Below are 288,358 nucleotides of genomic sequence, written 5' to 3'. Positions count from 1 at the left end.
ATATATATATATAAACTTCTCGTTCAAGAATTCTTTTAACTTTTGGCTATGTGGCTGAGCCGAGGGACAAGCAGGGACAGACAGTCAAAATTTTCGGGTTTAAGTAGCCCAAGCAAGACTATCATCGTTTATGAAAAAAGCAGCCCCACACAAGGCTGAACACAACACAGCCGCTCATGTGCCGTTCAAGGCCAAAGATGACGGCCCTATTGCCTGACAGGAGGAGAACACCACACATGAATATCTGAAATACGAAAACCTCCAAGGCCGAGCCACGAACACGTGCACAGCCAGCCGCCAATCACGTTGACGGCACAGGCGTAGCAGCTAGGCATCTCACAAGCTCCGCTGGCTATCCACTTCTGTAGGACAGGATGACTCCTCAACTCTTTCATTTTTGCACGAAAAGTAGACAGCAAAAATTTCTTTTACACCTCAAATTAACCCAATTCCTAATGGCGCTTCGCTAGCGATTCAGAGATAAAAACCAACTCCTACTGGCAGCTCGCGATTCAGAGATAAGCCTTAGTTCCGCACAGTGCGTCCACATTTACGTAACAATACACCAGACCTACACGTCGCTCGCACTGAGGCCAAGCCGTTGAAACAGGTTGAACGCGGGTCCCGCTTCTTAAGAGGGCACGGCGACCGCCTGCCGAAAAACGCCATTAACGTCAACACTTGACTCTAAAGTGAGGCGACCAACCCTCGCAGCAATCTGCATCGTGTCGTCTACGCATTTTGCTATCTTTGTGCCATCGCCGAACGCGGTGGTCGTCAACCCCCACTGCCCTCCGAAGAATCTGGGACACAGTCGTCGGCGCTTTGCAATCTTTGCTTGACTTTACTCTTTCGGTCTGTCGAGACTCGGCTGTCGGTGCTATCTCCACGACCGTGTCCCCCGGCATTTTTTTCTGATTTGAGCGGGCAAAAAGGCATGTTCTGCCAGCTGAGCGTTGGGGCCGTGGCTTTTCGAGCTGACCGGAACAAAGCAGGCGATATGTGGTGACGTGCAAAAATATATGTACAGGCCAGATTTTGAGTGAATGGTAATGCCCTCCCCGTTCTGTGGTAATGCCGACGGACTACGAGCACGCAGACGATACTAAAGACAACAGCAGTTATAGCAGACGACACGTAAAGGGGGCCGCGAAGACAAAATACAAGTTTGGTTCACTTAAAAGATTGCTTTGTCGCCGTAACAGTAACAGCAATTTCATCTCTAACTTCAACCAACTAATGTAGATATGTATTTAAAAAGCAGACTTTTCGGTGACGACAGCAGTTATATATAGCAGACGACACACTAAGCGGACAGGCGACGTTAACAGTTAAACGTGATGACGTATTAAGTATTCGATTCGACAGTCCAAATTCGTACCGACGCATACACGCGAATGAGCTCGGATAACGAAGCTGTGCCATGTTGACGTGACGACAGCCAAGACGTGTTCGTATCGCCGTGAAAACGGCGGACGATAATTGCCTGCGAAATGTTCTCACGGTGTCGTCTGTTAATGGCTGCGGGAAATGAGCTCGCTATGGCCTCAAGCGTGTGAACTTGAAACGCAGCTGCTGCACCAACGCATTCACGTCTGCCCTTCGGAGCCATCTTTATTTTTTTGCCGCTTCTGAGCCCGTAGTACCCTTTCTTTAGTTTCGCGCGTTCGCAAATCTTGCAGAGCTAGCGGCAGGATAAAAATACCGGGCGAAAAGCGTTGCATACAACCGCGCTGACCTACAAAAACAAGCTGTAACGCTTTCCCTCGGGCCGGTCAACCTACTTTAGGAAAGAAGCGGGGGGAAAACCAAAATATAAGCCGACACGTCGCACAGCAGACGAGGAGACAGAATCGATGCAGAAGACGCAGCAGGAGATGTAAGTACAACGATCGTCTGCCGCTGTGGACAGAGAGAGAGAGAGAGAGAGAGAGAGAGAGAGAGAGAGAGAGAGAGAGAGAGAGAGAGAGAGAGAGAGAGAGAGAGAGACGTCAAATTCACGCACACAAAAAAAGTTCACAAAAAGAGAACGAAGCTGGGGGAGTCAGAGAAAGCTGTCACGGTATAATCGCACCTTGACAGGTCACGGCAATACGTGCAATTTTCAATCGAGCGAAGGCTGAGCGCGCACTCGCGTTTTCAACTTTTTTTCTTGCTTCTCCAGCGCCGAAACAACCGCCGGGTCTCGCTCGATGCCTGTATCGTCTGCGCGACAAGTCCGCCAGCGTTATTCGGCCGTCCATATCGTCCACACAACAAAGGTACATAACCATTACACTTTATCCCAACCGCGAACTGCCCCGGCCCCTTCATTTTGTCTAATGAAACGTATTTATCTAGTCAGCCCTTGCGAGACAGAAGTATACGCAGACAACGCCCCCACTGCATGCGCGTACCGCGTACCGGCATATTGACCGCCGCACAACTGCTATCGCGACGTCCAAGCCCGGCGGCTACACCATAGACATTAGCATCCGGACGGTCCTCGCTGGCTCGGATAACGGCCTTCCATTGTTAATGGTGGCGGCGGGGCGGGCAATACGGCTTTTATATACCATGCCTTTTGGAGAGGGCGGGCAAGCCGCACCCCTTGACAATCTGGCGCTGGCAGAAAAGACGGCGTTTTCCGTTGTGACATGGTTCCTTCTGTTGTAACGAGATGGATATACCCTGGACCGGCCGTGTTGTACGCCGATGGACGTGTAACGATGAACGATGGACCCGCGCGCCGTAAACCGTTTTGGTCCGCTGGGTGTCCAAGGTTCGGAGTGCTAAACGCTAAATTTGATTTTTGGGCCCGCATTGCACGGAAACTCGCGGTCGTTCTAAAAGGCCCGTTCAGATTGCTTAGTTTTCGAAAACCCCGCGCCCCGAAACCCGCAAATCGCTGCGCCATTTTGTTTGTAGCGGTTTTACTCGATCGTACAATGAAGACAGCTTTCATGCTCTGTCAGACTGTGCATGCCTCGCTAATAACTTTCTATAAGATTCATTGCTATCCCAGACATGCTTCTTTTGTTGCTTAACTCAACCGTAAGCATGAGGCCCATAAGCAGACCGGTGCCCCACTTCTTCCGTGAATTTTGGGAACTGCGTGGATCACACGACCCTATCGTAACTGTTTTTAAGGTGTTAATAAGTGGCCGTTAAAAGAGGGAGGGGGGAAGGGGGCGGGTTTATACAGCCAACCTTAATTTCATTTTTCAGAAAATGCCTCGTCGAAAATGACAACAAACATTCCTGTGGTTTGTCGTATTTTTGCGTGTCGTACTGTCGTCTTGTCGTATTCTTCTGTCGTGATTCTGGCAGCGGGCTTTGTCACGACAGCATGATGGCTGTCGTAGCGACAGACAGTCCTGCTGTGACTACAGGAATGTTTGTCGTTGCGACTAAAAAAGTTGTAACAACAGGCGGCTTTGTCGTAACAGCAGGGCTTCTGTTGTCACAACGAAGTTTCTTTTTTTTGTCGTACGATAGGAATTTTTGTTAGGTTTCTGCCGTATTCCTGTTGTCACTTTAGACTCGGTGCGTTAAAAACGGCGTATAAGAAAGGCGAAATCAAAGCGAATATTAAAGAAAGCACGTCGACTCGAGCTGCTCCAAACACAACAGAAACAAAAAGGTCACAATAGATGGCGCGCGAGCAGGCGGAAGCGGGAAAATTGAATTGAACAGAGCAAACCTGAACTGCATTCATCATGGGAGTCCGAGAGCGGAGCGGAAGAGCGAAGTGTGGGAGGGGAGAGAGAAGAGGGTGTAAGGCATGGAGGAAGAAAAATGTTAGGAGGGAGCATGACGTCAGGCGGCTCAGCTTTGGCAAGCCAACCTCCTCTGACGCCGCATTCTCCTCTCCTCGGGCTCCTCCCGCGCAATGCATTATGGAAGATGCACCACTCTCAGGCCCGTGGAGCGGCCTACGGGTGCGTGGTGTTTGCCAGGTGTGCTTTGACGATTGCGTTTCGAATTTTGCTGGGAGTTATCGCGCCACCTTCCCTTTACATCATAGCGCTGTAACGAGTGTCCCATCAGCTGAGAGGGGGTGCGAAAAGCTTTGGTTTCGCTCGCGTGCGCATTTGCATACATGCGCCTTATCGGCGCTCCGGCATGGTGGCACGTCGTACGTGCCACAATTGTCATGACGACGTCTGTTTTGCGTTGCTGTCTCCTTCAGTGCATTAGAAAACAAACGGTGCAGAACCACTGAAGTTGGGTGTGGGCGCGGGAAGAACAAATCATTTTCCGCCTCGCGTCGCAGGCAGAACGCGGGCTGGTTGTCCGAGTAGTGCTCAATCCGTGCGATAGGTATATGGGTAACGAACGCTAAATTGCGCCTAGTAGGTGAAAAGATAAAATGACCAAAACCAAGAAAGTGAAGTGTATTTTGTGAAATAAAATGTGAGGCATGGATGTCGTACTCTGACATCTCCACTTTTGCACTGCGGCGGAACACGACACTTCGACTGCGGCGCACTTCGACGGATCCCAGAGCTCAATAAAAAAAACTCCCACCTCCCCTCGCGGGAACCCCTGTGTAGATGCGACGCATAGGGGGTTCACGTTGCAGCGTTGGACAGCGGAGGAACGGCGCTCGAACGATGGAGCGGAGCGGCGCAGGCACCGCGTTTTATAGCGCGCATAACGGTGAGGGGACGCGCCGGCGCCAGTGCGTCTGCCGCGGCTATGACGCAACACAATCTACTTTAATCCAATCCAATGCCCCTCGCGAGAGAGTGTTCGCTATCGGAGAGGAGAGGGGGTGAGCGGCGGAGAGCGCAGCTCTCCGCCGCTCACCCCCTCTCTTCTCCGATAACGAACCCCCTCTCCTCTCCGATAGTGAGCGGCGTCCGCCGCTCACCCCCTCTGGGGGAGGGGCGGACGCCGACAACAACGCCGACGACGCCGGATGCAGGGACAAGGCGAGTGAATGAGATGCAGTCAGTCGCATCTAAAAAGATGTTTTCTGTCTCTCCCGTCCGAACACTTTGCCTGCACGAACAGCCCGCTGCGCGTTTAGGGTTGCAGGCAGCGCTGCGCGCAACGTCCGGACGGGGACTCGTCGCCGAAACCCGAATACCCGGACGGCCCGGCAACCAAACGCAGCATAGCGCGGCCAGGCGGGCGGCCGCGTGAGGCGCAAAGAACTACCGCTTACCTATCACGTGAGGTGGGGCATCTCCCATCAGTTTTTCCTTTTTATTTTTTATGACTAGGCTTCACGATAGTCACGTGACGCTCCCTCCTAAACTCTTTTTTCCTCCATGGTGTAAGGCGGCAGGGACGACAGAAGACTATCGTCTTTCGGCGACATTTGCAGCGAGGCAAGCAGATCTACAGGCATTTTTTTTTAATCAAATCTTCGAATGTCTAAACGTGATGCGCACCAGTGCAGCCACGAGTGCCACCGCGCAGTGCGCACACGACCCGAATACAACAGCGTTCGTGCGGCCCCGTGCGGTCCGTAAACGCGGCCAGCGCGAGAAACCCCATACAGATCTGCCCGTTTTTCCGTGGTTGTACAAAGCTACATTCCCGCTTATTTCACGTCGAAACTACACATTTAGTGCACCGCTGCACGTACTACGTACATAGTAGTATACACAATACGTCGAGGCCAGTTTTTCCGAGAGGGAAAACACCCGCGCCGGCCTACCGCACGCATCCATCTAGCGTATAAGTTCCTTTCTCCGGGACCTGCTTATAGCGGGCGAGCACCATTAGCGTTTCGCCTTTTCTTGGCCAGCCGTGTCACGTGTGCGCCCAAGCTCGCGTGGTCGTGAGAAGAGCCCTTCCCATTGTCCCAGCGCTCGAAAGTATGCGATGGATTTCTTTTTCTCTCGGCCACAGGAGAGGTGAATGCGCCGTGCAATGAACTCACCTTCTTGGATGATGCTGGGAAGTCTACTTGTAGCCCCGGCGAGTGCCGCGCTATAACGGGCGGCAGACAAATAAAACGCGAAAATTGAGCTACAAATAAAACCAGAGAACCTCGTTAACGCGTTGTGAGGTCCACTTTTGAAAGGGTGTGAGGAACAGGCAGGTCGTTTGATTTGCCCGTGTGTGTGATGTGGGAGGGCTGCATAATGGCTGCGCAGGTGGTTTTTTCAGTATATTCACGTTGACGCCAGTATTCGCATCATTCGCATACTCGCTGCCATGAGGAATAACAATGTACGGTGCCACTTTTAAAGCAAAGCGGTTTGGCCGTCGCGTATAAAAATTGACCTTCATTTGACCGCACCTGCGCCGTATGCTTGGCAACGTATCACGTGACTCGCCGGGCCAAGCTCCGCCGACGGCCGGGTTCGCTAGCCGCCGCTGCCGGCTTGGCGCATGCGCTCTCCGCAGCTGGTTCGCGCCTGACCACGTGACTCGCCGCGTGCATGCGAGCTTGGATATGTACGAGAGCGAGGCCGCGCCGTCTTACGTCTTCTCTTGGCGTTTCGCGGGAGCTGGAGGCTTGGAGCCATTGTCGGCAAGCGGTTATCGCCGGCGAGCCGCTCGGCTCGGGAAACGCCTGAAGCAGTATATTATCTCTATGCCTGAAGCGGAGCCACAACCGTATAAAAAGGCAGGCTTTGGACGAAGAGTATAATAATTACCGCTAAATCAAAGGTTAACCATGCGAAACCAAGGCTTAACCAGGCCAAGCCAAACTATCGCTTTGTATATCCAGAGTTAGCTGATATAAACCGCTATGAAGTGGTACGGCAAACTTCCAGGTGCTTGCGTGGGAGGCCACCTGCCCTTCAGGAGAGGAATTAACCAACCTCTTGGGCGGGTGAGGAGCATCGCTAGGCGGATGTGACGTCACGTTTGCTCGCAGCGTTCCCGCGCGGTATGTTTACATTTTCCCGAGTGCTGCCTACACGGCGTACGTGCCGTAGCGATCCAAGTAGTCGCGTTCGACTTATGCGGTCGACGCAAGAATTCATAAACTGGCGATGGTTGTCGCCCTGTCAGTCGTCGTTTAACAGCTCCAGCGTCTTCTGGCACTACAGCTTTGCAGTTATCTGTGGGCGTTCAACTGTCCACCATCGGCCGACCAGGTGAGTGTTTTTTGGCGGGTTTGCAATCAGTTCGCATATCTCCTACTGCAAAGCTTGCTTTCTGCTTGCGGCAGTTATATTAGCGACGTTTACGAAATTGTTAACGGCGCGTTCTCACCGTCTTGCATTATTGTTGCTGTTTATGCTGCTCTGTTCGCGTCTGTCGGCGATCGCAAGCTGTTGGCGGTTTGTTGCACGGCGCGGAAACCCGTCTCGCCCGTGGCGCTTCTTTGTCTCTTCTTCAATGTGGCGTCATTAGCATCGCTTGTTATCCTTGTGCTAACCTATCTTAATGTTGTAACGAAAATGAACTTGCTGTGCGATCTATACGTGAAGTTAGAGCGTGACAGAACGCTGTTGGCAAGGTTTTCGTGTGCGCGTGTGGTTCGTGAGGGCGTTGTAACACGCTGCTTTGGCCTCTTGCACCTCTTTCCTGCATCTAGTACTCTTGCTTGCCAGGAGTGCCTGCCAAGGGATGGTTACTTCGTTATGTGTTTTCATATTTAATAGTGAACCACTCAGCGCTCTATAACTGATGCAAATGCAGGCGGAACGACCCCGATAACAACGCAGGGCAGGGGCAGTGCTTGCGTGGTCTTCTCTGTCGTTTGCCCTTCTTTTCAGTCGTCGTAGATTATTTACTGTTGCGAGAACGTTGTTTGATTCTTCACGTTTCATTTTTCTCTTGCAGCATCTCCTGACTGCAGTCACGGTGCCCCTAGCCTGCGTGCAACACTCATCCTGCCATTCTAGTGGGAACTGATGTTCGCAGGCCACTTGTCACGACCTAACGGGTTCCCGCCCTTGCCTGGCTTATAATTGATGGTATACTTCAGATACACTGCTGCGTTCTCTCTCTGCATACATTTAAAGCGAGTGTTTACACTAACACAGCAGTGGATAACCATGAAGACAGCAGCGTGTGTACTGGAAATGCCAGTGAAAACAAAACCAAACCATCTACAGATCTATGCCAGCTTGACCATTACAAATCTTTCAGCGAGTGTCAAAGCAATGGACAGCTGGGGATATCTCGTGCGCTAAATTGTGTTCTTCTTTCTGTTTGTTTTCTATTTGCTGGTATAAATTTACGAATTGATAGTATGAGTAAAGTAGACAGAGAACAAAGTGATTGCGTTGCTCTTAGAAATGCCTTACACGAAATAAAACTGCTTCCTGCGAGTTCGCAGCGGGGAAAAAAGGTTCCGTATAACAAATAATTTGGTGCACCCAAACCCATCTGTGATGAACATATGTCATGCATGGATTATTTAAGGGCATGTTATTAGCTTTGGCAAAACAAGAAAGTGAGCTCTTTCTTGTGCAGAAAACTAGTTTAGTTGTAATTTTGGCTCTTATCTGTCCAGTGTCAACAGGAATAGTAGCCTTGATGTGCGACTTTGCGGACACTTTCCTGTCACCTTCCTTCAATGTCACCACAGTGGTGGTGAAGACTCCTGGGCAGTCGAAATTGCATGATGACAGGCAGTTATATTCTACCACGAGAAGCACCCTCCACAAGCCATGAGGCCTTGCTCTGTTTTCAGCTGGGGCTCCTTTCGTTGCCAAGTGCCTTGGTCTTTTGGGGTAAAGCTCCCAAAACAAGGTGGTCTTGTCCCTGTTGGAATTGTCATGTTGATCATACTTTTCACCCACAGCTTTCCAGTTCATTTCACTTTTCTAACCCAATTCTAATGTTATTAGTGTAGGGAAATCTGGTGTCCAGCAGCTTGCGTTTCAAAGGGAATAGATGTAGCAACTACATCAAGCACTAGCTGATTCTGATGCTTAGTGGGCTTTGCTGTGAGCCGCCCAAAGCACCACGAGGGGAAGCAGTGCTGGTCTTATATAGTGTACTACTTGGGAGCTGCAAAATTACAATGCACCTTTTATGCACCTTTTATTACAATGCACCTTTTTTACCTCAATTTTTTATGCTGCAGTGGAAATCATGCGAATACATGTTTGTAAATGTCCATTCCACCAACAAATTCACGGCATGCCTTGACAGTAGGCGCAGTTTTATGCATCTAGATAATCACCTGTACCCATTTATCACAGGCCTGCAATTTGCACATGGTCGGATTTAAGCACCCTAAATGTGGCAAGTGTAACCGACCGTAACACACAATCTTGAAAACTCTACCTTATCAACGCGAAAGCAATAAGTGGCCCATTGACTAAGAAGCCACTATCCGCTGTACTAGCACAACAGCTCCTAAACCGGCCGGCAGTGCAAAGAGAGCAAAGAGTGGATTGAGTTCAAAACTTTGGGGAGAGTTCAAACCACATGGGAATCAAACCCAGGACATCTCTAGTGCAAGTCGAGCACCACATCCTTGACACCACTATAGCTCAGTGGGTCTAGCTGACTAAAGGTGGACCCAGGGAGCGCATTATGACCTTAAACTGAAAAAAGTCCACAGGTACAAGCAACCCGACATACAATGAGTTTTAAATTTCTTGGCAATTCATTAGGCCAGCACATAGCCTTAACATCCCCACTCAGGTGAATTGGCCAGTCACGATGATAGCTGCTGTTAGAAGATCATGGGTGTTTTACCAATTTCCGTTTGTCTTAAAACAATGCTGCTTAAATTACACACTGGCCAACTGCACCTCATCGAGTATATTTTACGCTCCTAGCATTCTGCAGTAGCCTTGTTTAGTGTTAAAGAACTACGTATTTGATCACATGTGAAGACTGCGATTTCTGTTAGAGCATTTTGTGCTTTCAACCTGAATTGGTTGACGCTCGTAAATTCAACACTGGCTGCAAACTTTTATTGTGGTGTAATAAACATAAAACCTGGATAGAGTAAAAATACTGAAGAGTAAATTATGCTAGGCTTATACATTGCACAGCGTAGCTGTAAACATCAAAATTCAACTTTTTAGGTTTCACGAGGAAAAGCTCAGCATAACTTGGGCCAGCTATGAAGGGTAACTGCAGTGTAGGGCTATAGGTTAAGTCAGGCCACCTATAAATCTTTGACATGCTTCGAAATCTTGGCACACAGGCATTTTTTTTGTTCTACCTAAACCAATGCTTTGGACTTTGGCGAAATGTTTTGTACGGGTTAAACTGCACAATGCAATTGCAAATAAGAATTGAACAAACGTCTGTTGTGTCCATTCGAGAATCCAGTGCTTGCCTAATATCGAAAATTGCATCCAGCAATCGATTCAAGAAATGTACTTGTATGTCCAAGAGACAAGCTCAAATAAAAAGTTACCCTACTTCAACTGCATTCCTTGCATATTTATTTATTTGAAAATATTTAGCACGAAAACAACAGAATGGTACAAACACACAGTGCTGTCACTTTTCGTGCTCTCTCTCTCGTGCTGTGTTGTTTTACCACAGTTTATTAATTTTAAAAATATGCCACATTTGCCATTTTAGTTGGTTTTATTTGTTTTGATGTTATGCTGTGTTGCCAACGAAACTTTGTAAATGCCTTCCTAAGAAAAAAATAAGAATACCTAGCATTTGTAAGTGTATGCTTCTTGATGGATAGCAACTCTCACTATTAGAAAGTGAAGCCAAGAAAACACCAAAGTCATCACAAACACTGAAGAATGTTTATTGACATGGCATCACATCACTTGCTGGACAAGCAACAAGGCACCATAATGCTGCTCACACAAGAGTGCGAAGCATGCTCCATGGCTAAAACCACTTGATAAAAATACAAGCAGGCGCTTATCTGCCCCAAGGTGACCCTGAATGAAAATGTGACATGCGCAACACTGGAAATCAACAAAAGTTATTGGGTCAGGCATAAGTGAAAAGTGCGGGCAAAAGTCGAGGGCACTTTCATGTGTTGGATGACGAGACTGCTGGCACAAGACAGGAAGGATCGAAGGGTGCTAACTCAGTATTGTATGGTTACAAATACGTGCAGATTGCTACTCACTGGACCAAAAGTGCTTGAAGACCCTGATTTTAAAGCAAAACTTTCTATGTCTCACCAGTGGAATATGCCATGCCAAAAAGGCATTGCAGAAAAGCCAACTTTCTCTGACAATGATAATGATCGTGGGTAAAGAAGTGCAGAAAAAAAAACGCTTCCTGCAGTCAGAAACAAATCAGGACCCTCGCGGTGTGAAACCAACATCTATTCCGTGACACCATTGCAACATGGTCGAAGTAGTTTGAATCTGGATAGCGGTGCATCGAGATGCAAAATTAGACAAAAATGGTGCACCTCACATTCTAATGATGACGACAGTTTGAACGCGAAGCTTTCGTCGAGCAAAATCAAGTGGCGAAGTTTCAAAGCCACTGCGATCAAAAGTCCAAACAGCATGCAAGTAAGTGATAGCTCAAACAGGCAACGTCCAAGCTCAGATGACAATCAAGCAAGGAATCCCTCGCGAGAAAACTGAGTTAAACTGAAAGACAATTTCTCCTAGACACCCTTCCCACTAACTTACAACCAAATTCCTTAAATGATCTCTTGCGTCCCTCCTACCCACCTAATTTAGCGGAGGCAGTGTGGGACACACTCCTGCATTTCATATACCGACCCACTATTTTTCCCTTGCTATTTCCCACCCATACCCGTCGTGAACTTTAACTAATCGCTACTTCTAAGGGGGTCTGATGCACTAGCAAGAGGCCCCCGGGTGTTTTTTTTACATTTCAATAAACGTTAAAAAAAAAGCCATTATTGTCGCAAGACAAAAGCGTGCACGTTTTTTTTCCTTGCAATTACAGCAACTAATGAACACATGACAGAACAAGTAACAGAGAGCAATGATGAAACTGACAACCACAGATTTGCACATAACTGTGGAGAGGAACTCTCTGGATAGGAGACTGAGCAATAGAAGAGCACAGCAGCTGCGACTGAACCTTCCCACGCAGCTGATCAGAGACGAAGAATACGGCAAATGGACAAAATTAAGGGTTGGGAGTCTTAGTAGCCACTGTACTTTCTTATCAACCAGGCGTGTGGCTGGATGGTATAGATGAACAGCAACGTGGGAGCTAGAGGACTGCTTGCTGGCGACACTACTACCACCCAGTAGCCTGTACTCCACAGTACACAGTAGGAGGAAACAAACTGGAAGTGGGACTGCGAATTGCCATGATGTTACAAATGAAAAAAGTGCTGCGTGGCTGTCACAAGTCAAGGTCAATCACCCTTAAGGGGAGGTGCCAAAGCCCCTTAGAGAGAGGATGAAGACATGACATTTGAATCTAGTGGCTAAAAATGAACCATTCATGTAGCACCCCACCGTAAAAGGGGATTGATCTTCACTCATTTCCTGAAATAAAGTTTAAAAGCAGTTCATCCAGGGCAGTTGCCACCAGCACCCTAGAGTAGTATGGTGGAAACACACCACAATCTTTGCTTTTGGGAGGTCTTTTACCGGGCTGTCTACCAAAAAACTCAAATTCTTTTTTTCTAAGTGGGCACCCTGGTCTTAAACAAAAAAAACATGGTTTTTACAGTTAGGACGATAAAAATTGGGTGATGCATGTGGTTTTTCATTGAAATTGTAGATATGAAGTTTGTTTCTGTGTAAAACAACTACATTCAACTTTATATGGCTTTTATGTTTGATTTTTTGACAGCCTTTATAAAAAAACTGCTGGAGGGGCGCAGCTGAACAAGGTACCGGTGAACTGTGCACAAATCAAGGACTGACTGCCATAAGACTAACATTATCATTATATATGGTCTGTAGCAGAAGTGAAAGCTGTTTGAAGTTTGGGCCTGGACGGCAACACCAGTTTTCCTGGTTCCCATTTTCTAGGCCCAAACTTCACATGGCTGTCACTTCTGCTACAGACCATATATAATGATAATGTTAGTCTTATGGCAGTCAGTCCTTGATTTGTGCACAGTTCACCGGTACCTTGTTCAGCTGCGCCCCTCCAGCAATTTTTTTATAAAGGTTGTCGTAAAATCAAACATAAAAATCCAAATAAATGTGAATAGAGTCGTATTACACAGAAACAAATTTCATATCTACAGTTTCAATGAAAAACCACATGCATCCCCCGATTCTTATCATCATAACTGTAAAAATAAAGTTTTTGATCAAAAACTGATGTTCCTTTCTAACTCGAAGCTTTCTGGCCAGCTCCAGCCTTGAAGGTCAGCTGTGCCTGATCAAAAGGACTGTCAACGCGGCTTGAGCTCAAGGCATCCTGGAATGAGGACACCTCTCTGAAGCATTTTGCGCATTTAATTAAAGTTTATTCTCACTCTCTCTCTTGCGACTTGAGTAAAAGTCCAAAATCTAAACTGCTTCGACCGTATCAGAAGGGCGCAGTCTGACAGACAATGGTTTCATAATGCAAGGGACACTGGTTCCATTATGACCATGGAAAGAGTTTTTTCTTGAGGTGCATATGCTTTCGCTTATCATCCTCATCGCTTTGTGAAACTCACTGTGTAAAGTTAGCTTTCCTGCAGTGCATTATGTAGCCACATTGAATGCAATCAGTGAGGTCCTGAAAGCTTCACTTTAACAACAGGAGTTACGTGCTCGTCAAGACCCTCGTCTCACAGCAAACTTCTCTTCACCAGCAGGCACAGGCTAGAGCCCAGTCAGCAGGTGCTGCAAAGACATGATGAGAGTATTTAAGCACGAACCTCAAGATGGAAAGGAGGCGGAGCAAAGAGCAAGAAAAATGCATCAGGAGGAGACTGCAAGCTCTGGGATGAGGAAGCTAGGTGTGGTGCTGTCAGGACACTGATGTCGCAACCCAAGCCTGGGAACAAGCGGAGCAATAGTGCGGTTGTTCCAGCCTCCTCTGGAACAGTGATTCAGCTTCTCATGACTACCATCTTAGCGACCATGACTGCTCTAAAAAATTTGTCACAATAGCAGTGAACCTTTCAGAAATACTGGACTGCAACCCAATAGATGGTATTCACTGAAAATTTCAGAGGGAGATTTCTTCACCCGACAACACTGGAAACCACCACGTCTGTGCCTGCGCATTGTGCCCACACCTCGCAGAAAAAAGAAAACCTCGGTGCATATCGTCTCCACCACTTCAGCCCGATTGTCGGCCTTAGTATTAAGAGAAGACCTATTAATTGCACTCAAATTACGTGGTGGTGCTCTCCTTGCCCTCAAGAACTTTGCATCACTGTAGACTGCGGCTATGAACGAAAGCGACACGGCATGCCAGAGGCAACGCTGCAGTCGCCTGCGACTACCGATGTTGACACAAGTGTCGTTTAATGCACAGTTGAAAACCAAAACCAAATATTGCTTTCGAAGAAATGTTTTATGCACACGCCAATTTATAGTTATATTCTATATTTATATTAAATGAAGCCAGTGCACGTGATGCCATCTCCCGAGTTGTGCCATGCTTGCACCGCTCACCCCCTTGCTGGTAGCCATGTGCTCGTACCGTGGTCAACCTCAAGTCTTCACCCCTTTCCTTTGAAATCCTTTGTGTGCACGCACAACTCACCACATGCTGTCGAAAAAGAAGAAATAAAAACGTGCATCACTAGAAAGCATAGCTGCTACCCCAGCAACAAGTGGAGGGGGCACCCTTTTGTTTGTTTTGCCCGAGACGACTGTCCAGAATGGCGGATTACCAGCCCGCGCATGTGCAGATTGCTAATAGAAAAAGGTCCATTACCGCAATCTCATGGAGTCCGACGTATCACAGACGCTGCGGCACATACATGGCGGCGCACACACAGGGTCGCCCACTTGTGGGCCACACCAGTGAATACAACCTATGAAGTGCTATACCCACCACCGATATAGCATTATCTAGCTGCAGTCAGAAACACTTTTTTATATGTTTACACATACTTTCAAGCGTTCGGAGGGTCAAAATGGCTGCTTGTCACTGCTTCTGACCGATCATCCATGGGTCGATCCCACCAATCTGGCTGCCACAAATCACAGTAATAACGCGGAAGTCTTCAATTGTGGGCCGGACTGACACACACGATTCGCGCCAGGGCTGTCAAACTGGCGTGGCAACTTTCTGATCGCGGCGTTAACACGCCACAGTGGTTCGAACACTTGCCCAGTATGAAGGTAGCTATTTCTGTCGTCGTTGGTTTGTCGCATAATGCATGCTTTACTGATGCTTAAGTGCAAGACCTGGCAAGCTTCTCTAGCTCGCCCAGAATTTCTCGATACGCAACTCTGAGCTGACGTGTGAGCACGTCTGTTTGTCGTGTGGTTCCTTGTTAATGAGCCAGACCATGCAACTGAACGGTGCGAATGCAGATTTGATGCTTTCAGCGCATTTCACTCCTTTCTTCGATCAACAAGAGAGAAACTGTCAGTAATGCTCGTAGAAAGATGGGGCGAGTCAGAAATGCTGCTTGGACACTTCCTAGTACCATATAAATAGTGTACTTAATCTTACCGAGAGCCAAAGCATCATTTTAGGTTGTAGTGAAACAGACCAGAAAACACCCCTGCCCTTTTTCTTGACCTTTCTCTTTGAAGCACTCCTTTGTTTATGTATTGAAAACCAATTTGTGCAGCGGCACACTTCATTAGTTATTTGTGTATATGGCTAATTTTTTACATTTTAACATTTATATGTTCTCATTGTAGTATGATACTAATCTTGATCAGTGCATTTTTGAAGCAGAGGTGGTTTTCTTCAGGTGGCAGTTCCTTTTCTCTACAAAAAAGGGCTTGCTGTAAACAGGATCAAACAACAAAAAAGGAAATCTGTTTTAAGTAAGGAGGAAAAAGGTTCACGTCAATTTATAGGGCTGAGACAAAGATTATGGCAGTCACTACACGTGCTGCGGTTCCCGTAGGGCTAACAAGCGATTTGCAAAAAACTGGACAACACTTCCCATGGTGCGGAAACCGAAGATGTACTCCTGCAATTAAAACACGGAATTATCGCTGCCCCTTCAAAGGTAGATAATTGAGCCATTTTGGCACTTGATCTTTAGAAAGCTTTGATCGCGTATCACACCAGGCTATTTTGTGTAACGTTGCCACTTTCACTCCGGGTCGCCGCACATACAACTATATCCGTAACTTCCTTTCGAACCGCACGGCTGTTATTCAGCTCGGTGACCTACAATCCGACACTATCCATTTCCCAACCATGGGCACGCCTCAAGGCGCAGTATTATCCCCACTCCTATTTAACATTGCCCTAATCCACCTTCCCAGTAAGCTCGCCGCGATCCCTCGCTTACTCCACAGCATATACGCCGATAATATTACGCTGTGGACCACCAGAGGCAGCGACTTTCAAATCGAGGAGGTTCTCTAACAGGGAGCTGACTTAGTTACCGCCGCCGCGCAAGTTGGGCTTGGATGCTCACCTGAAAAATCTGAGCTTTTAATCCTCCCCGCCAAATCAACCGGCAACCCAGCCCAGACACCCACCATTGAGGTCCGCATTGATGGTAGGGATGTTCGCCAAGTGGAAGTCCTGAAAATACTTGGGCTCTGCATACAGCGCAATTTCGCAAACATTAAGTACCTAGCACAGCTGAATTCTCAGGTGAATCAGACGATCGCCCTCATCCGCAGGATTGCTGCCCGCAACAAGGGGCTCAAAGAAACGGAGCGTATCCAGCTGATACAGGCATTTGGGCTCAGCCTTCTCACTTACTCCCTCCCGTATCTCTTGCCCTCGCGTACCGAACTCTCTAAAGTCAACTGCCTCATTCGAAAGACCTAAAAAAACGGCGCTACAAATCCCTCAGAGCACTACCACTGCCAGACTCGAGAAACTCGGCATTTACAATACTCCGGAGGAACTCATTGAAGCCCACCTTATCGGTCAGCTAAATAGGCTCTCATCCACCCCCACCGGTCACACTCTCCTTGTTACTCTTAACCTTAAAGCCCCTATCCTCTGTGATGACAGGCTCCCGGTACCAGCCGACATTCATGGCTCCCTCACTATCCACCCTTTACCGCGCAATATCACCCTGTTTTCAACAAGCAGCGTAGGGAACTACAAGCACAAGCACTTACAGAGAAATACCCCGTCCACCCCACTACGGTTTACGTGGACGCAGCTTGCTATCGATGGCAGGATGCATACGCTGTCGCAGTAGTAATCAACCATTCCAACACTCCTCCTCTTAAATCCCTAACAGACCGCACCAACTGACCCGCTGAGGCGGAAGAGGCGGCAATAGGTGACCGGTAAAAAGCGCAAATGCTCATGGGTGCATTGTCTGCTCCCGCGGAGTTCTGTTACTTCCGGTTAGAGAGCTCTCCTGGCCTCCCATATGCCGACGGCTTTCACGTGCGCTTGTGCTTGTTGTTTATCTGTTTCCACTGAAAAAAAAAAACCGCTCATGCATCGCACATTCAATGTGTAACAACAATGAATTCTACTAGGGGCGTCTCTGAAAGGTTAGCACTCTGTGACAAATAAACAACACGCACACACGCGCGTGAAAGCCGCCGGCGTACGGGAGGCCAGGCGAGATCTCGAACCGGAAGTGGCTGGAGCAGACAACGTACCCATGAGCCTTTGCACCTTTTACCGGTCACCTATCGCGCTAGCCCTTACACATAGGCCGCCCCCTATCACTATCATCTCGGATTCGAAAACGGCCATTCGAAATTACGCCAGAGGCATGATCTCGCCCCTGGTGCTCAAAATTCTCCTCAAAAATCCTCCTACCATACAAATAAAGCTGATCTGGACTCCGGCCCACATGGGCGTGGGGGGAAACGAGGCAGCACATAGGGCCGCTCGAGAGCTCACCGTCCAAGCAGGCCCTAGCCTCGAACCCTTTCACGGAGCCCTATCAGCTTGGGACAGTCTCTTGACCTTCCAAGACATTACGGCACATTACCGCCTCTCACGCCGCCAGCTTCCCCCCGCACACCCGGATTTATCCAACACGGAAGAACGGCTATGGCGACTGGTGCAAACCCATACCCTCCCATGTCGCTACCACCTGCACCGTATTTATCCTTCCGTCTACCCCTCCACCAACTGCACGGCCTGTGGAGCAGTGGAAACACTGGACCATCTTCTTTGGAACTGTCCCCACAACCCCTATCCTCTCTTAGCAGACGGTGGGCACTGGGCTGAGGCACTGGGCAGGTCCGACCTGTCTACCCAGCGGGTGGTCACGGCGAGGGCTGCTGCGGACACCGGTACGCCGGTCACCACGTCCCCTAAGGGGCCTTTAAAGGCTCAATAAAATGTTTGTCCTCCCCCTCCCATGGTGCGGTCACATGCGGTTTTGCACAGATGGCATCTGGCCCCATTTTGTCTGACTGGCAATGAAAACTGCCTGCTTCAAAATAACTAAGACATTTTTTAGCCACATTTATATTCAGGCAGAAAGTGTTGTGCAGCCATTGCATGTAATGTTGCCTAGTATGAAAAATTGGGCTCAATAGGTTTCTGAGGAAAGCTGGTTTCGAGAATTGCATTGTGCCATAGGACAAAACAAAATTAACTATAAATGAAAAACAACACAACAAAAGTCCTGAGTTTTGCCATGCATATTTTTGTGCTCCTTTTCTATCATGTTTACAACCAACATGACCATACTGTTAATTACATTGCACCTTTGGTCTCATAGGTCACCCAGAAAGGAAAACAACTGATGTCGAGGAAGTAGTGTAAGGAAAATTCACTTTATATTGTAAAACAACAACAGTATTAATGTATTCTTGAAAGCGTAAGAAACAACAGCCTCGCCTGGACCTTTTGCAAATGTAAAATAGTTTCTTCTTGTCTTCTTTTTATTTTATGGTGAAGGAATGGGGCTGCTTCTTTTCCTGCAGCTTGTTAAGTTGGCCAATTTTTATGTGATCAGGTATCTAAGCATTCAGGAGTAGACGTGTCCTGATCAGGTATATCTTGAGTCCAACTGAGTAAAGCGTATTCTGATTTTTATCATGCTAAGGGTCATATTCCGAATGCTCCCCATGAGCACAAACGAGTTGCAGTGAATGAATGAAGATAGCACGGAATTCTTTTATCAACACGTAAATGCCTAAGACTAGTTCACATACTTGAGCAAATCACAAGCACGGCATAAACTTAATGCGGTTGCCCAGCAGTTGGGCAACACGCCACTATTTAAAGGAGCACTGACACGAAGATTTTATGTTACACTTTTATTGCTTTTATCGATGCTTAATGGCCTGGCGAACCTGAAACAGCACTTCAAATACTTCAGCGCGCGATAGTTATTTATATTGAACGGCCTGAAAATCGTTTGTTTCAAATTCCCGCGCTTTCATCCCGAACGGCGCATATGACAGAATCCCTGACTGACCTCACCGCTTTGTGCGGACATCACCGGCGCCCGCTTGAGAGGGTGTTGCACCCGCTCGCCGCTCGTGGGCCCGCGCGCGTGAAGTGACGTAACGAGTTTTTGACGAGCGCTTCCGCGTCACTTCTTTTGGCTTTCCCGGGATGATGTCACGCTGATGTCCATTCGCTGAGTGCCGCTCCGCGCGCTGCTCCGTCGGCGCGATAAATGAGATCCAATTAAACTATGTTCTTCGCGTCGCAGGCCGCTCATATTTCAGCCAGGGTATTCTGTTGAGTGAAGGAAGCGAACTGTGCAATAATATTAACGCCGAAAATTGGTGTCAGTGCTCCTTTAAACTAAATGCATATGCTACTCGATAGTTTCCCTCCAGCTTAGAGACTGCCTTTTCCATGTATTTTCTAGTTCATAAATATACCATAGAATGCTTGGCTGCAGCAGCTCTCATAAATTACAAAAGGACAAGAATAAGATGGGCATTGCTTCCACAGATGATCCCTTTGTATCATTCCTGACATGAAATAGCCAAGTGAATCTTTGGACCTTGGTAACAAACTGTTTCAAAGCACAGTGCAAACCGTGATGAACAAACAGCATTGCGTCAGGTGCATAGCCTGCGACACTGTGCAGCTGAAAAAAATATCTATGTCTTTCTGCTTCATTTTCCTGTGTCTACATATGCAAAGTGCCTTTATTAACAATAAAAGCAGGGCGGTAGGAGGGGTGTAAAACGTTTAAAGAGCTTACTGCAAAATAATGTGACAAGCTTTTTTTAAACATTATGTATGAGCTGCCTCACGTAAGAGGCATTTCTTACAACATTCTTAGCCCTGTATGGCTTTCTCACACAGCTTAGATGTCGTGCGAAAAAGGCAACTTAGTCTAACAGCTCAAGGCGAGGTAGGTGCACCTTCTCCCGTTTGCACTCAAGAGTTTACATGAGAAGGCATTAAGTAATTGCATCATAATCGAGTAAACTGAGGTCACTTCGCACTATGAGGCACAGGGCAGTGTGGTAGACCTCTCACTCAAGGATCTTTAGCGTAAACCAAGACATTGTGTACAGAAGGTTATTTTTTTTGGCTTTATAAATTCAATGCAGCCCCGGCAGCCAAGAATCGAACCCAAGACATTGTACATCCCTGCAGCCATAGGAAACCATGTGAGATCTGAGCAATCTGGCACCTGAGAAATCTCAGTACGATGAATAAAGCTACCGTGCGATATTACTTAGTGTTTACAAAAACCAAGGATAGACAGCATAGGGGCACTAGATACATCCTTGCTTACACAAAACTCAAAAGTAAAATTAAGAAATATATATATATATATGACGCGGCCATCCGAGGCACGGTATATCTATGGTGTTGACTAACACCATGTACTGTGCCCTGGCCGACCACGTAATTTGTGTTCCTGCCTCCACTGGAAGCTGGAAAGCACTGTAAACGGCCCTGTGGTCAGCCATAACCCATTACACGCCCAAGACTACAGTGCAAACTTTGTCGTGACGGAAACCACGTACGGTGCTGTTTGCACGAAGGTCACGCCAGCCCACCTCATAGATTGTGCTATATCGGTAGTGCATATAACAATTTCTGGTGGGACTTCACTAGGTGGTACATATAGCATCATCCATAAATTTTCAACAGTAAAAAAATGAAGGTAGTAATTAAGCAGTGCATGAGCTATCCCTACCTCTTCATTGTTTCACTAGCTACTGAAAGACTTGTATTTGAAAATGTCAGGCTGGAATGGATGCATAGACCAGGTTGGTTTTTTGACATTGGCATAAATAACTAAACTTGATTTTTAGTACACACGCTGCTGTCTTCATGGCTATCAACTACCGTGTTACTGTAAACCCTCGCTTGAAATGTACACGGAGTGAGAACGCACTGGTGGATCTAAAGTATACCATCAAATAGAAGCCAGGAAAAGTCGGGAACCCGTTTGGTTGTGACAAGTGGCCTGCACTAGAATGGCAGTTCCCACTAGAATGGCAGGATGAGTGCTGCAGGCAGGCTAGGGGCACTGTGACTGCAGTCAGGAGATGCTGCAAGAGAAAGAAATGGAACATGAGGAATGAAGCACCGTTGAGGCAGCAGTAATAAACAATCTAGGATGACTAAAAAAGGGGCAAACGAAAGCGAAGACCACACAAGCAGTGCTCTTGCCCGCCCTGCGTTATCCGGGTCGTTCCCGCTGAATTTCCATCGGTTATTGAACGCCGATTGGCCCCACTATTAAAGATGAAAACACATAACGACGTAAGCATTCCTTGGCAGGCACTCCTGGCAGCAAAAGTGCTGGATGCAGCAACGAGTGCAACAGGCTAAAGTAGCGTGTTACAACGCCCTCACGAACCACACGCACACACGAAAACCTTGCCAACAGGGACCTGTCACGCTCCTAACTTCACCAACAGATCGTACTGCAAGTTCATTTTCGTTACAATATTAAGATCGGTTAGCACAAGGCACGTTGTCTAGAAAAAGCGTCGAGGAAAACAAGTGATGTTAATGACGCCACATTAAACAGACAAGGAAACGTCATGGGCGAGACGGGTTTGCAATGCGAGCGAGTTTCCGCGCCGTGCAACAAACCGTCAACAGCTCGCGATCGCCGACAGACGCGAACGAGCAGCATAAACAGCGACAATAATGCAAGACGGGGAGAACGCGCCGTTAAGAATTTCGTAAACGTCACTAATATAACTGCCGGGAGCAGAAAGCAAGCTTTGCAGTAGGAGATATGCGAACTGATTGCAAACCCGCCAAAAAACACTCACCTGGTCGGCCGATGGTGGACAGTTGAACGCCCACAGATAACTGCAAAGCTGTAGTGCCAGAAGACGCTGGAGCTGTTGAACGACGACTGACAGGGCGACAACCATCGCCAGTTTATGAATTCTTGCGTCGACCGCATAAGTCGAACGCGACTACTCGAATCGCTACGGCACGTACGCCGTGTAGGCAGCACTCGGAAAAATGTAAACATACCGCGCGGGAACGCTGCGAGCAAACGTGACGTCACATCCGCCTAGCGATGCTCCTCACCCGCCCAAAAGGTTGGTTAATTCCTCTCCTGAAGGGCAGGTTGGGAGGCCACGCCCTCGTCGCTATGCGATGCTCCGCTGCCATTGATCACAGGACGCGAGCAGAGTTCGGACAACTTTACATCTACGCGATTCGGGGAGAAGCGGCAGTGAGGTTTGGTTTGGCCGCCGGTTCCATCCCACTGCTTGGGCTTCACTCGCCCACATGTATATGTCGTGGGCCGCGCTCGCGGACGGAGCGTGCGAGATGTTTCCTGGGAAAAACCCGCCTTTCGAATTCGGTGGTATTTCCGCGGTCGTTACACAGGATTTTTCCCAAGACGCGGGGCGAGTGCCACGACCTTCCTTTCGACGGGCATGGAATAAGCAAACAGCTGTGTCTTACTTGAAGGCGCTTTGCGGTAGTTGGCAGACAATCTCGCCGCCTACGCGGAAACCATCTATCAGAGCTGCCGTTAGCGTGAGAAGCGCTATACACGCACACGCCCGCGCACACTATATGATTTTTTTTTTCCTGTTAAGATCCCTATCTGTAGGTGCGTGTAAGTTAATGGCTAGTAATTCTCCCTGTTGCGTGTTAGACACGCCTGGAGTACATATAGCTTGATTTCATTGTCATTTCTCATACCTCATATATTTTCCCTTTCTCTCTGTCCGCTGTACTTTTGCCCCAGTGGAAGGTAGCAGGCCAAAGATCCGTCTCTCAGGTCGACTTCTCCCTTTAGTAAACTGCTCTCTCTCGCGCGCGCTCGCTCGCTAAAGAATGATGCTCATTAAAGGCAACAGAAGATTTAGGAGCGTATAGTCGGTTACAGTTAAATGGTGCTCTATATACAACAGAAGGCACTCCAACACTACCATCCAGTAGCCACTGCCGCATCCGCGCCTGCAAAACAGCTGTCTCCTTTCAATACTGCTTATTTCTAAAGAAACGGTAGCGAGTCGACATCTCGTGGGATTTCCGAAACCTGGATGAGGCTCTCGTGCGCTTTGGGCTGCGCATGCGCAGCTGGGTTAGCCCGTCGAATGCGCCAGTTATATCGACGTCCGGTTCAGTACAGCGACAGAATGACCACGCTCTCAGAAGAAAGAAAATTTTAAGAATGAGGGCATTATGTCCAATACGAGCGTTGAATGTGGCGCGAACCTCGTATAAACATTAGATTTGAGGCGTTAGGCAGATTAGCGCATTTATTGTTCGCAACTATACGTAGGTATACCTAGAACAAAGTTGGGCCCCCTTGTCAATGACGTCAAAAGAATACGCGAGCACAGCCGTAGCATAGTGCACCAACACTGATCAGAGAAGTGACGATAAATTGTTGACATTACGCAACTTCGGTGCCTCCCCCCCCCCCCCCCCCCGCGCACTCAAACACACGCGCACGCACGCGCGCGCACGCACACACACACACACACACACACACACACACACACACACACACACACACACACACACACACACACACACACACACACACACACACACACACACACACGCACGCGCACACGCACGTACACGATTGCCCTAAATGACACTGCGGTCTTGAGCGCGTGCACTGTCTACAGGGCCAGTTGCGGATATTTAATTATAGAAGCGGAATCTGCAGATTTTCTGATATAAGGAGAGCCTAGGAAGTTGCACACATAAAATAAACGACGACTGACGCAGTAAGCCCGGAACATTCCTCCCACGAAAGACGCATTTGATGCAAACACGAGATAGCAGGCGGCACCAAAACGGGTACGTAGCAGACGACACCCGTAGCAGACGACGCGCAATCTCGGCACGGATGGGGGCGGCCGGCTATTTTTGGGACGGACTGGTGGCGCTGGTTGCGCGGCCTGCACGCACACCTGTAGTGACGTCACGCTACGCCCAGCAAGTCCGGCAGGAACACTACGAGGTAAATCCGTTTCAGAAAGAAAAACGCGCTTGGCTGCAGTTATGGTATTTTATTTTTCCTCGTACGCAAGATCGAGTGGTCAAGCAGTTGCGAAGCGGTCCCGCCGAGATTTTCTTTGTACACACGAGCGGCCGTTGCAATGAGCGGCTCGAGTTGTCTGCGACGAGCAAAAAATAGCAGACAACAGAAACGAGTATCGCTCGTATCGGAACACGCTTGCGGTGTCTTCTGCAAACACGGCGGGCAGCAGACGGCGGAAAAGTAAAGCAAGATACATCACTACAGAGTCTCCGTTGAGCCCGCAGACGTCACGATTCTCGTATCCGTTCCTTCGTTTGTGCAACGTTGCCTTACGTAAAGGCACACACCAATTACGTCTGCGGACAAAAAAAGGGGCCCCATCCGGTACATGAATTAGGCTTAGGACGTCCGTCAGTCCATCCGACACGTCGTTACCAGCGCCGCGTATAGGTCAAGGCTAGAGTTCGAAACAGCGTTGGTATACATCATAGGTATACATAATAATAGCTCGATTTTGACGTCCGTCTGTTTGATGCACGTCTAACAGAAGCAAACAAGCGTTTTACGCCAGTGGCTCACGGATGCGCAATAACACGGAAGCAACGGCTATTTTTGCGCACAGTGTAAATATATCTACACATGCTTACATCCGTTCGTACTCGTAAAATATGCTGGTATGTGTGCACTGTATGCATCCTACAAGTGCACGCAAACCTATAATTTGCAAATTATAGTAGTGCCACGTTGAATCCGCGCGCAAAAAAATTGCTCACTGTGATCCAGACTCCAGTAGTCCGTCGAAAGGCTCGCGATGAGGGCCTGGAGAATGAATATTTAGCCACGGATGGAGATGAAAATATAACCACCAGGAGTTTCTTTAATGCGTAAAAACACTGCTTTCAACAGAAGTCTGCAAAACCGCCTCCACGGGAAATCGAAGCCGTTATGTACTTGCACTTCACAAGATGGCGTACCGCTCGAGGCAAAGCGATAACACTGCGCGTGAGTTCAAAAAAAGTAACCTGAGTAATTTATAATGGGGTGGGTATTCCAGTAATAAACTTACAAGCTACACATAGACGCGCTACCTACCACCTGACCACGAACACGGGACGGAATATAACCCCCAAGAAAAACCTCCAAACAGCGCTGTGGAACGTACCTTCACCTAGCGAATGAGCTGATAGCACAGAGGTGAACCAGCTCTGGCAAATGTCGATACTGAAGCTTATTATCCATCTATTGTGATTGTGTGCGTGTTTCGCTTGTTTCTGTTTGGGTAGTTATGAGTGTGCGTACGTGAATTGTTCACGTCACCTTCACCCCTGTCTGGCGTAGCAAGTCGGGCGGCTAGTCTGGCTGACCTCAACAGTCCATTAGAGAGTTTCCTCCCCCCTCCTTTCATCTATCTATCTATCTATCTATCTATCTATCTATCTATCTATCTATCTATCTATCTATCTATCTATCTATCTATCTATCTATCTGTCTGTCTGTCTGTCTGTCTTACCGCCCATTCATTCATTCATTCATACGCACGTCTGCTCGTGTCTATCCGCGTCTGCCTTACTTCCCGAAGAAAAAAAAATTTGACCGCACTTTGTTTCAAGGCGCCACCTACCACTCCTCACGCGGCACTAAGTGTGAGTGATGCTGCGCAGTAATAAACAATGAACGCGAGCGAAGGGCGTCGCTCGCTTTATTCCGGCGATTCTTTCTCTTTCTGCACGCCACGCCACGGCGGGCACCGGCGCTTCTCGGTGGGAGCGGCGTGCATATCCCGTGCAAGAAGTGACGTATAAAACGCGCTTCTTCGCGGCACCAAAGGTCATGGTCGGCGGAACAGGACACAATGGCGGCCCGCTTCCGTGCGCAATTCCTCGCAAGAATGAGCCGCGTCGGCTCCCAGGAAGCCGCCAAACAGGGAGCGGTGAGATACCTCGATGTGGGAAAACATTTCCGAGCAGCGTGGGTTTATTGGTTTGCGCTGGACGTGACGTCACGCGTCGGAAACGTCGGTGCATAAATTCGGTATTAATTCCTGTTTCAAAGGAATTGAAAGAGGTGTGGCAACAAGTGGTGCATCAAGGTTTTGTATCAGGACAGGGGCAGTCAAACAAGTAATATTAATAAGTACAATCCACAATCGCAGTCAATGATTTCAATCCAGAATAAGATCCGCTGTCGTCTGAAATTCATCACAGCCCTGTGTTTCGTGCTGGACCCTCAAATTTTTCGGACGTCGTCCTAGGGCGAATGCCTCGAAGGGTTAGGCTTAGCAGATAGTGTGCCTTTCTTCAGTGTTATTTGGCTTAAGTGGTTGCTCAACAGAGCTCTTGGCCAGAAACGTTTATTTTATCTTATTAGGAGTGGCCTAACACGAGCAATGTAGTCGGGATCGACGGTGACCCATACCGAGCCGTCATAAGAGTTCACAACCCACTGCCCTCTGACCTTCCTTCTTCAATAAAGTACCATAAAAGTACCAGCATCACACTCAAGTAGATTGGCAATTTCCTCTTCGCTATTGTCACGACCACATGAATCTATAGTCCATCCTAGTTATGCAAAGTGAAAACTCTCCTTATCTCGAAGCACCACTGCTTCGGTAAGAAAGTGCTGGTGTTCATCCCATAATCACCGCTGAGACGCCCGCTCCGCTGCTATTCAGTTTAGACAGTCTTTTACTGGGGCTCTCCGATGATCAGTCCTGGGCTGGCCACGGAGTGTCCGATAAGCGATCCGGCATTAGCTTCCCACGTACCGCCTTTCCGTGGCGAAGGCAATCGTCGAACAACCCGCGGTTCGGACTATCCGCGGTGTGTCCAAGATAATCTTGTAGTCTGGCCGCGGCGCCGACATCACGTCGTCTGAACCATAGACGACCCGCCGCGGTGGCTCAGTGGCTAAGGCGTTGCGCTGCTAAGCACGAGGTCGCGGGTTCGATTCCCGGCCGCGGCGGCCGCTTTTCTGATGGAGGAGAAAAGCAAAAACGCCCGTGTGTTCGAGATTTCGGCGCACGTTAAAGATCCCCAGGTGATCAAAATTAATCCGGAGACCTCCACTACGGCACGCCTCATCGCCTGCGTCGCGTCGGCGCGTTAAACCCTACAATCAATCAATCAATAGTCGATAGTCTATAGACGGTAGACGAGTCTTTCTTGGGCTACTTAATCCAAAAATTCGCTCTGCCTGCCTGTCTTTCTTGTCCCTCGATTCAGCCAAACGGCCAAAAGTACATTTTCTTATGGACCGCCGAGGGCACGCGACGGAGAGGTTAGCTTTGTTTAAAGAACTTCGAAGGAAAGCCGCTCCGCATGCCTCTGTGGGTGATACAATTTTTCCTATAGGCCATTGGATCCCCAGGAGAGACATTTTGCGCCTGATCCTCGGGTTTTTAAGGGGCACACGCCTCAGTGACTCCTGGTGATTTCCCGGGCATAGCGACAAGAAGGTGTTGATGGGGGGGAGCAATTGCCGGCATATCATCATCACCACCACCACCATCATTGAATTCTTGAACAAGAAGTTTATATAAGCAAATCATTACCAAACCACTAAATCTGGCACCATACTACATACTTGTCAACATTGTTGAGCAAAAAGAAAACTTTAGGCATATCTGAGGCGAAACATCAATACATATCTCGTACTAGTAGTCTTTAATTGAGACTAGGTGTGTGCTTGATATCTGAGATGTTCTGACCCCAAAATACACAAATAGCCCACGCCTGAGCCTAGGCACTGTGGCGGCATTCTAAATCCAAAAGTAACAGTTTTCCGCCAGATGGCGCGCGAGCAGTGGATAGGCAGTGGATAGCAGTGGATAGGCTAGATGGCGCACGCCATTACCCCGATTCAAAGGGGAGGCCTTTAATCATCATCATCATCATCATCGGGAAACCTTCACCGTGTTTATCGTGCGAGGAGCGAGACTGGGCGGGAAGAGCGTTGGAGGTGGGCGGGGGAAAGAACAGAGGCATTTGCGTTGCCGAGACGACAGAAGACCATCGTCTTTGGTCGACATTCGCATCGAAGTAGGCAGATACGCGTTCAATTTCCGACAAAAGATATTCTGTGGCCTGCATCAACCAGATAGCGTTCGCGCGTGCCTTCTGCGAAGGCCTGCACGACTTCACCACTTCCGAACCCTCGAGGGCGGACATCGTTTAATCGAGGAAATGGCGGGCGCGGAAGGAAGCCGGGGCGATCTTGTCGCGCTAACCGCAGCAGTGGCACGGCGACGGTTGGGTCGCTTGCGCCACATGAGCGCCGGCAAGGGCAAACTACTCGGCAGGAAGCCGCAATTAAAATGAAACGATTCCCAGAAATGCAGACGCGTCGGCCGTTTATCAAAGCCGCCTCCTGAGCGGGCTTTCTTGTCGAGCCAGAGTGGGGCGGTGGCTTTTATCTCTCCTGTCTTTCTGTTCCTCTTTTTGCATCTGCGAAGCTTTCCTTCAGCTGCATCGTGAATCAACGAGCGGCGGCCATTGACTGCTCTCTGTTATTTTCCTTCTTCGATGAGCCGTAGCGAAGCGCGGAACACAGCTATGACAGACAAAAAAAATGGAGGCATTTCTCGCGCGCACCTCTTTGCGAGGCGCCAGAAGCCATCACGGTACGTTCCCCCCTAAATGAGGCCTCCCTACATATAGCCGCCCCATGAGACTGTGTGCCGTGGCATAATCGCTTCTCAAAGCGGATGTCTGCGCCGAGCGAGATTTGGGTCACGGGGTTTCTTCCTCGGCGGCCGTTTTGTATTTTGCGCTTTTGTTTTTACAACACCGCCCCTGTTTTATTCTCGTTTTTTTACGTTCCTTTCCTAGCCCGATGGCTTCGTTCCTCTTCGAGAAATATCCGAAAGAAGGCGTGATGGAGAGGAAGGAGGAGTAAGAGGGAGAGAGGCTTGGATTGGATTCGTCTGCAGTCTCGCACGCCGCCCGCGGTCGCTCTCTTCCTCCTCGCCCCTACTTTCGAGTTCGCGTCGTCGCGTCCGCCCGGTCGGAGGCATATTGTGACGCGTGTTGTGACTTTCGGTTTCTCTCCCGCTTTTGTGCGCACCTCGCCTTACCATTCAAAGTGGACGACACCTCCTTCGTCCAGATCGCCGCGCGACTGAAGAGTGGCTCGCACGTTCCGCTCCGAAGCCGTCGTTGTCGTCTGCTCCGCGCGTCGTCTGCGGCTTTTTGAATACGCGTCGTCTGCTCCGCGCGTCGTCTGCGACTCTTTTTGAATACGTGTGGTCTGCACGCAAGGTACGTCGCTTTTCAATATCGTTTCGTTTTAGTTACCAGGTTAGGGAGAGAGAGGGGGGAAGAGAAAGACATAACTTCTTGGGATGACACGGAGTTTTTGTTGAAGTGAAGCCGTACGTTTACTTGCTTGCGACTGCTGGTATGATTCTTCGTCTGTTGCTACAACTGGAACGTAACGTAACTTTCTCGTATGCTGTGTTTTGTCGTGCATATGAAAGTTGTAGGCAGCATCACCGTCGCGCGTTTGCGGCGTTGGAGTGGAGTGGAATAAACTTTATTATGTTCCTGCGTTCTGTTTAATTTGTGAACTGAGCACTTGCGATATTCGCGTCGTTTCCCGCATCTCCTGCCAGTGTAGACAAGATTAGGGTTACTGAGAAAAGCGTTACAATGACTGCATGGTCCGGACGATGGGGCAACAGAACTTCAGCGTTTGCCAACGGACCGAGGTTTTAGAATATTTAGACACCTCGCGTCCGCAAAGCAGCTTCGGCATGTGGCCTTGGCAACAGATGGGACATGCCATATCAGCGATATTGCTGCAGAAATTGACAACAGCTGAATCACTATGACAAAGAGATAAGATGCGCGGCGATATGTCTTGCCAGTGCAGCGAAAAGTTATGGCTAGATGTCCATGGACTGTCTGTCCAACACAAATCAGCGAAAGCATGGGCCACCTCATTTGGTAAAGCTCGGAGACAGCCTATCAACTGCGACAGTCTTTCTGGGTCGCTCTGGTTTGGCAATTAAGTGGTTTGTGTATCAGCATTAGGCCGTATGGGTCTTTGATAGCGCACATATCGAGGAGGCATGGCGCGTTTGTCCTTTGACCGTTGACTACTTTTTGTTGGGTCACAATGTGTCATTTGTTTCCATAAAAAAGTAGATCGTACGCCTTGAACACCGGATTGTCGACCAACATAGTACACCAATGCTTTAGTATTAATATCAGACGAGCACACGGCGTCCGCACGTCACGTTGTGTATATTAGAGTCTTGGACGTCAGTATCTTCGTAATGGAACACGGATGCTATGAGACGATTTCGTGAGTTAAAAACACTTAGCGATCTACTTTCTTTTGTCTGTTCGTGGATAGCGAGGAGCATGTAGGCCTATGCATGTCACGTACGATTTAAACAAGGAACATCATACTCTTTTCAAACCATACCTTTTCTAGCTTCCTTTTCGAACGTGAGCCCTTACAAAGGCTTCCTGTAGTCTAGACCAATGACGTGTCCCTCGGAAGCACAGGACGGGTTCGTTTCTTTCCATAGAGCTCTCCCGGCTGAAATTCCTCCTTGTGTGCGCGTGATGGCTCGGGGCATGTGTTTGTTTGTTTGTGGTCCACCCCTTCCGACCGTCCATTGTCGGTTCCCACCCGCTGTAGAAGCCCCCAACGACAACTTTGTTTTCGGGGGGAACGGTGTTCCGCGAGGACTCCCCCCCACTCCATTTCCCCGCCCAGATGGCGAAGGGCCGAACAAGGCGGGCCATGGGGGCAGAAGGGGTGAGCCATGACTCACACCCTTTCTCGCCGAAACTCCTTCGCCTTTCTGAGTCAAAATGCTGCGCGAAGCGTGACGATAGCGAGGGGACAAAACGGAGAATTGAGGGGTTTTAAGAAAACGAGTAGGGGGAACTCCCTTGAAAAGAAAATGCGAAGAAAAACGATAACCGTCTTCCTTTCCCATTTTTCCGCCTCGTTGCTGCTGTTGCTGCGCGGTGACTGAGACGGGACAGTTCCATAGCCCACACAAGCTGGCCGTGAACGCGGTCAGTCGCTTGGTTCGGCGATGGCATTGTTCGATGAAGGGCGAATGCAGAAACGAGTCGTTGACATTTGGTTTGGACACGAATTGATGCTCGCTGATGGCGAGCCATATGTGTGCGCTGAAAACTCAAATCCGGGAGTCAAGCTGTGCGCGGGCACCAGCGCGAAATTTGTGACCGGGGGAGTTGGTCGCTCCGGCTGTAAATCCTTCCAGCATTCCCTTCCCAAGGAAACGTCCACCACAGGGCTTCTATCCTTCTTTTTTTTTTTTTTGCGGGGAAGGAGGTTTCTGAGAAACTCGCAGTGCGGGCGATCTTGGAGAAAATAGGTGCAAGGCTGGCCTGGTCATCCAGGCGGGAATAGACAGAGCATGGTGCCGGCCTAATGTGACACGGAGCTGCACTTGTGTTTGGGAAACTTGGGACTTTTCTTTCCGTGAATTGAAGGGTAGTCCGTCCGATGAAAGAAGCATTCCGGACACCGCGGGACGAATATAATGGCATTGTTATGGAGCACCGCCACGTAACAGAGCGCGAGATCGCCGATACCGCGGGTATCTCAACTGAAAGAACGCGAAAGACGACGGGGTCCGCGACGGCTGAGGGCGTTTTAAAAGCGCAGGCGAAAGAGTGCTTTGATTCGTTGTCTGGAGATGTTCAGTTGCATCCCGCATTGCTCTCTGCACCGATTTGCAGGCATGGATGAGCCATGTTCTCAGCTAGCGTCACTAAATAAAGACTTTAAATAAAGCATAGCTTATTTAGTGACGCTATATTCAACCTTACACACCCGAGTAGAAGCAGTTAGAGCAGGGGAAAGCGCGCTTCCAAGGAAAGCAAAAACCATTGTCGGATAGGAAGATGACGGCCGCTGATTGCTGGGGACAGTCTAGGAATGATCCTTATCGACTAACTAGTGTTATGCAGTGTTTTTGGACTGCATAGGAGAACTGAAAGAAAAGGGCGAAATCACAGCCTCTTTCTTAAGAGAAAGATGCAAACTTTAACATTTCTTCGACCGTGTCGGAGTGGTATATACAACGTCGGCTTCATAAACGCGAGGGACCGAGGTTCGATTCCCACCGCCGGAAGCGTTTTTTCTCTTGAGGCCCTTGAACTGCCTTCGCTTATCATCAACATCGTTTTGTGAAACCCGGTGTGTAAAGTTGGCTTTACTCTGCAGTGCGTTTTACTCGGACGAATGATGCCATCAGTGTCCGTATACTTTAAGAATCTTGGTTGCGTATTTTACTGCACGTGGCGATTCATTATTCTGACACGAGATCTAAAAAAAAAAAATCGGAGCGCGGTGGACCAAGTGTATTGTCCCTAACAGGAGGCTACCTTGAGAAAACAAAATAATTTTCAGAAAGAAAGGTCTTTAATTTGCATTTCATCATACGTATGAAACAACGTGCATCTTTGTCATAACGGTAGCGAAAATTCGCTGTAAGCAACATTTCGGTGTAAGCGGGGATGGGACAGCAGATAATTTCGTATGAGGAAATTTTCGTATTAACCAGGATTTTTTGTACTGTATATAACATTAACAAAATATTTGAAGGGAAATTTATAATGCCGCCACAGCCTTTGAATTCTCGCCCTTCCACTTCCAGCGTAGTCCTTACGGTAGCCGAAACGTCCCTCTAAATAACTTCTCCCTTCAGCGCCTTGCGTTAACTGCCCAAATCAGCGGTAGCGGCGCACGGCTCCGCGCGACCTTGCTTCGTCAGCTCGAGGGCCGCTTACGCAAGGCGGAAATCGGTTCGGCGATTGGGCGCCGATACGCTGCTCTTGGCGGTCAAACCTTGCGCTCCTGGATCGGCGGGAACCTCCGGGGACGGGCGAGCCAAGGCGGAAGTTACTCGTAAGACAATGGCCCGTACGGCGTCGCGGGTGGCGAGGGGGGAATCGTGGAGCTATAATTGCATCCGTGCATTGATTGGGAAGGGTGCGCCCAGCGCGCATGCGCATAGGCCTGTAATGGGGTCGTGCGGTACACGACGGACGGTTGGTGCGTGCGATCCTGTCGGCTGCAGGAGTACGGCCAAGGAGAGGTCTATAGGTCTGCGTGTACGCATACAAACGCAAATACTGCCGTGTGTTTGCAAATCATGCGCACGAGTACCCGCCAGGGATAACTTCGACCTTGTATCGGACACTCGAATGAGCCTTTCAGCTGCGACAGCTGAAATCAGTGCTGATTGTTTGAGGAAAACGTGACCCCACTCAGTGTAACTTAATCCGTAGCGCTCCACTACGGCGAACGCCGTAGTCAGGTCAAGCTAAGTCCAGTCGGCGGAAATGGAATATATGTTATTAATCTCAACGAAAGTTTACTGTTTCCTTATTTGACATACCAACCGCGACATTTTAAGTGCATTAAAGACCGAAGCCAGATTCGTGATTCAGTTTGGTTAGCTTTACTTATAGTATGATCCATTTCACCAAAATAAGCGTGTAACTAGTAATTAAAAAGTTTATTAGCACATTTTTGTTCGTCGTACTAACTATATCTTGATAACCATGGCGTTTTCTAGTGGCCGCCGAAACACTCAAGCATTCGCGAACAATGAGATGTGCGTAATTCTTGTCCTCCTGTCGTAAGAAATTTGGCGACGCTAAAATGAAACCTTACCACATCACCTGTGTGCAACACGTGGTGTACCAGGTGACGTCAGACATTTGTTCATAGACTGCCGCGGTTCGTTAAGACTTCCAAAGAGAGCCACCCCCATCTCTCTTTGTGTGTGACGTCATATTCCGTGTATTGGACACTGGATTTTGATGAGAGACACGGTGCGCCTGTTCCTCCAGTTCTTGAAACCGAAGGGTTAGAAAAACGCTGACCGGACGAAGCAATTACCGGCATACTTTGCAAGACTAAATCCGCCCTTTAATTAACAGCAGCAACAACAAACTCTACAACTGTCGTAGTTACTCTTTCTTGACCACTAGTGATCCGAAAGTTTTAACCTTCAGGCTTCTTGCTCTGCGCATTGTAGCACTTCTCTGTCACGTGTAAGTCGGCCTCTCTAGTTTTCGCTCTCGTTTGGCGGAGATAACAGCGGATCCACGCCCTTGCGTTACGCTAAAGAGGACGCAATTTGTGTAACGAGCCGTGCGCTAACGCACCATACACGCCTGCCTCGTCCGTCGCTCTAGGCTGACCCTGACCTCCAGCGGGCTCGTAAAACACAGCGTTTTATCTCGGCGCGCCAAGACAAATAATCACCTACGCGGGGTAGCCACTACCGCGTGGGATGCAGACAAAAGGCGTGTATATGGGAGCCGGTAAGAGTGCGAAAATGGCTTATTTATCCTTGCCAGCTGCCCGGAGCACCCTGAGAGAGAGAGAGAGAGAGAGAGAGAGAGAGAGAGAGAGAGAGAGAGAGAGAGAGAGAGAGAGAGAGAGAGAGAGAGAGAGAGAGAGAGCTTGTCCGCCGGGTAGCGTCCTTCAGCGCCGAAGACGCTGCGATCAGCGTTAAGATTGCGCTTTCGTGGACGTCTCAGCACGTGCCGTTAAAAGTTGTAAAAATAGAAGCGTCGACTGAGGTCGCCAACAAAAATAAAGTAACGAAATAAGGAAAGGTATTTACATCGAATGCGAAGGTTTTACGACTGGGGCACGCACTTGCGACGGTAGGGTACCGTCAGGCTTGTTCATTCGCTATTAATTGTCGACGTAATAGCTCGCCGATGACGTCCCGCGATTTTAGTAACGACTATGCCTTCTTATTCTTCTTATTCCTCAAAAAAAAAAAAAATACAGCAGCGTGGAAGAGGTTACGTGTTTGCCTTCCGAATATCTGGCCCGACAGCCGTAAATAATTTCGGCGGGCGCAGCCCGAAACGGGGACGATCGGCGTTTTGCGTGAGACGTGTTATCTGCAAATAGGTCACTGAATGCGCAAGCCAAAAGTGGCCATTCGTGTTTCGCCGCGCATATAATATGTCGAACGTTCAGTCACGCATATTATTAGCATCGTTATTGCCGCGCGTCTCTCTGCGAGCGGGCGCAGAACCTGACAATTTCGTACAAAAGAATCTCGTTTTGCGCAACGGGCAATAAAAATTACCACCCTCCAGGGCGTGCGGCTGCGGTACCTTTTACCCACCGTTGCCTCATTTATTTTTTGAACCGCTGAGGCTAACGTGTTTTCCGATTACCCAGTGCGTTTTTATGTGCCTTCACGACGTCCGCGTTCGTGTCAAGACGTTTCTTATACTACCCGTTATGCAATTGCACCCTCTCAAAAAAAGGCCTACGCGCAGTGCCTTGCTGTATATCCCGCGGGGCTACAATTTACGAGCCGATAAACCAAGTCCAGAACTCGCGTTAGGGTTGGTAATGTCGGGTACGGAAACTCGTGTTTCTACATTTGTCTTCGAGTGCCGTGCCGCCATTTTTTTTTCTTTTTGCGCCACGTAGGAGACAGGGGCCAGTGAAAAAGGTATGCCACATAAAATCTGGACGGGGAAACTCGATAGCGTTGAACTTCTGCCTTCCTCCTTTTTCTTTTTTTTTGGACCATGCAATCCGTTCCGGCTTAGAAGTGAACTGGCCCGCACATGCAGGGACAGATCACCGGAGTAGGCGGGGGAATCTGTGATACGTGCCGCAAGTCTCCGGAAAAAACCCCGGCTGTCAGCAATTTAAAAGAAGCGCCCCTCCCTGGACGCAATCGGTGGTTGCCAGGGGAGTGTCTTCGTCAATCTACGCTCACCCTTTGCTGCGTGCGAGCTGTCGTGACCTTAGGGCTCTGGTGACACGTGTTGGCACTTACACGTGGTGGTACGCGTGCCTGAGAATTGCTCTTCTGGGATGCTGGAGACAGGAACAGTGTCACGTCGCACGGCAACGCGTATACGTGAACGGGATTTACAGTTCTCCCGCCCCGCGCTTTCATACATCGCGTGGGGTCGACTTTTTCGTCGCAGTCCATATCGTCCTTTCGAGCCGCTCTTATCAGTCGTGTGCAAGCCGTTACTTGTTTACGAGTAACTCAGCCTGCCTGGCGTGTAAGCCGTTATTGCCTATCCTAGGCTATTCCAGAAACGCGGTAGAGATGGTGGAAATGTGAAGATACCGGTCAGACACTGACCCGCCGCTCGATGTGTCACAAGGCGCCTGTAACAACATTGCGCAGAACTTATCAGCTGCTTTTTGCTTTGCGTATGTGTCATTCCTTGCTCTGCAATCGGCCGCAAGCGGAAAACGGCTCTTGTACGACGGTTGAAACATTTTGCCGATGGTACGTGTAGACGTGGTTTTGCAAATACTAGATGCGAGCGCTAGCTTGCTTCTGCGAGGTGTATTTACACAATGCAGCATTTGAAACGGAAGGAAAGTCGACGCAGAGCTGTGCGCTTATCCGAGACACATGTGCGCCGTGGACACGGTGAACGCTGGTGTGGGTCTTGCCCTCGACTTTTTTTTTAATATTTGTTTTTTCTGTATAGCTTGAAGTACAGGAATTATGTGCGATTTAATAGACACGGTGTTTGTGGAGTTGCATGCAAGCGGCCTCTGCACTACCATAGCAGCGCTTTCGTCCTTGGCGCCAGTACGAACTACTTACGGAGCGGTTGGCAACGCTGTGCGATGTGTTCAACAACACCCATGGCAACAACAAAATAACAAAGCGTGCCGTCAAACGCGCAATAATTTGAAGACCGTTTTGGGCTGCTGTAAAATACGGTGGGTGGTTACAATAGTTGTTTGAAATAGTTCCGTCACTTCACATACTTACGGAAGCAGGCTTTAATTTCTACAGCTCGCTCACGCGGGAACGGCCTGCCCTTTCCATCCTCGCAGGAACCATGGCGAGGCCGGCAGGCAGGATACCCATCCTGGCCGCGGCGCTCATCCTACTGCTGGCAGTCATCGGGCCCCGTCCTTGCCAAGGACAAGGAGACGCGGCGGCCTTGGACCTGGTACGATGCAACGACACCTGTGCCTCCTGGGACGACGGCAACTCGTCTTCTGTCGCCCTTTCCTACAGCGACAACCCGTTCCGGCGGGCCAACGTATGCCGCTGTGACGAGGACTGCGTCAAATTCGGGGACTGTTGCCGTGACGCTCCGGCACTGTTGAACAAAAGTTCCGGCTCTTCTTCCGTGGAGTGGGAGTGCGTGCGTGTGCGGAGCGACACCCAGGCGACCTGGGTCCGTAGAGCCTGCAAGGAGGGCTGGACTGGGCCGGCGTCTGTGCGGGCTAAGTGTGAAGAAGGTGCCGGCACTCGCGTCACGGATCCCAACGGAGGTGCACCGGTGACGTCGCCTCGGACCAACGTCAGCTACGCGAACGTCTACTGCGCCGTTTGCAACGACGACTTCGATGAGGCGCGACGGTGGCAGGTGGGTGCTGGATATCGGCGCGACAGTGGAGGGGTCAGGGTAACACCTTGGGGAATACCGCGAAACGCTCGCGGCAGAGCTAAATGTGGTAATCATTAACTTATCACTTCGTTGTCCACGTAAAATTTTGTAACAGACAAATAAGGCTGAAAGTTGATCAGATGACATTGGCGTGGTTTATCATGGTATGCCGTTGTATCCAAATAGTATTTGCCTCATTTTACTATTCACATATATGCTTGGAGATATGGGTCAGGGCGCTGGCAAATTGATGAGATGTATAGGATTGAAGATTGATCAGACGGTTTCTTGTGGTATGCCATAAACTAGTTGTGGTGTTACAGGAATTTCACAAGGGAAAATTGAGTTGTGGGTGTACAGGTAAGAGAAGTTGTCGCAAATCCTTGCACTTGTGCTTATCGAAATTACAGATAAATCATTCATGGACACACCTCCATTGTTATCTAGAGCTTAACGAGTGTAAATGTTGGCCAGGTCCCCAATAGCATTTTCCTCTTTTGCTGTTCACGTATAGTGTAATATACCATGGAGTTCAGTCCGCTAATTTTGCGACTAACCAAACAACACAGTTTGAAACTGTTTTTATATTCAGTTTTCTGCTTTTGTATTAGCCTTGAATAAAGTAGATCATAAATGCTGAAATAACTTGCACAGAAAATATGTGCAGTGCTCAACATGTAGCCTGTCATTTTTGCAGTTTTAAAGCTTTAGTGTTCTCACTGATGGTGTCTGTAATGCAAAAATGATCTGCAGGAAAGCCAACTTTCTCTGACGATGATGAATGATCAAGGCTAACGTGAAAGAAAATAAAAAAACGCTTCAGCTGCCGGAATCGAACCTGGGTCCCTCACATTATGATTGCTCCACTCAGTGCAAACTCAGACAACAACCAAAGAATCAGTCATGAGAAAGCTTAGCATTCCACCATTGCCATCGTTATGGAGGGGTGCATGGTCTATGTGACACTGAAATTTTCAAGCAAGTTTCCTGTTACTCTAGCTATAGGTTATTTGTGCAAGCAATGGATAAAACTTGAGTACTTCATAATACACGAAGCACTGTCACCGAGCCCTTCTTTATAATGCAATGTCCTCTCTTTGCTTGTCAATGTTATTAGCTGGATGTCATTGCGTGGCATACACAGTTGTTGTGCCGATGGCTCTGTGAGCGCCAAGCTTTTGCTCGTTAGATACGCTGATCTTGCAGGTTTGTGCACACGTCTGGCGACAACAGCTTCAAAGAGTTACCTTTATGTGCAGATACCATGTGTGCATACCTTTTGTGTAGGCTCAGAGCATACCTTGGCATGATGGGTCGTTTCCCTGAACGAATGAGCCTGTAGAAACACAATTTCGGATTGTGGTTTTCTGCTTGCCCGTAACATTTTACTGTGCACCACCCTGCAGGTGAACCTTGACTGCCAGGAGTTCTACGGACTCATCAACATGACTGGCGAGGACATCAAGAACAACATCCAGCTGGATCCCACCAACACCAGCTGGGGGGTGTGGTTCACCGCTCCCGGCGACATTCCTCGCTTCTTTGCATGTGCACTGGAGTACTCGCCTCAGAATCTGTCCCGCGAGTATCAGTGCAACCCCTTTGTGTCGACGTGCGACGCCAGCTGGGCTGGCACCGAAATAGAGGAGCTGTGTCAGTCCTACCAATCGGTGATTCACGTCTATGGAGTAAACTACCGCAACCCCGAGTGCATGGTCTGCAACAATGCTACCGCACCACAGCAGATCTGCAGCTTCTACGAAGACAACAGCTTCATCAGTCCCCGTGGCTTCAGCTTCAGCATCCTGATGGACGTCAGCCCTTACGGCGGAAACATTGTGGGCAAGAAGACTCTCTGCAGTGAAGGCGAGCTGTACGACCCCTTTTACAAGACCTGCCGGAACGTCCTGTGCGGCATTGAGGGCTACGTCCTCAAAGAAGGCCGGTGCGTCAGGGATGACACTGACTTGGCGGACGATGACGATGACGAAATCACTTCGAGGCGTCTCAACGAATCGCTGCGTTTCACGCGGGAGTTTCTCAGTTGTCCGAAGACCGTGCTCAACAAAGGGGAGTACCTGATCCGGTCGAACCGCTACCTCTACGCCATGCGCTACGACCGCGAGTTCGCCCCGGACAGCTACAAGTTGGAGCCCAACCTCCAGGCCAAGGTCTGCATAGTCTTCAACGCCACCAACGAGATAGCCAAGTTTTCGACCGTCATGGGTTACACTTCGGCCGTGGGCCTGGGAGTGTCCATTTGCTGCCTGCTGGCTCACCTTCTCGTGTTTGTGCTCGTGCCAGACGTGAGGAACCTGTCCGGCCGCAACCTGGCCAGCCTGGCGCTCTCGCTGGTTGTCGCCTACCTCAGCTTCCTCTACGGGATGGTCGGCGAGCCCAGTGCGCACAACTGCAAGGCCTCGGCCGTCATCACCTACTACTTCTTCCTCGCCTCCTTCTTCTGGATGAGCACCATGGCCTTTGACGTCTGGAGGACCCTCCGCGTGGCCACGAGGGAGCTGCGGGTCAGTTCCGGAACGCAGTGGCGCCGCTTCTTCGTCTACAGCATGGTTTCGTGGTTCCTCCCCGCCATTGTCGTCGGGCTCGCCGTCTTCTTGGATGACCGTTCCACCGGCATTGCTGAAGAGTTCCGGCCACTCTTCGGCCGTCACGGCTGCTGGTTTGGCCAACGGAAAGCCCTCCTGGTCTTCTTTGCCGGACCTGCCGCCGCTCTCATGCTCCTCAACATCGCTCTCTTCGCTTCCACCGCCATCATGGTAGTCAGCTCGACAAAGTCCAGTGTGAAGCGCTCCGGCAGCACTGCGCGGCGCAACTTCAGTCTGTACGTCCGGCTTGCGACCATGATGGGTCTGTCCTGGACTTTGGGCCTGGTTGCGGGCTACCTGGACGTGGAGGTGCTCTGGTATATCTTCGTCGTGCTGAACACCCTGGAGGGCCTGTTCATTTTCATCGCCTTCTCATGCACGGACAAGGTCGGAACGTACCTGCGCGACCACGTGCTCAGGTGTGCCAAGCGCGAGCCAAGCCGGACGGGAACACTCAGTTCGGGGTCCGGTTTCAACTCCAACAGCACGGGGACGACAAGCTCTGGCTTCTCGCGTCGGGCTTCGCCGCGAAGTTCGACAAATTACAAGCGCACGGCTCCGTACCTCGGAAAGAAGACCAGCATGGACATGTATTAGCCCGGTGTGTCGTCATCGGAACAAGTGCGGAGACTTTGTCGCGGTGCGACTCTTGTCATGTTACGTTATTGTCTAGCTGCCACAAGCCTTCCCATACTGCACTTCTTCGGTGTACGCACATCTCGCCGTGTTTTGTTTTTACTGCGTCCGTTAGTGTTCCTATATTCTACTCCTGGTTCCTGAATCTCATTCGTGGCATATTTATCGTTCGAGCCATCGAAGCCTCTTAACCCACATTCCTCCCTTTTTTAGTCAGTGACTTCCTCTCAGGACAACCTGCCAATCCTTCTTTTATTATTTATCGCCACGTGACACTCGACTCGTCAAGTGCGCTTCCGACTAGATTGTTGAGTGCTGCTGAGCAGGACATTTTTTATCAATTTCTCGTGCTGCCGCGGAAGAGACTGTTCCGCTCGCCAGCACGACTGTGAAATACCAAAGTTACGTGACCTGTGTGAGAGTTTAGCATGTTTGTGAGCATTTAAGAAGAAAACATGGATTCTCGTGTAAATATTTTTAGTGCGATACTCCTATGACCAACTTTTGTAAATAAAGCTGTAGATATGTTGAAAACTGTTGGCTCCCTTTTTTAACCAGTTATTTTTTTAAGCAGTTATTTTTCTAACCATTTAACATTTTCTAACCATTTAAAAGCACACTACTCTGGTGCCTCATTTTATAGTTTAGTTTTATAGAGACTTGTTCTTCGGAACTATGTTTGCCTTAAGTTAACTACGCCAATTTGTCATGCCATGTTCCTGTTATAGCCGCTGCCCTCCAATTACTGCGATGTTGACAATCTGCGCCCAGTTTGAAAAGTCGCAATTTGCAAATACAAGAGTTAGAGCACCAAACCCGCTACTGACGTCCAAGACGGTGGATTAGTAGCTGCTCATGATAGGATAAGCCTCACGTCAGCATTTAAAATGAAAAGAAGTTGCTTAGATGGCTTAACCGCACGAAAGAATAAATAAAAAAATTGTGAATACCCAGTTTGTGCTGACAAAATGCACATTGTGCTAAAGCACCTATAAAACTGCTCGAAGAGCCGCTAGTAAATACGAACAATTTTGAGGGGCCAGATCCGAATGCGAAGCTTTGCAAGTGTAGCAGCGAAATTTCAGGTACACATACTACAAATATCCCCTACACATTTCGGTTTATTCATGATGGTTTGAGAAAATCAGGGATTTGTACAAAGCGATGACAGCGCAAAAAAATACCTTGAGAAAGAAGGAAGTTTCCACAATGTTGATTAAAATGACTTCGTCGAAGAGGTCTCACAAAATTTGCCATGTGTAAACTTGGATTGTGATTCACATAATCGTGAAAACTGTGTGCTGAGTTGCATTTGCTTTCATTTTCGGATTTTCTAAATTATCTTCTCTCGCTACCTTTAGTACTGAAAAGCTAAACAATAATACGAACATAAATAAATGTGCTGTGCAAAGAACAAAGTTTCACTGTTGCACCGATAACAGCGAGAAAAAAAAACAGCCGGTTTTGAAAGCCGGGGAAACCATGCTATGGCAAAAGAAATGCTGAGCTCATGTCAGTGAGGCCTTAGCCACTGAGACTTTACAGAAAGCATCATCGGAACACAGCAAAGCATCACACATACTAAGCACCGCAAGTTAAACATGCGTCCAAGTCGTGCTGCAAATCTCAATATTGCTGCCACCAAATTACTGCACCAACTTGACAGAGCTTATCACAGACTTTTAAAATTCCGCAGCTCAACATTCAGGCTAACCCTGTTTCTTAATCCCCGGGATCTGAACATGCCATCCAGAGGTCTTTCACACAAAAACTTGCACGCTGCCTCTACAACTGTTTACAGACTAGACCTACAACACCAAAAATGACTGGTACTGAAATCTCGCAACCAATTCGACCCGATGCTCATTTTGCAACCAACCCATTGGCTAACGGTCTGTGAAACCAACCAGACTGTCATAGCAAAGTAAGAGATCGCCACTTTCCTGCCATATCTCCTTTCCTAAGTTTGATACGGCTAGTCTGTTGGTGCGAGACAAACTGGAGGTTGCACGAGTTTATCTGGCCATGGTTGCTGCAGCAGAAATCTTGTCTGCTGGCAGATTGATTCGACCGAAAGTTAACGATTGGGCTCAGTTAGATTCGCAATGTGCTTATTGAACTTTGTAGTGTTAATCCTCATTCTACATTAACCATTACAAAATCGTTTTTTTTTTTTTGGACAAAATTAGTTCTCAACCCAGAGGACAAAACGTCACTACAAAAAGTTGCTGCAGTGAAACACAGGTAAATAAATTATTCAAAGATGTCGTGACAAACTGATAACCTTCCACGATATTTTCAAGTGGGGGTTTAGAAGTGCCCTTGGTGTTGGAACTGCAAACCAAAGCAGGAATGCCTCGATGAATTATATTTACAGCAATAACTCTCACCCTTTATGCGGGAAGGATTTACAGCTTTTTCTGTAAGCCAGGTTAGTGTAACAGAAGTCAGACAACTTAAGTGATAATCTCTCAAAACGCATATTTAAAAGGGCCATGAAGACAAAATACAGGTTTGTTTTATTTGAAAGATTAGGTGTTTTATAGTGCCCCCAGCGCTTGTCTGGCAGCAAATGATGTTACACAATTTTAGCAAAAATTTCGATTCTCTCGCTAAATTGTATGTTTTTGTGATGTCGGCAAAAACATATCCAGGGCAGATATTTGAAACGAATGTTAAGTATGTTGACAAGGGCTGCAGCGGGCGACAAAACGTCTTTTGTTGCCTTGTTTACGAATTGCCCTCCAGATGGCGCCACAACACCACTCAAGCCCAAATGTCCGCACTCACTTCATTTTTGACCGGACTTGTACCTGGGCTATTTTTGTAATGGTCGCTAGCAATCGTTTCATGAAACATTGGGTATGCTCGACAAACGGGGTCACGTAAGATGATGTTGTGCGAGACAACCCCAAAGCTCCGGACTGCTGTGCAGCTATAGATGGTATTCACTGAAAAGTTTAGCTGTCAATTTCTCCGCTTGGCAACACTAGAAATGGCGATGTCCGTACCTCTTCAACACAGTCACGGCTTGTGCCACTGCGCCCTCGCCTCGCAGAAAATAACACCGGTTTGCGTCGTCTGCCTCGTTTCAACCCAATTCTGAACGGTGGTGTCAACAGGTATGTGATTAATCACACTCGCATTGGAGTCGAGGCATTACTTTGCATTTGGTGGGGAACAGTTTAGAACACTAAACACGTTGTGTGCTTAAGCACGGACAAGTACTGCCATACTGCGGAGCCCAACATAGCCAGTGACAGCACACACACATGGTTGCCCACATGCGTGCCACACCAGTGAATATAACCTATAGCAAGCATAGTGCACGCAGTACGCACTGGTGCTGGTGCATCTTTGTTTTTGTGTGTTTGTAACTTTTATTGTTCACCCCAACATTCTTACTGCTATAAGAAGAAAATGCATTAAATTTAAAGCGAATATAGCTCATTCTGAAAGCTGATAAGCCCTTCTTCACTTGCGTTTACTTTTGCCAGCCACAACAAACCACACAGCTGTCTATAACACGTTGTAGGTTCTATAGTTCATACCACAAGCTATGTTGCAGCAGTGTGGAGGCTACATTTTTGTCAACAGTACGCCCAGTGAGGGCGCCTATCGCAGCGTGAAGGGGGCCCTGAAAGGACATTTCTCTCTCCCCTCTCAGCAGGTGGAACTGCAAGGCCTCTGCGTCTTTTGTCGCTTCCTTCGTGATGAGCTAGGCGCCCTGAGAGGGCGGACTGTTGACAACAATGTAGCCTCCATAGTGCTGCACGTAGGCAGTGGTATGAACTATAGTGTGGGAATCGAGCTAGTCGGTCGCCTGGCCATCCTTTTTTTTCCTAATTATGAAGCTTATATGAGTAAAACTCACGATAAAAGCGGTGTCAGTGCTTTCCTAACCAAGCACTCTTTTGAATGAACCAAACTTGCGTTTTGTCTTCATGGCTCCTTTAAGCATTCAGTAGACGTCTTCCTTGCAAAAAAGTGGGATGAACATCCTAGATGTCCGTGGTTGCACCAGTACAATTCAGTTATGTGAAATGTAAACTTTAAGGGAACACCAAGGCAAGTTATATAAATGGCACCTAAAAACTTGACGAGCTTTTGAAGTCCCAAATGTGCATGCCCTATTGGGAGTTACACGAATTCCACATGTTCAGCTAAAAGTGCTGTTCCCCTTGTAGCATGTTCTTTGCCCATTTGGTGCCACTGACACTGCAACATCCAGAAGGTAAAACTTAACTGGTTGCAAACACATCTAACACATTTGAATTTCACGTTAACTAACAAGGATTTGTAATACAAACAATACACAGGGCAGCATGAGGCCCCGCTGCCAATTATTGCAATGACATTGGGACAGTTTCTGAGGCTTTACAAATAAGCTAAGGCTACCGACTTCGACTAAATAAAAGACGTGGCAAACTAACAGGCAGTTGCGAGTAGTGAACATGAAATGTTCTGGCTACTCAACACTTTGACACCCGAAGAGAAATAAGAAGTCAACCAGCAGCGAGTCGGGTATATGGCAACACAGTGGGGCTCTCTGACTGTCAGTTGCAGACTCGCCGCCATTGTCCACCAGTAGTCCATGGATTCCCCACACCATTGAAATATATGTGAAAAAATGATGCCACACTGCTTCTTGGGGAGTATGTGGTTAGTCCGGAACTGATAATCAGAGAGCCTTAGTACAACATGTGGCTTGTCTGGCCAATGCTAGTAATGGACTGGACGTTTTATGTTACTTGCGATCTCCCACAAGTTCGCCGTTCCTTCTCTTTCAGCTGAGGCGTGTATTGCTAGGCATGTGCACTCCTACACAGAGTGTGGACGACGACACTACTAGCTTAAAACAAATTTTCACGTTCATAAAGAATTGCACGAGCTGAGCTTACAAAGTGCAGCCACAGACAAAACAGCTTCACAAGTTCACTTCTTTGAAGGACCACGCAACATCTGTACCGCTTACGGGGAAATAAAATACTACTCACCGAGAGATCCATCCGCCAAGGGTGTCCCAACCAAAACACAAGAAGTGGCAGTTACGGCTAGTTAACAAGTTTTCGGTGGAAAGAAGTAACGCGCATTCTTGACACTGTGCTTCACAGAACGGAAGTTCCCTCAGTAAAGCTAACAAATGCAGCCTTTGACAGCCCATTCTTGTGACAAACACCAGAATAAACAGAAACGAAGCACACTTCTCACGGCTGGAAGCTCCAAGTCCCCCTCGCTCTCCCACATTACGGAACTTACGATTAGCTTTCACCCATGGATCGTCGGATCAAGGCGTTGAGTGTGTCCGTCAGTGCAGTAGCTCAAAATCTTGGGTTTGAGCTTTCAAACAAATCGCAAAGAAAAAAAAAATCACAAGGAAACACCACACAAGTTCCTTGGCCTTCTTGAGCTACGTCGCATGGGTGGGAGGCACAGAGGAACTTTTTTGACTTTGAGGACACGGTCCCCGGGTCGCAGTTGAGGAAGAGGCGTTCCGGGGCCGTCGTGGAAGGCAGTAATGCACGCACCAGGTTCGATCATCACAAGAGAGCCGGTGTCAACTAGCGTCCTTCGGCACTCTACCATCTCAAAAAGGGGAGTTCATGCCGAGCTTGGTCCCAAAGTCGAGTCTCGCCCTCTTCTGCTGTCGCCGGTTCGCCCTGCAAGAGACACAAGAAACATTTTGCCTGGTTGAAAAAGCATTGTGCCAAGAGCACTTCCGCGACCACGAACTGGACACACAACACATCCCATACCTGGCTTCACTGGCATATCAAATACGACTACCCATCATTTTTTGTGTCATGTGAAGCGGGAATCAACGATCAGTCACTTAGCGACTCATTTGGCATAGGGGAAACAAGAGAGGAAACAAGGGGAATCTGCCTTATCTGTCAATGAATGTGAAAAGTGACCACTGTCGTTGGCAGAGGCAACATTATGATACCAAAATGGCTGCCGCTGCGAAGAGAATAAAAAACATTTGGGTTCATGTGGGACTTGAACTGCCATGCACAACAGGGAGGAACCACTGCACTAACTAGGCACCCTATCAGAGGGGAACACATTTGCCTGGCGCATGCCAATTGATGATTATTTGACGACATGTGATTGCAGCTGATTACAGTATAGTTAAGTAAGTATGGACTATGAGACTATGATTGATAGTGATGATTAATAAGGTGGCATTGTTGCGGATTACATAAGCTTAGGATGAAAAGCTGGATTGATGATTGATAGGTGGTTGATATTAATGACTAGTAAGGTGTAATAAACGTGAATGAAGATGGATTTAGGCCGATTAAGATAGTGTAATATAAGAGTTTAGGTAGATTAAGATGGACCAGTGTCAATTATAATGGAATAACATGGGTTGAAGTCTGATTAAGGGGTACAGGGTGGAATTAAGATAGATTAAAGTGGATAAGAATGAATAAAGGTAGAGATTTAAATGGAGTGAGATGGAATAAGGTAGGAATTTAAATGGATTGATATGAATCAAAGTAGGAATTTAAATGGATTGAGATGGATTAAGGTAGGGATTTAGGTGGATGAAAATGGATTAAGTTAGGAATTTAAATGGATTAAGATGGATTAAGGTAGGGATTTAGGTGGATTGAGATGGATTAAGGTAGAGAACTAGGTGGAGTAAGATGAATTAGGGTGAATTAAAAATAATTAAAGTGGAATAAAGTTGATTAAGAGGGACTAACATGAATTAAGGAAGGTAGAATGGTGCGGCTGCTGTGTTGATAAAGGGTCCATGAGTACATCATGCTTTTGCCATCAAAGCACATAAACAGTTTTAAGTGTCCAGAGAAATTATTGGCTCTTCTCCCACCAGCGCATTCAGCCTAACTCTACGGATTAAAGCATTCCCACACTTCCATAGTCATAGAACCCAGAGCTACCTCTGCTGGAGAGAAAGTATACGCTGTGCTAAACTTTAGCACTTCCCCAGGGCACTGAAGACCATATTTGTTGGAGACAATGGGCGGACGGGTCCGTCCTGTGCTCACCTGTTCTCGTGTATCTTGATGAGCTCATTGAGTGGCAAAAGCAGCAGCGTCCACAGGAACCCTGTCAGCCAGACGTACTGTGGAATCAGAGGAAGCACTGCGTCCAGCGGCTCTGTGGCTCGGGCCCAAGTGTTGCACGCACAGAAGCCCAGCTGCAGGAGCAATCTGCCAGGGGGGGAAATGGAAGGGACCGAAAAGAGTTTCTGTCCCTTAAAGGGACTCTGCAACACTTCTGATAAACACTTTAACTCTTTCCTTCACGTCTGGAAGCATTGTCAAAGCTATAGTTATCAACAGCACAGAGCACCACGGCGTGATTTGCTCATCGCAGCAGAACTATCTGCCTTCCGTTTATGCTCTGCTTTGTGGTTTTTTCTTAAGTGGCTACTGAATGCGTTTATTGCTGCAACAGGAAGGAATCGGCCAATAGCCGCTACACCCAACGTAATGATGTAATTCGAGCGCACAAAGAACGCCAAGACTTGGGAAAGAGAGACAAATCTTCTGATGTTTCCAAGTTATATGATGCGCATAGAGCAGCAATTTTTTACTGAGGTACCTTGTGACCCCCTATTCTAGGCACTGAATGAGTTTGTTGACTATGTTCTGAAAGCATTTAAGATTTAGAAAAAAGTCGATAAAAGTGTTGCAGGACCCCTTTAGGGCTGCCCAATTATTAATAGAAAACTAATCCTATCACTGATACAGCTCCCTTGATGCATTCACTGATGTATCCATTGATGCAGCCTGGTGCAATACACTGGCCATCATGTAAGAAAATGAACATCAAAGAATGGTGACGCTCCCTGTCTTCACCAAGATTAAGTGTTTTTTTTGTAAGAAAATGTTTTATTTTAGCGACAACAGATGGCAGATAGGGTTTTTATAGGCAAAAATCATTTCCATTCCATTTCTAAACAACCAGGCAAGTGCTACCACCAATCTTCGCCTTGAACGAAATGCGCCCCAGGTTACACAATCAGAGTTGCAGTTGAAATAAGGCATCGTAATGCTGCCTTGGTCAGTCATCTAGTGAAGGTCTGAATGTTGTTTTGAACAAACAACTACACAAGTTATATTACGGGCTCCTTTGTCTTTTTCAGGACAATTAGGGGAGTCGGAGACACCGGGGATGATGGGAACATGTGTGAAGTACACATGTCAAAGTGCATGCACAGTTGGCGACTTACATGGATAGGCTCGTGAACAGCCAGCAGCGATTAGTGGCTGGATTCTGCTTCCACGCTGACTGGGACCGGTGGACAAAGCCCATGGAAATGGCCACTGGAAGAAGGTTTGCACCAAATACAGTTTAGACCACAACATGTCAATATCAGCACCTACAATTATATGCTTAGACATATCGACACTCTGATGACTGACGCAATTTTCCCGACAGTGATGCCTGCCTTGGCAATTCAAGTATGTTTTATCCTACGGCAACGAATGGCTAATGCTTTGAACCTTGTGCATCTTTCACGCTGTACGAGTAAAAATGAAAATACGGTTGAATCTTGTTAGTTCGAGCACGTTTCAATCCAACTTAATTTGAGCAGCTAACTTTAAACACCAATAACATCCATTTGCAATCAGCATAAAAAAATGTTGCGGAGTTCGTCACTGACATGTCAGCTCATTATTTCATTGATTGATTTGAATCTGGAGCTTAATGTGCTGATGCTTCCCAGGCGATGAGGCGTGCCGTAGTGGAGGACTCCGGATTAATTTTGAACACCTGGGGATCTTTAATGTGTGCCGAAATCTCGTACAAAAGAGCGTTTCTGCTTTTCGCCTCCATAGCTCAGTTCATGTGTGCCACCTAACAAAGTGCTGCACATAAGTACTCCATTCACAGAGCTTCCTTTCAGGGGACCCTGCAACACTTTTTTCTATGCCCATCAGATAACTTGGAAACCTTCTCAAAAGGTCTTTCTCTCAGTCCTAAGTCTTGGTGTTCTTTGAGCGCATGAATTATGTCGTTGCAGCAATGTAGCAGCTATTGGCCGCTTCCTCTCTGTTGTATCAATAAACGAATTCGATAGCCTCTTTAAAACAGCCACAAAGCAAAGCAGAACGGGAAAGCACATAGTACAGCTGTCACAACCAAATCACACACTGCCACTCCGTGGTGTTGATAACTATAGCTTTTACAATGCTTATAGGTGTGAAGGAAAGAGGGAAAGCGTTTATCAGAAGTGTTGCAGAGTCCCCTTTAAATTGAAATGCATCTACTCTGGAGAAATCTTTGATCCCTCTTGAGTTCAACTTAGCGAGATTGGATTGAATTTTGAAAAGGTGAAGGAAGCGCAGAAAACACCCACTGCTATCAATAAAAACACCAGAAAGCTTGGCTGCCAATCGCTGTCCACGGCGCCACTCACCAAAGTAGAGGACTAGTAGAAAAGCGGCTACATTCTGGCACAAAGCCAAGCCGGAGACCCAGGACACGGCTGGTGCTCTAGACATGTCACCATCCTCTGAGCTGAAAGAGAACAACGGAAAGAAAAAAAAGGGGGGAAAGAAAGGAAAGAAATCGCAACACCGTCTCCTTATCGTTGATTCACTTTGGTTGGGTAGCATTTCAAGAAGTGAGGAACTTCCCAACCTCATGTCCAGGACAAGTTTTGTGATAATGTAACGTGGCGGCAAATGACACAAACCATGTAGAGATGAAGCGATGTATTTACATAATGCGAACTATTTACATGCACTCATAACTAAGCCCAGGCTGACTGCGCCCTGCACAAAGCTTCGTCCCTTTCATCGTTGTTGGTGGTGGGTCATGGCGACACGGGGATTGTCCACCACGTCCCGTGACAATAAGGCTAAGAAAAGGAGCGGTGCACCCCAAGCTGAAAATATTTAAGTATGTGATGGCACTCTATGGAAACAAGAAAGGTGTTGCACGAAGCAGGTGCGCTATTGTATGCAACCACATCGTCATTGCATGTGCACTGCTTGTGTTAAAAATTGTTGCATTTCTTTTGTGTTTTGTTTCATAAGTCAGTAAAAAGGGCTCTCCCAGGGCACATTAACAAAGCTGAATTTATTGTCATTATCATTATTATTACGTATTATTATTATTTCCTTAGCGAATAATGTGCCTGTATAGACCAATGCAAGGGGTCCAAACTCGTGCACAAGGACGGGTTGCGACAGGAATACACTCGCACCCGCACCCCGGAAATCCCCAGACATAAAAAAAAAAAGAATTTCCCCAAGCATTTACACAGGAGCCATGAAAACCCTCATGCCCAGGGATAAATCCTTAGGGAAGGCATCAGTGCCATTTCCCCGAACCACTACACAAAGGCCATAAAAGCCCTCATGCCTAGAAATTAATCCCTAGGCAGGGAAGGCGTCCCTGCCATTTTCTCGAACCTCTACACAAATGCCACAAAAAACCATTGTGCCTAGGTATAAATCTTTAGGGTAGGAAGGCATCCCTGTCATTTTCCTGAACCTCTACACAAATGCCACAAAAACCGTCCTGCCCAGGGAAAAATCCCTAGGGAAGGAAAGCATCCCTTCCACTTTCTCGAACGTCTACACAGAATCCCCCAAAACCCTCACCCCAGGGATAAATCCCTAGGGAAGGCATTTCTGCCATCAGCACACCGGGGACTTTTCGTACCTGTCATGCGAGAAGAAGGGCCAGCAGGGCGTGAAGCCTCCCGTCCGGCAGGAGTGGGTAAGCGCCAGGGCAAAGCAGGCCAGGGTGACCAGCACCGAGGGGCAGAACTTGGCACAGTAGCAGCACACGAAGAACAGCACCGCCTACAGGGTGGGGGGAAGAAGAGGGAAAAAAATTGACAAATAGGTGGGAATGGACGTGAAGCAAAGCTTCAATTGCATGCCTTTCCAAATTTGTCCCTCAAAAAGTGCTTTCTGAGGTATTTCTCTCCACCAACAACAGAGATGTGTTGCTCTTGCAAGGCCATGTAATGTTGTTTGCTTTGGCTGGCGACTGAAACGTGGTTGGTGGCGCATCCATCGGTACCGTTAGACCGCATGAGGAGCTTGTTTGACCTTGGCTAAGTTTTGAAGGTCAAAGGGATGTTCTCAGGTGTTTCCAAGGTTTGTATTGGGAGGAATAAGCTTTGCTTAAGAGAATTCAGGAGGGTTGTCCCTCGGAAAACCTAAACAATCCTCATGGAACTTACCACATCCCCCTTCACGGACTCTTCCGAAAACAACAGGTAATTGTACACCATGCCTAGGAAAAATGTGCTACAGACTTTGTCCTGCTGGCAAAACTTACACTGTGACGGTCTCAATCAGGACAAAAGCAAGCAGTGAGGTATGTCGGCAAAAGCTGAACTCCTATCGGACATTTAAGACTGATCCTTCACAAGCAAAATTTGGTGTTTCTGGGGCCACTCCTGCTATGCAATGCCACAAGTGAGTGGCTGCCAAATGACAGGACTAGAAGTATCAGAAGACCAATAACTCGATGGAGGGATGAAGTAAAATTTGGAGGCAAAGAATAGACTAGGGCACCACAAGACAGGAACGGCTAAAGGGACCTGCATGAGAGACTCCCTCTTTGACACAAACATGATGACAATAAAGATGAAGTGAGTTGGCCCTATCTTGATTATGGTCTCAAAATACTTTCCAAGTGCCCCAACTATCTTTATACAGACCACTGTAAATAGATAAGATACCTTCTGTTTATTTTTCCATCCACTGATGTTTGGTCAATCCCCCGATTCAGTATGCGGCAGTCCTTGAGGAATAACAACTACTGGGTGCATATGCAACGTCATCTTGTGCACCTGATCCTTCTCCTTTCTAGGACTGCTCCCTCATGTCATCTGCCCCTCCACCTTTCTTAACTCTGTTTGAAACAAACTGCAATTAGCTCATACCACTGAGCTTGCTGCAGTACCAGCACTGCACACAACTAAACAGCATGTTTTCCTATGCTTCTTGTGCCGTTATTTGCTTTGTGTTACTTCAAATTGTTTGTATAACTTCTTGTATATATATTAGGCTTACTGTTGAGTGCATGTACATTACAGATTAACTTCACTTGTCTATTATACTGCTTAATATTATGATGAGATGTCACGCCCAATTGCTGCTTTCACAAATTTGTTTGTGTATTCATAATCGAGGGTCCCCTTACAGTCTGTTGACTATGGGACCCTCGTCTGTAAAACAATATGTTTGTATTCCTTTTTATGAAATAAACTTTCACTTTCACTTTCAAACGGCTGTGCAGCCAAGCAGCCCGCTGACCTGTCGGTTGACGTGTGGGTGGCTCTTGCCTGTAGCAGTGGCCATGACTCGAGGGTGGTCCCGGGCACGACTTCCAAACACCAGGGCCAAAGCCAGGGCCGGGAGCAACGCGCCCAGCAGCCAGAGGATCTGGGCGGGGGACAGGGCGGGGGGGAGCGCCACCAGTGCCGCCAGGGTCTGCACCAGTGCAAGGCTCAGGCAGCAGCACAGCAGGAACTGCAGGGCGCTTCTCACGGCCTGGCTGAAGTGGCGGGCCTGCGAGGCACACCGGGGGCGTGTGCACATTATACGGAGCGTGCACACCTGAAGACCATGGGCTGTCTGGACAGTGGAACAGGAGCGGCTTGGAGTGCTGTAGGCTAGGAAGAGTTTGGATGTCAAAGCAGAAGCTGAACAGTGAAGCCTAGGTGATGCTGGGAAGTCAAAGGAATAGGTGCAGATCGGAGCTGCAAATGAAGCCCTTGTACTCTAGCAGCACTGATTGCTAGCTGGAACATAACGGAACGTAACGTAACATTACGTTACGTAACGTAACGGAACATTCTGTTATGTTCCGTACTGGAATGTAATACTGGAACGTAACGCAAGTATAGCAGCAGAACATGGGATAACAGAGAGGCATGACTACGTGCCTACCAACAAAGAGCTTACCGAAACTTAACATTTCACGGTTACCACATGTGCACACGCCTATTTATTGTCCTTTGTTTTATGCACTTTGCTTGCAGCGATCTCTACTTCTGCAATCGAGTAAGACTGCACTGTTTCTCAAACTGGCGCGTCAGTGCTACCTTTTAGCAAGTTGCACAAAATCTTACACACTAAAACACTGCCCAAGAAGATTGAAGCCTAGAAACCAGACAGTTTTGCAGTGTGGAAAACAAAAGGGAACAGGAGACAGCCAGAACACACTGGGAGCCAGGATATAAATCATGCACCCCTCTGCCTAATGACGGCGATGGTTGAATGCAAAGCTTTCATGTGAGGGATAAACCCTTGGTTGTCGTCTGAGTTTGGACTTTGACTCGTTGAGCTTTGACTTCGTTTGATTTGCATGCAGTTTGGACTATTCATTGCAGCGGCTTTAACTTTGACGCTTTGCCATTTCATTGCTCATGAAAAAAGCTTCGCATTCCAACTGTCATCATCGTTAGACATGATTTTTCTGGCCAATTTCGCTAGTGCATGCACCCCTCTCCAAATCCAAACAACTTTGACCACGTCGAAATAGCGCAATCGGACAGACGTCGGCTTCATAACGCGAGGAACCAGGGTTCGATTCCGACCACGGGAAGGATTTTTTCCTTTCACATTACCCACGATCATCGTCACCGTCGAGGAAAGCTACCTTTCCTGCGGTGCGTTTTCGACGCAACGTACGCTATCAGTGAGACACAAACAGCTTCGCTTTAATAGCAAGGACACACTAGGGGCCAGGAGCCAGCAAGAGTAGCACCGTGCCACACCCACCTCCCAGATGAGGTGGTACAGGCTGAGGCCGTTCTGTCTCGGGCTGCTGAGGACGCATGGCAGCGAGCCCAGGGTGTGACCCAAAGCCCACGGAGTGGTGGTTGTGGCCCCTTTGGACGGTGGCACTGGCGACGCGGACGGCAGCCGCGCACACAGCTGGGGGGCCAGGGGCTCCAGCGCTATGCTGGGGTTGGGGCAGGGCGCAGCAGGAAGTGAGTGCGTACTCCTTCCCTGCCTCGCTTTCTTACTTGACATGAAAGTGAACACTGGCTGGCTGGCACGATATCTTTCAGATAAAGTTTAAAAAAAGTGTTGCCCTGCGTATGGAACACCCTGTGGAACACTCTATGCATAGGAAATACAGAGGGTCACTGCAGAGGACGCTTTGTAGAGGATAATTTATGCAGGGTACCTAGGGCGGCACCCGTGAGGGCACTACAGACAATGCGACCATGAAGCACGCTACCAAGATGACACTACAGTAGAATCTCGATGATACGAATCTCGCGGGACCGCAAAAAATATTCGTATCATCCGAAGTTCGTATGAACCAACACAGACCAAAAAATTGAGCGCTGAAAAAAGTTTTCGTTTATTTCTTTTCTTACTTCCGCGTGAACAAATCCGTGATTTTTTCTGCTTTTTTTAAACCCCCACGTCACAAAGCAGTCCTTTCTGGAGCGCGTAACACTTCGCCTAGCTTCGCACTTGTCTCAGCGTGAACCGCATTTTGCGTTTTTGCACGCGATTCGCACACCTCGGCTTTGCGCGCGCTGTATTTTCACGGCCGCATTGACGATTTCGCGCCCGCGGTATCTCCTACCTCGGTCAGAAAAAGACGCTGACGACTTGCGAAACGCTCGAGACAGCCCGCCGGCTCCGCCCGAGATGTTTAGGCTTAGCACTCCGGCAGATATTTTATGGGCGCTTTCACTAGCGGCGCGGATGGTGTTTTATAGTACCGTTTTCGCCAACGTTATCAGCTCCTTTACTGCACAAGAAACTTCGTGTCTGCCTTGAGCGGCATTTTAATGAGCGGCTAGAAGCAGTCGCTCGAGCGGCCGTGCCACTTAGCGGCCGAAGCCGCCGCCATGTTGCCGCCGCCGGCCGCGGCGCGCGCAGCGTGTGAGAGGTTTCGCGGAGCGCATGGGGCGTGCGCGGCGCGTTTTCGTGAGTAGAAAACAACAGCCCGGCCGTTTCTGGAAAAAGAAGAGTGACGAATGGGGAGAGAGAGCCGTCACTTGCTTGTTCGGCAGTCGGGCGCCTCGCCGGCTCGTTCGTATCATCCGCCGGGCCGCGCGGGTCCATTCGTAACAGCCGAAATTTTCCCCATTGCAAACAATGCAATTTTGCCGGGACTTTTCAGAAATTCGTATCATCCCGAAATTCGTATCACCCAGAATCGTATCATCGAGATTCTACTGTACAGGGTCATTGTGGGGGACAACATGCAGGACGATTACTGGAGGACACTTTATATGACACTTCAGAGGACATCGTAGGGTGTGTAGGAGTCGTTACAGCATAGGAAACACCACGAGGACCCCACCCACATGGAGGACACTTTATAAGGACATTGCAGGGTACCCAGCTGTCATTATAGAGGATAGCATTTTACAGAAGGACAGACACTAGAGTTGCTACAGGTGACAGATCACTGGCATGTCATCAAGAGGCTCCTTGTGAGTGACAGTGACAAAGCTTGACAAGCTTGACAAAGCTTGGTTCCTCGGGCTTTGTCAAGCTGCAAAAGTGGCTTTTACCCGAAGAACCATCCACTTGTGGAAAATAAACTGATTTGATTTGATTCGATGTGACCTCACCACAGAGTCGAGCCCCCCTCCCCCTTCTTCACCTGCAATCGGCCTGCAGGAAGACGGGCAGGTTGTGCAGGGAGGCGGCGCTGCCCACACAGGCCACCACCTCGCCATACTCCTGCATGATTCGCACCATCTCCAGGGTGGCCTCCGGAGTGCAGTCCGTGAACAGGGACACCAGCAGCGGAACATTGTCCACATGCTCGATGTGTGGCCGGATGTTCTCAATGCCCCGTGGGAGCTTGGCCTGCGCAGACGATAAATATTAAGGCTGTTCCACTCAATGTGAAAGCTGTCGGGAGTGCAGAGCAGTGATTCACCATAATGGGCTGTGGCGCCGTTACCCGCTCACCGCTACCACCCAATGCATTTCAAATTTCCCGCCTTCGCAGTGCTCGCGCACCCCTGGCTGAAACTGCGCCAGCAGGAGTTCTGTTCTTTTTGTGCTTGCTTTTTCTCCCGCATGGGTGGGCATTGCAATGCCACTTTTCTCTTTTCTCGCTTACTATCGTAAAACCAACCCAACGAGCGTTCCTAACTAAAGCACGGGCTCTGCTGGGTAATTACGTATATTTTGCCTCCAATGTACCTGCAGTTTCCTTTGCGATAAACAACGGGCAGATGTATGACAAGCACCAGCACTTCACGAGTTTCAAATGCTTATGACTATATAAACCGCTTGGCTTTCAAAGCCTCTGGGGTACGCCGCGACGGCAGTGCTACAACGGAACGCCGTGTCGCTCTACTTGGGTCCAGTGAGCGAGCTTTGACGACAAGGTGAGCCCCTAAGAGCTCTGCACTTAAAAGGAATGGCATGCTCTTTAATGTGACTACTGAGGATAGCTGAGCAAAGACGCCTAGCCTACTATGCCAGATAGACGTGGAGAAAAAAAAGAAAAGAGCATTATGATGTTGACAGTGGTGATGATGATTGTAGGGGCCGCTGGCCACTCTGACACGTGTGAGCGACAGCGCCTGATGTGGAGCGCATGCTCCGAGGCTGTCTGGAATAAAGAGTTCCCTTCTTGCTGCTGAACGAGTCGGTCGTCTCTCTTGTGGGCTCCGAACATGGTGTCAGAAGTGTTCAGCCATGTCTAGTGACCCAGATGTTCCCGTCATCCATGTCGGTGCCTCCGGACTACAAGCGCCAGCCCCATTTGTGTTCACAAATCTGGGAGAATGGCCTACGTGGATCACCACATTCGAAGATTATGTCTTTACGTCTGGCCTCGACTCTGCGGGCGACGAACGAAAGGTTCGAACATTACTCTACGTCATGGGACTGCAGACGCAGACCTTGCTTACTTCGCTGGGACTATCGGCACCAGAGTAGCAACCCTTCGCCACAGTCAAGCAGACATTGACCGGTCATTTCGTTCATCCCGTCAACGACATCTACAAGAGTAGATGCTTCCACCGCCGAACGCAGCAGCCTGGGAAGTCAGTAGATGCTTTCTACGCGGAGCTTCAGAACCTGGTCAAGCGGTGCAGCTACAGCAACTCAGAGGCAGAAAGCCGCTTGGTTCGAGACAGATTTGTTGTTGGCCTGTTAGACAAACAACTTTCAGACCAGTTTTGCTGCAGCATGAAGCTGACAGCAGAAAAGGCGCTATATCAGGCTCGCTTACACGAGGTCACCCAAAAGGAACGTGCGGCGCGGCCACTTAGCACGTCAGAAAACCCGAATGTCGACGCAGCTAAGAAGGGCAAGGGGGTGGTGGTGGTGGTGGTGATTTATTAACAAAGGAGGGAAGAGAAAAGGCCTGGGGATATTGTTGAACTCAACGGGACTGCATCGTCGCTCAACACCCTCCTCCTCACTCGCTCAGCACGAGGAACGCTGGCTTTCTGGGAGCTGCGAATATGGCGATGCGGAATGCATGGTACGGATGGTAAAGAACCTTCTGGAAAAAAGGGATGACCCATACCTGGCCCTCCTGTCCTATCGTGATACACCGGGACCATCCGGATTTTCCCCAGCCCAGCTTCTGATAGGCGCAATCTTCAGACATGACTACCGAGTCTTCCAGAACGCCTGAGTCCACATACATCAGGAGTTCAAGTATAGGGATGCTGCCTATGAATCCCAACAAGTCAAGGCGTTCAACTCTCGACACCGCGCTAGTCCGTTGCCGCCTTTAGCAGCAGGTGACCGTGCATGGGTGAAGGACCTAAACTGCCCGGCGACACTCCTCAGTTTAGCTCAAAGGCCTCGCTCATTCGTGGACGAAACACCAAGGTGCAAAGAAACCGCTGCCACTTGGTACGGTTCCAGCCCGACGCGACGCAGGACTCGGCGTCACACGAGGCATAAGAGTGGACGGGACACGAGGAAGAAGAGAGTACCGGGAGATCGCCAACTTCTGGGACAGTTTCTGTTCCAGATTCGGCGCAGTCTCCAGGCAACTATCGCACGAGATCTGGCCGAGCAGTCCGGCCCCCCGCAAAGACTGAACTTATAGCGTTCGGGCGTATACCTTTGTTATAGTCTAAGAGGGGAGATGTAGGGGCCGCTGGCGACTCTGACACGTGTGAGAGAGAGTGCCTTACGTGGAACGCGTACGTGCTCCGAGGCCGTCGGGAATGCAGAGTTCCATTCTTGCTGCTGAACAGGTCGGTCGTCTCTCTCGTGGGTTCCGAACAATGATGTGCAAAAGTGCATAAAGTTGCAAATTCACAAACAAGATGATCTAGATACTCGGGTACATCACAAACTAAGCGACCAGTTTTATCCGAAAATGTAGAGTGACAGCAAATGACGTAGGATCGTTTCCTTATGCTTGCCGAGTCCAGGAGGCAAATTGACGGTACAAAGCTTATCTACAGAATGAAGGTGCACGTACTTATGCAACGCACCAAACACTGTACGCAGTAGGCATTGCACCAACAAACCGACTGACCCTGTTGGAGATATCGAAGGCCACCGGAGCGCCCCTATCGGTGCTGCTCTCGGTTGCACTGCTGGGGGACGGGCATGCAGAATCGCCGTGGGTCCACAGCGGGTCTGACTCGTCGGCACTCGGTGTATCCGCAGTCTTGTTGGCACTTGTCCTTAGAATACGGACAAAGGCGATAAAATTCACACACAGAACCCACTTGGTCGAAAAGTAGCCTGTTTTTACAATGAAGATGTTTACAGCAACAACAAGTCCCTGAAAGTGAAATTATTGCCGTTCTAGTGCTGTGCGGCACCTTAGTGTGTACAGTGAAATCTCGTTGATACGTTTTTTACGAGGATCCGGAAAAAAAAAACGTATTATGTGAAAATCGTATTATCCAAATAGGTTAAAATACGGAAGAAAATACGCATACTCCGTCAACAACTCACTTTAGTGGAGCAACTTTCAAGTACCAGGTCAATTTGTGCTGCACTTTCTTTCTTTCAATGTCCAGGAGTAAATTCTTCTGAAACATAAAAGGAAAAATTGAGCGGTGGTTGGTCTTCATCACTGCAGCGTTGATCACCACGAGTGGGTGGCGTCGTCCAGGATGCCATGGCCTTCAGCTGCTTGTCACTCATACGGTTTCATAGTAATATATACTAAAGGGAAATTTAGTGACACTAGCGCCACCGTCTAGGGAAGCCGCGCTTCAGCGAGCATTCTGTCATGTACCGGGCAGGCACGTTCCACTTGTCCTCGGCATGGCTCATGAACAGGCTGAGAAGTCGCCTCTAGTGGCTGCAAAAAGCAACAATATTACTGTAATAAATTTACAGCGTACTTTTCTCGGCATCAGTTGCACCATCCTTGGCGTTAGGTGGCTGCGTATGTAAGAGCTGTGGGTCGCGATGGTAGCAACTACCTAAACGCGGTGGTGTCGCCGGGAACAAGCGAGTCGCTGATTGCTTGCCCGAATTATTTCGTTTACAGACAACTTTTTTGGTATTTTGCACCAAATGCACAAGGAGCGGGCGAGACGGTGGCCACAACAAAAAGAACGCCGGGGCGACGAGAGTGCGACTGAGTTTCTGTTGCGTCGTATTTGAAAGTTGGCGATTTGTTCTGAATTTTTGCGGAGCCAAATTTCACTACACCGCCCGTAGACTGAATTACTCCATCCAGCGTCCGCTAAAGATGTGAAATGGTCAACCAAAGAAATCGATTTTGTAGAATTCAAATTTGGCGCCCTTCGAAGACCGCCTCATAGTCTCTACAATGGCAGAAAGAGGGCGCCAAGAGTCCGCTAGAAGTAGGAGTTCCTGTATAAACATCCCCCTCGCGAGGGGCACGATCAAATGCAGAGCATTTCCGGGGGCGCACAACGTTAAGTAGTTTGCGTTACGTTAATGTTGTTGCACTTATGGCAACTGCTGACGAGAAAGCGCTCGTCAGCAGTAATTTGAATGAGTCAACGATATAAGGCGCGTTGGTAGCATCCGATTCCGTGTCGGCTTTGTGGCGTAGTGGGAAGCGCACCATGTACATTGCGTTCTGCCCGCAGGGTCGAGGGATCGAAACCGGGCGCCGGATAGTATTTTCTTTTTATATAGTAGGGAGGGGTGCGGTGCGGACTACGGACGCCAACGCGGGTGACATCGTGAGTTACTGAAATGCTCTGCATTTAAAAAAAGGAAGCTGGCAGTATTTTTCACTTCGCCGGACACTGTTTTGTAAGACAATCTGTGTTGTTGCCAGAGCCTGGAAGTGGTCAATGTCCAAGAAGAGCGCCATGTTAGCTTTTTTTGCGTAGAACTGACCCGTTGACGTTCACCGCTGTCGCTTTAACTTTCTGAACCACGTAAGCATGACATCTTTCATTTGCTGATACTCCCTCGTTTTACGCCAGGGCCAAAAACCTAAAGCTCCTTTCAAAGTTACTCTTGCTAACAGAATAATGTTTAGCATAGACACTGGCAAACTGAGCTCGCATGCCAAGTCCACGCGCCTTTTCTTCGGGTTCTCTTCGAATTGGCTTCTTTTAAACGGAGCGCCTTGCATTTCCTCGACGTTGTCACAAGGCTGGCATCCCCATCGCACACAGCAACAAGGAAGCCAGAGAAGAACAAAAAAAATAGCCTCAGAACCACAGCAGCACCATCAAACACAGCAAGAAGGCGGAAAGAGAATGAAGAACAGTGTGGGAAGCACGGAGTATGGTTAGAAGTCGAGAAGGAAAGTCACTGCCTGCCGAGAGCATTGTTCACGTTGCACACCTTTTTTGATTGTGATTTGTTTCGCTAGATGGCGCGGGGCATCGCCCGACGTACTACCATCATTAAACGGAGCGGCCATGCCCGGCAGCGAAGTTTTCGTAGCGAAGCCAGCGCTGCCGCAGCCTCAGCAGCTCTGCAACGTTCAAATCGTGGCTTGTTGGAATGCCGTTTGAGCTGGTATATTGAAGAATAAACGTAAAATATCTAGAAAAATCGGTCAGGATACACTTTTGCGATCATACTATCAAATTTTCGGCAACAATGTGATCGTATTAAACGCACGGAAATGCATTGTTTCTAAGGAAAACCAGCCGGGAACAAAAAGAGAAACGTATTAGGTCGAAAAACGTATTATGCCGAATCTTATCAACGAGATTCCACTGTATATGAATCATGCTAACAAGTGCACAAGTCTTTGGTCTTGTTTAAAACCCAATGGTTTGGATTGGATGGTTAACATTAAACACGGAACAGTTTAAAACCTCAGTGGTGACAAAAAATATCTAGACAAAACTAATGTGGATCTTTTAGTGACTTCTGTTTATCATAGAGGTGGTAACTCCCTCTGGATGCACTGGGGCTGTCCTCACACTGGCCCCCACGCACTGCATAGGCCAATGCTCAACAACTTCAACGTTGATGCGTGGCAACTTGGAATTTAGATAACTTCTTCGTACCTAGAACCCCAATTTTTCCAATTTTTCCAATTTTTTACTTCCTCGAGCATGTGTGAGTGAATGGAGGTTGATAAATTACTTTTTAGTGCTCCGTTCCTTGTCATTATGGTTTGCACACCCTTTCGTTCATCCACCTCTTGAATTTGATCGCAAAGGAACAGCAACACTCGAAGCCCAGATAACGCACATTTTTTTCTGATGAACTACGAACTCACAATGTGCAGTTAGGAACACCTTTGACAGTGGATGAACAAGACGTGCAAGGTTGCCTGGAGCATATGAGGGTGAAGAGACCGGCACGATTCGTCAGATAACTCACCGAGACTGCGGAGAGTCACCGTAGCGACTGCCGCTGATCAGCTCAGAGTGGACCAAGTTGGGGGCACTGATGCTTCGCGGTGGAGCCTGCACCAAACAACACAGGGAGCACCACTGTTTCAGTAAATGTAGGGACACTGCTCCAAGTTACTAAAGAAAAGCTTTCTTGGTAACGGTAGGGACATTGTAGGGAAATTTGTAGGGACATTTTGTAGGGAGCATACTTGTAGGGATATTTTAGTAATTGTACGAATATTGCACCAAGTTACTAAAGCGAAGCTTTCTTGGTAATTGTAGGGACATGGTAGGGATATTTGTAGGGACATTTTGTAGGGACATTTTGTAGGGAACATAATTGCAGGGACATTTTAGTAACTGCAGAGACATTGCCCCAAGTTACTAAAGCAAAGCTTTCTTGGTCTCCCTGATGGTAGCGTCATAAGCAAAACACACTGCTGAAAAGCCAATCTTACACAATTGGAGGGCACATGATGCTGCTGCTGCTGCTGCTGCCGCTGCTGATGATGATGATGAAACAAAAACAAGAACGCTTCCTGTGGTCGGAATCGAAACTGGGGCTGCGTTCCAATTCGCGGACAGCTTGGTAGACAGCCTACGAAGCAGTCTAACTAGACGTCTAAAGGTATAAAATTGGAACGGCGCCGCGGTCCCAAACGCAACACCAGCGGAGACGACAGCGTCGTAGCAGACATGTTGAGATGCGCAAGCCGCAAGTTTCGTAACTAATATTACCGTTGTTATTACAAACGTTACGTAATTTAAAAATTAAACAAAGTCATTTTCATCCCTAGTAACTTATACTAAATATTAAATAAAAGAATAAGTGCTTTTGTTTCAACATTATTACGCAAAAAGGTGGCGCTGGTGTCACTTATTAGTTTAGACAGGAAGGTAGCCTGCATCGTTGCTGACTTCGATGCTGTCTCCTCGAAGCAGTCTTTGTTGACTGCTTCGTTCAAATTGGAACGGGGCTCAACATGGCGGACTGTCCACGAAGACGGCAACTAAGGAAGGAAGGAAGGAAGGAATAGTATAGGAAAGGCAGGGAGGTTAACCAGAATACTGTCCGGTTGGCTACCCTACTCAGGGGGGAGGGGATATGGGAAATGAAAGGGAAAGAAAGGACAGCGGTACATATTAAAGGAGCAAATGAGAGAAAGAAAAGTAGAAAAAACACAAGGCGTGACCAGGCAACTATAAAGGCGGTACAAACAACGCACACAACCAGAAAATGCACAAAACTAATACGGTCCACTGATAAAATGGGTGAACTAAGGGCACTGCACTATAGTAATGTCCTTACAATCGTTGAGACGGCAACTAAGCTGTCTAAACGGTAAATTGGAACGCACCCTGGGTCCCTCGCCGTTATGAAGCCGATGTCTATCTAATTGCACCATTCCAACACAGCCAAAGCAGTTTATATTTACTCCAAGTTACCCGAACCTCTAAATAAATCAAATTCAAACAAATCACTCGCAAACCCCCACTTAATTAATTTCACGTAGAGAAAGCTTTGCGTTTCAACAATCTTTCTCATTAGATGAAAGCAGCTTTGATTTTTTGCCCCAAGAGAGCAGAGCAATCTACAATACCATGTGCGACCATTTATGGCAGGCCTGTTCATCTTGACAGGTGACAGTGAAAGCTCCCCCAACCAATTCAGGGCTTTGCTTCTGTCCATGAAGTGAACGTAGCAACAGCAGCACCTAGTGAATAAAGGCTATTTTGTTCGTGTTGATCATGCCATGATTCAATTTGGCTACTACAACTAGATATTTTGAAGGCTAACAACCACTGCCACAGTATTAACTGTAGCAATAGTTAAACTTACACATTAGCTATTAACCAGTACTACAGTAATGGATTAGCTGCTACTGTTTACATGGTACAGTGACAACATGAGGAATGGCTTTCGAATGCCACACACATGATCTACCGAGATGCTATTTCCCATATATTTTTACTAAGCTGCTAGAGTATTTAATCCACAATACTTTATTGCAATCAAAGCAGATGGTGCCCTGTTCGACGAAAAGTCATTGGATTAAACTTGCAAACAGGAAAACCTGTGAAGAAAGTAGGACCCTAGCAAGATGAACTTTACTCAGGCTTGTAGGTTAGTGCACTTTACACATGAAACACAGAAACAGACGATAAGACAGTGCTCCCTTCCGTGTTTTTCTGAATTTGCAGTGCTTTACGTCTGTTGAGCACTGACTTAGACATACGAGCCGACATAAAGTTGCCCAACTTTCATCCTACTGAGCCACAGTAAATTTACAGGAAGTTAAACTACATGCAGTGGACACAGAGATTTTCTTGCTTGAATGTACCGATTCTCAATTTTGGTGCGCACATTGTGCCAACACACTACACCAAGAGCTGGACTGTACTCTCAAGAAGCAAGCTGCTTCTTCCCTCTTTTGATAACAAGCGAAGCATGTGCACAGCACAGCACACTCACCGACTTCCCGTCCAAGATGCTTACTGCGTGCGGATCAACCGTCACTGCCTGGTTAGTCGAAGGCACCGAGGTCATGCTCTTTGCTGATAGGTGCGATTGATGGCAGGTCGACGCAATGCTGTCAGCTCTAGGAGAAACGATTTGAAACGCATAAACATTTGGACTCAACAATGAAAACAGTCTGCCTATCCATAGTGCCTGATGTTTCACACTTTTGCTGCATAAGGGAACGCTGTTAATAAAAGGCGCTGGGGCCTTCACAGCTTCGTATTGTAACTGAAAATGATGTCTTCTCAGCAATGCCTCTGTGCTTAGCAATTAAACTTGTTCAGTGCTTTGCAGTGCTACATGGGACCTCATGGAAGTATTTAACACAAGGTGCAAGATATTCATAATTTGACAGCATTAGACATTTTATGTTGCCTCTAAGAAAAAAATGCCTTCACAGCAAAGCTTCTGTGTGTAGTACTGGCGCCAACTTTAAAGAAGCTCGGTGTGTAGCAAAGTGGCTTGCAAATTTATCTGACAGCTCCCCCTTCAGAGTTTCTGCAATTTTTTTTCTTCTTTCGACACAGGCAATAAGACCGATTAGTCAAACTGGGTGCTACCACACTAAACTAGTGACAACTCAAACTGTGGCAATTTGCATCAGCAGCAGTTATTTCAAACAAGCTTCACTGGGTTGCCGGTCTGTACAGTAAAAGCTCGTTAATTCGAACTCAAAGGGAACCATAAAAGTGTTCGAATTAGGCGGAGTTCGAATTAGCGGGTGGACGCCTGAATGAATGGACTTCGCGCCACACTGCGTGGGCAGAACATAAAGAACCCACCTCTGAACTCATTTGCTAACTAGGCACTACAGTAAAACGACTTTACAAGAGACACTCAAGGGAACCAAAAAACGTGTCACTTGTAACCAAGGTCTCTTGTATGCAATGTTGCTAACATGGCGAACATAGGAAAACCAACCAAACCGCTTTCATTCAAATGTCTCTTATAACCAAGTGTCTCTTGTAAGTGTCTCTTGTAATGAGGTTTTACTGTACTACACGTTCTTGGCAGATGGTTTTTTTACATAATGACGCTTTTTATGCTCAAAAACTCATTTATTTAAATGACAGGGTCGAGGAAATCAAAATTAAAAGTATTCGTCCGCTGTGGAAGCGAAATAAGCTATTGCAGCAGCGTATCGCGCGCGCCAAGCTGTTGTTTTTTGTTTTGTTTTGTTGTTTTACATCTCTAGTAAATTTGGTTTGGTTTGGATTTGCAAAATATGGTAATCCTTCTGGGCCGACATCTTCTGCGACGAGCGATGGACACCAGGCAATCTCAGTTCGAATTAGGTAACCGTTCTGGATACCTACGCATTCAAATTATCGAGAGTTTTCCCCCATTGAAACATACAGGGCTGTGCCGGGACCAGGGATTCAGTGCAGATTAACTGTAAGTTCAAATTAAGCGAATTCGAATTAACGAGCTTTTACGGTATTATTGAGTGTGACGATTATAGTGACGTCTGAAGGGAACACACCTGTTTCTATCACTGAGGAGCGAGACGTGGCAGTTCCAGCCAGACTCCAAGCCCATCTTCTCGGAGAATCCCTGCAGCAACCAGTCAAGGGTTACAAGTCTTGAACGGATGGTCACAAGACGCAAAGATAGCCGAGACGGGCACAAAAAGAAGTGAAAATGACGAATTTTATGTCTCACGCAAAGCCACAGAATGCCAGCGATGGCCAATGCAGCGCAATTTTTAAAATTAAAGGAGCCATGAAGACAAAACACAAGTTTGGTTTATTAGAAAGGCTGCTTTGTCCTGATAAAAAATGATACTGATTTCATTGCAAACTTCCAAAAAATAACGGAGATATTAAAGAAAATGTGTGGAGCTGTGGCGACTCGCTAGCCGGTTTCCAGCAACTTTTCTATGACGTCACAGAATCTTGTTTGGGCGATTGACGGCGGCCGAACTAATCAATCGCCAGGACACGTGACTGGACGATTGTAGTGGGGCCGTCAGTTCCGTTTGATCGAATCACTTGAATGCTAACGTGCACCTAACCCACTGAAAATTATGTTTTTAGTGCTGGCCCATATGACGTCACTTGAGCCGATAACACGTCACTGTGGCGCGAAATTTGAAAGTTCTCAAGTATTTCTTGCGTTTTTATCGGTTAAAAAACGTCTTTCGTGGCCGGAATGAAGCTGAGTGAGGTACTGAAGACTAACTCTTTAAAGTTAAACAAAGTTGCATTTTCTCTTGGACCCTTTAAGTATGTTCAGAAAAGTCATCAACAGGTTGTACCTCGACTCAAGTTAGTTCAGCAAAAACAGTAACAAAGGTAAAATAGCTCGGATACTTGTAATCTGAGTGTGGGACATGATATTCCGACTTTTTTTTTTTACTCCAGCATTGTCGCTGTTGTGGTTTTAGCTTGTGGCGACAGAATATCTGTGTGCTACCTTCTTTCAAGCTATCAAACAACCTTTGCTATCAAACAACAATTCTGGAAAGATTGTAAAATAAAAAGGAAGGAATTATAGGTTTCTGTTGTTGTTCTGATGATTATGATGATGATGGTGGTGGTGGTGGTGATGATGATGATGACGACGACAATTGTGGTGATAAACCTGTGCCTACCCTGCTTCGCAGCTCGTTCTCTTTGGAGAAGTGGACAAATCGAATGCAGGCATCTTCAAGCTGCTCCACAAGCTTCACAAAGTCCTGCACAGTATGCGAGACAAGTTGACAGAGAATGTTGAAACCTTGATCAGCAGAAATGCTGCTCTTTAAAAGTAATTTTAGTTACGTTTCAGCCCATGCGCTTAAACATTCACTGTCAGTGTGTTTTAACGTTCTGACACTCGGTGGGAATGCCCACCAAGAACAGATTACTCAAGCATCAGTAGCAGTATCATATTTTTACATGTGTACAATTTTTTGTCATTTATTTATTCATATGAAACAAGGCGAATAGAGTTGTAAAATCAATCCTGTTCAATGAGTTGCTCCAAGTGTGCTTAAAGTGCATTCAAAAGTGCAGTAAAGGTATTTAAGCTCTTTTCACTCAGTTTTTGCTAAAATTGAAGCGCTTAGTAAAATATTTTCTCTACACAAGTTTTTACCCACTGCAACTGCCACCATTTGCAAATGACATTAATTTTGGCCGTGTAGCAGCGCGTCAAGAAAATGGCATTAAGTCAGACGAACGGCATTCAATGGGAATGACATTAAATTTGCCGTGTGGCAGGGGTATTAGTGCGTGTGTGGGGGGGGGGGAAGTGGGGTAGGGAAACTGACCGGGCACGCCTGGTACTGCATGGTGACCATGCCGATGAAGACCTGGTTGCGCAGCCGCTCGACGGTGGCCTCCAGGGCCTGCTCCCGGCTGGCGGCGTCCACGGGCGCGGGCTCCTCCTCGTGGCTCACCGAGTCCGAGCTGAGGTGGTGGCTGCGGGGGCCCCCCTTGTCCACCTCCAGGCCGCCCACCACCAGGCAGCCCCCGCCCGCCCCCAGCGACGTGGCCCCCCCGCCCACCTTCTTGCCCGACGACCGGAACAGGTGGCTGCTGCACCAGGGGGAGGACCAGGGGGAACTCAGCTGGTAGTGTCATCGGGCACGAGTGTGCAGATAGTAAGCCTAGAGTCTGGGAGAAACCCTGGGTCTGGGAGAAACTTGGGTGGACGATGTCTCAGCTCAAATCAAGAAAACGAACTGGAGTTGGGCCGGGTATGTAACGCGGAGGACTGACAACCGCCCCAACTACTTAGGGTGGGGTGAAATAGGGTGAGACCGATAACTACTTAGGGTGGGGTGAAATGAGGAAATTAGATGGCAAAGAATAGACTCGGGCAGCATAAAACAGGAGCAGTGCGGAGTCAGTGGGAGAGGCCTTCGTCCTGCTTTGGACATCAAATAGCATGACGATGATGCTGATGACGATTATTATGATGATGAAATACAGTAGTTCTCAGCTCTTGGTTACACATACAAACTGCTGCCTCACTACTGCTTTGCACAGGTGTTACATGCAATGATGACCCTGAAAGTAACGTTGCTTCCAGTTACGAAATCACTTCTGGGGCGCAATTTTGATTTGTGTCCATTTCAAAAATGTCCACTTCAAGTCCGTTTTAATCATGACATAGTTGCACTTCTGGGGCCTCTGACCAATGCCGTGCATAGAAACAAACGACCTCACTGGCTTGTGCAGTCAGACCTAGCTTGTCGGCTTTCAACCAACCAGGGCTTGCTTTTAAAATGGACACTTTGAGGTGGACACGAAATGAAAAAAGCTAAGGATTCCGCCCCTGATTGTAACATAACCAATGATGATGTCCCTTTGCAATCAGCAGTCATAATCGAAAATGACACCATCATTTTCAGTAACGAGGTCCCTACTGGTGGTGGCATCACTGGTGACATCCCGTCCACTAAGGCATCACTTCCTCTTGAGCAAGGCAGGACATGTGTAACAAAAAGTGCCAAATTACTCAACTAACAAGGTAACACAAACTTAGAAGAAACAAGGGAGGGAGAACATAGAGAAGGCACACTTAACAACTGCCCTGTTTTGCCCCCTCTTGCATTCGTCCTGAAATTGAGCTGCTTAGTCATACTTGGCACATGCCTTGCAGCAAAAGCCAATGCTTTTGTATACTTGGAGGTCTCTATTTGAGTTAACAATACATGGTGGAAAAGGCAGTGCACATTGGTATCACAGATAGTACTGCAAATTCCCTTCAAGGATGCTTTGCTACTTGTTGTTACATCCAAGTGTAGGGAACACAAAGTGTTGTTTCCATTCAAACGCAATGCTCGTGCTCACTAACACTGGCAAAACCCATTGGCTCATTGGCTAAGACGTGTGACGTGAGTTGCATCTCGGCTATGCCAGCCCTTTTCCCAATGGAGGTGGAAAACAAAAATGCCTGTGTGTCGGGATTTCAGCGCACGTTAAACCTTTGACGCCCAAAACTTTATTATTATTTTGCTTAAGCAGGTGAGGAGTTTTTTTTATGATCTACAATAGCTTCTAACACAAAAGTCAGAAAAAAAATTTGGTTTATTACGACGGACAATAGAACACTTTGGACACTGGGATACACTGGGCACTGGATGCCCATATATCACTTGAACAAGAGAGCTACCTTGATCACCATGATTTATGGTTTGAGTAAAGACAATAACGTAAAGCTTGTATTGCTATCATTTGTGATAACAACGAAATTGCACAATTCCGGCTACCTGTAACTAGCCCATTGAGCCACCCGGGCTCGATGCGAGTTGACACGCACAAACAATATTCTTTTTATTCCACGGAAGTACGTGCTGCCCTCTCTTCTTTAATTTTCGAAGGTCCCGCATCCTTTGTCTGTTGATAGATGGTGTTAAATGTAAAAAAAAAAACACAAAGTGCGAGAGAAAAAAAAACATTGTTTGGGTTGTTGCCCCTGAGCAACACTGGGCATCAAAGGGTTAAAGATTCCCAGAAGGTCGAAATTAATCCGGAGCCTCCACTGTGGTGCACAATCAGAGCCCAGGTGCAGTTTCAGCCCACAAAACCTCCCTTTTGGAAAAAAAAAAACACTAGCAAATTAACCTGAACGCCTGCTTTATAATCAGATACTAGTATCCGGGACTTGCTGGTGAAAGCCACCATCTCTGGTCACCACTGGGTACCAAAGTGAGCAAAGCAAAAACTCGCTTGCCACCCTATGCGGTCAACCCCACAGAAGGCAGTAACAGAGGTATTAGACGGGGATTTGGTGGTAGCGCCAGCATACCTGTCTGGCGGCAGCTGCAGGTAGCTGCCCTCGAGGGCGGGGTTGAGCAGCAGCGAGGGCAGGAGGGGCGCGTAGGCAAAGGCCAGGCAGTAGGAGGTCAGGCTGGAGCGCTGGTAGAAGTCCAGGATGCGCTTGCGGTCCGAGTCGCTCAGCGGGCACAGGTCGCGGCCGTCCCAGTACTCGGAGCACATGTCCAGCACCAGGTCGGCTGTGCCCTGGGTGAACATCTGCAGGGTGCCCGACAGGGCCTGCGGCCCAAGGGTTGACAAGAAAGAATGTAGCGCATATAAATATGTAAACAAAGAATAAATGAAATGATGAAGGGAAGAAATAACAGCAAACAGGGACAGTGCTCTCAAAATACCTGCGAGAGAAGCACTCAAGAGGATACAATTGTATGCGCATGCCACAATAAGGAGCAATGTCACAATTATGACAGGAAGGGCTGATGACATGAGCATGAGGTCACGGGTTCGATTCCCGGCCGCGGTGGCCACTTTTCCGATGGAGGCAACAAGCAAACACGCGCATGAGTACGAGATTTCGGCGCACGTTAAACATCCCCAGGTGGTCAAAATTAATCCGGAGCCCTCCACTACGATACGCCTCTCGCCTGAGTAGAGTCAGCGCGTTAAACCCCACAATCAATCAATCAAAGGGTTGAGGACAGTCAACCATGGCAACAAACAACTAGGAAAACTGTGCTCACTGTAATTATTTTTTAATTGCCCATCTATGTGGACTCTATGAGGACTCTGTCCATTTGTAATGCTTGATGTGTCACACCTCACCGCCTGCAAAAATGCACTCAATAAAATGCCCCAAGGCCTTCATGGTTTCATATCAAACTGCTTATATTACCCCTAGTAAAATGTTTTCCCTGCAAACCCTTTCTGTACAGTAGTGAAGCAGGCTTGGTGTATGTAGCAATCCGTGGGGATACAGTCTTGCATGCAAGGAAGGCTCTAGGGCCTTCTTTTTTTTTTCATGTCAGACCACTTATATTGCTCCTAAAAATTCTTTTTCCCAGCAATGCAATCATGTACAGTAGTGAAGCAGACTTTAAAGGGGACTTGGTACACAGCAGAGCGTTTATGATTTCACATATCCCTTTTAGTCACTAATTATTATATTCATTGCAGAAAAATTCCATACTTGGAGGTTTAGCAGTGTCAAGTGTCTAGAGGTAAGAAAAAATAGTTCAGTCTCTCAAATACTTATTACGCAAATGGCGTCGCGTCCTGATACGGAGGCACTATTACCGCTATTACTCCATCCTGCTTTTCCCTATAAAACATAACAAATATCCTGAGGCAGTTTACAAGCAAGGAGGTGAAATAATAATTTCTTCGCATAAAAGAGGTGTTTTAGCCTTTATAAATGATGTACACCACAGTAAAAGAGAACTTAGGACGGCAACACACCGGAGCTCCCACAAAACTTGGTGGCGTCCATTTTGAAACGATGTTTATGAGTGCGGTTTCGCCATTCCACATCACATGGTGCTACCTTTCACTTCCGTAGGTTTCAAACATCAGCCGCACTGCTCTGCGTCTCCGTATGGAGACACGGTGACTGAAGGGGATATTTATCCAATAAGTCCCACTTCGAAATTTTTGCAAATGTTTTGTGTGTGAGTTGCCACCACGCATGCTTGCATGTTCATAACACTCTAGAAGTGAGGGTTTGCGTGAGGGTTGAACATAAACAACGACACTTCCTCACTGCTCAACTATAGACACCAAAATGTAAAGTGGCCCCGTTTTTCATCGACAAGACCGCGATGCATTGCATCATATGCATGGGGACCAAAATACGGTCATTGTGCCAGCACTCAGGGGCTCCTAAAGGCGCGTTCCCACTAGGCCGACACGACGGCGACGACGACGCGACGGCGACGGCGACGAGTCGCCAAACCATCGGCCAACTGCCGAGTTGACCGACCGCGCTGTCATACTACGCCGACAGCGCCACAAACACGTCGGCCGATGGAAAGTCGCCGTAGTGTGACTGACTCGCCGACCGAAGACGCCAACAAAACCGGTCGTCTGACCGGTCGCCAGACGCGTCGTCGGGAATCGACCGAGAAGCGAAAACTGCTCCCCGACAACATTCGTGCCGCAATGAATGCGGCTCTATTTTGATAGTTTCTGGAGTGTAATAAACTCAGTAACGTCCACGAAGCCCATACAACTCAACACTAGCGCTAATGCAATCCATATTTTGGCGTTCGAGGCTTCGGCCGTGCTCTTCGGCGACGCCGCTACCCCGGAGCTGCAACCTGCAAATGCGTGTGCGATCGGCTCGCCTGTAGAAAATGTAAGGTCAGTTTCGTGCAGAAGAAGAGTTACGTAGGGTAATTTGGGTAATAAGGCATCAATATCGGCCAAGGTTTTTCATGTGAAACGTAAAACCAAAGTACAGCAAGCACTATCCCCGCAGTGGGAAATCGCAGTCGCAGCCGGCAGCCGTGCACACACATTATTGCGAGCGCTTTCGCGAAGCAGCGGAGTTGATGGCGATAAGCTATTGTGGGGGCTTCGGGGAACCTTGCTGTGCAAGCGCTATTTAAGAAATTTCAGTTTACCAGCCAGGAATTCTGTAAACCAGCTAGTAAACACCGACGTATGACACGGAAGGATGGGCCTCCATCTATTACCCAGGCTATTTCGCGGTGAAGCACTATTTGGGCAAAGGCGCAGTGCTCTCGCGCGTCGCGCCCGTGCGCTGAAGTTGGGGGTTCAATTCCCGGCGGGGTGAGTTTTTTTTTTTTTTTTTTTTGCGCGTGTGTGTGTGTGAGCGGTTGTTTAAGGGGTATGGTTTGCGCATCCAATTTGGGAATCGCGTGATTTTGAGAAGCAACTACCTTTGCAATGAAATATTTCCTTCGAAACAGCGAGTGGCGTCTTGAGCCACAACAATTAATTTCCCTCTTCTTAATCGCACCGTGTTTCTAGAAAATGCGGTACCATGGTGCAAAGTACGGCCTTCTCCATTAGAGGAGGTAAAATTTCTGCTGACGTACGCACTAATTTATATGCATATTTTACGTGCTACAGAGGTCTTTTCGCCGGGTGTTAACATCCATATTATTACTGCCGCAGCAGCAGCGCACAGCTTTTTTCTGTGTCCGTAATCTAACAAGAAGTTGAGGAGTACATACAGTACAAGCAGTGCACACGCCAGTACGCACGAATGGCTTCAGTCGTGCTGCGGCGACACGATACTCCAAGTTTGACTAGAGAAAGAGAGATCCCCGGCGGAGAGGAGTCAGCCGTCGCGGGGCCGTCGGTGTGGGACGTCGCGCGGCCGTCGGTGTGGGACGTCGCGCGGCCGTCGGTGCGGTGTGACAAGCGCGTCGGCCGACATCACGAAGACACGGACGCCTCGCCGATTTCTCGCCGACGCCGACGGTTGGGCAACGGTCGGCGTCGGCGCGGTGTGACATGGCCGCCGACAGCTCGCCGACACGGTGTTGGCCGACCAAATCGGCCGATGGTCGGGCTAGTGTGACCGCGCCTTAACAAACTGCGTACTGAAGGAGGAGAAGTCGCACCTCTTTGACGACAGCGCAGCACATCATCGGGAAAGGCATCTTGAGGCGTGGGAAATTGAGCGACCGGGCCAGTCTCCCTTTCTGAACAACCTCGGGTTGCTGCAACGGCAAAGGAGCAGGGAGTCTGCATACATTTCAACAACAATTAACAAAGCACCATGGTGCCAGCCACAATAAGCATTCCACCTCAAAAGTTTTGTTTGCTTTTGTACAAAACAGAGGACAGGGAAGAAATTTTGCAACGGATTTACCAGATCTGTTCACATCTAGGGTGCATCAACAGTGGCATGTAGGTAAGCCCAGTAATGTTTGAGGAATGAATAAGACAGTACAACCCGAAAAGAACTTAATAATTGCTTCAGTCAAATCCTTGCGGAATCGCCACACATGCAAACAGGCACACACGAAAGTGTCTCTAGGAAGGAAAACAATTTAGTTTAGGGCCACCAAAAAATGAATGAACAAAGAACGAACGAAGAACAAAACAGCCTTACAAAACTTCTGTTGAGCTAAAGTTCTTTCGAACATTTGAGTATCCTTAATGCCTCTTTCAACAGACTGGTCTCTAAAATCTGAGCTGGCCTCCTCAATGATTTCTCACAGTCAAGCGCCAACAGATGCCTTCACATTTTAAAGTGAGGCCATTTTAAAGTTGGGGCGGATTTGGCAACTCTTTCTTGAAACTGCCTTCACTTAGTTTAGTACAACAGACATGTTGTAGTAAAAGTGGCAGCAAGATCTGCACAAAACTCGTGTAGAAATTTTTCAGTTTCCAGTTTCCAGTTTCGTGTTCAGAGTACATGAAACTGAAAAATTGAATCTAAAAACAACAAAGATTTTCCACAAAGGTGAACTGTTTAGACGAGATCATCCAAACTCGCAGCAATGAACTTAATTCCACATGCAGCACTGAGGTCGTAGAAAGAGCCAGAAACTGTTGAAAAAAATTAGCAGCCACTCCACCGGTGCATGTGGTGGTACTAGTACGAGAGTGACCAGGCATCTGCGTTCGACAGCAATGAGCAGAGACAGTCAAATGAGGCAGATGAAAGAGGCAAGAACAAACAAGAAAGAGACGGGGCCTGTTGGCGCCAGGCAAGCCGCTTTGTGCGCACCCAACGATCTTGGGCGTTTCCTAGCAACGGAGACAAACCATCTTCCAGCTTGCTGGCCCAGCATTCGCTCACTCAGGAAGCTTCACAAAATTCAAAATTACGTTTTTTAATTTTTTTTCAGGAAAGGCATTTTTAGTGCTCTCACTCGTGAACAATAAACGATCTAACAAGATAAACAAATAAAACAAAAGTTCTTATCAGTAGCCCATACTGACCACATGCCTGAAGAGGGCGACATGTTGCAGGTGCTGATATGCCTCGACGGCCCGTTCCGTGAAACCCATCTGGACCGCCAGGTCACACAGGCAACTGCAAAGGTTCCATAAACAGTGACTTTCTTAAAGGTGATAGCCTTTCCTGGGCTACTTAAATGCCAGAATTTCAGTCTGTCTGCTGTCCGCCCATCAGTCGATTCAGCCTTCCAGCCAAAAGTTGAAACGATTTGTCAAAAAGAAAGTAAATATAGGCAGAACCGTTCCAAACTAGTGCAACTTCTGGCGCAAGTCATACATGTCCCCATTTCTTACAACAAAGAAAATATAAGGCACATTTGAGGCAAAATACAAGTACTTAACCAGTAGTACACATGTTGTTTTAGTTGCAAGTACACGTTGAAATGTTTGCTGAGGTAGCAAGACAAAAAAAAATGTTAGAAATGGTGCAGGAAGGCCCCAGCACGTGCAAGATGAACGCAAGCACAAAAAGAATGGAGCTTTCACTCATGCTGTTCCACGCAGAACGAGAAACAAAAGATACAGAAAAAAACGAATGCTGTCCCAAAAGATGGCGTGCGAGCAGTGCAGAGGTGGGAAAATTTAACTGCACGGAGCAAACCTCCACTCAATTCATCACGAAAGGAGCAAGAGGGGAAGATAGTGAAGGGTGGGTGTGGAGAGCAGAGAAGGAGCTGCTTGGCAGAGGAGGCAAGAGACTAGCATTTTTTTTTTATGTCATTTGCAATGAAGCAAGCAGATATGCAGCCAATTTCTTGTCATAGGCTGACTTGTTGGGGTTATAAATTGATGCGGGTAAAGCAGTGACATCACTAGGCCTTTCCTAGGCATGGAAGGTATAAATGGAGTGCTTGGACAACGCTTGACAGGTGTGAGCTATGGAATTTAGGAGTGAAAAACCTCACCATTGAACACAGCACGAATTTCACGCACGCATTAGCATACAACATTAGTATTTCGTGAATGTCGCCGCATGCTATCGAGTGGCATGCCAAGCCATTCGACCGTCGGAGGCAGTGTTGAGTACCGTTTATTGACGACTGGCACGGCAGACTCATTGTGGAGGCTCTCACAGGCGATGTGGTCGCAGAAGCGGGCGTACTTCTCCTGAATGGCAGGGTTGCACGTGTTGAGCAGTATGCCCAGGCCCTGCAAAGATCGGTGAAGAGGCTTACCCTGACGCTCAAAAAAGCCGCTCTGCAGTGAAATCATTTGTACGCCAACACAACAAGCCGAGACCGTTTGAAGCAGCAAACAACATCACAAATGGAATTGCACAATTTAAAATGTTTAATATTTTTTACATGCTGGATTAGAGAAAGAAGAATCTTGCTGGTGATAAGAGACCAGCTATGAGTGCTTCTCATTGCTGATTGAATGCAGTCCGATCATGCAATGTTTCCAAGGACAGTTTTTGTTAAGTGCTTACCCCTTAAAAGCAATGTCCATGGGTGCTATGCAAAACAGTGCAGTTAAATCTCAACCAAATTGGTTATACCAAACTAATTGAGAAAATGAAATAACTGTAATTTCCCTTCACATTATTAGTGGTAAATGTGGGCAAAGGTAGTTAAAAAGCAATGGATTAACACATACTACCTCAGCTCTGCCTTTAAGTTCACTAAACCATGATTTCACAGTGAATGAAAAAGAAAAAAAAAAGAGGATAACACATAAAAAACTAATTGGCAATAGAGCCATGGTACAGCTATACCGACGTATCTTAAGAACAATAATGCTGTTATATGGACAAGTTGGTACATAGTTTGAAAGGAATAGAAGCACTGCAGAAAAACAGGAGACAAGAACACGGGAGATGCACAGAGATGTAGCGCGCTGTGTGTCTCTCCGTGTTTTTGTCTTGTTTTTCCGCAGTCCTTTAAAACTCTTCAAACTACCATTACAAACAAATTACAGTTCATTAAAAACCTTAGTGGCACCAGTGGCAAGGAACCATTTTGAATGCTCATTTCAAACACCAAAGTTTAATAATGACCTGTAGATTTAGTTGCAAGCTGTGCATAAAAAAAACTGATTCTCTTATTGCACTCCCCAGGGTTCATAGTATTGGGAAATATAAAATTTACATTTTTATGATCAACACTGTTTTTTTGTCTATTGTTCCTCCAAAAATGGTTAATTATCTCTAATTACCTTCAAAAATAGTTGACTGACTCAAACAATTATGGCACATTTGAGGTCAGTGCGAAGAAAGCAGGAAGACTGACAAGTTCCACAGAGTTTACTTAAAAATTTAAAGATATTGTTTTAAGAGCCATGTCCCCCCCTAATTAAGAAGCCTCACGTCCCATAGGCAGTACCTTTTATCGGATCATTCAGGACCCTTGCAAAAGCCTCTAGCCAAGCTCGTAGCCCGTTCCGCACCCGCTCGCAATGAAATGCAGTGCCAGACACCAAAGCCATCCCCTCCCTTCCATGTTATAGTGGCTGAATGGGACTCACGAGGGGCTTGAGGTTGGTGATGTAGTCTTTCCAGCGGGGGTCGTCGAACTGCACCCCAAACGCCGACAGCATGCTGTGCGTCAGGTCCAGAACTTCGACGTGGGTGCCCGGGTGGTACATGTGGTCCGCAGGCTCGTAGCCTGGGAGCCTCGAATCGCGCCTTGTCAGGTGCGCTGGCCCCCCGCCGCCCCCACCGTCGGGGGTCAACCCGTTGCTGACCCCACCTGCAGACAATAAGGGTGGGACAAAGGTCAGCAAAACTTTGGTTCTCAAGTGAACAGGCTCCCTCTGGTGAGCAACTCAATGAAAGTCATGGTGGAACTAGTCTACTTGGGCCCCCTGTTAACATAATAATCATCACCATCATTATCATCAACAACTGCCAATTTAGGTCCACTGCAGGATGGAGACCTCACCCGCTGACTTCTTTTATTAACACAATCACACCATCATCATCATCGTCGTCACCGTCGTCATCATCAGACTGATGGTGGTGTGGTGATTATTATTATTGTTATTATTATTATTATTATGGAGGTGGTGGTGGTGGCGGTGATGATGATGTGGCTGACTCCTTTCTACCAATCAGGTGCCGGAAACCCAGCCAAAGTGGCAAACTGACCTTCGAGCACCGAGTCGCCTGCGCCGGAGGTGGATCATCACCATCATCATATTCATAATCATCAGACAGGGTGATAGTGTGGTGGTAATGATGATGATTATTGAGACGGTTGTGGTGGTGACAATGATGTGGCTGAGTCCTTTGCACCAATAAGATGCCAGAAACCCAGTCGAGGTGGCGAACTGACCTTCGAGCACTGAGTCGCCCGCGCCGGAGGTGGCAATCCCGTCCTCAGCGAGCATGGTGTCGGACGCTATGTGGCTTGAGTGGCGCAGGTTGCCGGAGCCGGCAAAGCTGGTGGCGTTGCTGCCCCGTAGTCGAGGCGGCTTGAGGAAGAACACTTTCTCCGGCGTCGGGTTGGGCCACGACAGGATGCCCTTCTTGTCCACACAACACAGCGTCTGCAAGGAGCAAGGGGACGGGTTCACAGCCATGCCTAAATAATTACGGATTACCTGCTGTTTGTTCACTTCCTCCTAAATGCATTACCGGCATGTGTTGCTGGCCCAAAGCCAAGAGACAAGGCCACGCCAAAAGCCCCTTAGGTGCTTTGGCTGTTGGCGTCTAATGTCATATCATCGTAACCGTCGTCTCGTGTAGTTACGGGGCTAAAACACCGGGACACTCGTTTACGCCTCACGCTAGGATGCTTCGTGCTTGAAGACACGAGGCTTTTACAGCAAAGCTGTACACCTCTACCACCCAATGGTTCATCTCCGTTGGCAAGCACGCCAAGGCACCAAGAATACGCTCATACACTGCATGCTTTGCCCCTCTCCAGGTTTCACATTAGTGGAGATGGTGCGAGATTTTTTTAACCTTCAGCAGCAAACACAGCAGCAGAATCTGCCTACCACCTTCCCCTGCCAGCACAGAGGCGCTGCAGGAAAGCCTGACGCTGCTATACTGGAGGCAGCCATCATGTCCCGGTGATGGTCGTAAGTGCTCGAGGAGCAACACAGCTGACATTGCATCCATGGTAAAAGATGTATATTGTGCATGTTTTTAGTGGAGCCTTCCTCGTAGCCAATATAAGTCAAGTGCTGGTATCTGAGTTTTAATCAGTGTATCTATGAACTTCAAAATGCTTCAGAAACATTCGATGTTATAGAACACTGTGATCTGAATCTAGTATCCTGAATCAACTATCACTATTGCATTGTATGCCTTGATATTCGGTGATTTCGAATCCTCCCACGTTTCTAGTGGATTCAACCAAGCAGAAATGGCTCAACGCAGTGCTGCTTGGGCAAAGCCAGTTCACAGCTGATTGGCTACATGAACAGACATCCTCAGCTGCTGGACTCTTCTGTAAATCAATGCGGTGATGAAAGGACCGCATTTTCCTGTTTCTGTTTGGATTGGATTCCATTGGCTTCTCCAGTTTCATTTGTTCTACTGCGATGCAAGGTAGGCTTTAATTGTTTGCCCTGATGGTGCCGGGTACAGAATCTGCCGTAAAACAAACTGCTGATAAACGGAGTGCGTTTTGCCATTTGTTTGGACTGGATTGGATTACACTGGCTTCTCCAGTTCCGTTTATTATACTACACGATGCAAAGGATTCTTCACTCACTGTGACGCTGCCAAGCACGTGGAGCAGGCTGGAAGTCCTCCAGAGGTGCGGGGCCTTGCCGCAGAGCAGAGCCACAAACAAGGGCCGGACTTCGCTCCACAACGGCTCTGGACCTTCAGGTTGCGAAGACTCCGTCTCGTCCACTTCCTCAAAGGGGTCATCCTGAGCACCATGCAGGGCCTGCAAGGCCCGAATCGGACTGTGTTGGCCGTGCACGCAGAGTCGGAGTGCGCGAGAAACACTTAGTGAGCAACAGACACTGCCAAAAAATTGCGCACCATATTGTTTCCTCCACATTACCGCGTGGCCTTGCTTTGTTTAAGGAATAAAATTTTGGGCACCACTTATGGCTCTTCTGTGTTCACCTACTGGAGAAAGCAAACAAATCCCCCAGGTACGATGAAAGTCCACTGTACGTACAACGAACATCCTTTGGGGAAAGAGATGTCTGGACCTTACATGAACATCCCATGGACGTCCATAGTTAGTTATTCGAACTGCTGCATGTTAACCATTTTATGTATAATCAGTAGGGCGCACAGAACTTTTTATGCATACTTACTTACGACAATACTTATTACAACTGTATGCTGGATTTACCACTGTCCATTAAGGGCCCTGTCAAGTTTCTATTCTTTGCCCAAATGTATTCTTCCCTCCTTAGGGTGCTAAGGAGGGAAGGATACTGCCGTATGCACTCCACTCCATTCTTAGAAGGTTAAGAATGGGGTAAAGTGCATTCGGCAGGCACTCTCAGACAACGAATGGCAGCCTACCATTGTCCCTGAAAGAGAAAGTGTATGACAGCTGCATCTTACCAGTACGTACTCACCTACGGGGCAGAAACTTGGAGGCTCACTAAGAGGGTTCAACCTAAATTGAGGACGACTCAGCGGGCAATGGAGCGGAAGGTGATAGGTGTAACATTAAGGGACAGGGAGAGAGCGGAGTGGGTCAGGGAACAAACGCATGTTAAGGACATATCAGTAGAAATTAATAAGAAGAAATGGACGTGGGCAGGGCATGTAATGCGGAGGCAAGATAACCGTTGGTCATTAAGGGTAACAGAGTGGATCCCTGGAGAAGGCAAGCGTTGCAGGGGGCGGCAGAAAGTTAGATGGGCAGATGAGATCAAGAAGTTTGCAGGGATAAATTGGTCACAGATAGCGCAGGTCCGGGGTAGTTGGAGATCAATGGGAGAGGCCTTAGCCCTGCAGTGGGCGTAGATAGGCTGGTGGTAGTAGTGATGATGATGATGATGATGATCCTTCCCTCCAAATTTACGAGTCTCATCCCTCCATCATGCTATCCGTCTGCCCTATGTGTAGTCCCGTCTCTCCACAGCTATTTTGTCAACATGAGGGAAAATTACAGCATGCAAAAAACACAATACGGCTTAAACTGGTTACGAGTTGAAACATCACTACTTTTAAAACGAGCTACAGTTAGAATGGGTACATAGTACTACTTAAAGGGGCCATGAAGTCAAAATACAAGTTTGGTTAATCACAAAGACTGCTGCGTCCCAATAATGATTGTGCCAATTCTATTGCAGACTGTAAACAACTAATAGAGACATTGAGCAAAACATACGGAGCAGTGGAGACCCCCACCCACTTCCGCCGATTTCTCTACGACTTCACACCACCAAGAAACATGACCGGGCGATTGTAGTGGGAGGGCCTCTAGTTCTGTTTTATCGCATCACTTGAATGCTAACGTCCAGTTAACACACTGATAACTATGTTTTTAATGCTGGCCGTATTGTGTCACTGGTTATATTATGTCATTCTAGCACAAAATTCAAGAGTATTTCAATATTTCATACATTTTACCGGTTAATAAAGCACCTTTTGTGACTGGAATGGCGCCTAGTGGGTTACCGAAGCCTACTTCTCTCAAACTGAACAAGGCTGTATTTTGCCTTCCTGGCCCCTTTAAAACCTTTTAAGAAAACCGCAACTATGTTTGTGAGGTGCAGCAAAGAGGAGGCGAATACGTCTCCTGCCTAGACATCACCCCGTGGTTCCCGCCAACTGACCGCGTTCTCCTGGGAGGCGACCATAAGGTGCAGCCTGGCCGTCCCGAGCGCGTGCAGCCCCAGCCAGAGGGCGGGCAGCGACAGCGGCAGGAGGGGCAGGATCGCCAGGGCGGGCTGGAGCACGAGCTCCTTGACGTTTCCGATGCGGTCGCCCAGGTAGCGCCACTGGGCAAGCTTCAGCACCGTCGTCACCACCTGGGGACGGACACCGCCGAGGGGAAACAAGTAATAAGCGGCTAAACAGCACTACTGCAGTCGCGCTATCGAAGAGAGTAAGCTCATTGCCAAAAATAAAACAAAAAGCAAGCCGTATGCTTTTTTTATGCGTGCTACAGCGCTACGGGCAAGTGTAAAATGAGATTCGTTCTACTACTGTGCGAAACAGCGAAGACTAAGTCTAACAGAAATGCAACTCAGGGCACAGTGCAGTGCCTTAGTCTTTATTGTTTCGTGCAGTGGTAGAATGAACCAGAACCAACTAGCCCGGCTCACAGTGCTCTTTAAGAAACAGACGAACAAAAGTTGCAGCTTGGAACTACAGGTGGAACATGGCGGAAAATTTTTTACACGAGTAAAGGGTTTTTATTTATCGATTTTGTGTCTGAGGAATTCCAAAAGACACAAGTGGTGCCCGCATGCCAAATGTATAACACGGATTGCAGGCAGGCCAGTTGGTACATAACTGTTATAAAACAGCCAATGGTGGAAACTAAAATGATGCCAGAGAAAGCTCAGTCCAGGAGGCTTGATGAAATGCAGTGGTCAACAGAGTACAACATATACCGTATTTTTGCGCATATAACCCGCACCAAAAATTTGAAAATTTCAGGGGTAAAGTTGGGGTACGGATTATATGAGATTTCTTTCGGCGCAACTTCACAGCAATGCGCGTTGTGCCGTGAGGCCCCTACAGCAGCAATAGCGACTAAGCCACTCTCACCCCACTGACAGTGCTCATTTTTCACACACAGCTCACCAATATAACCACCCGAGAAAAATATTGGGAAATCAGTTAGAGTTTTCAGTAAAGAGTACGAGTGCCAATATTTAAAAAAAAACCATGAAAGCACCATTCTATACCATGATGATGATAGGTATGAGTTGAATTTGGTTGAAATGAGCCAGTGGCTTTCACCACCACACTGGTTTATTTTAGATGCTTAATATAATCATACTGTTTATAACTCCTATTTCTTTGCGGTATAATAATTGTATTCTGCATTCATACAAGAATGGTGGGTGGCGACGCCTCTTGATTTTTCAATGAACAGACCAAAGCACATGTCAAGTGTCTTTATGCTGAATGGATGGCTGAAGGTCTCTATGACTTAATGCCACCAGGCCATGACCGTTAGCCTGAAGTTGCGCTGTTTTGTAAGTGGATCATCAAGGCAGGGAAGGCACTTCCAGGTGAGACGGTTCGGGAGCGCATTAAGAAGTGCTCCGTTACAAGCACCATAAGATGGAACAGAAGATGATATTGTGTATGACAGCGACAACTGCGGCCCAAGCGATAGCTCTAGCAAAAGCTGTGGCAATGAGTGATTGGGCACAAAACGTATAAAATATGCAAAATGTAGGTAAGTTTTTTGCATCAACAAATGTGCCATGTTGCTTTTCTAGCTTTGGTCCAGAAAATATGCAGGAAATACGCAGGAATATTTATTTTGTTTCATTCATGGACTGAAAGTGGGGGTGCGGGTTATAAGCACGAAAATACAGTAAAGCTAAAATGGTATGGACTCACAACGGAGCTTGCTTAGCGCGTATTAACAAAACAAGATGCATACTAAATGAAGGAAAAATGAATACCCATATTTTCTTGGCTGCAGCAGACTCAGAGACATGTTATTGAGAAGCACATTCAGAGCTATTACCTACAATGTCAGGCAGGAGTGAACACCAAATTCCATTAAATCATTTCCCCCTTCCCCACAGCCAGATTCTGCCAAAACCTTTAGTTGTCACCAACCTTTTTCAGGCGCCGTTTGATCCAACCTGAAAACTAAGAAGCCATACCTGAACACCCCAGGCAGTACTTACGATAAATTAATGCAACCCCTGATAAGAGAACAGGTGAGAAAAATTGCAGATTTCAATCAAAAGGACACGCCATCACTGGGTTGCAAAACAAAAAAAAAAGGCTAGAACCTCACAAGAATGCCGATGACAATCCTCTCGAGGTACAGGCGATTGACATGATGCAACTCCTTGCTGAACATTGACACAGGCCGCATGAGGGAGTTCTCCAGGCACAGCCTGCAAAGCAGGGTGGAACAACAAGCTGAACAAGGTGCTGACATCACAAGAACATGAGAAAAAAGTTTGAGGATACCTAAGCACTTCGGCCCGCAAGCAGAATAAAATTAATGTCCAATTGAACACCTCAGACACTTTACTTCTGCTTCACATTGTTGAAAGGCTTGAAAATCTCGGTGCTTGAGATGCTTTGCTTTGCAATCCATTTCCCCCTTCACGCTTTCGAATGGCTTTGATCTGTTTCCTACGTGTTGCACCGCTGCTCACTCCTGCCGCCAAGTAATGGGAGCGTTGACAGCAATGTGAATTTTGCTGCCTGTCTGTTTGCTTGTTTGGCTGCATTCTTCCGCTCCTGTCATCTGCGGTTTACTGACATAGACAGCCACCGCTAGCTACTGACGAGTTTAAGCTCGCGCTACGAAACCCCTTGTGCTATGTTTCTGATGCCAATGCTGGCTTTTTCGTTCAATGGGCAATTGAATGCTTCGCATTGAAAACATGTTTGGGCTGGCATATTCACACAAGCCTTGTAATCATACTGTCAGCTGGTTGGTGCATTTTAGAGCAAAGGAACATGGTGCCCAAAATGAAACGTTGAATGAGGCGGCAGTGCAAGTGTGTGCGTTTCTGCTTCATTCTCTGCATCGTTTTTGAACACAGCATTTCCTCGTCTTACAAAGCAGTCCTATGAAATTCTACTTTGGTTAAACAGGTCTTGCGATGAAGCTTTCCGTGGTGCTTTTTAAGGTGGCGCTGTGGACAATATTTAACGAGCTATAATGTATCAAACTCACCCATAACTTTATCAGCCTTTTAGGTCCATTATGTGGCCAAAGAGTAAAAAATTCAGCATTGTGAGCACCGGCTAGTACCAAAAACATGCACACCATGATCTAACTAAACAAAAAAACCTAACTAGGAATGCGAATTGAATCTAGGCAAGCACGGTGATAGGCAAATGACTTAACCACTACTCAACTCCAAAAACACCTGAAAAATGCAGCTTTAAAGGTACTTTAAATATACACAAGAGGGTGCCAAGAGGAGGAAGCAGTTCCACTCAACGCGAAACCTGTCGGAAGTGCAGAGCAGTGATTCGCCAGTGTTTCCCTTGTGCTATTCTAGTGAGAACGTCGTGTTTACGTTGTTTTTTGCAATTTCCGAACATTTAGTCACGACAGTAGACAAGATTTAAACCCTCGGGCGCGACTGTCTTTTGTTTCGCGAACAGTTCCCAATTCAAGCAGGCACACAATCCGAGCCAGCTGTTGGGCGTCCAAGGCGGGAAAGACTGGCTGTTCGCAAGTTGCATTTATAGGCATTTCCTACCAATGCCGACTGTGTAACATTGCCTGCTACAGGTGGCGTTGCTCCTACTCTCCCACAAGGGGGGGTTGTGGTGCCCTCTCTTAACAAATTTCAGTATCAGCCTGGCGTTGATACCGAAAGTAGTCAAGAGAGGGCACCGCAGCCCCTGATATGGCCTATAAAGAGATGCTGAATTGAGTTTTCCTTAATTTAGGGTAATTAATAGGTTCATTCATGATGTTTTCCATATTGTCACGAAGCCAAAGACGACACAGTTGTCCTCAAAGAAAACAAGTTTATTGGAGCGAACTTGTGCTCCCCTAACAAATCGAAGAATACACAGGCGGCGAAACAGCAGTCAAGAAAGTGACGTGCATAGTCGAGCGCCGAGAGTCGAATGCCGCGGCATCTCCTCTGCGGGAATTTATCACTCGGCGCGAGGGTTTCTCGAATAATCTAAGTGTATACAGAACACTGTAGACCAGCGAAGATTATTCTAGGCTGTTCACGTTAGTTCGGCACGCTCTCCCTATCACAAGAGTTAACACATGCGGCACAGAAAGAATGGAACACGCGCCTCCCTTGGCCCACACACAGCACCGATAACACAGACCGGCGCAGCCGGGCGGCAAAAGCAAAACACAAATAAACAAACCAAATACATGGTTCGCGGCAATATGTTATATTATTGCGCACTCATTTGCAGCCTAGCAATGGCAGCGTCCATGGCAACGGTGCAGTGCAAAGATCACTTCCAATACTTTTCATATGAGTAACATGTGCCTCTGTAGCGCAATGGGATAGACACTAGCTTCGTAACACGGGGGGCACTTCCAATACTTTTCATATGAGTAACATGTGCCTCTGTAGCGCAATGGGATAGACACTAGCTTCGTAACACGGGGGGCCCAAGTTTAATCCTGACCAGGGCAAGTGGTTTTCTTTTTGAAGCCTCTGTTTCGATGCATGATGCCGTGACCCCGGAAGAGCTATGGCAACAAGCCAGGCCGCTAAAGTGCTCCGCACTTTATAAAATACAAAAGCAATGAACGCATTTGTGCCTCCACAGCATGTCAGAGGCAGTGCTTTCGCATTTAAACGACAAAATCAGATTTAGGTGCCATAAGTAATAACCTTTACTCAAACAAGTTTTTCCCCCACAGAAGGATCTTTTTTTTTTAATTGCCACCACAGTATATGCGCTTTTACAATAGGCAAAGAAACCTGAGTGAGAGCTGTACCTGAAGTACTTGAGGTAGGGCCCCTCGAGCATGACGAACCGGCGCGGCTCGACCGGTCGGCGGAGACGAGCTCCCGTGAAGCTGGCATTTGTGGCAACGCCCGTCTCTGGGACAAACGTCTCTTTTTCCTCTAACACCAACGCTGGCTCTTTTTTCTGCAAAGGGTGTGTGACAGGCACACGTGAGCACTGCACACATTGAGTGGTGGGCGTTTGCTGTTGCTCTAGAGTTTACAGAAGAAGTTAGCTTATAGGGTGACACCTTATATTCGGCTATTATGTGGAGAGCCAGGGTAGAAAGTACTTGAGGGGAAATATGTCTGCGTAGACGTTAATTTAATAAATGGGACAACTAACATGCATTAAAAAATGGAACTAAAGCTCAAATAGACTGGGGCTTTTTTTTTTATTGCGATAGTATGCCCGTTGGCATAAATACTATGTCACAAGTTTTGTAACTCCTGTTTCGCAAAGAAACGCAAATAGACTGGGGCTTGAGTTCGGGCTAGTTGGTTGCATGACATATCTGTGAAATCAGTGCAGGGATGGAGGCAAAAGATTTTTTTTTTTTTCGCCCCCATCCCTCCGCTGTCTTTACCGATATGTCAAATGAGCAGACATGCAGAGAAGCCCACTGTGGCTTAGAAGCTTCAATTCTGATATGACTTATGGTGGACCCAACCATGGTGCAACAAAATGGCCAAATGGTAATGCAACATCAACCTGTTGGAGGAAAGTTAGTAAATAGGTTTTTTTTTTTTTTTGCTAAAGGAAGTCTGAAACCATTTTTGAACCCATCCCATACAATGCAAATAGTCCTTTTAACCCTCTTCAGATCACTCGAATTACTTGCACGAGTAGCCTTTTTTTTTTTAAATTAATGCATTTGATATAGTATACATGCTCTTTTTGAAACACGGCATGTTTTAGCTTTAGGTGGTAACATATCTGAAGCTGCTGCATAACGTATTCTTTGCAACAAAATAACAAACGATGCTTGTAAGCTCCAATGCCTTTGTTGCAACTCATTTTCTGAATATGTACAGGCTCCTGGCACTGCTCAAATTCCCTTGTTTCTTTTCACTGCTATCCCGGCACACATTCCATGTCAGAAAGGCTGTACTTTACACAAAACACTACCCAATTCGACGTTTCCTCATTTGAAAAGCCAGCTGTATTCCGTCAAGTTGTGTTATTCAGTAAATAAATGTTTGGCAAAGTTCAGTGTTCGTCCTCTAGGTGCTCTGCCAATGCACTTGCTTCTGTGCTTCAAAGAAGCAGGTGTGCTCGCACCACCTGGATTTTAAAGCGAAGCTTCGTAACTGGGGTACATTGAAGAACTCTGCTCCCCCCCCGCCCTCCAATACATCCTTTCCAAACCCCCATGCAGGCAAGTAAGTGGGTGAACACAGCAAGCAGCTCACCCTGGTGACTAGACTGCACTTCCCGGGCACCTGGTGACCGGGCCTCACGACAACGACATCCCCTTCGACCAGCAGGTGCACTGGCACGTTCACCAGCTCACCATCACGCAGGGCCCACTGAAGGCTGATGCACGGTGAAGGAGGCTGGAACAGCGGAGCGTACTCCGACGGACTCCAGGGCACCTCCCCATCCTGTTCCCGGCTCAGTGAGGCTGGTGGGCGGAGGCGAGGGGGAGAGTATGTCTCGAGTTACCATGGTCTATGTCACGGTATACTACCTCGTTACCTAGGTACAAATATCAAGATACTATTAGCACGAACTGTGACTTCTATTTTGTTTACCTATGCGTTCTGTTGCCAGCATCTGGCTGCACCTGCCTGCCTTATCTGTGTTCGATTTGAAGCGCATGTTTCCTTCCTTTTCTTTTGCATGCCGCACAGGCTATCTTACTTGATAGAGGAGTGTTTTGCCCTGTCGTCACTAGACTAGAATGTTCTTCTTTGATAGCCAGTGTTCTCAATCTAATTCGATGGTTCTGTAAAGAATCACACAAAAAGATAAATGCCCACAGGGCAAACACTGTGGCATTTGATTTGCCAACGCTCGTCTGTGCACATCACTCTGCCGACTGCTTCTTCAGCGTTTGCGTTTTCTTTAAGTTCACTGCAAAGCACAAGTTCGCTCCAATAAACGTTATTCCTCCAAGAGCCCTGTGTCATCCGTGGCTGCGTGACAATATATACTTAGTTATACAGCTACCCGGTAGTTGAGTTTTGCAGGTTTAATGTTCCAAAGCTATGGCTAGGTTAAGAGGAGCGCTGTAGTGGAGAGCTCCAGATTCTGGGGGTCCTTGACAAGCGTCAAAATTCCGATACATTAACTAGTAGTTATATAATTAACTAGTAGTTACCTAGGTATACATCTCAAGGTATATTTATAGCATATCTCAAGTTACCAAGGTGCATCTCAAGTTACCTCTGTTACAATACAATTTGTTTCACATTCCGTTCTTATTTCATTATCAGGGCCTGAAACGAGCTTGCGGCATGCATTTACAAAAAGTTTACGAACAAACCACATTACTCAAGTAATTTACCGATCCGGTGCTCTATTGTAACCAAGGGAATGCCTCGCACAGTCATGGACAAATGAAACGCAAACACGAAAATATGAACCAGAAAACACAAATAGTGCTATCTCTATCCGTGAAAGTGAAATTGTTACAAGGATTTATTATAGTAACAAAGATAGAAAATGTGTCTTTCCAAATATACCACGAGCGAGCCATTATTTTATTTCCACTACCCAATTCTTTGATTTTGCGTGTTCTGGTTCATATTTTCGTGTCCTCATTCCATTTTGTCCATGACTACATTGCTACACATGGTGCAGAACAATTGCTTATGTAGCAGCAGTCATTGCTTGGAGGGTTTGGACACATTTCAATACGCAATAGAAAGCTTGTTTCTTAATCAATACTGAATGTTTGCATTGTTTATTGTTGCATTTTATCGTAGGCGATGTGGCAGCGTAAAAAACTGTGTGCAGAGCAGCTAAGCTCAGCAATTCCTTCCTGAAAACAATAATTAAAATGCTCCAAACCGATTCCCCGCACGCAAAACAATGCTGCATTCTTTGCCAGCTTGCGTAAGAACATAAAAATGGCATACAGGCTACGTGTTCTATCCAGACATAGTAATTAGGGATAGTGAAGGCGTTTCAGCACACTTCCACGATTACACCTGCTGTGAAATTTCAATGCGAAAAACAGCCAAGTGAGGTTGGAAGTCCACACCACTATCGGCTGTATTTTCAAGCCATTTTGATATTTCCGATTCGATCGTTTTATGCAAGACAGAGTACAATATGAGTACATCGCACGCAGTGGACATTCAAGCGCACCCGTTCGTAAACCTAGAGTAAAACCCAATCATAAGGAAATTGAAGGGTGCCCAAACTTGCTTTGTACAAATCATTTGCAAAAAAAAAAAAAAGAAACCGGTTTTCGGAACCGAAGCTACAACTGGGCTAAAGGCATGTTGCGGTAGAGAGCTATGAATTAGTTTCAATTACCTGGGAATCTTTAATGTTTGCTAATGATCAATTGATTTTAGGGTTTAATGTGCCGACGCAATGCAGGCGATGAGGCGTGCCATAGCGGAGGGCCCCGGATTAATTTCGACCACCTGGGGATCTTTATTGTGCGCCGAAATCTCGTACACACGGGCGTTTTCGCTTTTCGCCTCCATCAGAAAAGCGGCCGCCGCGAACTGGAATCGAACCCGCGACCTCGTGCTCAGCAGCGCAACGCCTTAGCCACTGAGCCACCGCGGCGGGTTAACGTTCGCTAAAGTTTTGCCTCACAGTTGCTTCATTTGTCCCTTCTATCGGAAAAACGGCCACCGCGGCTGGGACCAAACCCGTGTCCTTGGTCTCAGCAGCACACCTTAGGGACTGATCCACTGCGATAAATAATAAGAACCACTTGCTCTTGGTATGGGAAATTGCAATAATTTTATTGTAGTTCTTAAGTGTTTATAACTGTCTCATTGTTACTAGGTACATGCAAGGCACAACAGCCGATCAAGGTGCTCTCACAATAAAGCTTTTCGTTGGCACAGAAATAATAATAAACTAACAGAAATAGAGCGCATATTGGAGTCTCGCGTACCTGCTAGTGTGGCCACCATAGCCTGGGCCCGATGCCTCATCTCAGAGTGGCGCAGTTTTGTGTCCCAAACGACGAGTGCTACGTTCAGGGCCAGCACTCCAATCAGGAACAGGGAGTCCCCGACCAGCACAGGTCCCCTGCGGGTATATTACGACATCAAAACCATAAATCACCCTACTTCTACCTCTAAACAATGCATGATGCATAATATTTCACAAATATGCATGTATAATGGTGAACTTGGGGACAACGAATAACCGGCTAAAATGACGAAAAACTTTTACACCTACAATGTTAGATATTAAAATGGTGAAGGGTAGAACTATGGGTTGAGAGGCTGGTGGAAGTAACTGTACACGAAGTACGGAAGTCTGGGTTGTGTTCATTTTAAAAATGTCCACTCTGCGTTTGTTTTCAAGACGTTACATAGCTGCGTGCGAGGCCTTTAACCTGCACCACTGCACGGAAACCAATGCCCTGCCCAGCATGACTTGCGTCGCACGCGTGTTGCCCGCTCTTGGCCAATCAGAGCTCGCCCAAAGTGATTACTTTGAAATGAATATGAAATGGACAAAACTCATAATTCCGCCCAGGAAAAATTAGCCATTATAAAACACAAGCGGCAACAGGATGAACGCTTGACTTCAAGCTGATACTTTTTTTTCTGTCTGTTATGTTCCCCTTTACACTTTGCTTACGCACCAATTACAGCCTGCTCTAGTTCCGCAAAAGACCCGGGATACAGTGGCAGTGATGTCTGCACTAAGAGAGCACCTGGAAACCAAAGGGGCCCTTGGTTTGTACCGGCGACGGTTTGTATACCTTGACTCCACTTTCAAGCCAACTGTAGGTTCTGTATATGTGCATCGGCAAAAACTCACCCTCCGAGAGAGTAGGCCACCACGAACGCCACTATTTCAAAGAGCAGCAGGACCACACTAGGCCACCGGAACATGGAGTGCGGGTTGTTGTGATGGAACGCCTCGCCGAGCCAAGTCGCAGGAGATTCTCTGGACTGTAAGAGGATATTTGATCCAGACCTCAAAGGTGTTGCAAGCAACGTAAGTCCATGCAGTGCTTTGCATATCAATGCAACCTTGAGAACTCTGATCTACTCTCGGTAAACTCATTAAAGAACCTGCAATGACGTACAAGGTACAAACACATTAAGCACCTTAATCTGCATGGCATCTCTATTGTTGGCCAAGCACAAGAGTCTTATGCGGATGGCTAGCGGCCAACCACGGTGAACTCATTAAAGAACCTGCAATGAAGTACAAGGTACAGACACATTAAGCACCTTAATCTGCATGGCATCTCTATGTTGGCCAAACACAAGAGCCTTATGTGGATGGCATCTTTATGGTGGCCAAACACGATTTAGAATTAACCCTTCCACTTCAAATCTTAATTCCCATATGTAGCATTGTACGAAAGGAAAATTTGACACGACCTATGTTGTAATTGCTTAATATGATTAGTTAATTAGATTAATATGATTGATATGGAAAGTAAAAGAAGCTAGTTGACACTCACCTTAAAATAGTCCACTTCCGTTTTGAGGCTGAGATGTAAACGCCGCAGTGCCTCGGCGGTTGTCAAACCGGAGGGTTCCATGTCGTCTGCTGGCCGGCTGTTTGTTTTCCGTCTGCTACTTCACGCGGGAGGCGCCATCTTGAGGGGTCTCATGCCCCCCACAATCAGGCTCTGGGGGAAAGACAAGAGGACCACGATCGCTTATCTTATCACAGCAAAAGCGTTGCGCACCCAAGCCGGCTTTCGCGAGTTGTCCGACGCCCGTGCCTGGGAGGGAAAATCTCTGCGAAGTCAAAAGTACTCTAGCTACACCAAGTTTTGACACATGACTACCCATCCCGCTTAATTGAGTTGAGAGAGAGTACTGGATGAGTGACGGTGAAGTTTCACCGCAACTTTGACGCGATACTTGTTGCGATCCCCAGTGCGACACTTGCAACAGATGCCAGCTTTTAGAGTTGAAAGACAACAACGAGATGGCGCGCAAGAAAATAAAACGAAGATTTAGGCAACGAAAGCGTCATTGGGAACGTCAGAAAGGCCGTGATCGACAACAGAAACTCTATCGGGGCCGTTTGGGTGAGGCGGTCGAGACAATGACGACGACCGCGTTAGCGCTAGTTGGCAACTGCAACGTTTGGGGTGATGCTCACCGCATCAGTTGGCTCCACGGCTCCGGGGACGTCAAAGGACGTCTCTCATTGAAAGGCTGACAACTGCGCGCCAAGTGAGTTATGAAAGCCGTCTGCTAGTTTTTATTTCTTGCCATCCGCAAGCCGCCATGTTGTTTTCCGTACGCGACGGCCGCGACACCCCCGTTGTCACACATTGCAAGATGAATGTAAAGTGTCTGTTCTTAATATAATTGTCATCTTTGTATCTTTGTACCGAATAAAACTTTTCTTACCAAAGAAAACGCGTATTCAGTACTTTTATAAGGAAGTTGAAAAAGATTGGTAATAACATAAACCTTACTGACCAAGCACGCGGCCATTTTGAAAGAGACTCAAACAGGCAGTCTGGAGATTTTAAATAGCAAGATTGAGAGACTCAATGGTACTCAGTGTTCACTCTAGTATAATTATGGAACTATATGCCCTAAATCTCCTCCACTGTGTCCACGGCTGCATAAGAGACGTAGTACAGTCGATCCCGGATATATCGAACTCCAAGGGGATCGCAAATAAATTCGATATATCGATAATTTGATATATAAAATATTTTCTTTCGCATAGGAATTCCAAGGGGATTTTGGACTGTTCAATATATGCAAGAATTCGATCTATCTGGGTTCGATATATCCGGCATCGAATGTATATAAACTATGAAGACAATTGCTCATCAAGGTTTGGCGACTTTACCAAGCATAAACACGAATTAAATATTCGAATTCTCTGTTTCCAACACTCGCATGGGATACTGCTAGCGGAGCTTCTCGCCTACGCTTGGTTGGCTAACTGAAGCATTTCCTTTGGGTTTCACATGTTTTCTACAAGCCCTGGCCATCGATCACGTCTGTCCGTGCTCAATACTATTTGCTCTCTTTTCCGCCTTGCGGGCTATTTTTGCGCCCTTGAGACTTCCTTGCGTGTGGATGCCTCATCATTTGAACCCTGTGGATAGATCGATTGACCCACATTCCTAATATCAGACGCCACCTTCCAAGGCAGGTGTCGTGCCCAGTCACGATTTTGACTATCATCGGTGCTGAGTGATATAGCCAGCAGTGTATCAAAGAATAAAAGAAACAATTCTTGTGACTATAATTAAAAGGTGTAACCACCCCTTGTACGTACGTACAGCCGGTAAAAGGCTTGTCTATAACACAGCGTTCGTACTCTCAGCCCTATCTTGCCCCGCCGGAGCGGGATTTGAATAAAACTACTGCGGAATTCTGAAGTCTTAGCCTTTCGCTTTTGCCTCCGACATGTTTGGGATGAGTATGTTTCGGCAGTTTTCGGATGTAGCTGGTTGAAGTTGAAATCGCTGTTATAGACAAGCGTTTTACCGGCTGTACATGTACTCGATCGTTGCGCAATGACGACGTGCCACGCGGACGAACGGTAAACTTTTAGAAACACGCAGAGACGGAAATCGCCTCAATATACCCCACAATAATTAACGAGCTAATTGGCGTATTCATGGACGTGGGCAGGGCATGTAATGCGAAGGCAAGACAACCGTTGGTCATTGAGGGTAACAGAGTGGATCCCTAGAGAAGGCAAGCGTGGCAGGGGGCGGCAGAAAGTTAGATGGGCGAATGAGATCAAGATCGAAGTTTGCGGGGATAAATTGGTCGCAGTTAGCACAGGACCAGGATAATTGGAGATTAATGGGAGAGGCCTTCGCCCTGCAGTGGGCGTAGATAGGCTGGATGAACTAACGAGTGTCACCCAATATATCTCACAGTAATTAACGAGTGTCACACGTGTTAACAAGTTCAAGCACACGTTATGCCATTCGGTTTCGGTTTTTGCTGAGAATGAACGAATGCTCACGCACGTGCTTTCTTCCTCACTATGGTAAGAAAGACGCCTTACTGCAACACCGTGTTTTCGTCTCTTTCTTCGCTTTCGTTTCTTCGTCGTTTGACACAAATTACTCCAACTGGCAGATATATTAACGCAATTCACACGGCAGCTTTCCCACATGTCATAGTTCTCCTCTGCGTCCACCAGTTCTACGCACGTGCCGTCACGTGCCCCTGTCACGGTGCACGCAACAGGCTAAATCTTGTTCCATGCGAGTTAACGCTGTGGTTGAGCAGATGGCTGCTGCCCTGGCGACAAAAGTTCAAATCCCAAAGGTGACACAAACCCAATTTATTTTGTCTTTACAGCGGGGGCCATTTTGGTGCCATTCATGTCGACGCCGACGACAACTGCGACTACGGTAACTTTTCACATTTGATGAGACACCTATGGCTTTCGCAGTAAGAACTCTAATGAACAACATGGTGCCGCTGTTAGGGCACCCGTCAAGTGGAACTTGGAAGAGACACTCAGTCCGGGATAGAGCCACTAAACAAGCTGATCTATAGTTCATTCCACAAGCTAGGTGCAGCACTGTGTAGGATACATTGTTGTCAACAGTGCGCCCACTGAGGGCGCGTAACTCGCCGTGAAGGGGGTCCTGAAAGGACATTCCCTTCTTCCCTCTCGGCAAGTGGAACCGCAAGGCCCCGGCGCCTTTTGTCTCTTCCTTCGCGGTGAGTTAGGCGCCTTGAGGGGGCGGGCTGTTGACAACAATGTAGCCTCCACAGTGCTGCACCTATCTTGTGGAATGAACTATAGTGGCTTTAGTCCGGGATACCCTGGCTTTTGCTGGCTGCGCGGGCCCTGTTCACCAGGTCAAGCTGGATCGCAGGGTCCTTGCTAGCCAATCGCGCCGTCAACTCTTGAATGGAAGGATTAAGGATGTGTTGGTTGCGACCTGGAGTTTGCTGGTACTCCCATACCTGATGGTATAGGGTGCCGGGTCACAGGACACTTACAGGCGGCTTGATGCTCCGTCGGGTGGATGACATGGAGGAGAGTGCGGTGCGAATCATCGTCTGAGGGTGGTGGCTTGTCTTTTGTGAGCTGGGACTGTGTTGGATTGTTTGAATAAACTTTACTGAAGACAGCAAGCGCGATGTTAGGGCGCCCGGCTGCTGAGAGGCGTCCTCAGTCCAGGATGCCTTGGAGGTGACCTGCTCGCTCTGCCCCCTCTCTACCAACGAGCTGGCCAGCAACTCCACCCACTGTTGTGTGGTAATGTTGGGGAGAGGCGGTCGGATAGGGGTGTTGGAGCATTCTACGGTTACGCAGTAGAGTTCCCATGTTTGAACAAAAGTGACATGTGGCTGGGTATTGGGTTGGGAACACGGCGTGGTGTGTCCGTCGTAGACTGCGTAGTGTAACTGCGTCGGTCCTGGAGAAAATATGGTGAGGAGGGGGATATTCCCGTCATTGTAGCATATATAGTGGGCGAGGATGTCGGCGTATGTAAGGAGAGGAGTGGACGGGGTCGGTGGCGAGGCGAATGACAGGGGGCCACCAGGGCAGTCGGCAACGGCCCGGAGTACATGTTCGCGGGACGCGGCTTGAGCCGCTTCGTTACATCCTAATCCCACGTGGCCTGGAGTCCATGCGATGTGTGCGAGGGGAAAATGGAGATTCTGGCGTAAAGTTTGCAGGGCTTGATGAGAGATACTAACAAAAATCGTGACCTCTTGCCCGGAACAAAACAAAATTGTTTTGAATATTAAAAAAAACGATAACGGAACGCGTGTTTCACTCGATGTCAGATCAATTTTAAGCAGGCCTTGATTTGGACGCGAAGGTGTGCGGGTGTGGGACAGGCAATTATATGTTTTTAAAATATGGTAAACAGACAGAGTTTCTGACCAGTCACTGCTTGTGGGAAAAAAGGGAGTCAGTCTGATCAAGCTTTGGAGTCTTTTTTTTCGCGTGATAGAAGGTGCGGCGTGAGAATATGGAGACAGATGTATGATCATTGCGGCCCTGGTATAAAGCGGTGGACAAGCGCACTAGAGCGATTCGGTTACTGACGCAGCGCGGCAAAATATCTAGCAGGTTGTACGCGCGCGGAAACGGCCGATTCGGCGGTCTTCCAGCAGCCAAACCGGTTCTCGGCGCGGAAGATGCGCGCGCAGGTGCGTCCTTTTCCGCACGTGTGTTTTGCCTTAATGGCAGTCTGAGTGCTGTACGTGCCACCAGTACGTAACTGGTGGCAGGTATACTTTACTACGAAACATTCGTGTACCGCTCTGCAGGAGCGTAAGACCTAACGTTTTGTGGTCCCACAGGTTCCCTCGAGTGCATGGAGTGAGGCAGGGTCTTTACCGCGCCTCATTCATCCGCACCGTCGTCTGGTACTAGCATACGTAGGCTACCACGAACTAACTATAGGTGGTATTCATTGAAAAGTTTAGCTGTCAATTTCTTCGCTTGGCAACACTGAAAACGGCCACATACATTGCCGATGCGCCACGGACATGGCGCGGCTTGTGCCACTGCGCCCGCACGCCGAATAAAAAAAAACACCGGCGTGCGTCGTCTGCTCCCTTTCAACCCGGTTCTCAACGGTGGTGTCAACAAAGGTGTCATTAATCGCACTCACATTGGACTCGAGGCCTTACTTTGCGTTCGGTGAGGTAGAGTTTGGAACGTACAACACAGTCATGCGCCCATCACGCACAAGTACCGCCATCCCGCGGAGCCGGACGTACCCACTGACGGCACACTCACATGTTTACCTGCATGCGCGCCTTGCCAGTGAATACAAGCTATACCCCGACAGTGTGGAGTTTTTTTTTCGTGTAGACGTTGAGATCTAATACTGGGTGCCCTACAGAAAGGACAAGGATAAATAAGTTGTACTATATACTTTAATACAACTTACAACGGCAACGGAAGTTGGCGCTGTGCCTCATCACTGCAGCCGGATATTACTCCGCGCGGCGCAAGTAATGCGTTTCTGGGAATATTTTGAACATGGTACGAGACGTTTGCGTGATTTTTTTTACTAAATATATTTACAATCTACTGCAGCGACGACAAACAAGAAACAAGCTACGTGAGAAAAGGCAGACGATATCACACATTCACAGCAATCTTCTTTCAAAACGCGCACTCGACATCCGGGTCCGTCGCTTAGGTGGAGTGATACCGCACATGAGCTATTGCCGTTCTTAACTTGTTCCCGAGCACGACCAGTTTTATAAATACTTATAAAGCCGGTCGTGTTCCCACTCGGTGGGAGGTACGTCTCCTTAGTCCAAGAAGCCTTGGTCCTTTGCTGCCCTGTACTGGGCCCTGTCCTCCACTAGTCCGGTGCTGCTCTTGAGGGCGTTAGCTGCTCAGCTGGCCCTCGCATACTGCTCAAAGGTGGGGTTTGGTACGTAGGTGAGTTACGCATTGTGAGTGTCGTCCTTCCCACACCCTATGGCTAAGTGTTGCGTGCACGCAAGACAGTGTGTACAAGTTAACGTGTATGCATGTAATTGGGTACATGCAATGAGGTAGCGTAGCGCGGGGGTAGGTGTGGAAGACTTCAGAAAGAAGCACTCATCTGTGCGGCGTAATCGCAGGGACAGCGGAGCAGTGTCCGTTTTATTCACCAGGGTAAACAGCTCGATTACTGCAGAGCCACGCGGAAACGATGAGGACGTGGCAGCGTCCTCGTCAGCGAGAATACAAGATGAGCGCAACGATGAGGCCGTACAGGCCGAGCACTTCGGCGAAGATGAGTATGAGCACCATGCCGACGAACAGCTTGGGCTGCTGGACGCAGGTGCGGACGCAGGCGTCGCCCACGACGCCGATGGCGAAGCCGGCGGACATGCCGCTCACGCCGACGCTCATCCCGGCGCCCATGTGCAGGAACGAGGTGTACAGGCGGTAGCCGTGCCCGCCCAGGGCGCTCGAGATGAGCACGGAGACGACGAGGCCGTAGATGGCGATGATGCCCGCCATGACGACCGGGATGAGCGACTTCATGATGAGCTGCGGCCGCATGACGGCCATGGCGGCGATGCCCGAGCCGGCCTTGGCCGTGCCGTACGCGGCGCCCAGGGCGCACAGCGCCATGGCGGACACGGAGCCCATGATGCCGAAGAAGGGCGCGTACAGCGGCTCCCGATGCGGCAGCTCGACGGGGACCAGGGCGGTCACGGCGGACGTCGCTAGTGCGGTTGTCGCGGCGGCCATTCCTCGCTGCGTTGATCTGCGGTTGAAGTATGCTTTCCAACTGCCTGCGGCTGGTAGTCGAGGAGACCTGCGAAGCCTGGTTGGTAGGTTGGTGCCAAGAGAAGACCTGCGAAACCTGGTTGGTAGGTTGGTGCCAAGAGAATGGCTCATACCCACTCAGGGGATTGGCCAGGAAATGGGCGCTAACTGAGAGAAAAAAACTGGGCTTGGGATTAAGAGAAATATAATGAATGTGCTAGATGTACTCGTTTAGGAAAAAAATTGTATATAAACGGGAATAAAAAAAGTAGACTGCCAGAAAATGAGGTACGGCATGAGATAGGGACACACCAACTATAAAATCAACACTAATGGTGCGAATAGCGGAAGTGCCAAGGGAAGATAATCATCATCCCCATCAATACGGGGTTCACAGAACAAAATATTGCAAATATACGAAATAGACGTGTACACACGATGCAATACATACAAAAAAGATAACATTTAAACAGAAAGAAATCGATCAATCAGCCGATCTACACCACCTCATCTGCTTCTCACCCAAATTCACACGATATCGCACATTCGCACCCCTACAAATGCCCCCTCGATTCCCATAAGCCCTCACAGTGTCGGTACTTCTACCCTCACATTCGTAGAGCGATTCTAAATGGATAACGGTCTTGCACGAGTGGTCTAGAGCTGCGAGTCTGTTCCCACGCCGTCCAATGCTATGTGCCCACAACCTCTCCATTAACATGCTGAAACATGAATACGTACGCCTATGTCATCGGAGGCACAAATCACGGTCTTGCACGAGTGGTCTAGAGCTGCGAGTCTGTTCCCACGCCGTCCAATGCTATGTGCCCACAACCTCTCCATTAACATGCTGAAACATGAATACGTACGCCTATGTCATCGGAGGCACAAATCCAGTTTATTGTCTTCAACCAACGCAGAGCCCAACTCCACACCACCATCCCTCTCTCCGAATGGGAATAGAACCTTCTCTTCTAATAAAAGTACTCATCTTCTTCCCGGGATCATTGGAAGGAAACTTCGTCCGAATGCCACGCAGATCCGGTTCTGCCCAGGAAGCGCTGTTTGCGTCCCAGGGAACCTGCCTGGTATGGTCGCACTTAATCCGGTTTAGCCCCGGTGGTATCCCATTATGTTATTTCCTCAGGTCCTTCATCCTATACGTGGGTGTGCGTGATTACCGTCGATAAGAAGAAGATGAAAATGGTGAAGAAGAAGAACCCTAGATAGATAGACAGATAGAAACTTTATTGTTCATGGGATGGTGGGGCGAATCAGCCGCCTCGGTCCAGGCAGCCGCTGAGGGCCCTGATGATGTGGGCCGCCAGTTCCCGTTGCTGTTGGAGACTCGCCGCAACAGCCAGCCACTCTCCGGTGTAATTGTGTGGTTGGGTTGGGTTGTAGGGGCACTCCCACAGAATGTGGTCCTGGGTAGGGGGAATAAGGCAGTGGGGACAGAGTGGGACAGGGGTGTCTGGCGTGCGTTGGAACAGATGGAGCCGAGTGGGTGTGTGCAGTGTATATGCTTGCGCCTGCCGAATGACTAGTTGCTCGCGACGGGTAAGCCCGGAATGGAGGGAAGGGAACGTGCGGCGTATGGTTAGAATGTCTGCTAAGGTGGGGAGCGGAGGGGGAGGACAAGGATTTGTGTCGCGAGCGTCGACAGGGGCCCGGATGAGAGCTTCGCGGGCAAGCTGATGAGCGCGTTCGTTCCCTGCGACGCCTGCGTGACCAGGGATCCAGTGCACGTGAAAAGGCCCTTTAACGTTGTTGAAGAGGGACAGTGAGGAGGGGAACGCAAGACCTTGAGCCAGGTGGTGGCATGCTGACTTCGAATCGGTGTAGATATTGGTCGCGCTGACGGGGGATGTGTTGTCAGCAGCGGCAAAAGCAATAGCGAGAAGTTCGGCTTCTTCTGGGGAGGTGCAGCGTCGAGTGATGGAGTAGTGAGCACCCTCTGAAGTGATGAAGGCGACCGCACCGAGGTTATCTTCAAATGCCGCATCTGTGAATACGTGGCGGCTGTCGGTATCACGGTTTACTTTCTTGGCGTAGTATGCGGCACGAATAAGACGGCGTTTGGGATTGCGTTCCTTGTCCATGTGGCGGGGAATAGGTGCTACGGTAATATGTTGGAGTATTTTGCTGTCTAGAGGAGTTGTTTGAGGTCGGGGAGGACGGGACGGGTATCCTAATGTGCGTAAGATATGAAGACCTGTTGCAGTTTCGGAGAGGCGTTGACGTTGGTGGCTGCGGCGGATGTCAATTATGTCAGTAACCGTCGGGAGAAACCAAGTTGCGCAAGTCGGGTGGTGCTGGTGGTAATAGAACCCTAGATCGTGTACTGCACTGGACATGCAAGACCAATTTGCTACCTGACCAATGCTTTTCGTGGCCCTGGGTATGTGCCACCATCCAAGGTTACCAACCAAGGAGGTTAAAATTGTTACCAGCCATTTAAAAACTAGGCAGATGATGAAACTGAAGAAAATTGGAGACTTGAAGTGAATGGCGAGAAATAAAAAAAAAAAACGAGTAGCGTAGAATAAACATGTACTTCAGCAAACAGCGGTGCTTGAGCCGTCGGTCGGTGGGGTGGGTTTGGCTCGGGCCAGGTATTCTTGGGATTTGGCTGCAGATGTGGTCAGCGTGGTAGGAGAGAGAGAGAGAGAGAGAGAGAGAGAGAGAGAGAGAGAGAGAGAGAGAGAGAGAGAGAGAGAGAGAGAGAGAGAGAGAGAGAGAGAGAGAGACTTTATTACACCAGGAGGAAGACGCTAGGTCAAGGGGGGGAAGCCGTGGTAGGAGCTGGTCAGCAGGCCCTCCCGCCGCTCAAGGAAGGGTTGTGATTGGGGGTGTGTTGGCAAGCCCACACCATAGGGGGTGTGGGTCGTTGATGTCGAAAGCGCGACGGAATCCCGTTGGCCGGGAGGGCATATCTGGAACAAAAAAATAAGAGACGCCGACCCAATCCAACACTCCCCCCCCCCCCCCCCCCCCCCTCCAGCTTCCGGAGCCCCACAAAGTAGCACACACCCGCAGTGGGGTGTTGCCAACGCTTTATAAAAATCAGAGCCCTTTCACCCTGTGATAGTCCAGGTGGACTTTCCTTTGGTTGAACTTGCTATGTTGGGGTATTGTGGATTTGCTATGTTTAATTATAAGGACAGTGGCTCAACCTCTACGTAACAGACTAAGGACGCACAGGATTGGTTGGTAGAGAGTGACGTTTCATTAAAGTGCGGCTACGCCAATCACAGCGCTGGCTCTAGTGCGCCGCACAGGGGTGGTGGTGGTGGTGATTTATTAACAAAGGAGGGAAGAGAAAAGGCCTGGGGATATTGTTGAACTCAACGGGGAGTTCACCCTCATACGACCCAGTCCAGGGAAGGGGATTGGGGCTTCAAAGGATAGGAAGAGAGAGTCGCCGAAGAGCGCGATGCCTCGCGCAATGTCCGAGGGAAAAAGACGCCGCGCGTGGCGAGCAGTACACACGACTGGGGAGAGAGGCGGTGGCGGTGAAGGAGCATAAAGTTGGGATGTAAACATACTTCCTCGGTAGATATCCATGCTTCACTATGCAGCCCGCATTACACCACATGGGGAAGCCAGCTTGTAACAAAGATCAAGACATCGATACGCCGATACCCTCAAAGCCGGCTTCACCTCTGAACACAAGTGCATTGCTGGTAGGAGGAATTGGAGGAGAGAACCGTTTATTGGAGCGGGAAATGGTGTTGTGGGTGGCCTTCCGAGTCCGGATAGCCACGAGTCGCGGCAGCCGCTCTAGCCCGAGACAAAAGGTTAACCTGTGTCTCTAGCAGGCAGCCGGTCAGCTCTACTTCCACTGCTCCAACGAGGGGGAAGGAATGGGGTTTGGTGGTTCGGGGGAAGAATAAGTCGTCCCATATCAAAATATACAGGTCCTAAGATTTTTTTTCTTTTACCAGCAGAGCTGTCTAGGCCGACACCAATCCGTCCGGCGGAGACGGAACAACCCGAGCGCACGTTAGCGCGTGCCTCGCGGCGACCTCCCGGCGTCGTCCAGGCTTGCGCGTCGGCTTACTCCACATGAATAGCTCCCTCCTTCGTCGTCGTCGTCGTCGTGTAGCGACCGGCGCGCCACGGGTCCGCCGCGCCGAACAAGATGACGACGAATCTGTCAAGCCACCCTTCACAATCCACACGGGAAGACGGCCACCGGACCAGCCGACGAAGAAGTGGAGGTCTACAGAGGTGAGGACGTTTTACAAGAGGATTTGCCCTACGCGGATGTGCCGTCGGAAGACGACGACGAAAGGAGTGACGACGGCTGCTACTGAACAGAACACTGTACATACGTTAATGTTCTTTGCTTTACAGTGCCGCCCAAACCGGCTTTGCACTGCCGGGTACGGCTGCTCCCTCTCTCCTGGGATCCGCTGTCAGTGAGGGGAGAAGCTAGATCGATGCTATTTCTCCACCCTTGCAACACTAGCGGAAGCTGCGCCTTTTTTTATATAAATTGTCCCGTACACTTAAAGGGACCTAGAAAAGCCTTCTGTAATATTTACAAAAGGCCTGTATTGTCGCGTAGCACCAATATAGCGATGCAATGCCGTTGGAATTATTGATCTACATTCAGTGTTAGCTGCGCCAGAAGCAATTAAATGGACCTCTCCCCACTTGCCGCTCGACTCCTCCTCCCTTTCTGCTTCCTTCAAAGCAGCTGGAAACACTGGGAATAGCCATGTGACATCGCGACGCTCGACTTCCGTTCTGCGCTAGATACATTCCTGCGCCTAGGTACGCGTCAATCGCTGCGGACCCGCCTTTGCCGCCTTTGCCTCGGGATCGCGCAGGAAGGAGGGAGAGCCGCCGGAAGCCAATAACAGTGACGCCGCCGGCGGCCGACCTCGCCGGTGATTGGGCGAATCAGGGGGCGCCTTCGCCGTTGCGTCAGCCGCGGTCGGCTCGCTGCGGCGTCGCGCTCATCGGCTGAAAAAGGCGATCTTCAAAAATTGTTTACAAATTATTCGTGCAATGTATGGGGCTCACACTTGGCTCGAAAATCCCCCGTTATGTGTTCTACCACCTGAATGCATTTGATTGCCACCTTCACAAAGCTTTTCGGGGTCCCTTTAAAACACGCAGCTGAGGCGCGAGACACAGCTTCGCTGTAAAACAAAGTGCATATGCTGCTGCCGAGCGCGTTGCTACGGACGATGCTAGGGTTTGAACAAAGTGATTTATGAATCAATCGGTTACTTACAGCGCAGAGACTGAAAGAGTCGTCGTACACAAAAAAATTTCACCATCTTCCCGTGGGGGAACCCTGAGGAGGATGCGAAGCAGCAGTGGGGGTTGGTTGGTGTGTAAGTAGAGTTGAAGTAAGTAGTGTGAGTAGAGTTGGTGTGTGGTGTTAGGAGTAAGGAGACGGGTGGGTAGGGTGAGGAGGAGAATGGAGGAGAGACGCGCATGCGCAGTGGAGGTGTGGACGGCGCAACAACAAGGGAGGGTTGTTGCGCCGTCCACACTGCGCCGTCCACACTGTTGCGCCGTCCACACTGGTTGTTGCGCCGCAACAATGCTTAAAACACTTGGAACCGAAACGGTTTTTCCGATAAGGCCTTAGAACGATTGGAATTTTTAGATCGACCTGCCTTAGGTAGGACTATGACACGCTCACTGTCGTGCTGGCAACCATGGCAATGAACCGTGCGGCCACATACTTTTAACTGTACGAGAGATGAAAAGAGGCCTTTAAAGCTTGTCGCCAGATAAAACTAAAATAAAACGCAGTCTTTTCTATTCGTTTATGCGGTTTTTGGATCACGCATTGTAACCGACAAAGTTGTTTGTATACGCGCGGGGCAGTGTCATGTCGAGACACTTTATGGTAGTAGGGTGCCACCTTTAATATTTCAGGAAGTTTAATGCCAAATTAAAATTATTTCTGGCAACTTATTTAGAAAGCCTTGCCATCCCTTCCTGAAGAAAGTTGAGAACGCGAAATCTTTCTCACATCAAAAGTGCGTCAAAAGTGCGCGAAAACCTTCGCTAAAGGTGAGTCCAACCCACGGTGTAAGATATATTATATCTTACACCGTCGTCCAACCTTCGCTAAAGGTGAGTCCAACCCACGGTGTAAGATATATTATATCTTACACCGTCGTCCAACCTTCGCTGAAAGTTCGTCCAATCGTTCAAAGACCCAAATTGCGAACGAAGAAGGAACCCATGTGGCAATTTTTCGCGCACTAAAAACATCTACGAGCGATCTAATTGTACAGCGATACGTGGTTTATGAGATAAAGCTATACTATAGTACCCCTTCTTCATGACCGATGTGTGCAGCTCCTTATCTGGAAGCGTTCCTTTTTCGCGATTTTCAAGTGACCGTTTTGACACAATGGAAGCCCGGTTTCACGCAGGCGCCTACGTGTGTCCACGGATCTCACCAGAGATTTTCGGTCGACCAACCTGTCTATGGGGAAGTGCGCTAGTTTTTGACAGCGGGTCATCGGTCCCAAAATTCCTTGTGGTCGCTCCACTATATAAAATGCTGGCTTTAATATGAGCTGGAGACATGGCCTCACAAAAATCACTTGTCTGTCCCGTTCAGATAGGAAGATAGAACAGGAGCACCAAAGCCAGACGCGGCCCCATCACCGGCGTAAAACTGCCTAGACAGCCTAGTAGGCAGTTTTAGAGTAGGGAAGCCAGAGTTGGGGGCCCCCAAGGAGTTAGGGGAACCCGAACGCAACGCGCTCGCAACGCCAGCCCGCTACCGGCTTGCGTTGCTCGGGTCGGCTCCGGTGTTGGGAACTCTAGGCTTAGCATCATGGCGAATATTTGATCGCCGCTATCTGTACAACAGCGAATGACCATGCCTGACACAAGTTTTCACCACCCTATCATCCCCTTTTTCGCACGTGGAACTTTATTTTGGCGATAATTGCCGTTTGAGCGATCGGTGACCAAGACATCTGCCGTGGCATGTTTTGATCCTGCCGCGCAGGTAGGCTTAGCATCGCGGCAGATATCTGATCGTCGCTTTTAAATTCAGCACTGCTAACGATTCCTAGCCCAATTTTTCACCGCACGAACATCTACTTTCTCGCATGTGGAACTTCTTTTTCGCGATCAGATTGATGGGAAAAGTGGCGACAAGCTGTTGGTCTGCGCAGTTCCGAGCCGCTTATAATGGGCCGAGAGAACAGGCGCGGCCGGCGTGTGCGCGCCGAAAACGCTTCAAGACCGCCTGCTGTACCAATTTCTTGCGAATGACGCGCGGATATCTACAAATTAGCTCAGCGATCGTCGTAGTTGGTCGGGTGGATCTGGAAACGAGCCGCAGGTTTCCCTTCAGCCATGGTCACGCGCAGTCTCTCTGGCTATAAGAGCGATGCAAGGAACACAAGCTCCTCTTTGGGCCAGCTTTGGGGCGCCCCCTATTTCGGCAAAATAGCGTGTGCGCTAAACGCAACCACCCCCCCCCCCCTTAAGGACGGCTTGGGTTCTGCGCATGCGCAGTGCGGTGCCCCAAGACGCTTGGGAACCCCAGAGCGTTGGGGCCCCCTATTCTAAAACAGACTAACAGCGCCGTAAAACGTGGCATGGGGATGCGCCTGGTCCCACAACACGCACGCGATGTGGGGTATTGGCCAACGCTTTACAAGCAGGAATGCGTGCTACTTTCACACGATATTCCGTAGTCGGTGCAGCCAGGTCGTCGAATCAAAGCATGTATGAATTTTCCCCACGTATTGTTTCTCTCGTTGAGTGCCCTGGTCTTTCCGGCCACTCTTGCTGAGTTGGTGTGAGCCATTGGACACTGGGATGACCCTCGACGGGGAAGTCTCTGAACTGCGGGTGCATGGGGCCCCTAGGTGATTTTGCATTTACAAGAACAATCCGATCGTCAGAAGCTAAAGATACTGACTGAAGTTACCGTCCAGAGAAATTGCTTTAATGCCCGCTAGAAGCCTTTATCAGCGAAGCGGATGGCTTTGAAAGCGCCAGCGAAGAGGAAGAAGTGATCGCAACGGAGGAACGCCAGGGGCGTGGGACACCATAGAAGCTTCCGAGACGGCGATATACATTCATTCTCACGACAGATACCGGGACCGCATTTCAGGTGACCTTGCTGCCGAGTGAAGTCGCTGTGGCTTGGAGGACTTAGCGGGGAGGAGGAGACCGAGCCAGCCAGTCACTATGGCGGAGCATGAGCCTGCGTACGCGCCCTTCTTCGGCGTCATGGGCGCTGTGTCGGCCATGGCATTCAGCGCCCTGGGCGCGGCCTACGGCACGGCCAAGTCCGGCACGGGCATCGCGGCCATGTCCATCCTGAGGCCCGAGCTCATCATGAAGTCGATCATCCCGGTCGTCATGGCCGGTATCATCGCCATCTACGGGCTCGTGGTGGCCGTGCTCATCTCGAGCGCGGTGAACGATAAGTACAGGTAAGATATATGACCGGTGCCTTCCCCGTGGCGCCGATTGTGAACGACATAACGGAGGGTTTAGTGAAGACTTAAACGCAGCATATACTCACGTGGTTAGTGTGTACATCTACGACCGCCGACAGCTGCTGAAGTAGTAAGAAAATGAGGATCCAGAACCAAATTAACGTGTATATCTCATGATGAACAGCGTTTAACCGAGCGATAAAAAAAGAGCCGGTACCTTACCTCTGAAGGGGCGGGCGCGATATTCCGCCGCTGCAATATAGTTACAAGCGTGGCAGTTCCGCTGCGATACAAAGCTTCAATTAAACGTGTTGAAATGCCGCGTCCCATCTCTAACCCGACCTAAAATATACCAAACCACTTAATTTTCGAAAATAATGCGCAGAATTGAGCGAAGAGGACATTTTACAATTAAAAATGGCGGCGGCTTAGCTCGGCCAGGCCGGTTATGCAAGCGAAAGCAGCCAAAGAACACTGCCAACCAAGCGATATGGCTAGTCGAACGTTCGGTACTACAAGGTCTCACTACCGACGTTTCGTCAGTTTCCGAAGGCATCGTCGAAGTCGAAGCCTAGACGAGGCGTTTATTGCCGTCTATAGCTCGTCGCTATCGTCTTTCTGCATTCTTCTCCCGACGCCTAGCTCGCCGAAGCTCTCGTCCTTCCCTCGTTTCTGCTCTCCGCTTTGCGCGTTCGTACTCGCGTTTCCGCTTTAACTCATTAGCAAGCCGAGCGACGCCTGCAGGATGGTCCGACCCAGCTTGCCGCTTTCGCCACTGGGACCGCGCAAACACAACTTCGGCACTCGTGGACCAGTGTCCTCGCTCCCTAATTCACTCCGCGGTACTTGCCCTCCTCCTCCCAAGGGGGAGGTGCGGCACTCGAGGGGAAGCGGCACTAGCACCCGGCACCCCGGCACTCGCGGCGAGTCACGTGGTATCACTTCAAAGTCAAACTCCCATGCACTCGCTGGTCTAGGCAAATATTGCTTTCGCAATAAAAATAATCTTGGAACGAACCCGGGGCGTTCGTTACAAAACCCGCAATTCTACTCCCTCGCCATGAGTGTCGCCAGAATTTTGCCTGGAGGGAGGCAAACCCATTGTATTGAATGGGAAGAGGGGAAGAGCTTGGGGAGGGGGGGTGGTGCAAGTGCTCCTATCGCTCATGCCCCTGGCTACTGAGGCAGAACGGTGAAGCTCCTTTAGCAGTCACCCGCCGCGGTGGCTCAGTGGCGTTGCGCTGCTGAGCACGAGGTCGCGGGTTCGATTCCCGGCCGCGGCGGCCGCTTTTCTGATGGAGGCGAAAAGCAACAACGCCCGTGTGTACGAAATTTCGGCGCACGATAAAGATCCCCAGGTGGTCAAAATTAATCCGGAGCCCTCCACTACGGCGCGCCTCATCGCCTGCGTTGCGTCGGCGCGTTAAACCCTACAATCAATCAAATCCTTTAGCAGTTGCATACAGGAATAGAACGGGTGTTCCAAGCGAATCAGCAGATGGCGCCGAGTGCGCACAGGAAATGCCTGGCTTGTACATACAATGGAATAGATTCTCGCGTAGCGGGCCCCTCATCTCGCCTTCCAGAGAAGGGTGCCTTATGGAGTGATCTGCACCCCTGATTCCTGGTCGCCACTCCCTCCGTAGGCTGTTCACCTCATTCCTGCACTTGGGCGCCGGACTCAGCGTCGGCCTGAGCGGACTGGCCGCGGGCTTCGCCATCGGCATCGTCGGGGACGCCGGCGTTCGCGGCACGGCGCAGCAGCCGCGCCTCTTCGTGGGCATGATCCTTATCCTCATCTTCGCCGAGGTGCTGGGTCTGTACGGCCTCATCGTAGCCCTCATCATGTACTCCCGCTGAACGTCCGACGACACGCCCGGTTGCCGCTGCTTCGACGTCCCATGGCCGCGGCGGTTGGCACGCAAGCTTCCACGGTCCGTCTGACAAAAATAACCTACTGGTCAACCTCGGAGTAGAAGAGTGACCGCGGACTCTGTTCTTGTGCCGCTCCTGCGGTGAATGGGCACTTGTTGAAGCGAGGTCAAGAACTCTTGGAGGAAGCAAAATGGCGTGAATGGCAGGGTGGTTTCTGTGTAGTGGTACAAACGCGTCCTTCATTGCAGTGGTTTCTTTTTTGGGGGTTACGAGCACACAGGTTAAGTGCGTAGGCACTGATGCGTGAGTCAACCTAGTCCAGGGCAAGTACAGAATGTTGTTGCCAGAACTTCTCCGGAAAGACTTGTTCCTCCGCGTTCTCTTTTGTGAAAGTGAATGCTGGTTTGACTCGGGTCTTGTTGAAACTTCTCGTCAGCATTTTTTTACTTGTTTCTGAACAGTGTCCTTCTTTTTGTACGTTTTTTTCTCTTTTGTGAAAGTGAGTGCTGGTATAAAAACTCGGGTCATACACGTCAGCTTTCTTGTTTGTTGACTGCGTTTTCCTTTTCGTTTGTTTCTGTCTTCTGTGAACGTGAGTATCGTTTGACCCCGATCGTGTTGAAACTGCCTTACGCCAGATTTCTTTTTTTTTTAACTGGAAAGTGAGCAAATAAAACAGATTTCATTTGCGGTGAATACGGCGTCGACTTTTCAAAGCGTAGTTTCTCAAAACGGGCCGGACTCACCAATCATTCGGGTTACGATCCTAGGAAATGCTACCATGATCTACGCAGCGGCGTATCGAAGCTGCTTTTAATGCGAGGTGAGCATTAAATCGTCCTTTCCGCGAAGAAACCCAACACTCCAAACGAGCTGCTTTGCAACGGCATAATCGTAGGGAGCCAACCGAACACAGGGCGGAATTGAGTTTGTTCGTTTCAAAAACGCCCATTCGCGTCCGCTTCAGTCATGACGTAGTTGCGCTTGCGAGGCCTAGCTCTGACCAATGAAATGTGTCGTGTCACTGCTTTCAGCCAATCGGGGCTCGCTCGAAGCGGACACTTTAAAACGGACAAACAAAACTGAAAATTCCGCTCCTGGCCGAACTGCCGGTGCCTCAGCGGGAGAAGGGACGTGGGTATGCGCCCACCGGACATTATGTTTTCGAGGCCTCACGCCATCTTGCGCACAACACGCAGCTTGCGCACAAGTTAGACGTCGTTAGGCTTAACGGTACGGCTACCCAACGTTAAGCCTAAACATATGTCGAACAAGGGCGATTGGCCAAGCTTATTAGTCACCGCAACGGAGAGAAGGAAGAGACGCAGAGGAGAAAGGGTGATGATGGTGAAAGGACACGTGACTTCAGCACGCATACGCCCCTTGCACAAACTCCCTTGCCTGACACAGCGGCGCAGCAGTCACAAGCAATCCAGGGTGCTTTTCGCGGTGCGGTGCCGCACTACGTACTGTTGGCGTTGCGGCCGCTCGTGTTCCTCTCGGTGGCGAAGAACATGGCGGCATGCGTTGCTACACACAACTACGTTCCTTGCCCCGGCTTCAACACTGTTGTATCAACTACACTGAACCACCAGCTGTTGTCCGCGAGACTACGTGAAATGTGTCGAAGACGGCGATGCATTCGCTCTTTCATACGCAATCGTGATGTATTTCAAATCATTAGCGGGAAAGATGACGTCGCACGTAGGCAACTTTCGTTTGCACAATAGGGAGTTTTAGCAGTCCGTCTGTTCCGTCATGTACGTAGTTGCAGTGTTGACCGGGACCCGTCTGGGCACTTGTACATTCGTCGCGGTGCGGGAATTAGTTCCGCGGGCCGGCCCTTCGCCATGTCCGCGATCGCCACGGCGGGGAGCGCCTCCTCGCCCTTCCGCGCGCGCAGGCGCAGTCGGGTCCGGGTAGCAGTCCGTCCGTTCCGTCTCGTACGTATAGCTAGCGTGTTTACCGGGACCCGTCTGAGCACTTGGGCGTTCGTCACGGTAGGGGGATTAGTTCCGCGCGCCTGCGTTCGCCATGTCCGCGCCTCCTCGCCCTTCCGCGCGCGCAGGCGCAGACCGGTCCCGGTAAACCCGGTAACAACGTAACGAACGGAACGGACGGACTGCTAAAACTCTCTAATAACAGTAACTACGTACACGACGGAACAGACGGACTGCTAAAACTCTCTAATGTCCCGTGATTTAACTTCCGTTTTTCATAAGGTGCCGTTTAAAACGATTTACTGGCCAAATGTAAATCCTAATTAGAGCTGCTTCAAAAGGAAGGGCAGAATAACCACCGGCGTGCAAACCCTGCAATGGATATCCCACTCTGCGTTCAATTGAGACGACTTGTAATCGGGTAGTATCAACAAAGCCTCGCTCTCAACCGGGCCTGTGCACTATTAAAAATGAAGAAATAGCGTTCTGCACCAAGCTTCCACGCGCATGTTTGAGCGCAAGCCACGGAGCGCCGACGTCAGGCAGATGCGGCTTTCACATTTGACACACGCGTCTAACAGCAGTGGTAAGAGGAGGCAACGGCCCCTTTCTCCTTTCCTTGGGAATTTTATTGGCAGGGCCAGTTTGTGGGGCGGTGGTGGTAAAAAAATAGGGAAGGGGAAGTGGTCAGCCTCCCAAGTCCGGGAGGCCGCGAGCGCGCGCCGATTCCAGAGCTCGTTTCACCAGGGCGAGTTGCTGCACCTGTGCCGAGCTGGTCAGAGCGGACTCCCACTGCTCAAGGGTGGGGGAGTGAAGGGGGGTTGGGTGATGCGGGCAGGAGAAGACCAGGTGGTAGGTGGTAAGAGGAAGGTCACACGCTTGGCAGTTATGGGGTACGAGGGAAGGGGAGATGTGGGAGAGAATCGTGTGATTACAGAAAGTGCGGCGTCATAAAAAAAAAAACCCGGATCACAGTTACTCTCGCCGTTTACCGCGCGCGTGAGCACGCGCTTTACGAGGAGCGTCCGGCGTCGTCCAGTCTTGAGCGTGGCGCTCGCAAATAAGCACCAAGAAAACAGTTCACGTGCGTCCGTGCCTTAAGGGGAGAGCACAAGAGAGCTCGCGCTACAGACGCCCAGTTCGCGAAGCCGGTTCTAGCGCGTGCTGACGCGTTCCACTTTGGGAGAGGAATAAACTTTATTGAACTAGGGGCGGGTGGTGACCACGGGACCAGAGTCCTTCAATGCTTCTCTGGTCATGAAAGTCCCGGCCTAGTTTCGTACGGGGACAAAGGCTACCGCGAGAGGCGCCACCGCATATCGAAGGGCGCGGAAAAGAAACAGAAACTATGCGGCACATAGTGTTAGAATGTGAGGGTATCCATCCAAATCTACATGAAGGGAATATTGGGCTTCCAGAAGCCCTAGGATTTAAGGGTATCAGAGAGGAAGTTAACTTCAAGGCTGTCGAGGGGACGAAAAGAAGATTAGAATGCTGGTGGACGAAAAGCAGAGAGGGGAATATTGCCTAGGACAGTTACCACCTGTAACAGGGAAAAGAAAGTATTTCGGGCCTAATAAACTTTAGTGCCTGCCCTAAGCAGCGCTAGTATTAAAACAAGAGTGTAAAACATGGTTATATTAGTCCTTTTTGGTAAGATGACATGTCATCACCCCGCTTCAAAGGGGAAACCAATAGCAATCATCATCATCATCGGCATCGGGCGGCCGCCGCTGCTCTGTAGCCAGACCAGTACCCATAAACGTTGGCCAGACTAGCAGAAAGGAACGCAGTAGCAGCATGCCCGTTCGCACCAAAAGTTATTCGCCACTCGCACAATGATAAGTCCATTTGAGCGGCCCACGACACGTAAAGCGAAGGCACACTGCTGATAAGGCGGCGAAAGTCTGTTCTATCTTACTCCGTGGCTCTGACCACGCCCCCGGCAGCCCTCCGATCAACACCAGCGCCGCGGCGCGGCAGCGTAAGAAGCTCTCCCATAGCGTGATGGCCAAGTTTCATGACCAGAAAGGCATTGAAGGACTCTGACTGGACGCAGCCCAGCGGAGACTTCGGCAGCACGTTCCACCAGGCAAAATGGCTTGAACAATCGCTTTACCCACCACCCACCCAGACTAACTGGCTTAAATTTCGCCCAAACCTAGGCATGCACAACAACTTCTGCCTAGAGTAACAAACCAGTACCAGGGTATGAAGGAGGATGATGTCATCAAGTTGGTGCAAGCACTGGTTGTGCGAGCACTATTCCTACAAAGGAAGTACTCTGACCACCCCCATGTGCGATTCACGGACGCGGCCCACTATGCATCCCATCCAGCCACAGCAGTAAGCGTCATCGACGGCTCAGGCGATGTCGTTTGCACTGTGACTGCACAAACCCAAAGCATCGTTGAAGCCGAAGAAACGGCCATCACACTGGCAATGACGTCTCCAACTTCAAATAAGCCGCTTCACGTAATTACGGACTGCCAACAGGCATGCAGAAACTACGGCAACGGTCGCATCTCAACATCCGCCCTCCGATTACTAAAAAAGCACAAGGATACCCTGAACCCTACCATACTGATATGGACGCCAGGTCACGCAGGGCTCGACGGAAACGAGCGAGCACATGCTACAGCCCGAGCATGCACCCTCCGGGCACCGGACCAGTCGCTCTGTGACCCAGAGCCTGTCCAGCAGCAGCACCGTGCACTTCTGCAACACCACCGCCTTGCCAGATGTGCCTACCCACCACCGCACCAGAAGCTTACCCGAGAAGAGGCTGTAGCCTGGTGGCAACTACAGACCAACACATACCCCCACCTTAGCTTCCTGCACACCATGCCAACATGCCCACTGCAGCAAACATGCGACACTGTACCACACCACGTGGGCTTGCCAGAACACACCAGCAGCCCCCATTATTCGCACCCCCAACCTCGAGCAGTGGGAGGCCACGCTGTGCAGTTCGGACTAGCGTCACTAATAAGCCTTTATTTAGCGACACTAGTTCGGACCCCGAGGACCAGCGACAGTTGGTGGACCGGGCACGCAGGACCGCAGCCGACGCAGGGGCCTTGGACTGAGGGCTTCTCCCGCCTTCAAGTGCAAATCTCTTGAATAAAATGTTTTACCATCACCACCCACTACGTGATTATACCTTTGTCATAAATGCTTGCAAAGTTTTTAATCGGCTCAATCGAACCACAGCCCTTTAAAAAAAATCGCCCAAGCTCAATCCTGGCATGAAACAACTTCGGATCCCTATTTTTCTGCAAGCTATCCTATCAAACACAAGGATTTCATATCGCTGGATATCGAGTTTCCTACCCATTTAAGTCAGTTTTTGAATGTGCCCTGCACTGTAAACACCAAGTCAGAATGCCAGGAGCAGTAAACGTATCGAAAACTCCACTTTTATAAGCACTGCCCTTTTACTAGCATGCTATGCAAAAACCCGATCAAATTGGTCATTTGGTAGGCACCCAAGAGCAGAAAGTTCGAACTTCCTTCCGGTTTTGAAGGGAAGCTTTCTATGCCCCACTGATGGTGAGGTTGCCCCAAAACATACTGCAGGAAAGTTAAAGGAGCCATGAAGAGAAAATACAACTTCGTTTAATTTGAACGAAATAGGATTCAGTATCTTACTCAGCTCCATTACAGCTACAAAAGATGTTTTTTTAACGAAAAAAAAAAAGCAAGAAGTTTTAAAAACTTTCAAATTTTGCGCCACAGTGACGTGGTATGAGAAAGAATGACGTCACACGGGCCAACAATAAAACATTTTCAGTGCGTTAACTGCACGTTAGTATGCGGTCAAATGGAACTAGAGGCCCCATTACAGACGTCGTCATGCGTCGTCGCGACAGGTCAGTCAGGTGGCCGCCAATCGCACAAACAAGGTTCCGTGACGTCATAGAAAAGTTGCAGGAAATTGGCTAGGGGGCCGTGACTGCTTCACACGTTTTCTTTAATATCCCCGTTATTTGTTTGAAGATTGCTATGATATTGGTATCATTGTTATCGGGACTAAGCACTCTTTCTAATAAACCCAACTTGCATTTTGTCTTCATGGCTCCTTTACCTTCCTCTGAGGGGAAAGGGGGAACTTGGACTTTCCAATTCCCATTGATGGACAACTGTCACTCATTCTGACATCGATGGCGATATTGTGGATGAAGTGAAAGATTAAAAGGCGAAGCTTTCTTTGGCATCAGAGAATGATCCTGGGTGAAATGAGAAACTTAGAAGTTGAAGCTTTTGCTGGTTGAAAGCAAGGTTCAAAACATTGGCTTTCAACCAAAGGAAGCTTTGTGCTTCAACCATGTTTCACTAAAAAGGGGTGCTTGATTTTTTTATAACCAGTTTTGTTTCGACCGATACTGAATAAATTCATTACAAGCAGAATTTGTAGAAGTGGAGTAGAGGGTAGTCAAATCCCACACAAAATGAAGCAGGCAGTGAGACCATTTCACGTCGAGTCACATTCAGGTTTTAATACATTCAATATATTTATTTACTCAGTTTAGACAGTCAAACAAAGCGTCTTTGTTTCTTCCTTCGCTCGTCTTTTTTCTTCAGCATACTATGTATATAAAAATGTTAAAACAGAAACCTGACTTCAAATTCCACGAGCTGGACACCTCACACAAACACACTCACTCAAACCAGTCATTTCAACAGACACTTCAATCGCACATGCACACCGCTCATGCACACAGCACGGGGTAACCATTTTTTTTGTTGTTTCCTTTAGCGCTTTACAAAGTCCGCTCCTACAAAAAAAAAAATAATGAAAAAGCCTAGATTCACTTCTTGCCATTGTGAAAACATCCTGGCAACCACCACACCGCTGCCACACGCAGCACCTTTTCGTCGTTCGGCCGTTTCCCAGCCAACGTCTTAGCATTATGGTCACGGCAGTTGGAGCCGTTAAGCGTCGTCAATGAAACCGCCCTTGCGCTACACAGAGCTCGACCCTCTCACCTCCCCACTCCCGTTCACACTAGGCCACTGGCAGGTGAACAGAACGCGAAGCTGTCGCACCCAACACGCCCGTCTACGCTGCCTTTGCTCCCGCCCAAGCTCTGTATCAGGCCATACTTTGTACACATGCTTAATAACAAAGCCAAGAGTAGTCCGTCACTCCCACGCATCGAAAGTACAGTCAACAAGACGCAAAAAAATATATATCAGACACGGTCACCAGCCAGGGAGATCTTGGCAGCCTGTTGGTAGCTTCCAGTGAGTCTTGCTTTCCGCGTGGCCCTCTTTATCCCCCTGTACAAAGCGCTGTACAGAGGGAACATGCCCGGTACACAATGTGGCTTTATGTACAGAAAAAAAAAAATTAAAAGAAAAAGCAAGGGGGGCTAAGACGCACCCCTGTGGCATCCCCAGTGTGAACACTTGCTTCGTCCTTGCCTCATGTGGGAACGCCAGTAAGCAGAGGCTACAAACGTTCGAGATGAACCACCATCTCCCTAGGGCCCTACGCTTCGCCACACCCTCGGTTCTGCACTATGATTATCTCAACTGTGCCGCTAGACGATCGTAGACAATCCAATTCCAAACCTAGAAAGAAAAATTTCAAGGTACAAGGTTGCTTCTGAGATTTCTGTACTGCAAAAGTGTTGCAGGATGGCTCTCTGACTGACTGATGCCAACCTGGGCAAAAAAGTGAAGAAAGGAGACAGCGAGCGAGGAATAAAACCTACACAAAAAAGAAAAACAAAACAAAACAGGGAGGAACAACACAGTAGACACAGCACGCTTACTCGCTGCTAAAGTAGAAAGGTGGGGCTCAACCCGAGCCCCAACTGAGTGGCCACACAGTTTCTAGAGGGACGGGGAGGATCAAAGAACAACGAACACATCTCGCCGGGAGGGGAGGGTGGCATGCCCCGTCGCTTTACACCTAGGACAAACTTGACGCAGCAAGCGCGCAAAAGCCGAGGCCTTCCCCCAAGCTCCCCGGGAGGAGAGATATAAAAACGCACGCCCGGCCTGCTGACACTTCCAGCCGCTTAGAGGTACGCCGCTTGTTTTAATGTTGAACGGTTATGCCCAATAGCACGGTGAGGGCGCGAAGGAGGGAGGGGCCACAATTTCCAACTTCTCTTCCTACCAAAGAAAGGAGGGAGGGGGGGCAACGCACGCTGAAGGGGATGAGGGAAGTCCGGCCGTCGCCCTTCACGGCTGACGACAAAGCGGGGAGAAGGGGGGGAGAAAAAAGTCCAGCAGCAGCTCCTTGTTCCCTTGAGAACGTCTCGCACCGCACGCACACACAGACACGCCGTCCGCCCGCCCCGCACCAGCCCCGAGCAGCGGCAGCATTGAGGGTGGCAGGACACACAAGCCTTGCGGTCAGGCGCTCCTCCTCTCCTCCACTCTGGGAAGAAGAGTCCGGCCCCACCTCTCGACCCTCCATCCGAGCACGGCAGCAGGAGGCGGGCGAGGAGGCGGGAAAACAAGTGGCGGGGAACCATCAGTGCTTGCGCTGCTGCCGATCTACCTGTCCGAAGCCTTTGCTACCCCGCTCTGGAAGAGACAAGACGGGGGAGGGGAGGTGCAACACCTCGCATCACAGGGCGCACGGCCAGAGAGAAGACGCTTACACTCGACTTGTACTGGCTCACACATGTGCAACACACGTTATCAATCTATTAGCAAACATGGCTTAAAAAATTAAAAAGAAAGAAAAACAAAGGAAGCTCACACTATCGCGCAAGACATGCAAAGCTGTACACAACCTTCACAGTGGTTTAAGTCCACAATTGCAGCCGATTTGCTTCCTCTTTGCAGCCGCAACGACCTTTACTCCATCCCTGTTCCTGTAAGTGCGAGCTTCCTTAACCTTTGAAAGTGACAATCATTGAACGTCACCTTAAAGGGGCATACGCTATGACAAGTACTTCTCGTTCCGAGCAAGTGCTGCAAAGATTACAGCAAACGCTGGAGTCTTTCTCGTTGCGAGCAAGTGTTGCCACGATTACGGTGAATGCTAGTTTCTTTTTTTTGGCCAATTTTGGCCAATTTCCCCAACTGGGTATGCTTGCCTCTACAAACGTGTGTAGGAAACGCTGGTGGTCATCGTGAGGCACGCACACACGCATGCTAGGCATTTTCTTCCTGGTTTTGTTAACTGCCGGGCAGTCGCTACAAGGCCTACACTCGCGTGTGCACACTCGGCAATTTCTTCGTACAGTAAAACCTTGTTTGGAACTGTTACAAGAGACACTTTGTTGTAAGAGAAATTTAAGTGAAGACAATTTGGCCAGTTTTCCTATGTTCCCCATGTTAGCAACATTGCTTACAAGAGACGTTACGTGGGTCCCTTGAGTATCCCTAGGTGTAATAAGGTTTTACTGTATTTTTAACTGCGGAGACGAAGCATTATGATTTGTTAAACAGCTTCGCTGTCAAAAAAAAAAGTGAATCAGGTATTGTTACCATCAAACTTGCTTCCTTCAATTCAATGGCTGCCTGGTCCCTCATGTATAGAAGGCAACACTATGTTGGATGCAGCTGCCAACGCCACCCACACACTACGCAACACGACACAGCTTCCTTTCTCTCTCGAGGACAGCTGTGCCGTTATCTCTCGAACTGGACAGAGTGGGCAAATGTCGAAGTGGCAGGATCCGCACAGCAGATATCCACCTCTACATGCCATTGACCCTCTTTGTAAATTCAGTTTTCCACCTGGCCTAAACACACGACACGAAGGAGTACTGTGTTCCATGTGCGCACCGCACGAGACTACCAAGCGCTTGCTGTGCGCATCTTCCGGCGGTTTGCCGCCCCAGCAAAAGCAACTAGCTGCCTGTCTCACGTACTATTTGAGCAAGGCTTCGATTGTGACACTATCTGGGACCCTGTGGAAGCAATAATGATTCATCTTTGGGGCAGAAATTTTGCTGCATTTTTTTTGCAAAACTCAACTAAAAAAAAAAAAAAATCTTGAACTGCGGCGGTGACTACCTCGGTACGCGCTTGCATCGTCGTGTACATATTTTTGCCCTTTTTTGTTGGTTTGGTGTGCTGTGAGCTTCCTTGGCACCATTTGCTCTGTTTTTTTATTCAACTTCTATGAAGAGTTTCGCTTCCTGCATTTTAATGCGCGTCATTTTTATATTTTGTTTTGGTTTCCTTTCTCATCCTTGTCTCACCAATCTACCACGTCCACCTCACTGCACTGTAAACGTCCCCATCTGGTGCTTGGAAGGGGGAAAAGAGAGAGAGAGAGACAGACAGACAGACAGACAGACAGAGAGAGAGAGAGAGAGAGAGAGAGACAGACAGACAGACAGACAGACAGAGAGAGAGAGAGAGAGAGAGAGAGAGAGAGAGAGAGAGAGAGAGAGAGAGAGAGAGAGAGAGGGGGGGGGGAGGGCACCATTTTTAAAGTATGCACAGCACTTGAACGCACCTCTTGCGGACTTGAAAACCTACAATGGCACATCGCAACTGCCCATTCCTACCTTCCACTTGCGAACCCCAAAAAAGCTGAAAATGTCGTGGCAACGCCTGCTAAGTGCACTAGAGTGGGGGGTGGCATGCCAGTCTCTGGGAAGAGATTTCACACAATCAACTGCGTCTGCACCAGCATTACTGTCTGTCGTTGCTTTCAGAAAAGTGACTGCTCACTTTACCAGGCTAACTTTCCCCATTTTCCTTGGATTTTTCAAGCTCGGCAGTGTTGCCGAAAATTCCAAGCTCGGTACTGCTTTTGAACAAAAAATAATAAAAAGAACCAAAAATGTGGTTTTCTGGTTTTAGTCTGCGTAAAATAATGCACCCACTACACAAAGGTGCCAGTTAATCTTCAAAGTTATTAGAAAAGACATCTCTGCACAACGACGCAACGTAGTAGGCACCAGCAAATAGGAAACAAGTCTGCAATACGGCACCACTATGTCTTTGAAAATATGCAGTACCTCTTTAGGCAACATTTTCCAATACAGGTTAACCTGGTTCCGTAGCCCCCCCCCCCCCCCCCTCAACACACCGACAATGGGTGCATCAGGTTAAAATTCAATCAAATCAGCATGGACACTGTTGCCACGAGCACTGACGGCTACACGATCTAAAAGTTAAAAATAAAAAAAGCGCACTGTCATTACTGGATGACACCACTTTGAACGATTCCTTGATGCCAGATGACCACAAGCAGCATCACAACTTAGCAAATTTTTCTCCCTGCAACGATTCCTTTGCAGCAGTGAGCGCCCCAATCCCACTTGGAACCTAGCGTTTCTCAAAAGCAGCTTGCAATTAACCCTCTCCTTACCATTAGGCAGAGACGATTTGACAAATACTTATTTCAACAACTAAAAGCACAAAGTATGCTCCAAAACTGGGCCTAACTCATGGCCGGACAGACATAAGCATCAACTGCAAACAAAACACAAAACCTGCTAGTATCCTTAACCGAAATGTTCCATGTTCAGAGTTAGCAACCAAGCACGAGTCAAATGACGAAGCCCACCAATAAACAATACACAGAGCAACACTTGTGTAACACATCCCTTGTGAGGTGGGAACATCCAACACTGCTCTGCAGTGGAGACCCTCCTCCTGCCTTCAGAATCCCTTTGGAAAGCCAACACAGACGACACACACCAACGCAACACCTTATTCGGACAAGAGGCTCTTTGCTGCACCCTTCCACTCGGCAGCAAGCCCCCGCAATCGAGACACTGCGGTGGGTATGGAGAGCACCCGAACTCTCGTGCTGGCCCTAACGCCCGTTGCAGATGTAACAAAATTGGTGGTACAGTAATGAGTGCATAGCAGCGGCGGTGAAACAGTTATAGGTTAGTGGTGCAGTGCTGAATACGTGCTGCGGGACTTACAAATGGGCCAATAAAATCCCATTGAGACCAACCAAGACCTGGCGAGCACATGTTCAAACAAAAGCTTCAGGTGTGGTACTCTCGGGAAGACAGAGCAGGGAAACGCGAAGTTACGGGCTTATTTTAAAAATTGGCACTGGATGTCGCCAATGGCAGAAGGGAGTCCTGTAACCACCTCCGCTACCCCCTCTCGTGTTTACGTTCGACCAGAGCTCGAGCAACACTGCCCCACCTGCGAACGGCTGTGCCCTGCCTAGAGCAGCAGCAGCCCCGTGTGCGTTAAATTTGGAAGGTTTTCAGGGCGCTTACTGTCCGCCTTGTCTCCAATCCGGTTGCTGGCTTTCGGGTTGTCAGTTGCACCGGTCGCCAGCAGCCAGCTATACACGTCCTGCACCTAACGACGGCACGGTCTTAGAGGTCCTTAGCCACAACACTAACAACAGCGTTAGGCTCACATCCGCGTTGCGTCGAGAACCACAGCTTAATTGTGCATCATGCAGCTTGTACGATACATCACCTCCTCATTCTGATGGGTGGGCCTAGGGGGCCACTCTCGGTACAGCACGCATAAACATTCCGACTAGAGCTTGACACCGCCAATTTGACAGTTCAGCTTCGAATTGACCTGATCGCTTGAAGTAGCCCCTACTGCTTATCATGAAGTGCTGGTCTACAGAGAGGCAGATATGGCGTACCTTTCACGCCCGTAGAAAAGCGCCAACTACATTGGTCGAGGCAAAGTAGCGTTACTAAACAAAGGCTTGAGCAAAGCAAGCATGCTAGCTACCCGTAAAAGTTCTTTTCTGTTCCTTTTATTTTGAACGAACAAAGAAAGCACTAACACGCACCCCTGCAGTGCCGCTCAAACATGCTGCATGCGATTTCCAAGTGTCGCAGATAACACAACACGGCCGCAATCACCGGAAAGATAATCGCCTCCCACATGCATTTTGTTTTCCCCTGTTTGCGCGGAAGCATTTTTTGCACTGCTGTTTGCATTGCCGCAGGTTGAACAATCTGACGCTGCACGCGTTTGAAAGGCGCACGTTAGAATCGGGCCGATTACAGTAACCACTCTCTCCAGGCCGGCCATTTTCAATAAATAGAAGAACCGTTAAGTTCCTTGTTAGTGGCACAACATCCCTGAATGGTTTGCAGTCAGTGACCAGCTATGAATCACTTCGGGAAAATTCTGCTTCTTCACCGATAACACTCGACAGTGCTGCACCCCAAGTCGCAGTTCTGTCACAATAACGTACCTACAAAGCACTCTGATAAGAGGGGCTGGCATGCAGCTTTGTCATGACATGGCCTGGATTTGGCTCGACGTGACTGAGATACACTCTCATCGCCATCAAACTATGGCACCTTCCATGGCAGTGCCGCAGCTTTAAGAAAAAAAAAAAAAAAAAAAAAAAAAAAAAAAAACCACCTGAGCATGCATTTGCGATGTTATGACCGTGTAACATTTAAGACTTTTCATTACACGAAGTAAAATATTCAAATCTCACAGAAACGGTCCCAGGAAATTTGTTCACTGACAAGACATTTGTTTGTTGCCTTTTACGAGCAAACTGATGGGAATCAGAACTCCGTTTCAGCAAAGTTTAGCTGCACTACGTGCGAGAAATTAAGTTCCCAATTTCCAAGTTCTGCATTACTATATTCACCGCTCTCAAATTCCTTTATCTGATGGGGAGATAAGACACGGCCCCTTCCTTGTTGTCCAATTTTTACCTTAACAAATTAACAGGGTTCGTACAGGCTTCAAAGGCAAAAATTCAAGGATTTTAAAGGACTTTCAAGAACCAGAAAATAAATTTTCAAGGACCCCACCTAATGCTTTATCTGGGATTATTTATAATACAACTTTTTCAACACAATGCAAAAGTAGTTTATTGCACAATACCTAAGAACACAATACTCAAATAAGTGCTAACAAGTTGTCAACAGCATTCCCAGCTTTATTTTTATTTTTTGGTTGCTCTTTAGAAGCAGTTCTTTCTTTGTTTTTTCTGTTTTTTTCTCAGGCTGTTTTATTTCACAGTGTATGCAATGTTGCTTGTATCACCTGCTTTGTCAGCAAAGGTGTCAGCTAAGATATTAAATCAGCAACTGTAGCCCTCATGTTGTCAATCACCTTTTCAAGAATACGTCTTTTTGACTGCTTTGTTTCTGCAAGCTGCTCTTTTTTTGAGATTTAAGATTTTGGAACATTTGTTTCGATATAAGTCATAATTAGTGGATTCATCAAGCAGGACGACGTAAATCGCATTGCTATATCTCCCGTTGAGCGGACCAAAAATATCATGGCAGATTGTATCATAGCAGGTTAGATTGACAAGTACCTGCTCCTAATGTTGCCTCGTCCCTAACAAAAATTCACTAAATGTGTTTTAACTTTGTGCAATATGCTGAAACTTCATTGTTACAAATCCTTGAGAAAAGACAGATACACTGACCGTCACCCATAAAAATCGAGGGTTTTCAAGGATTGCTAAAAAATTCCAGGACTTTCAAGGCATTGAAACTGACAGCTCTAAATTCAAGGGTTTTCAAAGACCTGTGTGAACCCCGATTAAAAATGTATGTAATTAGGAGCCAACTGCAATTACATTGTAATTCACAAAACAGCGTTGCCTGCCAGAGCTCAGTACAGCTCAGTCTAGCCAGAATCACTTCACAGAACAGGCAACTTGGAATTCATTTTAACATCCACACAAATTCTAGTTATCAAATTCGTGCAAAAACCGACTGGCAATGGCGTCGATATGACACAAATGTCAGGGAAATGGGAAAGAAATTGCCGCTTCGTTTATATATGTTTTAACTTTTTCACTACCGCAAGAAAACTGACTAATTTTTAAGGGTCCAAAAGGTATTGTTTCTGATAAAAAAAATTGGTTAGGCACGAATTACAGGAACACAAAAGGGAGATGATTTAGCGCCCTTGCCAAAACCATGTTTTTAAAATGTTTTCATACATAATAGTAACGAAAAAATATCAGAATCAAAATTTGTCAAGTTGCCGAAGAAAATGATAATGGTGTTGCGTTTAACAAACCACCGACCGAAAAAAATTTCGAATGTAGATTTTGTAGGGAAACATTTCAAAAACACGTCCTAGAAAAACTGTTGACTTCCCTGGAACAGCTTGTCAGATAATAAATATAACGTTAGCGCGCGTGGTGCCCGTGCCATGGAGTGTTTCAACCTAACCTTCATTTCAAAATGTGCAATTTTTGGCGGTTCCCTGGAAGAAATCTGGCGGTTCGACATTATCAGAGGCACCAATTTGTCCCCACATGATGTAAAAGATCTCGTCAATGACTGACTGTGCATTTACGGCCAGCACAGTATTCGGGACAAGTACGCGATGTGGAAAAACATGCATGGAGGTGAAAACGAAACTCGGTGGTTGATGCTTGTTGCCGTTCACTGTCAGTAATCTCTCAAAACAAACTTGCAGTTTATTATCATCTTCCGACTCGCTACTGTATCCCTGCTTGCAAGAATGAGGTGCGATGCGCTAGAACCGTGCCCCGCAAACTGTAGCCGAGTAGCTGTTGCTTGATGAAAGAGTTCTGCACTACGAGCCTCCTGCATCGCAGCGCCATCTAACATTTTTTGCGACTCTGTCTGAACAGAGAGTTAAACTAAGGAGCAACACTATACCTCCAGAGATACCCTCATATGGAAACGAAACTGGCAGGTGAACAGCTGGCGGTGTGTAAGGCCGGCTTGAAGCGCTCTCCTCGTCGAAACTGATATCTGGCGCCTGGGTGTTACCTCTCGACTTTCATCGAAGCTCTTATAGCAGAAATCGGGTTAGGGTGGTGGGGAAAAATCAGGAGCGGCATGCTTTTTTCGAGGATCAGTAGCGGACGCCCAAGGCGCCGTTGCCAGGTAGGCCTAAAGTTGGGTAATCGCGTTGTAGCGCCAAATATGAATTTCAATTCAAAAAAGAAACCAAGCCTGTCAAAAACTGTGAATGGTCCGCTAGTAAGTAGAACTAAAACACAACTTAGAACAGCGCGCGCCAAGGCAATAAAACTACCTAAAATCATAAAGTATCTTTGCAAACAAGCACTGCTTGATATTTCCAGCTGATTTCAGGGATTATTACTCTCAGAGTGCAAACCTGACAATTGAAAATGATCTGATTCACCATTAGTGCCCTGATAACAAAAACCAAATGCTGATGCAGAGTAATTATGAGTGGCACACATTCTTTGGTAGCAGAGCATTTTATGAGTAAACTCCAAATAGCTTTACTTGTTTTCGAAACACCAGGAACGCTATGCAAAGATAGGGGCTCCCAAGGTATCATTCAAATTGAACGATTTTGAATAGGCGCAGTAACGAAAGAGTTAAGCAGCTTTTGTCAAAAAACTAACGCTGATGACGTTGCTTAGGACAAGGCCTTCAGAAGAACGCGCGAGTAAACAGAGGTTGTTAGCGTTTTTTTTTTTTTCCTGATGGAGGCTGCACTGTCTCCTCCACAGAATGTCTTCTATGTTACGTGTGCGTTTTTTTAACATGCCCCATAGCACTTTTTTCGAGCAGGAGAAACCCAATTTCCAGGAGCTGGTGGTAGCTAATACGTCATCAAGGAGACTACAAAAATTGACTTTGGAGAGAATGGACGACAAAAACAATTCGCAGCAGGCAGTTAGGGAGGATGCACCAACTGCAAATTGCAGCCTAAGAGAACGTTCTTTAAAGCAGGCTCGGAGGGAACTGAGGTCTTCTTAAAAACAATTCGGAACACTTGTGGATGGAATTTAAAGAAAGAAACAAGACCCTGTAAACCAGGTTAAAAAAAGAAGAGCACGCCACTGCCTGCAGAGAATTTCATCCCATGTTCATGGAAGAGGCCAGAAAAGGAAACCTGACAAACCAGGCAAGGCAAGGCACAACACCACCAGAGTACGGTAGGAATCAGAGCCCTTCGACTGGAGCAAGCAAGGACGTTATACCCCTGTCACACAGGCACTTTCAATCACGATTGGGTTGATCCGCACCGGGCACTGCTACATGGCAGTTTCAATCGCGATCGAGCCCGATCCCGCTCTAACTCAATCCTGGTTTCCCAAGCGTGATTGAGGTTTGCAAGCGTGATCGGAGGAAAGCGGTTATACTCTCGTCCCCGCTGAGTAATGGCCCAGATGTTGACAAACTTCAACTAAAGCCACAAATTGTATCAACTTGACCCAAATATGCATGCTGCAACATTTATATAGTACAAAACGCCGGCCTGAAGTACATTTCTGGCGCCATCTGGCATATGTGAGTGCAACCAGTGCAACTTCTCAATCGGGATTGAAATGTGCCGTGTAGCAGTGGCGATGTGTCGAGCGCACTCGAAAAGTCAATTGCGCTTTGCTTCAATCCTGATTGAAAGTGTCCATGTGACAGGGGTATTATATTGCTTCAAAAATTGAAAGGTAAATATGGCAGTGATAATCCCAAAGATTCCGTCCGAAGATGGGTCATTCCCGAATGTCTTTGGAAATGCTGAACTGGTGCTGGCAGAAGAGAACTTGAATGGCACAACTGGCTTCAACAAATAAAAGAAAAGAGAAGTAGTGGCAATTCATCAGCCCCTTTCCTCATAATGTAACAGGAACTACTTTGTGCGATTGGCAACTACAGGTAGCGCCAACTAATCTGACTGCCCAACTGCAATCGCGCCTGTGGTTTGATCCTGCCGCTTGCATGCTAGCATGGGTTAATAACTGGTCCCTCCCCTATGAGGCCGCTGAGGATCTTGGGCTATCACTTAAAACCTCACCGTGAATAACCCACGAGTAGCAAGTCAGAAGATCCCCCTCGCCATAAACACGCAAGTGAAAACCGAACACCAGACCATGTCCTGGAAGTCTGTGGCGAGTTTGGGACCGCCAATCTAAGCGCTCCAGTGTCGACGTTGCACGGTGGGAAATTTGAATGCTTGTCCACCAGAAGCTGGAGCACAAGCGAGCGAGTCCCTAAAGGCTGGTTCCTCCAAACAAAACAAGGATGCTAGGTACCCCTTCAAGCGAACAGTCCCGCTCAGCGGCTCATACAAGGCACTGTGTCGCAGAGGGCGTGACCCCGCTTGACCCTTCGAGAGAGAGAGGAGGAGAGTGGCGGCGCACCTTTGCGAGCGCTCCCCCCGCTCCTGGTCCCCCTCCTCCGGCGGGAGCGGCGTTGTGGTGGTCCTGCTTCCTCCAGGGTGGGTAGGGGGGCGAAGCGGGCATGCCGTGCTGCTCGCCGTTCATGCCGGCCAGGAAGGTCCCCCGGTAGGGCGGCCGCTGCGACCCGGACGCCGTCGTCGGGGGCAGGCCCCGCGAGGCCGCCGTCGACGCGTGGTGGCCCCCGCCGCCGGCTCCGCCCCCGCCGCCGGGCGCTCCCCGGTGCTCGGGGCCCTCGGCTCCGGCTCCGACTCCCGCTGCGCCCCCCCCTTCGGCCCCCCCGCCCGCCTGGCTCCGGTTTCCCCCCTGGGCAGACAGAGAGGCTCATCAGCGGGCACTGTGCACAATCGGAAACATTGAGACCATTCATATTCAGCCCGGGAGATTTACCGTCCCAAACAGATTAAACGAGAACACGCAAAATCAAAGAATATGGACAGTGGAGATAAAATAATTACTCGCTAGTGGTACATTTGGAAAGACATCTTCAATCTTTGTTACTGTAATAAAGCCACGCAAAAATCTCACTTGCACTGAAAGAAATCGCGCTATCTGTTTTCTTGTTCACATTTTCGTGTTCGTGTTTCATTTGTCCATAACTGTACAGTGCGCAACACACTTGTCTTTAACAGCAATTTCAACTTACAAACCAGTTGCGTATGAAAACTGCCGGAACAAACTTTCTACAAAAATTTGAGACTGAAGGGGTGGGCTTCAACTTCAGAACGTTGCAGTAGTTTTCTAATTTCACTCGAGCAAGGCAGGATAAGGTTGAAAGCACGAAAACTCTTGTTACAAGCTTGCCCTTTGTACACGGCACCAGCTGTGCAAACCGGGCGTAGCAATTTATTAAGTCTGTCATTCCCACTATGATGCATTTCCGCCTCTTCATGACAGAAACATGGTGCGAGTGTTTGTCGTTCTGAAGGCAACAAAAGTGGAGCGTCTGCATCTAACAGCGTTTCAGAAGTGTTTTCAACAAAAGAAGCATCTTAAAGAAACTAGGAGCATATCAGTGGAATGGAGTGCTGCGATAACAAATACACCATCTTCAGCAGCAGCAGCTTTTCCAAGTAGGGTGCCACGAATACAAATATACCATTTGCAGCATTTGGAGCTTGAACTGAGTTTAGTGTCCTCAGGAAATATAAACACCCATGGTTGCTAGCACAAGGAGAAACAAGGCAAAATATCAAAGGCCGCAACCACTGCAACCACTTGTAGCAGTTATCAATGCGCTGGCATTGAGTAGCGTAGCAAAGCAAGTTTTCGCCAGTCATTTGTTTTCACCCCCGTGCACAAAAATAGCACCCGAAAAGAGCCACATAGGCCAGGAAAACCGCTTCAACTTGCCACTAGCTTATTATTTTTGCAAGGGCCTGGAACGTGTGAACGCACTCAAGCACCCAAAGCACCGCTTGCAACTAATGCATTGGGAAAAAAAGCAGCCCGCATACAATGTTATCTGCCAACGGTGTATAATCTTTTAGATACTCTTGTTATTTTCGTTTCCCCGTATCATGACCCTAGCAAATTACTCCTTTGTCTCGGGCTCCCCAGAAAACCTGCGCCCTCATTTCATCGATGTCATGTGGCAAGATGCTGCACCAAACCTTTTTATATTTGTACCCACAATCGCTAATTGTCAACTTTGAAACTTCAATGCTGCCTTCGCTGAAGAAAACACAGCTTAATTGCCTCACCATGTTAAAGCTTAGAGTGCAATAGCGACATTTTCAGTTTTCTTCGCTGATCAACAACAACGAGAAACGTGTTTAAAAGTGCCACTTTTTCTCGCACCGACCAATTCACTGACATCAGATATGACCCACGCTGGCAAGCAAAAAGATTGTAGCCCGCGTAACCTGTACAAAATGTGCACAAACAGCCAGTATGGAGCAACAAATGTGCAAAGAGGAGGAGGGGGAGGAGGAGGAAGAAAAAAACGGTGCATGGCTTGTTTTTAGTCTGTTGACAGCCATTTACAGATAAACTAAATGGTAGACTTTCTCTGAAGAGTCAAATACTAGATTAAATATATTTAAGCTACACAGTGCACCCTCAAATCACACTTTAACAATACCACTTGTGGACAAACAAGCTTCATAAATTCCTGCCAATAAATATTTAGATCTGCACAGTTCAGCTTAGTGTGCTGGTGGAAAAAGAGCTAGGCAAATAGAACAAGTTGGTCATTAACAAGGCATCGACACGAGCAATTAGTGCCCGTCTGTTACCAAAAGAGCAGGATTAGACACTTCTCATTTGACATGCCTGATAATGAGTCCTAGCAGGAGCTGCCTGCCCTAATACAGTGCCTAAAATGTGCAGCTCTGCTGGCAGTGAAAATCCTGCAGTGTTCCAACACACAGTCCAACGATATGACGACCACCGGCAAAAGGAATCGTAAGGCGACTCATCAGAACGCAGCCACCATTTCACCACTGCGGCAAGCGAGAGAGAGAGAGAGGGAGGGGGGACGTGCGTACTACTCACAAACTTGAGCATGTTCCAGTCGAAGACGTAGTCGTAGGTGAAGCCCTGCCGGTGGAAGAGGTTGCGCAGCAGCTGGCGCAGGTACGAGTAGTCGGGCTTCTCGTCGAAGCGCAGCGAGCGGCAGTAGTTGAGGTAGGTGGCGAACTCGGCCGGGAAGGAGCGGCACAGCTCCTCGATGGGCGTGGACATCTTCTTCTCGGAGATGCGCTCGTACTTCTGCCGCTTGGTGGCCGCGCGCAGGCCCTGCCAGGGCAGGCTGCCCCGGTTGAAGTACATGAGCACGTAGCCCAGGCTCTCCAGGTCGTCGCGCCGGCTCTGCTCGATGCCCAGGTGCGTGTTGATGGAGGCGTAGCGCGCCGTGCCCGTCAGGTTCTTGTTCTCCCGGTACGGGATGTGCGAGTGGGTGCGCGAGTCGCGGTACTTCTTGGCCAGCCCGAAGTCGATGATGTACACCAGGTTGCCCTTCTTGCCCAGCCCCATGAGGAAGTTGTCGGGCTTGATGTCGCGGTGGATGAAGTTCTTGGAGTGGATGTACTCGACGCGCGACACCAGCTGGTCGGCCAGCAGCAGCACCGTCTTGAGGGAGAACTTGCGGTTGCAGAAGTTGAACAGGTCCTCCAGCGAGGGCCCCAGCAGCTCCATCACCATCACGTTGTAGTCGCCCTCCGAGCCGCACCACTTGATCAGCGGGATGCCCACGCCCCCCTGCATCATCTTGTAGAACTTGGACTCGATGTGCAGCTGCGGGTGCTTCGTCTTAATGCACTCCAGCTTGATCGCCACCTCCTCGCCCGTCGTTATGTTCGTCCCTGCACACAGCCACGAGGGGTTTTTACTCGTCCGCCAAGCGCCACATGGCGGCCTATTATCGTCAAATAGCACACACGACTACTATTTGGATCATGTGGAACTGGTGCCAAGTTTAAAAAAAAAAAAAAAAAAAAAAAAAAAAAGAAGAAAGAAAGCTTTCAAATACTGCTCGCACAGAACACAATTCTGCTCATGTTAGGCAAAAAGCACCGCATTTACATTCAGTTTGAAGCAGTGCGGAAACCCATGTTGGCTACCTGCCGTTAGTAAAACAGTGCTTTTAAGTTGCCAGCATGTTAAATTCTAGAGTTCTCCTGCAGAAATTTCTATAGCGGCATGTAATCTGCAAGCACGCCATCAGTTGTAATGAAAGACTGAAAGAGCGCACCCATACACAAAGCCTGAAGAACACTCTGCAGAATGTGAATAACAAAAACTGACCTTTCAGGCAACAAAACTATGCCTATTGTCTGAGACTTCGTTAAAACTTTATTGAAAGAAAGCTACCAAACACAAAAGGCATGCAAAAGCTGACCACTTGCACAGCATGAGCAACAAAAATGGCCCTTAAAGCCAACAAAACTTTGCTCACAATCTGTGCCTTAAAGCTTTACCTCCTGCAACGAAACTCGAGGTGAAGAGCTCGTCGACTGCCAGGTGCGCAGTAGTTAATAAATCTCACACACCCCTAACGTTCTTTGAAATACACCTGCCCCTGCGTATGCTATACGAGGATTTGACCATAACATGAGCAGAATGTTGCAGAAGGTGGGACAAAAACGCTTTCATCCAAACACCCAAAATTTCACTAAAGCAGAGGAGTTTTCAAACCAGACGACAGAGAACAATAATGAAATTCGGTCTGAGCTGTTTTTGAAAGCAGCTGAGCTGCCCGTCCAGCAGGGAAGAAAAATGCTTGCCAGCAGCAATGATTTTTTCTAAACAGTGGAGTTTTTGACTATGGCTTGGGTTTGGGCTAGTTGGCTATATATCACTTGAAAAAACAGCGCAAGGACGCGGGCGAAAGGAAGGAAAAAGACAGTACAAGCACTGCTGTGTCTGTCAGTACAGCACTTCTACTCTTCATTTCTTTCGTCGACATCCTTGCGTTTTTTTTTTTTTTAAGTGAGTTTCTCACACCAACTTTAGGTTCCACAGGACAAGTTGGCGCATGACTGCTAAAAAACAGGGACTGCACCTGTTTGATGAAACACAAGCTGACGTAGTCTCTCTCACTTGCGCTTTGTCTAAGTGCTATTTCTGTTCATTTTAAAGTGAAGATGTCCTCCGCGAGATCCCCCGTTGTAGACGTTAGCAGTGCACGTGTTGTACACACGGCACTAAACATTCTCTGCCCGAAGCATACAACTCCTTCGGCACTCAGTTCGCATTCATAACCAATCCCATGCCCGCACTCCACCAACATCATGTTACTAGCAGCAGCTTGCACACACTTCTCACGACACTAGTTAGCGGGCAACTACAAATTTTGAATGCTATACGATATTGCGCAGAATGCCGCACCCGTGCTCCACAAACAACAATTTGAACCTCCCCACTGATTTGTGCAATTCTTTAGAGGCCAAATGCACTCCAATTTCACCTCGGCTAAATTTACTTCGAATGTACAGTACGTACCACCAAACCAATTGGGACATGACATAAAATGTACAAACAAAACGAATGGGGTCGTTCAGCCAGACCAAAAAATGCCCTGAACAATGTTATTGAAAGCTCTAGTTGCTACACTGGTGTACGATCAGGAAACAAACGAGACCGCTCGAGGACGGGACAGATAGCAGATAGACGGACACAGGCCGAACTGCCTCTTGAGGCTTCTGTGCTCTGACATTGTCATTTGCCACCCTTTTAAAAACAGCCATCGTTGCCCAGAATCAAAAGCCTCGGCCACGAATCGCCACGGTGGGTGCATGCAACACCACACGAGTCCCACTTGTTCAGCGCTCCCAAGGTACTGCCTACATGCCTCATGCTTTGTTGTACAATGCCACGGAGGGTGTAGCCAAAGCTAGCCAGGTAGGTGGCTATGTAGAACAGGCTGTCAGCTGTTTTATGCAAGCAAGTAGTTGCACACAATTCAATACGTGGACCTCCAGTCTTCAAAATGTGCACTGGACACCACACCGTCACTGGCACCCAATCAAGCCTTTGGTAAGTGCAACAATATGCCACGCAAATATAGGAACCGTTAGAGATAAAGGATAGCAAACGCTCGTAGTAAGCCGCCATTGTCACCACACCTAAACAAGGTTTGGCTTCTTATCTTTGCACCTCTGCAATTAGATATTTACGCCTGTTTGTCCCATTTCTAATCAATATTGCCATCTGGGGCAAACAACTGTTATTCTGGGCTGTGCCTTTTTTCTCAGTCCAGCCTTAACACAGCTTCACTTGTTTTGTAAAATGCCGAGGTTACATGCGCGACTTTGTTCATTTTTGAAATGTAAGGTGGTGTGCCCGCTGTCGACAGCGACCTATGAGGTGTCATGCCCAACTAGCTCCTAAAAATAACGCCCATAAGCATACCAAAGCGAGGGATTCCCTGAATGTGAGTACAGCAGAGCACAGCTTTATGTGCACTCTGCAAAAGCAACCTAGAACATGCCACTCTTCGGGAAATTTCACGTTATTTTCCCCCGCTTGTCATGTTGACAGTGTCCAGCAACATTTAAAATCGCTTCTCATTTTAGATCTCTCACAAGCATAAAACTCCACTCCAGCTGAGAAATGTAATTGAGTGGTTTCCTTCAGTGTAAAAAGGAAAGGCCTGGAAGATTTGGGATTTGAACCTACAGCCTCCATTCACAAATCGGTACATCTACACGACGAAGCAAGCAATTCTCATAACCGATCCTGAAGAATACACGAGGTTTTGGTAAGCATTATTCTCTGTTCAACGACAGCTATTCACCAAGCTGCTAGCTCTTTATAGTGCAGGGTTGCAAAAAAACAACTGTGCACAGCGCATTGATCTTCTCAAAGTTCCTCGTCAGGTGGTAATGTTATGAATGAGCACCACGTCTCAGAAATGTGTTTACGATCAGTTAAGATAAAGAGGTGCCTATTAAAGCGAGTCCAGACAGGCGTCTGTCTAGCTTCTTACAAGCATGCAACTAGATAAGCACAACGTGCACACGACACAAAATCCACCCGGGACGTTCGCCCCAAGCCTAGTAAACAAGTAGCAATAACAACCCGTTCCTTCGTCAAAGAAGGGCTTTCCGAAGGCGGGTTTGCGACCCTGGCTTACTGCGCACTTTAAGCCGCCCTGCTACGCATCCGCTTCGCCCATCACGGAACGGTAGAGTTGAAAAACAAAAACAAACGGTTCCTCCAAAGCAACTCATCGCGCGCCGACCTCTCCTCTCCGGGTAAGGAACCCGAGCGGTCGAAGACGCGTCTTTTCGTTTTTTTCTTCGACTCGGTTTTTTTACTTCGTGCGGGCCCGCCCACGAATAAAAGGCCAGGGGCGGCCAAATATGAGAAAATTATCGTTGGTCACGGAGGCCGGAACGGGGCCGGCGCGAACCCCACACCCCGTTACGCCACGACGGGCGACCATCTTCGATCAGCGCACACTGACCAGCGAAGCCTGCGCGTCGAACAGCTGAGCTCCCCCGGCGGCGGGGCACACCGTCGACGCGAAAGGAAAGCTCGTGACAAAACGCGGCGGTCCAAATTCGGCAACCGCCGTCACAGCTGAGCCCAGCGGTGCGCTGTGACGGCTGAAAAACTCCACGGGAGGCCTTCGTTCGCATGTATTCGCCAGCCCTATCGATTACTGGCTAGCTTTCTTTTGTTATTCGGCCCGCCACCCACCGTCTTCGCGAAGCGAAAGACGCACGCCGCCCGATCCCCGGGCTGGTTCGCTCTTCTAACGAAACCAGCTTGCGAAAAGAACCACACAAGCTGGTCCGCTCAGTGACAGACGAAGAGCACGCATCGCAGGTTCTTCCGTCGACGGCCCACACCCTGGGACTTATTTGGATGCTCGTTCACGTCGCAATAAACAAACCACAAAAAAGCCTTTGCACACGCAATTAGCCTCTGCCGCTGCGGAAACTTCAACCCCCTTTAACAGCGCAAATTAAGACGGGGATGGTGCAATTCTGCGTTGAAACTGCGGTGCGTATACGCGGTCAGGCAACGGGTAGTCCCAGCGTTTAATTCCGACGCGCGACGCCCAGTCAGGGTACAAAGAACTTTCGGCCGAAGGCCCGAAGCTCGAATGCGGTTTCGCTACCAAGCTGGGGAGTTCGACAGCCGCTTCAAGGGGACAAAACACTCGGCTTTCGCAAGGTGGGCAACGGGGATAGGCAGTCCTAAAAAACGCAAGCCCGGAAGGACACTGCTTGGTCCAAAATGGGTCTGGGTCATCATCAGCTGAACTGGCGTACAGGAACAGAGCATCGGTCGTCGCACTTACCCAAATAAATATCACCGAAGGATCCGCTGCCAATTTTCCGTCCGAGCCGGTACTTGTTGCCGACTCGTAGCTCCATTTCTTGAGGCAGTGATCGGCGGGCGCTCGCTCCGAGAGAACGAACTGGGGTACCCTGTCAATTTTTTTTCAACAAAAATACGCCGCCATCTTGGAAGGATACTGGCCGACTCTGACAACAATATAGCGCTCTTCGAAGCGGTTCACCTCAAACACAGGGGCCCTCACCGGCTTGGGACCTTTGGTATAGTGCTAAGCCACTATCGAAGCACCTATCTTGTTGGTTTTCATACTGCCAGAATCAATTCTAAACGAGGATTCCATGGATTTTTGAGAAACATCGTACCACTCTTTTCGGAACAAATCTTGTAGCGGCACCTCTGCGCATGCGCCAGAAACTCCGGCTCAGCGCGGCCCCGGATGCATGTTGCCAGCTGAGTGGCCGCCTAGCCGCGAGCATAACGCAGCAAGAAAAAGGAAAAATTGTGCAATAGGACTGCAATTATGCCCCGAAATTGCTCAGCACGTCTGCCTCCGCCCTGCAGGAAAAGCTTAGGAGCAAAACAAAAGTTCACGCAGCTCACGCTGTTAGGTTTTACTTAAAAAGAACTTGTAGATGACTCAACCGGCAAAACGAAACCGAAACAGAAAGATTTAAAAATGACCGCTAAGCTTCACATGAATACGCTTTACCACCGGGGTAAATCAAATGACTGTGCAGACTAATATGCTGCTTCGTGAAAATAGAATAAGTAGCCAAATAATTCAGTTCAGCCATGACGTAACTATAAAAATCTTTGAGGACTCATGAGCACTTTTTAGTTGTGAATGCAAAAGCATTAATGTTAAAATGTATGTTCATCGTAAGTAGCGCTAGAGACGGGACACAGAAGAGAAGACACACACGACGGCGCTATGTGTGCCTTCTCTTCTGTGTCCCGTCTCTAGCGCTACTTACGATGAATCAAAACCAACTAGCCCAACTGTCAATTTTATTAAAATGTATGTTTCAGAGTGCTTTTAACGCCATGGTCAAGGGGAATGGGTCAATCAGTCGTAAGCTTCTTACGTCAGATGTATCATAACAGGCCAGTACCACTATGTTGACGTAACCTAGTGTAGGAACTGGTGAAATGTGCAACGTTCTCACAGCAGCGGTCATCATCACTGGCCAATCCACCCCCGTGGCTATGTTACTATGCGTATATTTATATATCAGTCTTAAAATTAACAACGAACTTGACAGCATTCCAAGCAACGTCAAATCATTGCATGTTGAAGTGTACCAGTTGCTGATGCAAAGTTGCCGACACCACATTCATTAGACCCACCGTTCAGTCAGCCAGAGCAATAGAGTCTAGTGGTGTAGGGGCAATGAGCTCGACTTGCATTCAGAGGACCTAGGTTCAATTCTCATCCAGCCCTAAATCTCCCAAACTCTTTTTGTTCAAGCCAATTACTTCGATTTTAATCCCTTCGCACCGTTGATCATTTTAGAAAGCGTTTTGCTAATACAGACGCTGAACTGCGACTTTTCTGCACAATAAGCCGTTTAATGCATTCACATTAAACCTGGTAAAACATCTTGAGCTCGAAGCTAGTGCAGTCTCTCATGAACTGTTCCGGGTGAAAACAAACGCAATAGTCCTTATTACTTCCAGGCACATATTTTTGGCCACTACTTGCATAAAAACAGCCCTTGCTGATTTTGGAACATCAAAGTTTAAAGCGTGGAAAACATACGAATTCTCGCCCGTTCAATCAAAGCTTACATCTTCCGAAAACAAGCCAGACAGCATTTGTGAAATATTGCTGCAATTCTGCACCGGTACCAGCAAATTGTATGTTCATGCTAGATATTAGGTACGAAATTGATCAAACCTCCTCCTTTGGCCGATCAAATTATTCGTAGTAATACACAGTGGCAGGCAATTCAAAGACTTATACAAATGACTGGCAAGATGCCCCAAAAATCAGATCAGAGACCGGGGTAAACAGTTTATTTTTTGGTGTAGACCACTCGCAACATAAAGATCAAGTATACGGTGCGCAACAAACAAAACACAGTGCTTCAAAGGCCAACCTGGTAGACCACTTGCAAAACACAAAGATAGAGTATATCGTGAGCAACGTACAAAAAACACTCTGCTTCACAGGTCAACCTGAAACCTCATTGGCTCGCATTCAAGGCTCCTCAGATTTAACCAGACGCAAGTGAACGTCTTGCAGAACGTTGGCACGGCCACCAGACGAACGGTCTGGCCATGGTCTCCTGTGAAAGCAATAAAAAATAATAATAGGTGAAAATAATAGGAAATAGTAATAAGATGGGAAGTAATAAAGTGTCAAATGCATCACTCCACATGCATGCATTGATGACTCTCCCCTTTCTTAGTCCTGTGTGAATTGTCTAAGTTCGACGATATGTTTGATGAGTGTGTTGACAGTAGCAGTACGGACTGCAATAAAATCAATACAAATACAATACAAGCAGTATTGTATTGTATTTGTATTGATTTTATTAGAGTTTATTACAAGCAGTATAATACAATACTGCTTGTAATAAACTGCACACTGCACTAAACTGTATGGCAGCATAATTGTATTGCTGCAATACAAACAACACAATTACGAACTGTCGTAGGGCGGTGAAAGGAAGTGAAAGACGACAAGTGTTGAGAGGTAAATATAATGCAGAGTGCAATTGCCTACAACAGTCAATGAGTGTGGCGAATATAAATTGGATGGGAAGCTTGGTGAGGAAAGTGAAAAATGTGTGCCAAGAACATGATGAGGATCAAGTTAGTCAAGATTGCCTACTGTTCTGCAAACATCAATTACGTGACATGAAAAAGAAAGGAAGAAAGAAAAAGACCTAGTGAATGGTTTCGAGCACAATTTTAAAATTAAGCCCCCAAAAATGTTCCTAATAGTATGCCTCACACTTCAATATTGCTCTTTAAATGCAGCCAGTTATTTTTTTGTCACACGTCCGACTCCAACCAAGTATATCTGCTTCACGGTTGCATTGCATTGCCTCCGGGGTGTCAGAGTTGAGCTTGAAGTGATGCTACAGGTTAAATAGCTTTTTTTTTTCAACTGAATGATCGTAGCTTTCTTAGCCCTTCCAGCTTTTATTCAATCACAAACAATGTTCTGTATGTTTATAAATAAAAAAAAATTAAAGTGGCACTTTGCGACTTTTGCTTTCTTTTTCTGGTAATAAATTTTGGTAATGTACCATTTTCTTGGACAGAGATGTCTATTACCTTTCACAATCTTGGTGGCGAACTTCTTTTGGTTGCCGACGAAGTAGATGTGAGGGCACGAATCCAGAATGAAGGGGTCTTGATCAGAAAAGGGATAGCACGCTGCGTGGATTTGGGAGAAAAAAAACATGAAAACACATTAGTACGAAAAATAACATTACTGCCATCTTCTCATACGACATGCGTTGGACACGAGCTCCGTTCATTCTACCTGACACCTACTCCAACCCGTTTTTTTTTTACGTACAACGTACAATTAAAAGGTACATTAAGTCAAAACACAAGTTTGTTCATTAAACACAAGTTCATTAAAAAGCCTGCTTTGTTCCCGCAACAATTATATGAACTTCAACAACTAGTTTAGGCATATATATATAAAAATCAGATCAAGCAACGGCGACTATCCAGCACGTTTTTTTTTTTACTTACGACATCACAGAAACTTGTTTTTGCGATGCAATCACCGACAAAATCCAACGCAAAGAAACATGACTATGTGATTGTAGTGCTGTTTTTAGCATTCCCCCTATCACGTCATGTAGTGCAAAAATTTGAAACTGTTCACTAGTTACTTCATCTTTTTTGGTTAAAAAACATCTTTCGGGGCTGGATCGAAGATGAATTAGTTATCAAAGGCTATTTTGTTCCCAAATTGTATTTCGTATTCATGGTGCATTTAAGGCGCGGTGTAAAACGTGCAATGTTACTAATGATGATGTGCTCATGCAAGGGCGATTCTGGTGCCCCCCTTTCCCAGCCCAGCACCTAATACCAGGCAACAGGTTTTCACCTAAAATACCATGTGATGTTTCTGAGGTTGCAGGTGACGTTAATTTACAGGTAACTAAGTGTGCCCTTTCAAGCAACCGTCTCTATCAGCAGGTGACAGGAAAACCTGCCACGGGAAAGCTGGCCACGGAAATTTACATTAAACATTAAAGTTTATGCATATAGATACTACATCGCATAACCAATTATGATACAAAAAAAAAAAAAAAACTGGAGAATTCCCCAAGATTCCAAACAACCTGTCTGTCAACTCCCAAGGTTATACCCCTGTCACACGGCAAATCTAATGTCATTCAAAGTGAATGACCTCAGCTGTTGATGACATTCGGTTGGGCCGTGTGGGCCTACACGGCGAAACGAATTTCATTTGATAGTGACAGTGGTGATGATTAGCGAGCTCGCAAAACCGCAAAATTACATTTTAAGTGCATCTATAATGTTTTCATACATTGAAAACACAACAAAGGATTATTTTCTTCAAAGTAAAAATAAGGAAATCACCTGCTTAGCTGACATCAGCCCTATCACAAGCCGAGACAAGCCCGTAAAAAATCTAGGGTAGCGCGCGCACTGAGGACGAGATTTTCTTTTTTATTAGTACATGTCTATCTATCTTTATTTGAAAAACAACATGAAGGGGAAAATATAAAGTTTACTAACAGTTTTTAGAAACAGTATTCTCTGGTTTATTACTGAACTTTCCTCTCGTGTGGTGCACCACTGCTGTCGAGGCTACCGTACTCATTTGGATGCTGAATGAGCTCCCGAACCTCAGTTAGCTGTTAAACGACGTTCGCCTCAAATGACATTCGGTATTCTCGTGTAGCGCCGAATTAATGGCTTTTAGAGCGAATGACATTTGCTCCAAATGTCATTTGATCTGCCGTGTGACAGGGATATTAGAGGCTAAGAGAAAAAAAAAAAAAAATGTGATCGTACAAAGAGTGTCTGGACACGTTGGAGCAATGTGCCGCCATTGCAGCGTCTTCTCCATGGCGTCCAGTGGGCAGTCGAGGTTGCTGAAACGCTGAATGTCTGTGATGTTTTGACCAGATGTCCCGAGGATCCTGCAACGTGGGAGGCCCACACCACAAGTTACTTTTCATCACTGCTTCCTTAGAAAACGAGCGCCGAAACAGCAAAACCTCAAGGGCGTAACTCATTTTCTGCATTTTCTACAATACTCAGAACAGGTGTGAAAACACATAAAGCCTCAATGTAACGAAACCGCTTTTGTAAGTTTTTCGTAGTGCATGGAGAGTCGAATATCCCCACTTTTAACAAAGTACTGCTTATAATGGAGTCAGTTCCCTTTCTCGAGGGCTTCACTATAACGAGTTTACAGTATACTGACTGAGAAGCTAGTGCATTGAACCATATTGAGCTGACACTGGATGGTCGACACAATCATGACTCCTTTTTGTAAGTTGGTGGCATACCTACCATTTGTGCTTTTTCAGCATAAAAGGACCTACGCAGACAGCCAATTTACAAAAAGGCAGTTGTTTCTATTTGTTTAAATAACTTGATACGTTTTCACAGTGTGGTACGGAGGTTTTGCCAATTCTGTTTCATGTATTTGTTACACCAGCGTTACCCATCACCAAAGTACTTGCGTACAAAGCAAAAATGTTTTTATTGCCTGCAAACAGCAATTATATTAATGCTTTACGAGTGCTTCAACAAATGCACGCACTTCTTCAAAATGGACGGCTAGAACAAGGGGGTGATAAGATTGATCGTAAATTGTGACAGCGTGGTTCTAATTTCACACAAAAAGACAAGGGAAGGAAATAAGGAATACGCAGGACAATGAACAAATGACGTTTATTGCAGATGTATCCAGATTGTGATGTCTTTCAGCCAAAACAAAAGAAAAAAGAAAAAAAGTTCGAGAGGGGGGTGGGGCAAATCACATGATAACATATAACAAAAACAGCAGCACCCTCTTTTTGTTCTTTTGCATACCGTCTAAAAAAATCGACCTTTAGAACTAACGTCAAGCGCATCAATCTTCACAAGTGTCTGGTAGAAACTTCAGCTCTTTGTTGCGCAATAGCTCTGACGACACACTTATGAAAAATGATACCCCTCACGTCACTCTTAAATGTCAAGTGTTTCTATGAGTGTTGCATTTGTATGTTTTATATTGACCCCCCCCCCCCCCCCCCAGGACTTTTTTATTTTTGTGTTATTCTGTTTTAACTGAACGACATAATAAAAAAAACGGATACGTCAGCGATGAACGCCAGTTGTTGGCCTGCGCCGTTGTCATGTCTATCCTACATTTTCTTCCCATCTATTTGGGCACAATTGGAAACATGAGATATAAATGTAAACTATCTTGATAACCCCCATTAGGAAATGTTCAAAATGTGACAAACTCTAAAACATCGAAGCAATATTCCACCAGCTCTGCTGACCTGAACTGCATACTAATGTGGTTTTCATTTTTCTTCTCGCTTGTGGGTGCCCTGAAATCAAACTACCGCATTTTCCGGTGTATAAGTTGCATTTTTTTTTTTTTCTGAAATTTTCGTTGGTGCGTCTTATCCACCGGTGCGATTTATGTATGGAATAAATTTGGTACATGCTGGCCGCGCATAGTCTGCGCTTGAAAAGGTGCCTGTGTGCTGCGTGATGTCAGCACATGTTAAGAGACACAGCTATACAGTCTAAATGAATGAATTATCTGATAGCAAGTCGGAGGAAGAAGGCTTCGATGGTTTTGCCTAAACGCCATCTGTAAGTACACGCCATCTGTGTGTATCAATAAACCATTCTTGAGAAGTTAGTTCTGTCTAGACTTTGGACGGTATAGATGCACATGTCTAGCACTGCTTACTGGAGAATGCGTTAAGAGGTGACGGCCGCCGCAACCATGTACTTTCGCCGCACTTTTTAATGAACTGATCTTCCATGAGTTTACCTGATTAACAAGTGCATTTTGTACACCGATGCGACTTAGATATGTTTTTTTTTTCCCGGAAAAACTGCAGTTTTGAGGGGGGTGCGACTTATAGAAAAGTGAGACTTATAGACCGGAAAATACGGTAATACGGCACCATTCCTAGCAGCACATTGTTGCAAAATGTCAGGGAAACTGGGGTGACGCAGAGTCGGAAAAGCTAAAGCAGGCCTTACCTACAGTTACCGGGTGGCCTTTACCGGGCAAGAAGTTCGTTCAAGAGGTACATTTTAAGCAAGAGGCACAATTTAAGCATGACTCATTAAAGTGCTACGTTCTCTATTAAATCGGTGGGAGAAACTGAAGCTTTATCTACTCACTTTAAGCATATCTTCACAAAATAAACTCCCTATAAACTTCTATTCTTTTTGAAAATATGATTACAAATGTATCTCCGATGTTACTAAATTTGGAACAACTGTGCAGCCCAATCATAAACTTGTTCATGTCCCAAAAGCTTTTGCTCAACACCCTGATATTTGAAATGACCGCTCTACAGTTTAATTAAAAGCCGCAATCTTGGCTCCCTCTTTAAAAGTGGATCTGCAGCCCATAGCAGCTCCTCTAGCACCCAGCTCTAGTAGAAGAACAGGTTCAATGACAGCTCCCGTTATCACGGGTTGTTTCGTATGACGAGAATAAAAACATGTGAGTAATTCGAGACTGCAGGCTAAAGCAGCAAGTGGAACTAAGCTGGAAAATACAGACAAGGCCAAACACAACCCCACTGTTCAGACTCCTGGTTGCCACCCAACCAAGAATGCTACAACATTTTGTTGTGGTTGTCTTTTCTTCGGTTTAGCAGGAGTGAAATTTTTAGACCTAATTTCATACAACGCATAATCACAACCTGGCCCTTTACACCAGCCATCCTCATTGCCTTGGACCATTTCAATTGTGTTCTTGCTCACCAATTTTAGTGTTTGTCTTCATCTTTCATGTAGAGCGATTGTTTTGGCGCTGTTTGCCCCAGTTGGACTTGCGCCATCAAAATTCAACCATCATCATTTTCTTCGGTCTCCTTGATTTCAGAGCTGCTACACTTTTTTTTTCTTCTTCTCATTTTCACTGCGAGAGCAGCCCACGAACTGCTCGAAACAATTTTGGACAAGAAAATAGCGTTTGCACTACTTTACACGAAAAAATTCACGGGTTTTCAAGGACTTTCGAGGCTTTGTGTCAGTCATTTCAAACACCACACTGTCTGTTAGAAATGCTAAATAAGACCAGTGCTCGGGGAAAGACTAAGGCTTGAAATGACACGAAATCATGAGAAAACAGGGACGTTGCTAAAGCAGGGGTGAGACAGCTGAATCCGATTTGGGAGCAGTTTTTGGAGCAGCGAAATCTCGATTTTGGCGCAGAAAAACCTTGATTTGGAGCAGTTAACCCCATTTATTATGTCACCTTATGTGCCTAAAAATCAAATTTTTGGCAAATCGGGGGGGGGGGGGGGGGGGTGCACTTTTTAATCGGTTTTGAACGTAAATAACACTGAAATAGCCTTCAAATAAAGTTTGTTCTACCAGAGTATCACAAGGTACAAACTGCACTTCCTTTTTACAAACCATTTTTAAACTCTTAGGCTCTACGCATAGAAAGCGTGGAGTTCCGTTTAAAATATCGCATTGAAAAACTCGGCAATCGTAAGGCATTTTTATTATCATGCGAATGCCTAAATTATTATTTTTGTAATCCCAGACTCGGCTTTAGGCACAAGTGTAGAGCCACCGCAAAAGTCGCGCAAAGCAAGGTGACAGTCGTCGCACCCCACCAGCTTTCCCATTTCAATCCCTAAGGTGCACGTTCACTACGATCGTAATTTGAGTAACGTTGGTATGTTTAGCCACCTCCCTTTTGGCCTCAAATTTCACTTCAGACAGATGAACCATTATTACTAGTGTGCAATAACACCCCGTCCCGCTACCGGACACTGGTTGAACATTTTGCGGCGATGTAGCCTGCGCCGCCCCTTCTGCAGAGTCGATCGTCCCATTCCCGCCGCTCGCAAGCTCGCTGTCAAAGGCAGCAATAACTCAGCGTTATATAACACCGCAATAAGTCCGAAATTTCACTTCAGGCACGCACCGCGCCCCACACTCAAGGCCGAAACACGGTGAATTCGCGGGCACCGCGTTGTTTTTTATGTACTCCATCTTTCGAGTGGCGCAACTTCCCGTAACAGATCAAACTACTAAATGTACCCACCCCCATAACCAAAACCACGGTAGAAATCTTCAAATGGCTCTCTGCCTGACCTAGAGTGAACTAGCCTGAACCACGAGCAACTGCTTCGCCCGCCGACCATGTTTCCCAATCTTCACCACGCTAAGATGGCGGCGCCCAGTGATATCGTTCCGGAGATACGGCCGATACGGCGCTCCGAAAATTGCCGTTTTTTCATCAACTTGAACAAGTTTTGTCGCCTCAGTAAACATTAGTATTTTTATACAGGACTTTGCAATGGGTTTCGACGGGAAAGCTTTAAAAATGTACAGGATATAACATGTGCAACCCGACATTGTAACTTTCGAAAAAAACTGTTTAGCGGACAATTTTACGTGTTTTTTTTTTATTGATTGATCAATAAATTAAACTTTTACAAACACCATCACCTTGGGGGTGCTGAAAAATTATGCCGTGAGAAAGCATTTTTCCCCACTGAAACTGACGGGAGCGTTCAAATCCTTGGCTCTCATACTGTTTTGGAGCAGTTTGGCGCAATTTTTCCAATTTTCAAGCTTTTGGAGCAGCCTGGCGCAGGAAAACAACTTTGTATCAAAACTGCGCAATATGCGCAGCTGTCTCACCCCTGCTAAAGCCACATTTCAACGAGCGTACCGGTCTTCAGGCAAGTCCCCCCCTTGTCGAAATGATGGCTCCACTGACGTTTCCGCTTTCGATAATTTCTCATAATTGTTTGTCAGAGTTACACGGATAGGCAATCTTAGTGAGCTGCAAAATGCTACTATTCATTCACTCCAGTTTGTCCAGTTAATAAGAAGATCGACGAAGCAACAAACAGTCACTCACTCTTTACACAACCTCAAGTAGCTTTTATGCTTATTAAAAAAAGAGAATTAATTTAAAAATTCTCCATCCCTTCCTAAAGAAAGTTGAGAGAAGAGCGAAAGCTAAAAGTGCGTCCAAGCTACGCTGAAAGTGTGTCTAATAATTAATTGTTAAACTTCAAAAACCGTAATCGCAAACAGAGAACAAACCAATTTGACGAAGATTTTTTGTGAACTAAGTACCACATTTACACTATTGTAAGTCGACTCAAATGTAGGTCAACCCCTCCCCCAAATTGCATCTCTCTCTCTCTCTCTCTCTCTCTCTCTCTCTCTCTCTCTCTCTCTCTCTCTCTCTCTCTCTCTCTCTCTCCCTCTCTCTCAAAAAAAAATAAAAAAGGCGAGTGTAGAGAGCAGCTCATTTGAACGTCCCTGTGAATAAGCACTGTGAAAGTTCTTCGCGCCCAGGGCACTCATGACAGACGGGAAGACTCAGCACAACACAGAAGTGACACAAGTCTGTGGCAACGTGGCCGCCTAGAAAATCGTATCACAAAGAGGAGCTCTTCCATCAACTACCAATACCCCCCGTACGCCGGCTCTTCCATCAATGATCGATGCTCCCTCAAGAGCTGTACGCTCATGGTGTGTGTAGTAGATGTTAAAGAAGAAAAGCTTTTGTATAAGCACGCAGAATAACCATGCGCTGTGGGTTGAGCGGGAAACTTCATTCCCAATCCCGAGAACACGTTCACTGCGAGATGACAAACATCGAAGCTACCAGCAGCGGCCACTGCTGCACGATACCAAAACAAACAACATGGCAGCCGACAGAAGTGGCCACTCACGATGCCCTTTGATTCGTGAGTACGTTACTCGCATTCAAGAAGCGTTTTGTTAGTCTCTAATAAACAAAATTAGCATTACCGAATCCCCTGAATCAATGCACGGCAGTAACGTAGACACAATCATATCATGTTCAGTACACTTCCGAACATGCTGGTGGAAGGTCAGCCCCTCTAGGTACGGTGGACAAAGGGCACAGATCGGGAACGTCAACTTTCAAAGTCGGCATCACCTTTATTGCAATGTATGCAATGGTAAACGGTACGCTTCGACCGTAACCATAGAAACAAGGGTGTTACGCTTTCCTCAGCTCGTAGCACCCCTGATTTCTCATTTCTCTTGCCATTACAAGCGGCACAAAGTTTCACTTCAATTCTAAGTCGACCCCCCAACATCGGATTGTCAAACTTAAAAAAAAAAAAAAAAAAAAGAAGGTTGACCTACAATTGTGTAAATACGGTAAGAACATCCATGAAAGATCTAAACGTATACCGCTACGTGGTTTGTGAGATAAAGGTATAATGTACTCCTCCTTCATGATCGATGTGTGTATTGTTTTATCTAGAAGTGTTCCTTTTTCGCAATCTTCAAGTGACCATTTTGGCACAATGGAAGCCCGGTTTCACACACGTGCTGTGCGTCCAGAGATCTTATCAGTGCTTTTCAGTTGGCCAACCGGTCTATGGGGAAATACATTAGTTCTTGGACAGGACACCATCGGTCCCACAAAGAAAGCTTCCGCTTTAAAAATTTCAAGCCTTTTCAAGGGTCTGTAAAAATCTGAGGACTTGCGCGGCCTTGAAAACAAGCTTTTCAAATTAAGGGGTTTTCGAGGGTTTCAGGGACTGGCCCAAACCGTGGGAAAATAAACGAGACCCCTCATTTAACACAGCTAATAAACCTCTTGCGACCACTAGACACGCGATGTGAGGTGACCATGGCGCTTCTTCCACCTACCTCAAGCCGTCCAGTTCGAACAAATAGGGGTTTGTGACGCAGCGCAGGGAAGCCCGCTGGGACGCCCCCGGGAGGAGGCAGGGATGCAGGGGTTGTTGCGGGAGCAAGGCACCGACAGGATCGGAGAGGCCAGGCATCACGTCCACCTCCACTGAACGCTGCACATGGCAGAAGATACAGCAACGCACACATCAACAGGCTGGGAGGGGAGTAAAGCCACAATCTCCTAAGAAACTGCAACCAACAGGATGATGTCGAACTACAGGGGAAATCGTAGATGATGGTTGATAAGGGTGATGAGGCCTCTGTCCCCCCAAAATAAAGCTTTCCCCCACTTCTATGCTCGCATATTTCAGTAGAACACACTGTTGGCCAAGTTGGTGCATATTTGGTAAAACTTCGAGCGTGATTCAACAAAGACGAAAAAGACGAATGAGCGCTTATGTCGTTTTTCTGTCGTCCTTGTTGAATCGCGCTCTAAGTTTTACCAATTATTGCATATTTCAGTCATAGCTGTGGCCTTTTTCCAAACCCGTAGTTTCAACCAATAATAGCTTAACACTTCCATCTTCCTTTACCAGGTATCAATGCTTATGCTAATTTTTAATTAATTATTCAATTTTTAATTAAGTTCGAGGCATTGCTTCATTCATTTTTTCAATGACTTAGTATTCACCTGATGGTTTAGGTCGCTGACCCTGAAATTCGCAGTACAAATACCTGGAATTTTTGGACGTGTTGAACGTACGGGTATTTTAGAGAAAATGTAGAGGGCAGCGCAGATCAGTGGTTCGAGAGTACTCGGCTCATTACTCACCGAGAGCTGCTCGAGGAAGTTGTCCATCAGGCGTATTACGCTGGCATCCACGGACGATTCCTTGCGAACAGAAAACTTGGCCTGGAAACAACGAACACAAAGGCAGATGGAAAACGTAACTCCTTTCTTTCTCCAACTAGCCTTGTTCTTAATTTTTTATGCTACGGTGTCATGATAAGTGCCTACACGTGTCCGTCAGAACGGATGGCAGATGACTCCTCATAAGGCCAGTCATAGGCTGCTTCAAAATGACTAAAGGTTCGGTGTGCTGGTAGTCACCCACGACTTATCAACAGCGCAGAAAGAGGCAAAGCAGATAACATAACATCAGTATTCGCGACATTTATATTCTTAGTTTACGTCGAACTGACCATGACTACATCATTTAAACCTTAGACCTGCAAAATAAATTGAGAAAGAAAGAAACTGGCACTACCCCACTCAAGTTGTACGACACATCAGAATAATCTCAGGTAAATAATTTGGATCAAAATCGCATGCGCATGGAAATTTTCGTTAAATTAAGTTATTAAGACCATGTAAAAACATAAATGGCATAATAGAATGCTTTGTTGAACGAGTTGGTTCATAGCTTCAATAAATTAAGAAGAACGCAAAGGACGAGGACAGAGAAACACAGTAGACTGGATGAGCGCTCGTTCAGTCTACTGTGTTTCTCTGTCCTTGTCCTTTGCGCTCTTCTTAATTTTTTGAATACATGGCATACAGAGACAAGCCAACAGACGGAAAACAAGCCATTAGACAAGCCGGCCACACCGGAGGGAGTAAGCATACCCGGCCCAAGTTCTTGCTGGAGCCCTTGTGACGAAGGCTGTTGCCGGCAAAGACCACGCGGACGACGCGCGACGCTTTCTCCTGGTCTGGATCGCAGCCCAGGAAGCCGGAGACGTAGTCCACCAGCAGCTGGAAGGGCAGCATGCTGTCCGCTTTTTCGGCCAGGCCTAATCCCGACACCAGGACCAGGTACCTAGCAGGAAAGGAAGTCAACTATCATGGGGAAGCACTGCCCGTCGAGCACCGATTCCCCCTTGGCTACCCAGGCTCTCCACAGTCCCCACCTTGGAATCAGTGTCACCTCGAGCACCGCAGAGATGCAACTTCTGGGGAAATAATAGGGTTTTTGTTTGCAGGCCAATGCAACTTGTGAAAACTCAGCAGCTCCTCTCTCAAAGAGGGGCACATGCAGAATTTAGTTGTGGGGGGGAGGGCTGGAGCTATAAGAAAAAGCGTGAGAACACGTCCAGGAGAGAAAAAAAGTACAGTGGAACCCCGGGTTCATACGTTTTTCACCGGACCAGGAAACCAAAGCGTAACAACCACATAAACGCAGCACTGAGGAAACCTCCGAAAATGAACAAAAACTGTGTAGCTTTGACTTGCAACCCTGTACTTCTGCAACTTTGGCTTTCGAACCTTACCGTAATTACCCGATTCTAACGCGCACTTTTTTTCCGGAAAAATAGGTCGAAAAATTGCATGCGCATAGAATCGGATACGAAACCGAAACTGCCAAAACAACGGAAATTTTGTCCAGCCCATCGCCATCGCCATCTCTAGATGGCGCCAAAGCTTTTAGCAACAATTTTTCGGATGCAGGAAGCATAGGCGCTTAAGCTTTTCTATCGGCGTTCACACAAACCATCCAATCGTTCCACTTGCGCGATCGATGACAGCAGTGGCAGCAGCGACTCTCACGCGTTCAAAACGAGCGGTCGGCTGAAGCGTGCGCCTCTGGAGAAGCTCGCAGGATTGGCGTGCGAGGTGTGGGCCACGATCCCATCGGCCATGGTTGAACGTCCGTTATGAAGTGTGGCATCGCGAACGCGCTTGACGCCACCAAGGACGAGATGTTGTGGTCAGCGGAGAGCGACGAGGAGTGAGATGAGTGACATTACTTCGAGAAATAAATCGCCCGTTTCCGTCGCATTCGTTTTTCTTGCTCACAAAGTTCCGTGCGCGTTACAATCGGAGGTGCAAGTTTTTTTGTTTTTTTTTGCCGGAAAAATCGGGTGCGCGTTAGAATCGGGGGCGCGTTAGAATCGGTAATTAAAAAACTCAAGAATGTAGGATTACTGCCTTTTGCGATCGATGGAAAACACCATGCATGGCATTGCAAGGTCCCTTGCGACGTTGACTCTCTTCCGTGCTTGTTTACTGCGTCTAGTGCGTCAAGCTTTTCCTGAAGGGAAAGCGCCTCCCATTTTTGCGACGCCATTAAGGCACGACAAAGTGCACGGTTGCAAGTTCAACGGTGTTCTCAAAGCTTGAAATGCATGATGACGAGAGCGCGTGCTATTCTTGCAGTGGTGCTTTGATGGCAAAAACACGCACTTCTGGCATTCCAAAGTGAAACTTCTGTTGTAAATGCAGTGATGATGGCGATAGCATAGAGTAACATAGGGCCATCTAATGCTGACAAATTGCACCTGTGCGAGGTTTCGTGCAGTCAGTTTCGTAGCCAAGCCTTGTCAAAAGACAAAATGGCGGTCCGCGCACATTCCCTGGATGGGTTCGGAGTGTCAAATTGCGACGAATGATATGGGAACATACTCTGAGCAACGACATAACAGTGAGGCTTTTAATACATGGGACTCTATGTGAGCTGTGCCAGGACTAGAGGAAAACAACGTAGCAGCTGGCAAAACGCAACACTGAGGAACGTAAAAAATAAGTTCTACTGCATATGAAAAAGACACAAAAAAATCAAAACCAAGTTAAAAATTATCCCAGGAAGCAGTGGGGCGGCTTTACTGAATTAGTTTCTGAATTTTTTTTATTTTCACAAGGGCACTGAAGAATAGCTCATTGCAGTCGTTGGCAGCAGACATTGAAGCTAGAAGAAGCTTATAGCATCACCGAGCACAGAGGTAAAAAAAAAAAAAAAAGTTTTTTTTTTAAAATACGTTTTCCATGGTTTAAATGAGCCACATACGTGTCAGCCTCAGCAATCGGCCTGTCAATCTGCTCTGGAAGACCGGCATAGCAGAATTCCTCAACCGCAAAGCGGCCATCGGAGCCCACTTGGCCTAGCACAGCAGCTGGGACCCCTGTAGAGAAACACAACAAAGACTGCAGCTGTAGAAGCGGGTCAGCAACCAACTGCCACTCTCTAATCAGCCCGCCAGGATTACGCTACCAAAGCCCACTGCAAGCAACGATCTCCTCGAAATATGAACTGTAACAATCAGGACCACAGAAAATAAAATGCATTCCCTGACTGCAAAGCAATGTGATTGTGGTTGAAACAGCAGGCTTTTAAAGGACAGTGAATCAGCAGGGGCTTTCAGCGTCCCACCAAATTGTCAACGAGCCCCGACAGTCATTGTCAAAAGTTTTTAAGCCACAAACGATTCAAAGGAATTGGCTAACACTTGGTGCAATGCAAGCAAGAGTAGGACGTTTTTTTAAGTGCAGAGCAGGTGAAGGCATTCTCCTTGCTACTGATGCAAGATATTTTGGTTTCTCTTAAAGGGGCCATGAAACAAAATGCAAAATTGTTCAGCACGGAATACCCAGCCTTTGGTAACTCATTCAGCTCCATTTCAAAAAAAACTTTTTAAACTGAAAGAGAGAGAGAGAGAGAAATGCTACAGCGATGTATTGTGGAAAATGCGCCAGCACTATAAACAGTTATCACTGTGTTATCTGCACGTTAGCATTTAAATGGTACAATTAAAGCGAACTAGAAGCCCCACTACAATCGCCCAGTCAATGTTGCTTGGCAGTGGGTTAGGTTGGCAGCCGCCAATCACACAACCAAGATTCTGTGACCTCAGAGAAATAGTCAGAGTGTCTGGGGGAGTTGCCACTGTTTCCTTGATATCTCGAATATTTGTTTGCAATAAAATCAGCACCCCCGTTATTGGAAAAGAGCAGCCCCTTTATCGAACTAAACTTGTTATATGCCTTCCCAACCCCTTCAAGAATAAAGCTTATGCTTTGAATGCCTTGCAGCCCAGTCACTTCTGACAAAGGCTGCACAAATAAAGGTGGCCAATCAAACGATTCGACAATGATTTCAATAACTCGTCTGACCAGTTACGTGAGAGTGGACGTCGAGGCAACCCGTCAGGGCTAGCCGCTGCTTGTCGTCTTCCAGCACAAGTGAATCCGCACCGTCCGTAAAATGGCTCCGCTGTGGCTGCGGCACCACGTGGTGCTGAGAAAAAAAAAAAAAAAAAAGGAAGGAAGAAAGAAAAAGCCCATCAGTGTTCAGAAGAAGAAGAGTGCAACATCCAACAACCAAAGGGGAAAGAAACGCAGCAAAAAGACTGACTGCACACTTCGGCAATTCCAATATGTTATTAAGAGCATTACAGACCATGTGTGTGCCCATAGTTGTATACAGTCGAACACGGATATATCGAATTATTGTCTATATCGAACTCATAAATTATCCCCTTGAAAATTCTGTGTAAAAGTATAGGAATTCGTATGTTTATATCGAACCGTATTTTTCCCGAGATTGGGTATATCGAACGCCGCGCGAGCTGGAAGGTGCTCTTCGGCGGTCGCTGCACCCCCGATTGAGGTTAGGAGGATGTGGAGTAATGCGCGGGCATGGCGAAGACTGGCTCGCGGAACTAATCCCCCCTACCGGAACGAATTTGCGCTTGCCCAGTCGGGCCCCGCTACCGGTAGCCGTAGCGTTAGCGGACGGAGCCAGGTATGCTAAATCTCTCTAGGCACACAAGCCCGAACGCTCGGAAAATGTGACAGTGCGGGGTAGGGATGCCCCGACTGCGCACGTCCTTTTTTTTCGGCTACGTATGTTCCCGGCTTGCCGAAAAAGAGTTTTTTTTCTCTCTCTCTGGGTCTGTCTTCCCCCGATGTCGTCTCGGGATAGGGAAGAGGGAACGAAGGCGCTGACGGCATCCTCCTTCTTTTGCATTTTGCTGCTGTTGCTGCTGTTTGGCGAGTTTTCCCGCACCTTTCGGAGATTACTGTTTCTCTCGGAGATGACCATCGCGAGCGCTTTGTTGGAGTCCGTTCAGAGAGCCTTGGAATTGTTACCTTCAAAGTTCTTGTGGTACGTGCGCGCTGTTCTTCTTTTGCGTGCGTGTTGTGCATGGTGTGTGAAGGCGCAGCGTACTGCTGGAATTTTCTAGTTGTGCAGCCTCGAGAAGATAGAGCCCAGCGTCTTTAATTTCATTTCCAGGACGAAGAAGCAGGCCAAGATCAGCGATTTTTTTTTTCACGGAAATAAAGCGTCCTGTTGCGTCGTGAGTGCGGAATTAGTTGTCATTCTTGAATGCGACGATCGGTAAGTGATCGTCCGCCATAGGTGACGTCTCAGAGCCCATATTTTTATATCGAATTTTTCATATATCGAACTATTTCGCGATCCCCTTGGAGTTCGATATATCCGTGCTCGACTGTAGATGGTATTCACTGAAAAGTTTGTCAACTTCCTCACTCAGCAACACTGAAAACGGCCACGGACATGGCGCGGCTTGTGCCACTGCGCCCACACGCCAAAGGGAGAAAGAAAAAAAAAAAAAAAAAAACACCGGCGTGCATTCTTTGCTTTATTTCAACCCGATTCTCAACGGTGGTGTCAACAGAGCTGTTATTAATTACACTCACATTGCAGTCGAGGCATTACTTTGTGTTCAGTGGGGTAGAGTTTGGACCGTCCAACACACATCATGTGCTTATCATGAACAAGTACCGCCGTCCTGCGGAGCCCGTCGTAGCCAGTGACGGCGCACTTACATGGTTGCCTGCATGCGTGCCTTACCAGTGAATACAGCCTATACGACTAATAATGAAGGCAACAGGAGCTAAAGGGCAAATTCAGTTTCCTTCTTTTACATTTTCCAGCCTTCGCTGGTGGGTGATGAGATTGAAGATGTGAGGGTGAAAAATGGACGGACGCAAGATGCGTAGCTGCTGTTGCATTTAATACTGCACGATGCCTTAAGTACCTGCTGATGTCATTACAAATTTAGGTGCTAATCTGATTTTTAGTGACTGAAAGTTCCGCTACTGTAATTGATGGTATATGCAATTCCACAAGCATGTTCATCATCCAATGTCCAGCTGTGATGGTGAAAAGGACGGGACACAGTCTCCAACACAGCATTGCAATCTGATTACTTAAACACAACCATACTACGTGACACAAAGTCTGAGTTCAATTTTGGTCAAAAGAATTCTACATGCATAAAAAAATCCTAATAATTTTCATGGCGGGAATTCAGAGCCAAAAAGGTACCGCAATGGAATGAAGTAAAACAAATAGGCTAAAAAGTGTAAGCCTTTAACAACAAGCTTGCTTTTTGAACTGTAGGCTACATTCTGTACTTCATCCCTCAGTATAAGTACTCCCGATTATGTCGACCATAAAATTTTTTTTCTCTTGAATTCAGTAGCAAGTTCTCTTGAAGCAGTAATAACGACCAATTTTTCTTGAGTGCGAATTCAAGCATTACACTAGATTTCTGGTCTATCTTTCACGGCAATATGGTGCTGCTGGTGGCAAATCAGGTTTTGGTCATGTGCAAGCAAGCCTGTCATCAACATCCTGTGACACGTGCAACTTTCAGGGAGGAAGTTCAAATTAGGCAGATATAGAGCAAGTTTTACAAAAAATTTTCTCGAACTGCTGGCTTTTACGTGTGAATGCTTAACACAAACACACAAAAGGAAGAATTTTACATTCAGCAAATCCTGACACCATGTCTGCATGTTTGGCCCGCAAAGAAAATTGCATTATTTGTGCTAAGCCCTCACATAAAGCAGCTATCTTTTGTCAAGCTGTTACCATTCATCTTATCTCCAAGCAAATGAGGCAGGTTATAGGCACTGGTACAGAGGTGGGCTTGGCTCCCAGCAGGTTACCACGATCTCGCTTACTGAGTTTACACCAATGGTTGGCATTACCTTCTTGTCGAGATAGTGAACACCAGCAGCTAACTAAACCGCACTGGTCCAAAGCCCCAGGCTTAGCACAGAGAACCGAACATCTAGATTTTGTTAACCAACCGAGAAGGCAGTGCAAACGTGACGATTAATATTAATCTCCAACCGCTTACTAAGATTTGAAACCTGAAGAAACCAGTAGTTGGGAAGACTCTTTCATTTGTTTTTACAGCCCTCTTGAAATGTTTCACTCTAACTAAAGAACAAATCAGCCTACATTGATTAAACCACAGGAAAGGGAAAAACCACGTTCAGTTGTGATGCCACAAGCCCCGTTCTCACCTCCTCACTTATCTCCTTCAAGATGCTGGGCTGGAGTTCCATGATCTTGAAGAGTGTGCCGACCACAATCGACTTCTTGTCCTCGACAAGGTCACACAAACTCGTGATTGGAACCTTCAGCTTGCCTGTGCAAAGGAAGCAGAGGAGAACCGGTTATCTGCACGCACAAAGATGAGAATGCGAAGGTTGATGACAAGGCCAAACAACACCTAAAGAGATACTAAAGGCTATTGTATATATGTTTTAACTGAGAGGTCGCACTTTTTGAAGCTCTTTCGGCTTTTGTTCGACAATTACGGCTTTTACTGGCATCCATTATTTTCCTTAAAACAGAGTTCCACCTGCACCACTTGCAAATTTCACTAAAATAACTGAAATACAACAATTTGGTCGTTGCCCACGTCAGGAAACGCGACGATTCACACCCATTACAGGAGGACGGCGTTTACGACGAGACGCGCTTTTATCGGGACGGAATTTGACGGCAAGCGTTCCGCTGTTCATTTCTTCCACCTTGTCATTAGTATCATTAGGAGAGCCTTTTAATTATGAGTCCCGGACTCCTCGCGGATAGTCCACATTCAGGCCAGAAGCGACAATCGAATAGCCCCATCATTTATTCCGAAAGTAGCGATTTTGTTATTCCTGACATAGATTTAAGAATAGCTTTTACTCGATCGGGCGTTTTCAACACGGGACACACGTCCAATTTATGTTAGTGCTTCCGCATCACAGTTTGATAAAAAAAAAATGTTCCCGTCGGATGATAGGGACATGTAGCCTGCTGTTGTCATCCATAATGAGGCGGCTTGACAAATTTGAAATAGAAATTGCTGCTGGGATAGATGGGTCACAGTATTCGCAATAAAAGCTTTCGCCGAACAGACGACACAAGGGAAAGCGCCAGTTTTCTCTTGTGTTGGCTGCCCTGCGTAAAGTTGCATTCTGAAGGCTTTAAATTGTTGACCAAAGCAAGCTCACTTACCCCACTTCTCCTTCGCTCGCTCTTCGAGAATGGAACGCGCAGCATTGTACCGGGCGCAGTAAAAAGATGCGTACTGCCGGTTGAACGTCCGATCAGGGAGCGTGAAGCGCTGACTCAAGTCGCAAAAAGCGCATTCGGGTCTCGTGTACTTCACCTCGGTGAGTTTGCCCTGAACCGCCATGGGCATTTTCGCTTACTGCGCAGCTGTGTGATTAGCAGAATAATAGGCAACGATTTAACACTGTAGTTTACTTAAAGAATTGGGACAGGATGGCTAAACGCAGAAAAAGCGCGAACTATTTGCGCGCCCATTACGGCTGCGGCTTGGCTTGGATAGCCAGCACGTCACACAAGCCGGAAAGTCCACGAAATTGCGCAGCGCGTGCCCGTGATTTTGTGCGGCGGGGTGCAAGCGTGCAAGCATAGAGTTTCACACTTGAATCCTTACATGGTACCACGAAGATCTAGGGTAACGAGTAAATCGAGCTAAACGTGGACTGCACAGATGACCTGCGAAGCCAGAGTTACTCAATCTGCGAAGCAGCCAGCACCGCCGACGCTCGTGCGCAAGCAGACGACATTGTGCCCGCCAGGACAAATAAATAAAATAAATAAATAAATTCTGGCCGAGAATAAAACAAATTTTCTTGGCTGCCCCTGTGTGACTCGGAAGCACCCCATTCCTGTATAGACACCTAAAAACAATAAAGTCTTCGCCCGAGCTCAGAGGGCTCGCCTGTCTCTTTTCGTGAAGTGCAGGATTAACTCTATGGTGAAGTGCATGCGTAGCCCCTGGAGTGGGCTTGTACTAGAATACTCTAGTTCACTATACGCCTCGAGCGCGGCCTGTAGGGGCTAAGGTCCCTAAAAGTAATTTCAGGGACCTTAGACAAAGGCTGAGGTCCGTACGCTAGTGTGTCTGCTAGCCTTGCATGCATCCAGGGCAGGTGATGCCGAAGCAAATTCACACTCACACGCACACGCACGCACGCACGCACGGGGGGATAACCGGGTTGTGGTGTCCATGGGCAGCACTAGTGGGACGAGTGGCGCGAGATGGCACGCGCAAGGAATGTGGACTCAGGACTGTCTTTCGGAAGTGGAGTCCAGAGGGTCAGGGGTGCAGACAGGAAACTTTCAATGCCGGATATGAGCACCGAGTGTCGGTGACGGATGGTACGGGCGCGTAGCAGATCTGGCTGCCCAGTCCGCTTGCTTAGCCGGAGAGAGGGTGAGAGACAGCTGGTGTCACCGAGGGAGCCATCAAGCACCCTGCAGAGTAGGCGGACTCGATACGTCCCGTCATTGTTGCAGGGTGTACCACTTGAGAGTTTTCAGGCGATCCTCATAGCCAGGCATGGGTTTGCGGCGACCGAGGGTGCGAGCAAAGAGGGTACGCGTTGCGCGGCGCTGAATACCCTCAAGTTTGTCGATGAGGTGGCTTTGGTGTGGGGACCGGCAGCACAAGGGCTGTGTACAGGGCTGTGCTTGCACTAATGGTGCAAGGCTGGAGAAATAGCAGAGCTGGCGGACCCTGTCCCTTCGTCGGAGACCCGGATGTTGCACCTAGCATGGATTTCCGAACTTGCCGCTGAAAGTACTCCACGACTCGCAGGCCCGGATCGTTCTGTCCGCAGGCTTTCACATCCCTCACAAAGTGCTAGAATCCGCGGCGACAATCTTCGCGAACTCAGCGTCTGTGGCGGGAACTCGGCGCCTGTGCTTCCCACTTCACGCGCGGAACGCACGCGAACTGGCGAGAGCAACTCGCCAGAGATCACACCACGAACACAATCGCATAGAAGCCGGCTTCAAAATGCGAGGTGCCCTTGCCAGAATGGATTCCGACCACGGGAGGTGTTTTTACCAGCAGAGCTGTTTAAGCTTTCAGTTCCGCCGTCGAGCGTTCCCGTGAGCGTACGCCTCGTGAGGAACGCCCGGCGTCGTCCAGGCTTGTGCGCCACGTGAGATGCTGGCAAAAAATACAAAGAAAAAATACAGAGCGCACGTGAGAGCGCGCCTCGTGAGGAGCTCTCGCAGACTCTGCAGACACTGCAGACTCTCCCGTAGGACACTTCCTCAGCCACACGCGCAACTCACGCGTGAGGAAGCCGCTGCATGGCGCCAGCTACAAACTAACACGTTTCCTAGCCTCTCGCTCCGGCAAACATTCTACCCTACCATGTACCCAGACAGATGTCCATCCTGCGGAGGACATCCGAACCTGTACCACTCCACATGGGAATGCCCCAAAATCCCGACCCAGTTACCTATACCCAGCCCCTACTCCTCCGGATGGGAAGCCGCTCTTTTCAGCTCAGCCTTGGACGACCAGCGCGGGCTGATCGACCGGGCAACACGGATTGCAGCAGCAAATGGGGCCCTGGACTAAGGGCACCACCCTCTGAGAGCTACATAGTTTGACTTTATTAAAGAGTTTTCTACTACTACTACTGCCGCCGCCATGACCTCCGCCTTTCCGCGTGACCCTTCGCAGGTCCAGGGATCGTTATGCAGCGGTCGCTCCTTTTGTTTGTGCTTTATTTCTGAGACACGAGCTATGACACACTCCGCAGAAGATGGAAATCAATCTGCCGCATTTATGGGACGGTGATTTTTTAACTTGCGGCTTTTCCAAGACGTAATTTCGCCGTTGCAGGGAAAAATACCAAGAAAATGCCGAAAGCTCGTAAGCACGTGCCTCGCGGCGACCGCCGAGCGTTCCCGGCACGTGCAGTGGCTATAGCAAAAAAAAAAAAAAAAAATCTGTGGTTGATTTGTCAGTCGTAGGAAGTGAAATGTGCAGCGAAATCTGCAGCTCAGCATGATTTGCGGGTGGTGGCTGTCTTGTGGTTGTGCTTGGCGAGTGACGTCCTGCTCGCGGGGCGCTTCGGCAAAGGTGTACTGGCGTCATTTCCGTGAAATCTTGGTGTATAGTAGCGACATAAAACCCTTTCGTGTTAAAATATAAAACTTGAAAACAAACAACCCAAAGCACAACGTACTCGTTGCTTCACCTCAAGAAGACCCTGTGTGCAGGGGTGCACCCCTTACAGGCCGTTTGTATACGTTGCACTGGCGTCATTTCCGTGGCGGATATGATGTCAGTGAAATCTTTGTGCATCCGAGAATAAAACACTTTCGTGTTAAAAAAATATCTCCAGCGCTGTTATTAAGCGCTACCGCGCATGTAATGCTTGGCATAAGGAACGCGGCGACATTGATGCATATGACGATGAGCACAGTGCGAAGCAAGGACGGAATATGTAAATATGCAATTTCAAACTCGTATAAATGCATGGTGATGTGTCCTTCAGTGCACCGGTATAAAGAAATCCTGCAACTTGGCGGCTACGGTTCAAGCCTAATTGCGCGACTTAGTGCAAGCATCGCCGGTTGAGCTGGTGGAAGTCTACAATGCCGAGGATGACTTTGCATCCACCACTCGCCGCGAAGAAGATGACGACATCTTCGATGCATATGGCGATGATTACTAGCACCGAAAGTAGAGTGTACTAGAAGTTTTAGAGTGGCCCGAGCCAACGTTTATAGAACCAAGGTCAGTTGTAAAACTTCGAAGTGTTTCCCGGCGCCGCCGCACCAAGCCGCATTGATGGCGCTGCAGTCGCACCCGGCTCCCGCGCGGAGCACCGGGTGGCTGAGGAGGCAGCTGAGGTCAGCACGTTCTGAGGGATACACCTGCCGTTGTGCGGCTGGCGTCTCCGCGCGTGCGTGCTTGCGTGCGCGTGCGTGCGTGCGCACTCCAGTTGTAGATAGTTAGGTGAGCACCATGCCGGCGTGTTGCGTCCCCGGTTGCGCGGGTGGCTACAGGGGAAACCAAACCCAAAGGCGCTTTTCTCGCACTTCAAGTTACTTCGGCCTTCGTGTAGATATATGGTACCGTGCCAATGCGTGTCTCGACCGAAACCTCTCAGCCACATCGCGCGTGTGGCGTGAATTTTTACCCTGAGGACATAGCGAGCTACACCCACTTCATCAACAGTGAAAAAGTAGAAACTGAGTGAGGAAAGTGGAGCCTCGTGGAAGGAGCAGTCCCGAAAATATTTCCAAACCTGCTTCCTTACCTATCCAAGCCGCCGGCAAACAGAAAGAAATTTCCACGCCGAAACATGCAAATTGTTGCACAGACCTCGTCTGCACAGAAAGCCAAAACAAGCGCTAACGGTGCAGCCGAAGAAAGTGATGCAAATTTAGACGTGCTGGCAGCAAGCAGTAAACCGTCTTTGAGAGACATGGAAGGAGTTCGTTTTCAATTGGCGAGCTGGCGAAAGAATGTTGGCAGAGATTACAATAGAAGTCATGTTGGCTTTTTGCTGTTGTTGCTCTTCAGAAAATAGAGGGATAGCTTCTTTTCGTTTAAAAGTGTTTCAATCGGGGAAGAAGTAACTATTTCGGTCAGCTGCTGTCTCCGTTGCAGTGCCTAAAAGCTCTGTCAATAGCGTAAATACAGTTACTATAATCTCATTTACCGGCACGAAGTAGACGAGATTATAATATCGGTATTTGCACTATTTACAGAGCTACTAGGCACTGCAGCGGAGACACAGATATACGGTTTGTGCCGGGCGCACTGCGATCGCCGCCTTCGTCTTGATTCCCTTCTCGGCCCCATCACCACGCGAAGCTGATACTTGACAGCCTATTCTTTTCGCCAAGAGGGATATCCCGTGAAAATATCTCCTTACCTTGAAACTAAAAAAATACCCACTTTCTGGTTCTTTTATTCAACCGATAAGCTTTTTTAACGAAATGATGACAATGTTTCCAGCCTTCACTAATGTCTCTGCATAACGCACCAGCCACATTTCCTGCCTAGAGGGTTAGAATATGCAGCCGCCTCAACAAGAAACGTAAATTATGAAATGTGAAATGGCAGACGATGCTCTAAACGAACGCGGAAGTGCAGCCACAAAGCCGCGCGGCCTTTGAAATGCAAGCGGCTACTGCGCAATGGTTGTCGCCGATTGAGCGCCGTAGCTCCGGTGACATGTGGCTAGATTTACCACTTACAAGCGTAAATAAAAGGTTATAAACACGGTGATCGGCATATTCCGCGATTAAGCTCGCAACGGCAGTACAGATGCGGACCGCGCTGCTTTCGCTCGTGCTTCCCCAGCGGCTGAAGGGAGCCGGTTGCGACGGCGACGCCACCTGGCGCTGTGGGTCGCTCTGGCGCCGTATTGCTGGTATGGCGGAGGCGGAGAGTTTTAAAACTGACCTTGGTTCTATAAACGTTGGCCCGAGCGGCGGCCTCTCCCATTGCTCCGCCGGGTCGACTTTCGCGCAGAAAATAAAACCGGTATAGCGGCGGCGCTGCTGTCGTCAACAACTGAACAGCCGGCGCTCCCCGGCACCAGCTCCCAGCCTGCGCGCGGCAATATTTGCGTTGCTCGCTGCGGTGTTTTGCGCTTGCGAAGCTGATTTATTTTGGATTATTAGGTTTAACGCGCCGGCGGTACACAGGCGATGAGGCAAGCGCTACTGGAGGGCTCCGGATTAATTTTGACCACCTGGGGATCTTTAACGTGCGCCGAAATCTCGAAGACACGGGCGTTTTTCGCTTTTATCCTCCATCACAAAAGCAGCCGCCGTGGCCGGGAATCGATCCTGCGCCTTTGGTCAGCTGGCTTAGAAAGTAGACGCAGAAACGTTATGACTCCGCTTGAGCAAACTTTAAACTAGTACGACCCGCCATAAAATTATCGACCTCCCCTCCTCCCTCCCCCCCCCCCCCCCCCCCCGCCCCAACGATACTTTCTCATTTTGTATGCGTTTTCTGAAAACGTTAATTGTTGATATACAGTAATCTCTCGTTAACTCAAAGTCGTAAAATTAGCTGAAAATTTTCAGATAAGCGCGGAGTTTCGAGTTAAATCAAATGCAGAAAATTTGTAGCTAGGTCCCTGAAATAACAGCTATATATATAGTGCTGCTAACAAAAGCACTATTGCACAGGGGAGATTTCGTAATAAAGGCAAAATAATTCGCAAGAAAAAGAAACTTTTATTATTGCAGAAGAAAGAAACAGCTGCGTTGCGCTCGGCTGATTCGCGTTCGCATCTGCATCCCAGAAAAGCGTACCCGAGAATTCTCAACGCATCGCATGAATTGGTGGTCGTCACCGCTACATTCTACCTTGTTACAAAGTAGACGCAGCATGTATGTTGTTTCTGCCGTTGTAGGAACTTCTGGAGGCTCCTCCTCGTCCGCATGATCAGCTGCGTCGTCCACAGCTATCTTATGCGCCAAACAGCATTAATTCCGGTAACGGGGACGCGTAGTCCGCGTAAACTTGCACTTCACGACCGCGTTCGGCGAGTAGTGGGAGTAATCATTCGAACGGGGACCTTATCAGCTGCCTGCAGCGGACTTTGCCTTGCGTCTTCTCTGCCAGTATTTCGAGACATCCGTGGTCCTCCGAAAAAACGTTTTGAGATAAAGCGGGCAAATGCGTACCGCCTATGGGAGGTAAACACGGTGAGAAAAAGTTTCGAGAAGATATTTTGAGATATAGCAGAGTTCGAGTTAACGAGGGATTAATTTGACGGACAGGCACCAGGAATGTTCTTCCCTTCCCCTTCTTGACTGCGCATGAAGCAAAAGCGGCGGGGCGCACATTCTATGCTGCAAAAAGTTTACTGTTTTTTACGTTCCTATTTGGAACGAAAATACCAAAAGCCTTCATCTGGGATACCCCTACCGTTGAGGCGTGTACTGTCGTTAGTGGGCTTATTTTATTAACCTACTTTGTCGCAGGCACTTGGTAAGAAAGTGTGTACTGAAAACGAAGTGCCAAGTCGGCGGGACCAACTACTGCTTCCTGCATGCCAGGGGACGATGCCGCTGTGTTTACTACCTCTTGTAATTTGGGGGGACTTCTGAATCCGTCCGCGCATTTTTTAAAGTTTATTAGCGATCTCTAGGACGTTTTTACCGGTTGCTTCAGCGACAAGGAGCTCCACCATGACAGCGTTATGGATGTGCTGCAGCCATTATTCACAACAAACACCTTAACGGCGTTGGTTGCGACCAGCACGTGAGACCTTGACCGCAAATTTGGTTTGGTTCTGTATACATTTCGACACGGATTCATTTCTACATAAAATGTTTAAACAAGTTCCGTGATTACATGCGGAGGTGGGAGCAACACCTTGAACTTAGCCGTCGCTAATGATCGAGGGCGAGTTATGAAAATGCGTTGACCAAAAATGTCAATTTAAATCTCCATGTTACCGTTATTCCTAAACCTTTACATGTGTAGACTTTGTGCATGATTTCCCGCGTTACATTTCATTTGCTGGGCTATTGAAAATGAAAACAAAATGTGTATTTGTTCCAGTTCCGTTTATTTGAACCTCCATGTTAGCCTTCTTGAACCTTTACCTCTATAGTAGACGTGTTATATTTCATTTTTGTCGCGGTCAATATATCTTCTGATCTATGTTTTGCATTTGTTTTATGTGCGTGTAATTGTACTCTCAGCGTACTTGCGAATTAAATTTGTGTTAATCTGATTCAACTCCTTTCTTGATCGAATCAGGTGAAAGGTGGTGCCATTAATAGAACGTTGCGGGAATAGTTCTATGAAAGACGGTCATTGGGACAACTGAGCTAACTGAGCTAACCACTCTAAAAAGATCTCTCGCTTGCGCGTGTCATTTTTTGTTCGGCCACCACGGTGACCCGTAATTATCCCAAGCGGGTCACTGCTTAAATACTGCTATAATAACAACTCACGCAATAAAAAACAAACGCAACAACTTACGATAGTAACCCACATAACTGCAGTCCGAGCGTAAATTGCAAGACAATAACTAAGAAATTTTTCTGAGAAGCTATCATCCCAGTCCTCATATTTTTTCGTGTCATGTCCATCAAGCAGCCCAATTGTAAGGACACAATCATAAAGCAATCATAAACTGGTTCATATTAGTCAATTCAACGCAAAATACGTTTTTATAGGACATTGGAATAGCGAAAATGTCGCTGCAATTACTTTATTTAGAATCCGTTACGAATGCTGCACTGAAGGAAAATCCGCAATTTTCCTTGTTGTCGAGCGGGAAAGGCAAAACTAACGCAAAATGAGCTGCAGCGTTTATTTTTCATTTCGTTACGCACAGTCCACTGTACCTACAGTACATTTCAGCAATCGGACGACCCGCAGAAAAAATTTCCAGCGCTCCACGCGTAAAGCGTTTCCTGGCCCGGCTGGCCGCGCGGCCGTGCGCGCGGCCAGCCGCCGCTTTCGCTTTCAATGGTCGTTGACTACAGCGCCGCCGCTATTTTCTGCGCGAAACGAGCACCTCTCCGGGCGGCCGGTCGGGCCACTCTAAAACTTCTAGTTCACTCTACCGAAAGTATGCAATAAACAGTGATGCTGAAACTTAACTTTTTGTTTCCGGATATGCTCACCTACAACAGCTTCGCCATTCAAGTCTTGCGCGTGAGTGCAAGCTTCCCTGACTTTTTTTCTCTTAGTGCGCCACAATTAATGCTCTCGCATTAAAAATGTTATTTTATGACTGCGACGCAGCCCAAGGGCAAACAAAAAAAATATTGACCACGTTTAGGCTTCGCCGCAAACGGAGCAGGACCCAGGCATCAAAAGTGAAATCGGCGAGGAAGTGAGCCAAATAATAAACTATAATAAAAGAGCAAGTACGATCTTCGGACGCTCTTGCAGCGAGAGGTGTCCTCAGTCCACCAGGATAGTGAGACAAATATCCAAAAGGTCTCGGTGAGCACTCTCATGTCAGCGTCCAATTTCCCCAGGAAACGAGGTTGGGAACCGGAATAGGAGAAGAGGACAAATGAAGGGTACACATCATCATCATCATCATCATCATCATCATCATAATCAAAATTCCGAGGGGGCCCCATTCACGGCGGTCTCTTCGCGATGTCCGCTCACGTGGACAACCGGGACATCCCCGACAGCCCCCTGCGGTCTCCACATTCACCGCTGTCGTCGCCGTCGTCGCCGAGCCGACCCAAGAAGGTGATCCGGGTGGCGCGTTCGGAGGACGCGGCCAGGGTCTCCCGCGCCTCCTCGGTGGCTGCTGTGGCCCCCCTCAAGGTCCAGCACAAGCAGGCGCACACCCACTCGGCGCGAGACCTGTCCGAGCTCGACTCGTCCGAGGAAGAAGGCAGGATAGTGTCCAGGAAATTCGTGACGCCCTCCGTGTCGCCCCTGCCCAGGTGGAGGTCCTACCTGGCCCGAAGCCTGACGCCGGACTTTTCGAAGGTCCTAACGCTGGACTTTTCGAAGGAGGCCGTCGAAGGAGCCGTGCCCATGGTGGCACTGTCGATGGCCTTCGGGGCCTTCTTATACGCAGCGAGAATTCTAAGCAATCCGCGACCACCGTCCCTGGGATGATCCTCGTGACTGTGGCTCGACTCCGGTAGAACGACATCGTGAGCTGGGCGCTGCTTGTGGGGCGTGCTGGCGTCCGTTTCTAGCGGTCAGCAGCCAGCTGCGTGGTTCGCCTACCGTCGCGTGGTTGTCACAATAAAGCCTGCACGAGCCCCTGGGCCTCTTTGCGATCTCCGTCAATCAATAGCTCTAGTAGAGCACCGTGACAGGTTTTGCTTATAAGAATGAAGGATTTAGTTAAACTTTCATGCGTTCTGGTGAACTGCGCAATAATTATCAAAATACAGGTCCCAAATACCAAATTTAGAACCACGAATCGAATTCAGATACAGTAGAGCCCCGCTGTTACGTCCCCCGGATTTACGACGACCCGCTACTTTCCCGCCGTTACTAGGCACATGCCCGTCGGGCCTTCGGGGTGGCCCAGTGGGTAGGTTGCCGGTTTCACGGTGTACAGGTCCCGGTGGACCACTAATGCCTCTAGGTCCCGTGTTCGATTCCCGCGACCCCCCAAAACCAAATTTTTCCTTGAGGCGCACACTCCCAACACCTGCACGTGGGCTCCTTGCCTCCTCGCCTCTTTCCCTCACACTTCTTGGCCTAGCGTTTTCTCCCTCTCCACTTCGCTGATGATCGCAGTTTTCTGGCAATGCTCCAGAAACTAAAAGCTTAAACAGCACCGCTGTTTAAGCTTAAGCTAAAGGAGATAATAGGGGAAGCATGCACAGCAGTGGCGACTCCGGAGCCACTTTCCGGCAACTGCATGCACTATGACGTCACAGAATCTTGCTTGTGCGCTACGCGGCCTTCGACCAAGCCCAAAGCCACCGCCAAGAAGAGTTCCGTTTGGTCCAACGGCCGTTACTTCGCGGCGGGAGCCAGACTGCTGGGGTAGCGACCATCATCCCACTTACCTCGATATTTCATCTTCGCCCTCTCGTCGCCTACGTCTTAAATGCCGTATTATCAAGTGGGACGAGTGTCGGAAGTCGATTAGGCAGATATCAGCATTCAAAGAGGGCCCTATATCATCCATACAAAGGGCTCTTGAAGATTCTACAACTGTAAACTGGGTTGACGAGAGCCGCCCTAACCCTGATTTGCGCCTCCTTCTGTTGTGTACGCAGCGCCGCCAGGCAGAAGTGTTTGCTTGTCGCAATCCCAACTCTCCAACTTGCCAAATCCGCCTTAAACAGCTCACAGCCGCGGCTCGTCTCCATGAACGCGACGGCTGTCCCGCCAGCGCTGGCTTGACATGTGCGCTTCGTTAGGGCCTCAGTCTGGACTACGCTCCAAATGGCGCATTTTTCATTCTTTGGATCCCCAGCACGATCCCCAGATCCTCCTGCGTCAGCGTTCCTCACGTCCAACCAGACTTCTTCGCAATTTGCAGATACGCTGGCCCATACTTTATACCCCGATTTTGACTTGGACCCAGCCATCATGCCCCCTCCGTTCACTCTTCCGTCCGGTGCTGGTACGCCGCCATCGGAAGCAGCTACCGACGTCATACTCTTACCATTTACAATTGCGGAACTAACAGCGGTCATTGACACGCCGGCACTCCGCAAAGCTCCTGGCCCCGACGGAGTAACGTTTGAATCTTTCAAGAACCTCGACCATTCTTCTCTGGAGGGACTCCTAGAGGCGTACAACCGGGTTTGGCTAACGTGTACAATCCCCCCGGCCTGGCTTCAAGCGGATGTTATCACTATCCCTAAACCCGGTATACCGAGTACAGACATCCGCAACCTCCGACCAATAGCGCTTACGGCGACCATTTAGAAGCTGTTGGAACGGATGATTGCCACACGCCTTCAGTGGTGGCTCGACGAACACCATCTATACCACCCATGCCAAATTGGATTTCGTCCCTACCTTGGTGCAGAAGATGGTCTGGGCCACCTCTCCGAGATGATCCTTATTGGCGGCCGATCCCACCGTGTTCGCTTTGTGCTGGGCATGGACGTTCACAAAGCGTACGACCACCTTGGCCACGCCGCCGTCATTGCGGTACTTCATCTCCTTCACCTGCCATCCCGCCTATGTGATTTCATTTCCTTCTACCTACGAAACCACACCTTCTCCATACGTCTCAACAGATATCCCATAGGTTCCTTCCAGCCCCGCCGTGGTGTGCCTCAGGGATCTGTCTTGGCCCCCTTGCTTTTTAACATGGCCATGATACCTCTTGCCTGGCGACTTGGTGCTGTTCCACACATCTATAGTATCATCTATGCAGACGACATCACGGTATGGTCTGTTCACCAGGACCTTCACGTACAAAGTGTACGCCTGCAACAAACTCTAGATGAAACCGATTCTTGGTGCAGGTATCTTGGCCTCACGCTTTCGCCTAACAACACAGCCGTTCTCACTGTGGCCGACGCATGGGGCCGTCGGCGGTTGGCAACCTCCCCGATCCGTCTTTCGGTTCAAGGCACGCCTATACCAACAGCATCTACCCTGCGGACTGTTGGGCTTGGATATTACGGCCACCGGTTCTGCAAAACCTTGGATTCGCTCTGCAAAGCATCAAGCTTCACAATCGCTGCATCTGTTCCATCGCATGTCTCAAAAAGCCGGCGGTGCGGCCTCCAAGATGGCCCGCATGTTTGTGCGAGCCATTCTTCAACCTCGCATAGTTTATCAAGCGCAATTTCACTTTCTTACAAAGTCAGACTGGGCACTACTCGAATCAACAAACAATTCGGCTATGCGAGCTATAACTGGTCTTCCAGCCCTCACCCCCGTCCTTATTCTGCAACAGGAAGCGCAGCTCAACACGTTTGATGAGCTAGTGCATCAGCGTCGACAAGCCTGCCTCCAAAAACAAGCCCTTGACCCTGATTTCGCCGCTCTTGCAGCGTACATGACCAGTACACCAGCCCCACCACTATCAAACACCAATATACGGCCCCCATGGAAGTTCCACCAATTAACGGATACACGACCTGTTGCCCGTATTCATCCCCGGACAGTTGGTGCTCCGATTCCGCCTTCTATGGACAATGGTAGCCCTACGTCTACGCTGATGTTTGTCGACGCCAGTGCTTCCGATACCTTACTTCATACGGCTCTACTCTGCCCGACTGTGGCTCCCGATCCAGTGACCTGCACTTACATAACAACGGAGAAGTGGCCATCAACGCAGGCAGAACTCCGTGCAGTGCGGGATGCTCTGCTACACACATCGTTGGTAATCAACCACGCTTCACCAGAGTGTACAATTTACACTGATTCGTCGGCAGCTGTTCAAAAGCTTTGTAAAACTCTCACGTCCAACGAAGTTCTGCTAGAAATCCAGGACATAATGGACACTTATCCGGGTCGTGTTCGCGTGTCATGGCGCCAACGGAATAGTCACCCCGCAATGCAGGCTGCAGATGCCAGAACACACCCCCTTCGTGTGCAATATCCACCTCCTCTTGCACCTTCGTCAAACGGTGTTCGCCTTGCAAGTGCAAAAGAACGTCTACGGCGCACCGCGCGCGCTCTCATAACCCCCGCGCGGTACAGATCTCCCTGGCGGGTTGTCTCGCCAAGATGAGGTCCTGCTCAGACGTCTTCGCCTGGGAGTCGCCCTCACGCCAGCTGTGACGAGGTCCTGTCCTCCTCAATACCATGCCCCGTTCAACTCCACCTGCCCCTTTTGCCCCTCTCCAGTTGACCAGGCTACAGCAGAGCACCTGGTGTGGACGTTGCCCTGTTCTGCGAAGCCTACGCGCTGTGCACATCACCACCTGCGGCCTGCGCCCCGGACGTCCGCCAGATTTCATGGCGTGGATACAAGGACCACCTCATGGCCCCTGCTCCGATTCCTAATTTCCCCTTATGCTGAATAGCAAACTTCCGCAATAATAATAAAAAAAAACTTAACTATATGTTTCCGGCAATGCTCACCTACAACAGCTTCGCCATTCAAGTCTTGCGCATGAGTGCAAGCGTCCCTGACTATTTTTTTCTCTTAGTGCGCCACAATTAATGCTCTCGCATTAAAAATTTTATTTTAAGACTGCCACGCAGCACAAGGGCAAACAAAAAATATTGACCACGTTTAGGCTTCGCCGCAAACGGAGCAGGCACCAGGCATCAAAAGTCAAAGCGGCGTGGAAGTGAGTGAATTAATAAACTATATAATAAAACAGCAAGTACGATCTTCGGACGCCCTTGCAGCGAGAGGTGTCCTCAGTACACCAGGATAGTGAGACAAATATCCAAAAGGTCTCGGTGGCCACTCTCATGTCAGCATACCTCGTCCAATTTCCGCCGGAAACGAGGCGAGGAACGGGAATAGGAGAAGAGGACAAATGAAGGGTACACATCATCATCATCATCATCATCAAAATTCCGAGGGGCCCCGTCCACGGTGGTCTCTTCGCGATGACCGCCCATGTGGACAACCGGGGCATCCCCGACAGCCCCCTGCGGTCTCCACATTCACCGCTGTCGTCGCCGTCGTCCCCGTCGTCGCCGAGCCGTCCCAAGAAGGTGATCCGGGTGGCGCGTTCGGAGGACGCGGCCAGGGTCGCCCGCGCCTCCTCGGCGGCTGCTGTGGCCCCCCTCAAGGTCCAGCACAAGCAGGCGCACACCCACTCGGCGCGGGACCTGTCCGAGCTCGACTCGTCCGAGGAAGAAGGCAGGATAGTGTCCAGCAAATTCGTGACGCCCTCCGTGTCGCCCCTGCCCAGGTGGAGGTCCTACCTGTTCCGAAGCCTGACACCGGACTTTTCTAAAGAGGCCCTCGAAAAAGCCATGCCCGTGGTGGCACTGTCGATGGCCTTCGGGGCCTTCTTATACGCAGCGATGATTCTAAGCAATCCGCGACCGCCGTCCGTGCGCTGATCCTCGTGACTCCAGTGGCTCGACTCTGGTAGAACGACGTCGAGAGCTGGGCGCTCCTTGTGGGGCGTGCTCGCGTCCGTTTCAAGTGGTCTGCAGCCAGCTGCGTGGTTCGCCTACCGTCGCGTGGTTGTCGCAATAAAGCCTACACGAGCCCCTGGGCCTCCTGTTGATCTCCGTCAATCAATAGGCTCCGGAACGATCGCCGGGTGGCGCTGCACTCCCCTCCGCTCCCTCCGCGGGAGTACGCGGTGGCTGCCGCCGCTTCGGCACGTGCTTTTTTTCGCATCGCGCGTGCTGCATTTATCGCGCTACGGTGATGTCCGGGTAAAATTTTCTTTCGTCTTATGAAACCATACACGTTAGCCCGTGTCCAGCATGTTTGGTTTACACGTAGAGTAGCTACTGGGTCCATTTTTGCCGGCGCTTGTCTTGTCGTCTGCTAGAGACGCGTCGTCAGCTACGCGCCGCTCGAACGGCCGAGCGCCCCGGCGGTTTCACGGGATAACGTGTGCTCTTGAGTGGTCGTCAGCTGCCGTCTTTTTGTCGCCCAGGCGGCAGCTGTGCAACTTGTCAGAGCGCATTTTCCTCTTGTTTGCTACTTTCTTCACGTGCTCCCACTTTGAACATCCGGATTTTATTGACGACAGAAACATTGAGGCTTACAAGAATTCCCTTAATTCATTGTTTCTAATCCTTGAAATGATCTTCTGCCTCCTATGAAAGACGCATTAAAAAATTCCCCCGCATTTCCCCGAGGGGGAGAATGTGAAAGTGCGAATGCACGGTTGTCGGCCCGCTTGCGGCGCTTGCGCTCGGCCCCCGCAGCCCACCGCCTCGCCGCCTTCTCTTCCATCTTTTCCATCGGGTTTGTAGTATCACGTGTACACCACGCAGTTATCAAGCCGCTATAACGCCGCGGAGTCGCCAACGCACGCCGCTGACGACGTAGTTTGAATGCGTTAAAGATATAAGGCGCGTCACTGACACTGATATCAGCGTCGCGTCCGTGGCTTGGTCGGTAGAGCGTCGCGCTGCGGCCGCAAAGTCCTCAGATCGAAACCTGGCGCCGGATGCTGTTTCTTTTTTAAATATAGAGGAGCACTGCGGACGCCGCCGCCGACGCCGCCGCCGCCGCCGCCGGCGGTGGATGGTTTGGGGTCGCTTATAAAGTGCATTCGCACTTAAAAGGCACATGCTGTTAAAGGGGTGAGCTGACAACACCACATTTCTATCTTGCTTGTTTTTGAAGGAATTTTGTTTGCAACGTTCTTCCCACAGATGGACCCGCTGGGAGTGAGGGTGATACTGCGGCGGAAACAACAGAACATCTTGTCAGGACTCGGGACCCCGCCAACGTTCCACGCTTGTTTTCTGTTATGTTCCCGGGTTTTATGACCATGTAGACACTGCTGCGACAAAACATGGTTGCCTTGTGCGCAGTAAGCAAAACTGCTATAAGCTGGGACGGATTCAGGTAGATTTTTGCCCTTTTGTTGTTGTTCTCGCCGTATGCACAAAAAATAAAGGCAGAAGGTGCAGCTGATACGAGGGCGATGCATTTGCGCCTGCGCAGTGTTGCCGCTTGCATAAACGAAAACATGTGGTTCTTCTGTCGTGCACGGCATCGACCAAAGAGTGGAGAACAGCTGTGGCGCGTCCAGAACAGGTTGCCTCCCAAGGCTGCCTCCGCTGCTTTTGGTGCTAATCAGAGGGGGAAAGCTAAATGGGAAAAAAAGGATTTTGCAGAAGAAAACACTAGTTCTCTGTTGCTCGGGCTGCCTGGAAATAGATAAGGGGTGGGGGGTCCTCCCCTCTACACTTTTTTTAATGCATGCAGCCAATGATTGTTTTCCGCTATAATAAATGAACTTCGGAGTTGTTTAGCTGGTGCTGTTCGATATCGTCCATATATAACACCATTGGTTGACATTTTGCATTGGTGAAAAAAAAAAAATAGTTTCTAGCGATTTACCTGGCTATAGTAGCTCGGTCCGTCTTGTCATTGTGACTTGTGCTCTGGACGGGATTGCTGCATTGTTCGTTTTTTTCCCACATTTACAAAACCTGGTAATTAAAAGAGGTATACAACAAATTCTGTATATTAATAGTAATTAAAAGTTATACGCCACAAGCTGTTCTGTTGCTTCCGCGAACTGTCACTCTAACCCATACTTGTACTCCAAGCGGGTGACAAACATTACGAACAAAATTTCCTTCAAGGACAAGCAAAATGGAAATGCTGCGCTGTCAGCGTACCCCTTAATTAGCGTGTGCCTTTCTAATGCGTTTTTATAAGATGCAGCTGATTGTTTCAAGAGCAGGAAATAACCTGTTACCATAATCAATCACGTTTATCTTACATTTCTTCAAGCTTCAGTGTTGCTGCAGTCAAGAAAATCCGGATGTCCGAAGCGCAAGCACGCGAAGGGAGTAACAAACAAGAGAAAAGTACTCTGTGACAAGCTGAACAGCTGTCGCCTTGCAGACGAAAAGACAGCAGCCGGCGACCGCCGAACAACGCATTTCCCCCCTTAAAATCGTCGGGACAGTCTGCCGGTTGAGCGGCGGGTCTGTAGCAGACGACAAGACAAACGTTGACAAAAATGAACTCAGTAACTACTCTACGTTTAAACCGAACTTGCTGGACACGTGCTAACGCGTATGGTTTCATAAGTCAAAAGAAGATTTTACCCAGCCCTCTTCCTAGCGCGAAAAATGCAGCACGCGCGCAGCGAAAAAAGCACGTGCCAAAGCGGCGGCAGCCCCCGCGTACTCCCGCGTAGGGGAGAGTGCAGCGCTGCCCTCGCCCGGCAAACTTTAGCTTCGCCTCCCTATAGCTGTAGTCGAGCACCGAAACGGTTTTGCTTATAAGAATGAAGGATTTAGTTAAACTTTCATGCGTTCTGGTGAACTGCGCAGTAATTATCAAAATAGAGGTCCCAAATACCAAATATGGGACCGCGAATCGAATACAGATACAGTAGAGCCCCGCTGTTACGTCCCCCGGACTTACGACGACCCGCTACTTACGACGGAATACCGCGGTCCCGGCCAACTCTCCATAGAAACATTGCGTTAAAAACCCCGATAATATGACGTTCAGGTGCACGCGGTCCGCTTCATACGGCGGACTCTGGCACGGATAAACCAGTGTTTTTTCCCCTTATTTGACACCGCTTCGCCACCTCGTCCCGATCTTCTTTATTCTTAACCCCCGTTTGACGCTGCTTGATGGGCAAAGGTCCTTAGGCGGGCCAGACCACTTGCTGAACGGACGCAAGTATAAGCAGGCGAGTACTCGTGAGCGGGAGTAAACTTGTGACGGCCCCCCGCGTCAGAAGTACGTGTTACTTTTTATAACTTCGCCGTTGCTTTTTATAACTTATAATTTCAGCAAAAGGTTCCCAATTCACGCAAGAACGCGCTAAATATAGTAGCTTAAATAAGTTCACAGCCCTCTTGTCGCGTGAGACCGTCTACTTTAGGCCGGCATTTATCCGCACCCCGGTCGTACGACACCCCAGTCATACGACGCTTTCTCGCAGTCCCTTGAAAGTCGTATTATCGGGGTTTCACTGTAGTAAAAAAATCATGAAAACTTGCATTCCCGGACACATAGTTGTTTCAGTATTAATGTTTATTTGCATATATATAGTTTCGGTGCGAGTAATCGTCGTCATATACGTCGAAGAGGTCGTCGTCTTCGCGGTGAGTGGTGGATGCAAAGTCATCCTCAACATTGTAGATTTCCACGAGCTCTTCGTCATCGACTTGAGGCAGTAGTGACGGGGTCAGCAAGTCGCACTCGGGAAGGATTGGCACACTCGTAGCCATGTCTATTCAAAACTTCGCCCGTGGTTACATATCGCCCGTGGCGTTCAAAATTCTCCTTCAAAATCCCCCGACCTCCCCTGGTAGACATTGTCTGGACCCCGGCGCACACCGGCTTGGTGGCAAATGAGGCAGCACACAACACAGCACGAGGACTTACTATTCCTGCCGGTGCCAGCCTCGTTCCCTACCACGACGCCAGGTCAGCCAGGGATCCCTTAATCACGTGCCATGCATGATATCACTGCGCGTTGCCGCCTCGCTCGCCGTCAATACCCTCCTGCTCACCCTGAGCTAACCAACGATCAGGAGCACTTATGGCGACTCCTGCAGACGCACTCTTTGGCGAGCACTACTGCACCGAATTCACCCCTCGCAATTCCCCTCGCCAAATCGCCCACTCTGCGGGTACCTAGCCACGCTGGTCCACTCCATGTGGCCTGTCCTCAAGACCCCTTTTCACCCGTAGTTAACGAAGAGCAGTGGGAGGGAGCACTGGGCAGCTCGGACCCAGAGGTCCAGATACTTCTGGTCACCTGTGTTGCCAACGTCGCTGCTGGCCTCAAACCGGCGGCCACACCGCTTCAGTAAACCAGCCTAATGGATTCCGCCTCCTCCTCCAATTATCCACGTCTACAGAATGCGGCGGTCTTTTCACGTTGAGCATTACTGATGGAGTTTTTTTTTTTTTTTTTACGTGCGCGGTAGTGCTTGACGACAGCAGGCCAACTTTTACTGTCGAAAATGCGAATGAAAACTTCGAATGCTGCGAACGGTAAATCTGCGCTGCGGATCGAATCAAACAAAAGACACTATTCGCGAAGTATTCGAAATTTCGAATATTCTCACACCTCCGTGCTCCGGTTTATTTCTCCCGATCGGGAACGGAAGGTATCGTAGACTGTAGCGATCTTGACTAGGACTGCACAGCAAATACAGGGTGGTGCGACGATAATTGGAGCACTTTAAAAAAAATTTTCTGAGTGAAACTCCGCTCTGTTCGCGCTCAAACTTGACCCGAAGATCGCATTTTGTGGCATTTTTTGTTTGACACCCGGAAAAACGATGGTACTTACCTGATTATTCTGAAAACAAATAAAAGCGATTTTCGCTTGTGGGAAAATGGCGGACGATTTGGACGTGCGAGCCAGCGCAAGTTGATCTTGGAACGACGGCGCCACCTGGGTATATGCAGAGCGAAACGTTGCACGTTTAGGATTCACGGTAGGAAGGAGCCAAATGGTGCAGCAGACGATCAGAAAATGTGAAAGCAGGTGAGAAAACAAATTATTGGCAACGATGAACCGTAAGAATATTTTATTATGATTGGCATCAGCTGTTATGCAAGTATTTGTTGTCATCCTAAACTAGGGACGAAAGAGATTTTCTGATCGTCTGCTACCTCACTCATTGGCTCCCCCCTACTGTGATTCCAACAAATCCAACTGAGAACATTGCGTGAATCCCCATTCGTCCGTTTCGCTCTGCATACCCCAGGTGGCTCCGTCGTTCTACGATCAGCTTTCAGGCAAGGGAGGTGCAGAGCAAGATAAAATTCGAGGAGAGACTACTTGACATGGCGGAGGAAAAATGGGCCGCGAGAGTGTTTAGGTACCTGTATATGAGGCATGGACACGAGGTGGAGACGGAGGACCAGACAGCTTACCAAGCGGTACGGAAATTCGGTAGGGGAAAGTGGGGTATACACAAGTTTAAAAAGCAGGTAAAAGCAGCAGAGACGGCGAATTGGTTACAGAGAATGGAAGGGTGAAAAACCCTGGTGACTTATAGAAAAGAGAAACTAGAAATGAGGAAGGAAGGCTTCTATGGCAATACCCGAGGCAGTGCATTGCTTTTCGAAGCACGGGCGGGGTGTCTGACAACACGGGCATACACGGTTAACTACATGCAACAGGACGAAACCTGTGTATGCGGCGGCAGGGATCGGGAAACCGTACAGCATATTGTCACAGACTGCACAGATATACGACCGCGGCTGGAAGATGGGGAAGTGACGTTGACGGAGGCTTTGGGATTTTGTGTGAGCCTCAACTTCAGGGCCATAGAGGTGACGAAGACGGCTGGAGGGGTGGTGGAAGAAAAGTAGGGAAGAGAGTGGGACGTAGGAAGAGTAATATTCCGAATCAGAATTTAGAACAGAAGGGGGGGGGGGGTAAGCAGGTGTGCAAGGGCAGGAAATGGGGGGTGGGTGGGGGAGCGATGGGAGTTTAAAACCGGTGGGGAGGGAGACTAACCCATTAGGTGAGTGAAGGGTAGGACAAACAAATAGAATAACACAGACAAGTCGGTTGGTGACAACCGACGTCCCGCTACAAGGGAGCGCCTCTAATCATCATCATTACCAGCTTGCTCTGGCTCGCACGTCCGAATCGGCCCCATTTTTTCATAGGCGAAAATCGTTTTTATTTATTTTCAGAATAAATAAACAGGTAAGTACCGTCTTATTCCCCGGTGTCAAACAAAATAGACCACAAAATGCGACCTTCGTGTGAAGTTTGAGCGCGAACAGAGCGGCGGTTCGCACAGGACAAAGTTTTTGTGTTCCAATTATCGTCGCACCACCCTGTATAACGGAAGCCACCTTTAACAGATGAGCGCAATGCCTGTTCATATGAGAAGAAACCCGCAACTGAAGGAAACTTCTTGAGAACTACTTTCTCTTTCGTTCTGTTGCAAGTCCGTGTATTTTGGCGGGAGGCCGCGCAAGCATGGACAAGTTGGCGATACATTGCCGACGTGATTTCACAGTGCAAAAGAAAAGGGCAAAGGGAAAGATACAAGACAAACATTGCATTGCGTCTGTCAGTGACATGTCTTGTACGTGCTGCACGAAATTCCTTCAACAGTGTGTTTTGGTGTTTATACATGGGTTACCGACAAGTTTATGGCTGACCTATACTTTTATCGAAGCTCTTAGAAGTGGAAACAAAAACAGGCAATAGTAATAATACGACCTATGCAATAGCTGCGAAAATAAAAGAAAAACAGTAATAGCTGTACTAAACCACGTTCCCGCGACTGACAGCTTGCCCAGGTGAATTTTTTTTCTAACTGGATAATTGAACCAAAAACTTTTTCCAACTAGAAATTGAATTTCGAGCTCTTATCTAGCTGGATTCAGATTTTGTTCCGGCTGGCAGCTATTACTGGACCTCCTCGATTATCAGACCTGGGGCGGTATTCCCGTGTTTTGTCCCTTTTGTGTCCCTTTCAAAAGTGTTCCTTTTGAGCGAGCCCTGATTGGCTAAAAGCGAACACCCGGATGTGACGCCATGCAAGCACGGCGGAGCTATGAGCCGTGGCTACTCGGAGCAGACGATTTGGAGCAGACGATTTTTCGTCGCCTTATTGTTGGTTCGCTCGCGGAACAATAAACACATAAAAGATACTCTGATACGGTTTCAGTTCTTTAAAATGCGTTTGCAAGAACAGTTACGTATTTGAATCAAAGGCCCACTGCTTAACCGGAAGTACGTCACGATGTAAGGGACGCAAAAGGGACGTTTTCACAAGGGACAGTTACGAGAATACTGCCCCTGGATCGTCCGCGCACTTCCCGAGACGCTATCCGGCGCTCGATTTTCCCATGTATTTCTATGGGACTTCCGGTCCGAAAGCAGTCCTCGGACTGCCCGCGGACCGTCCAGGACTGGTAAATCGAGGATGCCCGCTAGCATTTGTCAGACCAGCTGAAAAAAAAAAAAAAAAAAAAAAAACCTGCAAGCTGGAAATAATCGTCTTTAGCTAGAATAAGAATTTTTCAAGTTAGAAGCTGTCGATTCCAGCTAGAAGCTATAAAGCTCGTCAGACATGAAGCTGGAAATTATGATTTCTCGCTAGAAATGCTCTTTACATTTTCACGGGAGAGGGAATGATGAACGAAATTCAACAGTGGCATATATTTTTTATTCATCACCTTTGTACAAAATAGTCATGTATATTAAATTCATGTTATATAATGTGTATATAATAAGCCCTTTGGGTGGATTTGTAAAGTTTTGTGAACCCAAGAAGTTCCACACCCCCTACCTCCCCACATGGTATACAGCGAAACGAAAAACAAGTAGCGACGCCATGCACTGCGAAATGGCGGCCGCCCTTTTCCTTGAAGTAAACTCGAAGCAAATGTCCAGAGCATACAATTGTGCAACGCCGCGCGAAAAGGCCTGTCACAAGTTGATGGGCAGAAAAATTGGGTTCAGTAGACCAAAAGAGGAATAGATGCCGGGTGTCATCTTACACCATCTGTAAAAGGTGTTTTTATGACACCCTCTTCGTGAAGTTATCAGTTGCACGCTTCCAGCTTCTTTCAAAGTAAACGCACATTTACCGTGGAGCAGTTTAGTACGTGGCACAGTACATTTACCACATACAATTATTTACGTTTACTCCGCGAAAGAGTGAATATCTCCCCGTGGGAGTAAAATATTACCGGGAGTAAATTTACTCCAAAAATAGTTGAAGCTGAGCAGAGCCTGAGGCAAGCCAAATGGAGTCATACACACCCCCTCTTACGGGAATCTCGAATGATCAAAACTGAACAATCACAGTCGGCATGATGCAACGCAAATATTGTCGTCCTATGCCAACTAAGCTAAAAAAATTCTATGTTGAAATTTCTGCCACTTTCGTGACGTCTCAGAAGATGACACGCAATATCTGTCAAATGTCACCATAGCGGCGTCAGTCCATACAGCTGCAGACCACCCCTTGATGTGAGGAACGTTTAACTCTGGAAGAAACGCGTCTAAAGTTAAGGTAACCTGTGGTCGGTGCACCTAGCGATTTGTGGTTCTTTGCGGTGGCCGATCGTGCTCTTTTACAGGGAACGCCATTTTGATGGTTATCTAGGCCCCACAAAATTCATTGAGCATAAGGCGCCATCAATATCTCAGCAACTAAACGTCGCAAAATTCCTTTGCAGGCGCCTGGCTCTGCCATTTTTCATTTCAGGTATATCTTGTTATCGTTCGAAGATATTTTGTTACAGAACCGGTGTCGAGAAAACGAGACAGCCATGTCACAGTTTGTGGCAAAAGCAACTAAGGTAATATAAGAGTAGTAGCAGCCAATGATTACGAGTTACAAGGGCCGTGTTGCATCGATGAAGAGAAGTTACGACAGCGAAGAGGAAGTTGTTTAGAAATATGTAAAACTTTTGAGCAACTGACGCTTTTGTTCTATTTAAGCGACGTATGATGACAAAAGCTGGCACTGGTGATGGCCGTGATAAAGCATAGTGCAGAATGCACGCAATTTTTCATTAACCTGAACATTTTTTTGTGTTAATGAAAACCTACACCCATCTCTGAATATTGTGGGCATTCAATGCCGCACAACATCGATGAATTTAGGGTGCCGCATAATGGAGATAAGAATCCTCCCAGGGAAGTTTAAAAAAAGAAGAAGCAGACATGGATATAAGCATATTTCCTTCAAAGCTGCCTCAGGTTCCGAACAGAATCTCAATAAAAAATGTGTCCTGAGTGATTTACCACGTAACCCTCGCGGGCATTACGATGTGCCAGAAAAAATGGCGTCATGCTGCATCATGGTGTCATGTGCAATCAAAAACATGGATTCAAGCAGCAGGCTGCGACGTAAGAAAAAAAGTATGGTGTACACGTTGAATGTCCACAATGCACAATGTCACATCATTTACACAGTCAAATGGCGACATCACTGAGAGAAGTTCTTTTACAGATTTTTTTTCGTTCCAAAGTTCATGTACACAAGGTCTTCCAAAGGAGCAGTGTGTTTGCCATTTGATCTCATGAATGGGTCTCCCTAGTCTGCCCACGACAAATGCAAATTGGACGTCCCTTGTGCCGTATACTGTGAAGGTCACAAAGCTTTTGAGGAAATGCAGAATGATAGTGCCACCTCACGAAAAACTTGTAAAGCATGACAAAAACGAGTGAACAGACTCGCGTAACATCAATCAAAACATACTCCAACGAGTTCACCATGAAGCTAGGCTGATGGACAGTAGCTGCGCAAAGCTGACAACACGTGACAGAACACCTTGAAAAGGAACATCATTAAGGGATATGTTCAGGGCCGGTTTAACACTCGGGATATGTACCACACCACACTCCCTCTCATGGACAAATATAAGGACACCGAAGGCATTGAGAACGTGCCGCACACCCGCGGCAAAAACCGACGCACTCGATTGTCACAGACAGAAGAGCAAAGGAAAGGCCCCGGTACAACACACTGGCCGCGTTAAAAAGCACATCGTCAGTTGCTCCTGTATCGCACTGAAGTATGCCAGGAGCGGAGGAAATACCGTTTGTAGCCCGTACAGCACTGTCAGCACACACAATTGCGTGTAATTGATACTCATTTCCTCACAAGTACGAATTATACCGGTGTTCTGGAACATTAGCTGCAGATTGTGTTGGGAGACCTGTCATTGTGGCAGCATACCAACTTATTGGACTATGACAGGAGTTGAAAAGATGACATTTTTAGCTTGTCATGAATGCCCTACACACTTACGGCATATTGACTTAACGAAACTTGCAATTTCAGGCAGTTTTTTTGCCGACAAAGCCCAATTCCTGCCATTTGGATCGCTACAGTGGTTGGCCGCTGTCACAACAGTGAATAAATGGTGATGTGTGTATCCTGTGCTGTACGGGATAGGATATGCGATGACAGTGCCAGGTATGCACACCTGTTCAGACAGAAGAGTACACTTAGACTTGAACACGGACGGTACTAAAAGCGAATCTTGGCTGGTCTTGTTACGTTTGGTGCTGGTATGGGAATAGGCAGACTTTCCAGGTTGCTGCAACCAGCAGAGGACTCAAACATTAAGTTTATCCCACTATGTTCTAGACTTTGCCCTTGGCCGCTGCACTCCGAAAAAAAAAAACGACTTTGCTGAGTTTGGTGTATCTTGCACCGCGGCGACATCTGGACTATGCTACGCATGGTGGCCGGAGCCTTCAGACTTAATTGAGGCCACTGTAAACTTTTTACTCCTGTTCCAACTTCAGTGTACAACAATGTCCTCTATATGTCCTCCACCAGAAATGCAATTCTGCCATATAGGCTCGAACCAGCGAGATACTACGTAGCAGCAGGATATGCTTGACAAATTGCCACAGCGGCAAGTTTGTCGTCACACAGGTGAAGCCAAGCTAAGTTTGTACTCACCGAGGCATATAAGATGCATCCCCATGGGAACTATGTATGTACATGGAGACAGCGAATGTACAACTTTGGACACATAACATCGAATGCAAGCACAGATCGTGACGCACAGTCGGTGCTGAACTTACAACAGGTGCAAAACGCTTATGCAAAATTAATTTTTAATTTCTTAGGTGAAGACAGTCATTTTACTTATTATTTTCTGAAGATTGACGAAAATACAGTGGGGCTGCGGGCACATGGCGCCGCTAAGTCCACAACGCAGAAGATATAGAACGCACCATGGTAGGTATCTTGGACCGACAATCTTACTTATGGCGTCATACAAGATGGCATCCGAAGGAGTTGCACGATGTCAGAAAGTCAGTTTAAAACCTTCTTAATAACGAATACTCTTTACAGAGAAGTAACAGTATCACCAACAACGGGACTGATCCTTCTTAATGATTGCCACAGTTTTTAGTGAAGTTACGACATATGCTACGGCAACTTTTGATTGACGACAGTTTAACACTTGGTTGACCTGATGCAGCCTCACTTCGGTGGCACAAACGGTCACTCATATTACAAAACACTTGCCACGGAATCTCCCTGGAGCAGCAAAGCTTTCACGCGCAATTTAATGCTTTCTTTATTTGGCAGGTAGGTAGACCGATGCTCATAACAGTTGATGGTTAGTCGCAAGTACCGGATGATGATTAAGATAAATGCCATCGCACAAGATAAGTGCACCCATGAACAACGTGCAAGTTCTTATCCAGAAGAAGCTGACAAGCAGCACGTAAACGCTGCAAATAGGCTGCGGCTCGAAAACACGCACTAAAAATGATGATAACTAGTAACATTGCTGGAGCGAGAGACTAGAGAACCTTATCACGAATTCTTAAGAAGGTTTTGTTGTTGTCAATGTGCGATAAAGACACAGTGCTTTGATTCTCTCCAATAGCATATCATACGAGAGACGAAAAAAATATGGTAAGAGGTCAGGTAAGATAAACGTCCTTAGTTGTCCGATGGAATCAGTTCTTTGAGCCTTCCGGATTTCGGCGTTCGGAAATAAAAAAAACATGCTTCCAAAGCAATTAAAATAAGCCTTATAATTGATTAAGGTCTCCTATAAGACAGAAAAATTTGCAGTCATCAGTTTGTTTATCACACATACACTGCAAAGCCACATCCACAATGATTTAGCGCACTAGATACGTGACCTGCTTGCACTTCGGCACAAAACTTCTGCTCTTTTGCACAACAGGCCAACGCCAGATGAACTCCAAAGATGGCGGGCCTAACACGACGTCATTGCCCTCATTTTTGTGCGTGAAAAGAAAGAAGTGTAGATGTTCTCATTAAGTGTGACCGAAACTGTACGCTTTTCCATCACATGGGTGACACGTAGCAACGGACAACTCACAACACACAGAAACAAGTGGAGTGGCACGCACTCATCCTAGAGGAGTCCAGCAACACAACATGACTGGGACCATTCCCATGCTTTTAAATTAGAAAAAGTTGTCACGCCCGACCGTGGCATCGATCATTCTCTTAGGGCAGAAGTGATGCCAGGGGCCACTGTGGGAGTTGAACCCACATCACGTGACCGCACTCCGTTGCACGAAACCTACACACTGTCTTCAGCACCGTCCAGGAGATGGCCGAAGTATCACGTGCACGATGGCACAGTACTTGTGGTAATGGCATTTCCGGAACAGTGGCATCAACGCTGGCATCAACAGTGGCATCAACCGAGTCTTATACAGTTCTACGGAGATGCCAAGGCTTCTTGCACATTGGTGGAGACACGATGGCTTTGTCGGCATGCATCACAAGGCAGTCGGATCGGGAGAAGCTTTGTGGTGGTGGCTTGACGATGAAAAAACACACATAATCGATGGATGCCTGCGATGCCTGCAATGCCTGTGATGGACGCCAGACCCTCCAGCCAAGTGTGGCTATGGCGAACTTCGTGATATGTGGTGGTAGCTGCGAATATGTCAAAGAAGACAAGTTTAAAAAAGACTTAGAGAAAGACTGGCAGGTTACATGCAAACTTTCGCGCTGCACCAGAACAACCAGCTACAGTCAAAACTCGATCTAACGAAAGCCGACCTAACGAACAAATTTGAATTATCCCGCAGGTGCCTATACGGCTCAATGCTTTTTTGAACTTGAACTAACGAAACAGATTCTATGCCGTTCCCGATTTAACGAAGTAGTTCGAGAAACAGACACATTAAAAATAGCAATTTCGAATGTGTTTTGTCAGAACGCCACGAAGGTCATTGTGCCACGTCAGAAAAAAAAAACGAGGCATCTAGTTTCGTTTTTATGGAGGTTTTGAACGATAAAGAAATTGTAAAGAATGAACTGTTTGTAAAATGACAGTCCCGATTATACGAAGTTCTCGATGTAACGGAATAATTCGCGGTTCCTTCGTTAGATCGGGTTTTAACTTTATTAGAATACAGCCCTGGAGCGATAAAATATGACCACGCTGTGATCAGAGGATACCTCTACATGAAACCACTGTGTGGCTTACAGGCACACAGGGGCACGTTATGGCAGGCGATTGAACAAAGTCAAGGCAAGCATCTTGTCTAGCAAATAGCTGCTGCTGCAGCATTTAGTTCAGCCACAGAACCTTAGCATTCATTATTCAAGCCCAGCCTAGTAATCACTAGAGTTCCACTATATAGCTCCCGCAGCTCCCTGCAGGAGCTATATAGAGGAACCCTAGTAATCACTAGGAAAATACCCCACCTCTGTTTAGTGCAAAAATATGGAATGCGCCAAGAATACTCACACTTCCAACATAACCCTCTCTCTAGCTCTACTCTTCCACTTCTGTGCTTTCCACTTCACTTATAATAATTCAATTTGCTTATCCCCCCCCCCCCTTCCTCCAAGAAGGTACGTACCGACCACAGGGCGATTCACAGGATGATGCTTGGCGCTCAGGCATCATCCACGATGAGCACCTCAGCGGCAGAACGGTCGGTCACGCACTCCCTGAGCACCTCAAGCACCAGTCGCAGGCGCCGGTCGAGCGCTCGTAGGTGAGCCTCAGTGAGCACGGGGTTGACTGGGTCCCGCGACAGTGACTGGCGCATCACAGAGCTCAGCGGCTCACGCCCGTTGTGCAGGGACAACAGGCGCCGCAGGGTCGACCGTCGAAGCAGGCAGCACTGGTACAGCGGGGCCAGGATGCTCAGCTCGTCGTGGTGTGCCTTGCCGAACCTGCGGACATGGGAGATGGCGTCCAGAGGATGTGACACGAGCTCAGGCAGAGCTTACGAAGGTGCGAAGTTGGGGTGGTTGGCTTGAATTGAACATAATGGGAAAACAGCGGGAAAACAAGGATGGTAAAAAAGACAAATACTTGTGTTTGTCTTTTTCACCTGTCTTCATGCTGTTATTCCAGTGTGCTCAGACAGAGGTGATCTTAGATAGTCATATGAAGTTTTCAGTCACTTGTAGCTGTAGAACATACCTCTTTCATATGGGACGAATCTTCGCTGAAGATTTTACACCTCAGTAACACGGCCAGTAATTGAATTTCCTCTCAGCCCCTTCCGACTTTCTTCAGTTGCAGATTACCAGTACTAATGCATATATAGCTCAATTGTATGACTTAAAAGAACAATTGACGTTCGGCTATTTTAGGCATGCCATTGTTTGTAAAAACAAACAGTAGCACAAAAGGGACCGGGCATTGCAGTGATCCAAGCCAAACTGGCAACTTAGTGCCTGTCGTGTGTGTGTGTGTTCATACTTTCCGTCTTTCTTTGTGCAATTTGTTTCTTCGAGAAAGCTAGAGTATATTTGGTGCAAAATGCCGCTCTTGGTCTCAGGCATGCTAATATGTTTGGAATTCTATTGTAGTCTTTCCATTGTAGTTAGAGCGTCAACTTGAAATGGTGTGTAAAGTGGGTTGCTTCCGCAGGTTTCACAACTCATCTTCGTAACCAGTTATATATGGATGCAGGCCACCTGCAGAAATGAGTTCATTTTGAACAAAATCAGTTCGTAGTCTTTGCTCATGCTGTCTTCTTTCTTTTGTTCTGCACTTGATGCAGTTCGTCTCCCAATTACGCCAGGCTACATGGCTTTGCAGAAGTGTTGGCTGTTCACACGGTGAGCAAACCACGTCACAGCTGTAATGTTAAGAAGAAAGAGTTCCAGTGCGAGGACATGATAGAGCGCTAAACGATTGGTCTCCCTGTTTCACTGTACAAGAAAAGAATCGACAACGTACCCTCGGCCATGATCTAGATGGAGTGGCGAGGAGTTGTTGCCAAAGGAGAGGAACGTCTCGTAATGATGACGGTCCATGTTGCCTGGAAAGTACACGCCACTTGTGAATGAACCGTTCTGTCCTTTAAATGGCAGGCACTGAGCTGATATCCTAAACCACTTATAGTGAAAATGAAAGTCAACAATTTTAACTTGAGCTATTAACAAATGTGTCGTCTCTCTGGCGAAAGCTTGCAACATAAGACTGCCCCAAAGGCTACGGGAATAAACATTGCAGCCGAAGATGAAGAAAAAGACGAAAACACGCAAACAGGGTGTTATTTTTAACTACTGATTTGTTATTCTAAAGAATACATATTCAAGTTCTCTCCCTTTCGAGGGAAGGAATGTCTAAGATGCTTGCATTCGCCCTAGCCGAGTACATGTGTTTTCTTTCTACCTGTTTTTTTTTTGTGCGCGTGTGTGACGACAAAGTTAAAAAGGTAACAGTCAAGGTAGCACTAACAGCATCGCTTAAAAAAAAGAAACAGGAAGGGCAGTCCCTCTGACCTATGAGGAAGTCGAACACTGCCATGTCCATGAGGTCAGGCAAGCGGCGTCCGCGGTCATAGGGCGGCGTGCCCCGCACCTGGGAGCAGTAGTCGTCGTCCAGCTCCCACTTGGCTTTCCGCCGCTTGTGGTACGACCTGGGGACGTGGTCACAAGTTAGAGGCTCCATTTGGGCTCTCCAAAGCTGTACATTTATGGTTTCCTTTCTCGCCGAATAACAGGGAGACATCGATTAAAAATGATCCTCACACACCACATACAGTGGAATCTCAATGATATGAATTTCGGGATGATACGAATTTCTAAGAAGTCCCGGCGAAATTGCACTGTTTGCAATGGGAAAATTTCCGGCTGTTACGAACGGACCTGCGCGGCCCGGCGGATGATACGAACGAGCGGCGAGGCGCCCGACTGCCGAGCGGGCAAGCGACGGTGACGTACGGGCTCTCGCTCCATGCTTTGTCGCTCTTTCTCCAGGAACGGCCGGACTGTTGTTTTCTGCCCGCAAAAACGCGCCGTGCACGCCCTATAGGGGCGCTGACGCCATCGCGGAACTAAGGTCCCTGATTCAGGGACCTTACGCGGAACCACCCGCACGCCGCGCGCGGCGCGGCCAGCGGCGGCTTCGACCGCGAAGTGGTGCAGGGCGCTCGAGCGACCGCTTCTAACCGTTCTTTGAAATGCCGCTCAAGGTACACACGAAGTTGCTTGTACTGTAAAGGAGCCTATAATGTGGGTGAAAACGGTGCTATAAAACATCATCCGCGCCGCCAGTGAAAGCGCCCATGAAATATCTGTTGGGGTGCTAAGCCTAAACATCTCCGGCCAGCCGGCTGTCTCCCATGGAGGAAGGAAAATGTTCTTTCCTTTTTTTCTTTTGGCTCAAAAGAACAAACTTTTCTTTCCTCCATGCTGTCTCCAGTGCTTCGAAACTGCCGCCATGAGGCACGCGCCTCCCCATTGGCGCAAGTCGTCAGGCTCCTCCCACTGCCGCGAGCGTCGCGCGTCATTTTCTGACCGAGGCGGAGGCTGCCGCGGGCGCGGAATCGTCGACACGGGCGTGAAAAAAATCGCACGCGCAACGCCGACGCGCACGAATCGCGTGCAAAAACGCGCGATGCGGTCCACGCCTTGACTGTTGCGGCGTGTAGTGAGCTTGGGCACCGCGAGTGAGGAGACGAAAGTCCAGAAAGGACTGCTCGCCGACATGAAGGTTAAAAAAAAAAAATAGAAAAACATCACAGGCTCCTTCACGCGAAAAGAAATAAATGAAAACTTTTTTAGTGCTCATTTTTTTTGTCTGCGGTGTTGGCTCATACGAATTTCGGATGATATTAATATTTTTCGCGGTCCCGCGAGATTCATATCATCGAGATTTCACTGTATATTAATAGAAATATGCATGTTTTTCTGACAAAAGAAATTTGTCGTAACAGTACACCTGTGGACTGCACCTGACCGCCAAAACGCACCTCTAATTACACTATTGATATAATGAATTTATTCCAAATACATCTCGCGCTAAAGTTCTTAATAACAAAAGTACGCACGACAAAATAGACTTAACACCCCGCGTGTTCAATTGAACAAGGTTCAAATCTCGACAAGTTAACTTTCATGACCAAAAATCTTGAAATGGATGTCCTCGGGCGCATATTTTATCCTCCGTGCTTTATTCGTTGTTCGGCATACAGGCACATATGTGCACACCGAAACCTGAAGGCATGTTTGACAAAAGTACTGCATGTTTAATCGCATCATCAGTTTCTGCTGAGTACTGCGCCTAAGGACCCACCACCAACCATGAATGCTGACATCGCTAGAAGAGTTTGTGTTACAGAAAAGAACGTGCACGCTGCATTCTTGCCAGTTGTGATGTAGGAGGTTCATTGCTGATCGACAAGAGCGTGCATAGGAATCTCGGATGTAGTTCGCGTATGGCGCAAAGCCGGATGCGTTGTGCACTCACCTGCGCCAAGGGTGCCGCCAAGACTTTCGAGGCGCAATGTCCTTGGAGGGGAGGAACACGGCGAAGCTCCCTTCGAGCGTGTCGGGGTTCCCACAGATGGCATGCGACGTGTCGCAATAGTAGCTGCACTTGCCGTGGAAGCACAGGTTGTTGGCTGCGAAGAACAGACCACACCACCACTAGTCAATGAGCAGAACTCTTGGTTCAGTAAAGTCTGTTAAGGCAACATAGCTAATTCAGTAGCAGACCACTTTCTGAAATACGCTGGTTAAATCTCGATAATATTCTGTCTATTTCACAAGTTGCGTGCAGCCCTGTAGATGCTACATGGTTCCCAACCATTACGCCCATTTGGAGCATCCAGATCACCGCAACATTCTGCAGGGGTCAAATGAAAAAAAGCGACAATAGGCATACTGCATGGATGCAGTCAGTGCTGTACGCGTTAGCTTTTCCCCTCCCCTCGTGTCTTTCTCATTCTCTCCCACCCTCCCTCCCCCATCCTCCCTTCTACCTCTCCGCCCCTTTTATATCTTCATTTAACCAAGCTCTTCGTCACCTCCTCTCCCTCCTCGTTCACCTCCCTATATTCATCTCTCCTCCCTTTCCTTCTTCAGTTATCCCACGCGGAAGGCATGCATAAAACTTGGCCCGCTGCCACTACATCTGGGGAAAAAGTGCGATTCCATGCTCAGAACTGCTGCTGTAAAGTGCGGAGCACTTAAGGGGCCCGGCTTGTCGTCATAGCTCGGCCACGCGGCGTCACATACCCAAACAGACGCCTCAAAAAGATACCCGCTTCCCCTGGTCGGGATCGAACCTCAATCCCTCGCGTTACAAAGCCGATGTCAACCCCATTGCGCTACACAGGCAAAGATTACTCATATACGAAGTGTTAGAGGTGATCTTTTCGCTGTGACATTGCCACGGAGGCTGCCATTGCCAGGCCGCAAATAAGTGCACGATATTACACAACAAGAAAAAATCATGAATTAACGAATTAAATAGCCCAAATTAATGAACATTCAATCCAGTGTCGCTTTATACGCCTTTTCAGAGGCTGCGGAACTCTCTCTTGACTACTTTCGGTATCAACGCTAGGATGATACTGAAATTAGGCAATAGAGAACGCCACAGCCCCTCTGGCGAATCACTGTTCCGCACTTGACATCTTTCACGCACGTTGAGTGTAAGTGCTTTAATTTTTTATATGCCTCCTTTTCTCAAATAGGTGTGTCTTGAATGCATCCAAGAGCAGGCATATTATCACCTGGCGACACGAAGAAGGTCTTGAGGATGTCCTCGTCGGTGATGGCGTAGATCTCGGTGGTCATGTTCAGCGTACGGCCCACCACAGGAGGCGCTCGACGGAAGCCCAAGATCCTGCGTGTGGATTATTCGTACCCCGCCCTTAATCACAACGGCCGAGAAAACAAATCTCAGTGCTCAAGTGCACTCAGGGTCACAATAATCTAAGCTTTTGCTCCGAGTGTACAGGTTAGTTCCTGGGAGTTGCAATTGTACACCACTTTTTCATGTAAGGTCATAAAATCTAATAATATTCATCGTGTTTACTATTCGTCTGGCAATTTTACGTTATATTTTATCCACTACAAATATTACAGGCACAGCGACGCTTCACTTTGTAAATACGGGTTATAACCGCACGCTTCGTGGGCACGCCTAAACCGCGTCTATTGAAGCGAAGCTATCTTTGGCATTCCTCCCGGATTTCCGGGCTGCCGCCGCTGCTGCTGCTGCTGCTTTCTGACAAAGCGCGCCGCTGGATTTTATTAGAGCCACTAGCGTAGCTTATTTGAGCTGGCAGCTGTGCCTGAACGGCGAGCTGAATGGCAGGAGCGCTTTAATTGCGCAAACAGCGAATGTAAACGTGACAGTCGGGGCAGACCACGTGGCTACGACTCTTCCGCGTGACTATGACTAGAGTGCACTAGAAGGAGATTCTTATAGTACAATCTAGTTTGACTGCTTACAGCGCAGCTCCTTGGGAGCGGCCATGTTGGCCATCGTGACGTCATTCGGCATAGCTGGCCTTTTATTACGCGATTCTAGAAGTGGGAGACAGTGCTGCTCAGCTCGGATAAGGGCTCGTACCCGGGAGAGCAGGTCCGCCTGGTACAGAAGGCCGAGGCCGCCGCCAGGGAAGAAGGACTAAAGCCCCTTTATTACAGGGGCTTCAATCAAGGCTTCCTTTCCCTAACTCCCATCTATGGACAAATAAATGTTGTCACTCATGCACTCACTCGCTGTGGCCTTCGCTGATGCCCGTGCGCATCGGCCAGCGCCGGCGCGGCTCTATAGGCGAATTTGACAATTCTTTTTTAATTACACGATGATTTCGCTGACGTCATACCCGTCACGGAAGTGACGCCTGTACAACGAAGCGAGCGGTCTGTAAAAGGTGCACCCCTGCACATAGGGTCTTCTTGCGGGGAAGCAACCTTTAGTACTAAAGTGTTTTATGCTGCGATACCCCAAGGTTTCACCGACGTTATATCCACGGAAATGACACCAGTACATCTTTGCCGAAGCGGCCCGCCAGCAGGACGTCGCTCGCAAAGCACGCCCACAAGACAGCAGCCGCCAACCCGCAAATCATGCTCAGCTGCAGATTTCGCTGCACATTTCAATTTCGTGTTTGACTGATTCCTATGACAGAGGAATAAACCACAGTTTTTTAGTGTTGCTATGAATGGGGGCTTGTTGTCAAACTATAGGTAGGGTGCACCAGCGTTCAGAAATTACTTAGTCACAAAAAATCCCACATAAAGGTTGCTCGTACGCTGTTTTGATTGGCGTTCGTCGCCTATATTTTCCTATTCGCGCGTTTCGTCCAAATAAAGCTGTCCGATCGATTTATTTTTTTATTTCTACGTGATGGCATAGAGTAAAAACCTGAGTTGTAAAATCGCGTAATAAAACAATTGTGTATGCATTAATGGGGCATTTAAGTGAATTTATCAAGCTGCCGTTTTTGCTTGCACTGCGCAGACTGGCTCAAATGAACACACTTTTCATCGTTTATCCGGGCGATAAGGCGGTATTTATTTTAGAAAGCCGGAAACAAGAAAAACTATCATGCGCTGTTTGCGGCGGCTGCACAAACTCAGTGACGTCAGTTAAAGGTGCTACGTGGTTGGACGATGGCCAAGGTTAACATTCACCCAAGTTTCGGTTTCGGTTGTGCGAAACAACATGCTTGGCAACCGACGTTATCGTTGGATGGGCCTTCTCGATATCTCAGTAATCGGCATACTGCACTTCTGCCATGTTGTCGGCTCTAAAATGCGTCAGATAAGCCTACCAGGACCTTGGAATCGTAGCAAACACTAGCCGAGAGCTACTCAGTGGATCAACGCCCTCCGCGTCACCGCAGGTGCTCAAATGCCATGCGCTTTTCCTCCATATTTGGAGCTTGCCTCACTCATGTCTGTATCGTAAAAAGCGTGTTCGCACCAAGCCAAGGGCCTGCTGATAATGGCCTGTGCCCACTGCCCGCAAGCAGTCGGTGCTTATATGGCAATAGCACGCCAACGAGAACTCGCTAGCGCCGCTCCGATAGTGAGCGGGAGCGCCATTGCGCATGCGTGGCAAGCTTGGCCGCCAACGGGATTGGTGCCGGCTGCGCTGAGCGGGCCGCCGGTACCAGGGCGGACCGTCGAAAACGGTCAGCTAAAACTTTCTAGTGTCAGTCTACGCGCGTTCTGCGAACTCGCTCGTGGAGCAATGAACGTTACAGCGCAAAAATGGAGAATTCAGTATAGAAAACATCGACCGAAAACAAAGAAATAAACCTACAAAAAAAAAGGATGTACTTTGGAGGATTCGAACTTGCGAGTAGCACAAAAACATATCTACCGCTCCAGGCCACTCGGCCACGAGCCAGCGCTGCTGGGGATGGACACATAAAGTATATAACGTATATCCAGTTTACATTTCGTAGCGTAAGCTACACTGGCCTAGGTTGAGCAGTTTAGCGTGGACCATGAGCGGCCGTGCTACGCAAGCGCGAGGAGCATTGGATCGGATTAGATTGGCTTGGCTTGGATTCGGATTAGATAAAGTTAGATTGTATTGGATTGGAAATACAATCCAATTGGTGTACGGGTGTATAGAGAATTGGGTCTGCACATTCGCCGGTCTGCGCATTCCAGAGGAGTGATGTCATAGCCGCGGCAGACGCACTGGCGCCGGCGCGTGCCCAGCTGTGCGCCTTGGTTGCGCAGTAGCCAAGTCTGACGCTGCACCGGAGCCGCTTTGTAGCCGTTTCGCGTGGCTCCTGGAGAGCCGTGCTGGCATGCGCGAGAAGCAGTGACCGGACTGGACTGGATTGGATTGGATTGGATTGTAAATCGCTTAAGCAGCAGTAAGCATGATAATCCGCTAATCCTAGACAACCAGGAAACCTAAGAATAACCAGCTGAACCTTGGCTAACGCTACGTATATCCTGGCATAGCCGAGCCAAGCAACTGGTATTTTTTATTTAGTTTTAGCGTTTCAAGCAGCCTAGATGACTATTTGTTGTATAAAGTTCCTGCAATAAGCGTCCCCCAAATTTCCACAATATCTCATGTCTAGCAATTGCATTTCTTAGACGGAAAAGCGTTCGCATATGTGTGGTCGTGCTGCCGAGTGCTGTGCTTGTTCACCCAGCGCAGAAAAGTGCTTCCTGCACCATATTTTACGGTAAAAGTTTCGGTTGATTTTATTTCCTTAGTACATATATATTGACTTCGCTGACTCTTCGCCCGCCTTCAAGTGGCCTTAGATTTTCCTACTAATGTACCAGTCAGCGAAGCGTCGCATGTGCGCTGGTGCAGCTTGTGTTGAGCGACCTGGACTTGGACCTTGATGCAATCTACAAACTAAGAAACTAAAGAAAGGCACATTCTTCTATCCACAAACGTGTGGTGGCTTAGTTTCAACTAAGCGAACGAACTGCGACGACCTGTCGGCGGCCGGCGGACGCTGGGCCGACTGACCCTGTCGGAAGGTCGGCGAGCCGTGCAGTAGCGCAGTCAAGCCAAGCCATTTGTTTCTGACGTCATGCAAAACGCCACCGAAAATGGGCGAGGATGCAGAGAGGAGGACAGCATTTTCCAGTTGACTCTTCTGGTGAATAAAGTCGCGTAAACGCAGCGTGCGGTCGAAACATGGCGTATACAGACTCCAGACTACAATTTCCGCTCGTAATCACGCAGTGCTTACAAATCACTTCAGTGTCCCTTTAATACCACTGGAAAGCTTGTTTTGAAAGATTTCTTTTCCAGCCTACGCTTAAATGGTTGGCCGTGGACACACTATATTATGAATATGAAGGGATGCAAAAAAAAAAACTCGTGCAAGAGTGTGGAAGCCGTACCGCTTCTTTACCGCTTCTTAATGTTTCGACGTGTGATGAAAAAGCTGCAGCGCTGGGCGTTATACTTGCAAGCTGACTTACAGCTGACGCGGTCTGCCCTGTATGCCTGTTCCGCATTATCAGCTGTTGCCTGTTCGGTATCTGCTAACTTGCGGCTACGGAAACACGCATGTTGAAATTGGCATATGCCATATGGAGCACACAGTGTACGGGAACATCGCATATGCGTGGCTGTATACATGAACGTTAGGCGCGTTTGCGCGCAAATCGCGAAATACCGTATTTACTCGCATAATGATTTATTTATTTATTTATTTATTTATTTATTTATTTATTTATTTATTTATTTATTTATTTATTTATTTATTTATTTATTTATTTATTTATTTATTTATTTATTTATTTATTTATTTATTTATTTATTTATTTATTTATTTATTTATTTATTTATTTATTTATTTATTTATTTATTTATTTATTTATTTATTTATTTATTTATTTATTTATTTATTTATTTATTTATTTATTTATTTATTTATTTATTTATTTATTTATTTATTTATTTATTGTAGGGTTTAACGCGCCGACGCAACGCAGGCGGTGAGGCGCGCCGTAGTGGAGGGCTCCGGGTTAATTTTGACCACCTGGGGATCTTTATCGTGCGCCGAAATCTCGTACACACGGGCGTTTTTTGCTTTTCGCCGCCATCAGAAAAGCGGCCACCGCGGCCGGAAATCGAACCCGCTACCTCGTGCTCAGCAGCGCAACGCCTTTCACTGAGCCACCGCGGCGGGTGTACTCGCATAATGAACGCACCCCCAACTTTAGTCGTCAAAATTCGGTTTCTTTTCCCCCAGCGTAATAAACGCGCTCGCGCGCAAATCGCTAATACTTAGCGCGTAGAGTGAAGTTTATAAACGTTCTAATCGGGTGATCAAGCTTTGTTAACACAATTGCACGATCTGCGCCATAAGGCTGCGGATGTGAGCATTTTTTTTGTATTTTTATATTACACAACACATAATTGGTTTGGTAACCATATGCAACATGACAATTTTGGACCTGTCTTTAGTTTTTATTTTTACTTTCGTGCAGTAATTTTTGTCAGATTTGCTGCAGGAAGTTTTATGTATTTGTAACCTAATGGCTCGACTGCGCTATACCCATGTATGTACCGATTGGAACCTATTAATTACAGAGAGTTGACGTGGCGAACTTGTATTTTGAACAGCCCCAGTTGTGGCTCTGCATCGGACAACCCTGAAAATGTACCGTTAGAATAATCTACTTCAACGACTTGCGCTGGTTGTATTGCTCAATATTGCTCAAAACTGCTCAAATATTTCTCAGTATTGCTCAAAATGTTTTGCTCAATATTTTAGACAGTGGTTTCCTCGAGAGTGCCCTTCGCAAGGTTACCTGATGCTCGCTGATTGTGCAGGCTCAGCGCACGTTCCGAGCCACAGTTGTCATGAATAACGTTTTTTTTTTGTCTGCTTTTCCATATTTCGCCTTATCTACCTGTCGCAATAAGCGCGACACATAGCGCCTACGGAGAGAACCTGAACTACTGGGAGGGAATCACTGAATGACGCTTCGTGGTGCCGCGCCGGAGACTTCGCATGCTTCTGTACATTGCAGCGGTTCCGCGAACGTTCTGTTCCGTTTCGCGACGACCAACATGAGCTTCGAGTGCACCCGCAATATTAAATTATGACTTTTCTTCGTGCCTAATCCATTTGGCTAACGACGCACTTCACGCCGACAAAGGGAGACTACGGCAAAACCGAAACTAGAAAAGGCCAGTAGTGGCGAGTGCGGCGCTGGCGCCATCTGGCTTAGGCGGGCTTAACTGCTCGCTGTAACCGCAAAAAAGACGCGGGCCTTGATGTCAGCATACAAGCACAAGTGTAAAGCTACGCGTTACGTCGATTAGCACGCATACGTGCGGGATCCCTCATCTTTTTTAACACGAAGGTGTTTTATTCCTCGACACACGAAGATTTCCGTGACGTCACATCCGTCACGGAAGTAACGCCAGTACAACGTAGCAAGCGGCCTGTAAAGGGTGCACCCCTCACACAGGGTCTTCTTGCGGGGAAGCAACCTTTAGTACTAAAGAGTACGTTATGCTTAGGGTGGTTCGTTTTCGGTTTGTATATTTTAACACGAAAGTGTTTTATGCCGGGATCCACCAATATTCGACTTACGCCATATCCGTCACGAAAATGACGCCAGTACACCTTTGCCAAAGCGACCCGACAGCAGGATGTCGCTCGCCAAGCCTGCCCACAAGACAGCCGCCGACCCGCAAATCATGCTAGGCTGCAGACTTCGCTGCACATTTCACTTTCGTGTTTTACCGATTCCTATGACAGAGGAATCAACCATATTTTTTAAACAGAGAAATACGCTGAGGCCGGGGACGTGTTCGTACGGCTTACGTCAATTCACGACATGCAAAAAATCAATGCGGCCTCTTCTGGCCTCAAGGATTCGTTAGCGCATTCAGAAAAAGCACCCGTGAGAACGACAGCGCGTCATACCTGTCAAGGTGAAAAGCGGCGATCTCGGCGTTGTGTCGCTCGAAGTCCACGAAGTAGAAGTGGTTGGGATTGGTCTCCGTCTCGCGGGAGAACCTGCACGATGATTAAAAACATACAAGAGCTAAGAAAGCAGGAAGCGAAGACCCATGACACGTTGGTGAAGCGTAAATTCGGACGTTCTCCAGTAGTGATAAGCCACAGGCCGAATGGCAGGCCGCACAAACGCTCACCAAAAGCAACAATGTGACGTGAGTATATTTGTCACACGTAGCCAATTTAATAATGCAGGGTGCTTGTTCAAGTCACGTTCATTGAAGCGAACTAGTGCCATTTGTGCCCCACTATAAAAAGTGCAAAATACAAGCGGCGAAGCAGCCGTCAACGAATTGAATGCGTAGGCAAATTGAATGCCGCGGCGTTCGCCAGCGAACATGCGAGGTGCGTTTCTTTTTTTCTTTTCGAAATGAATCAAATCCACCTAAACAGAGTTTGAGAAACAAGTGAAAATTTGTGACCGGGCCTAAATGCAACGCTGTTAAAGCTATTATATGATATCTTTTCCATCTTAGTGAAAGTTAGCTTTGACAGTGTTGAATACTCCTGTTAACAAATTTTCGTTCGTTTCTAAAATTCTGTTCCGGTACGGATTTGACTCATTTGAAAAAAAAAAAAAAAAGCTCCTCATTTATCTCTCAGCACTATTCCTTCTACAACCATCGAATTAGATCGCGAACACTGCCGATCAAAGAACAGTCTAGTCTATAGTGACGACAGGATGAAACATTCTCCCTGTCAAACAAGCCTGCCTGGAGCGGAACACGACAAAAAGAGCAAACACGCTCAGATGAAAAAAGATAAGACAACCGGGTACGGCCCGGCGCTAGTAGCAAAGCAGAAACAAGACATGTTCGCGGCATCATTCTCTGTCTGGGACTCTGAGCGGTATACAAAGGGCACGACTGGAAGTACTGCCCCTGTGTAAGAAGACAGAGTGTTCGTGTCTGAGCCAGAAGCGTCCGTTCGGAGCCTAGACGTAGTTCCGGGCGTGGCTTAAGACGAATGGGCCGAAACCGAGGCGCTAAATTGCTTAGTGCGTGTTGGCAGCGCAACGAATGGTGTTGCAAGTGTCAGTATTACAAGGCCATTGCCCGCGGTGCCTGTTTCAGACACCGATATGCGTTCACCGCATACGTTCCGGTCGATGACGTGTGTAGACAGGAACGCTAAATTGCGTAATGCGTGTTAGATAATTTTGAACTATCTCATCGAGACGAGGGACGTGCTCATGGTGCCGACATTAGCTTACACAACAAGCCCAAACAAAAACTGTCTGCTCCGCAAAGGATGCTTTGTCTGCTGTCGGCAGAACTTTGCAGAACAGCCCGTCTCAAGCCTTTTACCTTACACAACACGGCCCAGACCAAAATCGTGTGTTTTGCAAGGGACGTTCTGTTTGCCGTCGGCAGGCGCCGCTTGTTGCAAGCACCAGGAAACAAAATGGCGGCGTATCTGCTCACTTTGCTGCAAATGTCGCTGAAAGACGACAGTCTTCCGTCACCCCTGCCACGTAAATGCCTTTCTCCTCTCCCCTGCCCACCTCTCACACTCTTCCCCTAACGTCTCACTCCTCACACAATAAACATGGCGGAGGTTTGCTCAAGTCAATTCAATTTTCCCGCGTTCCCATGCTCGCGCCGTCTCCTGGAACTTCTTGTTACTTATGAACTTGAAACACTGCAGCGATGGGGCTCCGCGTTCTCTGTTGGTATTTTGAGGCCAAAGAATTTCTTTGAAAGCGTATTTTAACACACAAGTGTTTTATTCCCGGATTCACGAAGGTTTCACTGACGTCATATCCGTCACGGAAGTGACGCCAGTGCAACGAAGCAAGCGGTCTGTAAAGGGTACACCCCTGCACACAGGGTCTTCTTGCGGGGAAGCAACCTTTAGTACTAAAGACTACGTTATACCTGGGGCTGTTCGTTTTCTAGTTTTATATTTTAACACGAAATTGTTTTATGCCGGGATACACCAATATTTGACGGACGTCATATCCGTCCCGGAAATGACGCCAGTACACCTTTGCCGAAGCGACCCGCCAGCAGGACGTCGCTTGCCAAGCACACTCACAAGACAGCCGCCGACCCGCAAATCATGTTCAGCTGCAGATTTCGCTGCACATTTCACTTTCGTGTTTTACCGATTGCTATGACAGAGGAATCAGCCACAGTTAGTTATTTTCTATCGCAATATCCGTGTATTCCTAATTAAAAGAACAGGGCTAGTATCAATTTTACACTTATCTCTCGCTTAAAATATGCCTGATGCTTTCGTTTTGCTCAACAATGTTGAAAAGAATGATCGTTGCCACCAGATTTAGCGGTTTGGAAATGATTTGCCAGTATAAAGGCCTCGCTCGGGAATTCTTTTCACTTTTTGCCGGGTGGCGCAATCGAGGGACAGGCAGAAAGACACACACAGACAGCCAGACCGAAATGTTCACGTTTGAGTAGCCCCCAAAATACTATCGTCTTCAAAAAAATTGCAGAAACTCCCAAATAAAAGTTTCTTTTGAAGTCAGCTTTCCCACTACACACGATGATTTGCTGTAGAGGCATTTCTTTCAGGCGCCATATAAGCAGCCTCATACTAAAAGAAGATAAGCCTTAGGGCCAAGTATTTGTGCCATAGTCCGACATATATTGTGCCATAGTATGGCATTTGTGCCATAGTCTGACCTCTTCACGCCCCCCTCTCTCTCTCTCTCTCTCTCTCTAGGGCCCTTTATTAATTGCCTTCACAAGACAAATGCATCCTTACGAAGTGAGCAAACCCCTGTAAAGTCGTCTTCACTACTGTAAAGCAATGCTTTGCTGGAAAGACATTTTTTGTTGGCAATACAAGAGGCCTTATATGTAAATATAAAGGACCCAGGGCCTTATAAAGGTGCCTCCAGAAACCCCATGCATATCTACGCGGCGCCTCCTTAGAGTCGGCTTCACTTATATAAAAAGTGCTTTTTCTAAGATTTCATTTCTTCACAGTATGAAGGCGTTTTTCGTATGCGTCGAAAGTGGGCCGCATCAAACGCTACAGACAGACCGACTGGTTTATTGGTTGACTCCTTATAAAATGCATAAACATTTAAAAGTGCCGTTTATAGCTTGAGTGGCATGAAACGCTTCTGAAACTGCAGAAAAGCCACCGACGACGGCGGCCTGGCCATGTCATTTTCCGTCGAGTCCTTGTCGTCTGTTTTCAGGCAGTCAGGGTGCTTAGGGACAACACGATCTGGATATCATTCATAACGCCGCTTAGAGCGTTAAATAAGCATTACAGGCGAAGCCCTCCCACAGTATAACGGGTTCCCTTTTTGCGCAAAGTAAAAATTATTGCACACCGAATACAGCCTTCCAGGCACAAAGAAAACCTCGACAGCAGCCTCTCACAGCTGAGATGGACGATCTGCTTCGTAGCTGTAAGGCAGCCTTGGTCAGACGATAATTTTTTACTCTGAAACTGCAGCGCCTGTCGCATCTTAGGCAATGGGCGCGAAGTAGCGGGAAGAACAAGCGTAATTTCCGACGACCGTGCGAAACACACGGGATTCCCAGAAGGAAAAATGTCGTCGTGTTGTCAGCCCTCACGTCTTCGCTGCCGGACAGACGAGTACACGGAGGAGACTCCGACCCTCTTAGAGCTAAAGACAGCCTGCTTTCTTTGAGCAATAGCGTTTTCTGCCTTGTTGCGAAGTTTCCGACAGCGCCTCAATAGCTACCGTCGGCGCGATGCTGCTGCTGTCGTCTGCAGTGTCGTCTGCGCCATCGCTGCGAACAGCAAAAGCGCGGGAAACCGAGAGCGCCTGCCGGCAGCCTGTCAGCGTCACGGCGGGAGAATTTGAAAGGTTGCTTTATGAAAAAGCGGACAAAAATAAGAAGGAAAAAAAAAAAAAACGACTGTCACTGAGCGTGCTAGCGATGACAAGACACGATGGGCATTCGAGGCGTCTGCTGGTTGTGCCGTCGCCGTCTGCTGGTTGTGCCGCTGCTGCGCTTATTTCTGTTTCGCGAACATTTGCGACAACGACGGATATGATTTCGTTCAGAGAAGTGCGCGCTCACTGATAAACGATATGACGCGTCAAGCTGGGCACTGTACGCAGCTGTACGGTTGAAATGGCGCCCAGGAAGCGTTTAATTTTTGTGTGACGAAAACGTTTTTTTTTTTCATGTTCGTGTTTTAATCAGATCCAGGACTATGCAGACAGCAGCGATATGCTAAGGCGCAATGCAAAATTTCTCCCCCCTTTACCGCGAGTTATCGGAGCGGCGCTGGCTACCACCCTAAGCATAAAATACAGCTATATTAACGTAAATACCACCGAGAGTGGCGGAGAACACAGCGGCCCCGATGGCCTAATGAAATTATGGGGCAATAAACGCGTTGATCCGAAGGCGCGGGTTCGGTCCACACTTTGAACTGGTGTTTTTCCTTGCATTCTTCCGTAACAATAAAATGATGGTGAACTTCAGTGAAATAAAAAGATAGGTTATATTTTGTTTGTTTGTTTGTTTATTTATTTATTTCCATGAACGTACACACGCTATGGCTGGCAGAAAATAGGGTAAAAAGTTGCACTCAGCAACTTGACTATACCCTACACCCTTCACACAGTCAGAATAACCGCGGGGTGAAAAAAAAGCGCAATACATAAACACAGCTTGGGGGTGTCAAACAAAACTCCTAGCACCGAAATACAATATATTCACGAGAGCAATAGATAGCGCATCAACGAGAGCACATAACGACTTGAAGGCAATAGTCATTAAAACGAAGGTGTATGCAACAAACCGTACAAAACAGCAAGGAACTGATCACAAACATCAAAATATTTTTGAACAAACAAGTTATACAGCATAGATGTAGTACACGAGTTTATATCAAAACCAATAAATACAAGCCCATTCAACAACTTCAGAAGTATATCATCATCATCATCACAATCATCATAAGCCTGTCTACACCCACTGCAGGGCAAAGGCCTCTCTCATAGCTCTCCAATTATTCCAGTCATGCGCTAACTGCGACCAACTTATCCACGCAAACTTCTTGATCTCATCTGCCCATCCAACCTTCTGCCGCCCCCTGCCACGCTTGCCTTCTCTAGGGATCCACTCTGTTACCCTTAATGACCAACGGTTATCTTTCCTTCGCATTACATGACCTTGCATTACATGCTATATTACTTGTCGGAAGTATATGTACCTCCCACAACTTTGGAAGGTATATATACCTTCCCTATGCGTTCCCCGCCCTTCTAGACTGCCGGATTTCCTTTCTACCCCTCTTTCACTTTGTGTGTGTGTGTGCAAGTGCCTTGGAGGCCGTTTTACCTGATCCGAGAATTTATTCTCTCCGACACTCCCACAACCAAACGAGAATGCGGAAACGTCTCTTCCGAACCCAAAAAAGGCCGCCTCCGGTGTCTTTCGAAGACGCCTTCCTCGTTTGCTGCCTGCCCTCGAGCTGCTCCTTTGAAGCCGAACTTCTTTCACGGAGCGCCTTTTCTAAAGCGCCGTTCCCTGCAGCTGTTTGTCACTCCGCCTGTCTCCAGCGATTTTTTTTTTCTACTGCCCCTTTTCTTTTTTTTGTTTTCGTCGTTAACTCAAATACGTAACTCGGTACAAGAAGGGCCGCTGTCAAAGGAGGTCCAATGCTGAGGCAGGCAGCACGAGCGATACCGCTTCGAAAGGCTGCATGCGCCCGCGCTTTAAATGAACCTAGACGTCTCGGCAAACCTGGCTCGTTACTACTAATGCGTACCACGGCATTATATTTCAGAGCACCAAAAAGCGTTTCTCGACAGATAATCTATAACAATCCTGTGTCATGTCAGATTTTTTTTTTTCGGAAATCTTTTGCACAATTTTTAGTTCACTTTGCGACCGCGAGGGGTAGAAGGATTGGAAGGAAGTTTAAAACCGGGGGAAGGGGAGGGGCGGTAACACATAGGGTTTGTGAAGGATAGGGCAAATAAGTATAGAATAACGCAGGCAAGTCGGTTGGTGACAACCGACGTCTCGATACAAAGAGAGGGCCTCTAATCATCATCGTCATCATCATTATTTTTATCGTCATCAGGACACCGAAGCAGTGGTTACAGCGTGATTTCTTTTTCAGGTTTAACAGGTTGCATTTATGCGGACTTACTCGGATTGCTACGCGGCAATAGCTCTTTGAAAGTAAAAGAAAAGAAAGACGAACAGCTGAAAAAATGGGAGGAAACGACTAAAAAAGGCAGCGCGAGCGCGGATGCGCTTAATTATAGCCAAACTTAGGACAGAAATTTTATTAAAGCGAAGCTTTCCTATCACCAAAACGCATTGCAGGAAGGCAAACTTTGCACAATGAGAGCGCACAAGATGATGATGATGATGATCACAATGATGAAACGCGAAGCTGCCTTCGAAAAAGAAAAAAAACGCTTCCCGCCGTCGGAACTTTTTCGATTACACTTATATTATCTACTGGCGCATCAAATTTGGGGTTTCCGCAAAAAAGGATTCAAAATTTTATTTCTGCTTCAGGTCGTTTGAATTTGTGAAGGGTGCTAATTAATGGGTAATTCGGGTTTTATTCATAACTAAGCTTCCTTTTACGGCCTCTTTCCGTAAATAATTTAGTATTTTGAGGTCCCCACGTATTCAACAACCGATTTAGCCCTGGCCAATCCCCCTTGTGGGTGCGTGCCAAAATCTTTGAGGACATCATCATCATCATCATCATCGAGCCCGCGTCCCTTGCGTTACGAAGCCGACGTTTATCGGATTACGTCATTCCTACACGGTCGGGGCACTTTGGATTTTGGACACTGACTTCAACTGATGTTGCATGGGAGCAGGCTTCGCGCTTTAAGCATTTTAACCCGAAAGTTTTTTTTTTATTCCGGGATTCACGAAGATATCACTTACGTCATATCCGTCACGGAAGTGACGCCAGTACAAAGAAGCAATCGGCCTGTAAAGGGTGCACCCCTGCACACACGCTCTCCTTGCGGGGAAGCAACCTTGAGTATTAAAAGAGTACGTTATAGTTGGGGTTGTTCGTTTTCGGGTTTTATATTTTAACAGGAAAGTGTTTTATGTCGGGATACACCAAGATTTTACTGACGTCATATCCGTCGCGGAAATGACGCCAGTACACCTTTGCCGAAGCGACCCGGCCGCAGGACGTCGCTCGCCAAGCACACCCACAAGACAGCTGCCGACCCGCAAATCATGCTCAGCTGCAGATTTCGCTGCACATTTCACTTCCGTGTTTTACCGATTCCTATGAAAGAGGAATCAACCAGTTTTTCTTTTAATTTTAAGAAAGGGGCTTGGTTTTTGTTATTATTACTTGGGGTTAACGCGGGCAGCGACCCATTTGTCCCTTCTTTCGAAAGATATATTGATACGTCACAAGTGGTTTGACTCAAAGGTATAAAAGGTATAAAATACAGTTACTCCGAAATTACGCGGTATGCCTGCTAGTGAAGTCATATTCCTTGCCTCGACGTGGGCGTCAATAGGAACAAAGTACTGAAACTGCTCGCATCAATTTTTGAAGCAGCTAGCCATTCGGCAGAACATCCTGTTTGACCGTTACACTACGCACACACGCACACACACTCGCACAGCCACGCACGCAGGCACGCCCACACATCACACGCCCATACACACACACACACACGCGCGCGCACGCGCGTGTGTGTGTGTGTGTGCGTGCGTGGCTGTGTGGGAGTGGACAAAGAGGTTCGGAAGGAAAGGCGGAGTGGAAAATGAGACAAAGGCGAACGCTGAAGCAACACCAAGAAAAGGCACCTGGTAGTGCAAATACCAGGAATAGGGGAGTAGGAAGTCAAAGAATGAACGCCGTTTCAAACTTAAAATTCTTGGGCTTGAAAACACTAGTGTGAAGGGCCTTGTTTGCTTCGGAGTCAGCGCCTCTGAATGCGTCGACCATCGATCGCACTTAACACGTGTTCAGCAACCTCAGCAGGCTGCCACCTGCGGTCGTAAATGTTCCCACAGAAACCGATGGCAGCATAAATTTCATGACGGCCCGTTTCCCGCGCGCAGCGGGCCCACGCTCACCGCCTGCTTTAAATCGCGGGAGTGTACATGTGTCCGCTCGAGGGCTGTTTTTTCCCACCCGCACAAAGAAGGGGAGTACAGGATCAGAACGAAACAGTGAGATTTCTCCCACACGAGGCCACGCGGACAAAGCATTCTATAGCCTTTGTTCCAGGCTATATAAATAGGCGCGTAGAGCGGGAGCCGAAGGATCGAGGTATGCGTAGGCAATGGACCTTTCTCCATTTACGTAGCCCTCTTGCGGAGGCCGCCCGAACCACACTTGGGGGAATATAGAAGAACACGCCCCCTTTTTTTTCCGCCTGCCCTGCGCAGTTGAGGAAGCCGTCCCAGGAGCCATGCATGGTTTTGGTATACTCGGTGACAACTTAAGAACGGCACCCGAAGTTGCCGCTGTGCCTTATCACCGTAGCCGGGTGTTTCTCCGCGCGGCGCAAGTAGGGCGTTCCTGGGAATATTTTGAACATGGCGTGAGCCGTTCCCGTGATTTTTTGGACTTAATATGCTTATAAACGACTCCAGTGACGACAAACAAACTGCGTGAGACAAGGCAGACGATATCACGCATTCATAGCAAGCCCCTTTCAAAACGCGCGCGCACTGACGTCACGGGTCCGGCGCTTTGGCGGAGTGATACACTACATGAGGTGGTGCCATTCTTGAGTTGTAACCGAGTATAGCAGAGAAATTTTTCAATGGCAGCCGTAGCGCGTACCTGTCAGCCGCTTTCATGGCTCAGAAAACGGAGCAGCACTTAGCTGGCTCGCCGTTCGCAACTGGCTAATCCAATATGGCGCCGTTTTGTTTACATTTTGCCCCCCAAGAATGGCGGATTGGTCGCTAGGAGAGAGAGTAGCGCATTCGCAGAGCGCAACTGGAAAAAGCGAGGAAACAGGCTTCTCTAATTTGTCGCCATGTAGAATCTCTGGACGAATGAAAAAATCCCGGGCCATCTCTACTAACGTGAAACCTGGGGAGGGGCGAAGCGTGTAGTATATAAGTGCATTCTTGGCGCCTTGGCATTTTTGCCAACGGAGATGAAACCGTTGGAGGGTAGAGGTATACAGCTTTGCTGTAAAAGTCTCGTGTCTTTGAAGCACGAAGCGTTCTAGTGCGAGGCGTTGGATAACGAGTGTCCCGGTTTTTTTAGTACGCGTTACGTTCTAGCGCGAGGCGTAAAGAGTTTCCCGGTGTTTTGGTACCATGACTACATGAGACAATAATTACGACGATGACGACGACAAAAGACGCCAACAGCCCCAGCCCCTAAGGGACTTCACCCCTAAAAGAACGGTCACTCTTCTTCGAAGCGCCGCCAGGATGAATTTGAGCTTGCCAGTCCCTCCTTGAGAGACCGACCGCATACGTCTTTTCCAAAGATTTCTAATCAGCCGATTAACCAACCACCTTCCTTTCACCCCTCTCACAGAAACCCAGCACGCACAACTCAACGGCCTTATATGCAAAGCCTACCGCCACGCGTTGCTTTTACCTCCCCATGCCTCTACCACATGCCTTACAGCTATGGGACTCCACAACACTACACAGGAACTCATCGAAGCGCAGCGCTCCTCCCAAATCTTCCGTCTCTCCTGCTCCTCCACTGGATACCACATCCTAGCCTCCTTCAATATCAACCCAATTCAAACACCCCCTCCCCCCCACTGCTTATACCCAGTACATACGACGCCTACTCCTCATCAAACCCCTTCCTCGCAACATGGACCCTCTCCCCCATGCATACCGCCGCATGGCACGTGCCAAGCGCCACACACCATCTCCCACCCACCGTCCCCCACTACCATGTATGTGGACGCGGCTCAATACCCGAACAATCAGGCTTACGCCACTTATATGCACGGTCCTCCCCACCCTACAACCATGTCTGTCCTCACCCCCCCCCCCCCCCCCTCCTACGGTGGCAGAGGAAGTTGCCATTGCTCACGCCATAGTTCAACAGCCCCAACCCATCACCATCCTTCCGACTCCCAGCATGCCCTCTCCAACTACCTTAAGGGACGTATCTCGTCAGAAGCTCTCCGTATCATCCTCCGACACCCTCCCCAGGATCCTGTGGAGCTACTGTGGACTCCAGCCCACACTGGCTTAGGAGGCAATGAGGCAGTGCATTCAAAATGCTCGAGAACTCGTTACCCGGACTCCTGCTTCTTTTGCTCCTAACCACAGCATCCCCACCCCCCTCTACACATACACCGACACTACACTGCACCAAAGACTGAACCGTGGAACCCTCCCACCCCCGCACAGATCCCTATCATCAGAGGAGGCCCGCATGTGGCGCATCATCCAAGCGCACACCTTCCCTCACCGCACGATCCTACGGCACTTCCCCCCCCCCCCCACCCCCCACACCTGTTTCCCTCACCCCGCCGCCCGCACTGTGGAGCACTGGACACGCACTTTCATTCCCTCTGCCAGTGCCCCAGGAATCCCTACCCACCCCTCCCCACCCCCCAGGCCTGGGCGCAGGCCATGCGGACCTCCGAGGTTTCGGATCAGGTGCTAGTCACCTCCCGAGGCCTCCAGGTCGCTGCGGCCCTGTGGGCAGCCGCCACCGCCCCTTATAATGTTCTCTCTCTCTCTCTCTCTCTCTCTCTCTCTCCTTGATGACACCGGGATGAGAAGGCGACACTTCTCTTTCTAACCAAAGATGGAGGTAACAGTGCCGCCACTGCTTCCTTCTGTTGGGGAAATAAACAGCACCTTGGAGCTAGTGGGGGCCTTGGAATTCTGTGGCGTTTGCTTCGGTGTTGCGGAGCCGCATCTGAGGCAGCTTCGTGTGCACTCTCGCAGGATCGATCCAGCCTTTATCGTTGTGTGAAAAGGGAGCGGTCGCAGCAAACTGCGGGCGCCACACACATGTCCAACGACAATAGTGGTACCTTCAGGCTTATGCAATAGTAACAGATTGAAAAGCAAAAAATAAAATAAATGGCGCAGCTTGCACGTAGTGGTGCAAGGCTGGAAGAACAGCAGAGCTGAAGGCCCCTCTCCCTTCGCCGGAGACCCGACTGTCGCACTTCACACTTATCTACGAACTTGCCGCTCAAAGTTCTCCATGACTGGCAGGCCCCGATCGTTTTGCCCGCAGCCTTTCACATCCCCCCCAAAGCGGACCGCGTTAGCACGCGCTAGAACCCGCGGCAACCGGCTTCGCGAACTCGGCGTCTGTGCTCCCCACTTCAGGCGCGAACGCTCGTGAACTGTAGAGGAGAAGAGCACGCGAGAGATCACACCACGAACGCTGGGCAGAGTGTTCTCGAAGGTCGAGCTGGCCGACGGTGGGCGCTCCCCACGAGGAGCACGCTAGGCATTTTGCCTTGGTATTTTTGCAAGCTCCTCACGTGGCGCAAGTCTGGCCGACGCCGGGCGTTCCTCACGAGGCGCGCGCTCACGTGCGCTCGGATGGGATGAGTTATCTGGTAACGCTCGACGGCGGAACTATAAATTCTCAAACAGCTCCGCATGCTGTCAATATAAGTGGTTTTAGTACTCACCAGGAGGTCGGCTATATACTACTACTACTACTGTCGTGGCTTCCAACCTGAATTGATTCGCTTTCTCCGCTGAAATAATTTTTCTTCCCTTCGCACGTCCCAAGCGGACCTATGCGCAGCTCCCTCTTTGCAAGGTATCTGGCCCTCCTTCGTTTATCCAAGCTCTAAGTACAGCCTGACGAACTTGCAGCCAGTGGGAAAGCAGCAGAACGCCAGGCAATGTGACACGCGACCGCGCACAAAGCCATTCAAACAAAAAGGGCGCTGCTCTAACAGGCTGTTTTGATATCGCTTTGCGAACTCCTGAGCCAGTGTGTGGGGCTGAGAAGTTAAGACAAGTACTGCAGGTAAGATTTCGGTCGTCTATGCACATTGCGTCATGATGTACCTAGGAACATTGAGTATTTTTAAATGCAGAGCATTTGTTTAACTCACGATATCACCCGGCGTTGGCGTGCCTCGGCGTCCGCAACAGCTGTTACAGGTGCGCCCTCTCCCCACTCCTCCTCTCCCGCATCACGCTACCCTCCTCACTCTCAACAACAGGTCCGCAGCCCTCCCCCTACACTATATAAAAAAATAATACTTACCGGCGCCTGGTTTCGATCCCACGACCCTGCGGGCGGAACGCAAGGTACATGGTGCTCTACCCACTGCGCCACAAAGTCGACACAGAATGGAAGGCTACGAACGCGCCTTATATCCTTGACTCATTCAAACTACGTCAAGAAGCTGCTGATACAACGCATTCACTACCTGTGGGCGGAACGCGAGGTACATGGTGCTCTTACCACTGCGCCACAAAACCGACACAGAATGAAAGGCTACGAACGCGCCTTATATCCTTGACTCATTCAAACTACATCAAGAAGCTGCTGATACAACGCATTCACTACCACCAACTCCCCAAACACTAAACTTTAACGCAATACACCCACCCCCTATGCGACGCATTTACTCGAGTACCCCTCACGGGGAGATGGGCCCTTTTTTAAACCGCTTTTATGCCTGCTCTGGAAAATCACTGCGCCTTAGCCCATGGAAAAACATAAATATAATCTAGTAATCTGCTAAGAGAGGTCCATTCGTCCCATACCGCACGTCAGCTTTGACTCAGAGGTGAGACCTTCGTAACTCACATAAAATTATACATTTTCCTCTCTTATGCAGCTTCAAAGTATAAAACAAAACAATAAAATCTTTTAATTCGATACGATTTTATTGTTTGATGTTTTATTGTTTAACGATAACGATAAAGCATCCCCGCGCCTATGCGCATAGCCGATGCAAAGATTCTTGCGCACATTGTTGAGACGTGATTCATATCGGTTGGGAAGAGTTGGCTTTAGGATCGTTTGTGTAGTGAGCGACCACAACGCCTGCTGGAAGAAAGGCCATGTCTTGCTTTGCATCGCCTTCAACAATGAGCATTGTTCATCAGCGCTCACGTGACTCTGTGAGACCGCTTTTTTTTTTTTTTGCTGATCCCCTCTACGCTAATGCAGGTGTCCACTCGTTCGAATCTAAGTTGGGTAACGCGACGAATCAACACTGGCGCAATGGTGCACCCCGCGGAAGTGTGTACGAGACTCATTAGAGCTCCACGGACACATCTGGCGTGCGCCTAAGCCTCGGACGTGCGAGAGTGTTTAACCTCCATGAAAAAAAATTGCACAAACTCCGAAGTGGGAATTTTGGGATAAATGCGCAAGCAACCGTGCTGTACAACGAGACCGTTTAAAGTCGACTTTTTTATTATGCCCGAGTGAATTCCTGGGAAGACATCTCTTCACGGTAATATAAGCTGTTTGACAGCAATGTAAGAAGGCCTCTTGTAATAATTACATCCACGAGGCACCATGCATCCTATGCAGCGCTATACTGCGACAACCTTAAAGTCGCCTTCACTATTAAGCACAAGGCGACTATGAGGAAAAAATTTTCTAGGGGCACGATAAGGATTGTGATACCGAAGTACGACGGCCCTAAAGCGTTCTATTAAATAAGACCCCCTACATTCTTACAAAGTGCCCCACATCGAGGCCCTTTAAAGTTCGCTTCACTGTTGGACAGAAGTGCATTGTTGAAAAAACATTTTTCTTTCAAGGGCTATATAAGCGGTCTTATATGAAAACAATTCACATTTTCGCATGCCGAGAAAACGTGACACATCAATCGTTGCAGACGGACGGCCGGTCTCCTCGTTGAGGCCACATTGAAGTGATTACACATTAAAAGTCCACCGCTTTCAGGCAGTCCAACCCACGACCTCACGTTCGGAAGTGCAGCGTCGTGGTGTGTGAGCGTGTACTCGTGATCGAGAACTCGCATTCCTAACAAATGCGTTGTGCTGCCTAAAATGCGGCACAAAATCGTACAGAAGCGGATGTTCTACACGCGGCAGAGTGATGTTATACCTGAACACTCCACACACACACACACACACACACACACACACACACACACACACACACACACACACACACACACACACACACACACACACACACACACACACACACACACACACACACACACACACACACACAAAAGTAAAACAGCACTAAAACAAAACCTGGCGCCTCTTCGAATGGTATTTTCTTTTTTAGCGCGTCCTATCGAACACCCGGGCGGCGGTGCGAAAAAGGGGAAAATTTATTCCCTCACGGGTCATACGCCACCGCAAAACCTGTACCGTTCCATTATCGTGAATCGCACTCCGGTAGCCACAGAACCGTGCCAGACAGAGAATAAAATCAACCGAAAGAAAGAACGGAAGAAAACAAAAACAAACGTCGGAGTCCTGAACGATCGGGCAACAAACGTCTGTTTTAGTATCCATCAGTCACGCGTCGTTTAAGCGAAAAAAGGGCAGCCGAACCATTAGAGCCAGTGAGCAGAAGCAGCGCTTGCAAGCGTAAATAGTCGGATGGTTCCAAATAACCCGCGCGAATGCTGGCAGGCGGGAATTTTAAAGTAACTTACGCGCGTGGGAGACCAGCGATGGATAACGCGAGGAAATAGTCACGGAAACTTTCCACCATCTCTCCCAAAACCGCAGCTGCGCGTGGCTTTTATCATGAATTAACGGCTCCAGTCCTGAAGGTTAGCACTTAGAGCCGGTGTACTTGCTGTGATAGAACGTCGACGTAATGGAACAGCACTAGGACGGATGAAGGGAAAATATAACGCAGTGTCTGACGTCCGACGACATTCGAATATTTACGACTAAGCTAGCGCAGCCTAAAGCGTCTGTCGGAGGGGTGCAGCAGTTCCGTCCTATAGCTTCATGATACGGTGGTTCGAGACCGGCTCTTGCCGCTTTTATTTTTTAAATGCAGAGCATTTCAGTAACTCACGATGTCACCCGCGTTGGCGTCCGTCGTAGTCCGCACCGTCGTTGTCCGCACCCCTCCCCCTACACTATACAAAAAAATACTATCCGGCGCCTGGTTTCGATCCCTCGACCCTGCGGGCGGAACGCAATGTACATGGTGCTCTACCCACTGCGCGACAAAGCCGACACAGAATGGGAGGCTACGAACGCGCCTTATATTCTTGACTCATTCAAACTACGTCAAGAAGCTGCTGATACAACGCATTCACTACCACCAACTCCCCAAACACTAAACGTTAACGCAATACACCCACCCCCTATGCGACGCATTTACTCGAGTCCCCCTCGCGGGGAGATGGGCCCAATTTTTTTGTCTCTAAATTGAACTGTAGTTTTCGTGGCTTAGGTGAGTTTTTGGTGTTTTAAATGATTGCTTTTTGTTCGTTAGGTTCTTTTGTGTTACTAAAAAATTAATTTACCTTGCTGTACGTCAGCTAGAACAATGCTGTGCCAGACGCGGCATTTTTCTTTACAAAACAACAGTGGGCGTTGATAGTGGACTGCTTATAGTACCGTAAAACGGCACACTAGACACGGCCGAAATATAAACGCGTGTAGACGATGGCTGATTGTCAACCGCGGTTTATTAGCGCGGTTGACAACCACGGTACACACCGCGGGTACCGCCGGTACTAACCACGTCCGGTCTGGTACCCACTCCCTCGCGCATACCAAATGGAAAGCGCGAGGGAGTGGGTACCAGACCAGACGCGGTTCAACGCATCGTTGGAATGGCTATAATCATCATCGTCATCGCCGTGTTTGTGTCCACTGCAGTACGAAGACCATTAACTCGATAAAGAGGTGAAATACGATGATTGTGTGGCAAAGAATAAACTAGGGCGTCGTAAGGATACTGACGCTGACAACCCGAAGAGGAACTAAAGCGATGTCTCGAATATAGTTGCATTCTAATCATGCCGCCTCTTCATGAGGTGACAAATCATCTGGATTAAACAGCATTTAGATGAAATAGATGCATTTAGATGCCTAATTTTTTTTCCTTGTGATGCCCCTCCTGCTTGTGCCCTTCAATGGGCTTGCAGTATGTTTAAAATAAAAATAAATAAATAGCCGGTTCTCTTCAACGGTCGAAACTTGAGAACTTTGCGAAAACTACGACCCCACAGAAGCGCGCATAGATGCTGCAATGAGCAGCGTTTCAAGGGGCACTGCCAGGTAACATTTCAGCAAAGTTGCATATCAAAAAGAAAAAAGAAACAGTCCCGCCCTGCGTGAAATCTGCAAGAAACACAGAGCTATAGTTCTCTCGTGTCGGCGCGAACGTCAACAGACGCTCGCCCGAGAAAGCAACGCCGCGCAAACTCTGCGGTTTGCGCAGTGGAATAAGCAGTTCAACGTCAGCAGCGGGAGGCTCCCTTCCCTAGCGGCACGGGGAGTAACCTTTCCCTGCGATACCACTGCGCCATATATGGGTGAATCTGGGAACCGGTTTCTGCGAGGCTGCCGCCGGTGATAAGGTGCCTCGATGTTCCTCTTCTCCCGGGCGAGGAGGAACATCAAGGCACCCTATCACCAGCGAAACCGCTGCGCCCTCTATCGGTGGTGTATCTGGGAACCCGTTCCTTCTCCTGCGTGACGCACGACCTACAGCAGACGGACGAAAAGGCTCAATCGACAATAGCTCCGTTGTTAAAACGGGCGGGCGGTTCTCACCGAGCGTCAGTTTCGAAAATCACGTTAGCTTAGTCTCCTGGCTTAACACCGGATGCGTCGTCACACCGATCGTCACACCGATCGACCGAAATTGAACACAGGCCTCAGCATTTCACAGTGAGGCTGTAAGTATGACTTTCGCCCGGATCTTTAATGACTGTGGCGACCGGCATTTCTTGAAGCCGCTGCTGTCCGCTATGCGGTAGCCACTCCCCCAGCCTGATCCAAGAATACTCAACGACGAGTATTTTCTCTCTCTCATAAAAAACCCTCCCCAATCCAGACATACGCGCTAGGGCGGATTTGCTCACGACGAAGACAGCAGCTATCAGAAGTCGAAGACGTTCGGGGAAACAGTTCACGGCCAGTTGCCTTCAGCCGACCACTGATCGGAGATAAGCGAGTGGTGAATCTTTTGTGACTGTCAGAGATACTGACAGAAATGAAGTTAAATCTACCTCACGCTGGTGTAGAACGGATGACACGGCACTGTCCGTCCTTGTGAAGAAGGGGTTATGATGTCTCTCCTCAAGAGAAGGACATTAGGAATGACGTCTGACGTTACTGCTTTTTATTATTTACTCATTGAGTTGTTACCCGCGGTGAACCGATGGTCAGTTGGCAGGATTATGATTTGACGAATCAATGTGCAACATTTTATTTTATTGCAAACTTTCCTCAATATCGCTTATGCGTTCTAAGTTGACGTGTACTGTATTGAACTTCCTGGCGCCCACACCGTACAGGAAATTAAACGGAGGCTTAGAGAGACCACTAAGACCGAATACAACAACGTCTGATTACAAGGAGTTGGCCCGTGGTAAGCGACTCAACTCCATTTTAGCCCCGAAAGATACTTTGCTCGCCAAAAGAAGAAAAACAAATATTTAGAACTTTAAAATTTCACGGTATGCAACGTCAGCAGCGAAGTGATAGGATACACACTTAAAAATATAGTTATGAGTATGTTACCTCCATTGTAGCATTCAAATGGTCCGATCACACTCAATTAGAGGCACCACTACAATGCCAGAATCGCGATTCTTGGCGGCAACATTGGCAGGCGGCCTCTAATCGCATACATAAGTCCCTGTGACGTCATAAGTGCCCGGCGAGAAAGTGGCTCATGAATTATTACTATTTAGTCTGCTTTCTTCGCTAACCATATTCTTGTTCGACGTCCGCGTCAAAACTGCCCCCCTGTTATTTGGACAAGGCAGTCTTTCGAACAAACTAGACTAGTATTTCGTCTTCGTTGTCCTTTTAGGTTACTTGAACTCCCCTTATGGTTTTTTTTTTGTGTCATTAAAAGGAGATCAGAAAAAGCTACAAAGCGCGAGGATTAAAAGTACACCATTTCGGACCAACGCACCTCATGGGCTTGAAAAGGGCTTGGCCGCCATTCTCGTAGTCGATGATGAGCTTCAGCTGCGTCCCGCCATCCTTTAGCCCTGGGAAGAGAAAAGCCAAGCGTTAAAGCATTTACTCGCTCGCCCACGCTCGTAGCGGGGGAAAAAATTCACGCAACTCCACGAAGTGAATCATGACGAGTGGGCGAAGCACTGGGGATCGTTCTTACCGTAGATCACCCGTGTCATTGCGCACTCGCGCATGCAAATGAGTGAAAGCACGTGTGTACAGTATATACAATTCCAATCCAATCCAATCCGATACAATTCAATTTAATTCAATCAAATCCAATCCAATCCAATCCAATGCTCCTCGCGACACTGTGTACACGGACGCCAAGCACCGGACGCGTATTTCCAAACGCTTCGCTGCACAGAGCACCCACGTGGCAGGTCTTTTCGCGCAATGCAGAACGGTAATTAAACGCCGCCACGGACTGTGCCCCAACATAAAGCGACCTAAGACATACCAAATCACTATTATTAACAAAACTAGCACGTAGATTTGTTCAAGAAAAAAAATAAATTTAGAAGAAAAGTTAAGCAAAGGAAAAAAAACCTGAGAGGTAGACCTGCCAGGGCTCGAACCCAAGCCGTCAGCGCGAGTACTCACTGCTTTACATCGGGCCATAGAGCCCGAACGGTGGGCTCCTTTTAGCAGGCGCTGAAAAGAATAGTGCCCGCAGTGACATCACACATGCTACGTGCGTGCTCTGAACAGCGAAGGGTTTGGAAACACGTGCCCCGGACAAAGCGACGTCCTAAGGTGCTTCGCCCTTAAAATTCATGACCACTCTGTGAACGAGGATGACCAGCAAAGCTGGAACCAGGACGACACGCGGCCTCCCCATTGAGAAAGAGAATCAAAATTCAAAAATGGGGAGCGGGAACTCGTTTTGACAAGGTGACCGCCACACCGAGGAGCCGGAGGAAACTAGACACGCAAGCGCTTGGAACGCATGGCCGACGCATGGCTGACGCTGGTCGCACAGCGGCAAACCTTTTATAAACCTTTATTATATCTACCCGAGATTCTACTGACCTTGACAATGACGCCTATTGATAACTAATCCAATAAAAATGCATATCCAAGCGATAAGGCGTACCAGCTTTCGCATAGAATGAAACGATTTTGCATCGAATTCGGGGCCTCAGTTTTTTCACAAGCACAACAAACATGCACAGAACCATAGCTACACAGAGCTTCGCTGTAAAAAAATAATCCCGGCCCATCTCCACTAACGTGAAACCTGGCGAGGGGCGAAGCATGCAGTGTATAAGTGTATTCTTCGCGCCTTGGCATTTTTTCGAACGAAAATGAAACCGTTGGGAGGTAAAGGTATACAGCTTGGCTGTAAAAGTCTCGTGTCTTTGAAGCACGAAGATCTCTAGCGCGAGGCGTTAGTACCGTGACTAGGTACGTGAGACGAATGGCGATTACGACGACGACGACGACAGGAGACGCAACAGCCCCAGCTCCTACGGGGCTTCGTCCCCCCCCCCAAAAAAAAAAAAAAAAAAAAACGGGTCCTCGCGTTACCATGCAGATGAGGAATGTGACATGACGAGGGCCTATGGGTTCCCCTATCACACCCGATAGCACCCCGAATGTCTCATTACGGCAACTTGAAAATGTCCAACAAAAGGCAGTAACTTGTTCTGTATAATAAACGCTGTGCCACTCCCTGCTATGGCCTTCACTTCCGTACTACGGAACGCAAAAAAGACAAAAACATCTTTCTGAAGCCAAATAAGAGCGCCGTGAGAGGATTTATTCGGATGGACCATCTGTTTGACCTTTTCCTGGATCGTCTTGACTTCACCTTCGTTAAGGCACACATACTTCTCGAGCGGGTAATTATATACTGGTTACCTGCACTGATTACGCGACGCTCATCCTATCTTTGCCACGGCAGCTGTGAGGTGGTGGCTAATTAAGGGCGGAATGATGCCGAAAGATAGCGGGAAAACGGAAGGCGGATGCGAAAGGCCTCATCATATGATAAAGGGACGTCGCGCCAGGGGCGCTTGCTTTTCCGACGCCGGCATAATTCTCGTCGGGTGCGAGTTAATTAGGTCGGCCTCGGGGCGAGCCAATTATGAGGAGCCTGCAGCCGGACCCTTTTGACTGCGACTGCCCGTGGGATTTCCGCCAGACCAGAGGAATACAGTCTCAGCGAGGATGATTTTTCAACAAGTATGAGCATCTCTTCGCGGGATCTACGAAGACATCAAGAATTAACGCGGGCGGGGAAGGGTGAATTACGGCGACCAACGTCTTGTAGAGACTAAAGCTCTTACATCTCTCTCCTGGGGCGGTATTCTCGAGTTTTGTCCCTTTTGCGTCCCTTTCAAAAGTGTCCCTTTTGGCAAGCCCTGATTGGCTAAAAGCAAACAACCGGAAATGACGTAACGCATGCGCAGCAAACCTACTGCGAACGCTCACTGCTTAACCGGAAGTACGTCACGAGGAAGGGGCGCAAAAGGGACGTTTTCAAAAGGGACAGTTACGACAATACCGCCCCTGGTCACCCCTGGCATTCCCGTCGAGAATGGGAATGCCGTGGACGAAATCCGGAATGTTCGGACCCCGGTCTCAGTCTGCGCAACGAAGCGGAAACTTGCGAGCCCGGACGAAAGAAAAAAAAATGTACGAGGACATTTAAGTACTTCTTGTGACGTAGTGAATGCGAAGTAATTAGTGTGTAATTAAGTGACTTTGCGTGTTCGGCGCCGGAAGGTGCAGAGGCGGGCGCAGCGGCGCTAGGGAGTGCGGCGGTGCGGTCTGCAGAGGGTCCTGGCTCACCGGTGACTACTGCGCCGTCGGGTGAGGCAGCGGTGAGTGTTCATGTTTTATTTCTGAGGCATGCGCTATGTGACGCGTGGCAGACAATGGGAATCTATATCTCGGGTTTCAGAGACGGCGTTTTTTTTTTTCGTTTGATGAGCCGCGTAATGCTTTTGCATTCAAATTTAGGAGACGGGAGGACGCCTGCGTTAGCACCGTTAGCCTGCTTCAGCACCGCTCCTTCTTCCCCTTTCCAGAGTCGGCAGAACTTGGCTCTAGCACGTGTTTGCCGTGCGAATCATCATCATCATCATCATCAAGTGTGTCCACTGCGGGAGGACGGACTCTCCCATTTTTCTCCAACCCTTCATATCGTGGGATGCCCTAGTACATTTTTTTTTCTCGTATACCTTCACAAAAGCGCTTGTGCGGAAAGGCCACGGGGTAACGTGTGGGCTAACTTTGATGCTAAGGCTTCAAACATGTGACGTCACGCCACCTCCAAACTTTTTCCTATATGACCACCAGCTCCACCGCTGGAAGCGACCGCGTTGCAGTCGGTTCCTCGTTGAAAGAGGGACGATGTCAACTCTGCAAATCGCGCCCTTATACCATCCAAGCAATTTGAATAAAGCTCTGCGTTATGACACGATCGCCACGTTTCATCGAGACGCTGAAACCAGCATCCCCCCACATTCTCATTAAAAGCGCTTTTCCGGTTCTTCATTGCCGCAATCTCGCACGCGCAGTCCCGCCAAAGCTTTCTCGACAATCACAGAACTATAAGTCCTGCCAAATATCGCGGTGAAAAATGCGAACTCTCGATTAAACCGATGTACATTTTGATACGATGCAAAGACAAGGAAACACGACATATTTTCAGCAAGATGGAGGAAGAGCGGAAACCGACGTCTTCTCTTACATTCAAGAGATCAACCATGTCTCTCATCTTTGTCGCCATTGCTCAATAAAACCAGGTGGTAACAATAGAGAGTTTCAGCAGACTGTGCGTACCGTGTGTTTCGTGAGAACCATGTGCACCGGGATGCGACTGCGCATGCGCGCGCGGGCATGGCGAGGGTCCGCCGCACGTTAGCGAAACTAAGCCATCTAACCGGAACGAATGCATGCATGTCCAGTCGGGTCCCAGTACACACGGTACGCACGGAACACACGGTACACACAGTATGCTGTAACTCTACGGAAATTCTCCGGCACGGACTGTAGGCATAGACGCAGTGGCACCAAAGCAGCACAGTGTCCATATATAAACTTGCCCTTACCTCTACCTCGGAAGCCGAATCAAAGCCAGGAATGGAAGCCACTTGCGAGGCACTAACTCGCGAACTCCCACGCGACATGCTGGCGGTGCGGCCGACTATTTTGATAAACGTTAGCTTCGATATACTTAACCCGCCCACAACGCATGGAGGAGCGTTTCTCTTTTTGGAAGCGTGTCATGCCGGGAAGTGCTGTCGGTACAGACATCGCGCAGCTTAGTAAACAAAGGCTGCTAGCAAATATAATTATAACGGTGCAGTTCCAAATATAGAGCAGTTGCAGGCGGTTGGAGCAACGTCGCACCGCATTCAATTGCCGGAAAGAAACGCTCGAGGGCTCGCTTGGTTTCTTTGCGAAATACGACCTGTTTTCATTTACTCTGCGCAAGCAGCCGACTCGGCGCGCACGATTGGAGGAACCACGTGAGCGAATGTACAGCGTCAGAATCAATCTGCTTTAAAACTTTTCCAGTTTGGTGGCGCAGTAATTTTTTTGCTTGGATGCAGGCGTAGAGTACTATTCAAAATTTTCTAGGTCATGCCAACCGTTTCTGGTACGCAATATTTCGTTACAAGAGAGGTAAAAACCCGGCACTTTGGGTGTGACGCAGAACTCTATAGTTAATATGCTGCGCCCCTAGCTCTCCCAAAGCGACCTAAAAGATATCGAACCACGATGATGAAGAGTGTGCTCACCTAAAATTCAAATAGAGTTCATCGTTTTGTGTTTCCCGCCAGTGCGAAGTGGCCCTCACAGCCATGAGGTGCCGTCTTCCAAAATTAAACCTATATTTGAGCAGACCTGAGGGTTGGCATTAACAGGCGCATGCTTGTTTTGTAATCGAACGGAATCATTAGAACACTATTTGTTTGAATGTGGCCGTTTCACAGAGCAAAGAAAACGTTACCTTGCTGCCCCATTCGAACGCCTTAGAGTTGAACTAAAAACTTCAGTACTTCTTTCATTCCGGGCTAGCTGCCTCAGTAAAGCAAGCAAAGGAATTTACTTCCTTCTTCACGAATTCATCATGGCTACCGGAAGACTTATATGTTAGCGGATTCGTACAATCACTTATCTGGCCCCGCCCATGAGGAGCGTAGTTCTTTTTATCATTAATTTTCAATTCTAAAGAACACTTTTTGAATTATCAGGCAAACCAAGCCTTGGCCAATCCCCCTCAGAAATGATTATCATGATGATGATGATGATGATGATGATGGTGGTGGTGGTGGTGGAGGAGGAGGAGGAGGCAAATAGCTCATAGGAAGGAAGAGCTGAAGACCAGAAAGAAGAGATGGGTGCTCAAAATTCGCTGCTTTTTATCTACACAAAGCTGGCCAGGCTTTATCTCCTCAACGTATTTTATGCAAGGCCCCCAAAACTACAGAACACTTTCTTTTAAATTTCCGCAGCTTTTCCTCGAAGCGACGGATGCACCTTGAATACACGTTTAATCGGCTTAATCTCCCGTTATCTTCCAGCATTGTTCTTTCCCTGGGTGCTTCCGTCCTAGGAGTTTCCCACAGAGATGTTGTGATCGCCTTTCACTCCTTTGTTGCGGCAACAGGCCGGATGCCCTGCTAGACAGCTATGTCTTCATTCGCCATTTTTTCCCCTGATACTCCTGTTATATTCAGATTTCTTTTTCTTCTCTCAATTCTTTTCTCTTACTTCACTCTTTTTTTCTCTCTAAAATAAACCTGGTCGCAGCCTAATCATTACAGGCAGCTTCTTGGCTAATCCCCCACGTGGGTATGCGCCATGATTTAGGGGTCCAACCAACCAACCAACCAACTAATTCACTGTGCAACCTTACCATCCTGCGCATGCGGAGCGCCCGAGGAAGATGTTTCCCACGTGATGTTAGACTGCCCATTATACTCACGGCTAAGACGTGAACTTTTACACAAACTCCCATTAGAGAACCGTCGTGTGGTGTGTTTAGAATCTTTACTAGGACCATGGGCTGATGCGGGGCTTCAAAATAAGGTTGTTCGTGCCCTGAATGTGTTTTTTACCTCCACAGGAATGATGACAAAGTATTAGGTGACATATTAGATTTTTGTCGTGAATCAGTGACCACCAACCCAGGAGGACATTTTACAGTCAACTTTTAGTACTCACGAAAGTGTGGTGCACAGTGGAATCGTATAGCCGGGTCTATGACCCTGTATTGGTGAAATGGAGTAGCCGGGAGCAGATCCGCTTCCAACCTCTCCGCTCAATAAACCAGTTAAACCACCACCACCAACCTACCGGCGGACGACCGGTTCGAAGGACGGGAACACTGTGGCAGGCGACCGGATTGCCAGTGCAAAAGGCCGACGTCACTGCCAGTCATCAAGTACGGCCTGCCGAAATGAAGCATAGACGCAGTCCTCCGAGTCTACACGTCAGGTGTGGCTGCAGCACCGTCGCTGTCACCGGCTGCTGATGTTCCACCGCAGATGCGCTGCCCGCTCTCGTTTGCCACAGCCGTCATCGGCCAAGTGTGTGCCCTTCCGCAAGGAACTGTGAGACTGTTTTTTCCCCTACCCTTTCCTTGAGTTTGCTGCGAGATAAACCGTTTTCACGCATTTCACCCATGGTCGGTCCCACTCGAAGATCTCGCGACACCTCGAAGGTTCAAAGATCCTGCCGATAACATCACAGTATACTTGTGCTAGGAGAAAATCGTACACACGCACAAAAGAAGACTATGGGCCCTGGGTAAAAAAAATCCCTGCTGGGTATCGAATCTAGGTCGTTCGCGTAAAAGCCGCTGAGGCTGAACAGCGGAACATTTTACCAGTCATTAAAACAAACAAAAAATAGAAGGGGTGTTCTGTGCGAACCAGTAGATGGCTCTGGATGTGTACATGAAGTGCTAGGCTTGTACCTAAGTGGGAACGGATTGTCGCATCTTGGCAGCAACGAATTGAAAGCAAAAGCTTGACGTTCAAGTAGGAGTTATTTTATAAGAGTAAAAAAGAAAAAAAAAACGCTTTAGCTAGCTTTTGACAAAACATTCTAGTTTCACTCGCGAAACAAGTTCGTACTTTGAATTCTTTGTAGCGGCAGTTAACTTTCAGAATCTTTTGACAAGAATCTTGCGTGGCGCACAATCTTTTGACAAAGATTGTACTTCCACAGGACACCCTGAATGCGGCAACAATAGTGCTGAATTGGCGAACGGATATGGTGGATCGCCTCTCTTCACCGCGTTTCGCCCCTCTCGCCATGCTCTTCGGCGTCAAATTCCCGTAGGGTACTTCATAGTTGCTTTAGAGTCCATCGTCGTATACATCGCCCCAATTAAAATCGAAGAAAAAGTGTCGCGTGGAAGTAGCGCGCTCATTGTATACGTACAGAGTCACAATGCGGTGCCTACAGTGGCGATATTCTTCATATCAGTTGGAACGCACGTGTCCTCTCACTGTCACCATCACCAGCATCATCATTTTCCTTTAACGTCTCCTTCTTCTGACTGAGGGGCTTGGTCAATCGCCCATGTTAGCCCTGACCATGCGCTATTAGCGAAAACGTTCCTTGCTGTTCGCCTAATTGCTACCTCTGTAATGAACACGCTCAAATTACTCACATGGGCTTCAGTACAAGTCTCTTACGCGTTTCCAAGTCGAAGGCCACAACGAATTCCCTACGCCCACCTTAAGCCAGCAACGCAAGGGAGTTGTGCTGGTGTAGGGGTTTCGTGCTCGCCTCATATTCCGTTTGTCCGGGGCTCTATTCCCAGACCCGAATTTCTCAATTTTCTTTCCAACTCAATTACTCAACTAGGAGCGTTCTTTCAGCTCTTTTTCATTCTTTGAGCCGAAGACCGTAGGCCATTTTGTGGGCCATTTCTTGGCCGCGACGCCGAACTTTCGACCCATTCGGTTAAGTGATGCCTTCACATAAAAGAGCGGAGGGCTCAAAACGTGCCCCTGTGGCATACCTCTCCAGTACCCTCCCTCCACACTTGTATTGTAATTTGTGTACCCGGATTTTTTTTTTGTATTTCGACAGCAATCGAAAATTTTCGGAAATTCTTCTTCTCTACGCGGGACTTATCTTTCCTTGTTGCACCACGGGAGGAGTTCAGCGACCTCTTCTGCCCTATATCTCGCACCCTGACAGTAATGCCGTGATCACGCCGTCAGTTACTTTGTCCTGACGCACTCACAAACACAAGGCGGACGCAAATAGGGAAAAAAAGAACTGTTTCTTCGGCGGATCCATTCGTAGCAATTAGGTCGTCCAGACGCGAATGAGCAGGAGAAAAAAAAAAGAGAAAAGAAACGGAAAAGCTGCGGTAGCGGGCTCCCAGAGAAACGATGCTACACACGCAGAGCTCGTGATAAACGGTCGCAACGTCATGGCCAGCTTTTTGGACAGTCATAGAGAGAGGCCGAAAGCCTATCGAGGGCCATTTGTTCTGTAGGTTGTTTATGACAATTACCATTCCTCCTCTGCTGCGAATGTCCCGGCACACCACCGACAGTCGCTACACTGGGATTTCGGTTAGCACAAGACCAGAACGCGGTATCGCTTCCTGTCAGAAACGGCCACACGTTATGGCTCATTATTCTGACGTCCGTAAGCCAGTTCGATGCGCGCCGCACACGACCGGGTCAATGCGATGACTGAGGTCATTTTAATCGGGTAATACGTGTGCAGTGTTTTTGCATTTTATAAAACACAGCGTGAAGGGACACGCGTGATGTTCAACACTGACGACAAAGAGGTTGATAAGGACGCTGATAACGACGACTGCATGTGCTGCTTCCCGGTATCCAACGCTCAGATGACGCGGATAAAAGACGGCTTGAGCGCTTAATGCGGTCCTACTGAAAGAACAATTCAGCGCACGGAACACCTGCGCTACTAACGTCTCAGGATGACTTTCCATAACGGTAAGTGTACAAGGCCTTTTCAACTTACTCGCCCTGTTAGCAGCCGTGTTACCATTGGACTGTGCTAGCGCCGAGTTAATTGGCGCACTCGACAGGATGGTCTGACCGCGCATGCGCACACCAGCGAACGGAAGAGTCAGCAGCTGCACAAGCCTCTTGAGACTGAACGCCGGTTGCAAGCGCTAACCTCCAGATGGCGCAAGCGGGGCTCCTTCCCTAAATCCGCATGCGAAGCCCATCGATTAGGCAGGTGTTTGTTGTTAGCAGTCCTCTCAGACTTCGGGGCTGTGCCCTCTCGTCCCCGGCTTATTGACTAGGCGCCCTCCACGCCGGCCCTATGGGAGAAGAAGCCTGAATCGCGGAAGAAAAGAATGGGGAAACTACAGCGCTACAGGTGCACAGTTCCTACCGAAAACTCACTCCTACCGGCAGGCTGATCGCGGAAGTTCCCTAATTGCACGACGGCCATCGCTGAAGCCGGCTCAGCGGAACAACGACGTGCGCATGTTCACCGACAAACTATTGACAGCGGAATATCCCACGACTTTCCCAGTACTTGGCATACAAGTGCAACGCTTCTTCTGGGCTCTTCTGGGGCTAGCAGGCTTTCCATTCTCTGTCGAGGCTTTCTATCTCTGAAAAATTAGCTTTAAATCTTGCGCGTGGAGAAATCAATGAATGGACCAACTTCAGTGTGCGGACTAATACACTCCCGTTATAATAACTCCTGATACAGTAACATATCAGACAGTACAACAAATTACGGGGCCGGTTCCGGTTCTACTAGAATTAATCAGTCGCTCTTGAAACAATATCCCACGACAGTGGAAACGAAATCAGCCAAGCTCATTATGCTAAACGCCGACAGCCTTGCCGACGGCCTCGGTACTGACACATCATTAATATTGCGGCGGTACAGCGGAGAGTCTTAATTTGCTGGGCGTCGCTAGCTAGTTTCGATTCTCACGCTTGCAGGTATACCACTTGCTGGTGTGACTGCGTAGCAAGGCTCAAAAGATTCACAGAAGCTCGCAAAGGACAGTTATCGGATAGCGCGTAAACATACGCCGCTCTGCTATACGCCGAGCCCATTTAAAGATCGCTTTGCGGCTATACACAAATGCATTGCTCGGAAGACATTATTTAACGGTTAATGTAAACAGTCTGATATCGAAACACGAACGCCCTACGGCCTCCTTCTGTATGCCCTGCTTGACACTGAGCACATTTAGAAATACGCTTCACTGCTGTAAATAAATGCATTGATGAAAAGAGATTTTTAAGGGGCAATAGAGGTAGTCTGATATCAAACTGCTAAGGCTTTAGGGACTTCTAATGAATGCCTTCGTAAGACCCCATTTGTCCCTACCGATGCGTTATTAACCAAGACCCGTTAAAGTCGGATTCATTACTACATACATGTGCATTGCTAAGAAGATATCGTTTTGGAGGTATAGAAGCAGTCTATGTCAAAATATGAAGTTCCTCGGACCCTTTATTAAGCACCTCTGATACATAAATTATGGACGAAGCCCCTTAAGGGCTGGGGCTGTTGGCGTCTCCTGTCGTCGTCGTAATCGTCGTCTCATGTCGTCACGGTACTAAAAAAAACCCGGGAAACTCGTTTACGTCTCGCGCTAGAACGTAACGCGTGCTAAAAAAAAACACCAGGACACTCGCCGCTCGTAACGCGTACTAAAAAAAACACCGGTACACTCGTTTACGCCTCGCGCTAGAGAGCATCGTGCTTCAAAGACAAGAGACTTTTACAGCCAAGCTGTATACTTCTACCTCCACAACGGTTTCATATCAGTTGGCAAAAACGCCAAGGCGCCAAGAATACACACTTCTACAGAGCATGCTTCGATACTCCCCAGGTTTCACGTTAGCGGAGATGGCCCGGGATTCTTTTTTCTTTGTATTTAGTGATTCATTTTACGCGACGGATTGAGCGCTACGTTTCCTCAAGAACACTTACGCACTAAAAATGAAAAAAAAAAAAACGGTCGGGACCCCAACCCTATAGAAACAAAAGTTGCTCCAGGCTGCTGACGTGCGCTGAATGCAAAGGCACTGTGGCTGTCCCTGGCGACACATATGAACGACTTTGCTGCTGCATGGCACGTGTGTCGTGCTGGTTCCACGACGCTACCAAATTACAGAATTGTGGCTTCTCAGTACGAAGTCCCCGATGGTCTGCTGTCTCTTCAGCAATTAGATTGAAGAAAGGAAAGAAGAAAAAAATTGCTGTGCCTAACCAGTGACGTATGACGGCATACCCAGAGACACTGTTTATCGCGGTTGCGGCGGCCGTCTGGGCTTCCCCACCCCACTACCTGGTCCCGAAGGAGAAATAAATTTTCTCTCTCTCTCTCTTTCATTAGGTTGCCCACATCCACGGACCAAAGCACGATTGATTTGGGCACAGCCCAAAGGAGTGCAGAAACTGCTGCGTCATGCTGGCCGGCGGTATCCACAGATTGGCGGCGGGAGCTGCTCTGTCGCTTTCGACACCACATTCTCCCCCTCCCCCCGTTCCCACTGCTGCTGCTGCGCCGCGCTCTCTCCTCCTCTCCGCCGACGCCACACTCTCTCCACTCTCTTTCGCTCATCAGCGGCTGGCGCCTTGCGCCCTCTCTCCCCACCGGTTTCCTGCGCACGGACATTGCCTGGTTCGGTTCCGTCTCCCCCTCCCTTAACGCATGCGGAGTTTGTATACAGGGGATAGAGATGAATAGCTTCTTTGTAAAAGAGCGGAGCAGTTTAAGCTTGGGCTTGGTCCGTTGGCGTTAGCAAAAATATATATAAAAAAAAACACTCCAGCGCGACGCGCCCCGCACGACCTTCGCCCAGCTGCGTAGGCGGAGACAAACCTCGCCTAGCATTGACGTCAACCTTCGAGAACTAAGGTATAAGCTAGGCGTGTTGGTATAGCATTCTTGGAACAGCGCAAGGGGACGAGGTGTAGACGGGACACAACGCAGAACACCCTGCCCAGCGTTCGTAGCGTAATTTTTCGCGCGCTCTTCTCCTCGCCAGTTCACGTGCGTTCGCGCCTCAAGTGGGAAGCGCAGAAAAGCTCGCGCTACAGACGCCGAGTTCGCGAAGCCGGTGGCCGCCGCTTCTAGCGCGCGCTAACGCAGTCATCTTGGGAAAGACATTAAACTCTGCGGACGACAAAATCCGGGTTTGCCAGTCATGAAGGACTTTCAGCGGCAACTTCAGAAATTCATGTGAGGAGCAACGGCCGGGTCTCCGACGAAGGGTGAGATGGGACGACAGTAGAACACAGTCACTCCCGAAGGAGCGAAAGCGCAGCGGGGAAGCCGCCGCGCCGCTACTCCAGAACGGGAGGACGACTTCGGTCCGATCCCGAATATCGCACCTATGAAACGGCGACGAAACGCCAGCGAGTAGCAGAACACCCGGAGTTATCAGCGCGCGTACATAGTACATACTTTAATGACCGAGTGTTCATTGCTCGTTGGGGGGCTGACGACAACACGCAGCATTACCAACCAGAAAATTTGGCCCAGTCTCCAAGCATAACCAGGCATAAGCTTAGCCGAAACAAGAATAAGCTAAATGGGGCCGCCAGGATCCTCGTTGCTTCAGCCTTGCACCACTGGCGCAAGGTACGCGATCTTTTTTGCCAGTTTTTTGCTATACCTTTTTTTTTAATTTTAAAGCGTCTTGATGACTGTTCTTCACGAGATACAACGTCATGGAGATGATAATTCAAGTTTCACAGCGTCACCTGTCAGTGTCGGACAGACAGACAGACAGAGAACTTTATTGAGGTCCAGAAAATCCGTGGCAGTCTTAGTGACTGCGTCCTGCGGATGCGGGCCGCACTTGCGCGGGGGGCGGAAGTCCTTGTTCCTCCGCTCTCTCGCAAGCAATCTGGACAGTCCGGAGTTGAGTCATGTACTCTTCACTTTGTAGGGCTTCTTCCCACTCTTCTTCTGTTATAAAGTCACCGCGCGGTAAAGCAGGGCATTGCCAGAGCATGTGGTGCTACTACATTTTGTCAGTGTCGGGGTTGCTGCGATGGCGTAGTTCACGATCGCAAAAACAAAACCACACCCACAAAGGGAGATTTCCCTATGAAGGAATAACGGTTCATAAAATGACTTCAACGAAGTTATCGATAAGCCGATAAATGAAGCTCAACAAACAATTTTAACTGATAATATTTCCAGCCCACTCTGATACGCCGTCCCTCAACTTTTTCTTCTTTCAAGCACAGATATGAAGTACAAAGTGTTTCCTGGTTGTAATTTAGGAATCTTCCTAGGTTTTTCAAATGAACTTTTTCGACACAGACAATCTTATTACAAGGGCCGTGTCTATAGTGCCGTCCGACGGTATTATAAGCAGTGCACTATATCGACGTCCACCGGCGTTTTGTGACAAAATTGCCAAGTCTGGCACTACATCGCTCTAGATAGCGTAAAGCTAGGCAACCTAACCTAAACATAACATAAGATAACCTAACGCACACAAAGAAATCATTTAAAACACCAAGACTAACCTAAGACATAAAAATTGTATACGTCAATTTAAAGATGAAAAAAAAAAAAAAACGAGGCAAGACCTGGTCTCGAAACCCCGTCCATGGGAACAAGAAACTAAGGCCGAAAAAAAAAAAAAAAAAAAAAACCTCCTTATTGCCTGAGCAGTGGGAGCGCGAGCTGACCAGCTCACGGTGCGAGGACCAAGAACGCCTCATCACTCGCGCCCAAGCAGCTGCGCTAGCTCGCGGCTATCTGGACTAGGAAAGCCACCCACTTTTATGCTCAATAAATGTCTTCCAATCCAAATACAGCGCGGTGCTAGCCTAGTCTTAAATACTCTAATGTCGTAGGACGGCACTCTAGCCATGCTTGCAGCGGCCAGCTAGAGTGCCGTCGGACGGAACTCTAGACACTGCGTATTATAAGCGGCCTGGGTCACCCTAAACTGTCGCTTTTGAGTTTTCTAGTACTTCCTGAGGGCAGACTAGCAGCTAAATCTTCCTTTTGAGTTCAGTCGTAGGATTATTTGAATGCGCGAACAATCCCAACCGCGGAGACGTACCCTCAACGTGGTGATTTAAATATTTGCGCGCCGCTGATATCCGCCAGATTCTAGGAGGCGTGTATAGTTCCGGAGAACGGCTAATACCCACGTGTCCTAAACCAAATTACAACACGTTTGTCAACGGCGACCATTCGCGTCCACGCCACTCGGCATAATAATTAGTTCGCAGGGAACTCGCGAGATGTTCGGGAATTCCCGTTCGCTCCCGGCCCAGCTCAATACACGTAAGCACATTTAGAACCAACATGGTTTCCGAAAGCTGCTTTAATTAGCGTTCTCGAACTCCTCCCATCTAATACCATGTAATCGTACCACGTTTGAGCGCTTAGACGGCTCTGCAATTACGTCGACTCGCACCTCATTCATCAGCCAAGATAATCATCAATGGCAAGTTTAAAGCCGCTGACATGACGACATCGATGCTCAGCCGCGCCGGTGGACAGGCGGGTGTTTGGGAAGACGGCGGGTAAATCGAGCAACGATGCTATTTCGGGAAAACAAACTGCGGCCATGCTTGTCCGCTAGACTAAATTTATGCTCCTACCTGCTCTAATTAGGCTAGTTAAGCCAGAAACGCGATAACCAGATGGTGGCGAATAACCAACCCTAGTTAATAAACGTCGGCTTGCTTGGAGACATCGCTATTACTTTTCCTAAGGTGGCGTGCGTTGATAGGAACAGCGCTGTTTCCAGGAAAGCCGACGTTTATAAACCAGGACGGGTTAATGGCGCCTCATGGTTATCAAGCTTCTGACTTAGCCCAATTAGAGCAGGCGGGAGTGTATATTTAGTCTAGCGTACAAGCGTGGCGTGAAAAAGAAAGTGTATGACAGCTGCATCTTACCGGTACTCACCTACGGGGCAGAAACTTGGGGGCTCACTAAGAGGGTTCAACTTAGATTGAGCACGACTCAGCTAGCAATGGAGCGGAAGATGATAGGTGTAACATTAAGGGACAAGAAGAGAGCGGAGTGGGTCAGGGAACATGTTAGGGACATATTAGAACAAATTAAGAAGAAATGGACGTGGGCAGGGAATGTAATGCGAAGGCAAGATAACCGTTGGTCATTAAGGGTAACAGAGTGGGTCCCTAGAGAAGGCAAGCGTGGCAGGGGGCGGCAGAAAGTTAGATGGGCAGATGAGATCAAGAAGTTTGTGGGGATAACTTGGTCGCAGTTAGGACAGGACCGGGAAAATTGGAGATCTATGGGAGAGGCCTTTGCCCTGCAGTGGGCGTAGATAGGCTGGTAGTGATGATGATGATGATGACAGGCGTGGCCAAAGTTCACCCGCCGTCAAGGTATAGTATACCAATATCCATTGAGCGCAAAATGACTGCCTGCCTGTTCGCGATTCCACGTTTGCGCTCGGCACCTGGCGGCTACTGCGAGCATCTCAACCATCAGGTCCGGTTGCTTTTCTCTCCGTAATGTGCCGCTGGCGCAGGGCTTGCCGCGGCTGTTTCTAGTCACAATATGGTTGCCACCTTTCCACGAAAAAAAAAACAATAACGAAAAAACGCGGCCATTCGGAGGGGGGGGGGGGGGATATATAAAAGGTTGAACGTGTTTTGAAAAAAAAACGCCATGTTTTCTTGACATGCAATGCCATTTATCGTAGCGTTTTCCCAGAGACAAGTCAACAGAAGTGACTGAGATTTTGGTTATTGCTCTAAATGTGCCCCAATGAAAAGTAACCCCACTTGCTGACCGCGACGGCGGCGGCTTTTCGTTGTGTTGTTCCTCCCTTTGGTCCCCCCGCATCTCAGGGAGCGCGCTCGCCAGCGTACTTTCTCTTCTCGGGTGTCTTTACGCAGCTGGTAGAAACATATTTAGCGTCGTATAGTTGCTGAATTTACGCTTATAAAACGCCCAAAAAAGAAGACAATCGCGGTGCGATGACCGAAAATTCAGGGGAGCTTGCACTCACGCGCAAGAATTTAATGGCGAAGTTGTTGTAGGCGAGCATATATCATTGCAATACCCTGACACAAAACTTCTGTTTCGTCATAAGCATATGCGCCCATAAGGAAATTTGTCAGGGCAGAAACGCAGTGCCACTTTGGTAATCCATATATTTTTGTTTTAGGATACACCGTTCTTTGGTTGTATATTCCGCGTTCAAAATCGATTATCCTTATCCATAATGGCTTCTAGAGAATGCGGCGGCCGCGGCGACCCCCCCCCCCCCCCCTCAAGCAGGGTGTCGTTTAGACGCTGCCGCGCGGGAGGGCTCTTCTACGGTACCGCGCGCATGCGCACGACGACGCGAGGACGAGAGAACGAGGGGCGCACGCTATGTCTTTCTCGTTCCCAGCAAGTGTTGGCACGATTACGGCGGATGCGCTTCTTAGGGCGGCCACATAACGTCACAAGCGCGTGGCCTACGTTAAGCTAGCGGCGTCTGTCGCGGGAGAAGAAACTGCGCGGCCGCCACGATTGGCATTTCACCGCGCAACGCCGTAATGAATTGTGGCCGCTATCATTTCGTCCACCAGGTGCCGCTACCCTCTCCTTCACCGTCTCAGCTACGAAGCTCCGTCGTCCGCGTTGATTTGAGATGCGAGGCATCTCATTCACTCGCCTTGTCCCTGCATCCATCCGGCGTTGTTGTCGGCGTCCACCCCTCCCCCATTATCCTCGCCACGCCAGCTGCGCTCTCCGCCGCTCACCCCCTCTCCTCTCCGATAGCGAACACTCTCTCGCGAGGGGCATTGGATTGGATTCGATTGGATTGGCTTGGCTTGGATTGCATTTGGATTGGATTGGATTAAAGTGGATTGTGTTGGATTGTGTTGCGTCATAGCCGCGGCAGACACACTGGCGCCGGCGCATGTGCAGTACTCTCTCTTCCGCGGTCTCCTCTCCTTCGGGCGCGCTGCGCATATAACCGGTGTGCCGCTCTCCGGCGGCCTTTCGGTCGACGGTTGCTCTCCGCTTGCGCTTGAACCCCCCTCAGCGTCGCATCACACCAGGGTTCCCGCGAGGGGAGGTGGGAGTAATTTTTTTCATTGTGACATTATCTGGTCGCTCGCCTTCGCTTGCTACAATGGGCCGTTTCGCCTCCTATACATGTTCTCGCTCCGCGCACATTCTGAAATCCCCATATTTTCCTGCAGTCGTATCAAACTGGAAGAACTATCCATTAGAGACATGGCCATAGCTTGAGGGGAAAAAAAATGTCCGCAAGGGTCGAACGTACCTTTGGCGTTATTCGCCACCTCTGGTACAATACAAGTATGAGAAGTTTTCTCAGCTTACTTGGCGACTTATAGGAAAACGCCTTGGAGCACACGACATTACATTATGGATGGTGACAAGCTCCGTTTCTTCACAGGCTCCAACTAAGCTTGAAGCGTGCGCGTCGATGCGTCGTGTTCTGCGGCTGCGTGCACATGTACGTAGAGCCGCCGAGCGAGGATGGGGAAAGCTCGGAAAGGTACGTTAGATGGACAACTCGGATGGGTACGTGGCGCCATTTGTGAGTGGCGGGCCTCCGGTACCGCATAGGGACGCATATCGCGTTGGAAACACACAGCCCGGCGGGAACGCCACAAAGGCGAAGAGGTCACCCGAGTTTGAGAAACACCCACCCCAGCCCCTTGCGAATCGCGGCCACGCAGGACGCGAGACTACGAATACCAAGTAACGCAACATGCGTACGCACCGACGTGCACGATGGGCAGCGTGGCCATCTCGTGCAGGAGGCGGTCGATGAGCGTCGAGTTCTCCGGGTAGAGCCACTCGCGCGCGATGCCCGTCTGGAAGAGCTCCCAGTTGCTCATGTTGTGGCTGCGGAGAGAGACAGAGTGAGAGGAACAAGGGAGAATCAATCACCGTCCCCCTCAAGCGGTCCGGAATGAATTTGCCATTCCTTCCTTAAGAAAGTTGAGAGAAGCGCGAAAGCTAAAAGTGCGTCCAATCGATCGTCAAACCCTCAAAGACACCCAAATCGCAAACGAAGAACGATCCCGTGCGACGATTTAAATGAATACTAATATGTGGTTTATGAGATAAAAGGTACTTCATCATGATCGATGCGTGTACCGTTATCTAGAGCCGGTCCTTTTAAATGCAGAGCATTTCAGTAACTCACGATGTCACCCGCGTTGACGTCCGTAGTCCGCACCATCGTTGTCCCTACTATATATATAAAAAAATACTATCCGGCGCCCGGTTTCGATCCCTCGACCCTGCGGGCGGAACGCAATGTACATGGTGCTCTACCCACTGCGCCACAAAGCCGACACAGAATGGGACGCTACGAACGCGCCTTATATCCTTGATTCATTCAAACTACTGCTGACGAGCGCTCTCTCGTCAGCAGTTGCCACAAGTGCAACAACATTAACGTAACGCAAACTACTTAACGTCGTGCGCCCCCGGAAATGCTCTGCATTTGATCATGCCCCTCGCGAGGGGGATATTTCACTGCGTCTTCTCTCGGTCGCGGGACCCGTGGCGCCATCTGGCGGAGGCGCGGCACAACTCGTAGCACTTTGAAAAGATGCGGCGCCAGCCAGCTGTGTGTGTGCGTGCCGCACTTGTACAAATGGCGAGTGCATTGGCTGTTCACAGAGCAAAGCATTCGTGCAAGTAAGCCGTTGCAGTCAGTCAGTCAGTCAGTCAGTCAGTCAGTCAGTTAGTCAGTCAGTCAGTTAGTTAGTTAGTTAGTTTTGACTACGACTCCATCATTACTCTGCTTCATAAAATGGCTCATTCGTTCTGTATCGTACATCACGTTCAAGAAAACGGCAACCTTACACCGTAGTTTTTGGCACGCCTCCAGGCCTCGCCATGTGTTTACGAACATGATGGAATGGGCAGTATAACGACGACGACAGCAAAGAGCGTTACACCTCAGCGCTGTGTATGTAGAGTAAAAACTCGTTATAACGTAATCGCCTTTTCGCGATCTTCAAGTCACCGTTTTGACACAATGAGCCCAGCTTCACGTACGCGCCGGGTGTCCAGAGCTCTGATCGGAGGGTTTCGGTCGACCGACGGGTCCATGGGTAAATGCCATAGTTTTTTTACAGGGCGCCATCGGTCCCACGTGACTGGCACTGTCAAAGTCTCCGCAACAAGGTCCGAGGTACGGAGCACACGGACACTCTTAGAATGCTTCGTGGGTGTGGGAAGTAGTCCTAGACTACATAAGAAAAGCAAAGATGGCGTGTGAGGGGATGACTTCATTATTTACTGTACCCACATGGAGTGATTTTGGCGAGCGGCGCGGCAGGCGTAACTCAATGGGTGCAGTGGCCTGTAGTATAGTGCGGGCGACAGCGACGAGCGGCAAGATAATACCGGTAGTACACATGCCAAGGTCCCCCAGTCGCTGCCGCTTGTAGCGTCAGCCAGAAGCGAGCGCCGCGACGAGAGACAGCGACGGAGGGCACCAGCGGGAGTGTATTACCGGTATTATCTTGCCGGTCGCCGCTGTCGCCCGCACTACTACAGCCCACTGCACCCAATGAGTTACGCCTGTCGCGTCGCTCGCCAAAATCACTCCATGTGGGCACTCCTTATGAACAGATTGAAGAAGTGACAACTGGGCTAGTTGGTATTGCATATGGGACATCTTGAAGGTAGCGCACTTAAACACGGACACTAGCCCTTTACGGCCCAGCCCACACAAACGTGTGGGTCCACAAATTCTTTTACTTAGTGGCGCCTGTTTCGGTTTCGGTTTCACAGCCGTGGGTAGCTGCTGCGAACGCTTCCGAGACTTTATTGGTTTCGGCAGTTTCGGCAGTTCACTCATTTTGCCACCAGGGGGCGAGAAATCGCACAATAAAAACAGCGCCCCAGCAGGCGCGATCACGCTAGCCGCCTTCAAGATGAAAACTGATATTTCTTCTTGTTATTCTCCTATTGTCTAAATAACAAGCGTAAGACACGACTTGCGGGACTTAAGAAAACACGATCGGCTAAAAAATACACCCGTTCCCTTCGCGTGCGTTCTGTCATCATGGTTGAAAAATGCACCCACACATGTGTGTGGGCTGGGCTTTCGTCGTTACGAAAATTTTGCTGCGCGGTATAGGCTGGCGGGCTCGTGCACTGCAGCGCTAGCGATAATTTTTTCTTGCTTTCTTGGTGTCTCATTTATTCGCGGTTTTGTGCTGGCTCGTTGGTAATGTTTTCTTGCGCCTTAACCTTGAACTAGTTCAGCAATGACTTGTGATAATAATATTAATTATAAATATTAATTAAAATAATTAAAACCTAATTATTATTTATTTTCACAAAATCCTATGTATAAAATAAGTACTCCCTGAAAACAATATAAAACTTATAAATAATACGTAAAAATGCACTTTTTCTGCGCCTGATGCTGTTTTTAAGGTATTCTTACTATGCGCAGATCATACGAATAGAAGCCCAGCCCGCACATATGTGTGGGTATGTTTTCTGTGTGAAATACTCTGATCTTTCCATGTTCACTTGTCGAAGCATCATTAGGAAGGGGTAATACACAAAATTTAATTACTTGTGGCCATTTTTTCTAAAATATTTTTGTTGGGCAGGAAAGGGCTAGGGAAGAAAAAACAAACCACAGCGCTGATTGAACAGATTGACCCCGGCCTTACTGTACCCACTGTGCTGAGACTCGAATGACGGCCCTACAAAGAGGACTAACCTGGTCTCGATCTGGAGGACGTGCGCCAACGTCGGGTTGTACCGCCGCGGAACCGGCCTGGCAGCCCTGCGTTCTTCAGGAACGGGAGGCCAGGCAATGTGGACCAGGTCCTCGAACATGTCGTGCCGCTGTTTGGCGTCGTCCGACTGTTCCTCTGCCGCGGCCTTCTTGGGTGCCTCCTCTCCAGTTGGTCGCTTGTTGGACAAGGGTGGACCTTTATCCTTCGAAGGGCCTCCCGCCTTGGAGGCCCGTCTGAGCGTGGGGTGGGCAGGAGCTGTTTGCGAGCCGAGAGCATCTGGCTGGCCCGCCTCGGCGTCACTGGCGGCGGGCACAGAGCCGCCCTGGACGGACGCCTTCGTCAAAAGCTTCTTGCTCAACACTCCGGACGGGTCGGGGTCAACCTGCAACAGGCGCCACCAGTCGAGCCACAGCTTCTTGGATGGAACCAGCGCGGACTACAGGAAGGACAGTGGAAAGACCACAAGGACGACCGCTGGTCTCCATCCCAAAAAGGTTGACTATCTGCGTGGTCTTTGATTGTAAGTTGGATTTATCAAGAGCCGCTCCATCCTGCTATTTTTCCCACCTTCTCGCTCATGCGCAGTGCTTTTTGTTGCTTTCTGTTCTGTGTTTATATTCTCCGTTATTAAACTCCGGTTGTTAGACCAGCGCTCGTCCTTGTGTTCCTTCCTCTATAAACGTTTAGTCTGCGCTGGTTCCACCCTAGAATATGTCCCTCCAACTAGCAAAACTAGGTACGCTCCTGGAGCCGCAGCTCTAAGACGTAACAAAACTTCGTCTTTACGACTACAACTTCTCTTTCCTACTCGGTTAAATTTTTGCTTGTTTAGTTAGATTTTTTTTTTAAATTTCCGGGAACGTGACACGCAAGGTTTTTTTCTCTTCTTTGGCGACTATGGCTGCCCGACCCGTGAGCGCCCTCTGGAGACCCAGGTTTGAGCAACAAAGCTCTGCTTTCCCCTGGTTGAAGGAGGCGATGAGAAGGAAGGGGTCATATTTACTACCGTCTTCAGCCACCCCGCTGCACTAACCGTTTGCTTAATAAGGTTTCATCTCTCTCTCTCTCTCGCTCTTCTCTGGCGCGTAAAGGCTTCAGGCATTGGGTAGTGACCAGTCGAGCAGGGCAAAGCGGAAACGTTGGAAAACCAACTTCCGGCGCCACCGAGAGGTCAGTCAACGTTTTTATATATACCTAGATACAGATATACTAGATACAGATCTAGATATAGATCTACTTGATGTACAGTCTTTGTGGAAACTTTTTAGGCCATGCCAAACGTGCATAGGACACAGAAATGCGAAGTCAAAGCTTACCCCTCAAGTGAGGCTGAAACGCTTTATATGCCAAAAAGCTGGTGAAAACACCTTTCCCACTGTCATAAAATAATTTGGTCACAGCTAAGCCTTAAGATGTTGATTTCAATTCTTTGTGGGCCTGGAATATTCGATATGACCTAGAAAATACTGACAAAGACTGTACAGTCATGAAAAATTCAAACTTGATCTCGAAAATATGAACCAGAACAACACACAGATAGCGCTATTTCTTTCCACGCAGGTCAAAATGACGCGTGGCTTAATTACAGTACCCAAGATGGGGAATGTGGCTTTCCGAATATAACAACAGCGCGCCACTACTTGACATGCACGAGCAGTATTTTTCGAGTGTAAGTGTTCCGGTTCATATTTTCGTGTTCGCTTTTAATTTGTTCATGACTGTACATAGACCTAGAAACGTCCAGGCGAGTGCTATCGGTGCTAGTGCCAGTAGGTAAGGTATTAGAGTGCCGCCACCGAGGCACGCGAGTCAGCAACGGCGGCCATTCATCAGTGCTGCGAGATTGCCGCATCTACAGCCTCGCCGCTAACGTCGACGGGGTCGTTTGTTAACAACACCGCCGAGGATGCAGCGAAACAGCGTCTTCGAGCAGACTGCTGCTGCTGAAATGCTGTTACACGCGTTATCTTTGATTCGCATTCGGAACGACGTCAGTCGCGCGCAGCCGCAGATCAGGGAGGACAAGCTAAGCCTACCAGAGTTGACCGACCAAAAACGCATAAACAACACAATGGCGGCGCCCATAAGCCGTCGCAGAGTAAATGAATGAATGAATGACATTTATTAAGATAGGGGAGGCCACATGGCCGTAGTTGGGGAAGGGGAAGAAGGATGGAGGGGGAGGTGATCACTCAATCGTTAGAGATGACTTGTTGGAGATAGTTGATCAGTGATTTCTTTGGGAGGGGGATTGTAGACCCCATCTCACACTACCCTTGCCAGGCCACTCTTAATGGAAAAAACACCTGATCCACCATACGAAGACCCAAATTTTCGCAGAGTAAACAAACGTCACGTAATGCGAGCTGACCAATGAACATGGCGGCGGCACGGAACAATAGGAGAAAAGAGAGGCGACACTCTGAAACATTATCTGATAACACTAGTCGGCGCTTGAGAACGCGGCTACTGCTGCTCACCAGTCCCGCGGAGCCCTTGCGGTGGCTGGGCACCCAGCCGGGCGGGGCGACGAACGGCGCCTGCCGCACCCCGGTAATGCGGACGAGGGTGAGGAAGAGGAGCGCCGAGGCCGCCAACAGCAGCCCGCTGACGAGCCGCTGCTTGAGCTTCACCCCGCGGCACAGGAGCCGGGCGGGCCAGCCCAGCTCCCAGGGGCCACACCGGGTCGCCGCCGCCGAAGCCACCTTGGGCCCCGGGCAGTGCAGGCCGGCTGCCAGCTCCACTGCCCCGGCCGCCGCTGAGAGCGTCGTACCTGCAGGCAAACAGGAGGAAGGCCACGTCATCGCCACCGCCGCCACCGCTGCGCTGCCCGTCGTGAGATTTGTTCTTGCGAAATCCCCCGTATTCCGAGCGTGTCCTATCCACACAGTGGCTTATAGCCAGGAATATTCCTGGGAAGGTGTTGTACGCCGCCGGTAAATAAACAAAAAAGAAGGAGATCCTGCGCCCCAGCGAAATTCCATTCGTTTTTCAGCTTTAATAAACCATCACCCTTCTTATTTTTGTTTTTACAATATGGTACATCAGGGGCCGATATACACATATGGCCCACATTTTTACTGACGGTTCATCTACACACCTCGCAATAGTTTATCTGGCGTCTTCGTTTCGTCAACCGGCCAAGCGCTGTCAGACCGCCTTGAACGTGCAGCCTCATCCACGTCGGCGGAGCTTCGTGCCATTAAACAAGACCTGCGCTACATTCTGCGTCAGCCACCAGCAGAATGGGCTATATTCCCGGATTCGAAGACAGCGCTGCAAACCCTACGGCACGCCAGTTGCTTCAGCCTTCACGACCATGTATCCCGCGACGTCACCAACCTTCACCATCTAGCCTACGTCGCAGGGCACCGTGTGACCTTACAATGAATACCCGCACATTATGGCATTCTCGGCAGCGAGAAAGCGGATGAGACGGGTCGCAGAGGGCTACAGCTTCGAAATGTAAGGAAAACTTTCTTCACGAAGCACGAGGCTGCAGCGCTAGCGAAGGAGCTTGTCTTAGACGAACGAAACCGCCTTTGGTCTTTCCCCAAAACTCATCACCCCTTCCTGCACCAAATAGACTCAGGCCTCAGAATGAGGCTTCCTGAGCGGATCCCATGTCGACTTGAAACGTTTCACCATCGCTCGCGTCTCAACGCACCACTTACGAACTCTTACCGACATCACCTAGGTCAAACCATAAATCCTGGACGGCTCGCGGGCAGTCCGAGGACTGCCTTCAGACTGAGGTCCCATAGGAATACATAGAAAAATCGAGCACTGGATCGCGTCCTGGGCAGTCAGCGGACGGTCCGGGACTGATAATCGAGGAGGCCCATTTGGGACACCTGTGGTTTGCCGGAAGCAGTTGAGCCCATCCTGCTACAGTGACCGGCATACAGCCAGGAAAAAAAAAACCTTGCCAAGAACATCGAATGCCTTCACAACGGACCTGTACCACTGAAAGCTCTTCTTGAACCCTGACCATCTCCATCATCCCAGCGAAAAACCTTAGCTGCATTATTTGATTATTTACACGACATCGACGTCGCAGAGACAATCTAGAACTATATATTCTCCTTCTCTGACTCGGACCAGCTGAACTTTTACGTAACCCACGCAAAACTCCGTGTTACCTTATTTTTTACCTGTTCCTTTTTTCCCCGTTTATTTCGCCCTGCTTCCTTTGGGGCCTTATTCCCTTCTCACTATTACCCGCAGAGTAGCATGTAGGCGAATACATGCCTGAAGACCTCTCTGCTTGCTTCTAATAAAGTAGTCTCTCTCTCTCTCTCTCTCTCTCTCTCTCTCTCTCTCTCTCTCTCTCTCTCTCTCTCTCTCTCTCTCTCTCTCTCTCTCTCTCTCTCTCTCTCTCTCTCTCTCTCTCTCTCTCTCTCTCTCTCTCTCTCTCTCTCTCTCCTCAAATTTTCCCAGCATTTATTTTGCAAAAAAAAAAAAAAAAAGCGCGTAGGAAAATTCTATCGGGCTGCTATATCCTCCCCGTTTATAGTTGGCAATTTGGTCGCCACATGAGGTGCTCCTGCCGCCACGTGACCATTACGCATCCGGCGCCAAAAAAAAAAAAAAAATAGAGCCAAGCCTAAGAACCAACTTTCACAGAACTGACGCAAAGGTTCGTTCCTGTCTAATATCGACATGGTGCTCGTCAAAGGAAGTGACTGATGGCCGTATGGCCCGAAAAAGTGAGCCGCCATACTGGCCATACTGGATTAGCTATACCGAGTTGTGGCGCGACAGCTCATGCTTTACTGGTCCGGCCAAAGGCCTTAACTGTTTATTCAAGAAGGCTTTCACCTCGTTTGTTTTATGCCGCGCACATACAGATTGGGGCACTAACGAGTCGAAATGCGCCTGGATCTCTTATCGCCCATTAGAAAAATATCACAAAATTACAAATGCCGAAAACAGAACAACCGAATTTGGGACTGCTCAAGGCTGAAAAAAAAAATCGCCGGGGACGGGTATTGAAATTATTTTACCGTTAATTGTCCAAGACAGTCTTACCTGCCCGAACAGCCTGAAAAATGTCCCACCAAGCTCCGACCCGTGCCGCGAATGCAATGGTGTATACGTGCCGACTGAAGCTAGAAAAAGCTGACGTGGTCTTCGCCAAAAAGCCACATTGCACGACCCGGACGAAATGTCTTCCGAAAGCTCCGGAGAGGCGAACCTTTACTATCATTTCCAGCGAAACAAAAAACAAAGCGAAGTCGCCTTTTAAACGCAAGGGAACACTGACCAACTCCGCACTTGCTTTGCTCCGCAACGGAAACGAAGATGACGTCACGCAGCTATAGCCAGTATAGCTGCGTGACGTCATCTCCTCGCCCCAGGCCGGAGAGTTTCCGAAGCAAAGCAGTTTCCGGAGACCCGCAAGACAGCGATTCTATTCTCTGGGCGTCGCGCTGACGCCGGATATCGTACATAAAAACGGGGCTAACTGGGCGACTGCGTCATTAAGATCGGTTTAAATTCACTGAAAATTGCGTTACTTCTCAACGGCTTTAAATACTCAATGGCACGTTAGAAGGACGAAATCTGTCGGGAGTTCTATGCAACCTATACACGCGGCAAGGGACCGCGGCCAGAAGGTATAATAACGACATTTACAGAGGCTATTTCAGTTCCTCAATTTCTGACCTGAAGCAAGCTATGCTTTTTCGGAGGCGCACGTCTGTGCAGTGCACTTTCCGAAGCTCTCGGACAGAGGCCGAGAATTATGCCAACCACAACGGCCCTCTCAGGCAGAAAAAAATAAAAGGGCACTGCTGCTACGGTGGCAGCGCATATGTTCAAGATCGATTCCGGTCCACTGTGGTTAAACCTCATAGCAGGTGTTTAACTCCGGCGCGCAAAATCCCAACGTGAACTGCGGAGATCATATTATCGGACGCCGTCGCGCGATCTCCTATAGCCCTATAGCAAGGCGTCTGTTCTGCAGGAGTGCTAAAAGCTTTACCAGCCTTTCCTACAAAAAGTTGAGAGAGAGAGAGAGAGAGAGAGAGAGAGAGAGAGAGAGAGAGAGAGAGAGAGAGAGAGGAGAGAGAGAGAGAGAGAAATAACATTCATTGAAAGAGCTCCCCTTTATGGGGCGGTGGCGGCTGCCCACAGGGCCGCAGCGACCTGGAGGCCTCGGGAGGTGACTAGCACCTCGTCCGAAACCTCATCACACCAAAACTGCGTCAAAAGTGCGTCAAAACCTTCGCTGAAAGTGCGTCCCATCAATCGTCTGCAGCCCTCAAAGTCCCTAATCGGAAATCGAAGAACGAACCTATGCGACGATTCTTCGCGCACTAAGTAGACGCTTCTATAGAAAGATATAAATGTACACCGATACGTGGTTTCTGAGATGAAGGTAATACTATCGCGTACTCCTTGTTCATAATGATGCGTCTACTATATCTTAACTAGAACCGTTCCTCTTTCGCAATTTTCGAGTAACCGTTTTGACCGAATAGAATAATCCCGGTTTCACGCACGCGCCTTCGTGTGTCCAGAGATCTTATCCGAGCTTTTCGGTCGACCAACCGGTCTATGGGGAAAAAGCGTTAGTTTTCTTACAGTACGCCATCGGCGCCACTAAGAACGCTTTCGCTTAAAAACCAGTGCTATTCCTGTCTTTGAAGGTGGACGACCAGCGGAGCTGTTTGTGGGTTATTGGTGTCCTCACTGATGCCGCTGTATGCTAATACGCCCTGCAGGAAAGCCAACTTTCTCTGACGATGATGATGAGTGATGGTGGGTGTAATCAGAGAAAAAAAAAAACTCTTGTGGCCGGAATCGAACCTGGGATTCACGCGTTACGAAGCCGGCGTCTATCCACTTTCTCCATTTCGACATGGTCGAAACTCAACCCAAACTCAGACGACAACCAAGGAATCCGTCACGAGAAGAACAATGGCGTTGCTCTGCGTGCGGTAAGGCTGTTAGCCACAAGACGTTAGGCCTAACTCCCCACTTTGAGGTTCAGGACGTTAGGCCGTTAACGTCACATCTTGGTGTTTAACACCTCGAACAGGCACCCACTCAAACAATTGCTCACTGAATGCTAAGCAACAGGTACCGATTCGCGCCGTACACCCAAAGCCCAAACTTTAGGCCTACGGAGTGCACAGCAGGGAGGTTCTGTGGGTATTTTAGAAAAAGGTTCGTACCTCCAGAGTAACATATAGTCGCAATGTGCGATTGGTCTACCGAAGAATCCATCAGGAGAAAGCTTCGCGTTCAACCCTCGTCGTCGTTAAACGGAGGGGTGCGTGATTTTTCTTTATGGGTAGGCTTCACTGTGCAGCACGCAATGTGGGAAAGCCAGCTTACGAACGCCGACCTTGCACCGATCCGCTGGAAGTCGGTTTCACTTATACATACACATATATTGCTCGGAAGAAGACATTTTTATGGGGTAGTATACGCCATCTTGCATCAAATACGAAGCGCCAGAGGCGAACCGGTGGCCGAAGGGAGAGGACGGGCCGAAGTGACGAGGACGGGACGGGCTTTTACGGCCTACGAACTCAGAAAAAAAAAAAAAAAAAATTGGCCCCGTATCTGCTACTTTCGTTGCAAATGTAGTCAAAAGACGTCGCCCCCCGGCGCAGCAGTCAGCGTATACAGGCAGCTCTGCGCGGCTCACCACAGCACGCACTGCCGGCACTGCGGCCGCAGGAACCAGCGACGGCGCCAGCCATGGACTTCCGGACTGGGAAGCCACCCCACAAATTTTTATCTCTATAAAGCCTTTTCTCTCTGTCTCTGTGCTCTCCTTGGCTGCGCCCACAATACCGTCATATCCGCTCGGCCCCACGTCGTCCCCAGGGCGTTCGATTGGGCACTGTTGCTTTCGCATGACCAATTCACAAACGTTTAGATGCCCCCATAGTGTGTATTTTTCATTTTCCTTTAGCCTTGTGGAGAGAGCCTGAACAGCCAGCGCAAACCAGGGCTTCCCGGAATACAGGAGCCCCCACCGGGCGGGCGCCAATCATCAGCGCCTCAAGCTCGTCGCCATAAAGCCTATTCACTCACTCACTCAGTTTGCTTTGGCGCAGGGGTCGGCGACCTTTAGTGCGGAGGGCCGAGTGGCATGAAGTCGACACAGCGGGGGCCGGACGGCAAATCGAGCGAGGAAAGGAAAAGGGGTTTGTAGGAAAAAAAAAAAAAAAAACGGCGAATTGACAATAATTTCTGAAACTAGAATAGAAATTGTTTTTTTTTTTTTGAAGTTCGAAGTTCGATTTACCTCCCTTTTTTTTTTTACTTGAGCAGAGAAAGGAAGTGAAGACGTCATCTGGCTTAGTGTAAAGAAGGGGGACACTGCCAACTGGAAGCAATCTTTCTCTTCTCCTGTCTAACCCCCTTTGGGGTCCAAAACAGCCATGTCTGCCTGCAGTTTCGAAGTGACAAGGGGAGGAGAGGGTACCGACTTCGTACGTGGTGGCCGCGCAATACTGCCTAGAGCCACTAAATAAGCTACGCTAATAATGCCCCGCTCCTCTTTAGCCTACTCCTGCTTTAGCGTACCGTAACACTGGGCTTTGAAAATTCTTGTGTTCTAAGCCGGTGATGACATACGGAGCTGAAACAATTGGCGCCTTACTAAAACAACTGGAAAGCCAACGTAAGTCGGCTCAACGGGCCACGGAACGAATAATGATCGGAGTAACAGTTGGCTGCAGGAACCGAGCTTCGTGGGTAGGGGAGAAAATTCCAGTAGAAGATATTATAGTCCAAGAAAATAAAAAGAAATGGACTTGGGCTGGCCATGTAGTAAGACGAACCCGCAGCCGGTGGACTACGAGGGCGACAGAGTGGATACCAAGAAGTGGGCCTAGGTAGTGGATGTAGGTCTAGGTCTGAGTGGCCGACGCTGGACGCAAATGTCCGCCTCTGCGTGTGATTAACCTGTGTTGCAGCGCGACATATACGCGTAACTTCAGATTGAAGATTGGGCGGCAACATTAATTGCTGTTCAAGCCGCGGGGGGGCTGCGGATTCGATTCCAGACCACGGCGGCCGCTTTTCTGATGGAGGCGAAAAGCAAAACCGCCCGTGTGTTAGAGACGTTAAAGATCCCCGGGTGGCCAAAATTAGTCCGGAGCCCCCCACTACGGCGCGCCTCATGGCCCATGTGTAGGTGCGTCGCGTGAAACCCCCAAAATATAATTTCAATTTCACGTTTATTTTGCTTTGTTCTGAAGCCATGACTTGGCTGATCGTGCTAAGACCAGTGGGGGACGGTAGGGGGTGCTGAGCCTCTTCTTTCTGACAACAGAAGAGGCTCCAGCCCCCCTAACCCCACTCCCACCCCTTCCGGAGCCTCTGCTTTAGTACATTGTCACTTCCCTACCCATTCAGGACTCAGGTATTAGTCACCTGATGAACTTTCTTCTTGTTTACGTGTCCTTTTTAGGAGAACTCCGGCGCGGTACCTCGGTGTCTGAGATATAAATTCCCCCACCGGGGTCCGGACAGTTTATCGAACGCCGTTTTATCGAAAATGTTTTTCTCCGCCTTTTTATTTGAGAATTCTGCGGTATACTTTTTTCGTTTCCTCTATGCTATGCGTAATTCAAAAAGATTGTCTCCACAGCAGTTCCTTATTATTTACCAAAATTTGTATTATATATAGTAGACGCCTTTTATTTCTTGCATGCTTTTAATGTTTTTGGCTTCATTTCTTATTCGGTTCATTGTGCAGGCGGAACTTCTATACCGACTCTCCGTCTCTGTATAGTCCCCCATCTGATCCCAACCTTCCCAAACACATTCGCGGGTGCACAAACCCATTCACAAACTGAAACACCCTGCCTCCGTCTTGCATGCGACAACAAAACATAGACGACTGACCGCGTCGCGAATTCAGGCTACATTCGCGACCCGACACTGGGCAACGAGCTGTGGTCGATTAACGATACAGGCGGCCGCTTCCGCTCCAAAAGAGCCTCGCGACCAGCTGTCGTTACTCTGTCTTCGTAGCTCGTTGGCGCTCTTGCACCGTCCTGACCTCTGCTACCGAGACTGCCGAGGGGTCTCTCAATCATCCGCACGAGTGCACCATCCACTGCAACGTTCATTCGTCGCATAGCCGCAGGCCCTTCCATCTCAGCATCCCATCTCGTTGACGGTCATGATGATTGGTGTTTAATGGCGCAAGACCAACTAGGACAAAGAGTGCCAAGAGAGGTTTATGTAATGACTGTAATGCAAACGTGAATGCTAAAATCTGTCAGTAGAAATATATGTGAAATGAAACACGGGCGATGAAAATAGCTAATGTAGAGGGCCAGTTACGTATGGATGATAATAAATGAGGTGTAAAAAATTGATGTTTGTGAAAAACTAAAAAAACGCGTTCGATGCAATACATGGGGTCGTCACCGGAAAAGTATGGTGGGTGTTGGGGAATATGTTGTCTGTTGTATGCGTCGTGTTGTGTGAAGTGCCTTGCATTGAGTGAGGATGTGGATTACGGATAGAGCATTCCGTTTCGTAACCGGGCCCGCTAGCCCCGTTCTTGTTCTCTGCAGGCGTATTTTACCAAGCGCGCATCATCAACCGGGCTAAGTTGGCTAGGTTTATTCACAGCGCTTGTTATGTCGCTTGCGCCGGCCAATAACCACAATCGCATACTCGTTATGAGACATCACTACTGCACCCGCGTTTTCTCGTTGATCAAAAAAGCAGGCGTCGGGGCCGGAAGCAGCTCCTTGGAAGAGTTCCGTAGCCTAATGTGTTCCTTAGCGGAGCGCAAAAGCGCGGCCAAACGAGCGAACAGACAAGTAGCAAAATTCACCATCGTCATCAACAACTCCCGTTACACGGTGGCATGAACTAGAAGGGGCGCAACGCGTACGAGACAGGTAGAAGACATCCGAAAGCGTTAAGGCGGATCGCGAAGCAAAGCGTCTCAGGCGCTTCATTGGACATTCGTGGTTTTGCAACTCACAACGCATAATAAGGGCTTAAGTGCCCTCCAAAAAGTTTTTTTTTTTTTGCTCACATATGCCTGAGGTATCCTTTGCGCTGAATAATTTAACATGTATGAACAACGGCAGCAGTTTTAGTAGCCTGGCTGGCAGGCAGACAGAGACAGAGACAGAGACAGAGACAGAGACAGAGACAGAGACAGAGACAGAGACAGAGACAGAGACAGAGACAGAGACAGAGACAGACAGACAGACAGACAGACAGACAGACCCGAGAAATCCCATAGCCACTTTTGAACTCCCATGAGAACCATACCTGGCCGACTCTTGTCTGCATGCTTGGAGTGATTTCCAGGGGACCACTGACGTCACAGAGCGGTAGTGGCTCGTCACATTCAACCGCGCCATAATGTTACCTAAGCTTGACTCCTCCTGTGCAGTTTGGAATCACTGAGCCAATATGCATGAGACGAGATTCTCGAGCTTCTGAATACGGATGAGCTGTCTACCAGGCGCTCCGAAAGCGACCCGATAGTTCTTTTCAAGAGCATTCATTCCAAATTCGACTGTCCTTTGTCTTGTTAATTCAGCGTCGAGTGCAAGCTGACCTGTCCGCCAGCACGGCTGCTTTTGTGTAGACACAACACAAAGCCCGTCACCAGCTGGCCGATGCCAGCGAGCGTTTAACAGACTCAAACATTCAAGCGACACTTCCGGTAATGACGTAGTTTTATTTAAGCGCTCTTTTAAAGATACGCTTATTTGAATACCTCTCGTGGAATTATTGCCCCTCCTCTTGTCTCTTTGTTTTCTGCACATGTCTTACATCAATAGGATGACGTGAATATGCTTTTACCCAGGTATGCATACCCTGAACCAGAATTCTGAGTACCTGCTGTGCGCGAATGCATTTTTGTTTCGGATTGCTACCCTTGTTCGCACTCCTTTTTTTTTGCATGTTCCAAGGCATTTATTTTTACTATTGTTTGATTTACCGAGGTTTCTTTAAAGGCCTTTCAAGTGTGTGCGCTGAACATAGTGCGTCACCCGAGAAAGCACCTACCACTATTGGTGAGCATTTTAAATAAATAAATAAATAAATAAATAAATAAATAAATAAATAAATAAATAAATAAATAAATAAATAAATAAATAAATAAATAAATAAATAAATAAATAAACAAACAAACAAATAAATAAATAAATAAATAAATAAATAAATAAATAAATAAATAAATAAATAAATAAATAAATAAATAAATAAATAAATAAATAAATAAATAAATAAATAAATAAATAAATAAATAAATAAATAAATGAAAAGTCGTTTCCTTTTCCCTTGTTCCCTCCTCGCAGAAAATAACGTAAAATATAGTGGGAACAACACGCGCTCCAGGGAGGCTATGTCAGGTTTAAAGCCAACAAAAATAAATAAACAGGGGTAATAACCCAACATGTAGTGTTTAGAGAAAAGTCAATTAGCCTACGTGCCCCGAAGTTTAGGGGCGAAGCCCGTTAGGGGCTGAGGCTGTTGGCGTCTGCTGTCGTCGTCGTCGTCGTCGTCGTAATCGTCGTTCGTATCATGTAGTCACAGTACTAAAACACCGGGAAACTCGTTTACGCCTCGCGCTCGAACGTAACGCCTCCTCAAAAAAAAAAAAAAAAAAAACACACCGGGACACTCGTTTACGTCTCACGCTAGAGAGCTGCGTGCTTCAAAGACAAGAGACTTTTACAGCAAAGCTGTATACCTGTACTCCCCAACGGTTTCATCTCCGTCGGCAAAAACGCCACGGCTCCAAGAATACACTTATACACGGCATGATTCGCCCCTCCCCAGGTTTCGTGTTAGTGGAGATTTTTTTTTTTTTTTTTTGAGATCCCTTAGCTGTCCAAAGTTGCTTGACATTTTTTTCGCTAGACTGCGCGAAGTCTCTATCCCGTAATAAATTACGGGCTTAACAAGACTTTTACAAGTCTGCACTGCAGTACTTGTTGCCCGTTTCGGGCTGAACTATTAGAGACGAGCCAGTGCCGTTGTATGCGTTATTTAGCGCGTGCTATCATCTCACGAATAACCGCACACGGATATACTATTGAAATCCAAACAAAACGTTTCCGCAGCATCCGCCAACGAACGCGTGCGTTCGTTTGCACGGTGCTCGCCACAGTCACGACATCAGGCGTGGTGTCCGCAAAATAAGATCGAACTACGCTCTAACCGTCACTAAAGCGAAAGCTCTCTCACTAGAACCGATGGCTTCCTGTCAAAAAAAAAAAAACTAATGCATTTCGCAGTATACCGGTTGGTCGACCGCAAAGCTCCAATAATATCTCTATACACACGGTGCGTGCTTGAAACCGGGCCTCCGTTAAAACGGTTACACTACTTGAAAATCGCAAAAAAAAAAAGAAAACGAGCTGTTCTAGATAAGACAATACACGCATCTCTCACGAAGAAGGAGTGCCATACCTTGATCTCACAAACCACGTATCGGCACACATTTATAGGTCGTTCGTAGATGCGTTTACTTAGCGCGAAAAAGAGACGCATGGGTTCGTTCTTCTATATCGGGGTTCGGGTCTTTGAAGATTTCACGATCGATCGGACGCGCTTTCCTCGGATTGAAATAAGCTTTCGCGCTTCTCCCGACTTTCTTTGCGCAGGGATGGCAAAGTTTCTGTTTTTCTTCCTCGCTACAAAACATTATGGGGATAAAAGGAAGGTCACTGGGCAAAAGGGAAAAAAAAGGCAGAAAGTCGGTAATTATGCGTTGTCTGGACGTGGCTTGCTAAGGTGGAGATGGGCACAGAATACTCGCTATAACTCCCAAGTAAACGTTGTTGGATAAATGTGTAAGCCGCTCTGCTTGGCGCCGAGCTTTTTTAAAGCCAGCTTCGCTACTAAGCACCGAAGAGCTGCTGGGAAGAAATCTTCCAGAACAATGAGCACCGTCAAAGTAGGATTATGCAGGGGTTTTATTAAAACTTCCTTAAAACCCTATGTATCGCCTCGATCACTTAAGGGGGACTCTCTGTTAACGTTCCTATGGGACTTCCTAGTTTACGACCCACGGACTTGAAAACCATCGTGAACGAATAAGAAATGTTTTACAAATACATATCAACGTTAAAAACGGCCTAGTTTGCTTATTTTAGAGATATGTCCCCTCTGTACTGAAATAAAACAAAACAAAACAAATGCTTGTTAGACAGCTAGCGCCACCTAGTGAATACTGGATAAACCAAAATGAGTTTCTTGTTTTTTTTTTATTATTATTTCAGTAAAAAAGTGGCATATCTTTAAGAGAAGCAAACTAGACCATTAGGAACATTTCTATGAATTTGTAAAAGTTTCCGTATGGGTACACGATACTTTTTAAGCCCGCGGATCATGAATTCGTAAGGAATGTGATCAGGTGAGTCCCATTGAAGGTCGGCTTCAGTGCTACGCACAAATGCACTGCTCGGGAGACATCTGTTTAGGGGTCAATATGAGAAGCGTGATGCCGAAATATAAAAGCTGTAGAGCACTCCAATAAATGAATACCTGCATATACCCTATACACCTCTACGAAGAGCTATAGGTGAAGCTTAAATAAAGTATTGTGAGCATAGGGACGTTATTGCCGGACATTATGCCCAAACGCAACATAACTATCATCGCTTGCATTCTGGACACCAAGGGGTGTGTTTCCCGTTTAGTCATGCCTGTGCACCCATCGCCATTACCATCTGTAAATGATCATCATCATTTCCTCGCTTCGACTGCGGACGAACGTCTGGGCTCTGCGACCGAATAAAGGCCTTCTTGCGAAACGCCGTCTCTCAGTATACTTGTTTTCTATACACAAATGAATTGCTAAGACAACGTTCCAAGCAGACCAAAGGCGGTCATGCAATATAATACGACGGTCCTTGGGCCTTTCGTTCATGTCATTCGCTTATGCGGCGAAATTGTGACAAATCAACTGCTACAGGCGGATAGACGTGTTCCCTCGTTGAAAAGGCATGGAAATGCCAACGTTTTGAAAGTAATAACCCTTACTGCGATAACTGCGGACCGCCGGAAATGGTGGAGCTCAATTGCTGTTGGAGTGCACCGCAAATATACAAGCAGGGAGCAGTGTTGTGCAAAAAAAAAAATAGAGCGCCTAAGCCCAACACCAATAACCTCGAACGTTCTCGGTCCATGGCCCTCCTTTAGCTCAACGCAAAGCACTGGCCGCGTTGCTTAATTATCTGGACGAGATTGGCGTCATTGAGGTGATTAAAAATGTACAAGAGCACAATCTTCAGGCTGTTTTGTCGCACTACTCCCACGAACTGGACGTTCTGATTTTTTCGCTCCTTTTTTTATTTTAATTTATTTATTTTCTCGCCTCTTCTGCCCTTTAATCTAAAGGACCTTTGCCTTTTCCCCTCCCTCGCCGAGCAGAATGTCGGTGTCGAAATTCCGAAAAATATCTCGGTTTTATCTTCTACTAAGGCCTTTCTTTGTTTTCTTCCTTCCTTCCTTCCCTTCCTTCATGCATTCCTTCTTTCTTTCTTTCTTTCTCTGTCTATGTCTTTTTGTTTACTTCCTTCTTTTCCTTCCTTCATACATCCCTTCTTTCTTTCTTTCTTTCTTTCTTTATGTCTGTCTGTCTGTCTATCTGTCTCTCTCTCTTTATTTTTTTCTTTCTTTCTTTATTTATTTATTTCCTTCCGTCTTTATTCCTTCCTTCCTTTACTTCCTCTTTTCTTTCTTTCTTTCTTTCTTTCTCTCTCTGCCCCCCTCACACGCAAACGCACGGCCGCCCGCCCGCACGCACACACACGCCGGCACACACACGATATAGTCAGAAACAACGGCTTCTACCCTCACTAACGGAAGCAAGCAGGCACGTGCGCATGTTGATTCAACGTCAGCGCTCACAACGTGGGCGGCGAAAAAATGCAGCTCGGAACACTTTTACGCAAGCGCAAGCGCGCCGCGTAACAGACGACGCTGCAACGTGGAATTTCATCTTTTACTCATACCAGCTTTCGCGAGTGCAGCTAGTCGCTCGCAGACGACACTGGAATTTGCGCCGAATATCGTCTGCCATTCAGGCTGACATTTGAAAATAGCGCTACCGGGCGTATATATTTACACTTCCGAATTTCACTGAGCCTTGAAACGTGCAATTAAAAAATAACGGGGAATTTCACAATTTCATCCTCATACTTAGCTCGGCTTTCATGCGTGCAGCCTGTCGCTCGCGAACGACACTGCAGAATCGGCGCTTGAATATCGCCTGCCACTCAACCTGACATTTGAAAATAGCGCTAAAAGCAGGGAGTCTGTTTTCACCTCCGAGTACCACTGAGATTTGAAATAATTAAAAATAAAAGCTGCCAGAAATAGTTTCCAAACCGGTTAGCTATAACAAGGCTCTTTTTTCCCTGGAAGTCACTCACTGCCACAAACTAAATCCGACAAGTCTGAACCCGACGGACCGCATTCGCTCTTCCGAGTACGTCAAACGAGGAAAACTCTGTGCAACTGTCGCAAGGGAAAACGGCGAAGCTTAAAACACTCTGAACGGCGGCAATTGAGGGACGCGCCACTAACGGGAGGGAATTCAAAAAAGAGAACTTCGCCCGAGGGGCTTAATCCTCCAAAGTTCGCGCTACGCGCCCACGCGTATGCTACGCTCACACCCCCGCGACGGCAATCCAATAAAAACTCGACAAACCTGGCGCCGCGCTACGGATGAAGGAGCAATGCTTACAGACCTTTAATATCCGGCGACGCGCTCGGCTGACGAGGACGCCCTCCAAAGCTCTTCCACGCAAGTCCAGGAACGTACAGACGCGAAGCGTTTTAGCAGCTCGCAACGTCTGAACGCGCTCATTTCAGTCCGACGGCCGGGACGACATTGAGAGTCTTCGATCAAAAGCGAAACAAACCGTCGATATAACCGGGGGCTTAAAGAGAAGGGACAAGCGGCGAGGGTGAGCCGGCTGCTAGCCGACGCTATGGTTCGCCCGAGACATGGCCGATACAAAAGGTTCTGCGGCGACGACCCAGAAGCCCCACCGAGTGCTGAGCAGGTGTGCGGACTCCGAGGCGACGGCATGTCCGTCACAGGCGTGCCGCTCGTGTCGTCACCAGTGACGAGGTCGGTCGATGAGCCTTGGAGATGCCGCGTGTGGGCGCCGAAGACAATGCCGCGATTCATCAACAAGACTTTGAAAAGGCGCACTTTTCCCGGCACCCGCATTTCGGAGTCTTCTTCTGCGGACAACTTGGATTTCAGCTGCTCGCTGGTGATATCTTGGGCGCTGTGTGTGTGTACTTTGACGAGTGCAGAGCGCTGCGGTATAACCTCTCTCTGTGGATTTTACTGGACATTGTCTTTTTGACGGTAATTTGTATGCGCGATACAGTAGACCCTCGTTAATTAAGGCGTACTCGGTTAAGACGAATTGCGCGTTTAGGATGAACACTTTTGCTCTCCTGTAACGTGCACAATGCGAAAAACGTCTGCTAAATAGGAATTTCACGCATTTTTACGTTCCGTTGGAATTTGTCTTAACGGCAGCTTCCTTATTCAAAGGTACAGGTGCAGTCAAAAGTAGACGGAGCACATGGTGATGACATTAAGATAGTTTCAGCCATGTGCAGCTGTAAGCATTGAATGTGTGCTTGCGGATTTTACCTAGAAGTGCTCTATTAAAAAGTCATTAAAGGCCGCTGAACCCAGGCGGAGAAATTCTCTAAATTTCTCCAACCGTGTTCTGTTTACTTATGATTGCACGGCCATGGAAGGAAAAGGAAGCGAAGTGCGCAAGGGTTAAACTGCAGCTGGGGTGGAATTCTGAGTTTCTTCAATTTCAAGTCCGTTTTAATGAGTACACTGAGAGCGAGCTCTGATTGGCTGTGAATATAGACGGTACGCCTGTGGCGTAAGACAAGCAAGGCGAGGAGTACGTTTCTCTGCATATCATGAGTCAGAGGTTTCGCAAGGTGACTGTTTACTGTTTACTTATGATTGCACGGCCATAGAAGGAAAAGGAAGCGAAGTGCCCAAGGGTTAGACTGCAGCAGGGATGGAATTCTGAGTTTCTTCAATTTCAAGTCCGTTTTAATGTGTCCACTGAGAGCGAGCTCTGATTGGCTGTGAATATAGACGGTACGCTTGTGGCGTAAGACAAGCAAGGCGAGGAGTACGTTTCTCTGCATATCATGAGTCAGAGGTTTCGCAAGGGCAACTACGCCAAGTTTGAAAAGGACACGAAACGGACATTTTTTTTTAAAAGGACACAACTAAGACTTCCGCCCTCATTACATGCTCGGAAGTGGGAGGCAGTGGTGTGGCCGGAAACACGTTTCCGGGAATGATATACGCCACCGGTAAAAAAAATAAAAAGAAAGAGGGCGGAAGCCACAACAATATATCAGTTATTGTGCTGCTTTAATAAAGCCGAAAAGTCAGTTGTTTCGTTGACTGGAATATCTACGTAAAAATGCGAGAACACACAGGACTCAAGAAGATTTGATTCGTAAGGACCATTTACTTGCCCACCAAAATGGCCGAAAAAAGGCAGAAAGGAGGAAGAGGAGGGTATGGAGCAGTGAGAAAATTTTGAAGGGTGTCCTGACACTGCAACCCACCATTGGTTACGACCCTGGTGCATGGAAAAGGGTGCCCCATTTTCTTAGTTTCTATTCGCGTCAATCTAAAATTTCCATTGTAATAAAGCGATTGGCGAAACAATGGTGAGACCACGCTGAACATATTCGCTCTTCTATTACAAGCTGTCCTCACGCAATCCTTTATTCTAGTTTTGACGGGCGACGCGCTCTTGCTCGGTGAGTCGGGAAAATACCAGCGAAAAGAATGCCCAAAAACTGTACCCGGAAAGCCTTGTCGAAGGATTGGGTCAGGCAGACATGAGTGAGACGAAAGTAATGTTAAAGGAGCCACGAAGACAAAGTTTGGTTTACAAGAAAAGACTGTTTTGTCCCCATAACAATGACGCCGAATTTATCGCAACTTTCCCAAAATAATCGAGATATCGACGGAAACAGATGAAGCAGTGGAGACTCCCCCCAGCCACTTTCCAGCAAATTTCTATGACGTCACAGAATCTTGTTTGTGCGACTGGCGCTCGCCAACCTAAGCCACTGCCTGGAAACATGACTGGGTATACCTGTAGTGGGCCTCTGGCTGCGTTTGATCGTATAACTTCAGTGCTAACGTGCAGATAACAAACTGATCACACCGTTTTTTTTTTGTGCTGACCCACATGACGTCCCTCCTGCCCATACTACGTCACTGTGGCGCGAAATTTGAAAGTTTTCCAACATTTCTTTCGTTTTACGGCTTTCGTGACTGGAATGGAGCTGAGTGAATTACCGAAGGGTCGTTCTTCCAGACAGAACAAAGCTGTATTTTGTCTTCACCGCCCTTATAAAAAACTAGCATAAAGCGCCCTCTTCATTAAAGCAATGTAACGCTATAAGCCGTGGCTGAGTATGATTGCCTCGGACAGGTTGTGAGTGCCGATCCAAACTAGGAGAAAGAAATCGGGCGTATAATTAGTGTGGGCCCGCGTGCATCCGGCAAGCAATCTGAACCAATGAACCGAAGGGTAAACTTTCGCCCTAACTAGAAAGGTACGGAACCAGTGCGGACTTCCGGCAGGAAGTTTCGGGGCTGACTATAAAGCCGTTTTCCGAAAAAAAAAAAAAAAACCGCGCGCAAATGGACGGACCGAAAGAAAGGAAGGTGCACAACACAAGCGCTGACTCTCAACTGAAGGTTTATTAGAAAGACGAATGAATTTATACGTGAAATGCGCGTACGTGTTTGCGCACTGAAAACCAAGGAAGGCGCACTAGGAAACCACTGCGCCTTCTTTCGTGTTTTTTTCGCGCAGTGGTTGTTTCCTTGCGTGCCTTCCTTGGTTTTCAGTGCGCAAACGCGTGTGCGCATTTCGCGTATAAATTCATTCGTCTTTCTAATAAACCTTCAGTTGAGAGCTGTTTTTTCGTAAGATATGCTCTACAATCTAGCCCACCTGTCAGTTATGCTTCGGACCGCCCAACGTCTACGGGAAGAGGAATGGTAGAAATAAAGCTTAGAAGCAGAGAATGAGACCTTGGACACAGGGATCAAATTCGGATGGAAGGCCCCCTATGGCTCAACTTACGAGGCCCGAAGGGAAATGGGCTGGACATGTGAAACGGGGAACTGACAACCTGTTCACCACGCCTTCTCAGAGATTAGAATCCAGGAAGGAAAAAATAGGTAAGATAAAGGGAAAGGAAATTTGGCGGCGGAGAACGGCTTCGAGTCCTGTAGGTGGTGCACGGTGCTCGGGGTTTTTGCAGGACGGTCACTATGTCGTGTAGAACTGTTCTGTTGTAGTACGCCTCGGTCTGTAGGCGTCCCCAAAGGCTCACGCCGCTTACGTTGCGAGAGCGATGAGGGGAGAAGTAGTAGACGAGGAGATTTGCTCGGTAGTTGTAAAGAACATCTGTATGACGGCTTGGGACTGGGAGGTGATTGAGGGATTCCAGTGGGTCTTCTTTGCGTTCTGGGAATGCATGGGTAGTTGTGTGCCGCCTGATTACTCGGTAGGTTAGCGTGGCCTGGTGTTCAGACGCTGTAGATGCGTATGCGGGTCGCTTGCGCATGCGCCGTAGTATATTGAAATCTGGGGCGAGATACATTCTTTTTGATAACGGTGACACGCTCGCTGGGAGTCCGTGATGACGAGCATGGTGATGGTGATGATTATGGTGACGATAGAATCTGTTGTGGCAGTGCTTGCAGTTAGGGCTACGAGTGTTCCTTCTGCTGTCGCGGAGGTGGCAGTAGCGAGTGTGGCGGAAGTCGGGAGAGTTTTTTGGGGGGGAGTTGAGCTTAAGGCCCTGACGCAGGACCCTGTACTCAAGGGAGCTGCCTTTTACTAAGGCTATATACGCATAAACGCTCATCGCGGAATTTGGCGCATACCTGGCGTACCTAGCAGAAAATGTGCCCGTACGTACTATCGGCGTCAAATGAAACGCGAACACGAAAACATGAACCAGAACGTGCAAAATTGAAAAAAAATTACGCCCACCTCCCCTCGCGGGAACCCTGGTGTGATGCGACGCTGAAGGGGGTTCCATTGGTGTCGCATCAAGCAATCGTCGGGTACGGCAAGAGAGCAAGCGCAAGCGCAAGCGCGGACGACCGTCGACTGAGAGACCGGCCGGAGCGCGGCACTCCGCTTCTATGCGCAGCGCGCCCGAAGGAGAGGAGACCGCGGAGAGAGAGAGAGAGAGGAGAGGAGGCGAGCGGAGGAGAGACGCAGCTGTGCGGACGCGGACGATGGACGCACGCAGGACAGGGCCGCCGGCAAGAGATGCTCCTCTCAGCGTCGCATCTAAAATACTGTTCGTAGAGTTCATATAATGGCACGCTATTGATATATTTGGAAATCCACTTTTCCAAACTTTGTTTTTGTAACTAAGCCACGCGTCATTTTGGCTTGCATGGAAAGAAATCGCGCTATTTGCGCGTTCAGGTTCATATTTTCGTGTTCGCGTTTCAGTTGACGCCGATAGTACATACGTTAAAAAGTTTCGTCAACACAATTCCATCCTGCTCAACATCACCATCAGTAACGCGTAGAACAGAAGGGCTGAAAGAGAGCAAGCCCTCTCCCGAACGATCGGCTGGAACCCGCACTCGTAACAGACAATGCCGCAAAAGGACACCCGCGACGCTTCCGCTCTTGACACGCTCGACATTGACGTCTCGCGACCCAACTCATCCATCGCAAACTAAAGAGTCTGAACTTTTAATCTGATACATTGGTAATATTAGCTGCGATAAACTAATTTATCAAGCACAATGGTCATTAAAAACTAAAAAAAAAAAAACAAATCCGCTGACGCTGGGCGCAATTGGTGCACCTCATTCGGCACATCCCTTGCACAGGTCACGTGACACTTCCCACTCAAAAGATGCCGACATTTTGAACCGCCCCTCACGCCGTCTGTTCGGTTCACACATTTCCAGAGTGGGACCTTGCTCGCATTCTTTCCCGTAAAGCTTTATGGAAGGTTTCTCTTCATTGTTCCATATGGAAGTTTGCCTCATTTTTCATTGCGTGTAGCGTACATATTGCATATACTGAAGGTGTTTTAAGTTTTTAAGCGAAACTTATATGGCTAGGGTTCAATGTATTTTTCAAGTCTGCGAACAAAAAGTCCCGTGTCATTTGAAGCGCGAGGAGTTGGCAAACGAACGCCCTTAAGCTATTACCACACGGTCATTATCAAAATTTCCTGACATTTAAAACATTGAATTGTACCTGAAGCGTATTTGTGTCACCACTTGGATACGCATTATGAGTGAATTAACTAACAATAGACACCATTAGAAAAGCCAAAAGATGATTTAGGCCTCGAACTTGAGCGTCTCAACACTTGCATATGCGTTTAGAGTATATTAGTAATCAATAAGCACCAGCTTCAAAATCAGTCGACTCGCAGGTCGACGATAAAGGTTTCTCAAAAGGCTGCCCCCGTGCGACCCACACCAGCCATGTCTACGTTCGCGCGGCGCACTCTTTTTCGGCGTTTTAAGCGCTCGCGTCTCTAGCCTCCGGTTCCTCGGGGTGGGGGTCCCGTCGTCAGGACTGGTTACTGTTCGCCATTTCATTCTGAATTTCACTCGGCTTCTGTCGTCGTAATATGGATGCCTCGTATATATAGTCCGGAATCAAGCGTTGCTGGTCATCCAACTTCACAGAGTGGAACGGTTCACTTCCTTTTTCAAATTCGCGCGCTAGTACAATGACATACCGACTGCTCTGAGAACGCAAGTAAACGACTTATTGAATAATTTCGTTATAGCGTGGGCCATAACAAAAATACGGCATTCTTTCATTACTTTAGCCGATGCACCAACATGTTCAGCATTTCGCATGCCAATCACACAAGTCGGACATTGATAATATGCGGATATCATTGTATGTTTCGTGATTTTTCTACTAATTTTGTTCCCTGTGCTTGCCGCATCTTTCGTGCCAGCTTATAACCCTGGATCAATAAAAGCTGTACCCTTCTAATTCCGAACGAACGCTTCAGTACGCTCGTATATTGTAGCTGTATCAGCAGTGAATCAAACATTTCTTCCGGGTGAAGTGACAAGGCGAGAGGAGTCACTTTTGTCCAGGTGACCACTGAGCATCACACACCCATTTAGCCTCCTCCCTCTTCACTGTTATAGAACGTATACGAACGTAGAAAAGAAAAATCCCGGACCATCTCCACTAACGTGAAACCTGGGGAGGGGAGAAGCATGCAGTGTATAAGCGTATTCCTGGCGCCTTGTCGTTTTTGCCCACGGAGATGAAACCGTTGGGGGGTACAGGTATACAGCTTTGCTGTAAAAGTCTCTTATCTTTGTAGCACGAAGCTCTCTAGCGCAAAGAGTAAACGAGTGTACCAGTATTTTTTAGTACGCGTTACGTTCTAGCGCGAGGCGTAAACGAGCTTCCCGATGTTTTAGTAACGTGACCACATGAGACGACGCTTACGACGACGACATGAGACGCCGACAGCCCCAGCCCCTAAGAGGCTTCACCCCTAGAAAAATAAAGACGATGGTCATGCAGGCGGTTGCACCTTTCCCAGACAACTCTTTTTGCAAGAAGCAACGGAAGCAAAAAGAATTGCAACGGCAACGAACCTTAGAAGCCGGCGACGCAGCACCACCACCACGCGGCCGTCAGGCGTGGCGAGGACGCACGTGGCAGCGATGATGGGGCATCCCGGGATGCGAGATGGGCTCTCCGCTCTCCGCACCGGCGATCCCAGTCATCGCAGCCGTCGGAGCAGCCGCTCGTGTGTCGGAAACAGCCGCCTTTCGCAGCGAACCCCATCAGGCCGGAGCCACAGCCGCAAACCGGGAGGCGCGGGAAGAGGATGGCCACGGGCGTCCGTTGCCATGGCGACGCGGCGCGCCGCCCCGTGGGAGGTGACGGAAACAGCGGGCAGTCGTCGCTCCCGCTTCGGGATGCAGTGCTTTCTTTGATCCCGATTATTTTCTTTTTCTTCACGCGTTTGTCGCCGCACTACCCGTTGTCTTTACTTGCGGGAGGTTGGTCGGGCTACCTAGGCCCGGACGTCGTAGTTGCTGCTGCGTGGTGATCTTGCGTTCGTCGCACCACGGAATTAGCCGGGTCGATCCTGTCGCGGACGCCAGACGCGGTACATCTGCGGGAGCAAAGAAGCAGGTGGGGATAAAGGGGAGAAAAAGGGAACGACGATCGAATAAGAATCGCAGCGCAAGGCGAGGGCAAGGTGGCGTTGTATGGCGCCTATTTTGTATGCACTTTCTCTTATTGCACTCCGCTGGTAAACTACTCATTATATAAAGTTTCGGATGTACCATATACAAACTAGTTACTTTTCAAATATTTCTTTTTTTTTTTTGCCATTTTGCGCCACGGGGCACAGACCCCACCCAGTCTCCTGTTTGTGGCTTTTCGCCTGTGCACTCAGCATATGTACTGCTGATGACAAAATAAAGATTGATTCATTTATGAATTATTAATTGATTGTCTGCATTCCAGAACATTATTTACCTGCGAGAAACGCCTTAAATTAAGTTCTACATTGATGAGTCTCCGACCTAAAGCTGGTTCAATCTTGAACAGCATTCAGCCAACTCAGTAGCATCATTACTACATATGTTAATAGACATCGGAAAACTGCTCCCGGCGCGATAGGAACTTTGTGCATGCGCCGAAGGGCTGAATCCGGTTGTTGCACCGTCCGATGACCCGATCGTGTTCCTGGTGCCGGACCAGTTTCGCGGTCTTCTGTAACTCTGTAGTAATTAGGCTGCAGTGAAGCAACGTAGAAGTACCCTAGCCTACGCTCTTCGCGGTGCTGAAAAACAAAAATAAATTGCTTAAATCTAAACGGCCGCCTTCCAGCAGTAATTTTAAAAAGTACTACCGCCAGGTGAGCCAACGCGCCTTCGCTTCCAAACGGCCAAGCGCGATTATACGAGAAAACAGTTCGAGCATAGCAGAAACAACACGAAGAAAAAGTGGACCCATTATTAATTTTTAAATAACAAGAGACAAATATATTACTTCACGATGAACTCGCTGTCACAGAAACCGACTAAATGGGCATTCTCCGCAGTGATAGCCATTTTTTCGGTGCGAGAACTACCTGGTTTCGAGCTATTTGTCTAAAATGTTTACGATCACTTTTTCTCAGCCTAATCTCTTCAAAAAAGCAGTTCCAGGAAGGTGGAATTTATTCCAAACACATTTTCAGGAAAAGTTCACACTGCTTGTTTTTAGTAATACTTTACACGTGTTTCTTTAACCAGGGGATTTTTTTCTTCTAAGTGGTTCAGAAGGTTAATTTTTGTTCTGCCGAAAAATACGTACAAGCTAAGAATAGAGCAAGGAGAGAGAGAGAGAGAGAGAGAGAGAGAGAGAGAGAGAGAGAGAGAGAGAGAGAGAGAGAGAGAGAGAGAGAGAGAGAGAGAGAGAGAGAGAGAGAGAGAGAGAGAGAGAGAGAGAGAGAGAGAGAGAGAGAGAGAGAGAGAGAGAGAGAGAGAGAGAGAGAGAATTCTTTAATGAGACCGAAGAGGTCAGGCCTGCATAATGCTGGGCTTGCTACTTCAGATGGTTGGTGAACATATGATGAGAGTTATATGCTTACATGAATAATACAAATAAGAAAAGGAAAAAAAACGAAAGAAACTCCATCAGACGGACACACGCACACACACATTAAAAAACAAACAAGAAAAGTCAGAGGCGGTCACAGGCTGGAGTCGAGTCCAGAGTCTCTGAGAAAACGCACAAGAGCTTTAAAACCCCGCACCGCACTGTCTTCGCTGTTCCAGGGGCCTAAAAACTCCTTCATGTTGAGAGTTCTCACCCGTAATAAACTTCGCGCTGTCGTTCGCGCCGAGTTGAAACGTGGGCAAACACAGAACAGGTGTTCAGTGTCTTCTCGTACAATCGCAAACTGGACACAGAGGTGATTACCATCAGACCGATTTTGTTTAGAAAGCTTTTGGTATAAGCTACTTTTAGGCGCAGGCGATGTATAGCACACTCTGTTTGCCTCGATAAACCGTGAGGTATACGAAACGTACACTGCGGGTCGAGAGCGTAAAGGGGGGCGTACTGCAAGTCCGGGTACCGCCAGTGCTGCAATTGCATGCGCCATCCAAGAGTTGTGGCTATTCCGTTGACGTCCTCCTTGGTTAAAGGGAGTTGTGCTGGTGAGCACGTGGAATGGCCCTCGCGCGCGAGCCGATCAGATATCACATTGCCCGTCATGCCACAGTGTCTCGGCAACCACTGCAAAGAAATAGTGTGCCCGTTGCGGAGTGCCTCTGTGTGTATGACGTTGATTTCTTGTATCAGTTGGCCTTGATTTACTTCCTCTCTTGAGAAACCACCAATTGCGACTGGGAGGAAAACTGCCGGCTGGTATTGCATATGGTAATTTCAAGACTCATAGGTAAAAAAAAAAAAAAAATCGCGCACTGGCGACGGGACTTCGGTCGAAGTTGTGCTTATAGATTTAGGAAAATTATTTTACACTATTACTCGTTACGTTTTGCTCTTTAAAAATCAGAATATTGCGTGCATAACTGTCTCCATTGAACACCCTTAAAAGTTTTCTTCGCGATATAGATGTTACGCCGTTTTCGTTAAAAATAGCAATTTGAAGACGCTTCTGAGCTGACGGAGGAGTACCGCAAGGTCCCATTTTGAGCCCTTTACTTTTTTTACGCTAGCCCTGACGACCTGTCACCACGCTTCTCATATTCCAGCGCCGTCCTGTGCGTGTGCGACACCGCTGTCATCTCATTTTCCTTTGAATCCGTAAGCGCACCATCATTTCATACCACTGTGACATTGATACGCACGTTTCCAATCTAAAAGTTGCGGTTCAAAATGAATACAAAATTGCTGACTTGGGCAACGGCATTTCATCAATCGGATCTGTACTAACGTCATTCAAACCTGTAGCCTTTCTGCTCCACAGAGTAAGTTTTCGACACCTTTCTTCCGCAAATTCATTCTGGACCAATCACATCGCAGAAACAGGCGTATCTATTTAGTTATCATAATAACGCCCAGTCTCGCAGCTATTTACACGGCCACGACCAGCAAAACAGCGCGCCATCATTACGCGCCTATTTTTTCGCGTGGGCCCGAAAAGGCACCGCGCGGTTCAATTTTTATGCCTCCTTGCATCGGTAGAGGGAACCAATTTCTTTCCGGGAAGCATTTCATCTGCTCGCCGGGCACGACTTTGAGGCGAAGCGTTTTCACACCTGAGGCGGAATTCCGAGTCTTCCCGTTTAGTGTCATTTTCCAAGTGTCCATTTGGAGCGAACCCTCACTGGCTGAAAGAAGACGGCAGAAAAGTAAACGCCAGCCAGTTTTTTTTAACGTCATCAAGTAGTAAATTCAGATTCGGAGGAATACACGAATGTATACAGCGTTTACAGCGCCCGAACATTCGTTCAGCATAGTGTCGGTCAATCAAAACGCCTCTTGATAGAGACACAAGTGACAGCACTATAGTCAACGATCAGGCTGTGAACCAACTACTGCGAGACAGAAGCTTATTAACACGAAAGTTTTTTTTTTATTCCGGGATTCACGAAGATATCACTTACGTCATATCCGTCACGGAAGTGACGCCAGTACAAAGAAGCAATCGGCCTGTAAAGGGTGCACCCCTGCACACAGGGTCTTCTTGCGGGGAAGCAACCTTTAGTACTAAAGAGTACGTTATACTTCGGGTTGTTCGTTTTCGGGTTTTATATTTTAACGCGAAAGTGTTTTATGCCGGGATACACCAAGATTTCACTGACGTCATATCCGTCACGGAAATGACGCCAGTACACCTTTGCAGAAGCGACCCGCTAGCAGGACGTCGCTCGCCAAGCACACCCACAAAACAGCCGCCGACCCGCAAATCATGCTCAGCTGAAGATTTCGCTGCACATTTCCCTTTCGTGTTTTACCGATTCCTATGACAGAGAAATCAACCACAGGTTTTTATGGTAACAATATCAACCAAGTCTGCACGGGTTAACCCTCAATACCGACTGTAACAAACCGCGAATCCTGGTTTATTAAGCTTCACCCGAAGGATCGCTGCATGTCAAGCCCAGATGCATTTGAAGCCCGGAACATGGAGTGCAATCTAACGAGATTGAAGGCTCCGCAGCGCTTGAAAGGAATATTACTCAAGCATGCGGGCACGGGAAGCGGGCTCAAGCCGCGAGCTGATTAAGAAAATAACGAAGTACTCCAACAAGAACACTCCTAAGACCATCTCCCAAGGTCTTAAGAAAGTGTTACACCGTGAAGTTGTTTATTGAGTTCTTTCAAACGCCTGAAATCAAGATGAGGTGCCCAACTATGGTACAGTCAATCCCCGTGTAAGAGAAGAAAAGGGGAATATAAGGCGATGATGTCCCAGCTTTCGCGTCTCGGTGCAGCTTTCGGAAAGTTCAGGTGAGAGCGGTCGCTTTACGAAGCGACTGCACAGACGACGCAAGGACACGGGGCGGGTAAACTTGTGCAGCGCCCGTTTCTCGGTAGTTGAACGCATATAAAGGCCACGCGCGGAGAAAAGAATAGGGAGGGGGAGAGGAGATTGAGAACACCTTTGGGTGTGCCCAGAGCAAACCTGGGCGCGAAGTTTAATTCTGCCTCGCGGACGGAGAATCGAGTTCCGATAGCCAGGGATTAATAGAGTCGCGGACATCTGGCAAACAATGGCTAAGCACTTGCCGGCGGTCCCCCTCGTTCGCCTACAGGTGGGCACTTTGTACGGGTATAGGCAGTTATTGCCACCACTGCTCGCCGCAGTGCGGCTTTTTATTGCCGCTGTCTCGGGCAGTGAGGCGACATTTTCCGAAATAGGACAGCGGCAAACTTCGGCGACTGGGAAATGCACCCACGAGGTGTAAGGTGGGAGGTACTCGGAAACCCGCGTAAATTGGATCGCGAAAAATCCGAGGTTAGCGAAGCACTTCGTCTGAATTGCGAACGCGGAAGTATTAGTGTGCAGTCGAACGCCGCTGAGTGCTCCTTCTATTCTCGTGCTGCAAGTAATGCTGTCTGGTTTCGCGATTCAAGTGGTGCGGGTTATTACAACGAAGCTCGCATGCGCTAGCTTCTGACCGAAACTGCGTCCGCCTGTATCGGGTTGCGTGGACAAATAACCACATGTGCTCGTTCCAGACGTCGTGCGAAATGTTCTGTAGCTCCCAACCTAATGTAGGTATCCTGAAAAAAATCATACTGAAAGTGGCCGCTAAGATAACTCTATCATTACGCCGAGTTTCGTTTCGTAGTAAGGAATAGTTATTTGGCAGTGAAGTTGTAAATGTTACGGAATTCCCGTATGCTTCTGCCTTTAGCGCTTATGAGAACTGAAAACGAATATTTCAGCGGAAGAAACGCCCTCGACTCACGCAGAATCGTCAAACGACGTACAACCCAAGCGGGAAGCTCCCGTTCATTCTGGGCATGGAGCTTCAGTTAGCCACTCTGAGAGCAACCCAGCGGCGGCGGAGCGGCGGGCGCCATGTCTTCGCTCCATGCAGTTCAGCCTCGCGTCACTAAATAAAGTGACGCTAGTTCAGCCCGACGAACATACGGCGACCTGCCACGGCAGATTTTCCGCCGCGCGAACTTCGTCGTGGAAGTTCGCTCCAAGTATTCTGGCCCTTAAGTATAGTTAAGTGCTATCCGACCTCCGTTACCCTCGCGAACGAGACGTTTTTGCCTTCATTATTCTTGAGGACATCATTGTTGCCAGTGTTTTCTTCCTCCAGAATGTCCGTCTGCCCCCATTGCGGTAGAATAAAAGGGCATACATTTGCAGCTCATGAGCGAAAGGCCACCACCTTTTTCGCCTTGCTTTTCCTTTCGCCAAGAATCGCAAAGAGGCCATCGGTAATCCCATTACTAGCGCCTCTGTGCCCAGGCAAACAATGTATATATACAAGCGTTATTTTGCTGCGCGAGAATGCTGCGGCCTAAATCCGCGAATCTCAGGTTATCCACGTGACAAGATAATCGCATTTGCGCCCCCTCGAGATCTCCGATACATGGTCAAGCGTTTCTAACCGGACCCATGGTTTGATTGATTGATTGTACGGTTTAACGCGCTGACGCAACGCAGGCGATGAGGCGCGCCGTATTGGAGGGCTCCGGATTAATTTCGACCCCCTGGGGATCTTTAACGTGCACCGAAATCTCAACGCACGGGCGTTTTATGCTTTTCGCCTCCATCAGAAAATTACTCCCACCTCCCCTCGCGGGAACCCCTGTTTAGATGCGACGCATAGGGGGTTCCGTTGTTGTTTCCGTTAGATTGATTCTCCCATCGCGTGAAACGTGCCGTGAACCCCCTGCCGCGGCTATGACGCAACGTGGCGCGGCTATGACGCAACACAATCCAACACAATCCACTTTAATCCAATCCAATCCAAATCCAATCCAATGACCCTCGCGAGAGAGTGTTCGCTATCGGAGAGGAGATGGGGTGAGCGGCGGAGAGCGCAGCTCGCGCGGCGAGGAGAATGGGGGAAGGGTGTGGACGGACAACAACAACGCCGTATGGAGGGACAAGGCGAGTGAATGAGATGCAGTCGCATCTAAAAGCAGCCTCCCCGGCTGGGCATCGAAGCCGCGTCCTCTAATCGGGCCCATGGGCTTGCATATCAAACCCGCAGGGTTCGGCTTTAAGCGTTTTCGGCCACCTTCCCAATACCCAATGCTGGGGAGATAAATTGGGCACAGAGCCAACGTTCGTCAATCAATCAATCAATCAATCAATCAATCAATCAATCAATCAATCAATCAATCAATCAATCAATCAATCAATCAATCAATCAATCAATATTTGGGCGCCTATATATCCAGCAACCAATCTTGGGAACAGCACACTTACTACATAACTGATAACGCCAACCGAATACTTGCCTACCTAAGAAGAAACTTTCGAACATACCCTCATCGTTAAAACTACTCCTTTCCAAAGCATTAATTATACCAAAATTAGAGTACGCTGCCGCTCTCTGGGACCCCGGTATTAATTTACTAACAATCGCAGTTGAAGCGATACAAAATCGCTCCGTGCGTTTCATTTTAAGTAATTATCACCGTACTGCAAGCGTTTCCAATATGAAATCTGCATTACTATTACCAGATCTCTCGCTACGCCGCCAACTGATGTGCTTATGTTCGTTTCATAAAATATACTACCATCCCACTTTACGAGATACCTTCCTGTCTAGTCCTTCCTACATTACCCGACGCCTTGATCATCGCCGCAAGATCAGACCATTCGCCTGCGACACCAGACATTTTTCCCTCGCACGATAAGAGATTGGAACCAGCTACCCGAACAATTAAAGTTCGTACCACAAGCTGCATGCAGCACTGTGGAGGCTACATTGTTGTCAATAGAGCCCCACTGAGGGCCCCAACTCACCGCGAAAGAAAGCGAGAATAGGCGCAGGATATCACCGGCCGAGAGGGGAGATGGAAAGGTCCTTTCAAAACCCCCTTCGCGGTGAGTTAGGCTCCCTCAGCGGGGGCTGTATTGACAACAATGTAGCCTCCACAATGCTGCATGTAGCTTGTGGTATGAACTATAGTGTCCACACCTGATAATAAATTGTTTAAATCAGCCTTATCCGCCCACCTGTAACCTGTTTCAACCACCTTTTTGTACATTGACCGTGCCATTTTGGCTGTTTATCTGTTGTTCTGGCTGTTTAGTGTGTTTTTGTTACTGTTTTGCCGCTATAATGTGTCTCGACGCCTGAATAGGCTATTCGTTGTAGTACTTACGCGCGCTTATTTTTATTGTTCTTCTATTAATATCGCCTTTGAATTATACATTTCTGCGCATGTGTGTGTCTTTTTTTATGCCTTTGCAACCAGTGTCCTACCTTTATTTTTTTGGTGTTGTTGTGGTTTGTTTTGGCACCATGGTGCTCTGTATTCTTCTGCGCGCGTATTGCCTTTTCAGTCTTGGAATCATTCATTCTGCTGTTGCATTTCTTTCTCCTGTACCTTATATGCAGTCATCACACCCACTCCCCTCTGTAACACCCTACCCCTCCTGCCTTGAGGGTACAATAAATAAATAAATAAATAAATAAATAAATAAATAAATAAATAAATAAATAAATAAATAAATAAATAAATAAATAAATAAATAAATAAATAAATAAATAAATAAATAAATAAATAAATAAATAAATAAATAAATAAATAAATAAATAAATAAATAAATAAATAAATAAATAAATAAATAAATAAATAAATAAATAAATAAATAAATAAATAAATAAATGTCATCACCGCCGTTGGACTGGCACCAAAACTAATTTAACGTTTGCCATATCCGATTAAAGAAAAGTGGTTGCTTCTGTAATTATTACCGAATCGTCTCTCATGTCACTCCCCCCCCCCCCTCATTTTCTTCTTTCTTCAAGTTTAATTATCGTTTTCAAAAAGCATGAACTCACGTCTAAGCGTCGCGGGATATGACGCGCCGTGGCCTGCCGGACTATGCCACAGCTTATGCCCTGTTTCTTTAGGGGTGCTGGCTGGTCAACATAGCCAATACGTACACGACCAGCCTACCGGCAGGATCACACCGATAGTCTTGGTTGGCCTCTGAGTTACAGTAGTGTTGTTCAATTTGGGTGTAACTTGCGTGTCCTGTGACTCACAATTTAAGGTGTCATCGTCGTGCGATGGTGATTAGTTATAAGATGGACGCTGGCGCTGCATACATCACCGCGGTTCGTGCATACGCACCAAATTTGGTCGGAAGAATTGAAGGATACATGCCCTGAATGTTCATTACATTTTGGGGGAACGGTAATTAAATGTCTTGACTATACTCATCTAAAGGACAGCGCGCCTACTGCCCACTGATAGTGAAAGACGCCTTGCGTCAAACTGATCAGTATTACACCAGCAATGGTTGCTGCGGCAACAAATAAATTAGAAAACAAACAAAGTTCCAAACAAACCAGCCGACCAAAAATGACAGAATCCATAAATAAGTTAGTCTTCCAACAAATGAAGAAATCTAATTTTACCAACGATCCGTACACGTGGCAATGAGCAATATACAATCGATAAAGTATCTAAGATACCGATTCAGCAATGCGCATGCGTTCACAACCGTTCACCTAGTACACTTTCCAGAATCTTTACGACCTTTAGAAATTTTAGAACTTGAGTGTTTCTCCACTCCAGTATGTCGGAAATTGCTACAGCTCCGACGTTTCTCGAAGCACTTCAGAGAGTAGATCCCGTAGCGCTCGGTACACCATTTTCATTTCGGTCTTTTCGCTGACAATGGCCGTTTCGAGTGGAAAGCGACCCGGTCGTGTCGACACGTTTAACGACCGTTTTATCGCGGCGGGTGGCTTTGAATGAAAATGAGTTCATTGTTTGGAGTAAGCGCTTTTCTCGAATTGCAGGAAAAGGATCTCAAGAATGTTTCTGATCCTTCTTGAGTATTTGAGTTCTAATTCCTTTTTCTCGGAACGACACCATGACAAAAATTGTAAATATATATATATATATATATATATATATATATATATATATATATATATATATATATATATATATATATATATATATATATATATATATATATATATATATATATATATATATATATATATATATATATATATATATATATATATATATATATATATATATATATATATATATATATATATATATATATATATATATATATTCAGCGATCGAAGGCTAGTGGCTCTTCGGTCGCCATCAAGCAAAAGAGAACACTGGATGTAGAGCAGCGGGAGGTTCTTGGAAAGCTCTTCCCATACACTTGGGCAGGAGTTCCAAGGAAAAGTGCACCGAATGCACACTGACGTTGCACTCGCGCGGGAGATCTAAAGAAAAATGAACCGAATACATGCTTGCGGTGAATTTGTGCGGGAGCTCTTCGAAAGAAAGCGTACTGTATTTACGTACATTGGCGTTGCACTTGCACTGGGTAGGTGCACTGGCACGGGAGTTCTAAAGAAAAGTGTACCGTGCACATACTGACATCGCACTCGCGCGGGAGCTCTAAAGAAAAGTGTAGTGTCAACACTGGCGTTGCACTAGCACAGGAGTTCTAAAAAAAGTGTGTCGTGTGCCCACTGGCAGTGCCCTTGCGTGGAAGTTATAAAGAAAAATGTATTGTGTTAACACTGGGTTTGCACTTGCGCAGGAGTTGCTTTACCGTATGCACACTGGAGTTGCACTCGCACAGGAGCTCTAAGAAAAAGTGTACCGTGTGCACACTGGCGTTACACTCGCGCAGGAGTTCCAAAGAAAAGTGCACCGTGTGCACACCGGCGGTACGCTTGCGCGAGGGCTTCCATAAAAAGTCTTGAACTGCTCCACTACGGAGATGACGTGGGCTGTCTAGTGTACGCCTGTTTCAAGTGCATGTGTGGTCCTTATGTTGAAGCCATTGACCTGTATGTGAAGTCCAAGGGCTCTAATGCTCTGTGCATGGCGAATGGGCCTGCGGTCCGCAGAGAGCTGGGTATTTGGAACTTCGAGGTTGCTTTAACAGTCTTTTCTTGTGGGTCTGTATATGGGCAATGCGTATTTCTGGGGAGAGCAGCCGAGGCGCCTGGGGATCACGTACGCATGCCACTAATACGTCTATCGCCTGCGTATTTCTCCTGTGTTTCTCCGTTGCTGCCGTGGGCGAACCAGAGTGTGACGTCGTTCAAGTATACGCTCGTGCTGCGATCCTATGATGTCTAGATGCTGCTGTGGCGTCCCTCTGCAACCTCTGTTGATCACAACAGATTCTACACCTCGGATAGTTAGTTGCGCCGTGCGCTCCGAGAGAAAGTCTGACACAGTCATAAAATTTCTGTCGTATACCTCAAGCTGGGCAAGGTTGGAGAGCACCACATCAGGAATGACGTTGTCGAAGGCTTTGGTTAGGTACATGCCTAGTATGCATGCCCAGCTCCATGAATATAATTTGGTGCTTGAGACGGAGCATCATGTCCCGAGTTGAGAGTTCTCACCTAAAGACTATCGAGATATGTGGGTAGATATTTCCCTCCTGCATGAATTTGTTGAGCCGGTTGAGGATGGCGTCCTCTGATTATTTGCCTACATAAGAGGTGAGCGATATGGGCCTTAAGTCAACGAGATTGTCTTGCCCGCGTCAGCGATCAAAACAATCCCAGCCGATTTCCATTGCATAGTTAAAGTTCGCCCCTCCCAGGAACGGTTCACGTGCCTTACGAGTGTTTTGATTGAGTTGTCGTCAGTATTTCTGAACATTTTGTTAGTGATCCCATCAGGACCCGAAGGCCGCCTTCCGTACATTTGCCGCAGTGAAACGACGCTCTAGTTCTAATTCAGGGTTTGGTTCTCTTGTGCCCTCTCAGCGGGGTTAGCCCTGACGCGTCGGTTTTTTACTTATTGAATCAGGTCATCGTCCGTTTCCTCGTATTCGTGTAAAATTTTACCGATATTGCGTCACTGAGTGAGTTTTACCTTTTATTGGCCTAACACACCTCAGGATGTTCACGTTTTTGCGATTTCCACCTGGAGTTCCACCCCATCGCAGGTGGAGTGCCAGTTGTGACGCATGAGTCGGTTAGCGTAAATCCTCACTGTCTCCCACCTGCGCGGGCTGGAGTTGAGTTTTTGTGTACTCGTGCCTCGGACATTATTGTAAAGGACCTTCGGTGCGGTGTACTAGTTGTTTTGTGAACTTCCGTGATCTTCACTTCCTTTTCCTCTGTGGCACATTACGTAAATCCTGTGCTCTGTCGACCCGTGTAGTAGCTAACTACAGCGGGTCCTAGCTGTAACCTGTGTTTAATAAATTCTCTTTATGTGTACTAAGGAAGACGAGCGTGTATGCTTTTAAATGAACACCGCCATGTCGACAACGAACTACTCATCTGCAGAGACACGAGATCGGCTCTTAAACGGTGCATTAAGACAAAATACAAGTTCGGTTCATTGAGAACAAAAAAACTGCTTTGTCCCGATAACAATGACACTAATTTTACTTGAACCTTCGAACAAGTAGTCGACATATTAAAGAAAGCACATGGAGCATTGGCCACTCCCAGCCACTTTCCGGCGGTTCCTCGTTGACGTCACGAAATCTTGTTTTGTGCGGTTGGCGGGCACCGACCTAAGCTAGTGCCACTAGATAAGATAGAGAGTACCGTCACTGCGGCACGCAAGTGAGCAACGGCGACCATTTTGACGTTTATCAGTGTTGCCAGATTGCCGTTTCTGCGGCCTCACCGATAACTTTGACGAGGTCATTTGTAAACAGCATTGCCGAAGACGCAGCAACACGGCAGCATCTTCGGACACACTTCTGTCGATGAAATGCTGCGAGGCGCGTTATCTTTGATTCGGATTCGGAAAGGACAAGCTGAGACTATCACAGTTGACCGACAGAAAACGCGTAAACAACAAAATGGCGGTGCCCGTGAACCGTCGCAGTGTAAACAAAGGTCACGTGATGCGATCTGACCAATGATCACGGCGCCGGCACAGAACGATAAGAGAAAAGAGTGCCGCTATTCTCTAACCTTATCTAGTGACACTAACTTAAGCCATCGCCAAGAAACATGCCAGCTCGATTTTAGTGGGGCCTCTAGTTCCGTTTAATCGCGTCACTTGGATGCCAACGTGCAGCTAAAACACTGACAACTATGTTTTTAGTTCTTGCCCCTATACGTCACTCTCCTGCCCGTATTACGTCACTGCAGGGCGAAATGTGAAGGGTGTTCGCTATTTCTTGCGTTTCTTTTTCCGCTAAAAACGACTTTCGTGGCCGGAGTGCAGCTGAATGAGGTACGAAACGAAAGTTCTTTCAAACTAAAACAGGGTTGTATTTTGCCTTCGTGGCCCCTTTAAGACGGCAGAGAAAGGCGGTCCCCTCTAGTATTCGAGTAGCGGTTCAGACCAACGTTACGTTCAGACAGCGTCTCAGGTTGCAAAAGTCTCAAGCCAACACGCCCCTGAAAGAAAAGCAAGCGCCCAAGAAGGATGTGGGATGCACGAGGCACCGGGTGCGTCCGCGACGCGGGGCGCAAAAAGCAAAATAATCCGAGACAGCCGTGGGAAGACGCCGCCGGATAGAAGACGGCTCTTAGGCAAGCGGCAACGCATTTACAACGCCGCAGCAACCAACAACAGCAGCGCCTCGACGCGCGAATCGCGGTCAGCGCTCGGCACACGCTCGCAAGCGGTGGCAGCTGACAGGAACGCCGGCCAACTCCACCCACAGTTCAAAAAGCCCGCCAATTCCTGCGACGCGCCTCTGCAGGACTCTATGCCGCGAAGCTTCTGTCCAGGTGCGACCTCGATAATGACGGGCCGGCAGCTCGGTCACCCGAAAACAAAGAGTTCGGGCGGTCGCTCAGTGATTATCTCAAAGCGCGTGCTGTGCTACGTCGGGGGTGTTAAGCCGGCCTTGACGGCGCAGCGCACAAGAAAGAGGAAAGTGAACACGCAGTACCTGGGCCGTCTGCATTGTGTTCGTAACTTGTCTGGCCGCAGTTTGCGTGCTGTACACGTTTGATTGAGTGTAATACATTCAAACGGAGGCCCGCTGCGTGGCCAGTCGGTCGGCCCTCTTTCATGATAAGGAATTGCTCGCAACGAACGCTCAAACGCTCTCAGTGGTTGGGAACCTGAAACAAAAGTGGCATACCGATGCCAAGACTCTCTCCGGCAGTTTTACGGGGTGTTGAACGGCTTCAAGCCCTGTCGACGCGGTGCTGCCACCAGCAAAGGGAATGCCCTGGCTATACCTATACCTCCATTCGCCCTTAGCTTGAGCCCCAATTTTACGCGCCTTTTGAGCCGTTTAAGCACTCTCCAGGTTTGAAGAAAACCCGAGTATGACGTCACCATGACAGATGCACGCTACCTTTTTTTTTTAATATTGCGCAGAGTCCAAAGTGCGGTCCAACGGCGCCCCAGCTTAGCTCTAAAGGCACGGCTAGAGTGCCGTCCAACGTCACTCGATTTTTTACGACTAGGCTGGCACGGAGCAGAATGTCGGCCATAGTGGTGTACAGGTTCAGTCATAGCTTCGTGATACGCAGGGCGGTGGTTCGAGTCCGGATCAGAGTTGTATTTATTCTTTAAAGCGAAATTAACAAGGAAAGGGTTCCGTGAATTATTCGGATATATGCGAACAAAATCTCCCGAGGACCCACGTGTCATTGAAGCGCGAGGCGTGGGAAAACCAACACCCGGATGTATGTGCTACCGCGAGGCGTTGCAACCGCCTAGTGGTCACCACCCAAGACGAACGCCGTTCGAAACGTGATTTGACCCTCAAGCTTCCCCGGCTCATCAACTGGATATGCATCTCGATCATAATTAATGGGCAGCATCTGCAAGATCGAAACGTGACTTGGACCTCCAGCATATACGCCTCGACACTTGCGTATTAAGTTTCAGCAGATGGGAATAGGCAGCATTTTTAACATCGGTGGAGTCAAAATAAAAGTTTGTTCGTGTAGGTATATGTCTTTGTTAGGGATGACAGCAGTCAACGCTCAAGATAAATAAAATTTGCCTGTACTTTTTCGCCTAAATTCGGTGCCACCTCTGCTGTCGTGTGCTCAAAAAGCTTCGGTCGTCATCCACTTTCACACTGCAGAGTGGAATGGTTCATGATTTTTCTGTTTGTTTCAACTGTGTTTTGATGGTTTAGGTTAGTTTTCGGAGCTTTGAATGATTACGTTCTATTCGTTAAGTTATATTAGGTTAGTTCAGACTACGTAAAGGAAAAGGAAGCAGTGCCAGAAGCGGCGTTTTCTTGCGAAAGACCTCGGGACGTCACTTTCGTGCAGCGCTTACAGCACTGTTGGTCGCCACTCTATAGATACAGCGTAAACATTACGGGCTAAACTATACGGTCAAGAGAAAAGCCGGTCCCACCAGGCAACCATGCCAGTGGGCCACGGGTGTTGTCCAGCGTTACCCGATTACCATCTCGATTCTCCTGCGACCATTAAAGCCAGCGCTCAGCGCCGTTTCACCGCGCACGTCGGACGGCCATTCAATTGTGCGGCAGCCGGGGGCTATTTGCCCCGCACAAAGGACCGATCGCTTAACGGAGAACGACGGCCCTGCACTATACGCGCGTACGCACAATCACGGCGTGGTGGGCACCCGGGATAAAAAAAAAAGGAAGAAAAGAAAGTAATGAGCCATCCCACTCAGTGAACGTGGATGACAAGCGAAACTTTTAACAGCGGAGCTGTTAAAGCTTGAGCTTGGTCCGGTGGCGTACGCAAAAAAAGAATACAAAGAAAAAAAAATCTGGGCCGCCTGTAAAGGGTGCACCACCGCAGATAGAGTATGCTAACAGTGAAGCCGGCTTTCCCGCCTGCTCGACTGTGAGTACAGGGGGAACATGCGTAGGCGCACCCCTTACTATACCATTGTAAAGGTGATAGTCTTTCTTGCTCTACTAAAGTTTAAGCTTGGTCCGGTGGCGTAAGCAAAAAAAATAGAAAAAGAAAGCTGCGGTGCCTGTAAAGGGTGTACAGAGGGCAACACACTTGTCTATAACACAGGTTTCCTACTTATAGCCTTATCTTGCCTCGCCTGAAAACCATTTGAAGAAAACTATTGTGTCATTCTGAAGTGTTAACCATACATTTTGACCTCAACGTTTTTTGTGACAAGTTTGAGTCCGCAGTTTTGATAGGTAACTAGTTGAAGTTGAACTCAGTGTTATAGACAAGGGTGTTGCGCACTGTACCACCGCAGATAGGGAATTAAAACAGTGAAGCCGGCTTTGGCGCACAAGGGGCATATGCGTATTCGCACCCTTTACTACATCTTTTAAAGGCGATAGTCTTTTTTGGGCTACTAAAAAGCAGAAAAAAATTACACCATCTTCCCGAGGGGAACCCTGAGGTGATGAAGCATCACAAAGTTCCAATCCAATCCAAGCCAAGCCAAGCCAATCCAATCCAATCCAATCCAATCCAATCCAATCCAATGCCCCTCGCGAGAGAGTGTTCGCTATCGGAGAGGAGAGGGGGTGAGCGGCGAAGAGCGCAGCTGCCGCGGCGAGGAGAATGGGGGAGGGGTGGACGCCGACAACGCCGACAACAACGCCGGATGGATGCAGGGACAAGGCGAGGGAATGAGATGCGTCGCATCTAAAAGCAAAACAATTGCAGCTTGCACTAGCGGTGCAAGGCTACAGAAACAGCGGTACTGTGGATCGACATATCTTCTTCCCTCTGGGATCCGCTGTCAGTGTGGGGGACCGACCGGAACGGCCTTGTAACATCCGGCTAAACTTGGCCTCCGCCTTCAACACTTCGCGTAACCTAGCAAGAACATCGGAAAACCTAGCACAACTTGCCAAAACCGGAAGAAGCCAGGTCGACCCACAGCTCCGATGTTTCTCCAGCGGTGCACCACTAGTGCAAGCGGTGCCAAGTTTTTTAGCCCCCGAAATAGACGTGACACCGAATTTAGGGGAAAAGTACGAGCAAATATGATTTCTCTTGAGCCTTGACGGCGGTCACCCCTGAGAAAGACACATACATACACGCGCACACTTCTACCTTGAAAATGGTATATATTGATGGCTAATCTACTCAAGACGCACATCCAAGTGATAAGACGTACACGCTTGAGGTAGGAATCATGTTTTGAACGGCGCGCGGCTTTGGTAGTGAGCGCGTGCGAATATATACACACACCGGGACATTAGTTTTCCAACGCCTCGCGCTTCAAAGACCCGTGGCTTGTTGTTCGCAGGCGTGAAAAATGCATAGCACCTTGTTTATATACTTATATAGGTAAGGTTCTGCGCAGCCATATATCGTATACGGCCAATACTTTATATTATATGCAGCCCGTAGTGCACGTCTCGAGACACGACAAATCGCCCTTTTTCTAGAGAAGGCAACAATGCCATACTTGTCTGTGTGACTGAATGGAATGCGAAAATGTCCAATTAGCTGGATACTGAATGCAGAGATCCACCTCTGCATGCCATTGACCCATACTGCAACGTGGCGTCATTCGCAACTTCAGATTTGAGATGAAAAAAATCCCGGAAGAGAAAGAAAAAAATTGGTGCAGCTTTTACTATAGTTGATGACAGGGTAAGAGTGCAGCTCCGCCCACAAGCGTTGTTTGGCCGCTAGCTGACTCTCCGCGGTTAGAAAAAATATTTCATTACATTGCAGCTGTTTATACCCATGATTACTAATATGAGCGGCTGCCAGTATAACCATCTGATTATGATGTCGTTTATATATGTTTCATTCCGAAGAATGAAAGATTTTCAGAGGAAAAAGAAAAAGTCATCCTCATTGAAAACTGGCTCAGGAGAGAAAAAATTACTGACTAAAACAAAGGTTATTCTTGATACAAACTATTCCCGGTGTATTTTATGCTTAAATCAAAGCTATCTGTGATTGTTTTACTGTTCGACAACAGAAATAAACATATGAACAACGCGCACACGATTTTTTGGGTCTGAATAGTTCGAATTTCGACCGCTGCACGTCGCTTAGCCGTCGTCTGCTTGGAGAAACATAATCAACATAATGGTCGTCGTTATATTTTGTCGTGCTCGTCGCAGTTCGACTATTTCTTCACTTCGCGTGTACAATCGTTGTCAAGAAATGTAGTCGGTGCAATATCTTCCACAACCATCATCACCGCTAAATCAAGCGTCGTAAACGCAGGGTGGAAGAAAGGGGCGGTTCGTCGCCGCAATGGCCGGATGCAGTGCACGGACTGTGTAAGCCCAGGGTGAAAAGGAAACCAGCGGCGAAAATTCATCGGTGTCTTTCAGAAATCGGCCGCGATATCAACGGGCACGCATTGTTTTATGCGACTGTCCCGAACGTAGTGACGCACTGCAAACACCTATCGCGGCGACGCACGCATCCGTGGAGGTCGCGATGCCGCATAAGGTGTCCTGCCTTGCGAAATCAGCTGTATGTGCGAAGAAACAAGCGTTAATTTATTCCGCTTAAACGAGACGACAACACCGTATGGCGCGAGCAGAGAACTGCGGGATGTGAAACGTTACAAGACTAAGCATTTCTACTTCACGAGACACGCGAGTGGCAAGACGCTCTACGTCAGTTGGTTAGACTGACAGTATACAGTGTCATGCTTTTAATCCAGGCGACCATTTCCGAGGTGTTTCCCGGCGATGTAATAAAAGATCTGCCGGCGTTTCTTTAGTGTCATATCACCACCGCGCAGTTTACAGTGGAATGATAACGCAGAGAACCCCAACTGACGGTGAAAATAGATTTAAAAAAAAAAAAACACCCTTAAGCACTAGCAGCCGCCTAAAAAATGACTTTTGCGAGCTTTTATGAAAAAAAAAAAAAAAAAAACGATAGTGACCAACAAGTGCATCCGTCCGAAGTTCGTTTCCAAGTTGTGCTACATTCAACTTTCATTGGCTTTACACTGATGTGCAGCAGCCTACCGTGAAGATATTTTTATTGTTGATGAGGCTTTTGAAATAGCATACATGAAGAAAATATTCGGTTCAACATGTAGTTGCTTTGCAGCCATGTCATGTCAAGCTTTTGTGGAAGCATTTTAATTTCTGATAATCTTCGCCTATGTACACCAAACAGTGACGTCGAACACTGACTGCCCCATACGAAACCTGAACGAACAGCTATACAAGTGCACTCAATTCTTACTGCACCTATTTAGACAACAACACTCAACAGGCCCAATGATATGAGTATGAACGTGAGATCTAAGTGAATTATTTAAAAATGTGCCGACATCTCCATGCAAGCATTTCCATTTTATCCACTTCTGCAACCAATCAGAGCACCAAACTGGAACAGGGAGAAGAAATATTTAATTCTCACTGCCCCTTGTCAAGGTGTCATAGGCTACTGCACGAGCATTTTCTATTCTTACCACACTTTCCAGCCAGCAGCAGCAAAGTGGCACCCTGAAAGCCTGACATTGGATCCATTTTGATTTGCTGCACCAGTGTTTTCAATGCCTAATGCAGCTTTAAAGCCAAAAGCAACAGTGTGTAAGTGAAAAGCAGTGACTTCACAGCGTGAAGGTGTGGCATGAATTCATTCAAACGTACTACATAAGCATCTTCAACTCTCACCACAACTTCATGGCCAGAAACTACAATGTGTGTGCGAGAGAAGCAGCGATTTCATAGCCTGAAAGTGTGGCATGAATTTATTTTAACGTACTATGTAAGTGTCTTCAACCCTCACCACAACTTCATGGCTAGAAGCTACAATGTGTGCATAAAAAACAGCGACATCACAGCTTGAAGGCCTGGCATAAACACATTCCAACGTATTTTATTAGAGCTTTCACTTCTTTCCATAGCTTTCTAGTCAGAAGGAACAGTTCAACCTTGCAAATGAGTTACATAGCATCTTGAAGAAGTGACGTAAAATCGTTTCGACCTGCTGAGTAAGTTTTTCCCATTTTTATTGCGTCTGAACCAGCTGGAAGCAACAGTGCGCACAGAAAGCAGCGACATGACACTCTGGAGGCCTGAAGTTGAACCATTTTGATATACCGCATCACTGCTTTCTATTATTCTTGCAGCTGTATAACCAGAATCAACAGTCCATGCTTGAAAAGTATGAACATAGCATTCTGAAGGGGTGACATACCTCATTTCTACCTGATACACAAGTGTTAGCAAATATTACTGCAGCTCTTCAACCTGAACCACCTTCAGTCACTGTTTGAAGGCTCTCCACTGTTGCTGGAACAATAAAAACATCTAAAAGTGGGAAGCGGTGTTGAATCTAAATTAAAGTATGCTCCATGATAATACGCGCAAACATGTCCTCCACTCTGTATAATAACAGTCTATCATGACAGAGACACTGGAAATCTGAATGTCTGCCAATACACTGTAACCCCTTTGTTGAAACTTAAACTGCAGAAGCACCAAAATGCAATCATTAAACTACAGCCGTCACTATGAAACACAGCTGCAATAGACAAATTTTTATAACTCATAAAGCCCATCACACAAACTGCATGAAAATAAAGGGAAGATAAACTATTGGTTTATTCCTACTAAACGCATTCAGCTATTTCAAAACAACTTTAACAGCTCACGACACTTATGAGAAATTCCACACTGCACACGAAATACGCAGCCTCAGTACATGCATAGTCAGTTTCTCTGATGCCACTTAGTGTAGCGATGGGAACATACGCACCATAAGCTTAGCAGGCATAATAAAAAGCTGCGCGCGTGTGTATTTTTGGCAATGTATGAAAAACTACGTGGTCATGTTGCGGGGCCACACATTTCCGGCTTCCTTCAACGACGTGGTGCAAAATCCACCAATCATCCAGTTTTGATGTTTATTTAGCCCTCTTATACGTTTCAAAAATGCTACTGATGATTACGACCAACCAATGTGTCAAGAAACGAAACGCAACCACATTTGATTACCTCAACAATACTCGCACTCGTTCATACTTTTGTATGTTCGATAATGTGCCCATTGGCACAAACAGAACGCCATAGGCACCCGTCTCTCGCAGGAAGGCAGGTTCATACCGATTTTCTTAAAGCTACCCAACCCAGTCTCGGATAATTGTGCACGACGTTTACTTCTTCGCGAGTCTCTGCAATAATGGTTTAATCATACCTGTTTACGCCAGGGGGAAAAAACGCCACACCGCTGCTCCGTTCGTACCCCGGCAGGCTAAAGGAATGCGCGAATCGGCAAGGAAAGATACCTTACATTGTAACATTTGGCAATCGTCTTAATAACGTGTTCGGCTGTACGAGCGGCCGTATCCGGCCAAAAAACACGCCGCACACGTTTGCACGATCCGCGTCGGGCCGGACGGACACCACGTAGGCCTGCGCTCAACATCGGGCGCAGCCTACGCTCACAGCAACAAACGAAAACGCTTGCAACTTGTCACCGCAAAAAGCAAATCGCATTATTTCTTCACAAAGGTTGCGTTACACCGACACAATTTCCACAATCACACCAGCAACAGATGCAGTTTCGACGCTTTGCCGTTCTCAGATCGAGTTCGTTGACGACGTTCCGAGTACGTAAAACAGCCCACCAGTGCCGCCACGATTTCCTCACGTACGTACAAACCACGACGCGGCAAGACACACACGGGACAGGTGACGATAAGCGGCTTTTTGATGCACTACAGCACATTCGTAACACAAATCGCCTAAAGAGCTGTTGGTTCTCTGTCGCTCGACAGCGCAGCAGCGGTGGGGAAGCGAGCGCGGCCATATTGGAAGTAGTTCTCCTTTCAAACGTCGCAGGCGTCACACAAACGGAGAGACGCCATTGGTTGCGGATGAACACAAAATCCCTTTGATCTTGAAAAGCCGCTGCAGCGTTAAGCTGTCACCAACTATAGTGGTGCAAGACTGGAGAAATAGCGGAGCTGGCGGCCCGTCTCCCTTCGTCAGAGACGAGGCTGTTGCACCTCGCATGGACTTCCCAACTTGCCGCTGAAAGTTCTCCATGAATGGCAGGCCCGGATCGTTTTTTTCGCAGCCTTTCACATCTCTCCCAACGTGGAGAGAGTTAGCACGCGCTAGAAACCCGCGGCAACCGGCCTCACGAACTCGGCGTCTGTGCTCCCCACTTGAGGCGCGAACGAACGCACGGGAACTTGCGAGGGGAAGGGCACGCCAGAGATCACGCCACGAACGCTGGGCAGTGTCTCCTCTTCACGCGCAAGCCTGGCCGACGCCGGGCGCTCCTCACGAGGCGCACGCTCACGTGCGCTCGGTCACCTTTCTTGGTATTTTTTCTGGTAACACTCCACGGCGGAACTAAAAGCAGCTCGGCTGTTAAAAGCTTAAAATTTAAGATTGGGTGGGGAGAAACATGGGGTAGGCCTTGGTGTTGGAGTGGATAGGAGTATACGCTGATGATGATGGCCAAGAGGGCGATCGGAAGATCACCGCTGTGCCCGCGACGTGCGCTTGCGCGAGAACATCGGGCATTTGGTGCGCGCCTTTCCTCCCTTCGCGCTGCTCATGCAACAGTAGCCAACTCCCTGCCTCTTGAACAGTCGCCTTCTTGGACGTGGCAACCAGTGCCGAATCAAATTTAGGCACAAAGTACTGTTGAGTTTTCTACGGGTACCTCGACTATATTTAGTCCTCCTTCCTTCAACGTTATCGGCACGCCTCAGTTAGTGGCAAGTGACTTCGCATGTAAACAACCGTCACGTTGCCCCGCTTGCATTTTCTTTGTGTTGATTTCGTATTATCCGCCTCTTTAGCACTGTTATCCTGCTATCTTATTTCATTTCTTACTTCTAGAGTTTTCCTGGCAGTATTTCCCGTCGCACTTTGTTTCGAATGGTCTGTCTGTCTGTCTGTCTGTCTGTCTGTCTGTCTGTCTGTCTGTCTGTCTGTCTGTCTGTCTGTCTGTCTGTCTGTCTGTCGGTTCTGACCGTCTGTCTGTCTGTTCTGTCCGTCTGTCTGTCTGTTCTGTCCGTCTGACGAAGTATGTCTGTATGACGAAGTCTGTCTGTCTGTTCCTGCGTGGGTGTGTGCGTATGTGTTTGTGTGTCAATGCTCAGTACTGCTACTTATAACCTCTACCCGTCTTTCAAGGGCACCGACGGAGGAAGAGCCCACCGTGACGTGACAAGCGTGAACGCGCCCAGGCGTTCGGGACCGGGACCAGTTCCGAACCAGCACGCGGCCGCGCAGGTAGAGCTATCAGGCGTGCAGGCGTGTGTGTTTGCCCTCGTCCCGTACACGGCATCGTCCTTTCTGTCTCGTCAGTGTACCGCATCCACTACGTGAAAGACACACACGACGAGCCTCCCTCGCCGTTACACAGCCCAGCTCTGTCTCGCAGGAAGGGGGAGGAACCGATAGGGCCACAGGAGATTGGTAGGTCGGAAGCACACCTCCAAGATCACAAGGCCTGCACTTTCTTTTGTTAAATTTAGCCTCGGTGACCGCGACTGGGCTCTTTTTAAAGGGGTTGAGATAAATCAGGTGGTTAAGGTGAATTTCCAGGGCCGATTGACCTAGGCTAGCGTACTGGAAAAGCACACGATACCAGGCGGCCCCTTTTTGATCAAGGAGGTGTTCGGAGAAGCGTACACAGAGCATGGCAGGGTGGCGTTCCGCCGTCGAGGAGACCCAGCGCGACGTCGTCACCCGATGCGCCCAGCCGCGGGGCTGGCTAACAAGGCCGCCGCAGACAACGACCCGTCGCCGTAAACAGCACGGTCAGTGGACCGAAGACGACACCGACTGCGCTGGGGGAGTCGGGGGAGGGGCTCCGAGTGTGCGCTAAAAGCGGAAGGCCCCGACAAGACGCGCCGCGCACGTGATACGGTCGGCGGGATACCGCGACGAAAAGTACACGCACGCTGCTGTACGCGCGCTTCGTATACCATTCGCCCCACAACCTCGCTTGACACTGTGATCTTTAGAGACGCCGGCATTGCTTCAACTACCTTGGCCAACTAAAATTATCCCTCATCATCATCATCACCAACAGCAGCAGCAGAGGGGCTTATTTTACGAAAACTTTAGGGTAAAGGCCTCTCCCATTGTCTTCCAAGAACGGCTGATATACTGCGCTATCCTTTTTCTGTCCTTACATTTCCTTATATCATCCCTCCATCGAGTTAAAGCTCTCTGTTAGAATACTTTAGCTGACCCTTCTTGTACCCTGTTATATATAATACTCCGGCTACTGGCCTTCGTTTCCGAAGGCCAGTAGCCGGCAATATATAAAGAAACCTTGTTGTTTCTTCCGATACATATAAACACATGCCTAAGCTTACTACAATAACGAGAAAAGATGAAAAAGCGATTAAGCCCAAGTTGAAACTAGAATCTCACTCTGAAAAAAATCAGACCATCGGGCGGAGTCATGAATCACCCAAGTCTTCCCGTTCGTCCGCTATCTCGTCGCATCAAGCCACGTAACACATCCTTCGCCAGAACGCCACAAATCACGCGGAGTTTAGTAGGCCGGGCCGGGCGTAGCGGAAACAGGTGATTGACGATCGCGAAAAACAGCACAACGGTAAAAACGAAACTGAACGGCCCGGCTGCACGCCACCGGAGCCCCTAATCGTCAACACGCGGCCGAGGCGACTTTGTCTAATGGCTTGTCCTGACAACGCGTCTCTCCAGATGATGGACTGCGAAAGACGGCACGAAGAGATAAGCCGATCGACACGACAGCGCGAACCGATTTGCGCCGCTCGCTGCAGCACGATCATGATGCGCTGAACGCCTATACGCGGGTTTATTTTGGTGCTACAAAGCGATACTATATAGCCGCAACATCAGCTACGCGAAGCTAAGGCTATGTTCACACTACCGATACAAAAGCCATATCGTGATCTATGGGCGTAAAACACGGTGTGTCACGCAGTTCGGTTGGCTGAGACGTGAAATGACGTCATTCTACAGCAGTGGCGGCAACGGTCTTAACCCGACATAATACGACCATTGCGTGTATAGCGCCCGAGTTTTCTGACTTAGTGGCCGTAACTGTATGCTTTCTTTGAACGGTTGATTCGAAAGGACCGCACGGGGGGTTTCGTTTTCGCTTCGCTAATGGGCCTGCTAACGAGGCTATAGGTTGTTGAGGAGAACAACGACGTAGGGCTCAGACAACAACACTACGCTGGCCGCTGTTGTCTGCAACAGGTGAGAAATTTTACGAATGTTAGGGGCGAAGCCCCTCATAGGCTGGGGCTGTTGGCGTCTTCTGTTGTCGTCGTCGTCGTAATCGTCGTCTCATGTAGGCACGGTACTAAAACGCCGGGAAACTCGTTTACGCCCCGCGCTAGAACGTAACGCGAGCTAAAAAACACCGGGACACTCGTTTACGTCTCGCGCTAGAGAACTTCGTGCTTAAAACACAAAAGACGTTTACAGCAAAGCTGTATACCTATACCCTCCAACGGTTTCATCTCCGTTGGAAAAAACGCCAAGGCGCCAAGAATACACAAACACTGCATGATTCGCCTCTCCCAAGGTTTCACGTTAGTGGAGATGGCCCGGGATCTTTACTTTATTGACATAAACTGTTATGGGCTCAACTATAGGTGTTCGCCAGTGGCACAGCCGGAAGTATATGGGTCATTTCGGTGAGTGACGTTAGCTGTGGCGTTGGCGCACGGACAAAAAAAAAAAACTGTGGTTGATTCCTCTGTCATAGGAATCGGTAAAACCCGAAAGTAAAATGAGCAGCGAAATCTGCAGCTGAGCACGGTTTGCGGGTCCGCGGCTGTCTTGTGGGTGTGCTTGGCGAACGACGTCCTCCTGGCGGGTCGCTTCGGGAAAGGTGTACTGGCGTCATTTCCGTGACGGATATGACGTCAGTGAAATCTTGGTGTATCCCGGCATAAAACACTTTCGTGTTAAGATATAAAGCCCGACAACGAACAACCCGAAGTATAACGTACTGTTTAGTTCTAAAGGCTGCTTCCCCGCAAGAAGACCCTGTGTGCAGGGGTGCACCCTTTACAGGCCGCTTGCTTCGTTGTACTGGGTTCACTTCCGTGACGGATATGACGTAAGTGATATCTTCGTGAATCCCGGAATAAAACCCTTTCGTGTTAAAAATCGAGGCGTTTCACTGAGGTGAATGCGGCTGGTAGTGCTCGATCGGTAGGTGCGCGGTTGGTTATTAAAGCGAAGCCTTCTACGCCTCACTGATGGCGTTCGATGTCGTGCCAGAAAGCACTGCAGGAAAGCCAACTTTACACAACGGTTTTCACAAAACAATGGATGATGACAAGCGAAGGCACATCAAAATCCCGAAGAAAAAAAAACGCCTCCGGTGGTCGGAATCGAAGGTGGGTTCCTCACGTTATGAAGCCGACGTCTACTCGATTGCGGCAATACGACACGGTGGACGCAGTTTGTATTTCGGACTTTGACTTTGACTCAGGTTGCACGGGAGAAACGTTCGCGATTTAACCATGCTACCTTTTTAAAGACAGATCTACTTTATTGGGGTAAGGAGGCCAGACAACGTGGGGGTAAGAGGAGTAAAAAAGTAGGGGGTAGAAAGGAACGCAAAAAGCAGTTCAGCAAATGTTCACTGTTCACACAAAGTTCGCTGTTCAGGCGAAGGCTCGCTGTTCGCACGGAGTTCGCAGTTAGCTCAGCGGTTCACTAGTCGCACAAGGTTAACACGGGCAAATGGAGCGTGTATGGTGCATTCTAGGGGAGTCGGACAGGCTTCTGCACCAGTTTGAAGAGACCATTCTCGAGGGCGCATTTGGTAACCGTTTGTGAATCTTCCCGTACACAATTTATAGTTCGGATTCGTATGCAGGTACAGGGCCAACTGCTAAGAAGCTGTGCACGGCCTCTGTCGAAGGCAGGGCACAGCCAGGTGAGATGAAATAAATTTAGCGTGACATCGAAAAGGATTAAGCATTTATATGTGCACAGGACCAGGAAAGCCGTCTGTACGTCTTTAATAGCTGATGTGTCACACTATCGCCGCAAACGAAAATTGTATTCACAAAAGTTGCTGGGGCATTCATACTTTGGCATGAGGCTCCTTATATTGTCACTAAAAAATGTCTTCCCAGTAATGCATTTGTGTACAGTGGCGAAGCCGTCTTTAAAGGGATTCGTATACAGCGCTTTTTAGAATACACGGGTTTGATAAACTGCCTTAGGGACTTTATATTGCTACGTGAAGAATATTGAAGGACATAAGGTCGAACCCTGGCACACACCGCCATGCCCGCCAGTCTGCAAAGAGGATCATGTAAAGGCGTCGATAAAGTTAATGGGAACACGGCCTTTTTAATTAACAGGAATTTCTCGTTTGGGAAACTGCCTGACTGCATTGGTGTGCGTTTAATGGAGTCCTCCCTAATAGTAAGAGCTTCCTGTTATCCAGTAATGGCTGCCATAAAGCCAGCAAGACAAATATTTTGTGATATTCACATAACCTCGTCCCAGTTATGACGGCACCTGTAAGCGGTAGCACATAGCCGTGCTCGCGCCAAGATGGCTCCGTGACATTATAATCCATCTCATCATCTGTGATCGTTCGTTTCGCTTCCATTTTGTCGCCACGTAAATATATTTTGATATAAAACCTCTCATAGTGTTCTTAAGGGTGTCTTCCCAGTAAAGCGTCCGTGTATAGTAGTGAAGTCGCCTTTAAAAGGGCTCGGATTGTATCGTTTCACAGTGGCACACGAAATGATGTGGATGCATTTTGGCGGACACTGCAGACACTGCATATATGGCTGATATATGGCGAATATATGTAGTCACTGCATATATGGATTCTGAAAAAAAAACGTGTTTTCAACAATGCACGAGTGCGTACTGTTGAAGCCGACTTTAAAGGCGTTCGGTATACAGAGATTAGGCGACAATCCCATTAGGGAGTTTAAATTTTTTAGATGCGACGCATCTCTTGCTCTCGGGCATGTCCCTCCGTTGTTGCGGCGTCCGCACGCTCACTGCACATGTGCAACTCTCCTCCGTTCTTCTCTCCGACAGCTGTGCGCAGCGCTCTCGCTCCGTCTCATTACCATAACAGCTGGTGTGCGCGGGCTTCGCCTACGTTCGCGTCTGCTCCGGCGCGCAAGCGTGCGCATGCGCGCGACTCTCCCCCCGGCTCCTCTCCTTTCAAAAGCGGGAATATAAGCGGGGGAGCGCACGGCGCCGGATCAGTCAATCGCTCGCTCTCGCCCTTAACTTGACTTTGCTTGACGATACCTCCGTGCTTGACTTGAAGAAGAAGATCTTCCGATGAAGACGTGATGGAAGCGACAGTCCCTTCAGCGAGTGTACTGACGCAATCCAATACCAGCGCCAGTCCAAACGATCATACGAACACATGCGGGTGTTCGTATGAGAACACCCCCATGTGATGGAAATGCATCATACGCGTTCACAACACGTTTCACGTGATTTAGAGAATCAACCCAATGGAAACGCCAATTGAACCCCCCCCCCCCCCCCTCCCGATACGTCGCATCACATCAGGGTTCCCTCGCGGGAAGATGGGCGTAATTTTTTTATTAGTCGAGCTGCCACTCGGAAGTGTACGAACACACGTTGGGCTTGGCATCGTTCACGCTGCTTGTCAGCTCGATGAGCGCGGCGCGGAGCGTTGATATCGGTGGACATTTGACCCAGACACTCTCTGGAACTACTGCGAGGCTATGAAGGCGATAGAAGCGATACGTTGCACAAACACGAGTAGATTAGGACCATGCAAGTCGAAACCAGGCACGATGTATATCAAACCATATAAAGCCGACCTCGGTGCATCCTGTGCAGCTAGCGCGCTCTCCATTACCACACACAACAGTTGCTCTGCCCAGAACGGTCAGTTTGGACAGTAAGATGTGCCGTCGCTTCTAGGTCTGAGGAGGTTTTATCTCTAACTATAGCAACAACGGCGGAGTGAAGAACGACAGCTCACGAGGCGCTTGGAACGCGTTGCCTGTACGCTTTCTAGGGGCGAAGCCCCTTAGGGGCTGGGGCTGCTGGCGTCTCCTGTCGTCGTCGTCGTAATCGTCGTCTCATTTCACGGTACTAAAACACCGGGAAAGTCGTTTGCGCCGCCTCGCGCTAGAGAATAACGGGTGCTAAAAAAATCACCGGGACACTCGTTTACGCCTCGCGCTAGACAGCTTCATATTTCAATGACAAGAGACTTTTACAGGAAAGCTGCATACCCCTACCCCCCCAACGGTTTCATCTCCGTTGGCAAAAACACCAAGTCTCCAAGACTACACTTATACACTGCATGCTTCGCCCCTCACCAGGTTTCACGTTAGTGGAGGTGGCCCAGGATTTTTTCATGCTAGGAGAGCATTTCTTTTTTTGCTCTGCTACTTTACCTGA

General features: G+C 48.2%; 9 protein-coding genes, 1 long non-coding RNA gene and 1 pseudogene across 15 annotated transcripts in view; 4 read left to right on the top strand and 7 right to left on the bottom strand.

Moving 5' to 3' along the window:
- Positions 1 to 36,176, bottom strand: part of LOC144138151 (uncharacterized) — a 143,407-nt gene extending 107,231 nt beyond the window's left edge. Inside the window, exon 1 of the mRNA XM_077670289.1 lies at positions 36,084 to 36,176. The gene's annotated coding sequence lies outside the window, so the exon portion shown is untranslated. The remainder of the gene's footprint in view (positions 1 to 36,083) is intronic.
- The window catches only part of LOC144138150 (uncharacterized), a 68,746-nt gene extending 27,293 nt beyond the window's left edge, over positions 1 to 41,453 (top strand). The window contains exons 1-3 of one of the 4 annotated variants that reach the window (XM_077670286.1): positions 29,283 to 29,523; positions 37,115 to 37,656; positions 39,084 to 41,453. In XM_077670286.1, coding sequence (XP_077526412.1) covers positions 37,120 to 37,656; positions 39,084 to 40,880 — 2,334 coding nt within the window. In that variant the 5' untranslated portion in view covers positions 29,283 to 29,523; positions 37,115 to 37,119 and the 3' untranslated portion in view covers positions 40,881 to 41,453. Of the gene's footprint in view, positions 1 to 29,282; positions 29,524 to 36,686; positions 36,711 to 36,854; positions 36,998 to 37,114; positions 37,657 to 39,083 lie in introns of those variants that run through there. The other 3 variants (XM_077670288.1, XM_077670287.1, XM_077670284.1) reach the window with 3 other exon arrangements.
- Positions 6,892 to 10,297, top strand: LOC144138148 (uncharacterized). Its single transcript, XR_013315826.1, has 2 exons — positions 6,892 to 7,046; positions 7,738 to 10,297. It is a non-coding gene; the product is annotated as an uncharacterized LOC144138148 (long non-coding RNA).
- LOC144138147 (uncharacterized) lies at positions 12,969 to 22,222 on the bottom strand. 2 transcript variants are annotated; one of them, XM_077670281.1, is made up of 4 exons: positions 22,074 to 22,222; positions 21,201 to 21,338; positions 14,406 to 14,502; positions 12,969 to 13,625 (listed from the first exon to the last, which is right to left on the bottom strand). In XM_077670281.1, the coding sequence occupies exons 1-4, from the start codon at positions 22,176 to 22,178 to the stop codon at positions 13,588 to 13,590; spliced, it is 378 nt and encodes a 125-aa protein (XP_077526407.1). In that variant the 5' UTR covers positions 22,179 to 22,222; the 3' UTR covers positions 12,969 to 13,587. The 2 variants fall into 2 exon arrangements, with proteins under 2 accessions (XP_077526407.1, XP_077526408.1); XM_077670282.1 differs by lacking the exon at positions 14,406 to 14,502.
- Positions 41,454 to 42,022: 569 nt separating the features above from the next.
- L(2)k05819 (transmembrane protein 94-like protein l(2)k05819) lies at positions 42,023 to 93,736 on the bottom strand. Its single transcript, XM_077670283.1, has 29 exons — positions 93,593 to 93,736; positions 92,940 to 93,110; positions 92,285 to 92,418; positions 91,404 to 91,540; positions 88,732 to 88,943; positions 87,309 to 87,463; positions 84,657 to 84,759; positions 82,501 to 82,695; positions 80,460 to 80,639; positions 79,071 to 79,284; positions 78,262 to 78,485; positions 76,826 to 76,947; positions 75,781 to 75,874; positions 74,451 to 74,549; positions 70,895 to 71,142; positions 68,409 to 68,676; positions 67,749 to 67,832; positions 66,639 to 66,709; positions 65,108 to 65,234; positions 62,621 to 62,706; positions 59,370 to 59,520; positions 56,508 to 56,716; positions 54,653 to 54,836; positions 53,183 to 53,437; positions 51,573 to 51,715; positions 50,320 to 50,420; positions 49,129 to 49,222; positions 47,939 to 48,103; positions 42,023 to 46,579 (listed from the first exon to the last, which is right to left on the bottom strand). The coding sequence occupies exons 2-29, from the start codon at positions 93,018 to 93,020 to the stop codon at positions 46,507 to 46,509; spliced, it is 4,209 nt and encodes a 1,402-aa protein (XP_077526409.1). The 5' UTR covers positions 93,021 to 93,110; positions 93,593 to 93,736; the 3' UTR covers positions 42,023 to 46,506.
- Positions 93,737 to 99,127: 5,391 nt separating this feature from the next.
- Positions 99,128 to 99,649, bottom strand: LOC144139200 (V-type proton ATPase 16 kDa proteolipid subunit c pseudogene; annotated as a pseudogene).
- Positions 99,650 to 107,682: 8,033 nt separating this feature from the next.
- Positions 107,683 to 110,597, top strand: LOC144139199 (V-type proton ATPase 16 kDa proteolipid subunit c-like). The gene is made up of 2 exons (XM_077671628.1): positions 107,683 to 108,111; positions 109,764 to 110,597. The coding sequence occupies exons 1-2, from the start codon at positions 107,864 to 107,866 to the stop codon at positions 109,975 to 109,977; spliced, it is 462 nt and encodes a 153-aa protein (XP_077527754.1). The 5' UTR covers positions 107,683 to 107,863; the 3' UTR covers positions 109,978 to 110,597.
- A 5,807-nt stretch (positions 110,598 to 116,404) lies between these two features.
- Positions 116,405 to 136,191, bottom strand: LOC144138145 (casein kinase I-like). Of its 2 annotated transcripts, XM_077670278.1 has the most exons (5): positions 135,722 to 136,191; positions 130,465 to 131,273; positions 127,933 to 128,274; positions 122,102 to 122,186; positions 116,405 to 118,475 (listed from the first exon to the last, which is right to left on the bottom strand). In XM_077670278.1, the coding sequence occupies exons 1-5, from the start codon at positions 135,795 to 135,797 to the stop codon at positions 118,423 to 118,425; spliced, it is 1,365 nt and encodes a 454-aa protein (XP_077526404.1). In that variant the 5' UTR covers positions 135,798 to 136,191; the 3' UTR covers positions 116,405 to 118,422. The 2 variants fall into 2 exon arrangements, with proteins under 2 accessions (XP_077526404.1, XP_077526405.1); XM_077670279.1 differs by lacking the exon at positions 122,102 to 122,186 and having other exon boundaries at positions 135,722 to 136,189.
- Positions 136,192 to 137,719: 1,528 nt separating this feature from the next.
- Pold2 (DNA polymerase delta subunit 2) lies at positions 137,720 to 156,939 on the bottom strand. Its single transcript, XM_077670280.1, has 10 exons — positions 156,606 to 156,939; positions 155,621 to 155,745; positions 152,450 to 152,573; positions 151,347 to 151,461; positions 149,189 to 149,381; positions 148,394 to 148,474; positions 147,577 to 147,734; positions 140,734 to 140,861; positions 139,006 to 139,107; positions 137,720 to 138,008 (listed from the first exon to the last, which is right to left on the bottom strand). The coding sequence occupies exons 1-10, from the start codon at positions 156,790 to 156,792 to the stop codon at positions 137,887 to 137,889; spliced, it is 1,335 nt and encodes a 444-aa protein (XP_077526406.1). The 5' UTR covers positions 156,793 to 156,939; the 3' UTR covers positions 137,720 to 137,886.
- Positions 156,940 to 170,385: 13,446 nt separating this feature from the next.
- Positions 170,386 to 170,847, top strand: LOC144139666 (uncharacterized). Its single transcript, XM_077671956.1, has one exon. It carries the CDS (start codon positions 170,386 to 170,388, stop codon positions 170,845 to 170,847), a length of 462 nt encoding a protein of 153 aa, XP_077528082.1.
- A 7,736-nt stretch (positions 170,848 to 178,583) lies between these two features.
- LOC144139665 (extracellular serine/threonine protein CG31145) lies at positions 178,584 to 252,605 on the bottom strand. Its single transcript, XM_077671955.1, has 13 exons — positions 252,388 to 252,605; positions 240,437 to 240,516; positions 237,886 to 238,178; positions 235,387 to 235,787; positions 232,408 to 232,532; positions 214,662 to 214,740; positions 196,563 to 196,655; positions 189,903 to 190,015; positions 188,633 to 188,786; positions 186,664 to 186,800; positions 186,116 to 186,197; positions 184,779 to 185,097; positions 178,584 to 183,843 (listed from the first exon to the last, which is right to left on the bottom strand). The coding sequence occupies exons 1-12, from the start codon at positions 252,603 to 252,605 to the stop codon at positions 184,815 to 184,817; spliced, it is 2,058 nt and encodes a 685-aa protein (XP_077528081.1). The 3' UTR covers positions 178,584 to 183,843; positions 184,779 to 184,814.
- Between the last annotated feature and the right edge of the window lie 35,753 nt (positions 252,606 to 288,358).

Source organism: Haemaphysalis longicornis, unplaced genomic scaffold (genome assembly GCF_048455015.1).
Source record: "Haemaphysalis longicornis isolate Haplotype H1 unplaced genomic scaffold, Haemaphysalis longicornis Haplotype H1 scaffold_5, whole genome shotgun sequence".
Classification (NCBI taxonomy): Eukaryota; Metazoa; Arthropoda; class Arachnida; order Ixodida; family Ixodidae; genus Haemaphysalis; species Haemaphysalis longicornis.
The sequence above is the reverse complement of the archived record's forward strand: the minus strand, read 5'-3'. Positions and strand labels throughout refer to the sequence as shown.

What these genes read in the sequence shown, in the direction of transcription:
- LOC144138147 (XM_077670281.1), bottom strand. Translation starts at nt 22,178, where the DNA reads ATGGTTGTCGCCCTGTCAGTCGTCGTTCAACAGCTCCAGCGTCTTCTG. An exon ending in TTCCTGGCTTCTATTTGATG is followed by an intron (nt 14,503 to 21,200) that starts GTATACTTTAGA and finishes CTTTTTCGACAG; the next exon opens with CATGTGGTGAGTTGTGCGTG. An exon ending in ACATGGCTACCAGCAAGGGG is followed by an intron (nt 13,626 to 14,405) that starts GTGAGCGGTGCA and finishes ATGTCTTTGCAG; the next exon opens with CACCTGCTGACTGGGCTCTA.
- LOC144139199 (XM_077671628.1), top strand. Translation starts at nt 107,864, where the DNA reads ATGGCGGAGCATGAGCCTGCGTACGCGCCCTTCTTCGGCGTCATGGGC. An exon ending in GCGGTGAACGATAAGTACAG is followed by an intron (nt 108,112 to 109,763) that starts GTAAGATATATG and finishes CTCCCTCCGTAG; the next exon opens with GCTGTTCACCTCATTCCTGC.
- LOC144138145 (XM_077670278.1), bottom strand. Translation starts at nt 135,797, where the DNA reads ATGGAGCTACGAGTCGGCAACAAGTACCGGCTCGGACGGAAAATTGGC. An exon ending in CGGGGGGAGCGCTCGCAAAG is followed by an intron (nt 122,187 to 127,932) that starts GTGCGCCGCCAC and finishes TGCCGTCGTTAG; the next exon opens with GTGCAGGACGTGTATAGCTG. An exon ending in GATTGGAGACAAGGCGGACA is followed by an intron (nt 118,476 to 122,101) that starts GTAAGCGCCCTG and finishes TGTCTCTTCCAG; the next exon opens with AGCGGGGTAGCAAAGGCTTC.
- Pold2 (XM_077670280.1), bottom strand. Translation starts at nt 156,792, where the DNA reads ATGCCCATGGCGGTTCAGGGCAAACTCACCGAGGTGAAGTACACGAGA. An exon ending in CCGATTGCTGAGGCTGACAC is followed by an intron (nt 149,382 to 151,346) that starts GTATGTGGCTCA and finishes CTTTCCTGCTAG; the next exon opens with GTACCTGGTCCTGGTGTCGG. An exon ending in ACTTCCTCGAGCAGCTCTCG is followed by an intron (nt 147,735 to 148,393) that starts GTGAGTAATGAG and finishes TGCCATGTGCAG; the next exon opens with CGTTCAGTGGAGGTGGACGT.
- LOC144139666 (XM_077671956.1), top strand. Translation starts at nt 170,386, where the DNA reads ATGACCGCCCATGTGGACAACCGGGGCATCCCCGACAGCCCCCTGCGG.
- LOC144139665 (XM_077671955.1), bottom strand. Translation starts at nt 252,605, where the DNA reads ATGCGGGTGCCGGGAAAAGTGCGCCTTTTCAAAGTCTTGTTGATGAAT. An exon ending in GCCGCTTTTCACCTTGACAG is followed by an intron (nt 190,016 to 196,562) that starts GTATGACGCGCT and finishes ATCCACACGCAG; the next exon opens with GATCTTGGGCTTCCGTCGAG. An exon ending in TGGCGGCACCCTTGGCGCAG is followed by an intron (nt 186,801 to 188,632) that starts GTGAGTGCACAA and finishes CCACGTCCCCAG; the next exon opens with GTCGTACCACAAGCGGCGGA.